The sequence below is a fragment of the Nannobrachium achirus genome, assembly GCF_963921795.1.
Source record: "Nannobrachium achirus genome assembly, chromosome: 22".
NCBI lineage: Eukaryota > Metazoa > Chordata > Actinopteri > Myctophiformes > Myctophidae > Nannobrachium > Nannobrachium achirus.
This window is the reverse complement of record NC_137829.1, coordinates 3,660,737-3,876,234: the sequence shown is the minus strand read 5'-3', so window position 1 is coordinate 3,876,234 and position 215,498 is coordinate 3,660,737. Positions and strand designations below refer to the sequence as shown.

The following is a 215,498-nucleotide window of genomic DNA, read 5'->3' as shown; positions in this document are numbered from 1 at the left end:
TGATGACTCATCACTTTTCATAACAAAACCATAGTTTTGGGGTGCCATTTTTAGCCCAAGGAATGTTTTTCGTGCAAAACAAATGCCTGCAATGGATTCAGAATCATGATAAACCCCTAGTTAGACCCCTCACATGCTACTTAAAGAAGATTTTTTTGGGTGGGCTTTTTTTTCCCTGTATAGTAAGTGAATGGGTAGGTGCAAGAAAACATTAAAAATTAACCCCATGAGAACATATTTCAGCTTGGTACCTGGCAGAATCTTAAAATATACCCTTCAAGGATTAAGAAAAAACAGGTGGCGGAAAAAAATCCACCCTATGCGCGTGGACCCCCCTGTCCATCTAGACTACAGTGGAAAGAGCCAGGTGCCGATATAATACATGCCATTTTAGCACCTGGCCTCCTCATCAATCCTTCGTCAAATCAATTCAGCTCATTTTATTCCAGTGTGCCCATGTCTCTGGGAACACGTCTCTGACATGCGTTTATAGGTTCCAACTACTCCGCCAGACAGTACGTTTTGGATCTTCCTGCCCTCTGTGTGTGAGGATCTGTCAGCAGAGGGTGGAGGGAAACAGAAAGAGGACGGAGAGGAAGAGGACGTAGTGGTGGTGTTCATTCGGGACGGACGGTGTGGCGGAAGACGCCGGGCGCTTCTTTTGTCGCGGCCCGTTGCACAGAGGGGTGTTACAGCAGCTGATGCACACGGAGTTGAGTCTGCTGGTGCAGAACTGCTGGTAGCCCGAGGAGGCGATGAGGCAGGCTCCTGACGACGCACAAGACTTGCGGTAATGTATACCTGTAGTAAGAAGATACACACACACATTTTGTTTTTTTACTTTTTACTGAGTAAAAGTAGCAAATAAATACTCTGTTACAAGTAAAAGGCCAACATTTAATAGTTGACTTCAGTAAAAGTACAACATATGGCATCAAAACATACTTAAGGGCAGTCTATATTGCTGTCTCCGACCAATGAACCTTTCGTCGGACTTTCCAACGTGCAGCTTTACGAACTCAAATTGGGGGTAATGCTTATCAAAGTTGCGAGTGAGGTCATTTTGTAGTTGAACCGGACCTTTCCGGCAAAAAGTTCGGTGGTCAGAGACGTTATGGACTGCCCTTTATGGTACCTACCAAATGTAAAAGTACTTTTTTATGCAGAATGTCCCATTTCATAATTTCCGCGATGTATTATGAGCTTTTATAATATTTTTTGATAGCTGAAGGATAGAATAGTTTTAGTTGTACAAAAAGTACAATCTTTGCCTCTGAGATGTACTGCAGTGGAGTAGTAGGAAATGCTCAGTTAAAGTATGTAATCTACTTCAAGATTGCACACAATACTTGAGTAACAGAACTCAGTTCCGCCACTTTCACACACACACACACACACACACACACACACACACACACACACACACACACACACACACACACACACACACACACACACACACACACACACACACACACACACAAAAACACACACACACACACACACACACACACACACACACACACACACACACACACACACACACACACACAGGCGCTATATTCAGAGTGAGGGGATGGTAAACTGTGTGCATGAAGCCGAAACAAAGAGTTGTAAATGGATGTGGAAAAGGCCAGACAGTTGTGCTAGCCAGTGAGTTTAGAAATAGTCTCTGAAACATCTAATAAACGAGGCATCACTATGTCTCAGCCCAACGCTCCATACCCTTTGATCTCGATTTCAGCACAAAATTGAGTTCAGCTGAACTCTGTCAGTTTTACATTATTGACAGTCCACAATATTGTCTACAGCAGTGGTTTTCCTGTCAAGGACCCCTGAATTGATACGTATTATTAGTCTTTTAAAAAAAAAACATTTGAAAATATGTTATGCCAGGAATCCCCTTAAGATTTTTGTTCTTAGATTACAGGTTCATTTTGTGTTCAATCTCTCAATGTCCCACACAGACATCACTATACTACAGTACATGTCTGGTTAAGTCATCCTGTCTTAACCCAATAAGACCTGAGGGCGATAAACAATAAAGTGTCAATTTGCACTGACATCAGAAACGACTGCACATATAAGTTACTGTGCCTGCCTAAAACAAGATCCTTTTAGTGTAGCCCTATCACTGTATATTTGTACAGTATGTATTATTTTTCATTATTGTCATGCTATTCTATTCTTTATTTTCTTGTTTTAATATGTTTTCGTTATACAGTATGTATGATCAGTATGAAGCACAATCAAGTCCTAAAAACATTTCACTACTTGTACCTGTGTAAGTCAATGTAAAACTTCTTGAATCTTTAAACAGTTAGCAGAATTAAGGCGAAGGCAATCATCCCTCATTGAAATCACCTAGATAAAAACTAAGCTGTGATGACAAAAAACTATGACTTAATATAATAAAAATGTTGCCAACAAATAAAAACATAATCCTTCGCCTTCAGCCATTCCGGCCTGGTGGGGATAAAAAAAAGTATTAAATTCAGTAGAGACTACAATGGGTGTAGTAGATGACTGCATAAATATATTGTTTTTCATCATGAGCGGTAATTGGAAAACAGCAAGAGAACCAGATGGCAGTAATTGGAACATGTGGCAAAGAGATAATGAAGCATCTTTCCCTCAAACAACCACTGACTAATTACATAGAATATTCTGTCCCTTTTAACCAATTAATAACCTTTACAACATGTTGTGTGATTGCTGTCTAAATGCAGTCCTGAGACATATGAGAGCTCTCTCTATTTTAACTTTACTTTCCTCTACAAAACTAGTAGGCCATGGATTTATTGCATCAGACTTGCTGTTTATTCCAGTAATCAGTGCTTCCTTGTATCAACCCTGCACCCTCTCAGAGCAGCTGTATGTGATCACACAGCACTTCTATTCTTTTGTCTCCAAGAAGAAAAGAGTGTTTGTGTTTGAGGAGCCCAGCATTTGGAGCCATTACATGAAATAGTAGGTAAACACAGGTGTTACCAATAACACTAATTAAGGCTCTGTACCATTTGGGTCAAACAGAGTCGGTGTTGGGTCACTGGAAAGACCCTGCAAGACTAAATTTAACAGAGATGTAATAAGTCTAAACTCTAATTGATCGAATTTTACCTACTATTCGTTCTATATGGCACACAGAATTCTCAACTCTTCCAGAAGCAGCCTGGGATCATTCCTAAATATATACATTTTGATTTTCCTGTTTTAACATTTATATTTGCAGGTTTCATTTATTATTTCGATTTTTAATTATTTTTTAAAAGCGGTTGGTTTCTGTTGGGGTGGGGGGCATTTGATGGGGATTTCAGGGTGTTTATTGGTTATTTGAATTAAACCTGCAAGACCCAAATTAATTTCTACTGGCCAATTTCTTTTTTTTTTAATCAGAAGGTGTTGTAGGAGTCCTAATCACAGGAAAATGTCATGTTAAAAAATGTATAATGTTTTTGTAAGGTTTTATAGCCATAAATCATAAATCATGCTCTAATTTGCATTTTGGGGATATATTTCACAATAATAACATTATGTACATATTCTAGACATTCTAATGATCACGAAAAAAAATATTACAGGCATTTTACTTTTTTTGTGAGGAATAGCTTCAGTTAAAAAGTGAGATGTTGTTCGTCCAGAAGCTGGAATTTCAACTTCTCTGGGAGGTGTGAATGTCAGCCTCTGTGGGGGGTATTGATATGTAAATATCGTGGCCAATGGCATTGTAATACTAAACTATAGGATTTAATGGTGATGTTAATGTGAAAAAAGAACAGGAAAACTAATTATAACATGTTTTAAAAATGATTTAAAAAATGTTGCCAAAAAGCAACGCTGGGCCTTGCAGGGTTAAACCAATGTTTTCTCACTTTATAATTAGAAAAGTGCAACTATCATGAAGCCACTTAATTTTTTTTTACATACTGTAGTTTGTTTGACCACAGTAATTTGTATTTTCTTTTAATTAAATGGATGTCTGGTTCCAATTCCAGCTTCTTCATTGCATTTATTAAAAACATAAAAGCAATCATCATTCATAAAAGACAACATAACATTACACATACGAAAACTGACTCTTTATGATTCTAACCATGTAGTTATTAGTTAATGTTCTTGTTTCATTGCACAGCTATGATGGGGCTGTTGTGCAGTCATCACAGTGATGGTGAAGTTGAGCGGCAACTTTGTCTCCTGGCAGAATGCTTCCAGTCGTGCAGCAAATAGAGTTCATTCGTATTTAGATGCCATGCCTGAATTTAAATGCCTATATTTCCGTTTGCTTTGGCTTTATAAATACAATCTACAAGACAGATAACGACAAACAGCCTACATTACGGAAATATACAAACTATACCATGGCCAACACATGCCATTTCATTCATTCGTTTCACAAAATTTCAAAAATAGCAATAGTTTTCTACAAGCTCACAACACACATCATGAAGTGTTGAGAACTTATAGATCTGTTGAGAAATATTATGACAATGTTTCAACATAAATCACACCTGTCTAAAGTGAGCAGTGCTGTGCTGCTGCTGGTGCTGATGATGAGGATGATAGACCCACATGACGTCATATGTGGGGGGTCAAATATGTGTATCAGTATTTGGTACAATGGAAAAACCATAAAAAAATAATTGGCCCTAAAATGCCCCCAAATAGTTAACAAAGGTTGAAAGTGGTTAAAAAGCATGAAAAACAACATGGAAATAATGAATGGAAATTATACTAACGATTATCCAAAAATAAGTGATTAGCTCAATTAATTGAGATCAGGCGATTATGTACAAACTGTGACAGGCCAACTTGTCTCAATGACATTTAGGGCTGGACATCTGTCACGCCTCCATGACCACTGGCTCCTGACAGGTCCGACATTGACCCTTGCAGGCACTCTCGTCACTGATACTCATTAGGGCCATCTGTACATTTCCTAGTGCTTTTGTTATAGTATTTGACAGCTCGCTCATGTGCAAACAACCCAGAAGTGCAGGTCTGAGGATTGGAGACTGAGCAGGCAAATCTTTTCGAGCAATGCTGTCCAAATCGTGTGCAGAGCATAAACAGGCTTCATTGCACCTTAAAGCTATACTGTGTAAGTTGCTCAACTGGTGGTCTGTAGCAGTATAGCAAACCGCGGTCGCGTTTGCTTTTTTCATCCGTTTTTCGCTCGCGGACCGGGCCGTCAGACCACCGCGTCCGCCTCGCCTCGCCGAGACGCTTTCAATGAGGTCTCCCGTGTCCTTCTACGAGCAGCGGTTGGGGAGTTACATGCTAGACTCCTCCAGTGTAAACACTGCAGTGTACTTCCTGAAGGCGTGTTTCCTAAACCCACCAGAGAGCCCGGCAGTGTATGTTCTGCGCTGTGATTGGCCGGCAGTGTATAACCCTCGCTGTGATTGGCCGGTAGTGTGATGACGCAATTTTTCCGCGAAAACCGGTCCCGGGCAGGGATCATAGAAAACATATAAAGAGAAGGCTTTAGAAGCTGAAAATAACGGAGTGGGGGTTCTAAAACATTAGCGATTTAACAGCTAGGACCATTTTAAGATTTGTTTTATAAAAAATGTTACATGGTATAACTTTAAATGGGAGAGTGGGGAGCTAAAGGAAATGAGTTGGTACCAGCACAATGATCTTGTGGTTTGTCCGCCCTGAGACTGGGAGGTTGGCAGAGTCATACGACCAGAGATGATAAAAATGGTACCCAATGCATCCCTCCTTGACAATCAGCATCAATAGTTGGATTGTGGGTAATTCCCTGCGACATGTCCAGGGGGTGTACTTGTACAGCAGGGTTCCCCAATAAGCGGCCTGCCGGCCATTTGCGGCCCGCGGGGGGTTCTGTCCGGCCCCCACCAACCCCAGTCAAAAAGATTAATTTAAAAAAATAAAGTTTTGGGGGAGTAGTGAAAGTAACAGGTATGGTGAGTGCGATATGAACGTGACGTCATCAATAATATTAGCAGAAAAAAAGGGATTCTGGGGAATACCTATATATGGACTTTTACATAGGTGATGTCACCTGTGATATCACCTGTGATGTCACAGTGATTTGTCAAGAGAACCAACCCATAGACTGTAAAAATGTGTACAAACACGTCTACACGCGGACAAGCTGTGACAATTCTCATGGTAAACTGCGACCTTCGGTCGCAATTATGCAGAATGTCCCATTTCAAGTTTTCAAATGTATAAAAATCTTTTGGAAATAGCAGATCTACAAGCTCACAATGCGTTACATCGCGACACATCGTGAGCTTGTAGATCGGCTATTTTCAAATGGCCGAATTGTATACAGAGCTGATGTGGTTAATGCACATGTTTTGTAATAATAATCAAAATCTACAAAGTACCGTAACTAGTAACTAAAGTTGTCAAATAATTGTAGTGGAGTAAAAGTACAATATAATTGGATCCAAGATGTAGTGCAGTAGAAGTAAAAGTATTGTAAATTGGAAATACCCAAGTAAAGTACAAATAACTCAAAATTGTACAAAGTACAGTACTTAAGTAAATGCACTGTACTTAGTTACTTTACCACTGCTATTAACCACCCACTCGGCAACCATGACCCTCCAATGCACCCTTTCCTTCATTCCTTATACTATTCATTAATTATAGGAAGAAAGATCCTGCTTTCGTTAGCTTGTGTAATGAACGTGTGATTTACACATGATTTCAATGCTGCATTTGAAATCCTATGGAGGAACGAGAAAAGTCTTCCCCCAAACAAAAGCATCCCTTTGACAGCGAATCCATCTACAAACAGACTCCAAAACTGTCTCAGTGGATAATTATACAATGACCACAATGACCCCCAAACAGAAGCTTGAAGCTGTGAAAAGGAGCTTAGATAAAGCGCCCTGAGCTATGCTGCTCAGGTAAACACTCCATCACAGGTTCACCAAAGCAGCTCTGAACATGTTCTGGCAAAATAGCGTTTTCCTCCCCTTATCTGAGCTATTGCAGCATCAAGGTGAATTAAAAGCTGGTAAACAAAAACAAAAAAAGAACTGTCAAACGTCCCTATGTACATAGTGTACATATACATTTACATACTGTACAAGCATCAGAGTAGTAGTTTAATAGTGAAAGCAATGCACCAATTGTTTACATTACACTGAGCGCCTGACTTGCTAGTAACACCAGAACACCTGTGACAATAAAGGACCAAATGTAATAATGACATTATGACTTTGTTGCACAACGGGTGTGCAGCACTGGTGGGGTGTTCTTTCTGGCCAACATCATCACAATAAATCTGACCATGCAGCCAGAGGGGGAACACTCAGCTCAGATTGCATGAACGCAATAAAGATTTACAAACGCAATGAGGTTTGGGCAATTTTTGTCTCTCTCTGCTGGGAGGGATTTCACTTCATTTGTGTGAGGAAATTTGAACATTCAGCACTCCAATCTTAATTATTCTACTGAGAAACTTTATAGAACAGTGGGAAAAATAACATTTTAATCAGCTTTCCAGCGCTGCAGGAAAGCACATGCTTGAAGACTAATGTGAAACGCTATGGTTGGATGCATAAGAACGATGAAGAATGATGAACAGTCCAGCATCTCAAAGTATCTGGCAACACTTGAAGATTTCTATTTTTAAGTGAGACAGATGAATCAGCCTGAAGTTTCAGAATGCATGAAATCAAACAACAAACTAACCAAGGCTCCTGCAATGTTTGCAGAACTGTTACAAGCAGGGGCGTCACAAGGGGGGGGGGGGGGGGGGGGGGGGGGGGAGTGGGACTGAGTTACTAGGGCCCAAGGTGGAGGGGCCTTAACTATTTTATACTTGGAACTAAATATTTTGAGATGGGGGTCCGTGGCAAATACATATCATTTCAGGGGTCCTTCACATGAAAAGGTTTGAGCACCCACTGCATAGACATATTTGAAATATTCAAAGACGAGCACAAATTTTCAAGATTTTTCTAAAATAGCAGATCTACAAGCTTGCAGTGCTGCACTCGGTGCCATGCTGTGAGCTTGTGTATCTGCTATTTTTTCAATATAGAAAATAATGCGTAATAATGCGTTCCCAGTCTAAAAGGGTAAACACCCTCCCCCGCAGTGAAATCCTTGCACCCGGGGCCAAGGGCATTTGGTGGGACACCCCTGGTTACAAGGGACACCATTACAGCTATGTAGAAATCGACCCTTTTAGGTACAAAATAGAGCATAACAGGTCCATTCATACTCTGGGGGTTAAAGCACCAGATTTGAAAGATTTTACTGTGCCGTAACGATTCTCCAAACATTGATTTTGATTTTAGGTTTTCTGAAGCCTTTAAAGAATGTCCTCAAATGAGAATACAATTTAGAATTGATGTTACTGCCAGCGTGTTTCCAATTAAACCCCAGTCCCCATCCACACAAAATGTGCAGTCCAGTTCCTCTGAACATGAATGTTCTGCTCAGTGGCACTGGAGGACGGCCATAGCTGAATGGTTAGGATCCCGGAGGTCCAGGTACGAGTCCAGCTCTCAGCAACGTGTCCTTGAACAAGACTGCTCCTCACTGCTCTGGGTGAAGCTAAGAACTGAGGCTCCCCAATGAGATGTGATCGTGATGACAAGCGAGTGAGGACAGAATATTTGCAGTAACCATGTTTGGGAACAAAGTTGAGTATGACATGGACACCTTGGGAAAATAAGGCGTCAGCAATAAAGCAACAGTGCAAGCTTATCATCCTCTCAGTCCTTTTATCAACCCCGATCACCATGGCAAAGTTATGTCATAACGACTGGCTTTGTCATATCATAACAACAAAGAATCTAATAACGTGCAGCCTCCGCCTGTCCAAATTTTGAACTAGCGATAGTAATTCGAAAAACACTACTGTATGTGTGTAGTTTTAGAACAAAGTTGCACAAAATAGCAGTGTGTGTTTTTTGTAGGGGTGTAACGATATAGTAACTGAATTGAAAAATCGATTTTAATTTGCAATGATCTACGATGTTGTTTGGCAAAGCAAAATATCGTACCGTTTAGGCTTTGTATGGTATCGTTAAAATGCTGTAATCGGAATCGAATCTTTTGCAATGCAAATAATTGATTTTATGGAAATAAGTAATTTGTGCCTTGTATATGGCAATTTTAAGAGGGAAAATCGAAAAAGAGGGGTCTAATTACCTTTCCATTCCATATAGCTACTTGGTCTATCGATAAATGTGTGTAATCTCTGTGTTCATGTCAAGGTGGGTTTGTCCACGTGTTGAAAATATAATGTCCAAGTATTTGCTAGATAATCACAGCATGATCACACCATAATAATAGATTTACACGTTTTACACAGATTTAATTTCTTTGCTAAATAGCTACTATAATCGATTTTAAATCATTGAATCGATTTTAAATCATTGAAATAACAGCATGCAATGCTGTTTATTTTATTGCAGTAACGCAAACAAACTTTGTGGATGTCTCCATTTTGGATATGAGGGTCCGTCATCGTCATTTAAATGAAATCTGGACATCCTTCCTGGGGGTAGTTTTAGCGAAGGAAAAAATAACAAAATACGAGCCCAAGTCCTTCACAAAGACACAGGATCTAAAGCCACATTTTCAAATTATAACAAGAGATAACTCCTTGAGTCATTCAGAGTTCCACAATAGATGGTGAATTGTATCATTGTGACAAAGCCTCGCTGTCATTTCCTCTGCCCCGATGCAGCAAATTAACTTTCATGAATAGTAAAGGCTCATTTAGATGAAGCAGTGAAATCGTGCAGGCCGGGACACTTGTGCTGCAGACATTCTGCTGTCCCCTCGCTGGTCCTGTCAAACAGAGGCAGTGGGGGTAATGGGACCTTACAGTGGGTTGCTGGGGTGAGTCCCTGGTCTGAACTCTGAAACCTTTCCTTCCCTTCCCCTCTCAACAATTACTGTCAACATGCCCTTGGTGCATGGGAGTTGACCATCACAGTGGCGTTTCCAGGATCTTATACCTGTAGGTGACAAGCGATGCGAGAGTGTGGTCTAGCCAACACCAACTCCTGGATCGCTGCCCTCCACACTCTCCTATCTAACATCAGGGTCTTGAGTTCTACAGTGTTGTTAGCCAAGCTGTCACGCCGAGCCGCAGTGCAGCTACGTAGGTCAGGGGTTGACACTAAGGTCTCAGAGGCACTTGCCCATCGGGCAAGTACAGGTCATGTTCTACTTACCCGAAGGTAATACCCACTTGCCCGAAAAGTAAATCGTCCATTATAAAATGATAGTGTACGATTTTAATTACCGCTAAATTTTAACACTTATTTCTTTACTTTCTGGGGCTGTGCGATAAAATGTCATACCTCAATACCTCCAAATCCAAATCCAAAATACTTTAGCTATGATTTGAATATGTCTATGGGTTCACACTTGTTATTTTTTTATTTTTAATGTAGCAACAGTAAAAACAGCACATTATAGGTAAATAGTGCTCTTATTTTTACATTCCACAGACCAGAAGACACAGCGCACTGGCCACGTTCAGGTGTTTAGACAGATATCTCGTGTTGTGTTCATAGACATTTGTGTCCCCTCTCAAATGAGCACTTGCCCTGTCGGGCAACCTGAAAGCCAACTTCACCTGCCCTGACGTTTTATTTACCTGCCGGGGGCAGGTGGGCAAGCCTTAGTGTCAACGTCTGTAGGTGGTGCGCTTCTTGCCTTTCCTGGCTTTGCCAATGAGGTGGCAATGAGAAGATAGCCTGGCACTGCCAGCCTCTTTCACACACTTCGTTTTGGGACCACCACCAACAGGGGGTGGTGTTGCGGTCTGGATGCCCAGGCTAATGAGAAGAGGCAAGGTCACTATCAAAGACACTGGGAGGAGCTGGGATTGAACAGGGAACCATCTGATTCCTAGGCGGCTGATCCTGTGGTTCTCAACCTTTTCAGGCTGCGACCCCCCAACATAATCATATTTGAACTGGGGACCCCCCAGAATAGTCATACATTATTTTCAAATATATTTTTGTGAAAGGAACTGACAGCTTCAGTTCCAACAGAGATTTCCAGTCTTTCCTTTCCAGAGCAACATTAGCAACTTCCTCCTGCCGCCCAGGCCAGAAGTGGAGATACACTGTAATCCCCACATTTTAGTCTGCCACAGGGTCTCTTCCCAGCGGGACGTGCAGCGAAGAACTCTCAAGGGAGACTGTCGGGAGGCATCCGAAATAGATGCCCAAACCACCTAAGCTTGCTCCTTTCCAAGTCAAGGAGCAGCGGTTCTACTCCGAGTCTGACGACTGAACTTCTTATCTTTTATCTTTGTCTCTACCCTATCTCTAAGGGAGAGTCCAGCCACTCGTCTGAGAAAACTCATTTTATTCAGGAACACTCACGTCAAAGTAGATGTAACCATTTATCACAACAAATGGAATACAGTTAAACTTGGCGTTTAAGGGCTCCGCGTTCGGCAATGTTCCCTACATTTTGTAAATGCATGCCTGCTAAGCAAAATCAGGGAACTTTAAGCAAAACCCCCCATATGCCTACACTAGTAGTACAATAGCAATACATTGACATATTAGCTTGAATCAGCAGACATAAAATCACAAGTATTTGAGCCTATGCCAGACTCTGATCAAAAGGTGGAGGCTGGGGTGGAGGAGGCAGCTAAGCAGCAGCGGATCCAAGGCTTCAGATGAAAGACGAGCAGAGCTATAGTGAAGGCAAACCATATTTAAAGGAGGGACATGAGCTAAGCATTTTGATGTGCACTACATTACTTCCTGATACACTGCAAAATCACGAAGAAATGTAACAAATAACACCCAATAACTCTGTTGTATGATGGTATTGCATGGTGAAAATAACAGCAAGTATGAATCAGCTCAAGGGGGACCTCCATATCTGTCTTTATAACCTCATGAATTGTGATGAGGTTCTGTTAAACTTCTGTAGATTCTAATGTCCTACATTTAGACATGAGATTCAGTGCAGCAACACAGTGAAATCTGCAAGGCATTTCATGGCCACTTATATTATACTCATGCTCATATCTATAATAACAAACAAACGGTCGGTGAGAGAAGGATTTCACAGCAACAGTGCTGTGAGTTATCAGCATCACCTGAGAAAGATACCACACTGGGAGAGATTCACCGCAATTCCCTCGCTATCCAGACCTCCTTTCACACCAATCTGAGGGGAATCATTACACGAATTTGTCTTGTCACCAAGCCACACCATGTACCCCCACCCCTCCTCTCTCTCTCTCTCTCTCTCCCTCCCTCCCTCCCTCCCAGGATGACAGCACATCTCCAGTGTTAAGACCAACAATTGGGAAGAGGCACCGATGCAAGCAGTGACAACTGCTAACAGTGTATATGTGACTCATATGAGCACCTTGAGGGATTCATTAGAAGATAGTTATCCGACCACACAGTAGGATTTATTTACCAGGGTCGCCAAGTGTCATGAAGCAACACAGATGTTTATGAATGTTCTCATATTCTTGGCCAAGGCGAAGATGTTTTATCCCTGCTTCTGGTCAGACTAAATACTAACTTATTTAACAACAATTGCGAAAATAGAATATCTACAAAAAGCTCTTGTACTGTAGATCAGCCATTTCTCTATTTATCATAGTAAATATGTAGGGGTCAAGTGGTTAAGAAAATGTCCCCCACATTTTACAAATCGAACCATCTAGTTTCGATACCAGTTTCGAGACCAGGTGGTAGAGTCACAGTTCTACATGCTTCTCTGCACTCCCATTAGAACAGTCACCCACCCAAAACCCAATCGAAACTGTGCCTGTCCCCCCGCCCCACACCGACCACATGTATCACTTCAATCATCAAAAGTAAAGAGTTATAAAAAATAAAATAAAAATGCCATCATCATTGCAATAGTCCAACAAAATAATTAAATGTGGACTCTAAACACCCTGCCCCTGTCATTTACTGTAAAACTGTATTAGTAAACAGTATCAGTTTGTAATATCAGATGTATTATAGTCTTATGTCATTCAAATGTAAAATCTGATTGTTAATTCTTTGAGCCAGTTGTTTCATCATCAGCCAATCAAATTATATAACTTGAAATACACTCTGCTCAAAATCGGGCTTCTCTCTCTCTCTCTCTCTCTCTCTCTCTCTCTCTCTCTTCTCTCTCTCTCTCTCTCTTCTCTCTCTCTCTCCTCTCTCTCTCTCTCTCTCTCTCTCCTCTCTCTTTCTCTCTCTCTCTCTCTCTCTCTCTCTCTTTCTCTCTCTCTCTCTCTCTTCTCTCTCTCTCTCTCTCTTTCTTTCTCTCTCAAACCACAGCTTTGTTTTTACTTCAATGCCTGTCTCAACAGGGCCGCCACAAGACCTTTTGGTGCCTGACTTGCGACTGGCAGTTGGGTGCCCCCCCAACGACCCCCGCGACAATTTGACACTGAAAGATGTTTTAAGAATACCGTATAAGTGTGGATATACTTATAAGAATAACTAGGGTCCTACTGGATTGCCACGGAAGTCGTGAATGATGCAATCCGGAAATACATGCCCTCCCGTTTGCTCATCAGGTCTCAGGCGTATCTCACATTTTCTCACATGCCTTGTCGAAGTGCTATAAATGTGATTATGTGACACATACAGTAGCTCAGTGAAGCCAATCAGTGATGCCGATCAGTGAAGCCAATGGTTAAATGTTAAAAGCTGTGTGCCTTTATTGTTATTCTGCCTACAACACAAATCCTCACTACAACGTGAAGAGCAGATAGAAAAACACAAAAGACTTTGGGATTCGGTTCCTACTTGAAACCGAATTTCAATACCCAACCCCTAGTTGCACTTGCAATCATGAACAGTAACCAAGTCAGACGATACGATTATATCTAAGCTGGCCAATCATAAGGTTCACTGCACTTCAACAGTCAATGAGGGAAGTGGTCACCTGCAGATTATCAGAAGAGCACCAAAGCAAACCCCACCATGGCAGCCATCTTTGTAGAACGACAAATAACTCACCCATTACGAGCCAGAATGATTACAACTTCACACCCTGAGACCCATATTTTGTGGATAGTGTGTGTGTGCGTGTGCGTGCGTGCGTGGGTGCGTGTGTGTGTGTGTGTGTGTGTGTGTGAGACAGGGCTGCCAACATTGGACTGTCATAATCCAGGAGATTACAATTTCAGCCATTAAAACGCAAAAGGTTCATCAGTGAGAGGGCAGGCTTGACTGTCCCCACCTACCAGCCCTCTAGTGCGGGGAGAAGGAGACAGACAGCCTCTTCCTGGTCGGGAGAAATGCTGATAAACACAGCGTTTCTGAAACTATTAATCTCATCAATATATATATATCCTCCTTCAAATCACTTACCTACCCACCCCAACATCGCTCATAAGATTTTTTTTTATCCTTATTATTGAAACAATGTTATGGAGAACATGCACACACTCTCACATTGTGAGAGTGTGTGCATGGACACACACACACACACACACACACACACACACACACACACACACACACACACACACACACACACCCCACACACAAACGCACGCACGCACGCACGCACGCACGCACGCACGCACGCACGCACGCACTACGCGCGCGCACGCGCGTCCATGTGTGTGCATTCAATGACTTTCTTTCATCATCTTGGAACTGGCCTGGGAGAAAATAGCGGCTGACCCAGTCCATATCTCTAATGACAGTGCAGAGATGTGGCACAGAGAGGTAATTCTAAGTCCTTCTAAGTCCCCCTGCTGAGGCCCCCAGGGGCCTCCACCACATAATAGGCAGTGGACATTTAAATGTACGGCAGGCAGCTTGGCATGTAGGAATGACAGCTCAGTGTGAGAGCTAAGAGGACAGGTCTCTTTAGCCAAATAAAAGGAACCACTCCTGTGTCATTCAGCAATCAGGAATGATGATGATGTTGAAACGGGTGCACATCAATTTGATAAATAATGCATTATATTTTGAGTATGGTCTGGACCTGCTCTAAAGCACCTTTTGATCAATTCTATTGTGATTTGGTGCTGTAAAATAAAATACGATTGAGCATGAACCTGTGCACGCACCGTCGCACACTCCCTGGAGGCCAAGGAAAAACCTCAGATCATTACTCCTTAATTAATCCTATTAAAATTGGCAAAGAGAAGGGAAGATGGGCTGGCGGGCGGGCCACACCCAGATATGGAGTGTGTTGTCTAACGTCATGGCATCAGGCGAAAACAAATCAGTCAGCTCCATATGGGCACAAAAGGGGGCAAACCCATTTATGGACATATACTGATGATTCAGGGATCTCCATAGGGTTATATGGGCATACAAAAGACTGACAGATATATTCATTGAACCTCGTCTAGCACTATAAAATACTGTATAACGCAGTATTGTATTAGATACCGTACCCTATAGACATTCAGAAAAATTTTGTCTGTGTTTGTTCTTAAAGGGATAGTTCACTTTCAAAAAAAACGTTTGGTAATTTTATCGTCTAATCAGGCTTTTGTGACCACACCCTGGACAGATTTTAAGTTGCTTGATTCAGTATTTAGATATTTGATATTCATTTTTATCAGACACGACGCCCCCTTCCTTTACAAACCCATTGTAACTTCAAACTCTATTTTAACCAGGATAGATTTATTTCTGGTGACTCTGCCCTCCTAATACGTGAGATGGCCGTATTTTTTTCCGATAACCTTTTTTCATTCATCTTTAAACATTTTTGGGAAAATGAAAAGAGTCACCAGAAAAAAGAACGGGTATTTTCACCGAATCTATCCTGGTGAAAATGGAGTTTGAAGTCACAATGGGTTTGCAATAGGAAGGGGGCGTGTCTGATAAAATGAAAATCAAATATCGAAATACTGAATTGGGCAACTTAAAATCTGTCCCGGGACAGATTTAGACAATAAAATTACCAAAAGTGAAATATCCATTTAAGCCGAAAATAGATGATCCAACGCGTTGCAAGTTTGTAGATCGGCTATTTTCGACAACAATGATTTGGTGTGGAGGGAAATATTAGTTGATCTTGCATCGAGGCCTGAGGGACCTCAGTCAACTAAATCTATATAGGCTCTCAGTGGTTATAGCTCAGTTGCTTAACGCTGGTTTTTGACATTATCGAAACGAAGCGGATAAAAGCGCCGAACTTTTTTTTAGGCTTCTTTAGGACCTAACGATGGATTTTATATGGGTAAACATCATGTATTTTTGATGTTTACCCATATAATATCCATATCAAGTTGGGCTCCCATCGACTTTCTATACAGGAGGAAAATACCCAGAAAAAAATCTGCTTTAAGTAGGATGTGAGGGGTCTAACTAGGGGTTTGTCATGATTCTGAATCCATTGCAAGCATTTGTTTTGCACAAAAATCTTTCCTTGGGCTAGAAATAGCCCCCAAAAAACACCCAAAAACTGTGAAAAATGATGACTCATCACTAAACCATCACTTTGTGGGGCCATTTCTAGCCCAATGAAAGTTTTTTGTGCAAAACAAATGCTTGCAATGGATTCAGAATCATGACAAAACCCTAGTTAGACCCCTCACATCCTACTTAAAGCAGATTTTTTTTCTGGGTATTTTCCTCCTGTATAGAAAGTCTATGGGAGCCCAACTTTGATATGGATATTATATAGGTAAACATCCAAAAATCCATGATGTTTACCCATATAAAATCCATCGTTAGGTCCTAAAGAAGCCTCAAAAAAAGTTTGGCGCTTTTATCCGCTCCGTAACGGTAATTTCACTAAGCCAATGCACTATTAAGCTTGCTGTCAGGGAGACAGATGGGGTTGGAGAGAGACTCATCTGTGCAGGGGGAGTGACACTGAGGACACACTCCACTGGTTCTACATCTACACCTGAATGTCTACCTGAATGCAAAACCACGGCTCTACATCGGCAATCACACGATGAGTATACTTAGAAAGAACAAATCGACCCACTCGTTGCAATTCCAATGACCCAATCGAAACCAGAATACCAGTCAGATGGCGGTACAGTTGTGTGAATGCATCCATTACATTTACATCGACTACAAAACAGTGATAAGGGTGCGGTCAGTTATAATTCCCAGGGTCAGTCTTTCCGCGCGGAGGAGCAATAATGATGAAGCTGAGAGATAAAGGCATTGATGTTCATGGGCATTCATGTGGAAATGTTCCTATTTAATAACTGCCGACTCCGCAATACAGCGTTCCTGCCCTTTGGATTGGGAATGACATGTCATACATCCCAAGACAGGGGCTTATTGCTGTTATTCAACCTTACAGGGGTGGATTGGGGTGTGTGTGGTGTGTGTGTGTGTGGGGGGGGGGGGTGGGGGGGGGTTAGCAACCTGTTGTCGTTTGGGATGATGACTCAAATAAGCATATATGTTGAGAACAGAGACGTAATTTTGGAAAAAGAAATAGTGATAAATATGAGATAATATGCATAAAACTAGAAATACTGTTCCTTCGAAACAGTGTGGGCTCGCTTCAAACCCAAAAAATAGGATACTTTAAGGTACTGTAAGGTACAGTACCTTACAGTATTGTACTGTACCTTACTATACTGTACTGCACCTTACTGTACTGTACTGCACTGTACTGTACTACTGTACTGTACTCTACTGTACCTTACTGTACTGTACTGTACCTTACTGTACTATACTATACTGTACTCTACTGTACCATACTGTACCTTACTGTACTGCTACTGTACTCTACTGTACCTTACTGTACTGTACTGTACCTTACTGTACTATACTATACTGTACTCTACTGTACCGTACTGTACTGTACTCTACTGTACCTTACTATACTGTACTCTACTGTACTTTACTGTACTCTACTGTACTTTACTGTACTCTACTGTACCTTACTGTACTTTACTTTACTCTACTGTACCTTACTCTATTGCTCTACTGTACCTTACTCTATTGTTTTGTACTTTACTGTACTGTACTGTACTCTACTATACCTTACTGTACTGTACCTTTCTGTACCTTACTGTACTTTACTGTACTCTACTGTACCTTACTGTACTTTACTTTACTCTACTGTACCTTACTCTATTGTTTTGTACTTTACTGTACTGTACTCTACTATACCTTACTGTATTGTACCTTTCTGTACCTTACTGTACTTTACTGTACTCTACTAAACCTTACTGTACTTTTACTGTACTCAACTGAACCTTACTGTACTGTACATATTCTATGTGTTCTAGAGGTGTATATTGAGTGCATACACTGTAGGTTAACAATCCCAGATCACATCTGTCCTCCACTATGTCTATAACCAAGGCGTTCTTCTATGTGGCCACTCCAGACTGAGGAGTGGAGCATGACTTTTATTGTGTTTGTGGATCTGATTTGAAAATGCATTGGTTGTGATATCTCCCTGACAACCAACAACAACCACTAATACGGCTGAGTGTCCCTGCGGGTTCTAAGATATATACTGTAAATCCCATTGCCCGGGATCCAAAAACCTTATTCTTTTTAACTAAAATTTCTAAAACACTACAAAACATGTCTCAAAGACAAATACAAGCAAACGTCTCCACAGTAACACAGTAACAGTTGTTTGTTTGTGTGTGTGTGTGTGTGTGTGTGTGTGTGTGTGTGTGTGTGTGTGTGTGTGTGTGTGTGTGTGTGTGTGTGTGTGTGTGTGTGCGCGTGCGTGCGTGCGTGCGTGCGTGTGCACATTGTAGATCAACTTCATAGCAGTATTAAGTGGTCCATCTATCTATTTTTATTAATAATAAAATCTGCAAAGTAACAAGTAACTGAGGCTGTCAAATGCTGTATTTATAGTAGAGTATATGTAACAAAAATGGAAAGTATAGTAAAAGTACCTCAAAATTGTACTGTAGGTACAAGTACTTGTATATACTTGAGTAAATGTACTTGGTTACTTTGCAGCACCACAGAACAGCCAATGACAGACAGGCCTTTAATCACAGCTGTCTCAATCAGTAGAGTGGAGAGGGACATTTATAGATATTTGTAGTTTTAACTCAGAATATATACATCACAAAGCTTAGATATTTGGATCAAATCAGAGAGCAGACCTGAACGCAATGATATAGATAGCATATCTGAAGTGTGAACACTGCAGCCACAGCGCCTTAACATAAACATGGGTCTATTATCCTTCTCTCCACTCTGTCCCCACTCACTAAACCCATTGGAAATGCATTGGGTGCTTAAAGTTAAACATTTTTATTTTTTTATATTTATACTACAAAACATTTCAAAACCAAGAATACAAGCACACGTGTCCTCAGTAAGCTGAACACATAAAAATTTGAATGGTGTTGAAAGGTGTAAGCGTTTAAGAGATGAATCGCGCCAAAGTTTTGAGGAGATACTGACTGATAGATAAATAAATAAAGAAATAATGAAGATAACATACGTGTGCTCGCCTTCCAGGCGAGCCCACAATAACTGAATTTGAGGTTAAATGTGAACACTAGGGGGTGGCAATTGCCATCCACTGGGGCACCAATAAGCCCCAGAAAAAGAACAACAGAAACACTTTACGCCTAACAAGGCAAGTTAGCAGTCTGCAAAATCGTCAATGTTCAGGAGAGATTCAGATGTGGAGATCAAATTTTCCAATCATATTCCAGACCAGTCTTAAGTCATTAAAGGTGATACACCATGCATTTAAAAAGTATTTATGTCATATTGTTTATGTCCCAAAAACGTTTTTCAAAAGGTTTGAGGCTAAATTACCACTCCTGAAAAGAGAGCCTCTCTCATTTTTGAATGGCTCTCAGAGCATTTCAGCTGCAGTACCACCTTTGGCCTGAACTGCGCCACCCCCCCCCCCCCCCCCTCTCCCCAAATCCTTTTGAAAAAAAAAATGTTTTTTGAAAAAAACTTTTTTTGAATTTTTTATTTTTATTTTTTTTGTGATGACGTCACAATCGGCAGATGACGTCACAATCGGCAGCAAATCTGAACAGCCTGTTTTGAGAACCCGTGGGATACTTTTAACCTTTGCCTTCTCAAAACCAGAGAAAGACACATCGGTCAGAAATGGGACTTTGTGAGGATAGAAGGTGCTAATGGGACCCCAAAAAAAGGTTTTAAAATAGGAAAAGTGAAGTTTCATGGTGTATCACCTTTAAGAATTATGAACATGCACACTTCCACGAATGAAGCCCACCAGAACGCTTGCCTGTGCATGGCTCTAACTTAAACATACATGCATGCACAAATGCTTTGTCATGCTAAATACTCATTAATGGATGAGTCTCATACAATTGGAACGTCTCTCAAGGAATGTCCATACAGTCTCCGACCACCAAACTTTTCGCCGGAAAGTTCCGACTTTGAGACGTGCAGCTTTCCGAACTCTAATTCGGGGTAATGCTTTTCAGAAATTGCGACTGACATCATTTTGTAGTTGAACCGGACGAAAAGTTCGGTGTTCGGATAGAGTATGGAGTCTATGGACAGGCCTTCACGCACACACATGCACACACAAACCATGCTGGCTTTTGTTTCATACACTTTTTAACATCTCTCACACACTCACACATGTGTGCACCAGCACACACAAATAAACATAAAAGAAGAAGAACACAATGCATTTGTGCAGACACAGTGTGTAACAAGCCCACAGGGGGATTTTAATGGTCCCTAAAGCTAGGTGGCCACATATCGATGGCTGTTCTATAAACTGCCAGCTGCAACATTACTTTTACATGCTGAGAGAGATATGGTCACCGGCAAATTGCTCACAATAGCCTGAGGCTGGTGTGTTTGCTATCCTATCGAGGGTCACAGCCATGAACAATTGGACTACAGGAGAAATAACAGTTGGAAAACCATTATTATCTGGAGACTGCAGACAAGCACATCAGTGTTGTCCTGAGAGAAGCTTGCTAAGCTTGCAGACAGTTATCATGAACAGAGCATACCAAGGGATATGATTATTATGCATTATTATATACCTGTGTATTATCATCATGACTAGTCGAGCATACCAAGGGATTTAATTATTATGCATACACCTGTGTATGTTCAGCTACCTACCACAGATAACTGTGTGTTTATTATTTGATCATTCTTGTACAAGCATCTGTTCAGCTTTGTAGCCAGCGTGTCGTCTACTGTTTACGGTCTACTGTACTGTAACAGTGTTCTAATCAATCCTGCCTTCAGGTTGTTCTTGTTTTCAAAGATTATTATTAAAACTTTAATTTATTATGATCGTATGCTCTCATTGCGACATGGCGTTGCAAGAGAGTCAGAACACTTAGACATGCATCACACACACACACGCACGCACGCGCACGCACGCACGCACGCACGCACACACAAGAGGTTTCGTATTCTCCAAATAGCTACAATGTAACCAATGAAAACCAAGTTGTTTTTATAGTCTGTTTGGTGTTGATTGTTTTAAAATGGACTACAATGGAAATACGATTTGGCTTTTTTGTGATTTTATCAAATTTGGTGATTTTAATGATGATTCTGTGTTCTTTTAAATGTTGCCAATAAAAGTATTCTATTCTATTCTATTTCTTTCTGCACTGATCTCTAATCAATCAATCTAATCTCTGATAATGGCGATAGAGAGAATCTTTTTTACAGATTACGGCCACTAAACATACACACATGACTGATGACTGATTATAATATGTGATGATGATGATGCATTCCATTCTGTAAAAATTGATTCGGATACTAATGGCATTTCTCTCTACGTCGTCCTCAGAGGCTCAGACGAGCCCTCCATCGGTGTCTCCAGTCATCTGGGTTCTCCATACATCTGGCCAGCTTTGTGCTTTCTGTAACAGCTCTTGATCGATGCCTGTATGTTGGTTCCCACAGTACAAGCAAAGGCCGGTGTCGGTGGCAGTGGCAGGCTAGTCACATCCTCCTGACAGCTATCTTCTCTGATACACTTGGTAGTGCCCCGTGCAGACGCTTGTTGGTAATGTGCTCGTCCTGGTTGGTGTTCAGTACCACACGTAACATTCTGGTGTAGCACCGTCCAGGGAATTCTGTATGGCTTGCGTTAAGTGTCCAGCATTCACAGTCGTAGAGGAGAACAGACTCCACGGTCGTAGAGAAGAAACTGATCTTGATGTGTGTAATTTGTAATGGTTATCATGTAAGGCGGAATAAATCAGTTAAACCCTATAACTGGAGTCCCTCTCCTTTAGCTGGGGGGGGGGGGACCCCCTGGAATCCCCCCACCCACCATGACAAGGACCTAGGGATGTGACGGTAAGCGATGTTATTGTTTATCGTGATAAAAAACACTCACGATAATCGTATCGTGGAGAGTAAATCGTACTTTTAATATACGTACTTGATAGTCTTTTTTTCACTCTCCACCAAATCTCTTTGCCCAAAAAAATAGCCAAGCTCACAACGCGTCACTCACGATAATCGTAACGTGGAGATTTAATTTATCGTGAAATCGTCCTCCGTCATGCACTGGGAACAATTCACCTTTTATTTGCCGAGCTGGATATCCGGTATACCATTTAAACCCTCTATTGGTAAAACGTACTTTTAATATATGTACCTGATACAGTCTTTTTTTCACTCTCTACCAAATCTCTTAAAAATAATAGCCGATCTACAAGCTCAGAAGCTTGAGAGCCTGTTGATCTGCATTTTTTTGGCAAACGTTCCGCCCCAGGATATGGATATTTTGATTATCTTCATCGTAACTCACGATTTCTTTGGTCACAATCATCGTGAAATGTTCATATCGTTCCATCCCTACAAGGACCCCTGTCCCTGGATCCCACTTTGAGAACCAATGGTGTACATTTTCCATGTTGAGTTATAAATCATAATGACCTACCATCTTCCTTCACCAGAACCTCCTTCTGACACATGTCCTGCACGTTGACGGTACAGTTGACGATGAACTCTGGGGTGGAGCAGTCATTGTGTGTGACTTCTTCACACTGGTAGCACTGGATCTGCAGTGCCAGCCCTGCAACACACACACACACACACATATCAATGTGGACACTACATTCAGTATGTGTGTGTAATGTGTATTATATGTTGTGTCGGTTGTCGCATGAATTGATGTACAGTAGGTCTATTACTGTATGTATGTTTGAACATGCAAGTATATAATACAGTCTGTCTGTCTAAAAATAATAAGAAAAAAGTCACTGTACACATATGATTGCTGGTCTTTATTGTGTATTAGAGCTTTGGTTAATAATTTATCATGATTTACGGATCACACACATTCACATAGATGGATACACACACAGCCACTAACCAACTTTGAATTCACTCACTCAACAGATAACGGTGATAATAATAACAATAATTAAATACATTCTTATTATATACCTTAAACTGTACATAGCCTATAATGATTCACAGTTCAATTATTCTCTGAAATACTATTTATATAGTGACCTACTGTACAAGTATCAGTTGGAGGGTGGTTTTGCCACTGTGTAGAACTACATAATACAGTATACTGCAACAGTTCATTACAATGGTGGCATGGAATTCCTTACCAATTTCATAATCATAAAGAAATACATAAGGTTGTATTTGTTTACACAAGGAATAGTGTAGAACACGTTTTGACCTTTTCCCTGTTATCTAGATCGAATCAAAAGCAATGGATTCACCATTGCTTTTATTAATAGACTACAACTCTAGCTTCCGTCAAAGTCTAACCAAAATAGACATTCTGCATAATTATGTGCACATAGGGAAACATTAAGTTGAAAGAAGTTCTTCAGGCAATCTTAGAAAATCTTTCAACCAGGCTGTTAATCCTCAATGCGCATGCATCTGCTCAAATAATATAATTTGACATAAACAGTAACTTTGGCATTGATCGATTGGTTTATAATCAAATCGACGCGCAATCGTTCACATCTGCTATGTTTTATCAGTTACGCACATGTTGGATAGTGAGGCTTTTACGCGCAAGAACGCGGTGCCATGGAATCATAAATCCGAAATAATAATAGATATTTTGACATACCTGACTTGACAAGGTACACGATCAAAGCTGTGACGATAAACAGTCGCATTGTCCCTGTTCAGCCTGTTGTACCGAGTTGCACAGAAACATCAGACTTGGATCAGGGCAGGTAGAGTCCACAGACGGAGCCGGCGGCTCATGATGCGTCCCTCCTCCACGCTGTTCAGCCACGGTGTGGAACGGGCTGGTGTGGGACGGTATCACGGTGATCCTCGAGCTTACGTTATGTACTGTAGTGTACCGTCACCGTGTGACGTTAACTTAATGCTTTCATCTCAGTCAGCGTTTCCCAAACATAGGGTCGGAACCCATTTTGGGTCGCGCTGGTCCGTTTTAATACAAGACTGTATAGACTAGGTCACGAGTAAATATAGGCTAATAGCCCGTTTTTAAACCTTTCCTACCAAAATAAATAAATGAAAATATGAAATGAAAAAATGGTTTATGGATAAGTGAGTGTTAAATAGCTATAGGCCTATTCTGAAAAATTGCTATATCCTAGTAATAGCCTATAGTGTTTGTTCAGTAACAGGTGTGTGTGTGTGTCTGTCTGTCTGTCTGTCTGTCTGTCTGTCTGTCTCTCTCTCTCTCTCTCTCTTCTCTCTCTCTCTCTCTCTCTCTCTCTCTCTCTCTCTCTCTCTTGTTCTTTTAACATAACATTTTCACGTCGCATCGGGATACGGATACCATGAAGTTGATCCAATCAGGTGTGAGAATTTGCAAGAAAGCGAAATTGTAGATCCCTGTTACCAGACGCGCGTCAGTTCAAGCTTGGGTATGGCAAAGATGGGAGTCTTTATGGTACGCCCGTGCGCAAAGAAATCTGGTTTTGTCAGTTTTTCCCACGGGTTTCTACGGTTTCCTGGGCTGGTAGTGGATATGGCAGCCTAGTTGTAAAAGTGCAGCTAAACTTGGCATGTTAGTAGCAGACCCCTAGATAGAGAGAGTTACGTCACTTACGTCGACTCCCATAGTAAGCGTGGAAAGCCTATTTACTCTATGGTGGGAAGCTAACATAGCCTAGCTTACTGGAGCCTGTTCTCATTCCTAGGGAGCCTCTGCCCCGTCCGCCCCCATTCATTTTTCACTCGCTGATAAGTAGACTAAATCACGTCTTTTTCACTCTTTTAAAAATGTTATCTACCTTAGAGAGGCCTGTGAATGCGTTAAAATGGTGAAAAAGACGTGATTTGGTCTACTTCCAGCGAGTTTAAATGCCTCGGCTAGAATGGGGCCGGACGGGGCAGAGGCTCGCTAGGAATGAGAACGGCTCCATGCGAAGCCACTTCCGGTCTGCGGCGAGTTCAAAGCGTGACGCCACTCTCCTTAGATCGCTCTGGTTAGTAGTAAACGTGCCACAATTAACAATAATGCATTGCACCTGTGCAGCTGACTGCGGCACCTGGGAATATACCATTTTGTTGAGTGGGGACTGGGGAGAATACAATTGTGGAGAATATAATAATACCTACCTCGTTAAAGTGTCCATTTTGTTAAATTTTGCATTTGTAGTTATTTTACTGTAATGTAGCAACATAATAACCAGCACAGATAGACAAAGAGACATTCATGGATTTATATTTAAAAGTAAAATTTATTTTCCCCCCTGGACCCAGGGTACAGTATGGCAGCTGCGCTGCATACCCCTGCTATACTCCTATCCAAACACCAGATGTGTTCCTTTCGAGTATAAATTAGGCTTTAGCTTTCCAGACAAGCTTCCACCTGTACAAACCACATTCAACACTTCTAATTCTAGACCATTTCCATCATGGCACAAATGGCCGGGGCCCGGGGCCTATGTGTGAAGTTGCGTCATGATAGCCTGATAAATCAGTCCGCACATCACCACCCCCTGTTGGTGGGTGGTGTGTAGTGTGGACTGACACCGGAGATATTTTATTTTATTTCAAGCTCGCCCGAGGAGCGGGCGAATTGAATGGGCCAATCAGGGCTGTAGACTTGAGGCACGTGGTAGGCTGGTCCGGTCCCAGCCCCCCCCCCCCCCCCCCCCAGCCCCCTCCCTTCGGAGCTGTTCTGCCCACATGAGGACTCTGATTGGTGCTCTTCTGCCCACGTGAGCAGCTAGTGGACTCTGATTGGTCCGTGAAAACTGTCATGGCGGAGTCAGACTCGACTCGAATTCTTTTAATAAACTATACAATAGTGCCGTTTCATTACGTTTTAATACCATTTTGCACTAACGTTAAACATGCAGTCGTATAATATGTTATGAGAAATAACGTATTTTTGCAATGTCACGCCACGTCGCTGTCGGGGGCTCTAAGCGTGTGTATGTGTGTGTGTGTGTGTGTGTGTGTGTGTGTGTATGTGTGTGTGTGTGTGTGTGACGTCAATAGGCTTTAGCCCGCCCACGCTGAAGTAGAATCTCCGTCCGCAGGATCAGACTCTAATCCCAAAACAAAGTGTGTGATAGAGTCTGACGCTTGCAGTCAGGCTAGCGTCATGATTGAAGAAACCTATAGGCCAAAACGTGAAGCGAGTAATTATACCCACATTATTGCAGTTACAGTATATTACTTGGTAAATGGTAAATGGTGCATTTATATAGCGCTTTTATCCAAAGCGCTTTACAGAGATTGTGCATTACATTCACGCACACATTCATACACCGGTGGCTGAGGAAACCATGCAAGGCACCAACCAGCTCACCGGGAGCAATGTGGGGTTCAGAGTCTTGCCCAAGGACCCTTCGACATTAAAGGGACTACACCATGAATTTTCATTTTTCCAATTTTTATGTATTTTCTTGGTGTCCCACCAGCAACTTCTATCCTCACAAAGTCCTATTTCTGACCATTGTGTCTTTCACAGTTTATGGGCAGATCTATGTTAGCATGTCTCAGAACGGTCCTGATTGTGAAATGTCAGATTTGTGATGTCACAAGGCCTGAGAAGGAGGCAGGAGGAGCTGGGAGAGGGTTGGGGAGGGGTGGGCAGGCCTGAGAAGGAGGCAGGAGGAGCTGGGAGAGGGTTGGGGAGGGGTGGGCAGGCCTGCTGAGCAGGAGGTGGGGAGGAGTGTGGGGCCAAAACTGGCTCAATAGCGCAGTCCTCCCACTCAGGACAAGGTGGTACTGCAGCTGAAAATGCTCTGAAAGCCAGGCAGAAATGACAGGGGCTCTGTATTCAGGAGTGGTAATTTAGCCTCAAACCTTTTCAAAAACGTTTTTGGGACACAAACAGTGTTATATAAATTATTTTTAAATGCATGGTGTAGGACCTTTAACTCAGGGGGAGCCCAGATTCGAACTGGGAACCCTTCGTGCTCTAATAACGGTTTCTCTACCCCTGAGCTATGCCCCTACTTGAGAAGTGAGGAATGTCAGCACCTCTGAGATCAGCAGCACGATGCTTAGCCACTGAGGACAATGGCAACGGTGGTCTATCTCCAACACCAGAAATATCCAATGCAGGCAGCACTATATTATGTTGACTTCAGTCCTGGCCCAAATGACAGAGGTGGAGGAGAGAGTGCTGCTCCCTGAAGGGCAACCACCAGGCACAGCTGGATGCCGACTCCTCTGTCCCCTCTCGCAGCTGAACGAGCTAAGGGACCAGAGCTAAGGGACCAGCTAGTTGAGGTGCAGGATAGTAGATTGAGGCGAAGTATAAACTGCACATGTCGGGATACCCAAGGGAAAGGAGGGCAACAATATGATGATCGCCTTTCTGTATAAGATGTCATCTATCCTGGACACGAGAAGCCGTTGCTTTAAAATAAGATGGTCAGCTGTGTCAAAGGCTTTTGAAAGATAGTTATAGAGAGTGCAGTTTTTTTTCTTCTCAATTATCTCATTTACAACCGGTTAAGGTATTGTGTTGCTTCCTGAAGCCTGGTAAGGTGAAAGGATGTTACGTACTGTAGCACTCAGGAACCTCTTCAATTGACCAGTTAGCTATACATGTGCAATACACAGTATATAGTGTAGAAAAGGAAACCACCTTATAGTTTAACGAATGACAATTAAGGAGGTTTCATTTTAACATACAGTATAGACAAAGAAAGGCAGTTTTATGCAGAGCAGAGCTGCAATTTAATACATTCCTGTTTCAGTTTTCATACTGGCATTGCCATATTTTCTGTTGTCAACAAAATGCAGGAAATAACACACACACACACACACACACACACACACACACACACACACACACACACACACACACACACACACACACACACACACACACACACACACGAAGACTAGAACAGGGTTGTGAACCTCTGTGTTACATCCTCCAGGACAAACTCTGCACTCAGGTGATAAGAAGCGGTTAGTGACTCGATGTGTTTTGGAGGAGACATGTTGTCTACGCCCTCCCCAGACCATGCAAACAGTAGGTCAGCAGTGACAGGAACTACAGGGAACTGTCAAAGACTAAATTGAGAGAAAAACTAAAGAAAGGTGTACTAAGAGCGCAAATACACCAATCTCCATTCTTAAAGATATTTTTTAGGCTTTATTGATAGTGAACAGTAGACTTACAGGAAATGGGGAGAGAGATATGGGGAGTGACAAGCAGTAAAGTTCGTTGGGATCGTGAGTTGAAACCGTGACACATTGTCAGGATGCATTGGCAGCAAGAAATGGCCCCACAAAACGATGGTTTAGTGATGAGTCATCAATTGTCACAGTCTTTTGGGGTCCGTTTTTAGCCCAAGGAATGTTTTTCATGCAAAACAAATGCTTACAATGGATTCAGAATAGTTAAAAACCCCTAGTTTGACCCCTCACATCCCACTTAAAGCAGATTTTTTGGGAGTCATTTTTTCCTTTATAGTGTAGTGTATAGTAAGTGAATGAGACTGAAAATTACCCTAGCTGTCAAACATTTTCCCCGTCATTTTAAAAAATACACCCAGGTCAAATTTGTTTAATAACCCTCCTAGATGACAAATCCATTGAGAAACGGACCTTCGCTCTCCTGGTCACGGAAGTATTGGATTTGCCCCAACTAAATGTCTTGTCTTAATTATGTTTGTACAGGGGCGGACTACACAGACTTATGAAATAAAGTTATATGTTCACAGCAAGTGCAATTTTGGACTCTATGGCAGGGTATGCAGACAAACAAATTATACCAAATTCATTTTTGCTGTAGAATATTGGTAAAGACAAATGGACTGACAAATAAATAGATAAATAAACGAATAAAATATGAATTAGTTATATCATGATTCATGAGACATTCCCTTTACAAACTCATTTACAGAGAGGAAAGTCATGCTATGATAACGTTCATACTCTATGACAACACTACACCCAAAACCTAATCATCTCTTTGGAGCAACCTGCTGATCTTGCACCAAATTTCATGAAAATCCTCCGAACTCTTCTTAGTCTTGAGTTATTTCTCTGTCAGATAGACGGAGACAGACAAATGGACATAACCGACTACAATACAATAATAGCAAAAGAAAAAGAAAGCTAGAAAGACCTCTGTTGATCCCATGAGGGAAATTCAGTTGTCATAGCAAGTTGAATATCGTATACTCTCACAAATTCAAAATACTTTTCAGAGCGTGCAGCTGGGCAGTAGGGGCTATTTTTTAATATAGGGTTGAGACTGTACTGCATGACTTGACTTCCTTTCTTGAAAAACAATGGTTTCCATATAATTTCCAGTGAGCTCTGACACCATATCAACCCGCTTGTTCCTGGCACCGAAACTAATTTGTACTGTATATGCCTGGCTAAACCTGACAGCCAACTCAGGAACAGGGTTTTACAGAATAGTGCAGAATAAAACTGTTGAGGGTGATCTCTCTGACTCACTAATAGGAGGAGGAACTCATGCTTTGTCATTGCTGACTAGCCTGAAACCATGTTTTTTTTTATAACCATGTCTTGTCAGGAATGAGCTCAGAAGAGGACCCAAAAACAGAGGCAGAACCAATGAACTTACATGTATATAATTAGAATAACTAAAGGTTCTTATGAAGACTTTCAGGTAGCACAGGTGACTGGGACAACAACAATTACTGGGTGGTGGTAGCCTATTATGCATCAGTAACAAACCTAGACCACCTCAGTAATGGATTATTTTATAATGATGCACACTGGCAAGAGTCTGAGGTGTCTCAAAGCCTGGTGCCTCAAGGCTCAGAATGAGTTTCAGGGCTGCTGGAATTTGCTTTTGGTACAAAATGATCACATTGAAGGTCTGCTACAGTGCTACTTAAATGACATGGGCACATATTGTAATGATAAACACCAAACACTAAACAACAAAATGTTGTCTCTTGGTTGAAAGGAGCGATTTATCTTTAATTTGTGCATATAGTGTCCAGGAACATAGTGTCTTATGAAACGAATGTTCAGCATGTCTGCAACACTCACACTTAGGAGCCTAATCGAATTACAGGCCCAGGTTCACTCACAATCATCCCAAATGGCACAGGACAGGAGTGCCATCAAGTTATGCATAATCACTGATGGCTAATTACACAGAACCGGCCACAATTTGTTGAGTGCACAGATTTGAAGAAATTAAGCAATTCAAACTTTCAAATGTTATAAGATGTACACGCAGAGAATCAGAGAATGAGACACTGTGATCAAAGCCTGAAACACTTGATTTATAATACTAAGAAAAGGCCTTATGTCACTGTAATAGGCTCATGAAGCGTATCGTTGCTGACTCTGGGCCTATTCATCAAAAGGAAGCCATTATGTCAAACAGAATAAGAATAACATGGGACTTAAATAAATGTGTGATGTGTTCTCTGTAAAGATAAAGCACTTTGTTACCTCCAACAGCTACATGAAATAAAGCTCCTCTGTTTCCTTTCAATTTGACTTAATAAGCACGGCCTTTTACAAATCTGGCATGATGCGAACAGATGGAGAGAGACATTCCTGTGATGAAAATGTCACAGGCCTGACATTTCCATTGTGTCCACGGAAAGTCATGTGTACAATCCAAGCCTCCTTGTTTGTGATCCAAGGGAAAAGGTCTAAATCAGGGGTCTTCAATGTTTTCAGGCCAAGGACCCCTTAGTTGAGAGAGAGAGAGGAAGAAGGGACCCCCACAACCCATAGATACCATATAGTTTAGTTTCACCGTTTGACAGCACAATCATCAGTGTATTTTGGGTTTATCTAAATTTGTGTTTCCAGATATTTAACCACTTATCGTCAATACTTAATAAACTTGACCCATCACTCTATACTTAGTCTGCTCCTTTTCCCCTCGTCACAAAACCTCTTTGACGAAAATAGCCCATCTACAAGCTCACAACGTGTGTTGTGAGATAGGGTTCAAGTGGTTGATATAGAAAAGAAGAAAGAAAGCTTCTATCACACAAAGATTTGGAGGACCCCCTGTAGTAACTCTGAGGACCCCCTAGGGGTCCCGGACCCCCTGTTGAAGACCCCTGGTCTAAATGTATAAAATTGGAAATCTAACGCTGGATGTAAGCAGCAAGACAAAATCAACAGGCTCCTGCAGTATTCTAAACATTGGACATTAACATATTTCATGATGACTTTCAAACTTTGTGCAGTAGAAAAGTGTAACTTGAGCTGTACATTTTTTTGGGGTGGTGGATGACCTTAGGATGGTAAGCAGGATTGAGGTGTACAGCTATATACTGTAGCTGTAGAATGACAAGCCAGGCAGAGATGGTTTCAGAGTGTCACTCATGACAGACGCTACAGCATAACCTCAGACTGGCAGATACACAAACAGACCATGTCAGTTTCCTCCAGCTGTTATACGTATAACCCCAGACTACAGACAACATCTATTCTAACACTCATTTATGACATTTACCCATTAGAGGGGACGCAAAGGCAGAGAATGACCTCTCCAAAGTCAGTGGACACAGAATGACCTCTCCAGAGTCAGTGGACACAGCATGAGCGTCTCTACAGAGGCAATTCAGCGGATATATAATTACCATACATTAATTCACATATGTATACAGTAGTACACACACACACACACACACACACACACACACACACACACACACACACACACCATTCCATAACCTGGGTCATTCTGAGTTTAACGTCTACGTCATGGGTCAGTCTGTGTAATCTCATACTGTTTTGATTGACCTAACGGGTCCAGTGTATGACCGGGGTGAGACGCTGTATCCATACCAATGCCTCCTTGTGCTGAATCACACTTTAGTTAGAATTCACACCACACTCTCTATGTATAGCCGGGAGATGGAGAAGAAGCCAAACATATGAATTATTGAAAAGTCTGACCTATATGTATTTGGTTGTACTGCGTTGTAAGGTCCTTGGTATAGTATAATGATGCAGTGCGTTATTCCCTTATTTATTCAGGCAAAGTTTTCAGTTGCTTCATATTCGTTTACCATTACAAACATTCAGCATGCAATTTATGCTAAATAATTTTCTACAAAAGGATGTGACCAGACACTATTGTTACTGTTGCATAAGTATTTAAATAGTTTATTATTTTCTTCCCTCTTTTACATAAAACAAAGAATATCAGAAATGTACAACTTTTAACTCATACTGCTAAGGAGATTGTCACACGGGAATGCCAAATGCGATAGGGCCTGGAAAACCGGAAAATGTTTATAAAGGTTAATTAAATGTGAATAACATTATATGCAGGGACAGCAAATAATTACATAAATATCTGTGTAGAGAGTACAAATACCAGACAATAGTACATAAGAGTAAATGCTAGAAAAATACAATGCTCTTTTGTCCACAGATTGACACATGTCAAAACATAGAACCCATGCACACAAAACCATCAACTGGTATCAATGTGGTGAACTGATCCCTGATCCATCACATCTTGCATTGTTTTATGCTACATTTGTCATAATTAGATGTGCCTATTGTTTTAAACACCAGTGCATGCTTACAAACATAAGCTTTTTTTCTACAAGTAAACTAGCTAGTGATCAAAGTAGATAGGATGAGACAGTGGTTCTCAATCATTTTCATATCAAGGACCCCCCCCCACATCTGCAGCCAATTTATTTGGCCACAAATCTCCATTTGAAAAGAGCTTGTGCCAGGGACCCCCATAAGAGTAGATTTGTGTTGTTACACAATTAATTTTTATTCATTTATGAATCAAATAAATTCTGGATTTTTTTCCCCTCAAAAATCTACAAGCCGATCAACAAGCTTTTCTAATTTCTCTCGCTCTATATATATCCACAAGTTTCCAGCTTCCCATCGTGCATTGCGCAGAAGGTGAGCGGCAGTTCCGGCAGCTGCGTCACAGCCGAGGCGAGTGTGACGTAATCGTAATCCCGACCGTCATTGACGGTCCCAGAATACCCGGATGCGTCTCACACATACTGTAATTCTACAGTAAATTCCAGCGGAAACAGGTGGATATAATACAGTATATCTTTTAATAAGAGATCTGCTATTTCTGAATATCCTCGGTATAAAGTTGAATTGTTTCTCATTTTGCTGGGGACACAGTTGGAACCCTCTTCAAGGACCCTAGTTGGACCCCACTTTGAGAACCACTGGATGGAAAAAAAAAAAACCCTACCTGGAACAATTTGTCTGTTTTGCATGTAACTTGTAACTGCATTTACATTGAGCGATATGTGCTTGACAAAAAGAATGTTTGATTTTGATGTACAGTAAATATACTGTATATAAATAGATAAATAAAAACATTACAGTGCTTCTTAGTAGCTACATCAGGTTAACGCTATTCTTGTATTTTTTTTGTATTTCAAAGAGAATATGGCTCTAGGTCAAATCCGATATGTAGACTGAGTGCCGTTTGTTCACTTGTATACCGTGATTAGCAAAAGAGTAGTGCTTGGCGATATATTCTCACAATGCTGAGAGCATTGTCTTCAAAACATCTACAACTGGAAAAGACAGGAGACTGACAAAGTTAGGAGCAGGAAAGAAACACATCTCACAGCAACTAAAACTGTCAAACATGTCAGGATGCATTCATAACACTGAAGAACGTCAACTATAAAGAACACAGCATAAGTAATATATAGAGAAACTGAGTCATGTCGGTATATTTTACAGCTGTTTGTGCGGATGGAGAGTGAACAAGACCAGTGTAGATGGAGTAGCATGGTGAAGCTAAACCCACCACAGCATCTATCAAGAGCGCCAGTGACCACAAAAAAAAATAAAAAAATCATTTTCCCTGAGCTAGCATTGCGACATCTACAATGTGCCTACACTGCAAAATCCTGAGTGCTACTTAACACTGAGCTCAGGAGTTTTACAGTGTAGATGTCATTATAACTAAGGTTACGTGCAACATCCTCGCTGGTCTTTCTTGACGTCATAACTGTGGAATATGCTACAACTAAGTACAATGGTTCATTTAGCAAAAAAAAAACATATAGGCCTATGGCACATACTTTATGTCAAATCATTATTGTCATGAAGATAGAACTCACAATGTATTATTGAAGACCTTTAGATAACATAATACTCCTGCTGATGACATGTTAGATCAGTGGCTCTCAACTGGTTTCACTCGGGACACAAATTTGACCATTTCTAAAATGTGCAAACGTTAAGAAGTGCATTTGGTTATTGTATTATGAACTCGTTTATATGAGGAAATACAATGTTCTAAGCTGTGCAGTGACCCCACGAGGAGGATGTCCAGTGAGGCCCAATCTAGGAACCCAGAGTCAAAGAAAAGGGAAAAACAGCGCCCACTCTGTTTTGTTCTAGAGAGATTAAGTGAGGCCATGACCCACCAGTTGAGAACCACTGGGTTACATAATATTGTAATCAGAGATATTTATTTTAATGTTTTTTTTTCTTCTTTTTTTCAAATACTGAGCAGTGCAAAAACAGGTCACAATTATACCCAGATGAATAAATGGGTTTTTGAAATGAAAGCATTCATAGAGAGGTGTCATTATCATTATCATTTCTCCAGTTTGACAGAGGCTGTTTGCATGCAAATCATTACTAACACTATGACAACAGAATAACAGAAAGCTACCAAGTTAATGCACAGAAGACAGTGCCCATGAATAGCAATCAGTGTCATGTGCCAGTGTCATTGTGATTCACTGCCTCGGTAATGTAAGATTTCTTCGGAAATATTGGTGGTGAGGAGTGAGATTTTACATATTCTTCATAAGAAATCTACCGTTACAATCACGTGTTTATATGTGCTTGAAGTTTGATACGTGAAACTGGTTAGATAGGAGCTTGAAGAAATGCCAATAACATTTTCAAAAGGTAATATTTTTGTTTTGTAAAACATCTCAAAACTACTTCCTTCAATAAACTCAGACGGAACCTTGTACATTGTAAAATCCTCAGGTTTAATTTATCCGTGTGTAACTCTCAGAGTTAAATGAACTCTCAGAAGAGTTTCATTGTAATGGTGTCAGAATGCTGTTGATTCCTTGGTGATTGATCTCTCCTTCCGTCTGGCCATCAATCGCCTCATAATGGATTCTGGAACAGATAAGAGGGGAACATAATGTCATTCCTTTCCAAACTCTTAAGCCATTAGATGAAGTTAGTACCCACTGTTATGGACAAGCATGTGTGTGTGTGTGTGTGTGTGTGTGTGTGTGTGTGTGTGTGTGTGTGTGTGTGTGTGTGTGTGTGTGTGTGTGTGTGTGTGTGTGTGTGTGTGAAATGTCATTAGTTTCTGGGCAAAAAATATGTTTTCAAACTTCAGTCTAACTTGGACTCAAGTATAGGTTGACAAAATGACCCAGCCATTCATTGATAATGACTACCGGTAGCTTCTCACCAGAAATAAATAAATGATGAATCAATTACTGGAAGTGGAGCTACAGTATGAAATGAAAAGCCCTTTTCAAGGACTTGTATGTGATAGATATTATGTTAAGCACACCAAATGGGTAAAGGGGAATTTGCCCTTCTTTTTAAACTGGCCCAAGATCATAAACAGAGGGTGGGTGTGAAAATTATTGGCAATGGTCCATTTGTTCGCTTCCAACTTCACTTTCACTTTCGAGAGGGCAATTCCAACTACCTTGCAGGTATCGGCTTTACGGCCTCTGTTATTGTCTGAAAACATTATTACAGTTGTCTCCGGGGATATTTATCGCGCTGATGTCCCATGGGATAACATTTGTGTGAAAGGGGCCAGGGGTTCTGAGTTATAGAGTTTGTTGTTTAGCACCATTTTCGAGTTTCCACAATGTAAATCAAAACAGATACGCAGCAAATAATGACATACATGCTGTTGTGCAATTATGTTTAAGTTGTCATGAAAATATGTTTAGTTTTACTATGGTAATCAGTATCACCGACATTGACATATAGAAATAAGCTTTACAACTACGCCACACAACATGATACAGTGAACTCAGTGAAATAAGAGAACAGAGCAATAGAGAACGTAAGGACTAATTTATGCATGATGGCGTCGTACGCCATTGTGCGGTGAAGTATGAATTTGTGTTGTGTTGGGACTGTACCACAGTGCAGTTCACATTCTACACGTTTCAAAGCTGTGATTCTTACAGCTGGCGAGCTGAAGTCTGGTCTGTTCTTTCTGGCTCTGAGCGCTTCTGCCCTTTGTTTTCTTATATGTCAGCTTCTTTGGTTCCATCCCACCTATAACAGGAAATAAATGACACACATCACAATATAATTTACAGTTTTGGTATTTATCAGACAGACACACAAACTATCCAGAGCGACTAACAAGATCAGAGTAAACTGCATGAACCCAGCTAGTCAACAAACGACAGGTAAAAACATCAAACCTAGTATCTGTCAAAAGAACTTGCCATTTAGAGCATTCTCAACATTTGTGCTTGTGGTCAAACAAAAACAAAGATCTAAATAACATACTGTATTGCAGGGGTTCCCATGAATATTTTTCTAATCTGAGGCACCCCTACATTATAATTTTCACTCCCAGCAACTTATATTTATAGCATAGCATCGTTGTCGGGTGGAAACCTTGTATGTCCAAAACCATTCGTTTTGTATTTATCATCTATAAAATGTAGCTACTATGCGAGGCGTTGTGTGCTTGCAGATCGGCTGTTTTCACTAGTTTTGTGCGACAGTCTTGTATGATGAAGCAGGGCTTTGCTTTACCAAAAGACGTACACATTTGAAACTTGGAGATACGAGGTTTCTGCCCGACAGTGACGATATTTTAGTGATTATGTTGCGAGGTAAACGGTGAGATAAAAGCCATTTTGGTTAGAACTGACTTTGTACTTCAAGTTTAAAATGATACTAAATATTTTGTGTCCAAATAAATTCCAAATATTATCAAATTATCTCGCGGCACCCCTGGGCGGCTGTCGCGGCACCCCAGGGTGCCCCGTCACCCACTTTGAAAACCCCTGCTGTATTGTATGTGAACAAGTAACCAACATACATCATAGTATAACTAGCATCTATCAAAAGGTGATAAGAAGGCATACAAGGAAGGATCAGTGAAATAATGTACAGCTCAGTCATCCTTCTTATGAACATAATTCTCCTCTCTCTCTTCATCCTCCTCGTCTTCTGTGGTGGACAAAGAGCTCAGCTCAATCGCAGTACTTGAGTCAAAGTATAAAGATGTGCCATTTCAAGTCTTCAGACTTTACTGCTCTTTTCCTGAAAATGTCGTCCTGCAAATGCATTTATTCCACAGGAATTTCTCCCTGTTTTGCCTTTCTAATATTTATTTCAGAAACACGCAAATGGCAAGAAACCAACCCACTGGAAATCGACTGTCTTGCCAATGGCAGAACGTGTGAGGGTTCGAAATGGCACATCGGTAGATAAATACTCCTGGTCAAATATTACTCAACCGCAAGTACTTAAGTAATCAAAAGTACACATTTTCTTTTTTAATATGAATGCATTGCTGTTTAAAAAAATACATAAAAAACACGATTTTCCAGATTTGTCAAGATTTTCCAGAAAATATCAATAATAGTCTACAAGGTCACGTTGCAACGTATTACAATATTTGTCTTTGAAATGTGTACTCAACTAAAAGATAATCAAAAATGTTTTACTTAAGTACAGTACTCTAGTACAGTGGTTCTCAACCTGTGGGTCGGGACCCCCAGAGGGGTCCCCAAATTATTTTTTGGGGTCTATAGAGGGTATCTGCACATTTCTAAAGTGACAATTTAAGGACTTTAAAGACCTTTTTAGTACCTCTGGTCAAACATTGGTCAAATTGTCAAATATTAGGGAGAAATTGTGAAAATAGCCGATCTACATGCTCACAACGCCTCGCGTTGCGAGGCGTTGTGAGCATGTAGATCGGCTATTTTCACAATGGAATAGATGGTGTCAAACTAAACGTAATGCCAACTCCTACAATTCCAAGTGCTCATCACGGTGGGGGGTCCCCAGTTCAAATATGATTATTTTGGGGGTCACAGCCAGAAAAGGTTGAGAACCACTGCTCTAGTAAGTAAATGTACTATGTTACTGTCAGGTCCACCACTGCTCATCTTCCTCTCTGTCTTCACCTACCTCATCCTCCTCTCTTCTAATCTTCCTATATTCCTCTCTCCTCTGCCGTCAAGATGAGGAAACAGACAGCAGAATAAAGAAGCAACACTGAGCTCTTCAGCATTCAAATCAACTGTTGACTTGACAGTGACAATGGGGAAATGGACAATATGTAACAGTGACAGCTGGATTGTTTTCACATAATCCTTTCATACTCTCCCAACTCGTCACATAACGGACTCTTGGTCAAGACCCCTTTTTGTGTCACTTTTTATCACACTGTGTACGTCTTTATCACACTAGGTATTTGTCAGCGTGTAATGTATATAGCTTGAGGAACTGAATATTACATGGTGCCACTTCTCCACAGAACTGGACGCGGCTGCTATGTTCTTTTCTGTTTTGAACAGTGTCTACATTCTCCATTACCATAGACCAGGGGTGGGCAACTTTGATGATGGCGAGGGCCACTATATTTCCACCTTCACTCCAGAGGGCCACAATGCATATTGCTACGTCCTACTTTGTCATTCTAGTATCTCATATAAAAGAAGCAAAAATACCAGATCTACAGGCTTGTAGATCAGCTATTTTTGCATATTTTGAATTGGAATCCTGAATGTTTTATTTTTATTTTTTGTATTGGAATCCTGAAATGTAACATTTTGATTTAATTTCAAACACATTTAGTTATATGTTAACTTTATGAACCTAAATACAAAAACATTTGACATGAAAACAATACATTTTAATACTACTATGCTAGTCATTAAGCTACTAATATAGACTGACGGAATTGAAGCAGGTCATGTTTGGAATTGTAACAGCTGAAATCAATTATAATATCAGTATTCCGGTATTAACCTGCGGGCCGCATTAAGTGAAGGTGAGGGCCGCATGTGGCTCCCGGGCCGCCAGTTGCCCATGTATGCCATAGACTGTGCTGTCACATGACTGAATGACACACGACAGAATGTGGACCAAGGCAATATTGCCACTAAAAACAACAACAAGTTCAAAACGTTGCAGAGAAAGGAGGCGTGCTGCCAGAAGCGGGCTTGAGCCCCGTGAAGCACGCCCAAACGAGGCATAACCGAGCGAGTGCCCCCACCAAGCTATGTGAAGCTCACTTCTGATGTCTCAGCGCTATTCGGGTTGCCTAACAATAGGCTCTATGCAGTCATAATGGCAAGAAATAGGGCTGCTTCCATTCGTAAGACCTATATGAAGGCAGTAAGGAAGCAGTCCAATATCTTGCCAAATATGGCCGTGGTGGGAATCGCTTGAGAGTTGAGACTTTATTATAAAAAGGCTTTAAAGGAGTAGATCACCCCCAAAATGACTTTTCCCCCCCTATTGATTACTCATGCCATGGCGACTTGAGTATTTGTCGCATTCCTAAGACAATATTGAAATTTACCACCATTGTTTCCGGATGTCAATGGGGGTAAATTTACTATAATAACATTTTTGTCTTAGGAATGCGACAAATACAAAAAAATATAACTGAACTCAAGTCTCCATGGCGTCAGTGATCAATATAAAAAAAAAGTCATTTTGGGGTGAACTACTCCTTTAACTTCAAATGCCTTTTCCCATAACCACATAGTGTCCATATTCTTGGGTGAACATTTGGCAAAAATAGCAGATCTACAATCTCAATTTTCAGCAAAGAGGTGTAGAGGGGGAAAAGGCCAAGTAGAACCCACTGGGGGACCTGGGGGATCAACTAAGAATAGGGTTTAAGTCAGTCACAGGCTAAAAGGTATGGCTTTTAGCCTGTGACCCAAACGAGAAATTAGACAGAAATTCCATAATTCGAATATAATATTATATTTCATTTATGTAATTTCTTAGATACTGTATTTGTTTGCTTGAAAATATATAAAATAGTTAGCACCTTCTATCCTCACAAAGTCCCATTTCTGACCGTTGTGTCTTTCTCTGGTTTTGAGAAGGCGAAGGTTAAAAGTATCCCACGGGTTCTCAAAACAGGCTATCCAGATTCGCTGCCGATTGTGACATCATCTGCCGATTGTGACGTCATCGTTTTGGGACGTTTTTGGGACATAAACAATATGACATAAATACTTTTTAAATGCATGGTGTATCACCTTTAAGTGGTTAAAAGGCTTGTTACCTGGGGTCAGTCTGGGCAGTCTGCTCTGTGTGTCAGACACACTGGCAGAGGTCCCAGGGGTCACAGAGGGGTGGGGCTGGGGCTGGAGGTAGGTCACGGTGGGGGAAGGCACGGACTGGACAGGGGCCATGGAGGAGTCGGACAGGGAGTTGGGCACGCCCGCGGGGCCGTGGCTCTTTGGGACGGAAGGGACTTTCCAGCGGGGCAGCGGCGAGGCCGTACACACCTCGTCACCGGGAGCGCCGGTGGTGGGAGGACAGAGGGACCGGTCTGGGGTGGAGACAGATTTGGGGAGAAGGTGCAGGATGGAGGAGAAGAAGGAGGAGGAGGTGGTGGACTCAGGGAGCGGGATGGTCCCGATCCCGCTGTCCAGCGTTCGCATCTTGCTGCCAGGGCCTACGGCACAGGGACAAGACAAGCAGGATAGGAGGCTCAGGGGAGACAGCATGGGTTCATGGTTCTCTTCGTTGTTACTGTATCTCTGGTGTAAAGGTACTGTTTAGCTGCTCAGACACTGCAGCAGCAGAGTAACATGATAATAAAATAATAATGATAAGAAAAATGGAAGAAAATAAAACATCTATACATCATAGATGTTTATACGCACGCACGCACGCACGCACGCACGCACGCACGCACGCACGCACGCACGCACGCACGCACGCACGCACGCACGCACGCACGCACGCACGCACGCACGCACGCACGCACGCACGCACGCACACACACACACACACACACACACACACACACACACACACACACACACACACACACACACACACACACACACACACACACACACACACACACACACACACACGCCTGGGGTGAGGTCTCAGGGCTTGTGAGCAGGGTGTCAATGAGTTATAAAGGTGTCTCATCTTCGCTGTTGGGTGGAAACCTTGTATGTAAGTCCAAAACTCATTACCTTTCAGGAAATGGAAAAGGTTACCTGTGTTCCAATGAATCCAATGCAGTTATTATTTAGTCAAAAGCTCTTGTTAATTGCATTGCTTAAATTATTTATAAAACCCACAGGCAAACTTAACAACTTTCAACCTAATGTCGCTATTTTGAGCATGTCATTATAGATTTATTTATTTATTTATTTTTGCTGTGCATTTGCTCCACGGTTTGGTTTGCGATACAGGTTGGTTGTGATTGTCCCACCGTCATGTTCATTTCCCCGGCCCGCCACGTTATTATTACTGCCAGCTGTATGAGGGAGTACAGAGCAGCTGCCTGGGCTGTCCTGTGAGAATTCACAGCATTGGTGCAACGGTGAAACAGATGGTGCAATAGTTTTTCTGCTCTCCCAGGTCCCAGCCCAGGTCCGCTCTTAGGAGCCAGGCCTCCTCCGAATGTTTCCTCACCAACAATATAATTACATGTGACGGCAACGCAGGGTAATGATCAGTAGTGCACAGTAACAAAGTTGTAATTGACTTGAGTATTGTAACTTAAGCTCATGACTGATTATCTTAATGTCGTGCAACATTGTTTTCTCACTCAACAGTAAACAAACCAACATATTGTACAGTAGACTTAGAAGTGTGATACAGGGTATCTGCACATTTCTAAAGTTAAACATGTATGACTTTTAAGATGTTTTTAATACCAAATTGGCTAAATTGTCAAATATTACATAAGAATGAGGCAAACATTGAGAAAATAACCGATCTACAAGCTCACAACAGCTCACGGTGTGAATGAGCTTGTAGTTCGTCTATTTTCACAGTATTTATCAGTGGAACCGAGTCAAACAAGGCCTAAATGTAATGCCTACAATTCCAAGTGCTTGTCAGGGTGGGGGGTCTAGAGTAAGTTAATACAATATAACTTATACAATTGGGGTGGTTGTATTTCGTCTCCCTCCTCTTCTATTGAGACATTAGATCGTGTCAAAGGTCATGCCTCACCTAGACACAGGATCTGACACAAATTTTGTCCTGATGGTCAAGATTGAATTTATCCCCTGAGCAAGCAGGCAGGCTCTATTAGCTCAATGGTAAAAGTTTAGCACTTGCTGAGGTGCCCGCTGGCCTAGCGTTCCAGGCACATACCACATAGGCTTGTGGGTTCGAAGCCCGTTCCTGGCGACCTTTGCTGTGTGTCGCTCCCCATTTCCTGTCAGTCTACTGTCCTATCAATACAGGCATAAAAGACCCCCAAAAAATCTGCACTTGCACTGGGAAAAAGGTTCAAATCCAGGGTAGAAGAGGAAAGTTACATATTGTAGCTTGGACCACTTAAAGCAACACATTTCTTTAAATAGTCGATATTCCTGGGTAATTACCCATTAATGCCACTGCAGGGAAGGTGTCTTAAAAGGTGGAAGTAGACATTGTAAACCTTGCACACTTGGGTCAGTCTGATTCAGTGCACCACAGGGACGTGCTGGCCATTGGGAAAAGCGGGACAACTCCCGAACGGCCGGTTCATTCCCGTCTGGTCCAGGCCGGCCATTAATTCAAATAAAATGTCGGCCTTCGTTCCATTTTGGGGGCTGGGCGGCCAACAAAGTAAATCGTCACTGTCGGGCAGAAAACCTTGTATCTCCAAGTTTCAAATTAGCAAAGCCCTGCTTCATCATACAAGGCTGTCGCACAAAAGTAGTGAAAACAGCAGATCTACAAGCACACAACGCCTCGCGGTGCGAGGCGTTGTGTGCTTGTAGATCGGTTTAAATCATTTTTAAAATGGTTTTGGATGTACAAGGTTTCCACCCGACAACGACAAAATATAACTCATGTAATTGGCCCACTGGCTTGTCACTTGTCATGATCTGAAATGGCAAATCTTTGAGTAGCAGCAGCGCTATAGAGAGAGATCTCTCTAGTCAAACTCTCTATAGCGCGCAATGAGGGCCTCTCCAACTCTTTTTCCCGGGCTGAATCAGGGGCCCAGCAAGTCCCTGGTGCACCATGTTGGTTTGTGTACGGGTATAGTGGCATGCCGCATGCACGGGTGAAACTGTGTGTATATCAAATGCATAATGTAATAGTATTTGACATTTCCAAGCCGAGGTAACATTGTTATTTCAGCTGCAATTCATCACAGCTGACAAACATAGTTGGAAAAGGGGTATTTCGATATTAGGTGTATAATTTCCTTGTTCATTCATACAAGCACAACAGATCTCAAGATCTGGGGTCATTTTCATGTCACCTTACATACACCCTTGACAGTTTTTGACCACATTAGATTAGACTCATTGAAAACACGTCTCCGACAGATATAGTCCTAATGAATGAGCAGACCTTCATTTTTCAATTAGTAATTTTATGCATGAATTTCATGGATTTCATGCATGGACTTGATGCAACATTATGTTACAGATTTCTTTTTACTATACTGTAAGTAACTAATTGAAAAACGAAGGTCTCCTCATGCAATAAAAGGATAATATCCTTCACCAAAACCTTACAGTATCTTACAGTACATGGTTAACATGGAGTTTGAAGTTGAATGGGTTTATATACGCAGGAGTGGGGCAAGTCTGAATAGCTATTTGTTTATAAAGGTGTACTGTATATTTTTACAGCATATACAAGAAAGTATTTTGTGGCATTCAATCCAGGACGTGTTTTGAAGGGGAGTGTCTTGATCATTGATCGAATATTTATCCAAAATGTATCAAGCTGAAAGCTGCTCTAACTGAGAAACAACAGTAATGCCAAAATATAAATTAAACATAAACCACTACCAGTGACCAAAGTTTTCAAAGTAACTAAATAGGAAGTTAATTCAATGCATAATCATGTGCTTAGCCGGTGCAATTACTATGAAAGGACAATGAGGTCTTTGAATCAGGTCAAATGAATGTATTTTTTATTTTTTCAGGCTATACTATACTTTGCCCTTCAATGAAAAGTGGATTAATAATGCATTTTGTATATCTTGTTATCTCTGCAAGGCCGGAAGGATATGATCTTTTCTTGCCCCAGTGTCTGTGTGTCTGTGCGTGTGTGCGTGTGTGTGTGTGTGTGTGTGTGTGTGTGTGTGTGTGTGTGTGTGTGTGTGTGTGTGTGTGTCTGTGCGTGTGTGTGTGTGTGTGTGCGTGCGTGCGCGTGTGCACGCTCGCGTGGAAACCACTGGACAGATCAGCATCAAACTTTCTGTACAACAGACAGCAGATCTTTCAAATTGGCCTCATGGTGGCACTACACCATATTTTTTGGCCATTGACCTTATGTCATACAATAAAAATGTCCTTGGATCATGACGCAAATGCCCATTTCCACCTAACAAGCTTTCCCACTATTTATTATGTTCTGCTAAAAAAAAAAACACACCCTTTTTGCTAGTACTAGGCTACTCTGGATTTTTTCCAATCACACAAATTCTAAAAATGTAGTTTTCACCAAATTAGGTACAAATGATCTCAGGAGTCATGTGGCAATGAGAGTCAAACATGGTTTTGATATCTCACACTGTGCCTGTTGGCTTCCAAATTGTGTTGGAGGGGCCTATTTATCATTTAAAAAGACTATTTCCAAAAGCATCTTCTGATCCTGGTGCCTGCAACCCACGATTTACTGGATTTCCCTGGGTAGGCAACCCAGCCTGGTGGAGACGGTATGCACTTTCCAGACAGCTCCTTTCTAGTTGGTTAAATTATTTTAATTTACAGTGAATTACAGGATATGCTGCGGAGGTTGTAGTAAGTTGGGGGAGGCAGTAATGGTCAAATCCAAAAAAATCACTGGTGGTGAATACCCTCTGCATGGGTAATTACATTAATATAACACAATTGGCCCCAACACGGGCCAAATCTCCGCTGTGGTGGGCAGGCACAATACCACTGCACCACCCGAGTGCATCTTAAAAAAAGATTATAATTTTAATTAACCAAAAAATATCACTTAACTCATTGAGTGCCAATCCCGAACTAGTTCGGCTTTATTAGCGTATCGTAGAGTGCCGATCCCGAACAAGTTCGGCTTTAAAAAAAAAAAAAAAAAAAAAAAAAAAATTGTTTTTTTTTTTTGAAAATTTTTTTTTTGAATTTTTTTTTTTTTTTTTTGGACCCCATCAAATCTGGTGAACATGATTTCAATCGCGATTTTGCATGTTCCACCCCCATACAACCCCATCTAACATACAGGGCAGCCATTTTTGTTTACATTACATGTAAAACATAATGGCGATTATCTCAAGAATGCCTGAACGGATTTCCAATCGGATTTTTTTGTTTGAAAGCTGTGAACAAACTGCACGAATCCACTCCAATGCAATCCAGGATTGCATTGGATTTTTTAGAGCTCATTCTTCTCTGTTTTTTTCCCATGCATGAGGTGTGCAAGGTTTAATCATGGCTAAGTTGACGAAAATAAGGCTTCTAAAATGCTTGGTAGCCAATAGCTAACTTCAAGCTAACTTCATCCTCTTCCTGTACATGCACAAAGGAAAGTGTCCTTTCCTTTGTAAAAAAAGTCATGGCTCCAGGGCTTGGGCATGCATTACCAGCATATCTCTATTATTCTCTGGTCACTGGGCGCCCTCTAGTGGTGATAGGCTGGCACTCAATGAGTTAAAGACATTTTAATCTGTCTGTCTGTCCGGAGCTAATGCAATCTACTGGACCAATTTTGTGCCAGTGCCCACTAGGCTATGTCCCTGAACATTTTCCACATTTGGTGAAGAATTCATAATCTCAGATCCACTGTCCTGCCCATCCACAGAACCAACGATCAGTCTTACCCAAACATATGCAGCTATGGGGAACTCCATATTTAAATAAAAAGAAAATAAATGCTTGCTCCAATATGACAGATACTTTATTGCACCAGAAGCAGGTGTCATATTGGAGCCCTCAGTGTGCGATTTATTTTATTTTTTCTTGTACTGATCGTCGCTCAGCACGCCCCTTTTGGGTTTTGGATGTGCATGTACTGTAGTTTTTCTTTTTCATGAACTCCATATTTGGACATCGATATGATGACATGAGATTCTCTGGCGGAGATATTGTGCACCAACCACGTTGATTAATAAAGTCAAGTGAGTGAAAAAGAGGGAGAGGAACTTACTAGTGTAACTAGTGTAAAATAGTGTAATTCCAAAAGGTAAAGGTATAGATCCCACATGTACCTGCTTATATGTATCTACAACTATTTAAAAAAACACCCTTTCCCAACTTTTGGCATAGAAAAAAAAGAAAAAAAAAAGCTTTTTGAAAATAGCAGATCTAAAAGTTCATAATTGTTTGTCGTTCAGTGGCTAAATAAATGAGAACAGGTGAGTGGTACAGTACCTATAATAATAAATGAGAACAGGTGAGTGGTACAGTACCTATGACATTCTCCTGACTGGAGGTCTTCTCTGCACATCCATTCTCTTCATCAGCTCTTCGATTCAAGATCTGTATCAAAAAAATAAAATAAAAAATAACAACTGAATGTTTGAATTTGTACAGAATATACCGTATATTTACCATTTTGGAGAATTATTTAATTCCACTAGGGTTAGGCTTCCAATAGTAGAGTAGCCTACAGCAGATCAGTGACAATACATTTGGGTTGACAAGCGTTATTTTATCATTGAGCTGATTTGTCTCCAAGGCCAATGTTCCTCAAGCTCGTTTGTCTATATTTAATTAACTCTAATGGCGTGGACTCAAACTGTACAACACATTGATTTGTACTTGGAGTTAATTGAACACTGTATTGCTGTTTAGACACATAATAATATTGTCGTCACTTTGGCGAAAGAAGTGAAAACCTTTCCATTTTGAATTAAGCCGGTGGTGGCTTAAAAGCTGCAGTCCCTAACTTCCACCTACCCGGGATTCCAATCTGTCTTTATTCCTGTTGCTGTCATAGACATAGATACACATTAATATGAGCTTAGAAGATAACTCAGCAGACAAACAATTATGACTAGCCGACACCATTCCTACTAGCCTAGTTAATTCAATTAAAAAGTGCAAGTCGTCCTTCATATTAGCCTTGGGACCAGACTAAATAACCTCTAATATAATAAACCTGTCTAGACTAGCTGATAACTCTCTCATTTGTGCACAGCATGTAAAACTAAACTGCATTAAAGGTAGGATCTGGCTGACTGAACAAAGTAGAACTTTTCTCTATTAAATGTATAGAGATATAACTAATGTGCATACTGGCGCTAAATAGGGTTAAAAGTGGAAATGCTTACAATGGCAAAGTCGACTACAGCAAGTTATTTAGTGTCAATATAAGGACGATATTTAGGTTTTGGTTCATTCTCACATCCATTCCTGAATGAATTAGTTGATAACTTAAATAGTAATTATTGAACCAACTATTACATCCTTACAATGGTTGGCCCCATTATATTAATGTTTGTTAAGGATATGGACCTGTATTGGGCACCCAAACCTTGGGGGCACAATCAGAAAAAATGTTGATCTGCCATGACAAACTGTTTATTTAAACTGGATTTCCCAGCACAATGCAGAAAGTTAGTGGTTTGCGGGTCGCTGGTCAGGTTCAGATGACCCGCACGCACACAGATGACCCGCACGCACGCTGTGTACACACACACACACACACACACACACACACACACACACACACACACACACACACACACACACACACACACACACACACACACACACACACACACACACACACACACACACAGTACTGAGGATCTACCTTTACCTTTGGGTCCCCACAGATGTCAATATGTCCTTGTAGGTCATTCAATGACATTCCAGGACAGGGCATTGAGATGCAGGAACGCACAGCATCATGGGCCTCTCTCCTCCCTACAGAGCTAAAAGAGAACAGTGCTTCAACAAAACCCACAATAATCTGAGATTCTCTCTATAGAGTACTCCCCTTGATGAATTACATTCTACCCCTGGAAAAGCTAGCTTTGATGTGTCTGAATGAGATGTGTCACCGCTAGTCCCAGGGCTTAGAGGAGTGATGAATGTCTAAGAGCACTTGATAAAAATGAGCCGGGTTAAGCGTGGTTGTAAATCACTTCATGGGCAGAAGGAGTATGAAAAGGTCTGTCGGAGCTGCAGTGTTGAAAAATGAAATATGAATATGAAAGTTGTGAGCTCAATATCTCTCACAGGCAAAACGTGTTACTTTTTATGCATTTGTGACATGATGACTGAGATGCTTTAGTAAACAGTTTAGCAAGATTGTTTCCCACATTTTGAATACAACACAATCTCTATCTACAAAATTGAAACAGGAAACATTTAGCCCGAAAACAACTTTACAGCACATGTGTTTCAGTTAGCGAGTGTTCATTAATATGCTTCATTACAATATAATGTGTTAATGTGTCATCATGTTTTGCGCTCTTGGATAAATGGTGACATTTTCTCTCTTGAAAATGTACTTTCCTTTGAGAATTGTAATTGGTTTCTTAGCTGTCCTACCCATTTCTGTTACCATTTCACCTTGTTCATCTTTAATTTCTTACCAGTCTTTTCCATCACTTTTCCTTCTCTCCTTCTTTTTATCAGACCTGGTCTGCTTTCCTCCCAAAAGAGATGTAATCTTTTGCTCCTTCTTCTCTTCTTTGACTTTAGGCGGGTCAGCCTTTTTGCCACTTGGGGCAGGAAGTTTACTTTTACGGAAACCAAACCAGTTTGCCAAGGACGAGCCAGATTTCTGCTTCGCCTCACTGTTCCTCTCCTGTTCCTGAGACTTGTGCAGGTTCTCTTCTATTCCTAGCATCACCTTCTCCTCAATGGTGGTTATAGCACTTTGTCTCTCGGGCTCCTCAGACACGGGCTCCCCGAAGGCGCTTGAGAACTGCTGCTCAATCTGAAGGCGCCTGGCTTGCTCTCGTTGTTGTTTTAGACTCTGAAGCCTTTCACTTGAGGATGTCAAGTGTGATGGGATTTGCAAGCCCTCCTCGATTAGAAAGTTGTTCAAAAGGGAGCGGTTCATTGGACAGTGATAACTACTGGAGCAACTCATACTTCCAGGGAAGATGTCGCCAAGAGAGTTCAATGAGCTTCCTGAGTGAGTTTTGATCTGAGTGCGACCCTTTCCATAGCGGTTGAAGTTTGGCCTGTCCATGTATCGCGTACCAAAACTGTGGCTGCGAGCCTTAGCACCGTTCATACCCATGACTGGTTTAAGAGGAGGTCTGGTTGAGACGGACACAGACCGTTTGAACAGCCAACCTTCCTCATCAAAGCCCCAGTCCAGCATCACACCACTGTCTGCTGCAGGAGTTTGGACTGAGGGCTCAGAACCCAATGAACTACAACGGGTCTCGATCTTTCGCCGGCTTCTATCCTTGGAGCCAGTTTCACTAATGCCACGCATCACCAGAGGACCATGGGGATCGCAACTGAAGGTCTCAAATGCCTGAAGACTTTTGGAAACAGAGTTTGCATCACCTTTGTTATGTCTTCCCAGAACTAGGAAGGTACTGGCCCCCTGACCTGGGTTTGTCTCAAGGGGCTTAGCGTTCCCAGGTAGCGCTGTCTTCACAACTCTTGAGTTGGAGCTCTGAGGATTGTTGCCTATGCTTTGGTAGTGAATATTAGAAGACGTCTGAGGCAAGACCTCTGAAACTGTCGACTCACTAATACTCTGTTGGGATACTGACATCATGTTCTGATTCGGCACCATAAATACGGCACCACTTTCATTAGGGCATGCAGTACTGTTGTTAGACTGCATTGGATCTGCAGCTTGTGATTCTTGAATTGGGACAGAGGTTACAGGTGCTAATCTGGGTGATTGCAGATTGTAAACTTTGGCAGAGACACGTTTAGGTGACTTAATAACCTCAGCACCCATTTGTGTGGCCATGTGGCGAGTATCACAGACTTGAGATTGCATCTGTAACGCCAATTGAGGCTTGCTGCTGCTTGTTGATTTCCCAGTGGTGGAGGTTTGTGGTTGAATTATAGGTTTTTGAGCTTTAGGTAAAGAATCAGGTCTAATGAGTAGTGATGTGGTTCGGCCGGGTGGAAGGGGTGGGGATGGAGACCGGAGTTCTGAATTTGACATGTCAGAGTGCTGTTCCTGTCGCCGCTGTTTAAGTGGAGAGCAGGATAAATTGCTAGAGCTGGGGCTTTCTTGGACATCACCAGATGTATTACTTGATGGAAGTTTGGAGACATGCAAAGGTGATTTGGGCGGGCTCTTAGGGCATTCCCCTAACCCTGGAGGCTTAGTTGCCTTTGAGGGTTTCACCGGGGATGAGAGCGGAGAACTTTGCCCCACACTCTCAAGGGAACCTGCAGTTCTTTTCACAGGATGATTCTCACCTTTCTCGACTTTATGAAACGCTCCCTTGCCTGTACCAGGAGTCTTACTGAGGTTAGATTTCGTGCTAGGAATGCTGTGTCCCGGGGCATTGGACTGTCCTTTGGACCTGTGGACCTTGATAAGTTTCTGATGGAGGGGAGAATGTAACTGCTTCTGTTGTTCTGGCCCTCCGTCTGCACTCTTACTCCGGAGGATGAAAGCCTTCCTTGCTGAGTCACAGGCCTGAGGTTTAAGTTTCTTCTGCGGGGACTCCAAGAGGGTGTGATCCTTGCCTTCGTCACCGGCTTGACTTGCTTGGTCTCTGCAATGCGGAGTGTCCATTGAAGAGCTACGCTGTCTGGCTTCATTGCTCAGTGCTCTCGTTACAGCGTGCTGAAGTGATGAGCCCCCATCTGCTTCAAGTTGCTTGGCCACAGTTCTGTTCTGTTGTCTTCGGACATAATCAAGTCTGGATTTGCGGTCGGTGGACCTTTCCTGGTTGTTGTTGTTTCTGTCACTCAACTTCTTCAAGCTTGACGGTTTGTCTTTTTCTGCTGTTTCTTTGCTGTTTAACATCACCGTGTTGTTGGGGCTCCCTGTTGGGCTGATGCCAGGTCTCAGATTGGGGCCCTCAAATATGAAGTTGTCTGGGACAGGTGACAGGAAGTGTCCATGATCCCCTGTGAGTTTTACAGGGTCGTTTTGGATACATGGGTCACCAGGATCCGTTTCAACATCCACCACTTCACCCAAGGTAGGGACATCTGATTGCTCCAAGCAATGACTCTCTTCTGTGGGCTGATCACTGCAGTCCTTAGACGGAGACTTAGGCGATTCGTCATCTGCATCATCAGAGTCTGAACCGAGGGCAGTACCCTTGAAAGGTTTTCCTGCCGTGCATGCCTGTTTGGGGACAGTCGCCTGTGGAGCACACTTAACTCCAAGAGAGTATATGCCTTCATTGGACGTCATGCAGTCTTTGTAATGTTGGCCAGAAGCAATTGAGGACGGCTCCTTGGGGCTGCGCATTTGGAGCCGCTTTAGACCCCTCAGAATGTGGCCTTCCTTCCCACCCAGATCAAGCTGTTCAACAGGAACAGAGTGATTGGCGGACACAGACCCAGCACTCATCCTCTTCTCCCGGCTTATTGCACACTGTGGGTGACAAGAAATTCACAGGTCATGAAATGGAATTCATGCATCTGTTCCCCCCCCAAATGTTATAAGCTGTAGCTTTGCATGGAGTTGACATGGTGATTAGTAAATATTAGATTATCATTATTTATAACCACAGATGCCAAAAACGAATTCTTGACACCGCCCAGGTTGACATGCTAAGTAATCTACAGCAGGGGTTTTCAAAGTGGGTGACGGGGCACCGTGGGGTGCCGCGACGGCAGTCCAGGGGTGCCGCGAGATGATTTGATAATATTTGAAATTTATTTGGACATTTAAAAATATATTTAGCATTATTTTAACTTGAAGTACAACGTTATTTTCAGTCAGTTCTAACCAAGATGGCTATTATTTCGCTTTCCTCACAACATAATCGCTAAAATATGCTATAAATATAAGGTGCTGGGAGTGAAATTTAGGAATATAATAATGTAGGGGTGCCTCGGATGAAAAAGAATATTTATAGGGGTGCCCCGAGCCAAAAAGGTTTGGGAACCCCTGATCTACAGTACAGGTGAATAACAAAACCCACCTGTTTGGAAGAACCACGTCCCTCTGCCCAAGTGTGGGAGCCACTGGAGTACTCGCTACCAGCACTGGACAATGATGCCTCACTGCCACTACCACTGCAGCTGCTGCGTGGGCACGTTAGACTGAGGAGACTGGGCCATCTCCCTGCAGGAACACCTGCCTTGCCGTTCCGCTGCCCCTCCTGGAATGCATCAAATCAAAATGTGGTATTGTCAGCAAACAAGAATGAAAGAAATCACAATTAAAACAATTTGGGTAATTAGTTTACAATAAGCAAGGCAAATAATCACACACATCCAATGTAGAGACAGTGTAGTGCCGCACTAGCTAGCAACTGACAGATTGAAGAGATACAGTATGCAGTAGTTCATTTGCAAGATGGTGCTGAATAATTGTTGTGCTATTAAAAAATGGCCATTGGAGGCTGGTGTACGCTGCAAAACCGGTGTACAGGTCCAAGTGTTCATTTGGACCTGTATTTATACTTCGGCCTACAATGTAGTCACATGGTGAAAATAGCATATCTATAAGCTCACACATCCATTTCTGTGTGAGCTTGTAAACCAATTTAGATTTTCAGTACAACTCGGGAATAAGAGACTATTATATCCCTTCATGTTTAAATTAAGACACATTTTGCAGTGTATGGCGCTCTACAGACGGACAGCGGTTGCCGCCGGGGCTCCCGCTTGGATCTGCGAGGAACACGCCGCGGTGATACACAAACACACTCGCTCTTTGAGTAAACGCTGCGCGGTATTTCACAAAGATGAACACAATCCATCTCTCACCGCCCGCGTACGCATGCACAAACGAGCACGCTCGCGGGGATTTTCACGGGACTGCGCCCGCTCGCCTCGCCGCCTCTAAACTTCGCTGCGCGGACGAAATAGCCGCCCGCCTCTCATTGAAAATGAATTACTAGCAGGCGGTGACCGCGTACCGTGTGCAATCCCCTTAAGCGTGATTGCGTGTATGTCAAATCAAAATAATCTTGATTGTGTGATATAGTGCAAGACAGCAGCCAAGGGAAATGCTTATTCACAAATCATATTATTAGCTAATATCACAAAGTATCGGTGGTGATCCAGCCATTCAGCATTTCTCACACACATCATTTTGAATGGAACACGAAAGGTTTCGTACGAAACCATGGTTTTCTTAGTTTAGGAGAAATGCACTCCTCTTGGGTTATCGCGCCTCCTAGCGTGCGATACAGAGCTACACATATGCTCCCGAATGACAAAGTCGGAGGGTATGCCAGTCAAAGCGCCCCGCCCCAACCGAGGGCATAAGGCGCGAGACTGGCATGTGTACTTCCTCTTAACAACACCGTTCCTCTGCACGCAACATGCGCGCGAAGGGGCGTTTGAGGAGTGCATTTCTCCTAAACTAAGAAAACCATGGTTTCGTACGAAACCTTTCGTTTTCTGTCATTTACTCGAAATGCACTCCTCTTGGGTCACATAAACCCCCGGAAGCGCACACCCTCAAATTCCGCCCGCTCCGCCTGACAGGAGACCACACCCCCGGCGTGGCCCCTCCCCCACGGAGCCCCGAGCCCACCGGACTCGAGAGCGGAAGAAAGTAGAAAGACCCTGACAGACCGAAATCCGCCTTATGAACTAATAGGCCGACCAGGTCCGCCTCATAAAACCCTGACAGGCTGGAGCCCGCCTACTCACTAATAGGCCCACTAGCAGCCGTTTTATAAGGAAACAGGGTCCCCCCCTTTTACCGAGAGCAAAGGGACTTGGTCTCAGCTATAAAAAAGGGGGAAAAAGTCTTTAACTAGAGGAGGCGGCAACACCCAGGACCGAATGCGCCAATGAAGATGGAGCCACGTCCAAATGGTAAAAAACCACAAAAGTCGACGGAGTCGACCAGTTAGCCGCCGAACAGATCTCTTGGATCGAGACACCCCTGGCTAGAGCCCAGGAGGTCGACATTCCCCTAGTGTCATGAGCCCTTAGGCCCTCAGGAACCGGGACTTTAGCACAAGTGTAGGCCATCTTTATGGCCTGCACAATCCACCTTGAAAGTGAAGCTTTAGCCACCGCTTTCCGTCTAGGACCACTTTTAAAAGTGACAAACAGTTGGTTTGACGCTCTAATAGCCCTCGTCTTCTCACAGTAAATCCTCAAGGATCTTACCGGGCAAAGACAATGTAGACGCCTATCCTCCTCCGAAGAAAACGGAGGAGGATGAAAAGCCACCAACTCGGTTGGCTCATGTATAATCACACGGTTCTTTGGGACAAACGCCAAATGGGGTTTTAGCAGAACCTTCTTGCCATCCTCACAGAATCTCATGCACACCGGGTCCACCGATAACGCATGTAGATCACTGACTCTCTTGGCTGTAGACAAAGCCAACAAAAGACTAGTCTTAAAACTCAAAAGCTTTAAGCTCGCCGCCTCCAGAGGCTCAAACGGTGGACGGCACAGCCCGTCCAACACCACACCCAAATCCCACGATGGGAAAAGGGACCTAGTAACCGGTTTAAGCTGGTGCACACCCGCTAAAAACCGAGCCACCAGACGGTGTCTACCCACCGTCTTACCCTCAAAGCCCACATGGCACGCTGACAGCGCCGCCAAGTAACCTTTAATGGTAGAAAAGGCAAGACCACTTTCTAACTTTTCCTGAAGGAAATTCACAACAAGCTGGACCGGAGCCTCAAACGCCACCACCGGTGACGTACGCTCCGCACACCAGTCTTCAAAGATCCTCCACCTCTTATCATAAGCCGACCGCGTGGACGAAGCCCTAGCACTTTGAATAGTCTGAACCGCCCCTGGTGTCAGACCCAAAGCGCTCAAAGACTCCCCTTCACGGGCCAAACCTGAAGGTCTAGCTTCGCCGGGTCGGGATGGAAGATCTCCTGCCCTGCCTGCCGTAGCAGATCTCTGATTGGCGGCAGAGGCCACGGGTTGCCGTAAAGGAGGGGAGATATCTCCGACCTCCACACGCCCCACCCCGGAGCCACCAACAATAGTTTGAGGCCGAACCGCCTGACCCTCTCCAAAGTCTGGGGGATCAGTTCCAACGGAGGAAACGCGTACAGCAGTTCCCTCGGCCAGTCGTGAGCCAGAGCATCCAGCCCCAGTGGGGCTGGCCCCGTCGCAGAGAAGAAAAGTGTACACTTCGCGTTCTCTGCTGACGCGAACAAGTCGACTTGAGGCTGACCGAACCTGCTCCAAATCTGTCTCACCACTCCCGGGTGGAGGGACCAATTTGCATAAAGGGGCTCCCCCCTGGACAGCAGATCTGCTCCGCTGTTCAGAAGCCCCGGAATGTGCGACGCCTTGATCGACGCCAAACGTGGTTCCCACCACAGCGTCAGATCCCGCGCCAGCTGATTGAGAGCCGGGGAGGAGAGGCCCCCCTGCTTGTTGATATAGCACATGGTCGTCGTGTTGTCCGTCCTGATCAACACGTGACACCCTTCCACAAAAGGCAAAAAATGTTTCAACGCCAGAAACACTGCCTTTAATTCCAGGAAATTGATGTGCCGCTTCTGTAGAGCGGAGTCCCAAACTCCCCTCACCGAACGGCCCTCGTGCGTTGCGCCCCAACCACTGAGGCTGGCGTCCGTTGTGATTACTTTCCGTGACACCACCACGCCCATACTGACCCCCTGGGACAGAAGAGTCACGTCCACCCATGGTCTCAGTGTGTACACACACCCTGGGGACACCTTGACCTTGCGGCGACCTTGTGTCGAGTGGATCTTGAGTGCCAACATCCACTTTTGAAAAGGCCTCATATACAGCCTGCCCAGCCTGAGTAGATGGATAGTTGAGGCCATCAGCCCTGACATAATCATGCAGCGCTTGTACGTGACCACTCTGCCCACGCGAAAAGATTTCGCGCAGGCCACGATCTTGACTAATCGCTCCTGTGAGAGTCGAGCCGTCATATTTATTGAGTCCAGCGAGATCCCCAAAAAGGTGGTCTGCTGAGCTGGTGTTAACATACTCTTTTTGAAGTTTATGTTGAACCCCAGAGAGGTTAACTGCGACATCACCACATTGGTGAGACGTGTCACCTCCTCTCTTGAACTTGCGCTTATTAACCAATCGTCCAGGTACGTCGCAAGTCGGATTCCCTGCTGCCGCAGGGGAGCTATAGCCGCTTGTGTCACTTTGACAAACACGCGGGGAGACAGAGAGAGGCCGAACGGGAGAACAGTGTATTCGTACACTTTCCCCTCGAAACCGAACCTCAGGAATTTTCTGTGTGGGGGGTAAATTCCCACATGCTGGTACGCGTCCTTCAAATCGAGGGACGTCCAATAATCGTTGATTCTGATCGAGCGCAATAGCGCTACGTTCGTCAACATTTTGAAACTGTACTTTACCAGAAAATTGTTGAGGGCTTTTAGGTCCAGAATGGGCCTCAGCCCCCCCCCTTTCTTTGGCACAACGAAATAATGAGAATAAAACCCCAGACCGAGCTGATCTGTGGAAACTTCCCTGATCGCTCCTTTCCCCAATAAAGAGTGAATCTCCTCCCTCAGAATCAAAGCGGCCTGCCCCTTTGCATGCGTGAATATCACTCTGTCTGACAAGGGAGGCTGGGTTGAGAATTGTAGCCTGTATCCCTGCCTCACGGTGCGAAGCACCCAGGGACACGGCTTGCATGCTTTCCATTGAGTTAAATGCTTTGACAAAGGATTCTGAATGGGAGCTGACGTCAGACCTAACGGAATGTGATTGATAGGAATGCACGGTATGTGCATCCCCGGACACGACTCTGACGTCACCGGTAACGCGGAAGTCAAAGGGACTCGAGACTGAGACACGTGACTTACTACTGAGCGTGACACCGTCTTGCTGTGAAGCGAGGGCCTTACGTTTAATGCCTTTATCACCGGCGACAACACTTTGTTGCACGGTGGGACAGGAGGCAGAGGAGGAGTGTAAAAAGGAACGCATTCTTGTAAACACGTCCTGTCTAAAACCCTGTTTAATACTGCTGTCGCAGCTGGGGCTGGGATAGCTAAACAAGAAAGACCTCTCTGCAACCTTCTTACCTTGGCTGGCGCTTTGGCGCCCTCTCGTGTCGGAAGGGGGGAACACTTGTTGTTCCGGCCCTTGAGTTGAGGCTGTGGAACAATTAAACCTTTTATATTGGAAATGCCCCTTAAGGGGGTTTCCTTGAAGGCTGTTTGTGTTTGTGATTGTGGTACTGGGCATGCATAATTTATATATGGATGTCCCCACTGGGGATTCTCCATTGTGTGTGCATTGTGAAAGAAGAGACCTTGTTTCGCAGACACATTCTTTACTTGGGAGAAAACATTTGGCACAGTAACAAAATTCACATTTACATTGGATTCCTCCACCCTGGGTGGCAGGATCAAAAGTGCACTGTGCTTGCGCGCTGGAGAGCCGTCCATGACCCTGTCTCCGTGCGCCGAGGGTGAGAAGGCCCTCTTTCTCAAAGTGTCATTTTCTCGACCCTCTCCCACGCCCCCTCACTGCTGCACTGTATGAAGGGCGAGCTGGTGGGCGCATCTCCTGGTGCTGGGAGCCCTGGTTGCTCTGACTTCTGTTCCTGCTCGTGCCCGAGGAGGAAGACGGAGCTCTAGGAGAACGATGGGGTTTCCCGCCCTGTCGGGGGGGTCCCTGATATCTCTCCCTATTACGGGAAGAGCGTCCTGAGTAGCCTGACTGTTCTTTCCCTTTATCAGGTTTACCCAAAACAGCATCCACCACTTCTTTTTGGGCTTTATTGGTGTCGGTGATGACACGGAGGAAGGGTAACGCTCCCTCGAAGAGACTGTTGGGGGCTGTGTCCAGGCCCCTCAGCTCCTCTCGCCTCTCGCTGGCCTTTGGTTCGTCGCCTTGGAAGGGGACTTTCTGCAGCCACCTGAACCTCTCCATGCTGACAGCGACGTCCATCCCTCTGCCAGCCCATTGGATGGCATGGACGTTGCTCACTATTGCCAGCTGTAGCATGGCATCCCATTCAGCATAGGCTTCAGGAGGGAGGCGGTCCTTGTTTTGGAGCAGCATCTCTGCCATGGCTCCATTCATCAGCCCCACCACGTTTAAACTTTTCACAGAGAGCCCTGCAGCTTTATAAACATTTTTTACCATGTTGGAGACCTTGTTCTCGTCCTTGTTCTTGAACTTGGGCACAGGCTCCTGAGTGAAGGGGCATTCCGTGGGTTTAAACTGGGCACAGAAGAACTGATTAGTGGCGACATCCACAGGGGGAAGGCCGCCCACGCCAAACTTGTCCTCATCCGCCAGTGAGGTTGACAGAGCCATCTTCCCGGGCTCTCTGTGTTCTTTCCATGTGGAATGGAGAGCTTCTTTGAGCCCCGGGGTAGCGGGTAGCTTCTGAGAGCGAGGGACTGGTGTCTGTACCTCTCTCTTGCCCGCAAACTTGATCTCCGTTGAGCTCGCAGGGCGAGGCTCCACTGGCATAGTGAGGCCCATCTTGGCCACCGCCAGCTCAACCACTGCCAGCAGGTCCAGTTCTTGTGGGGTGGATTCTGCTGTGGCGCCCACCTTCTCCTTATCCACCGCTGCCTTCTTGGCAGGGGCGATGGGGGGGGCTTGGGGTGAGGTGCGAGGGGTGCCGCCATGACGGGGGCTTAGCATCACAATGTCCTCACTTGTCTCCTCTTGAACCAAACCGTCCTCCTCCTCCTCCTCTTCATCTTCCTCCTCTTCTCCTTCCATGGCATCTTCCTCCTCCTCGGAGGTGCCAAACTCGTCCGAGCCGCGAGGCACTTTACGTGGCACGTTCTGTTGGGACGTTAAGAGAGGGGGGAAAGAGGGGGGGGCGGTGACCGTTGGAGTCATCAGGAACGGGTTGGTGGGGTGAGGAGTCCCACTGGTGGCCGCCTCGGCGGCGACCGGAGACACTGGCCCCGCCTGGAGTGGTCCCTGGAGGCTAGCCTGCAGGGCGGCGGAGGCCTGGAGAGGCCCGGTGCTGGTCAAACCAGGACCGGGCAGAGCCGAACATGCCGGGTCCACCACTGTGCGCTGTGGTAGAAATAGTGTACATCGGAGCGAAGCTACTGCGGATAGGTTCGCAAACACTAGGAGCCGCCTGGACAAACCTTGCTGCGGTGCTGGAAACAGGCCCGCTTCTTTGTCCTGGCGTGGCGGGGATCTGAGCGCCGTGTTCCATCTGAGCTCCCCGAGCGACGTGGCTTTGTTTGGGCCTTGCAGCGTCCATGTTCATGACCACCAGCAGACGCTGGTGAAGAACGGCCGCGTCCATCGTCGCGCAGAACACGCAGCTGTTTGGGAAGTAGAAACCTTGCCAAGCGTGTTGTAGCTCCAGACAGCCCAGGCAGATGGAATGCGGGTCCTCAGCGGCGATGAAGCGGCTGCACTCCGGATCCCCGCAGCGTCGAGGGAGGGGTGGTGAAAACAGACCCTCGCTAGACATGACGACGGTAAGCTAAGCTAACCTAGGCTAGCCGCTTGTTATCGTTAGCAGCAAACAGCGAAGAACAAAACAGAGAAGAACAGACCAAGTTGAACGAAACCCGTGGGTGATGGTCCTACTCACCGCTAAGGCTAAAGTTGAATTCGAACTGATCTTAGACTGAGTAACTTGAAGAATTAATTATTTGTCGTAGAGTAACATGTGTAGACGTCCGTATCTCATGCGTGCAGAGGAACGGAAGAGGAAGTACACATGCCAGTCTCGCGCCTTATGCCCTCGGTTGGGGCGGGGCGCTTTGACTGGCATACCCTCCGACTTTGTCATTCGGGAGCATATGTGTAGCTCTGTATCGCACGCTAGGAGGCGCGATAACCCAAGAGGAGTGCATTTCGAGTAAATGACAGAAAACTTGTGTGTTCATCCACAATATGCCTGCCTCAACACAAACTGTGAGGGAGCCCGCCTAGCTCTCCATTTATATTTGTCACAGATCTCAAAGAATCAATACGGTGGATACATCGCTGTCTCTTTCCATCTAAAGGCTAATTGAGGAGAAGAATGACATTTTCCACTCGGCTGGTCAGGGTGTTCCTGGTTTATAATGTTCCCCGTCATTTTCCCCTTCGCTTGCAGGTAATGCCATGATTACATTTCAGAAACCAGCCAGCTTAAGCTATTTTCTTTTAGAGCAGTGGTTGTCAACTTCACATATTAATGATATCTTAGTCTAGACCAGGTGAATGCAATTAGCTACCTTAATTAATAATAGAAAGCTAGCAGTTGTCCTGGTCCCTGCAGCCAGACATGAAAAAATCATTGTTTGTGAGAAGCCTGTTTTAAAATAAAAACTGCTCTGGACAGAACCATGATCCACTGTTATTCATTTCTGCACTCAGCAAATGACAAATTCAAGGTAGCAGTAGGGGTAGTAAAGCCTGATTAATACTTCGTCATGACGGCACCGCATGCCGAAAATAACAGACCTACAAGCTCACAACGTGCTGTGGATGCTACGTATTGTGAGCTCGTACTGTGTCATGCGACAGAGCATTAAGGCTAACACTTGTGTTGGGTTGAACCATGCAATGACACGATTAGTATGCAGAACGCTCCCTTCATATCAGCTGATATGGAAGGATATGGACGGTTGATATTGTCCCTTGCACTTTGATTTATTGATTGAATACTTTTTAACAAGTTAGTTAACAGTACACTACAGGTAGTACAGTCAAAGGTTATGCTAAAGGGGTAACACAAAAAGCCGAGGCTTCCATTGTGGTCTATTGCACACTGTACAGTATGTAAATTGTTATTGTCTGTGTGTCCTATAAAGTGTCTAACTCAGTAGATACAGTACTTAATCTAATTGTGGTGTAATTGAGTTATATCTGCCGAGACAGGATGACATATTGTAATGTACACAAGACAACAGCTTTCTGACAGTGCCATTGGGACAGTGGTTGCTGTGCCTGTTTGTCAGAAGTGATATATTTTGTAAGCTCTTGAGATGAATCATTTAGTAATAATCTCTATTTAGAATTCACAAAAAGTACAACTGTGAAAAAGAGCTGGAATCAGGATACCACAAGGCCAGGATACAAGGGAATGTTCATCCATCAATCAATCAATCAATCCATCCATCCATCCATCCATTGATTAACTCATTTACTGCCATTTTGAAACAGCTCCCATCAGGGTTCCCCGCCAGAAGCCTCCATTGACTTCAATGTAATTTATAGTGCACGGATCATGCACGCCCATGCACAGATGATGCACCATGTTTGTGCAGTTTGTTCACAGCTTTCAAACAAAAAAGTCTGATTGGAAATCCGTTCAGGCATTCTTTAGATAATAGCCATTATGTTTTACATGTTATGTAAGCAAAAATGGCCGCCCTGTTTGAAAGATGGGGTTGTATGGGGGTTGAACATGCAAAATCGCGATTGAAATCATGCTTACTAGATTTGATAGGGTCCAAAAATAATTTTTCAAAAAAAAAAAAATCAAAAAAATTTTTTTTTTTCAAACTCGTCATACTAGTCATAGGCAGAGTGGACACAGCCATATAACTCGTCAAACTAGTCATAGGCAGTAAATGAGTTTTAAGAAAAGAGCGGTTGAACAAATCTTATGATATATGATACAGTGCAACACAATACAGCACTGGATGGTACACCACAATATGATGAAAATACAATAATATCTCCAGTGCCTCACATGAGTTTTGATTACCTATGCCAACAGAAATGTACAGGGGTCATCCAGATAGTCTGTTAGCATCATCCTATATTAAAGTTGGAGCCCCAAATGATGCCATTGGACATTTCTGCTGAGCACTTGTGGCATCTTCCACTGATGAGGAGCTGGCACAGTTCACTGGCATGCGGAAGACACAGCCTGTGTCGTGCCACTTCCAATTGGAATGTCTCGCGGACATCAAGTGGCTGACGCCTTGCGACCCCATTTAAAACAGCATTGATCCCTTTCAAGGCTGCCATCGCCAGCTTCCGCTCAAAGTCATTAGTGTCATCTGTTAGCTATAATTAATGTGAATAGGGAAATAATTGCATGAGGGAGTGTGGGACTAAAGTGATTCGGGCCATTCATTGATATTCAAGTATTATTTCATTATCCGTACTAGCCTTTATATCGCAAGCACTGTAGGAGAATGCCAAATTTGACCACGTGTTGGAGGATTAATCTGGGAACTAATTACAGTCAGCAAGTTGAGGAGTGTCCCTGAGATTTGACACAACTGATATGGTCTAACAAAATCGCCCAAAGAGAAGGGAGCTGTATTTTTAATCAAGGGCAATTTAAGGACCCACACACACACCATTCATGATTCAAATAGTTTGCAATTTTTAAGACGACCACTGCATAATTGTGCGGCTTCATTTTTATAGAACCCAAGAATGCTTGCTTTGCAAAGTCAATGAAGACGATAAGATAGCAACCAAATAAATGTTTAGTTTATCTTTACTTGAAGTATATTCTTTACTATTATTACAAGTCAAGTCCCAACTCCATATACAAATAAACTTCATTCTGCATTTGCCTTTGTCACAAACTTTTAAACTTACATTATTGTGTTTCCATTTCCTACTGTAAGGAGCAGAGCATAATATTTTTACTCTCAAAACACAATATTGTGTGAAGATTTTAAATGTTTTAAAGGTTTATCCAGCCACTTGTGTGATAAGCAACTTTCATATCTTTAGGGCAAAGCAACTGACAGCTGAACTAAATGTAAGTGGAATCTATCATATAATTACATCAGAAGTGGCCTTTCACATTGTTTCCATAGGGCTCCCTCACAGATTACTGTGTAGGAGCAGTGTAGTTGTATATGGAACACTTCTAAAGATTGAAACAACTCTAAAGCCCAGCTAGCTATACTGTAGGGTTCTTGGTTGTCCTGCTGTAGTAGTTTTTGAGATCTGGTTTTGGACCGAATGAATCAATGTCATGGAGATTATCACTTTGATTATGAGAAACCTTGTGTTCAAGTGAAAATTATTTATGAAAGGCCATCTACAGAAAGGCAAAGATATGTAGGGTTTCTCTTGAAATCTGCCTTAAAGATTCTGAGATATATTTGTGCAAAATTAAACACACACACACACACACACACACACACACACACACACACACACACACACACACACACACACACACACACACACACACACACACACACACACACACACACACAAAGCCTGCCAGAGTTGTTTGAATGCTACCGGTGGACTCCACATACAAGTATAGTGGAATGCACCATTATTATTGTGCAAATAAACTAAACAATAAAAAAAAACTACACTTGCTACACATAGCCTCCTGTCGATCTGCGGAAGAACCAAGAAAGAAGAGCATTTTAAAGCAGTCATCAGATATTCTTCTTTAGAATTTAGAACAAAGAGATCTAAAGAGTCAGAGGACATTATTTGAACTTGTTCCAAGCCCCTTCAAACCCCTATATTTATGAGTTATGGGCTGGAAACCTGTGTACATAAATCATGCTCGCCTTTTTCTCATCCAGCTTTCTGTGTCACAATAATACATTGATCAAGAGAGAGGATCATTGCCAATAATGTGACAACAACTTTAAAGAAGACGCTTGTTCTGTAACAGACTATGCAACTTCATTTACATTCCATCACACGATGGTGACACTTGAGGCCAAGAGATCTTCAAGCTAAAAAGGTTGTCAAAATATGGAGTATAAATTAATCTAGCCTACAGTACAATATATTACATATTGGTAATGTTCTCACTGTACATTACATGTGGTCACTCACTAATAACACGCATGGTCCAACCCCAAAACACATACACACAAACTAAATTATTACATGAACATAAGCCAATAACATTAATCACAATAGACACATAACTCCCCCAACACATTCCCATAGGCAAAAAAATAACACGGTAACAATAATAGAATAACACATATAGGCGCACCCGAGGCATGCTGGGATGTCTCTCCTCAGCCACTAATCAAGCGTGACACTACAATAATAAAAATAGACAGATAGACAGCAGACCCGAATTTTTATGTATGGGAATATTAAAGCTCATTTGCAGAGACGATTTCTATAAAACACCACAACAATTATACAGTATAGCTGCTCGAAGTGGAAAAAGCAGGAAATGGAGAGGGTGGATCAGAAGAACTGTCCAGTTCAAAGTGTTCAATAAACCATTTAGTTACGCAGAGAAGTCTGACATTGGACTGGACCTATGTGGCAGAGTTTTATTGATGCTACTCATACGCTGATTTGGCAGTGCCTGGTATTGAACCCAAAATCTTTTGACTCCACGGGGAGTACTCTACCTCGACCAAGCTACTCAAGCACAAACAGCACCATTACATTGCTCCGATGACTCTTTATTTCAAAGCACTATCGGTCTGAAGTCGTTCATTATCATGAATTAACCCTAATCTTCACCCTAACCTAACATTTTAAGAGGCTATTGGGGTTTCAGAATAATGGGCTGTTGGACCAAATGGCAGGCCCCAGCACAGACCATGTTTAGTTACTGTCAGTACAAGGATTTAGTGAGAAGAAATAGAACCAAGCTAAAGTGTATTGTTTAATGGAACTGTGCTTATAGCCTTTTGCATTACTCAAGCCTGTTACTCTCAGTTGGCAATATCAATTACTGTACTGGGACTATCTTTTCATTGTGATCATCAAAGATGGGTGATGTCACTACACCTGCAAGGGAGAAAGAGAGAGAGAGAGAGAGAGAGAGAGAGAGAGAGAGAGAGAGAGAGAGAGAGAGAGAGAGGGGGGGGGGAGAGAGAGAGGGAGATAGTAGAATAGAATAGAATAGAATAGAATAGAATAGAATAGAATAGAAGGTTCAAGGTTTAACAATAGGATCAATCCGACTGCCATTACTCAACCTTGCACACAAATATTGCTGACACACCCACACCAGCCACTTGCATGGTAATGGTTTTGAGACCCGATTTCAATTCCACTTGTGAGAGATTTCAGTAATGACCTGCATCAGTTTGTTTTCTGCTGAGTGCATCAGTCCCGCACCTTCAAACTAACTAGGATCCACTTTCTTCTTCTTACATCTTCTTCCCTCCATCTTCACTTCACCTCCTGCCCTCTCTGCAGCTCAACGTTGTGGCCAGTAATTAGTTTGAACTGCTGTTCATTTGGTGTCAGTAGGGAGAAATCGTGTGCCCAGGAGCCAATGAAGTGGAAATCCAGCACACGAAGGCGAGTGTTAAGATGTTCAGCTCCAGTGAAGATGTTTGGTGACAAGCAGTAGAGAAGGATGGGTGTACTGGGCAGCTCCCAAAGGAGTACAGTAAAGAATGGTGGGTGTACTGGGCAGTTCCCATAGGAGTACAGTAAAGAATGGAGGGTGAACTGGGCAGGTTTAGCTGCATGCTGCATGCTAGTGAAGGATGTTAATTTGTAGGGTCTCGTACTCAACGACTCTTCTCTGCCTTAATGAAAGTTACAGGAAAGAAATGAGAAGATGAAGGTGAAGGATATGGTTTTGTATGGTGAATTCTCATGGGGCCTCATTTATGAATAAGGGTCTTTGACATTCCATGGCGCAGTAACATCAAAGAACAAGAAAATCGATCTAGTCAACTGCCTTGAATTGGATTTGGGGACAAACCATATAGAGTCTGAAGTGGAACACACCGGACGCGGAGGCGGCGCGGATGCGCCGCGTCAAAACATACGGCCCCATTATTTTCAATGAAATAACCCACACCGGCGGCGTCAGACGCGCGCAGTCGCGGGTATGCCGCCTCGCCTGCCACGCCGATACGCCGCTGTTCTATTTTTCCAGCGTTGCTGCGCGTTGAACATGTTCTCCCATGGTTCTCCCCACCGGGGAAATGGATGTGCTGTGTGGCAGCGCGCCGCATCCAGTCAGGGTTACCGCGTGGCACTTCACGTGCGTCGATACCGCGACGCGCCGCTGCGCAGCCGTTCGCGTTCAGTGTGTGCTCCCCTTGAGGAATTGTTTGGTTAACAACCTCAGCTGAATGCTTTTTTGTGAATCCATCCCCACACCTGGTTTAAAGGTTCACATAAAAGTCAATAGTATTTTACTATTTTTTAAACAGCCAAATGGGGCCAATAAACCTCTATTGTATATTTTATTTTTCAAGCACCAGGAAGTTTATCTGCAGAAAGAAGCACCGTGCCCAGCTTATCAAACTTCCAAACTGGGGCCCCTCAAGCACCGCTCCAAAGCCCAAATTCAATTCCCATAAGCATGTCTCGCTCAAGTTTAAAAACAAAACCAATTTCAATAATTCATACATCATCTCCCTGTTGTCTCTTAAACTGAGTTCTAGTCTAGCCGTCTATGAACCTCTCCTTCTCTCTCCCTCCTCTCATCCCCCCAGTCTTCAGTGTCAGCGAGGGGGGGGGGGGGGGTTTAATGAGATGACCTGCATTTCAGTTAGGAGTCCTCTCTGCAGCCAGGTCAGGGGAACCACTACAGACTGAGCCTAATGGATTCTGGCCTCTTAGCTCCTGCTGTCTCACACAGCTGAGGCCATGAACTCGTGTCTTGGTACCCGTGGCCCTCGTTTGGACCGAATGGACTCGTTAGTGAGGCGGTAGTGAGACTGGGGCTGGAGACAAAAAGGGGCGCTGCAGGGATGCAGGTCTCGACTCTTGCTACTGTATGTCTGTCACGTAGTGTGTGAATGCTAAATGAGACAGGAGGGGAGCAGTGGTCAGTCTATGAGTTCCAAGTGAGAGATAAACACTAGCTCAGGGGTCTTCAACGTTTTCAGGCCGGGGACCCCCAAACTGATGGGGAGATGGAGCAGGGACCCCCTACCACCTCGTAGGGTGGGGGGGGTCGGGGCTACGACATATTTTTTTATTTTAAACATGTACAAGTTACAGCGAGCAGGGTGGGCCGTACCACTACCATTTCTAAACATACTACTTATTAACTGAGAACCAATGTCAATAATATCAACAATCTGTCAATTGCATAGTAATCATGTATTCAAGCTATTCAAAATGGATAGAATCATGATTTATTTTTTAACATAAATGTGAAAAAAAAACAAGAAAAAAAAAGAAACTTTTTTTTATCAATAATTTCGCGGACCCCCTGCAGTACCTCCACGGACCCCCTAGGGGTCGCGGACCCCCTGTTGAAGACCCCTGCACTAGCTGATGAAGGGAGGGCAAAGGAGTGTACCACTGAATGTAATTGTGGGCTCGTCTGAAAGACGAGACCAGTATGTTATACTAAATCTTTATAGGTCAAATCTATTATCCTAAAAAAAAAGACTGACAGTACAAAGGCAGGGCCTTTAGCCAAAAAGGAGCCGCGTTCTTGGTGACATCACCACCAACAAGTGCGACCTGATATAAATAAACACCCACATGAAATCTTTTGTAGTATGTTCTCCCAAATCTTTAAATAGTAAAGCTTTGTGGGCTCGCTGAAAACGTATGTTCTCCCAGGCCAGATGTTATCCCAAATCTTTATATACTAAGGTTATTATTCTCCTCAAAAAACTGTCCGACGGTACAAAGGCAGGGCCTTTAGCCCACGAGGGAGCAGCGAGCCCATACTGTTTCATAGGAACAGTATTTCTAGTTACATTTATAAACTTCTCTTTCTTATCCAACTCCCTGCACAGTGATTGGGGCAGTGGAATAGGTTCCAATTCCTACATCAAAAGCATGACAAGAAAATAATATTAAGGACTGCAAATACATTAAGGACAAGTCCGGACTAAAATAACATAATCATTTTTTTCCCCACTTATATTGATCCAAAATGATTGGCCATGGGGTCTATTTGCAGAATTGACCTGTCGTCCAGTTTCACCAGCAGCCCCCATAGCTTATAGCAGAGTCCATATGCATATAGATACTTATGTTATTTGTTGCGGTCAAAAGTGACCCTCATGAAACTGTTATTAGTTGTCATTACACACATCTCTATGCCTTGGTTGCCCCACACAAACCGCCGTAGTCTGGCTAGTCATTTTGCGATCAATAGAACTAGAAAAATGGCTAAGAGTTATTTAAAGTAGAAATTCAAGCCTTTTGCATTTCACACTACTGCACCATCTATGTTCACATTCAAGGTTTAACAATAGCATAAAATGTAATAAAATAATAGATTCAACAATAAGTTAAAACATTACAAAATGAAATAACAAATAAAACATTACAAAAAATTAAAATATCTAACTATTTTAATGAAGAAACTTGATAGCCAACTGAGATAGGACTTATAAGAGCACTATCTGAGAAAAGAAGGTAATCTAAGCAAGCATCTATGGTATTCCTGCAGCTGTCAGTGTAGAGAATAAATAGATCCAGGGAGATAAAATAGAGGTTTGCAGAGAATCTGAGTGAGACTAATTCCTCCAAACTGTATCGACTCTTGAATTTCACCATTTTAATCTGCTCCCTCATTCATTCTCCCACTTCTCATCATGATTTTCCCAGAGGCCATTTCAAGATCTTGTGCTCTCTACCTTTTCCTTGTTCAAAACGATGTTGCATCATTCTCTCCCTATCCATTTATTTCATGTTCAAGCCTACATCTGTTATACAGTATGTGTTGTACATCTGACATACATGAGGTTATTGTAATTTTGTATTCTGGACAAATAATTCCATTAAGGTCCCAGTGGGAAGAAAACACCTCAGTCCTGTCAAACAACCAGTAAATCTGTCACAATGTAGTTCTCATTTTGTCCAATGACATCTCCTCATTAAAGTAGAAAATCACTCCGAAAGATGCTACTGTACAGTATGTACACTCTCATACTATAGGGCTAAACTTTGACCTTGCACTGTGACCTTGACATCTGATGGAACATATAAAAAAAATAAAAATAAAACAATAGTGCTTGTACTGACACAACATTAAATGAATCTGCCTAATCGAATGAGCACTGTGAGTTATCACTGTGACAGCTAATCAAATAAACAAACAAACATACAGATTATAATACACCACTTCCGCTGGTGAGGCTAAAATATTTTTTATGTGATGTATAAAGATCTGGGCTTAGAAATAACCATGCAACACATTAATTATGGTGAGGTTACGTACGTAGGACTGTGTCATTTTCTTTTGGCATGCAGGAATGAGCGGTCACCCTGCTTTATAATGGATTTTGTCTGTTGAATTACTAAAAGTGACTGGTAGGCTGGCTCTGCATTTACCCTCCACTGTGGCCAATTGAAAACAAAAAAATCACACCCGTGTGAACTGAGCGGTGGTCCCCCCCCCCCCCTTCCCCTGTGTGTGTGTGTGTGTGTGTGTGTGTGTGTGTGTGTGTGTGTGTGTGTGTGTGTGTGTGTGCCTGGTCTGGCCTGGCCTGAACAACAGCGCCCCTCCCTTAACATGTGTGGTCAGAAAAGGTTACTGCAGGCTACAGACAGACAGACACGCAGACAGACAGACAGACAGACAGACAGACCCACACACACGGCCACGTATAGGAGCGTTGTGACCACCGCTCAAAAATAGCTTTCAGCTCTCAGCATGAATTTCACTTCTCTTTCAGTCACTAGATGCAATGTTGTGGTGTTTCCTCACAGAAGGTCAGAACCTCTTTGAGAAGGATTAGGTTTAATTGCTCCATCAGAGTGGAAAATCACGCTGCAGGTTTCTTCTCTCATTACAGTGATAACCACAGATTCTTATGAAAGAATGATAAAACTATTAGGGACAGAACAGTGCCTCGATTGTCTCAGGAAAGGTTTTGATGTGGCATTTGCCTTTTGTGTTTCACATTGATGATGAAAGTCCCAATTTAGTTTAAGCAATAATCAGTTAACATGGTCGTGAGTCCCGTTTCAATCATAATCAGTCATGATTAATGACTAAACCATGGAACACCAGAGAATAAATGCACACAATACAAAGTCTACACAAAGAAGACTTGATAACAATTAGGGATGGTCCGATCAGGTTTTTTGGAACCGATCACCGAGCACCGATCACAAAAGTGTGATCACCCGATACCGATCAATCACCGATCCGATCAAGTTATTATTTATATATTATTTATATTTTCTAAATGTTAATGTTTTAACTTTAATTAATTAATTAACTCACGAATTCATTAATATATTCGCCTTATAGTTATTTACCAGCATTACTATGTATTTATTATCATAGCAGTAACTAATTATTCCTTCAGCACTGTGGAAATCAACACCCCAAAATGGCCTCAAGTGGGCATACTGAACGGCTGGTTGATCGGTTGCACCGATCGGATCGGTGAATTTACCTTTTGATCTAATCCACCGATTATAGCCGATCACGCTTTGAACGGCCCGATCCGATCCATTGCCGATTGATCGGTAACATCTCTAATAACATGTTATTAGATTAAACAGTCAATAAGATCCTATTTTGACTGATAAATGAAGAGGAAGTATCCATAATTAGTGTCATTGCTGCCCAGCGCACAACATTGACTTTAAGTACTTCCACATACTGTACTTTGAGGTAGAAACGACAGTAACACAGGTTATTGTTTCCATGTAGTTGAGAAAGGTAACAACTAGTGTTGTTTTTGCAATTAATCCAATAGTTATTTAATTATGAGCTGTGTTCAACCCCCCAAAACTGCTCTCCTGAAAACAGAGAGCTTGCATTCAGAACGTCAAACTGGAACTCTAATCATTGAATATATATAATCATTAAATAGCAGATTAGAGTTCTATTTAGGGAATATTCACCAGAGTATTTAGTAGAGTCTAATAGAGGTGAATATTCCCTAAATAGTCATATTCTAGTGAATACTCTCTAAATAGCCTAATTAATCTGACAATCCTGTAGCCTTCTGTAATTATCTTTACTCATCTTCACTTGTTCAGTGGCTGAGCAAATATGAGCTCTCCAGGACCCAGTTTTTTGTTTGACTGGGACAATAATGGCAGGGGTCTGCAAGTAAGTTTGGCCTTGGATAAAACCCTTGCCGTAGATGGCAGGCCAGAACATAATCAAAGGCTAATATAATCTTACTGGAAGTCCGCGGCAGACCGAAGAATGCACAGAATCAAACTAAACAAACTGTATACAGCAGGTGGCATAATAAGTTGTTTCCCCCCTCTTGAACAGATATTATTGCTGTGGGTGCGATTCTCGCCCGATGACTGTCTGAATGATGTAAGGCTTGTGCTGTCTGCTAATAGGTGCACAACGTTTCATGGTGTTTTGTGAAATAATTATGTGATATCTGTGTTATGTGAGTCCATTGGGAACCCTCTCATTCCCATTCTGGGCACATCATAACAGGCAAACCTACATTATATCTACAAGCTCTCAATGCGCTGCAACACGTTTCAAAGATGGGAAACGATTACACTAATTATGGCATATATTTGTGAGATCGTGAGTACATATCATATTTTCTTCTACAAAAACGATATACTGAAGGCCTATACCATTTTATTTTCCCAAAAATGTATAGTGAAAATAGCCAATGTACAAGGCTCACAACGCTTGACGAGTTTTGAGCCTTTTACTGTACATATCGCCTTGTACATTGGCTACATACAATTTTTGATGTGATTCATTCACCCGAGGAGACACCAAATTTCTCTTTTGGGTCTCGAGATTAAAAAAAGGTTTGGGAACCCCTGCAGTAATGTAGCCTAGTAAACCAACTTCCGTTATCCAGGAGGAATGAAATGGTTTCCGGAAGAGGGCGGGTACGAGGCTAGCAGTAATGTGTATTCCTGTACAGTAGGTTGGAGTCTTGTTGATGACTCAGATTGTGTACCTGGGAGACGGCGTTGGTGGACATTTTGACACGCTGTTGGAACAGAACACTGAGAATCCGGTTTTGCTGCTCCAGGTCAAACACGCGTGTTCTGAGCTTCAGACATTCCTCCTTCAAGTCCTGAAAACAACCCAGAAGAGATACACAAGTGATTATGGGATTATAAAACCTGACGTTCTCATACAATTGAGATCCTGTAAAGTCTCCAGTGTAACAAGAGGCTGTGTTTATGAATTTGAATGTGGTTTTTGAAGCTGTATACTGTACATGCGTGGGTGCAGAAAACAGACATGAAAAGGTTGGAAAGGCCCAGGGCTACACTGATGTCACAGTTGCATATCGTCGTTGTCGGGTGAAAACCTTGTATGTCCAAAACCGTTCGTTTTGCATTTATCATTTGCCTCACACACACATTTGCCTCGCACACAATTCCTCGCACCGCGAGGCATTGTGTGCTTGTAGATCTGCTGTTTTCACTACTTTTGTGCAACGACCTTGTATGATGAAGCAGGGCTTTACTTTGCGAAAGAAGGTACAAATTTGAAACTTGGAGATACGAGGTTTCCACCCGACAACGACGATATACTGTACGTACATACGGTATACACATGATTTAGTTATCGTCTCACCTCCCCCCGGGGACCGGAGGTACGGGGCGAGATAAATCATCAACAGTTGTTTATCTCGCAAAGTCGGGCAACTCTGGTCCTAACTATCCTGCACTGGGGCCCACTGTTATGCTACGTTATGCCATGAGTAGAGTTATAGATACAGTATAAAGGTGTGAATGTCACCTTGTGCCGTTGCCACCTTGCTGACAACATCGCTCGTAACTACCATTGCTTCTACTTCTGTTACAGTATATCTTCTGCTCTGCCTCCAACCTACACCCGTAGTATGTTCTATAGAATCTGTACCATCACTGTTATACTTTGTTATATATATTCTTTCTTTGAATTAAAATTTTAGAAGATAGATTATGATGACATTACATTTGTATGACTGATTTTGCATATATAATTGTTATTACAAAGTATAGCTGTCCCACTTTTATGTCCCATTCCCATATAACGTGAACTGCCCATACTATTGGGAAATGTAGAAGCTTTGCATTATTTTATATTAAACTAAAATATTTGTGATGAGCGGTCATGGAGAAACATTCTTGTGAGTGTGTGTCTGTCTGTCTGTCTGTCTGTCTGTCTGTCTGTCTGTCTGTCTGTCTGTCTGTCTGTCTGTCTGTCTGTCTGTCTGTCTGTCTGTCTGTCTGTCTGTCTGTCTGTCTGTCTGTCTGTGTGTGTGTGTGTGTGTGTGTGTGTGTGTGTGTGTGTGTGTGTGTGTGTGTGTGTGTGTGTGTGTGAGAGAGAGAGAGAGAGAACTTCATATGAAAGGGAATAAAAGGATCATAGACAGACAGATACATAAATATCCATATTGGAATAAAAGGGACACAGACAAACAGACTGGTACTCTGACAATGGGTACAATGGTTATTGCAAAACTGGGTAGTTATTCCCAACATGCATCTTTCCCGACTTGCGTGGTCCCCGAGTATGCCTTGTGTATACAATTCTAAGCCATGTTGGCATATTGTGATGAGGTGAGCCATATGCCATTGATCATTCTTAGCCTTGCTGACATAAAGCCACTCATCATTGTGACAGCCATGAATCCTCTAATTGATTGTAATGATTAGCTGGATTAAAATGCTTCAATATGACAAACCTTTTGTGTCAGCAGTGCTTGAACGACTTGATTAGCCACCTAGCAGGAGGAAGAAAATAAGTTCCATGAATTAAAATGCACATTGTGTTATTTTACAGATCTGAAAAATGACACATTTTTATTACCTTATATAAAAGATTGTGGCTGTTGCACTAGCTGTCGATGGAAGCTATATGCCTAATTGATGTGCTAAATTACCTGTTTCTATTACCACCACGTTCTGATGCGTTGTCTCAAAGAACTGTTCAACAAGTCAAAAAGAGGAGGTTCGCTCTCAGAAATAATAGCAAAACGTTTTTCTTTATTGTTCCATATGCCTTAGATCACTGGTTCCAAAGCACTGGGTCGGGACCTATTTGTGGGTCGCCGACACATTTTTATGGGTCCCTTTAATTATTATTTGTTTCCTACATTTTATTTTTTAATTATTGTTATTTCAAAACATTTTCAAAAAAACCTTCCCAAAAAGCTAGTTTTCCATGAATTAAAAACAAAATGCAATGATTTGTTTCAGCAATTCCATGAAGAAATGAAGACAAATCCAAAAACATGGAATTTCTTGGATTTCAATTAGAAAACATATGTTTAAGAAGTAGTGAAAATAGCCGCTCTACAAGCTCTCAACGCGGTGCGAAGCTCCGCGTTGAGAGCTTCTAGGTCTGCTGCTTTCACTAGTATAGGATTTTGGGTCACAAGCTAAAAAGATTGGGAACCACTGCCTTAGATTAACACAAAGGTTTTGGCTATCCAGCCTTCTGTGTCAGTGTGTACGACTGATGGAGGCTAGATAGTCGAGTGCAACCCTCCTCTTTTTTTACGTGCTGAATTACGTGCCATACACATCATTATAGAAAAGGCTCATCTGTGTCGAAAATGCTTTACAACACGAGTTCCTGCTGAAGACAAATGATGCTGCAGGCCGTCTCGTCCGATTGGTCACGGTCCATACATCTAACTTGACTTCCTGAAACACTCTCGAAGGCGCATGAATATTTTATATGAAAGTAACTTTAGCAATGACAACTTGGTCTAGCAGACTTGGTCTTGGCAGATCTGACACCAGAGCAGTGTCACTTATTCTACAGTATACTATATGTTTTAAGGCCCTCAAGGAGAAAAATCAGGTTTATTTTTATTTGGTTTGGTGTCTGTTTAACTTTTTACCACAGATTTGTAAAACAGTATCAACTACCAGCTTAGTGGCCTTGTGGTTAGAGTGTCCGGCTGTCTGCCCTAAGACTGGGAGGTTGGGGTTCAATCCCTGGCTGGGTCAAACCAAAGACTCAGGACCCAGTGCCTCCCTTTTGCACTCAGCATCAAGGTTTGGAATTGGGGGTAAGTCCCTGCGACATACTGTACTAGCCTCGTAAACCAGACTCCGGCAGTATGGTTTACGAGGCTAGCGACATACAGTACTAGCATCATATCCAGGGGGTGTACTTGTAAATCAAACTGCCTCACGCTACAGAAACAGTAGATAGGCTCCTGCCCTATGGGCCTCATGGCTTACTACTACTATCAACTACAGTACAATAATTTTCTGATGTTCTGTACCTCTCTCTAGTTTAATGTTTGAGGGGTACAGCATGGATTATACTTTGAAATTGGAATGCCAATGAAATTGAAAATAAGATTCTGCTTGGGTGTGCTCAACGAGTCCTTTCATCTATCTGTCAAAAGGAGTCGCCTCAGCTTTTTCAAACCACGGCAGGTAGCATTCACAGTGGCCACGCACAGAGAGATAGGACTCCCAGAAGCAGCTCAACATCTGAAGGATCAGACCCTTCTTCCCTAAGGACTCTGCTCAGCTCCTTAATCTGTCATCCCCACGACTACTGAAACTCCCTCCTTATTGGCAGTGGTACAAATACCTCAAAATTTTACTCAAGTACAGTACTTAAGTAAATGTACTTAGTTACTTTACACTCCTCTTTATTAGCCCCCTGGCATGCTCACCGAAGCCCCTCCAAATAATCCAGAATGCTGCAGCATGCCTGGTCTTCAATCTCCCAAACATTTCACGATTCCCCCCTTTTGTGTTCCCTTCATTGGCCTCTGGTTGCTGCCAGCACCCAGTGCAAAACACTGGTGATAGCCTACAATAGTGTTTTTCAGACTTTCAAAATTCAAGGTCTCCCCTTAACTCTGACAGTGTACAAATGGAACCAAATGAACCAGGGGTGTCAATTGGGTATGGCAGGGTTATGCAGCTGCCATACCCTGGGTCCAGGGGGGAAAATAAAAGTTACTTTTAAATATAAATCCATGAATGTCTCTTTGTCTATCTGTGCTGGTTATTATGTTGTTAAATTACAGTAAAATAACTACAAATGCAAAAATGATCACTTTAACAAGGTATTATATTTATATTCTCCACACTTGTATTCTCCCCATCTTGACAAAATGGTATATTTCCAGGTTCTGCAGGTCAGCTGCACAGGTGCAATGCATTATTGTTCATTGTGGCACGTTTACTAACATGCCAAGTTTAGTTGCACTTGATCAACCGTTCCAGGCTGCCATATCCAGCCCAAGAAACCGTAGAAACGGGGAAAAAAATAAAATGTACTTCTTAAAATAAATGTATCATGCCCGTTGCTAAGGTATGGCAACATGTCTTGCACGCGCGCGAAGGCGCGCGTTCAAGACACCAGTCATGTTGCCATACCTTAGCTTTTTCTGAACTGACGCCACTGAAATGAACCCGGTAAGGTTCATTTGGTACATATTTGTACACTGTCAGAGTTGTCAGAGGTCAATTTAGACCACCCTAAAGGAACCCACATAGTCCCTGGAATCCACTTTGAGAACCACTGGACCTACAAGGAAACCAAGGGCATGGCATCTCTCCTTGTATCCCTTCTTGACACCTATTTTTTGAGCAGTGCTCCAACATCTGGCTTGGTCCAAAGTTTGTTGTACACCCAGGGTCACATTGGCCAAGCTTTGAGGAACGCTTAATGAGAATAACTCATAAATAGCACCGCTCACTTCACACTAGGTGTGATTCTTTCTTTCTTTCTTTCTTTCTGATAGATGCTAATTTACTATGCAGATACACGGTATGTTGGTTACATTGTTATTTAAATTACATTTTTTCCCCACCGAAAATGTTGTTTACATAGTATGTTGTTTAGACAGATCTTTCTTGGTATCCTAGTTTCTTTGAGGCACTACTGTACATTGTTTTCTACTTGAACTTTACTTTGTTGTTTGTTTACTGGGATTCATGCTTACTCTGCTCTTCTGATCTTACCCCTTCCTTTCTAAGTAGGAACCACCTATACTAGGTAGGGAATCTCTCTCTCGCTCTCTCTCTCTCTCTCTCTCTCTCTCTCTCTCTCTCCCCCTCCCTCCCACCTCAACTCAAAGCAGCCTCTCGTTCCCTGAACACCCTGAGCTGCGTCCGCCTGGTTCAATTAGAGATGTAGGATGGTCTGGTTTTCCCTCCATGGAATTCAGTACAACACAGACTTGAGTGTGAGTGTAACAGTAGCTTTGAAGCTGTCGGCTCCTTGTAGCCCTGGTTCTGCTATGAACTTACATAACCCTTGCTGTGTTTGACACAGACACACATCAGAATGAAGGCTTTGAAATAAGTGTTTTTTTTTGTTTTGTTTTTTTTGTTCTGCATGTAGAAGAGCTCTTAACACTGATGGCTGAGGCTGATATGAAAAATGAGTCAGTGCTGGATAAGTGAAATTTTGGACAGGTAGTTGTGTGTGTGTATGCGTGCTTGCGTGTGTGCAAGTGCATTAGAGTGTGACAGTACTTGCATGCCTGCCTGCATCTGTGTGAGAGAGCACATGTTGCCCTACATTTAAAATGTGTGTAAACACACCTTATTTTTTCCAAATGCAATGCAGAGCGCACAGAAAACACTCACCTCATCCAGACAGTGTTCATATTGTTTCCTCTGATTGTCATTCTCCATAGATAGAGCAGAGTTCTCCGCCTAGAAGAGGAAAACAACTGCAGTTAAACACTTTCTGCATGTTACCACATACCTGCCAATATGTTCGTGTCCAGCTAATGTTTACAGGTCAACCACGACCTTCACCTTGATGTTGAGGCCCAGAGATGAATAGTGTATGTTCTATCCCCATCTGCATTCAGACAGGTAGGCGGGCGGGCGGACCGACGGACAGACAGATACTGTAGATCACTATTTCCCAAGGACAGGGTCGACCCACGATAGACGGACAGACAGACAGACAGACCGACCATTCCTTATTGTTATTTGTAATGCATCGGGAAAGCATACATTTAACAAAACTTTAATCTACCATTACAGGGAATAAATAACTTTGATTCACGTAGTGTTTTTCTTTTTTAATTAAGTAGAAGCAGTGCTTTGTGCCTTACATATTCATTATCCATCAACTTAAAGATTTCCTAAAGACTCTCTCCCTGTGGGATCAGTGGAAGTGAAGTCTCGCTGGCAAGGGATGGTGTTAAATGGATGACGCCATAAATCTAAGGTGCCAACCTCCATTTTAGAGAGGGTCTCAGTGTCTGTGAGGATGACACTAAGATACTCCACCCAGGTGTAATTCAATTACTGATAGAAAGGGTTAGCGCGTGTGGGAGCAGCATCCATTCCGGGAAGACAGGAGGTGACTTTCCACTGGAATGATGAATGCAGTAAATCTAAGAGAGAGTTAGCGATCCTAGACCTGCTGTGAGCTGAACGTCCAAAGCCCTGAGAATCATAAGCGGGTGAGCAAACAGGATTCAAAGAACATTGCAACTCCAATAGTTGCACATATCGTCGTTGCAGATTTCTTTTTTTATAAAGCTTCTATCTGGCAGCTGTTAGCCATGAACAAAGACCCAGAGAAGAGACAAAACTTGGATTGGCACTAGAAACTGTCTTCCTAATCTTGCATAGTGTGATCAACCCAACATTGCAAAATACAAAGTGCAGATACTGTTACCACCGCTGGGATAGTATAACAATACAGGGAAACGGTTTTAGACATATGGATATCTGAGTTTGAAGTCGATCAGTCCTATATATGCACATATATTTGAATGCCCATGTTACTATTGCTGCTATAGTATGTGCTTTCTGCTATACTGTAGCATATACAAATTCCTTGAAAATGTTTCGAAAATAAATAGCTGATCTACAAGCTCCCAATGCATTGCATAGTAGATCGGCTATTTAGAATATCCAGTATAAAATAGCGCTAAAATGCTTAATGATCAGTAATTATTATTGTCCAATAACATGATATACCGTACACTGTATGATTCTGAAATGGCCAGTCTTCATGAGTACTTTTGCTACTTTAACACCTTCTAAGCCACGGGGAGCCCCTTAATGTTAAAACCGTACTATATCGCACATCCCCCCAGGGACTCTCAGCCACGCCGTACATTCCCGGACTTTGTCTTTAAAACCGGAATAAAAACTTTTGATCCGAAAATCGGCGATCGTCTAACCTTCCCTAGTCACCACTCGTGCATTGATAGCTCATGCAGACCGTGCATGAAGCAGAGGTGACGTCAGCGCCTCTCCTTCTCCAAGGCTACTCCCAGCCATCCGTTTGCTGTCTGCACACTCGAGCTCCTACAGCAGCCATGCTTGGGGCTATGCTAGCGAAACTTTTCAGTTCTGTTCTTCAGTCACACATGGATTGTTTGCGGGGACATTTACGTGAAAGGATCGCGCACGCGAAACGCACGGGGACATCGACGATCGGCCAAAACCCCCATTCTATCCCAACGGAAATCGAGAAAATCATGGTGAGTTACTGAGCTGGGGAAAAAAAAAAAAGAAAAAACAGCGGCGCTGTTCAAGATGGAGGGGCTGCGGGGTCATGTTTATAAACATAATATTATGTCTCAGATCACAATACAATAATAGAAATTTCACGGCTAATCTACCAACCACCATTCTATTTCGGACGGCAAGGTGTTAACTATATTTTGATGCTAATAGTATTGTACTTTGACTCGAGTAAAACATTTATTTTACTGCAGGACCTTTACTTGAAAAGTATTTTTAGACCGTGGAAATGTTATTTTTACTTAAATTCAAAATGATACTTCTTCCACCGCTGCACAGCATGGATCAAATGGCACTCATTAATTTCCCACGACTGGGCATAATCTCACAGCAGAGTATGAGAGCACTGACTGTGTTGTTTCTGAGGAAATAAACCCTTAATGTTTAAAAGGCCATGTTTAGCCCTGCATGCATACTATGGAAAGGTCACTCAAGCCTTGTAAAATAATGTGCTGGTTGGGTCTCTCTCCTGCTATTGATGTGATATCACTTTGCTTTTACAAATGACTTTTATTGATTTACAAGCTGGCAGCAGTGGAAAAAAGGGGAGAAACTATAAAAATACAAAATAAGAACAAGCCATCCAATCTTGTATTCCATTCTTAAAATTGCAGACATTTTTGCAGTAAATTTGCACTTACAAGACAGTTTACTTTGCTTGATGGGTACTCACTTGTGGTACAAAGAATACGCATAGATGTGGAGTCGATACAAAACACATTTATTAATGAGATAGAGAAATAGGTAAAGGGGGGGGGGGGGGGGGGGGAAATGGTTTTATTTGTTTTACAAATAATGCAACCGTTAGTTGCCCAGGGCCTCCCTTAGCCTCGGTACCAGCCTGATTTCAGACTCAGCTGAAGCTTGAGTCTGACATTTGACTTTCCCTAAACCAATCACTACAGATCAAAGCAAAGCACCTCATCTTCCGATGATGACGCACTGATAATGACGTCGCTTGAAAAACTGTCAAATCTCTCAGATGAAAATAGCAGATCTACAAGCTCACAACACATTGTGACATGTTGTGAGCATACTGTATTTATGCTATTTTTGAGCGGTGCAAATCGTTCCTATGTTTGACTTAGTGTGTAGGTCCCAATGTGTGTATGTACAGTATGTGTCCCTATGTACTGTATGCAGTACCAACGTTTCAGAGCATAATGCCTTTAACTCCATGTTGGAGATAACTAACGTTAGAGTTCTCAACGGGCCTGAAAATGAAGGCCCGGCCCTAACTGGGCTGGAACGAGGCCCAGCCCGGCCCGACTAATTAGCAAACATTTTAGGCTCTATCCGGCCCTAAATGTCGGGTCGGGTCGGGTATGGTCGGGTTCGGGCAGAATTTGAGAACTCTAACTAACGTTCACGTGTCAGGACTCCTACGTTATTGCAATATGCTTGACCCAGACTAGGGACGCAAGGGTGGAAAGTAACTACAGTATGTACATTTACTTACTGTATTGAGATACTTTTACTTTACTGGATGTATTTCCAATTTTTTATACTTTTACTTTTACTCCACTCGATGTCAGAGTCAAATATATTACTTTTAACTGCACTTCAATTATTAGAAAACCTTAGTTACTAGTTACTGTACTTTGTAGATTTGGACTGTTATAACAAAACATACATAACCACTTCAGCCCTATTTACTGTAAACTTTGACTATTTGAAAATAGACAATCTACAAGCTCACAATGTGCCGCATTCACGTAGTGAGCTTGTAGATCTGGTATTTTCAAAATATTTGCACAGTATACATTTTATACATTTGAAACCTGTGAAATGGGATATTCTATTTTGATGCCAATACTTTTCAAGTTTTAGAATATTTAATTCTGGACTAAAAGAGTCAGCAACTGACATGGAGAACGAAGGGCTCTTCTCAACGAGCACAAAGACAGCGAGCATCTCCTCCTGTGTTTACTCATTCATCCTCTCACACTTATTTGTGATTCTCAGAATCAATTCTTCACGGTAGATTATACGGAAGCTTTATGCTGTAATGGCTGGAAAGTACTTTGGACTAAATTGAAAAAAGAGAGGGGGGAAAAACATAGCCTTCTTCTCCCACTTCAAAAGTTTAATTACAAGTGTGGATTAAAATAAAGGCAGCCTCCGTGAAAAAGGTGACGGTCGGAAAGGCACGGGACATGCTCAGAATTATCCATTAGGGTCTTTAGAGTGGAGGAGGAAATTGAATATGTAATTTAAGTGCGTCGGTTTGACTAAGCCGCCTGCATAAACGACAGAGTTGTTATGTCTGCTCTCTTAAATAGACTCTTAATAATGCTGCAGTTGAAGAAACAAACATCAGTTCATTGTACAAACTGGTCATGCTATTATCATAACATTATTAGGAGCTTTATGCTGTGTTGTGTAACGGTATAAGTTAAATGTTACCGCTTTCATGATTTTTATCTCGTTTGACTGCACATTACTAAATAATACCAGAGCATGAAAACAAAGTAATATTTCTGAATGCTTTATTGCCCATTAGGTGAAAATCCACCTAAGCAAACCACTGAATTGAATTGTTATTGTAACTCTGTAATTTCTTTCAGTTCTAGTTAATTCTAGTTTAATTTCATGAACAACTTTCTCAGCTGCTTTGCTGTTGCTTTGCTCCCTGCTTTGTTGCTGCCTTGCTCTATATTGTAACAGTTGTTATCCTGCTCTCTTCCTTAATCTGTGAACAGTGGTTTCTGCGCTGGGGGGAGGGGGCATCTGGGAACCAGAAGTGTCCTGGTGTGACCCCCAGCTCCTCCTGCTTCATGTTGAAGTGTCCCTGAGCATCTCTGAATACTTAACCCCGAACTGGGAGCTGCAAGGGGAGCGACTAAAGATCACTAAACAGATACAAATTTGTACAGCGTGCCCAGTGTGGAAAACATAAATCACACCTATGTTCTTACGCCCAAGCTGGTGTCTTTACCTTCGTGGGTACATACATGTGCCATTTCAAGTCTTCAGGCTTTACTGCTCTTTTCTGAAAAGTTCCTGCAAATGCATTTTGTTCTACAGGTTTCTTTCCCTGTTTTGCTTTTCACATTTCTTTTTTCGGAGAATGGAGTGTATTTTTGCAGAAATATGGAAATGGCAAGTAACCACTCTATTCCCATTGAAAAGCAGAATCCACCTTCATAGGTAGATTTAAACTTTGTAGTCAGAAAAGATAATAATAATAATAGCAAAAATACAAAAATCAAACCTCGGTTCGAAGTGAAGCGGTGCATTTTCATTCCAAGTGTTCTAGAGCTATGAAATCTGTGCTCGAGATCTATACATTTTGTGTTCTAGATCTATACTTTCTATGTGTTTTAGTTCTATATTGTTATGAATTCTAATGAATGAATGATTTTGTCTGGAGGGCCAAATTGTCATGTGAAGCTTGACCAATCCTCAATACTGCATGCACGGGACATGACACGGACACAGGACTCTTTGGAAGCCTATGGGACAGACTGTACGGGACAGACAAAGCCACTCCTTGGAAGCGGCTTTCACCGCTTCAAAAAATGATCTACAAGCTCAATGTTCTGCCAATCCACTGGACATCTACTGTCTTGCCAATGGCAGGACGCGTGATTTTTTAAAATGGCATATCTGTACCACCCACACTACCCCACATGAGTGAGGAACTGTTAAAGCGGTTTTCATGGTTCGTTAACAGTTACCCAATACATCTGAGTGACGCCATGTACCCCCATATTTGGGCACCCAGAATTCCATATTTGGGAATGGCTGACTCATCATGACGACAAGGGTGTCACCTCCGGACAGTTTAAACAGTAAGCACCCATGGTCTCAGTGAGAGATTAGATTCCCGCTATGGACTCCAACAGAGACTCTAGGCTCTTCAATACCGCTCTCTGTAAAAGATGTCGCCTTTAATTGCGCCAGGCTTACGATACATGTTTAAAGTCAAATATCCTTTAAGAGCGTTATTAAAGGCTTTGTCAGACATTCCCAGTCGTGGTTATTCTGCGAGTGCACAGCAGGCGGTTGAGGACATCGGTGCAAAGAGCAGCTTCAGCGGGCCACTGGAGCACTACAGCAGTCTCGTCAGAGACGGCTCTCTGCAGGAAGATGAACATCAGAAGGCGGTGATGCAGAAGTTGGATCAGATGCACAACACCCTGAGAGGGTACACAAACACACCGTCGTCTTTCTTTTCAAAGTTCTTCGCAAAACCTAAACCGCCAAAAGGTTGCTATATCTATGGAGATGTTGGCACGGGAAAAACAATGGTAATGGACATGTTTTATTCACATGTTGAAACAGAGAAGAAAAAGAGAGTCCACTTTCACGACTTCATGTTGGACGTTCATAGGCGGATACATCGGCTGAAACAGAGTATGCCAAAGAGGAAAACAGGGAAAATGGCCAAAAACTATGACCCAATTTCACCTGTTGCTGAGGAGATTAGTGAAGAGGCTTGCCTTTTGTGCTTTGACGAGTTTCAGGTCACAGACATTGCTGATGCCATGGTTCTCAAGCAGCTTTTTGAGAACTTGTTTTCGAATGGCGTTGTTGTAGTAGCCACTTCTAATCGTCCTCCTCACGACTTGTATAAAACTGGACTACAGAGGGTCAACTTCGTGCCTTTTATTGCTGTGCTGCAGCAGTATTGCCAAACTCTTTGCCTGGATTCTGGAATAGATTACAGAAAAAGGAATCGTCCATCCGCTGGAAAGCTTTACTTCCTCTCAAGTGAGCCTGGCGCAGAGGCCACACTGGATACAATGTTTGATGACCTGGCCTTCAAACAGAACGATATAACGCGACCAAGGGTGCTGAATGTACATGGCAGGAAGGTACGTCTGGACAAAGCCTGTGGGACCATACTCGACTGTACATTTGAGGAGTTGTGTGATAAGCCTTTAGGGGCCAGTGATTACCTTGAGATATCTCGACTGTTCGACACCGTCTTCATTCGACACATTCCTCTCCTGACGCTTAATAAGAAGACACAAGCCAGGCGGCTCATAACACTCATAGATGTTCTCTATGACCATAGAGTGCGAGTAGTGATTTTGGCTGATCACCCACTCGAGAATATTTTTGTACACGATGGGGATCATGATCACGATGAGAGTCACGTTCTCATGGACGACCTGGGCCTGAAAAGGGACTCGGCCAGTGGCCTGTCCATCTTCAGTGGAGAAGAGGAGGTGTTTGCCTTTCAGAGGACAGTGTCTCGTCTCACCGAAATGCAGACAGAAGAGTATTGGATTGAAGGGGACAGAAGTACAAAACCTCAACAAAAGAAGGTATAATAAGATCAGTAACACAAGCTGTGCTCACAGAAGCTTACTACTTCTATCTGTCAAAAGAACAGTCCAAACAGAACACTAGTCTTAACTCTTAACACATCTCTGTGTGGATTATCTCTAGTAGAATCAGCATACAGTAAATAGATGTACAGAGTGTTCAAAGAGAATATAGAAAAAGCTGGTTGACTGGGAACAGAGTCCGCCACAGGGGTGTCCAATCAAAACCTAACTAGTGATGTCTGCCCATAAGGGATATAGCCATAGTGATTATCCATCAGAATATAATCCAGGGAATAGCTATGAGTGACTACTATAAGAAAATCCTTCAACCAATCAATCAATCAATCAATCAATCAATCAATCAATCAATCAATCAATCAATCAATCAATCAATCAATCAATCACACTATTTAGCACATTCAAAAACAACTGTAGTTGACCAAAGTTCAGAACGAGGGGTAAACTTTTGTTCGCTGGAATTGAATCCTATTTCCGGGTCCTTGTTGAGCCTGCTGTTCCTATTAATGGCCCAGCAGATGTCGCTATTTCACCTTTGTTGGTGTCAATACATTATTCTCAATTGGAGTCAATGAGGTTTTATTCAAACTTTACACTTGATTTTATTACCTTAGTAAACCTTTTCAATCACTAGTTTAAAGTTTTTTTTTTTTTTTTTTTTTTCAAATCATTATGATGTGCGTTTAGTAAATTATGGTGCCATTCATTTTTATTTTTTTAAATAAAATTAATGATAAAGTAGGGTATGTTTCTATGCTTCCTTCTGGCTCTGTGGTTGCAGCCAATAGCATTTATTTCCATTCACATTTCGGACGGGAAATAGAGAAATCACTGCAAAATAGGCTTCATTTACAGCATGGTCTGACTTCCGTATTGTCTCGAGAGGCTAACTCTTGAAGAACTGGGGATGGAGGATGTTTACTCTGACGGGAGTTAATGGTTCTTGAAGGCAAGAGAGCAAAGCAAAGTTGGATACTTTTGGAGGTTCGTAGTGGGAATCAAATCTCCAATCCAATCCAATTAATTAATACAGCACATTTTACAAACACAGGGTTTACAAAGTGCTGCGCAAAAGAAAATCAATTAATAAAAGTACATAGTAAACATTTTGATAAAATAATGCGAAATAAATACAAAATAAATCTCACTGAGACCTATATTGTACACCGGTGAGTCGGTGACACTCTTGTGAGTATCTGATGATGAGTGGGCCATATAACCATAGCAATCTGGGATCACTCAGATGTATACCGTGGTGACTTGATATTTACAAACTTGGATGAAGTGAAAGCCTTTTGAATTCAGGTGACCTATGATCATCATGATGATGCAGCTTAAGGATCTAACATATACTGTACTTAGTTGACCAGATTCCCAAGGGCTCTATACTACGGCCCTTCCTATTTCTACTCTATACTAAATATCTTCACCGAAAATAACCAATCTACAAGCTCAGATCTCACATTCACAACACGTCACAATGCGATGCAGTTGCCAGGTTGAAGATAAACAGTTTTTTGGTAGAATTACAATTATGGTTGAGAGCTGTTGGTGTTATGATGAAATGAAAATACAAAATACCATTTATTTATCCCCAGATAAGAGGGAAATTAACTAATCAACTAAACTCTTCCGAAGACCTCACATGGGTGGTGAGGCTTGACTCTCATCACAGTGTCACAGGTTCTTTACCCCATGCATCCTAATAATCTTCAGAAAGATCATAAATCACAATGTAGCTGCAGCATGCAAATACCATTTGGGGGTGGATGTATACTGTGTTGGGGGAGGTAACAGTGCGATCAATAACAGTGATCTGAAGCCCCATTACTGTTCTGCAGGTGTGAGACTACATTCTCTGGAACACTGGCTCCAAAAGTTAAACGACACTGTCTGCATTTTAATTGACACCTCCCAGATGAAATAAGTTCCTTGTGCACTGATTCCCTGTGTTTCTCCATCCTGCAGAACGTTAATGAAACATTCAGTACTCTTGTACCTGTGTACCCTATCGTCGCTGTTGCAAGGTTCCCACACATTTTTACCAATTAATTTCCAAAACCTTTCCAGAATATTTAACACAATTTCCAGGACTATATAACAATAATTCAGCTCAATAACAAGTCGCTTACTCCTATGCGCAATGCCCAAAGACAGGTAGTGTATGGCAGTGGTTCTCAACCTTTTCAGGCTGTGACCCCCGGAATAATCATATTTTAACTGGGGCCGGGTCCCCAGTTACGAGCACTAAGAGTTGAGGAATTTTGTATAACGTTTCTACTGTGAAAATAGCCGATCTACATGCTCACAACGCCTTCGCGTTGCGAGGCGTTCACAATTTCACAATTTCTGCCTCTAATATTTGACAATTTGACCAATGTTTAATTTGTCATTTTCAGTATTAACAAAATCAATAACCAAAGACAATGGAAACAAGTGGGTCGGGACCCCCAGGGGGGTCCCCAAATTAATTGGGGGGGGGGGGGGGGGGGGGGTCCCCAGACGATTAACTTAATGTGCAATGCTGTTTTCTTACTCAACAGTAAACAAACCAACATAAAGTTTAAGTGTATTGAGTGTACATTAAGGACTTTTTAATACTAAAGTGACAAATTAAACACTGGCCAAATTGTCAAATATTCAGAGGCAGAAATAGTGAAAATAGACGATCTACATGAGCATGTAGATCTGCTATTTTCAAAATAGAAACGTGTTATACTGTACAAGGTGTAATGCCTCAACTCTTAGTGCTCGTCAGGGTGGGGGGGGGGGGTCCCCAGTTAAAATATCATTATTTTGGGGGGTCGCGGCCTGAAAAGGTTGAGAACCACTGCTGTAGAGCACAGTGAATTCATTTAGGAATGGGACTGGGAATCTCGCAACTCACTTTTTACTGCCCCATATCAAAAGTTTTATTTATATGAGAACACCATACCAACCACAGACTGTTTCAGATGCTGTGCAGCCACAGAGCCACTGGCAGTAGGCTGCTAAATAGCTACTGTACTTCCCCCAGACAATCAGGCTACACCATGCACACTGGTGGCACATGACAGTTTGGATATCGAGACGGCACAGTGCACACACACACACACACACACACACACACACACACACACACACACACACACACACACACACACACACACACACACACACACACACACACACACACACACACACACACACACACACACACACACACACACACTGTAAATATAGACATGAACACACAGAGCGCACTATGACACACATGGATAACATTTAGAAGTGGGGACCGGACCATGCACGCTGCACCGCAAAGCACTTTAAGCGTACAGTGTCATTTTCTTTACTTTCAATTTGTGCTCCATCTATTTGTGTGATCTAATCTTTTTTAAGTTTGTATGTATTATTTCTTTTTACATTTTAATTTCCTATAAAAGAAAAATTACTTAATTTGTTTTGCTTTACTGTTTTCCCAATTGTGCATTTCAAAAAAAAGAAAGAAAGAAAGAAAAAAAGAAAAGAAAAGTACTGTAGCTAGTGTTTTCTGAATGGGAGAGTTTAATTTACTCAAGTTGCATGCTTCCAACTTCACATGGGAGTGTGATGTGGGAGGATACAAATAAAATAAAATAAAGTGCAGTGCAGCAAAATATGCAGTTTGTATATATTCATCTGGGATGATATATTTCACGCAGCGTGACGTGTTGTAGCTCGGTCATATAAAGAAATCAGGCTTCATCGGTTTTAGTGTCACTGTACAATATTACCTCCAGGGCTTTGAGTCGTTCCAGAAGAGGCCTGCTGTCCTCCAAATTCTCCCCGGGTTCATCAGCTCCTCCATCCCCTGGTGAGCTGGGTCCCTCTGCGGTGTCCCCAGGGCCCTCTGGGTTGTCCTGCTGCTTCCACATCTCCTCCAGGAGTTTGTCCTGATGATGATGAAGATGATGATGATGGTGGTAGGCATGGGATGATATGAAAATGTCATATCACGATTATTGTGACCAAAGAAATCGTGATTTACGATATTATCGCGATAATCCAAATCCGTTATCCTGGGACGGAACATTTGCCAAAAAATAGCAGATCTACAAGCTCACAACACGCGTTTATAGAGGGTATATACCAATTATAGAGGGTTTAAGTGGTACCGGATATGCAGCTCGGCAAATAAAAGCTGAATTGATCCCAGTGCATGAGGAAGATCAAGATATGACAATAAATTAATCTCCACGATACGATTATCGTGAGAGATTTTTTATCACGATAAACGATAATATCGCTTATTGTCCCATCCCTAGGTGGTGGTCAAGTGAAGTCAAGAGAAGTCAATCTTTATGTCCACCACAGTGGATCCCGACCATTTCTGGACCTTGAAAGTGTTCGTGGCCCACCCCCATCTGACCAATTAACAGTTGGGTGGGCCGTGTGCATTTTCAGAGAATGTTTATGGTAATGATCAATCAATCGGCTTGGATCAATGGAACCAACGTAGTATACTTTAAGTTCCTATTTATCGGTATCATAATGAAAACTAGTTTCTCAAGGTTTTAGACTGTATGTAAACAAAGTCTTTGAATTCTGAATCTAGAGCCAGAGTCACATTATCTTAGGTGTGCCGATATTCAGTGTGTAACTTGTTGATAGAGTGAGATGCATCAAAGAAGGGCTTTGGTTCCATAAGGTTTAACTTTGCAGCTAATTAGAAGCTACAGTTTGAATTATACACGCTCTATTGCATTTGTTGCCATGGTTCATTCGTTTTTATCTTTTGCACGCACGCATGCACGCACGCACACGCGGCACATGCATGCGCACACACACACTAAGCCTCACTAATCATATCATAAACTTCAATGCAGAATACAAATCCCAAATATGAGAAAGAAATTTGTCTTTAAAGCAAACGGCAAAGTAAATCAGTAGTGCATCTAACAATAAATTGTAACAAAATAAATGTCCTGCATCTTGGATAACAGAAGTGAAAGAACTTGCTCTTGTTAAAAGTTCCTTATAGCCTCTGTGTGTGTGCGTGCGTGTGTGTGTGCGTGTTCCACATAATACACAGAACAATGTCACTGTTGCAAAAGGGCAAACTTCAGCAAGTAAAGGTTGATTTAAACAAGGAAGCACAGACAATAGTAAACATGACTTGGAGGTAAAACCAATCTAAGGCCTCTGGACAAGCACAGCTTGTTCCAGACACACATCACATCCCTGGCAGCCCTCTCTGTTGTACCTTGTATGCTTTCATGAGGTCCAGAGGGTCGACTTTCGCCCCGTCCACTGAGTCGTGGCTCTGCAGTAGAGTTCTCACCGTCTCCTCCATTCTGCATTGAAAGACAATAGGTCAACTGTAGGGCTGTCACAATTATTACATAATCGTCTAATCGTGATTATTTGACATTATCGCAATTATTTTGTCATAATCGTGAATGTTGAAAAATTTCTGAAATAGTGGAAATAGCAGATCTACAAGCTCACAACGCGTCGCATCGCGACGCGTTGTCAAAGTTATTTTTTAAGTAGTAAGTTGTCAAATATGTCAGTAATTTCATTGTATATTTAGGTTATGTGTCATATCTACCATGTACAACTTCAAAACCTAAAAGCCAAACAGAAATGTAATTGTCAACGACAAAAACACAATTAAATCGTTAATCGCCAATTATTTGAGTGACAATTAATCATCATGTAAAATGTCATATCGTGACAGTCCTGTGTCTTAATGTGTGTGTGTGTGTGTGTGTGTGGGGGGGGGGGATTGTAAAAGCTGTCTGTCAACGTGTATGTCAATTTGTCCACCAGAGGGGGCTGAAAACAGAATAAACTTCGCCTGAAACCATGCACACCTCCTTCTGTAACTAACTACCCCATGTACTTTGTTGTAGCTCAAATTAGCAGATCTATAAGGTTGTACAGTATGTTTGCCAATTTTGGCTGGATGGTCATCCATTCTTTCAGAATATTTGCCTGTTATGGCATGATCAGAATAAGGATGATAGAAAAAAAACACCTAGTGTGAAGTGAGCGGTGCCTTTATATACATGCTCAAAACGGATGGACATACGGGCATACACACAAAGCCAGATGTAGGAGCGGTTAGCACCAATCAAAAATTATAATAATAATAATGATGTCATACAGGAAACCGTCAAACATCAACACAAAGGTCATGAGCTGCACTTGAACCAGGAGCGACGACTAACCACATGAACCCTAGTGTGCCTATTGTGGGCCAAACATTTGGAGAAAATAGCTAATCTACAAGCTCACAACATATTGGCACACTACGCATAGTGAGCTTACAGATTAGCTATTTTCGGCAAAGAGATTTGGGTGTAGAGGGGAACAAAGGAGCATGTCTAGTATAAAGCCCTGAGGGGCTCCAGATGTGCTCACTGCTCAAAATGAAAAAATCTCTTTGAATTAACTATGCTATTCGGAATGTACATTCACATATAGGAGCTGTATGTGATATACATAATGATACACCTACATAAACATGTAGATGTAGGCCTATATCATATAGATATGCACCGTTAGATTGTTTTATCATAGGCCTATATGCAGTAGTATTACTGTACATCATGCACCTGCTTTGCTGGCAACAAATATCGTCTTCCCTATTTGGAGTTATTCTCCACTGTACCCATCTTTTATGTCCAAATCTAAAACCCTCCTCTGATGAATACACATCCCACTCTACAAACACCCACAATGTTGGAGCTGACATTTTGTTTAACAGGCTCACATTTAAACAGCCACAGGCCTCCTTGATGAGTTATAATTGCTTTTCCCTCAGAGGTGTGTATGTCTGATGGACAATGGCCGCGCAATTTATTGTGTCACCCTTGCTGACATTTTTACCCTTGATGCAGGCGGCTCTGCTGTTAGCGCCATTAGCATTAGACCCTTAATGGTGACCACATCATTAGTGTTCTAATCCAAACTCGTTTGCACTGACCTGGGGTCAGCCATGCTACCGTAAATTTTAGACTTCAGAATTGACCCATTAAGCACCGGAAAGACTGTAGCAGACCTACAAGCTCACAATGTAAACTAAGTATAAATCGGGCAGCAGGCTTAATGCAGCTGAACAGTGGCGTGAGCCTTCGCGGGCGTGCAAGACACAAGTCATGTTGCCATACCTTAGCAACAGGCATGATCCCTATTCTGAGGAGAACCTTAGCCAAAAATAGCAGATCTACAAGCTCTCAGCACCTCGCAGCGTGAGGCATTGTGTGCTTGTAGATCGGCTATTTTCAGCAAATAGGTTTGGTGTAGAGGTAAAAAAGAGCAGACCAAGTACATAGAAAACACAAATCCAACATCCAACAAATCCTGATGACAGTGCTTTCAAACAAGTCTATGAATCTATCTATGAAATCGATGAAAATCTGCATCACACATTTATACAATAATTATGTAGAGGGGGTCCCTGCGTCATCTCTCTCTCAGCTAAGGGGTCCTTGGGGGACTAAGGGGGCCTGAAAACGTTGAAGACCCCTAATCTGTTTCTGATCTGGACACTACAATGAAGATAAGATGAAGCCCACATGCACTTTCATCACATTGTATCCATAATAATCACAATAAATCAAAATAAAATAACTATTTAATTGTCATAAAATAAAATAAAACGCACATTATTAGACTTTTAATACATGACGGACCTTCTGAGGTTGCATCACAGCAGAAGTTACGTTACCATAACTATTATTAGAATGACCACAAACAACATCATTATCAACATCACCACCACCAGCATCATCAACAGGCCAGCACTGTCTTCAGGTTTTCCCTCCCCAGTCATCTGTTATAGAAACTCATTTCAGCATCTACTTACAGCACCTCATGCGCAGGATGTCATAATTCATCTACTTGCAGTTTATCTCTCTGTGCGCTGGCTAGAAATCATAATTGAGGTGGTTCACAACACGGGTCTGGGGAACCCAGAATACAGCTCATGTTTTATTCTAACAGCTACTTAAATCAATTCAACTGGTGTCTCAGGTCTAAATCTTTGCCCGTTTTTTTTTTTTTTTTAAATGTGCCACAGTAAAAGTCTGGGGGAAATTCCCACATGTGGACAGTAACATTATTCTGCACAATAACAGGGACCACCGCATCGCATTATGAACACAATGTCTGGCCCCCTGGCTGCACTTAAAGGAGTAGTTCACCCCCTATCTATTGATTACTCATGCCATGGAGACTTGTATTTGTCGCATTCCAAAGACAACATTTTTATAATAGTACATTTACCTCCATTGATTCCGGATGGGGACCCAAATGCATTTGGGTCCCCATCCGGAATCAATGGGGGTACATTTATTATAATACATTTTTTGTCTTAGGAATGCGCCAAAACCCAAAAAGTATTATTGAACTCAAGTCTCCATGGCATTAGTAATCAATAGAAAAAAAGTCATTTTGGGGGTGAACTACTCCTTTAACGCTTATTTAAAAAAAAAAAAGTACTCACATATTTTACTTAAGTAAAAGTATCAATACTGCAATATAGAAATACTCTGTTACAAGTAAACGTACGGAATTCAAAATATACTTGAGTAAAAGTATGAAAGTGTTGGCATCAAAATGTACTTAATGTAGCCTGGCGGGGCCCAACGTCATAATGCGCTCACTCACTCATTCCTTCCACGAGTGAACACAGTATGACGTATGGCCCCGCCAGGCTATACTTAATGTACCAAAAGCAAAAGTACAAAATGTTTGAAAATAGCAGATCTACAAGCTCACAAGGAGTCGCAGTTGTGAGCTTGTAGATCGGCTATTTTCAAATAGCCAAAGTATAAAATAGGGCTAAAGTGGATTAATGTAGGCTATGTTTTATGATATAATCATTTATATCTGCAAAGTAACTAGTAGGCCCAACTAAAGTTTTAAAATAAATGTAGCGGAGTAAAAGTACAAGTCTAGTAAAGTACAAATACCATCAAAGTACATTACTTAAGTAAATGTATTTAGTTACTTTACACCACTACACTTAACACTTAATATTACAACATCACAGGATTCCTATGAAAAAAAACAAAAAAAAAAACAGTTATTTTGAACCCACACGTCACTCACCCCATGCTGTTCTCCCAACCTGATGTCACCAAAGCTTTAAGGAGGCCTACAGACCACATCTCCCAGTGCTCTCCACGGCTCTGTCATGTTAAAACCCATTCAGGCCTAGGATTATTGACTGCTTTAACTATTGAAAAATAGCAGATATACAAGCTCACAGCGCGGCACCGAGTGCCGCGCTGCGAGCTTGTAGATCTGCTATTTTTGAAAAATCATGATTGTTTTCCGCAAGTCTTTGAATATATCTACTTAAAAGCGAACATTTGTAACTAAATATTTACTTCTGGGTGGTCCCTGGAACAACATATTTTGAGATGGGGGTCCGCGGCCAAATACCTGTAATTTTGGGGGTCCTTGACATGAAAAGGTTTGAGAACAGCATGATTTAGAGGAAGGATTTAGAAGTCGGGTCAAAGATCGGGTCAAAGATATCCAATGACTTGCACTCATTTTCACGATTTTTCAAAAATAGCAGATCTACAAGCTCGCAGCTATTTTTCTAAGGTTAAAGCATAAAATAATGGTTAAAGTGGTTAAAATCTAACGCGACTCGGGCGCGTTCCAGGTATTTGAGAGTTAAGTGAGTGGGCACTGAGAAAGCGGGACTCTGGGATTCGGTCTCAACGGACTGTGTGTGGGGAGGAATGCCGAGCGCTGAACGTTCCCAGAAATGGGAAGACAAAAAAGAAAAGAAGGCAAAAAAAAAAAAAAAGAAAACAACCACCCGCACTCTGTGTCTCACTCTCCAGACGTCCCCCAGTCCTGTGTCCCCTAGCTGTCCCATGACTACTGGCCTGGCAGGGGGGAACAGGGGCGTCACAAGGGGGGGAAAAGTGGGACTGAGTTACTAGGGCCCAAGGTGGAGGGAGCCTTAAAGGAGCTATAGTCAACTTTTTCATTGTAGGGCCGACACTTTGTTTACATCCTAGTCTATAGACAAGAATGTAAACAAAGTGTCGATCTGACAATGGCCAAAATGATTATTTTATCATTATTTTACACTTTTTGTGGTCATTTTTGAATAGAAACACAGATATGAAGCTTATTTTTTTATAAAATATTTTCGAAACATTATTTTTATTTTAGCATCCGTTTTTCAAGAAAAAGTTGACTATAGCTCCTTTAACTATTTTATACTTACACTAGCTATTGAAAAATAGCAGATCTACAAGCTAACTGTGCCGCGCTGCGAGCTTGTAAATCTGCTATTTTTGAAAAGTTGTGAAAATGGGCGCAAATCTTTGAATATATGTGTGTTTTTTAAGCGAACATTTGTAACACAAATTTTGCTTCTGGGGGGTCCCTGGAACTAAATATTTTGAGATGAGGGTCCGTGGCCAAATACATATCATTTTGGGGGTCCTTCATATGAAAAAGTTTGAGCACCACTGACATAGAAACATAGGTTTTTTTCAAAAAACCTTAGAAGGACTTGACATATTCAAAGCCTTGCACAAATGTTCAAGATTTTTCAAAAATAGCAGATCAACAAGCTCACAGCGCGGCACCAAGTGCCACGCTGTGAGCTTGTATATCTGCTATTTTTCAATAGTTAAAGCACAAAATAATGCGTAATAATGTGTTCCCAGTCTAAATGGGTTAAACCCCCTCCCCCTATGAAGAACATTCATGGGGGGCCCGCAGTGAATCCTTGTACCCATTGCCCAGAATTTGGTGCGACGCCCCCGGGGGGGGGGGAGGGGGCAACGTCTTGAGGTCAGTGCGGCTGCAGACTCGGTCTATGTATTTGGGCCTCATTCCTCAAGTGCCACGGAATGAATGCTGGACGTTCTGTTGTCTTTGCTCTAAATGTGTTAATGTGTAACATAATTTGGGCTTAATGTCACGCTATGTATGGAATGCAGAGCCTCGTCACAAGGATGCTTTTGTTTCGCTTAAGTGTTGTTATTGCTTCTCCATCATGACATAATTCCCGTTCCCTTAACGGAGATAAAATGGCATCTACTTGCATTATGGATGGGATTTCTCTTGTCTCAATGAGAATCATCAGTTTTGTTGTTTTTCAGAAATAAACATAATTGCCGTGTTTGTATACAGTGCTCTTCAAAACAAAGTTGCAAATTGATTCATACATTATAAAACTTTAGCAAATATAAATATTGGACATGCACGCACGTGCACGCGCACGCGCACGCACACACACACACACACACACACACACACACACACACACACACACACACACACACACACACACACACACAGAGGCCCTGTACAATATATGTATGGCTATTTGTATTTGACCAGGTTGTAACATGCAGAACCACAGTTGTTACAGATAATGCTGTTCTTGCAGGCATTATGCTGATTTGAGCATGTTTATATTTTCCAGATTTGTGGATTTCCTGTTTTTAATTATGAGTTAAGGGAGAACAAAGATGACCCTGATTGATGGAATGTTACTGCCCAAAGAATCAAATTCTGTTTTACTTTTAGGAGTTTAAAGTGTGCAAAACTGAAACAATGCTTGATATTTATTTTAGTAGGTGACAGAAGAGAACAGATATATTGAAAGTTCAGTGTCCTTTGATATCTATACAAGTGTATATAAATATTATTATATATACTAGAAGCTGAAGCGTCTAGTCGGCGACCTGGCCAACTCGGGAACGATGTAAATAGGGAATGAATGCCCCGCCCTTTAATGCAAACCCCATTATACCTGTTGTCATAGGACCCGTTTTGACCATCTGTTTGCCTGTGTCCATTTATGCCCATATATGGAGATATCTGTTATCTGTCTGTCTGTCTGTCTGTCTGTCTGTCAGCGTCCATTTTATGTCCATATATGGAGATCACTGCAGATATAGTTCTGGGTCCATTTTATGCCCATATATGCCCATATATGGAGATATCTGTCTATTTGCGTCCATTTCATGCCCATATATGGAGATCTCTGTATCTGTCTGTCTGTGTCCCTTTATGCCCGTATATGGAGATCTTTGTGATTCTGCGTAAATTTTATGCCCATATATGCCATTTGCGTCCATTTTATGCCCATTTATGGAGATCTCTGTATCCGTCTGTCTGTGTCCTTTTATGCCCGTATATGGAGATCTTTGTGATTCTGCGTCCATTTTATGCCCATATATGCTATATATGGAGTTATTCAGAGATTTTTTGTTGACTCATGTGGCGTACGTGATGTCAGAGCCTTTTATGAAGTGATGTCACAATGAGTCAGAGCTTTCGCCGATTTCCTCCGGAACAGCCTGATGTCAACAATCAACCCCGCATAAGGAGATTCCGAACGTTTCGCGCCGGTTCGGGAAAACCGCGCGTCGGGTCGGGTCGAGACCCGGCACTGCACTCCGTGCCGCGGCGGGGAACGCGCGTGCCGAATCTGAAGCCGGTGGGACGAACGGTTCTCGAGATACGCGGATTACAGACACACACACAGACAGACAGACAGACACACACGCAGAGACTTCTCGCATTTATAGATAGATAAGTGTAATTAAATATACCGGTAGATTACATACAGTACTTACTATGTGTGTGTGTGTGTGTGTGTGTGTGTGTGTGTGTGTGTGTGTGTGTGTGTGCGTGCGCGCGTGCGTGCGTGCGTGCGTGCGTGCGTGCGTGCGCGCTCGCGTGTGCGCACGTGCATGTTTACACTGTTTTACTAAGTCCCCACAATGAGAACATTGTAATGATGTTTGGTTTTATAGTCAGGGTTCAAATCTCTGCAAAGGTTCAGGTTGGGGTTAGGATCAAGGCAAGGGAAAGGGATTCTGAGGTTAAGGTTATTGTGGGTTGAGGTTGTGATGGTAAAAATGCTTTTAATGTCCCAACAACCTCTATGATGAACCTGTGATTATGGTAGTGTATGTGTGTACAGCACACATTACACCTCAGAAGTATTTGCATACGAGTAAGACTCCCTAATCGGGAGATAAGCGACCGTCAGGTCGCAAACACAAACTTTAGAAGGCAATCGTAGCCAATCAGGAGGGAATATGGGAAATGGGACAGATCCATGCTGCGTTCTCAACATGCATCGATTCATTCCTGACTTGTGTAGTCCCTGAGTAAGCTGGTGCAATAAAGGGCTCTGGTCTAGTCTAATATACATAACATATATGAACAACCAGCATACTGTATATCTGCATAGTGTAACTAGCATCTAATCTGGGGATTGCCTTTCCCATTCGAAAAAATAAAAGAACTAGACTGCACTCTGTCGAGGTGCCAACTTATGCCTTGTACACTCGTGGCCATATATGGCCTACTTGTGCGCCAGCAAAGTGCGCAAGTACTGCAATCGGTGCTGTCTGTAAGTATGTGGATGGGAAACTTGGCACTCTGTCGACGTGCCAACTTGTATCTCGTTAATCAGGTCACACTTGTTGGTGGTGACGTCACCGAGAATGACGTCACCGAGAACGCTGCTCCCTCATTGGGTAAAGGGCCTTGCCTTTGTACTGTCGGCCGGAAACAGACAGCCGGAAACATCTTCCGTCTTACCATTTATATTAGATATTGTAATGTCAAGTGAAGCATGACCAGAAGCTTCACTTTTCTGTTGTGCAGTCGCCAAACCCGGATAACATTACTCGGAAAGTTTACAAAACACAGGTTCACTTTGCTGGGAAAAGAAACTCTGACCAAATACAAAAGTGTGTTGCCTATTATAGCAACCATACTAATAAAGTGACAAGAAGTTGTTCAAGGAGAGTGGAGTGCTAGAGGAGGAGACTGTGGTGGAAAATAGGTAGAGCTGCAGTTGTGACTGGGGGAGACATTACCGGTCTAGACATTAGCTGGAGGCTGGAGGTAAGGGGAAGACCAAGTGTGCCGCGGCATTCTGAATAGTTTGAAGGGGTCTGAGAGAGCATGCCAGCAGACCAGCAAAGACAGTTATCAAACTGGACAGGGCTAAGGCCTAGATAAGAAGCTGAACAGACTCCTTGGTGAGGAAGGAAGGTTCTGATGCTTCCGGATGTGGTTCAGTGCAAATGTAAAGGATGGAGTGATCACTACAATGTGTTTCCTTGAAGGACAGCTGACTGTCCAAGTCCACTCCCAGGTAATTGGCAATTTGAGCAGGAGTCACCAGGGTTTTGTAACGATCCTACTGGATAAGGACTGCTTAGCCCCATGTACAGTATGTGCATGCTAGACAGGAAGACATTACATCTTCAGGTCACTTTGTGTTCTCATGTATTCCAGCTTTCATTTGATGAAGCCAATCTATCCACACATATAGCTTGCAGCTATTCCTGTTATTTGATGACTACTGTATGTCTTCGCTGAAGCTTCACATAAAAGGAAACTGTACCGCATTATCCTGGAGGAGGTTTCGAGCCGTTTCTCCATGACATTTCGCCACAGGCTACACTTTCCAGAAGCCTCTGACCCCCAACTCATTGTGCCCAACGTTGTGTGAATGGATGGCCTAGTTTCACCCACACAGCGAGTGACTCAACCCTTGTCACCGCTCTGATGACGAGCCAGGCGGGTAGGCGAGCACCTCACCGTGGAGAACTGGAAGCCCTTCTGTTGCTCTCTAGGGTTTTCATTACTGTATGGCTGCAGTGCTCCAATACACCGGAGCACAGCTGAACACCCAAGCCTTACAAGACAAGCAATCAACTTTATATTGGAGGGGTGGTTGCATACCATAGAAATATAAACTACTATATCTACTATATCGATATGCAAAAGCAGATATATCGTACCGTTTGGCTCTGCAGTGCAAATCGTATCGTATCGTTTTACAATGCAAATAATCTGTATCGAATCACTTTGCAATGCAAATATTCGATTGTATGGAAACTAAGTATTTGTGCCTTGTACTTAGCAAAATTTAAGTGGAAAATGAAAAAGAGGGGTCTAATTACGTTGCTATTCCATATTGTGTGTAATCTCTGTGTTCATGTCAAGGAAGGTGCAGGTTTGTTTGCTAAAGAATCAAATTGTTTACTTATTTATATCCATAATAATAGATTTTTACCTTAAAAAACCTGCTCTATTGACACGTTTCACACAGATGTGATGTCTTTGCTAAATAGTTACTATATCGATTTTAAATCATTCAATCAAATCGCATCGTATCACCATGAATGAACCAATATCGTCCATGTATCGTATCGTCAACCATGTATCGTGATACGTATCGTATCGTTGTTCAAATGTATCGTTACACCCCCTATCTACAGTACATGCATGGCAATGCAGTGCTTCCTTTCCAAACACTACTCAATCCATGGGGTCTGAGTGGTGCATTTGTTCCATACAGAATAGTGGCTGCACGTGAAGTCGTGAACATAGAAGTAGGGGGCAGGGGGCTCATGACCTGTCTATACCAGTGGTTCTCAAAGTGGGGTCCAGGGAGCACCAGGGGTCCTTAAGGGGATTCCAGGGGGTTCCCAGCTAAAATGAAGAAAAGTTTAACCACAAGAATAGCGAAACTAGAAGCTCACAATGCAGCACATCGTGAAAGTGTTGTGAGCTTCTTCTGCTATTTTCACTATTCTTGAAGGTTTTTGCGTATAACATGCACAAGTTAGGGATGCCAGATTGAAAGAGGTTCATTTTACCAGCCTTTAGAGAAAATGTACTGTATAAAGGCCTGTCCATACTTTGACCGAAACCAAACCTTTCGGTCAAAAGATCAGGTTCGACTACAAAATGACGTCACTCGCAACTTCTGAAAAGCATTACACCGAATGAGAGTTTGGAAATTTGCACGTTGGAAAGTCCAACTCACCGAACATTTCGGAGATACTATGGACAGGCCTTAAGAATGACTAATCAGATCACAGGTTTTTCTCTCCCCACCTACAGTATAGACCACAGATATAAAAAGCTAGACACCTCGTCCACCCGCTGCAGTTGATTGGAGCGACCCGTCCAACTTGGTGGGCACAAAAGAGGAAGTGTCGAGGGCAGGCTGCCACTCAAAAACACTACTGGCCAATCACAACGCGTCTTTTCCGGGACTTTTCCATTCAAACCTGCCTCTGATTTGCCTACCGACCTTGTTGTCTGTTACGCACACAGTAGAATTCCAAGCCTGTCAATCAAAAATGCCCACCAAGGCGAGACGGGTACCAGAGAGCCGGAAGAGGCGTCTACCTTTTTATGTCTGTGGTATAGACAGCTCTATACTTAATAAAGAACTAGAAAGATGCAATTCTGGGAAATTGCAAGTGCGTTTGCCGTGACGCGAGTCACACTTGCAAATTAATTCCGCCCTTGTCCCTTTTATGTCCACATAGCCTATGGAGATCCTTGATGTCATCAAGCCCATATCTTGGAATGCCCATATATGGACATACAGTGTCTGGCTCATGTGGTCTATGACGTCAGACATGATGTCAGTCATCTCCATATTTGGGAAAAGTTGCAGCTTCTCAATGGAGAAAATTAATCCACGAATACATTATTAAACAATATAACGCATATCTTGCAAGCAAAATGCAAGCAGACGAGTCCTGATGAAGCCGGTCGATTTGACATTATGGCCCAAGTGCGTGCCACCAAAACTGTGGGAGAAGTAGCGCGGCAAAAAACTGTTTATCCGTAAAGATGGAAGTAACGAGTACTATATTCTGGTTGCCCTCTTAGGGCGAGAACTGGTACTGGTCTGCGAGTGTTTACTTCTACACTCCATTTGACACCCTGCACAACAGTTCCTCTGGTAAGCATGATGCCATACCTGATTAGCAAACCAATGACACCACCCTCAATGTTCATCATCATCATCATCATCTCTCTACTCCATTTCTTCAATGTGTAGGCGAATTAAATCACTGACACTAATCATCAGAGCCTATAATCTCACACTTCACCGAGCACAGGCAGATGATGGGTTCAGAACCCGGAGCGTCGTGAGAGGGCTGTCAGCTCAGCAGCCTCTCTGCAGTTGGCCGGACGTAATGCCAGCTTATTACTACCCCTTATAAACCCGCTGAGAAGTACCAGCCATCAGTAAGACAGGAGACACACAGAAACGTCACTGCTGGAGGCAGACACCTCATATGAAGTTTTAGAGAGAGAGAACGAGAGAGAGAGAGAGAGAGAGAGAGAGAGAGAGAGAGAGAGAAATGAAATTTAGCTGGCATGTTATTTAGACAATTTAGGGATGGGACGATAATCGTATCGTGGAGATTTAATTTATTGTGAAATCGTCCACAGACATGCACTGGGACCAATTCACCTTTTATTTGCCAAGCTGCATATCCAGTACCATTTAAACCCTCTATTGGTAAAATAGTCTTTTTTCACTCTCTACCAAATCGCTTTGCCCAAAAATAGCCGATCTACAAGCTCGCAACGTGAGCTTGTAGATCTGCTATTTTTTGGCAAATGTTCTGCCCCAGGATAATGGATGTTGGTTCACAATAATCGTGATATGACATTTTCATATCGTCCCATCCCTAAAACAGATGTGAGGTTCATTTGTTGACTTGGCATAAAGTGTGTATAGTTTCAATGTACAGAATACAGATTATATCGCTTTTGATACTGCTTAGCCTTAGACCAGGGGTCTTCAACGTTTTCAGGCCGGGGACCCCCAAACTGATGGGGAGATGGAGCAAGGACCCCCTACCACCTCGTAGGGTGGGGGGGTCGGGGCTACGACATATTTTTTATTTTAAACATGTAGTCTACAAGTTACAGCGAGCAGGCCGTACCACTACCATTTCTAAACATACTTATTAACTGAGAACCAATGTCAATAAGATCAACAATCTGTCAATTGCATAGTAATCATGTATTCAAGCTATTCAAAATGGATAGAATAGAATCATGATTTATTTTTTAACATAAATGTGAAAAAAATAAGAAAAAATAAACATTTTTTGAAATCTTTTTTTTTTTTTTTTTTTTTTGCAATAATTTCACGGACCCCCTGCAGTACCTCCGCGGACCCCCTAGGGGTCGCGGACCCCCTGTTGAAGACCCCTGCCTTAGACTGATGCTAGTGTAGCCCCCAGTTAGTACAGCCAAGCCGCGGCGCACAACAGCCCTGCCAATCGGGAGCGTTCAATCCCAGCTCATCGTGAATCACTACACTAGATTCTTGGTTTACCCATGATCCTGGATTACTAAGGCACTACACTGTCTCTATGGATTTGATGTTGTGTTTACCTTGCTTACTGTACGTCGCTCTGTATAAAGAGCATCTGCTAAATGCATAAATTGGAAATTGTAGATTGAGTGTGTACAGTATGTGTGGAGATTGAAGAAACTCCTAAAAGCATTGCATGAGATTGAACCTGCTAAACACCTGAGTTGAGGGTTTAAAGATGTTGTTTATGGGGGATGCGTGGGCGTGGGCGTGTGTGTGTGTGTGTGTGTGTGTGTGTGTGTGTGTGTGTGTGTGTGTGTGTGTGTGTGGGGGGGGGGGTCTTGGGTGGTATTATTCTCGCTCGTGTAGCTACAGGGATGAGAACAGCACAGTTTGACGATCATAATATCATAATCCTATTATGGTGGAAATCAAACAGAAATACATCTGCTATATTCTTATCTCTCACTCCTCCAAGCTGGAACACAAAACACTGACATGACCTGTCTGGGAACAGCAAACAGCAACAAAATAATACTCTCCTACCCTCTCCTCTCCTCTCCTCTCCTCTCCTCTCCTCTCCTGTCCCGTCCTCTCCTCTCCTGCTCAAGACATTTAAATTGAACCTTGAGGCTAATCTGTCATTTTGAGACCAGATTGACCAAATACCTGCAAGACCTAAAAATTAAACACACCTGTGAACTGTCGCCATGGATACCCCAGGATCCTCTAGGATTTCCCTATACACCTTAAAGGACAACTTTGGTTTTATTACAAGGTTCATATTTTAGATTGTAATTAGAGAAAAAAGATTATGAGTGTTAAAATGTTTTCATTTACTGCTTTCTATTGTTTTAGCGATTTTAGTATTTTGATTTCAGTGGGTGGGGGCATGCGTACAAGTGGCTAAATATGTCTTTTTAGACACAATGAACCAGAGATTTCTTTGTTACTATTTACACCAGCCCCCATAAGTCACATCTGCCCATGAAAGATTGTGGTGCATCTTGGGAATCAGCTTATTGTGTCTAAAAATACATAATTAGCCACTTGCATGCATGCCCCCTTGGCCACCTGCAAATCAAAATAGTTAAATCACTAAAACAATAGAAAGAAGTAAATGAAAACACACAACTCATCTTTTCTTTTCTCTAAAGACTATCTAAAATATGAACCCTTGTTGTAAATAACCAAATTTGTCCTTTAAATAGCAGATCTACAAGCTCACCACACGTTGCTGAATGTCTGTCCCAGAATAGGGAAGCAAATGTTACGGTGTATCTTTACCGGAAATACATACTTAATTCATAAAGAAGGGATAGTAAGGATAAGGAGGGGTCTGAGAAGCTGGAATGGTCGAGTTCTAATTCTCTTCTGTCTCAGTTCCTCATCTTAAAAGTATGTCCTGCTAAATAAATGAGTCAGGGTGGTCATGAGTGCATTCAGACAATACCAGCTGTGTGTAAACTGGTAAACATCATGTTAATAGTTTGTTTGTAACTTACACAAAGTATGTCAGTGACTGACAAAACAGCTGATGACATACAACGCACCCACGTGCGCGCACACAAGTTTACAAGAGTACCAGTTAAATTAGTTTTGGGGGAATACAAAATGTGAGGAGACAGCAAAATATGATTCACCAGTGCCATCTATTGGTGAACTCAGAGATGAGGTAAAACTGATCCTAACAAGAGCCTGGGTGATGACACAGAAGTGGGATATGGGACATTCTCACATTGTTATGACAATGGGAGAAGCCCAGTACAACCACAGTCTTCTACAGTTAGTCACTGGGAGGTGACAGGCACAACCTCAGTCTTCTACAGTTAGTCACTGGGAGCTGACCAGAACAACCACAGTCTTCTACAGTTAGTCACTGGGAGCTGACCAGAACAACCACAGTCTTCTACAGTTAGTCACTGGGAGCTGACCAGAACAACCACAGTCTTCTACAGTTAGTCACTGGGAGCTGACCAGAACAACCACAGTCTTCTACAGTTGGTCACTGGGAGCTGACCAGTACAACCACAGTCTTCTACAGTTAGTCACTGGGAGGTGACAGGTACAACCACAGTCTTCTACTGTTGGACACTGGGAGCTGACCAGTACAACCACAGTCTTCTACAGTTAGTCACTGGGAGGTGACAGGTACAACCACAGTCTTCTACTGTTGGACACTGCGAGGAAAATATGATACACCACTGCCATCTATTGGTGGACTCAGAGATGAGCTAAAACTAACCCTAACAAGATCAAAGCACTTTGCCTACATGCAGTGGGTGGTGACACAAAATTGGGTTATGGGACATTCTCATAGGGTGAGTATTGTTATGTCAATGGGAGATGCCCAGTACAACGTCAACCACAGTCTTCTACTGCTGGTCACTGGGAGCTGAACAGTACAGTCAAACCACAGTCTTGTTGTTCACTAGGGATCTGACCAGTACAACCATAGTCTTATACTGTTGTAGCCTAGTTCCAGACCCTGAATCGCTAGCCACACCCCTTTAAAATGTTTTGCGAAATGGCTGAGTGTCAGGCTAACACTGTTGGTCACTGGGAGATGACCAGTACAACCATAGTCGTATACTGTTGGTCACTGGGAGCTGACCAGTACAATCATAGTCTTCTACTGTTGGTCACTGGGAGCTGACCAGTAGAACCATAGTGTTATACTGTTGGTCACTGGGAGCTGACCAGTAGAACCATAGTGTTATACTGTTGGTCACTAGGAGCTGACCAGTAGAACCAGCTTCCACTGGAACAGCTGGGAAGTGGTGTCAGGGAGGGGGTTAGTGCCATGCCCAAGGGTACCTTGTTGCCAGTTGTGGAGGAGATAGTATAAGATGTTTTCACAGCTGATCTGGGATTTGAACATATAACTGACCGGTCAAAAGTCAAGCTTCATCTGACACAGTTTAATCACAGCTGACTTAACTCACTGCACTAAGCCTCACATTAAGCTTCTCTCAACTGTAAGTAGAACACTTAAAGTATGAGAGAATAAGAATCCCTTCTTGCGTGTAATGCAAATACAGGTATATATATACAGTACACTGCATTTTTGATGAATGGACTCAATTAGTCAATAATGCTGTGTATATATATTTGGATACATATTATGTATCCATCAATATACGTACATACGGTAAGAGGCTTGTGAAAAGGATAAAACATGTATATCTTGAAGCTGTGTAGATTCATAGTCAGTACAAAACAAGATGTATTTCACAGGAGCTGCATTTCTCTATTCAACCCAAGAACATTGAAATGCATTCCCCCTGCCAAGAACATTCTTAGAGCAAAAGGAGAACAATTACTGTATATAGAACAGTGGTTCTGGGGATCACTGGGAGTCCTTGAGGGGGTTCCAGGGGGTCCCCAGCAAAATGAGGAACAGTTTAAACACTTAAGCCCCGTTTTATTTTTTGACTATTCAAAAATAGTAATATCTACAAGCTCACAATGTGTCATGCTACACGTTGTGAGCTTGCATCTTGAAAAACGTGGACAAATCTTCTATTATGAAGAATCTTCTCACCATTACTGTTCGCTCTTCTGACAGCTGTTATGAGTTATGACTGTATGCAGCACATACTGTAGTACAGGAGCCCCATCTTGTGGCCAAGATTATTATTACATTTCTTTATTTAATTGTCCTGACTAATAATTTCCCTGCAGATGGTGCTGTTGTATTAGTGTCAGCAGTTTGGTTTCAACCTACTTATTAACACATACTCTATGTTTCCATGTTCTATTTTTGGATTATAGCATGATGGTGTTGTTGGATAGTACAGAAAAGGATGAGTCAGAGTGTAGATGCTATTCAACACAATCTGAAATATATGCAAAAATGTTTACGTGTCCACTTTGTGGAAGCATCCGAACACGCCCCACTGAACAGCTGTAGACATTTTATTATATATTACTCTCTCATTTATTCATCCATGGTAGAGCAAATACACGTGACAGATGTTTCTGCAAGGTCTTCATGCTGTACTGTTGTACTGTTTTACATAACCAAAACAAATATCTTCTTTGTAGAAAACACATGAAGGATTTGGTGAAGTGAAGTACATTTGTAGAAGCAGGTATTTTAATTACCTAAGCCGTTCATCATACAGTATATTGTAGCCTACCCTAAATGATGTGAAACACTTATTGGATGCATGATTTTGTGATGAACTGACTATGTTTGAATCTCACATCTGAGCCTTTCAACATTGAGATGAACGAACCATCAATGAATCACTAATGCCACTCAGAAGCTACAGTAGATGAGTATTTGCAGTAACTATGAAGTGTCATATGGTTACCAACGGATAGCTTACCATCGATTAGCTGTAATCAGAACATGAAAATTGTTAATAGTCATGTAGTCCACTACATGTAATTAACTTGAGATTATTTCCAAAGCCAAATTAATTAAACAAGCTCAGTGGCAGTGCAACTGATGAATGAGTGAATAAATAAAACAGATTGTGTCTTCTGAAGCAGTTCCCAATTTCTGTTTACCTCGAATCCCGGAGTTTGACATCAAACAGTTTCATTTGATAACTGGCCATAACAGCCCTCCCAGATCACCCTGTTGCTGTTGGACAGAAACCTTGTATCTCCATGTTTAATCTTTTATGCATTTTCATAAATGAATGCTGTATTTTATATTTCACTTTAATAGACTGCCGTGCAAAAAGCAGCGGAAACAGACAATCTACAAGCTCAAAGTGTGTTGCCCTGCCATGTTTTGTGCGCTTATTGCGACCGTAAGGTCGCAGTTTAGTATGAAAACCTCCACCGGCCGTCCGTCCGTCCGTCCGTCCGTCCGTCCGTCCGTCACACACGTCACACCTTTGCCCTGCTCAATGTATACGTGTAACGCCTGATACTGAGGTGATGTGTCACTGTGACATCACAGATACTGAGGTGATGTGTCACTGTGACATCACAGGTGAGATCGCAGTGATGTCAGATACTCAGAGCAGGGATCTCCATATTTAGGCATAAACAGGTGACATCACAGTGATGTCAGATACTCAGAGCAGGTATCTCCATATATGGGCATAAAATGGATTCTGTTAGGGATCTCCATACTGTATATGGGCATAAAAGGGATTAGTGATGTCAGATACTCAGAGCAGGGATCTCCATATATGGGCATAAAAGGGATTAGTGATGTCAGATACTCAGAGCAGGGATCTCCATATATGGGCATAAAAGGGATTCAGATGGAGATTCAACTTCAATGAGTAACAATGGCAAACTGTCAACTGCCCGTATGTCTTGATAATTGGTAAAACAAACTTTTGGCCTATTTGTGGCTTATCATCACATCCAACCATCTTAAGATACTCAGCTAGTGGGGAATGCTCTCTTCCCTGGTGAGAATTGCCCCTTTATATAGGGCTTGTTTGTGTATTGTATGACATCACGCCACATCATCAGCTGTGGACTCTGTGATGTCATCGTATCTCCCTATATGGCCATCTCCGTATATGGAGATATAAGTCGTCCATGCCCAGGTATGGGCTGGTGAGGTCAGACGTTGTGTGATGGGTAGGTTATCTCCATATATGGAGATTCAACATTCCAGGTGTAACTATGGCTGCCCGTATGACGTGAGAGGTGGAGGCTGTGATATTTGTGGAGATAAGCGACCAACGGTCGCTTATCTCCACAAATATTAGGGAGTCTTACTGGTATTATGTGCTATCTGCTTGTATATCTAAAAATCGAACCTCTGTTCGAAGTGGAGCTGTGTGTGTGTGTGTGTGTGTGTGTGTGTGTGTGTGTGTGTGTGTGTGTGTGTGTGTGTGTGTAGCACCTCTCTGGTCACCCAGGATCATGTGTACCGATTTTTGTGACATTTGAAGAAAATATGTAGGAAAAGGTGCAAAAAGTGTGTTTTGGAGAAAATTCAAGATGGCGGAAAATCTATCCTGGCGCAAATGGGCGTGGCCTATATGGGGAGATGCGTCTTGATCCAAGGAATCCAGGGAAAAAAGAATTTTAATTTTCCGATCTACGGTTCAAGAGTTACGGGGCAAAACGCAAAGTGGGACGTTATAGCGCCACCATGAGGCCGAGTGATGTAATTATTTTTGGATTCATCTTAAAATCATTATGAATCTCCTCTCCGAGGTTTGAAACTGTAGCTCCTATGGTTTACGAGAGAAAAATACTTGAATGTGAGTTTTTGCAATTCCCATTATAAGTCAATGGGGAAAATTAATTCACTAATAAATTAATATCAATTAAACTATAGAACCTTTCTCTTAGCAAGTTACTAGCACACGATTCCCGAGTAAGCCGGTCGATTTGACATATGGCGCGAGTGTGTGGTGCAAAAACTGTGGGAGGAGTAGCGTGCCAAACTTTGAGGCTACATACAGACAGACAGACAGACACGGACGGCCACACACACGGCCACGTATAGGGAGCTTGTGTTCCACACAGCTCCAAAAAAATGTAGGAACACTAGGTTGAAACTAAAGTGGTTAGGTTTGCCTAAGTGTTATGAATATTGAACCAAGGAAAAGTATTAACAAGAGAGAAAAGACATGAAACTCAGACACACTTGATCATTTTCACTTTCAAGTTTTCCACCTGACAGTGACGATATATCCACCTATAACCTACGCTTACACAACAATTTTAACCTTTTGCTAGCTTACCTTAACCACCTATATTGTAATGTCTCTAATGTTATACAGTACCTCAACCTATTATAGGCTGCTTCACTTGCCCCTGGCAGTTCACACAATCAGGAGCAACTGCTGTAAAAAATATCTGACCACTCAGCACAAATCAGGAGCCACTACTGTAAAAACATGTGACTACTCAGCACACTTTCATTCTGAGATTTCAGATTTTTTTGTATGTTCTCTGACAAGTGCAATTTTTATTTTACTTAACACTTTCTTATACTGCAGCTTTTCTTATACTGCAGCTTTATATTCTTCTTTTGCTGGATGGCCGTTGTGACCAAATTTCAAATTCCCTCTTCAATAACGTTTTCCTGAACGGGAAACCCACAATGCATTGCGCGAACATCCACAGCCGAGCGTGCCCACGTAAATTCACGTATAATTGTTTTTTTTTAGGAATTACATTAGAGATGGTTCAAATTAGCACACTCATAATCAGAACTTTAAATTCATTTTTTCCATTTAAAATCGAACAGTACTGGTCTCAATTGTGCGTGCGTGCTCTATCTCTACTGAACACAGCACTGCAAGTATTCAATGAATATTGCAGTGTATCATTATGCCCAGGGTCTAATTACTTTAAATTCTTAGCTACATAACATGCCCTCTGTAAAACAACAATAATACAGTATAATACCACTGTTACACCTGGCCTTGTCCCATGCATGTCATCATGCATTGTCAGCACTTTGCAGTGGTGGAAAGTAACTAAGTGCATTACAATTATGACTGAGGTACTTTTACTTCACTTGGTATTACCATTTATCAATATTATTCTAATCCATTACAACTTAGAACCAAATGTTGTTAGCCTGGTTCCAGCCCATAGACCCGCCCACTCTCAGAGCGGAGTCTGAAATCAGGCTAAAATGTTGTAACTTTTACTCCAATACTGACAACTTACAACTAGCTACCAGTTACTTTGCAGATGTTAATTATTGTTAACAAAAAAACAAAACAACAGCAACAACAACAAAAACACATCAAAATACACCAGTAAGCCCCATTTTGATAGTGAAGAAATGTGGGCTTCAGGCTAGGCTAGCGGCCTTGCTAGGCTCCCAGCATGAGATACACCCAAAATAGCTGCCATGTTTAGATTTAGGAGGGGAAAGTAGTGCAGTGTAAACAGTGTAATTAAATGTCTTCCTTTGGGCGGGGGGTAAATTGGTATAATCAAGGCAGCGGTGCAGCCTGAGGCATTGATGTTGGGGAGAATTAGGACAGGGGAGCGTGCTCCATCCAGGCCCCGTGGGCATTAAACCAGTACATACTCACATCCTGCTGATAAACACACAGCTCCATCTTTAGCTGTAACACACAATAGGGGAAATAAGTTGCGAAGTAAACTTGTGTTATCTGTGGACGTACAGTACAATCTTTAAGTCTTTATTTTTCCGCAGTGGATCTGCAGGATGCTAGCCATTTATGAGAGGGTTGGTGTCGATTACTTTACTCATGTTTTTGAGCGGTGCTCATGGAAGGAGCTAAGCTGCAATATCTGTCTTTTTCTGTTTGTCCAAAGTTTTGTTGTATAGTGGACTTTGGGTCACATTGGCCAAGCTTCACGGTACGCTTAATGACATTGACTCATGAATAGCACCACTCACTTCACACCGGGTGTGATTTAAAAGATATAATATAAACTAGACCAGGTCAACCTGGTTGTGCCAGACCCCCTGTCTGTCATCATCATTTATGACATCATGCCTTTTGTAGGCATGTCATCATCATGTCATCATCATATATATACCCTTTATATAGAAAACCCGGACCGACATTTGCTTATGTAGGCCTACCCATTTCATGGGTCTGGCAATAACTTATATTTTATAGTGGAAGTAAATGGGGCTCAGATGGGGCTTACGCACACACACACACACACACACACACACACACACACACACACACACACACACACACACACACACACACACACACACACACACACACACACACATATAATCTATCTATCCATCTATCCATCTATCCATCTAGCTATCTATAAATTAGCCGAATCTATGTCTGTGTGTCTGTATTTATGCCCGTAGCCAATCACTGACCAAGGGCCATGGGCCTGTAGCCAATCAGAGAGGAGCAAATAGCCTATAGACAACATTCCTGGCCGATTGCAGGAGGGAGGCCCCGCCCCCAAGTCGAAAGGGAACTTCCGGGTTCTCTCTGTCAGGCATGCATATAAACGTGTTGCCAAGTCAATTTATTTACCTAAACTATCTTGTTTTTTTGCTTATTTATATTGCAAGAGTTGGCTTGTTTCGCTTATTTCTCTCACAAATTTTGGCAACACTGCCCAGCGCTGCAGTAAAAGATTATGACAATGAACTGAAAGGGTTAAACCAACGGAGGTTTTTTTTCCAGCTGTCAGATGGTGCGGTGACTGCGGTCATGGTCTCTTGATATGCAAGCCACCGCTATCTTCGATGTTTTTATTCTATCTACACCAGTTAATAGTATTGATGACATCCTTAACATATCCTAAACTCAGCAAACTCCCCAGAGAAGCAGCACGACTCACAACAACAACAACAACAACAACAACAAGGTAAAACTCTCATGCTAGCTAATTAGCATTGTTAGCTACGATCTTTTACTGTATGGTGACTACTACTCTTGTTACAACTAAGTAAAAGTTATTTTCACTTGTGACAACACAACATTGATTATAATTGAAATAAAAGCTCTTCGCTGTTGTGTTGTATCTGTGAATGCAATTGTTTTCTGTCTTTCAGACCTGTACTGTACGTCCATGCAGGACCAATGAAGCCAGATGTGAGGGTCGAGATCTCCTCATCATATTTATTGCAATAAAATATTTATACACACTTTTCTTTGACTTGTCCATGCCTTTTTTTTAACTGTTGAGGGTTTCAAATGTTGTACTGTATATTGTGTTATTGAGATAAGGAATGTTCCCAATGATGCTTTGAAGGAATGCTTTTAAACACTTGTCATTTTCAATTAATCCAGTTTGTTTTTGTATCTATTAAAGCCAAATGTATTCATTGTTTTGACGTGACAGTTTAGGATTTAATGATTAAATGAGCATTAAATATGAATGGATATTTATATTGCCTTGATTAGGATTAAATCGATGATTTACAGTGATATAGTGAAATGAACACAGCATAGGATGCACATAATAGGTGGGCTAATGTGTATTATGTCTATTCTGGAGTGGGTTGAGTTGTTGACAGGCCTATTTGTAAAAACATTAATGCATATCACACAACACAAGCCAACTGTGACTTCATGGTGACATCCCAGAAGAGTGGAGAATGGAGAAGATGACGTTTGACATGATCAACCAGCGTTCTGAAGGGAAAAGGTTTGCTAGCTAGAATCATACAACATTCGCTTCCATGAAATACTGATTAGGTTCAATGCTTGCTTTCAAATACACAAATCTGTTTATTTGTAGGCCTATATCAATTCAATTCAAAGGAGCTTTATTGGCATGAGAAGACATGTTTATATTGCCAAAGCAAGTGTCAAATAAAATAAAAACAGTTTAAAATGGCGAACATATAATATGACATGCAGTTGGAGGGAGTACAGCATTGTGTAAAAAGCTATGTCGCATTGTGACATTTTATATATATATATACAGGGTATAAAGCTTTTGAAACAATTTAAATAGCGTTATTTTTTAAGAAGTTTGCATATGAAAAAAGGTAGTTTCATGACAGTACACTAGTACAAGGTCAACTAAAAGCATACGCCCAAGAAAGCCTATGGCATTGTTTCAATTGAGATCTCTTTTTTTTCCCTCCAACTCATAACATTGAATGACGGCAGAACGGGTGTGTATCGTCACAACTCATTTATTTATCAGCAGAGTGGATGAGTGTTGCCATTAAGTGACATTGTTAACATAAGTTACAAAGTAAAATTACAAAGTAAAACAATCCCGTCTCATTAGTTAAGAGGAGAATCAGATCAGATGAACGTAAACAGGAAATCGCGCTACGATCAAGCCCAAAAAAGGGCTTCCGGTCGGAAGTAGGGGGCGTGGCCAGGCATGTTGTCTATATAAGGGCCACGAGAGGGGCCGTCTATGCCCCTAGCCAATCAGATGGGCATAAACGGGCATATGTACGATGAGCTTGAGGATTGGTGAGCTTCACATGACATTTCGGCCAACCAAACTTTAAATGGGCAAATCTCCAAGATTGGTCATAATATCTTACTATAAAACGGGCGGAGTGGGCGCAAACCTCTTGATTTTGAGTAATATGCCATAGATATTTCGCGGTCACAGATTACTGACGTCATAGGCAGGCAGATTCCAAGACTAACATTTGAGCTGTTCCCAAGTGCATCCCGAGATCCACATGATTAATAGTAGGGGTGGATATTGGCATGAATCTCACGATGCAATACGTATCACGATACTTGGGTCACGATGAAATAGTATCACGATATATTGCGAATCTTTGCGATACAATGCTATTGCGATACTATTGTGATATATCAGCTTTAAAAGCTGAAGACGCTGTTCTAATGTTTTCGTCGTTCACAGCCATTTTCTCGAGAGACCTCACTCACTGAACTGTGGGAAGGGGAAGTAGCTACTAATAGTACAGCGACATCTTCTAGAGGCAGCGGAGTGTCAGGACCGGAATTCTACCATTGGTTCCTATATGGGAACATATTTTATTTTCCTCAAAGTATCGCGATACTATGGCCTTAAAGGAGCTATAGTCAACTTTTTCATTGTAGGGCCGACACTTTGTTTACATCCTAGTCTATAGACTAGAATGTAAACAAAGTGTTGGTCTGACAATGGCCAAAATGATTATTTTATCATTATTTTACGCTTTTTGTGGTCATTTTTGAATAGAACATTTTTGAATAGAACATTTTTATAAAATATTTTTGAAACATTATTTTTATTTTAGCTTCCGTTTTTCAAGAAAAAGTTGACTATAGCTCCTTTAAGTATCGATACAGTATTGGCAAATAAACTATCGCAATGTATTGCCATATCGATTATATTGCCCACCCCTAATTAATAGCATGTTTGTTCTACCCGAGCAGTCGAGAAACTAACTAATAAACAAACTAATCACTCACCCATTCCCAGTCATTATCTCAGTCACTACCATATTAACAACATATTAATTTAAAGCATCATCCTTCATTGTTTCACTACAGAAATAGTCTTTAGATGGGATATTTTTAGTACAGTTATTTTTATACCCACAGTCACGGTGAAGAAGCATGATGAGTGGAAACAAATCCTGTCTGATGTAGTGCTGTTTGACAAACATTTGTGTTGTTTTAAACATCCATCCATCCATCCATCTTTCTTTCAACAAATATGCAATTTACAGCACAATACTGCAAGTAAAACAACTCGATCTTCTCTTCAGAAGCTCCACTAGAGCAGTTGGGGTTAAAGCTACAATCCATAAGCTTTATGTCCTCTCCCAACAGAAGAGAGGTAATATAACATATCCGGGTCTCCCGCGTGGGAAACATTTACCTCTCAAACAAGAGGGGATCCTCCCTTGGCCAGGGGAGTTATGTTATCAACGGTCCTACCTGACACAAGCATGTGAAATCACTCACTCCACCCTCACCTCCTGCCTGACCGACATCAAAACATGGATCGCAATCAAAGGCTCTAAAACTCAACGTCAATAAATCTGAAATCCTGATAGATAGATAGATAGATACCTTTATTATCCCAAGGGGGAAATGCAGTTGTCCAGTTGTAGCACAGCAGTATACAGTTATTTACAAAGTTACAGTATACTGCTGTGCTACAACTGGACAACTGGACAACTGAATATACGGCAATAAATCTGAAATCCTAATCATTGGCCCAGACTCCCTCACCCGCTCCACTAACAACTTCTCCCTCAACATTGATGACTCCATTGTCACACCCTCCAGCCAAGTCTGCAACCTTGGTGTCATTGATTGATTGAATACTTTATCAGGTAAACAGCATGCGGTACAATCAGAGATTAAGGCTAAAAGGATAATACAAAACCGTCCTGGCGACACTGCAGAGGCAGCGCCACAGATCATATTCAACATAGATTCAACTCAAGCAAAGGGTCTTCTTCTTGTCGTGTCCACAAGACAGTCAGTTACAAGGCTTGGCTAGATGTGGTTCAGCCACAACTGAACACATTGCTGTCCCTTCTCATTAAACTCTGCCAAGTCCGATGCTGTGCATGGCTGTTCCAGCAGGGGGCATATCAGGAGGTGCTGCATGGTTTGCTGTTCAGTGTCACAGTCACACACAGCATCCCCGTCATTTAAGTATCCCCATTTAGCGAGAGTGGCTTTTGCACGTCCAACACCAGATCGTATTCTGTTAAGGCATTTCCACACTGCACTACCACCACAAGAAACAGTTACAAACAAAGGGTCAAACTCGTTCTCCTGCTATACCACCAAAATGTAGAATGCCTTACCTATTAAGGCCTTAAAGGAGTGCCGATCTCTAACATCCTTTAAAACTGCCCTGAAAAACCACCTACAGTACAGGCGGCTGCCACTCGTGCCTGCCTAACCTCCCCCTCACCCTCCGACCCTTCTTTTGTAAATACTTGTTTTCTTTTTTGCTGAAGATATCTACTGCATAGTAATGTGCTCTATCCGTCTGTCATTCAATGTTATATGAGTTGGAGAAGGATCTCAACGGAAATAAGCTTTGCCTTACCCAAGTTTACTTTTAGTTGACCTTGTATCAGTGAACTGTACTGTCATGAAACTGTACCTATTCCTATGCAATACTTCTAATAAATACCTCAATCAATCAATCAATCAATCAATCAATCAATCAATCAATCAATCAATCAATGTTTCAGTGGTGTATAGAGACCACTACCAACCACTGCAGATGTGATAGTTTTAATTGTATTAACATACTCTACCATACAGAATGGTTAAAATAACCTTATGTTCATTCAAATAAAAATAGACTTGCACAGGAATAGCATTACTCACTTTCCTCAAAGCAGACTTTCTGGAGATTCAAACCAGCAATGTAAACCACTCTATAACCTTGAGGCACAATGGTCGTATCCAGGGGCGTCACAAGGGGTAGGAAAGTGGGACTGAGTTACCAGGGCCCAAGGTGGAGGGGCCCTAGTAACTTTAGCTATTGAAAAATAGCAGATATACAAGCTCACAGCGCGGCACCGAGTGCTGCGCTGCGAGCTTGTAGATCTGCTATTTTTAAAAAGTCGTGAAAATGTGTGCAAATCTTTGAATATATGTATTTTTTAAGCGAACATTTGTAACTCAAATTCTGCTTCTGGGGGGGTCCCTGGAACTAAATATTTTGAGATGGGGGTCCGTGGCCAAATACATATCATTTTGGGGGTCCTTCACATGAAAAGGTTTGAGCTCCACTGACATCGAAACATAGATTTTTCAAAAAACCTTAGAAGGATTTGAAATATTCAAAGATTTTCATGATTTAAAAAAAATAGCAGATCTACAAGCTCGCAGCGCGGCACTCGGTGCCGCGCAGTGAGCTTGTATATCTGCTATTTTTCAATAGTTAAAGCACAGGGGCCCCACAGTGAATCCTTGTACCCGGGGCCCAGAATTTGGTGCGACACCCCTGGTCGTATCCAGTCTCCCAATCAAATGCATTAGACATTCTGCTTCATGGAGTGGATATAGTCACAGACAATGTCTGTTTACTTGCCCTAAGCTATTGTACATCCACGGCTGTTTAAAGGCCCATATACCGTGCATTAAGGTCAGGTCAGCCATGTTGTCTTTGATGTTCTGCTACTGAATTATTGGATCGGCCCATTTCCGAGGCATTTAGCCTACTTGGGTTGAATTTGCGTAGGAGGGATGATTTTGATTTTGATATCCCCGCTCTGGTCATTACATTTGTATGGCCGGTGGGGACACATGTTTCATCCCTGCTTCTGGTCAGATTGAATTAAATATGCATTTCCTTTTGTTTTCTTTTCTCCTTATTTTCAAGTTGGCTCTGATTTAAACCAGTGGTTCTCAAACATTTACCTGTAAAAGACCCCTCAAATAGATACATACCGGTACAGTTTTTGGGCCAAGGACCCCTATTTATGCCAGTGACCCCCATAAGAGATGGTTGTTTTTATATATATATGTGTATAAATTATATTTAGTACAGCATTCTATACTGTAGAGATAACAGTGGAGAGAATGAAACCTGTAATCTGAATAGAAATATTATACATTTTCTCACTGGACAACTTTGAAGCAGATGAAATAATATATGATATTAACCACTTTCAACTTGGCGTCCATATTTTGGGCATGTCATTATTGGCAGGAATTTCCCCAAATATATATATATTTTGCTATCGTGAACATTTTTGTACGTATAAAATGGTTAAATTGTTGGAACCCGTGGCCATGGGCCCCACATTGAGAACCACTGATTTAAACAGTAGCTTATCTAACACTGCTGTGACTCTGTTTTATATGGTAGGATGACAGTGACATGGTCCACTCTATGTCTCAACTCGTAGATAAGAATCCCTGGGTGGTAGAAGACAAAAACCAGCTGGAGCACATGCTATTTCTCTTCCTGGAGCACTGGGCCACCGGCTGAATTACACAGTGCCTCTACGACCCCCTTCTGTGGCCACAGCAGAAACAAAGAATAAGTCAACATTAAAGCAAACAGCTGCAAATCTATTTGCCTCGCTTGGATTTAGGGCTGTCACAATTATTACATAATCGTCTAATCGTGATTATTTGACATTATCGCAATTATTTTGTCATAATCGTCATAATCGTGAATGTTGAAAAATGTCAGAAATAATGGAAATAGCAGATCTACAAGCTCACAACGCGTCGCATCACGACGCGTTGTGAGCTTGTAGATCGGCTATTTCCACTATCAATGTTATTTTTTAATTAGTAAGTTGTCAAATATGTCAGTAATGTATTTGTATATTTAGGTCATGTGTCATATCTACCATATGCAACTTCAAAGCCTAAAAGCCGAACAGAAATGTAATTATCAACGACAAATACACAATTAAATCGTTAATCGCAAATTATTTTGAGTGACAATTAATCGTCATGTAAAATGTCATATCGTGACAGCCCTACACCGGCTGAATTACACAGTGCCTCTACGACCCCCTTCTGTGGCCACAGCAGAAACAAAGAATAAGTCAACATAAAAGCAAACAGCTGCAAATCTATTTGCCTCGCTTGGATTTGTTCTTTCGCAAATAAGATTGGAGCTCCTTGCCTTCTAATATGTAGCCATCTACAGCTCTGTGAACATGGTTGACACTGTAGTGTACACCATACCTAACGTGCTCAGATTAACTGTAAAAGTTAAAAACCTATGGTTAGAAAGAAAGTACAATTGGCCTGGGTGCCAAGGCATTCAATATGGTCATCAGTGTTGAAAGCAACATTGAGTTCCAATAGAATTAAGCAGGATTGACACTTGGCTACACGGAGCTGGATATTTCTGAAGCTAGACATTTTTTTGTGCTGTTGGGGCTTGCAGCCACATGAAGCTGGATATTTCGGCTGCAAAGCTGGATATTTTTTAAACCGGATAAATAAGTGAAGACATTGAAAAATATCCGATTCACTGGATCCGTGTAGACAGGGAACCCGGATATCTCTGAAGACTTTACTGTGTGTGTGCTTGTTAGACCTAGATATCTTTGTCGTGTGGACCTAGATATTTTTCTATGTGGATGGAAAAACCAGGATATATGAAATATCCAGCTCTGTGTAGCCATGGCATTAAGGTGGGCACACAAAAGTGACAGGTGCGTGGACACAGGTCGCGTCGCTCCCACTGCAATGTTGTGGGCTGGTCATAAAAAAGAACCAAAAACGAAACAACCCACCTAATACTGCAACGGATGACCAAATTCAATATAATATGCAACATTTGCAATGTTTGTTGCAAATGATTCATTCTCAACACACCACACTAGTAGGCTTAATGCTACAGTATAACAACGCCGATAACTGCCAACATGTGTCCAGCACAAACGTTACTTCAAAATTGCGATTAAAACACCAAAGTTACCAAATCCGCTCTTATCCGGTCATATTATGTTCCAGATAGTGCAACTAAAAGCCTGAGTACTCCTAGGCGACATGGGGTTTGCTCTTTGCAAAATTGCACCACAGTGAGGAAATATAGGTTATTTAGGTCAGAGAGTTTCAGCTGGCAGTTTTTATTCTTTTGATGCTGGAAAATAGTCGTTCAACACCATTTTCCTGTCATTGGGGTCTATACTATAGGCTCCCCTTTTCCCTCTACACCAAATATCTTCGCTGAGAGGCACTGCGCGTTGCGAGCTTGTAGATCTGCTATTTTCACGAATGTTGTTCACCCCAGAATAGGGATACTAGGGTTGTGGTTAATGAATTTAATAAAGTACACATGTATGTCCTTAATCTCAATTGAGCTGACACAAATAAATCCTCTGCTTTCTACTTGTTTTTGGGGCTTTTATGCCTTTATTGGATAGAACAGTAGACTGACAGGAAATGGGGGGGAGAGATGCGGAGCGACATGCTGCAAAGGTCGTCCGGATGGGAATTGAACCGGCGACGCCGCCAGACATCCATGCCTATGTGTCGATGTCTAAGTGGCATGCGCCTGGTCCAGTAGGCCAGCAGGCGCCCTCCTCTGCTTTCTTTTACAGCAAGATGTTGCACAAGTACCGCTTGTACTTGTCAAGTGTCAATTTAATAAGATAATAATAATAAATTGCCTCCCCACAATGACAGAGAAACAGAGACAGAGAGGAACTGCTGTATAATTGCCAAGACAGCACTCAGAAGAGCAAAAGCAGCCAATACACAAACATAATGTGTGGGCTACACCAGTGGTTCTTAAAGTAGGGTCCAGTAGGGTCCTTCAGGGTCTGTAACAGGTCTGTAACTCAAGAGTTTTGGGGGTCCTTGAAATTAAAGTTTACGAACCACTAGGCTACACAAGGGGAAACCAGACTGAAAAAGACACCCAATGCACCACACCTGATGCACAAAAGCGGCCGCAGGTAATTGGTCACCAGCAGAACCACACAAGCACCACCAAATAGAGCATTCACCTCTCTGTACGACATGCATGTGTGTGTGTATGTATGTGTGTGTGCGTGTGTGTGTTTGTGTGTCTCCTCAATCTCAAGATCTCAAATATTTGTCAAATGCGTCAACGACAACTATGTCATTCATTTTTAAAAAATGTATAATTGCAGAGCAAACGTCACTCCAGGCTATGGTGCTGTTAAACTAATTACAACGCCCCTGTTCTTTGGCTTATGGGATGTTCCATAATTAGGCAAGCAGACTTTAAATTAAATGGTAAAATGGTAAATGGTGCATTTATATAGCGCTTTTAATCCAAAGCGCTTTACATAGATTGTGCATTACATTCACCCATTCACACACACATTCATACACCGGTGGCGGAGGAAGCCATGCAAGGCACCAACCTACTCACCGGAGGCAATTAGGGGTTCAGAGTCTTGCCCAGGGACCCTTCGACATTAACTCAGGGGGAGCCCGGATTCGAACTGGGAACCCTTCGGGATTTATACCCTTCGTGCTCTAATGCCAGTTTCTCTACCCCTGAGCTATGCCGCCCCAATTAACACCAAGGTATACATTAATTTATTGTATAAACGTGACAACATACCCCAAACCCCCCAAAGTACGAGAGTCTTAATGTCCATACACATTTATCAGTTATTTAATACGTACTCTAAGATTTTCTCCCATTTTTCATATTAAACTGTATTACAGCATGGACTAATGCATCTCTGTATACAATCAAACAACTTATATCCAATCAGCCTATAGGCATTGACAATAATGGACAAATAGCCTGTCCAGTGTCACATACGAGAAGTATGTGATACTGGTCTTTACACATTTTTGATTTCTATTTTTCAAATGTATCAACAGTCTAACATTAAAACGAACATAACAACAGCGTAGCCCCAGAGCCTCTTTCCGTGTATATGAAAAGACAAAACAACAGAGCATGGTGAATGGTAACTCTGTTTTCTCCATAAATGGCTGATAATGTGGAACAGATTACCAACAGAAATCAAATTAATTCCACATATAAAACCATTTTGCAACAAAGGATAAGTTATCCTTTGTTGCAAAATGGTTTTATATCCTGGATAACCCTTTGAACCTAATGTCCTTATTCTAACATTCGCTGAAAATAGAAGATCGAGCAGATCAGAACAATCTATAATATCAAGTCACCTCGAGAACCGCCTGAACGGTTCACATTTATTGTTTATTTAAATTTTTAGGTTTAGCCCATCTGACTACGGCAAGCCTAGATACAACGGCAAAGGGTAAAGTGAACCTGAAGTGCTTGAAGTGTTCACAATGCAGTGGTGTAAATTAACATCACTGCAAGAAGTAGATGTACTTAAGTACTGTACTTCAGTACAATTTTGAGGTATTTGTACTCCAATTTCCAATACTTTTACGTCTACTCCACTTCATCTCAGATCCAAATATTGTACTTTTACTCCACTACATTTATTTGAAAACTTTAATTACTAGTTACTTTGTAGATTTGGATTATTATTACAAAACATACATTAACCACTTCAGCCCTATATACATTTCGGCCATTTGAAAATAGCCGATCTACAAGCTCACAGTTCTGCTTTTTTTTTTTAAACATCTTTTATACATTTTATACTTATATTTGAAAACTTGTGAAACGGGACATCACATTCTGCATAATGAGTACTTTCTATTTTGGTACTTTAAAGGAGTAGTTCACCCCCAAAATGACTTTTTTTCTATTGATTACTCACGCCATGGAGACTTGTATGTACCCCCATTGATTCCGGATGGGGACCCGAATGCATTTGGGTCCCCATTTGGAATCAATGGGGTAAAATGTACTATAATAACATTTTTGTCTTAGGAATGCGACAAACACAAAAATATATTATTGAACTCAAGTCTCCATGGCGTGAGTAATCAATAGAAAAAAAGTCATTTTGGGGGTGAACTACTCCTTGTAGTTCACTAGTACATTTTGATACCAATACAGTAAATTTTGAATTCTGGACTTTTACTTGTAACAGAATACATCTTATCTTATTTACATTGCAGTATTGATACTTTTACTTAGTAGTAAAGTAAAACATTCGAGTACTTTTTTCCACCACAGTCACAATGCACAGGTTTATGCGAACCACAACATGGACTAGAAGTGAACCGTTCTCAAACCCCCTCCCGAGATGGTCTGAGAACGGTTCACTTCAGAGGGGTCCAAGTTTTCATTTGGCACAAAGAATAGCTCAGAGATGGTCTGAGTCCCCTTCAGGGGCTGAAAACACCCCAAAAACTCAATTGTAATTTTCAATTCCTAATATGAACAACATCATAGGAGCCAGCTCGCGTCCCTGTTCCAAGACAAACATTTGGTGAAACTAGCAGATCACTGTTCTTTCCCTCTCTCTCTTTAGTTTAGTTTGTTAGTATTGTTCACCCTACAAGAACATACAGAAGGGTATATATACTCTAGTAAAGAGAAAAACACTTTGATTGTAACGGTACTAATGCTAAAATAACGCTACACTGAATGTTGTGTGATCACATGCATAATAAATATCGTATAATATTATATAAACAATAAAGATATCGTTTGGATAGGACCCGGTCAGCCAAGGGCCTGTGGGGAGTCTCCATTCACACATGCAGTAATAGTGGAAGTGGTAGTAATGTCAGGTTTTATTCGACTTCATCAGCCTGCTGCATCATAAACAGCACAACAACACATTCTTTTTTAGTTTGTAGTTTAAAGTAATTTTTGACATTTGTTTATGTGGCTGCATGTTTAGTGAGATTCAAAATAAACTTTACAAACGAGATGTACTGCAACTAAGAACAAAGCAGCAATAGATCAAATGATCCTGATAAACACATAATGGGCCTTGGGGTAATTTAAATCATGGGTGCATTAAAAGTCCAACTACATAATGCATGAGTTGGGGAGAAGCAGAAGGTGAGAGGAAAAGGAATAAAATGATACATTTCTACCCAATGTGTGCGACACACACACACACACACACACACACACACACACACACACACACACACACACACACACACACACACACACACACACACACACACACACACACACACACACACACACACTCACACACCGACAGCAGAGGAAACCATGGTAAGGCACCAACTTGCTCAATGGAAGCAGTTAAGGGTTCAGTGTCTTGCTCAAGGACTTTACAATAAGCAGCCTAGGAGTAGCCAGGGATCGAACCGGGGACCTTTCGATTCCATGCCACGCTCTTACTCCTGAGCCACTACTGCACCTCATGGGGAAGCGTGATGCAGAGTGCAGCCATAGAAATGTTTCATGAGGATAAAATAAGGAGTGCTGAGCTTATATTCTCAGTTATATAAGCTCAGTCACGCTTCATTAGGCGGTTGCATTACACAGTAGACAGGCTGCTAACAGCGACACTGCATCCGAATTTCACAACGCTTAGACCTGCATCTAATTACGGTTTGAAATAAGTGGGGTTTTTGCCCTTTGCCGCCGACCTATTGATCCTTTGTGTTCTCATCAGCTGACGGCTGCATTTTGTATGTTAATCTACTAATCAAATGATGGTGCTGTCAATTACGTTATGTGTTATGTATGTAAAATTATGAATTGAATAATCGATCGACAAGAAATGAAAGATGATGATGGATTCAGTAATGTATCATGTTTTACAACTTCAATAAAATGTGAATGCTTGTGTTTGTTGAATATTATCAAAAACACAGAAAAGTTAGGTTTATGATTGATGTTTGTTTCCGTATAAATTGTTATGAGCATTTACACAACTATTCACCATTCAGTGTATGGTCCAAATCAATGGGTTTCAACTGATTGTAAGAGAGGAACCTCCATCTTGACTAAGAATCAACCTGAGGATGACTGTTGTGTCTGGTGGGGAAGGGATATGGGCTAAGATTAGGTTGTTTTTCTTTCCTCGAGTTGCACAGAGACTGTCTATTCTTGGCTATATAGTGGTGGACAGGGACCGTCTCAAATCATTTTCCGGTTTCAGCATGGCCCTGTACTTATTCTTCAGATGCTGTATAGTCCATGGGCCATACGAGTTGTCGGTATCAAAAAGGTGGCAAAGGTTACCATGCATTTTATAAAAGCTCTATATCTGTAGATTATATTTTGGTATGATAACCCTTTCTTAGACACAGCTAAATTGGTGTTATCAGCCGCTAGATGTGTTGTCCCATTAACTTTACATTACAGGGAAAAAAAGCAAAAAATGAATCTGCTTTAAGTAGCATATGAGGGGTCAAACTAGGGGGTTTTCATGATGCTGAATCCATTGCAAGCATCTGTTTTGCACAAAAAACATTCCTTGGGCTATAAACTGTTCCACAAGACTATGGTTTAGTGATGAAAAGTGATGAGTCATCACTTTTCACACTTTTGTGGGGGCTGTTTTAGCCCCAGGAATGTTTTTCGTGCAAAACGGATGCTTGCAATGGATTCAGCATCATGAAAACCCCCTAGTTTGACCCCTCTTATGCTACTTAAAGCAGATTAATTTTTAGCTTTTTTTCCCTGTAATGTAAAGTTAATGGGACACCAACTCTAGCGGCTGATAACACCAATTTAGCTGTGTCTAAGAAAGGGTTATCATACCAAAATATAATCTACAGATATAGAGCTTTTCAAAAATGCATGGTAACCTTTGCCACCTTTTTGATACCGACAACTCGTATGGCCCATGGACTAGTATGTCAGTGTGAAAAAACACTCTCCCAGAGATATGCAGTTGTAAAAGGTAAATAATACACATCTGTGATCTGTTCCTGTAAACTGAATTCTGCTTGACAACTCAACCAGAACTTCAGGACATGTTTCATACACGTGAAACGTGACAGTCTGTGGATCTTAACAACCTGCTCTGCTTCTCTAGTACTTTTGGAACTGAAGCACGTGCCTCCTCAAATGACCACTCATAAATAATAATAACGTATTTAATTCCACTGTCCTTCTTTCTACAGAATAAACCAAAATAAAACATTGTGGGGGAAAACAAAAAACACATTACTGAATGCATGGCTAGGGACCACATGCAATGCCTTAAACAGACCACAAGTGGTCTACAGACCACCTGTTAACAAACCCTGGTGACTGGTCAACCCATATCTGAATCTAAAGGTATCCTTACATACCGGTATTAGGAGTGTGACGAATAAACCATGCAAAATTGTGTCACAAATATTTCACATCAAACTATTAATTTGGTTATGACTCATTCATACAGGTATATGCTTCTACTTGCGGTAACAAAATTTTGAAACACAGAAGCACAAAGCTCTATATTCTAATTCTAATCATTATTATAGTTTGGTATCCGTCTCTCCTGCTCTTTCTTTAGTAAACAGAAAATACATTTTCAGGTGGCTTGCCAATTTCATCCGATCAAGAGAGAAAATCCATTTATCAGCTTAGTTCTTTTTGGCGTATTCCAGTTCCAATAATGTCTGCTCATTGTTTTGTTTTTTGTTCAGTCAGTAGGATCCAACAGCAACACAGAAATGTGTGTTGGGAGGAACCAATTGGCATAACGACTAAATTGGGGAGAAAAAGCGAGTAAAAAATAATTGGCTACTCTAACTTTTAAGAATAAAAAAATAAACTGTATAATGACATTTCCAACGCCAGGTTGAACTTTGTTATGAATAACTGAAGTGAGCTGAAATGAGATTAACTGAGATGAAATGAACTGGACTAGAGTGGAGTAAACCTGTCATCAAATGTCAATGATCTTGTCAAACGAACAGCAACAACTGAAAATGTCAAACCTGGTCAATATCTCCCCTCAAAGCAGCTAAAGTTATTGCTCAGAAAAAAGATTTCATTTAAATTATTCATCCAGGTCTTGCCTGTCCACCCACGTCTGCTCCATCATAGCCTCGTTTCGGTAAACTGTTGCAGGTCAATATGCCAGGTCATTATGTATATCTTCACTGTTGGGACAAACAATAGCAAACAGTAGCAACAATAGCAATGCATGACAGGGGTGTTGTTTGGGTCATCAGGGCAACTGCCACCCCCTAGTGTTCACATTTAACTTTAAATTCAGTTATTTTATGCATGTCATCCCCAACTCTGAATTGTTTTAGCAGATTAATCTGTTGCCCGTCCATCTACATGTGCCACATGAACCACTTTCAACGTGGCATCCATATTATGGGAATGTCATTATAGGTGAACAGTAACACTTTCAAACATTTTATCTTTTTGCCCCCAAACAAATAGCGAAAATTGTTGATCTACAAGCTCTCACCGTGTCGCTTGGCGGCGTGAGAGCTTGTAGATCCACTATTTTCGAAACGGTGGGTCTTTTTTTTGACACCCCCTATGTCATCCTGACATTGCGCCTCTGGTGCATAATGACATGCCAAAAATAAGGTCAACAGCTCGAAAGTATATATCTGTCTGTGGGTTTTGTAAATAGTGAACCAATGAAAAGTATTAAGAAGAACTTACTGTATTTACCGATCTTTACTGACAAGGCAGAACACACATGTTGGTGTGTCTGGACTTTTAACATTTACATTTAACACAGAGAAGAGGCATGAGAACGTGCGCGTGCACGCACGCACGCACACACGCACACACGCACGCACGCACGCACGCACACACACACACACGTGTGCACACACGCACACACACACACACGCACACACACACACACACACACACACACACACACACACACACACATTTAATGTTGGGGACATTAAAACATGTGTTGTCAATATTGTTAAAAAGACAGTTATTTACAATTGTATTACTATTTTTTAACCCCAAACCTAAATGCTTAATCCTAACCCTGGTCCCATGTTGAATCCTTTACTAATAGTAACCTCAGCTGTACACGCCATGGAAATGACCCTTTCCCTCATGGGAACCTGCAAATGTGCCCATATTTAAAGTTTGTCTGGTCTTACTATTCTTGTAGATACGCACACACACACACGCGCGCACACACACACACACACACACACGCACACGCACACGCACACGCGCACACACACACGCACGCACACGCACAATGATGAAGGAGAGATGAGTTGCTCCTAGTACTCTCTCTGTCTCTCTCTCTCTCTCTCTCAACCCCGAACCCTCCCACCCAGCTTGATATCAATTAACAGCGTGCCCATCATACTTTGCCTTACCTTGCCCTGTCACTTCCTCCTGCGTGCGTCCACTGAGAGTGAGAGGCTTCAGTGCAGGCTGCAGCGTGCTGTGTGGTCACCGCTGGGCTGCACAGCATGCATGGTCTGCACAACATCCACTGTACGGCACACGCAGCGCCCGACGACAACTCCTCCTCAGCCCACAACACGGACTCCGAGAAGTGGGTCACTGATGACAGAGGCAGGCCCGCGAGAAACCTGGCATCCAGGCATGACTGCACCTTTCTCTCTGCAGCTTGCTGCTATCCACACAAGGAATTCCACTGGTACCCGGTGGGAAACAAATCCATGAGGCTGCTACATACGCACGCACACACACACACACACACACGCAACGATGGAGGAGAGAGAGGAGTTGCTCCTAGTCAAAAGATAAACCAGCACACAGCAAGCATCACTGTCTCAGTCAACGATTCTCTCCTTCCTTCTCTCTCCGCCTGATTCACTGCTCTATCGCTCTATTTCTGTCTTTCCCTCTCATGCTCACTCATACTTCCACATCATTGCTCCCTCTCTCTCTCTCTCTCTCTCTGTGTGTTTCTCTCTCTCTCTCTCTTTCAGCCCCCGTGCCCTGCAGTGGATGTTAACATGTGTTCTGGGGTGGGGGATGGGCTGACTGCTGACTTCATAGGTGGCACACAGCAGCGCTCTGCTTCCTGCACGGAGAGGGTTCAAGATGCCACTGACTGCGCCAGCGCTGTGTTTGGGGACGCCGCAGCGCGCCACTCTGACCGCCAGGGCAGAACACCACAGCAGCTGGACTCAGAGAACGTCAAGTGGCCTCATCCCCCCCCCCTCCCCCCAGAATTATCCTGCCGTGGCTTCTTTTCTAAAATCATTTTTTATTTAATGAAACACTGTACGCCATCTCGACCAATGGCGGATCGGTTTGAATTATGTGACAAACCATCTCAGCAAATGGGGGGGCTCCTAGGAGGGAAGGAGGGTGAACTGTGACAATGCGATGTGGCGCGTGATGACGCATTACCATGATAAAATCACTGTCAGCTTACTATATCCAAAGCACTGCCGATTAATCAAGGGGGGGGGACGGGGGGTTTACGAGGGTGTTTTTTTATGATCCAGATTAACACTTCCACCTGCCGCGAAGGAGGGAAGATTTGAGACACATAGAGGGGGGAGGCAGAGATGGAGGGGATGGAGACAGACGGAGAGAGAGAGAGAGATACATCATAGAGAGAGACAATGAGAACAGAGAGAGAGATAGCAAGAGAGGAAGAGAGAGGGGGGGGGGACAAAGAGGGGGGGGGCTGAAAGCAGTGTAGGAGGAGAACAAGGAGGAGGAAAGAATGATAAAAAGGAGAGAGAGATGAGCACAAGAGAAAGGAAGAAAAGGGGAGCAGGAGGAAATGAGAAAGCAGAAAGAGAGCAAAGGACAGAAAGAGAGGGATATGTTTGTAGTATTTTTAGAAGGAATAAGCTCCTCTATTTCTGTACCGTGTCACATGACCTCCCTGCAGGCTGAGACATATCAAATGAATATCATATCATGTCTTCATCACCGATCTACACAAGAATACCACGATGACTTTTATCATGCAAAGGAGATTTAGAAAGCTTCCGAGAGATTTAAAGCCAAGCCAAACAGTAGTTCTTATGGAAATAAATAAATATTACAGATACATTTTTCTCTTGAAAATCTTTGTTGGGGGACAGTTAATCAAGGAAATTAAGTATTTAACAATCATTAGGGCAATTAGACGGAGCCACTTGACCAACGAGGTTAACTGAGACGGAGTGGATGAGGAGTGGATGAGGAGGGGGGGGGGTGGTAGAGAGGGAGTGGGAGAGAAAGACAGAGACAGAGATAGAGACAGAGATGGGGAGAGAAAGAGAAAGGGAGGGGTTAGGGAGTGTGGTGTAGAGGAAAATAAAGGGGGAGGGATCTTTTGAGAAAGATGTGATTGAATTGTGTTATTTATAGTTTTATTACCAAGGAAATAAAAACAAAGAGGGCTTGCTGGTCTACGGTGAGCTTAGGAATTACACAGGAAAATGGTCCACATGAAATGAAAGAAGTCCGCGCACTGTAGCTCCCTTAAGTGCAATGTATTGTCACCTCCACCAGCAAGCAGTGATGCTTTGAGCTAATGCATGTTAATGCTCTTCATCAGGCTGTTTTAGAAGTGTCCACATGGATAGCAGAATCTGAAAAAGAGTTTGCCTCATGGGGAATCTGTTCTGGTTCCCAGAAATGACACGGTCAGTTCCAATTAGGATAAGATTAGGATTAGAGGGGTTAGGGTTGGGGTTTGGATTAGGCATTTAGGGGCCTCGTTTTAAAAGGTTGGGTGAGGTGAGAGTTGGGGCCAGTAACATTGCTTTTGGAATATCAACAAAGATAGTAAGACGATCCTGTGTGTGTGTGTGTGTGTGTGTGTGTGTGTGTGTGTGTGTGTGTGTGTGTGTGTGTGTGTGTGTGTGTGTGTGTGTGTGTGTGTGTGTGTGTGTTAGGAACAGGTCACCCCTGGGCATATGTTGTGACCTAGATTAGGGCCTGATGCTCCCTCGCCCGGCAGGCTGTGTGTGTGTGTGTGTGTGTGTGTGTGTGTGTGTGTGTGTGTGTGTGTGTGTGTGTGTGTGTGTGTGTGTGTGTGTGTGTGTGTGCGCCATATATGAAATGTGCATGAATGTTTGGATCTGTGAGAGATAGAGAAAGGAGGGGGGTGATAGAAAATGGGAGTGGAATGGGGAGAGTGGAGAGCAGTGTGTGTGTGTGTGTGTGTGTGTGTGTGTGTGTGTGTGTGTGTGTGTGTGTGTGTGTGTGTGTGTGTGTGTGTGTGTTTGCGTGTGTGTGCGAGTGACCCAGCTGGATCAGGTACGAAGGGCTGAATGTGAACAGGGGAAGCAACAAGAAGATGATCATGAACAAACCAATGCTAATGCTGACTACACAGCATCTGCCTCACAACACACATCAAACAAACCCACCCAGAAAAACACAACATTATCCAGATCACAGCTAATTCACTCAGATATAAAAAAGTAGGCAAGAACAATCTCTTTCCCCAGCTCATCCACTTAAAGCCTGTTCCCAGTGTTGCCCCAGGGCTCTATACTAGGTCTGCTTCTTTTCCCGCTCAACATCACATTTCTTTGCCGAAGTAGCTGCTCCACAAGCTGACAGCGCGTCACGCGACGCGTTGTGACGCAGAACTGCCATTTTTGCAGAATGTTCACCCCAGAATAGGGACACTATAGGTTTCATGTGGTTAACCCGCTTAACCGAATGGCATTCACTCTCTCTATCTAGCGTCGGTTCTGAACGTCATTATATGACCTTTTCCATTACTGTACCACACTACACTACATCTCTATTGTCCAAGGCAAGCTAGCATCAGCTCATGTGTACACTTTAGCTTTCAAATCCATACAACCTTACAATATGGACGGACTCCTTTTCAGTGTATTATACTGTGCTTATGTAAGACATGACTAGAATCATTTCGCCCCAGTTCCACTGTCCCGTCCCCAGGCCAAATTCCCCTGCATGTCATCAAACGGTTACTGTGCCACACAATTTACACTTTGTATAGACAGTACAATAAGCCTTGCTCTGACCGCCAGGCAGAGGCAATTGAGCCATTATGTGGGTAATAAATAAATAAATATTCTTTGTTTCTTGACCACAAACGTTAAAAATGTAATTTAGATAGCATGTTATTTAGACAGACCTGTTATTCTATAGTTGCAATTAGGGCTGTCACAATTATTACATAATCGTCTCATCGTGATTATTTTACATAATCGTGATTATTTTTTATAATCGTCATAATCGTTTCCATGTCAAAAATAGTGGAAATAGCAGATCTACAAGCTCACAACGCGTCGCGACGCGTTGTGAGCTTGTAGATCGGCTATTTCCCACTATCAATGTTCTTTTTTAAGTATAAAGTTGTCAAATATGTCAGTAATTTCTCTGTATATTTAGGTTATGTGTCATATCTACCATGTGTAACTTCAAAGCCTAAAAGCCAAACAGAAATGTAATTATCAACGTCAAAAACACAATTAAATCGTTAATCGCCAATTATTTGAGTGACAATTAATCGTCATGTAAAATGTTACACCGTGACAGCCCTAGTTGCAATGTACAGATAGTTATTTAATTAGCATACTTTTTAGACAGATGCTAGAGGTTCATGGTTTGTCTGCCTGGTATCCTACCTAGACTAGTTCTCTTGAGGCACAACACTGTCTCTCTGCGATCAGTGATTATTAACCTTGCTTATATACTGTAAGTGTGGTTGCTATAGGCAACACACTATTGTTCTAGGTCAGAGAACTTTTATGCCAGCTAAAGTAAGCCTGGTTTTTGTTAACCTGTTAACTGAAGTTATCTATCTGGGTTGTAAGGCCAGATATCTTGGACAATATGATGTCCAATCAGACAGGATTGGTCATGCTTCACTTGACATTACAATATATAATATAAACGCTAGGACGGAAATCATTTCCCAGATTCCTCAATTGCGACTCGTGTCAGTGCAACCACACTTGCAATTTCCCCAGAATTGCACCTTTCTAGTTGTAAGTCACTGACAAATGCCTACATTGTAAAATGTAATAAATAATTGGATATTTTAATTAAGGGAAGTCATTGGTCATAACAAGAACGTATTCAGTTTGGTTCCCCATGACTAATGTTCTCCTCAAGATGCTGCCGTAGATGACCTCGTTAATGACTTGTTTTAAAAAAAAACATCTTTGTGACTAACAGACAGTGACTCTACCACAGAGCTATGTGTACTGCTGCTGGTAAATAAATGAGAAGAATCATCATTAAGGAGTCGTCAGTGTAAACACTGTTTCCTATTTATCCCCAAACAGGAAACAGTCATACAACATGCTCTGACTCCACTTCCTGCTTGGCCGTTGGCTGTTTAGAGATGAGTGGACTGATGACCCATGACCTCTGCAGAGTCTCATACAAAGCAGTTTTCCCACATCTGTCATATCTAGACAGGCAGTGAGCATTGCCAAGATGTGTTCTGGGTTATTTAATCTGTCTCACAAACAGATTAAATAAACAAATCTAGGGCCACATCACTTTAATTAATAAGTTCTTTAGAGAAAATGGATTTGAAATTCTTATAGTGTACACGCACGCACGCACGCACGCACGCACGCACGCACGCACACACACACACACACACACACGCACACGCACACGCACACGCACACACACACACACAGCATAGTATAAGTAAAACGTAATAATATTTATTTAAAATATCCTTTATTAAACACAATTAGAAAATAGTGTTAACGAAATATGCTCAGTTGTAATTTCACAGTACATCTGCCTTATATAAGAGATTAGATTTCAGTCTGTTTCAGTTCTGTTCTGTTGTGTAATCATATTATCAAATTAAATAACAAGCAAGCACAGCTGGCTCAAAGTAACACAGTATAATGAATGGAGAGTTGACTAAGGAACTGTAACTAATGCCACCATAGGAAAACTATTTTATTGTGTCTAACAGCACAAACAAACTGTTAAATATGTTTTGATGTAAATTAGTGATATTCATTTGCATGTTCAAAACCCTTGTTGGAAATTACGAATGATTACTTGTGTTTTTGCTTTTTTCTCCAAATGTATGTTGTTATATGTTAGTCCTGATACGAAAGTTAAAGAGTCCACAATAGCCAAATGGGCAATTGTTACTTCTGAGGTTTAGATCATTAATGTGCAAAGAGGAATTTTCCTGTGAATGCATGACATGAAATCAATGAAATGTTGAAATTGATATCTTAATTGAGTACTTGTGCTGATGATAAAAGTCCTCTTTTGTATTTAATTAAAATCTTTAAAGTGGATCTAGAGTTGACCAACAGTAATGTGTGACTGTTTCTTTAAACAAATGGAAAAATCAATGTTAATGATTTTAGCAGCAAACACTAATTGTGTATAGACTAAGTAAAAGGTATTGGGCAATAGTGTTATGGAGGTTAATACAGTCCACAGTAGATTGAGTACTAGTGCTGCTAAAGAATCCTCAGTCTCAGTATCAACAAATGTAAACAATTAAAGGAAGACATTATAATTAAACTCTTACAGGGCAGCAGATTGATTAGACTGATTAACCACTCATAAGCCCTATTTTATATATTGTTGTACAACATTGTCACAACGATGCCTTACAAAAACATTGCAATCTACAGGCTTGCAATGTGAAGCATTGTGAGCTCGCAGATCTGCTATTTTCAATATTCTTTGAGAAAAAATATAAATATCAACTCAATTATTTTTTATAACTGATTAAATCAATTACTTTATTTGCACCCATAAACTCTTATATCTGAGAATAAAAACGTGCTGATCGGCTTCTTCAAAGGGCTTCTACATGCGCATCCTTCGCTGGTCTTTCCAGAACTCCGCGATATCATTCAGCAGAGCTCCCTCTGCTAGAGACCTACACTCTGTGGGGGTGAAGCCCACCAGTGCAGTGGCCTTCGTGGCCACGCCCTGCCTCCCCGCCAGCTCTGACACTCTCGCCGTGATGGCAGAAGCCGGAGCGTGGCAGTAAGGTTCACCACCGATGCTGAAAGTGGGCCAGGGTTCGGCCGTGCTCTCGGGTGGACTCCCCTTCACGCTCTCCACGTTGCAGGCGATCTCCACGGCGCCCTCGTGAGGCAGTGCCAGAACCTGCACCCCGGGCAGGCCCCCCGAGGTGGACTCTCTGATGGCTGCAGCGATGCTGCGCCCCAGAGCCATGTCCTGGGTATCGATGGTGACGTTGCAGTTCATCACATAGGGGCTGGCCCCCACGCCTGCAAGTCACCAGAGAAGTCAAAGGTTAAAGCCTCTTCCGATAAGCCTCTTGCCGACCTACAAGCTCACAACGCGTAGCATCTGCAATGTGAGCTTGTAGGTCAGATATTTTCAGCAATTGACGCGATTTTACGACGGAGCATATATTAGGCTTAACAGCTTGGATAGTGGAGAAATGGTCTGGTTACCTTTTAGAAATGACAATGACAATATTAACAACATATTAATATATGGCATCATATGCATGTTATTGTATCTTGGTTTCTGTCGGGTGGTAACCGTGTATGGCATAGCTAACACATTTCACATATTCAATATTAACTCTCTGGCTGTGAAAGCACTGTGTGAATATATTAGGGTTAGGGTCACTGTACGTTATAGGTTTCATGTGGTAAACCCGTTTTGTAGATAGGGCAGGTGTAAATACGATTTATCTTCTTCCTGCTCCTTTTCATTTATGGAATTTGTAAATAAAGGACAAGAAAAAAGTAAATTAATGTAATCATGTAAAAAACAGTTAATCTAGAGGCTGAAAAACTGCCAAAAGGGCACGCACATCCAAGGCCATATAGGCTGGGTACTGGACTAATCAAATGTATACAGGTAAGAAATAAAAGAGTCCGCACACCAATTTGATGCTCCCAAAGCTTAAGATTTACTTGTGGTAACATTTCGAGCCTAACGGCTCTTCATCATGTAAAAATCACACCCAATGTGAAGTGAGCGGTGGTCGTGCTTGCATAACATCTTCAGACTAGGATTTAAGTCTAGGATGTACAGGCTATGCTACATACACACATTTTGCTATGGCAAAACGCTGAGGAAAAAGGCTACGGACACACACACACAGCTACGGACAAACACACATTTTGCTATGGCAAAACGCTGAGGAAAAAGGCTACAGACATACGACATATGACATCACTAGACAAACATGATGCTACGCACACACATTTTACTATGGCCAAATGCTGAGGAAAAGGGCTACGGACACACGCACAGCCACTTATAGGAGCGGTTTGCACCGCTCAAAAACCATAACTAGAAAGCCGCAATTGGAAATTGCAAGTGTGGTTGCCGACAGGACTATATTCTGCAGCAAGCTAACTGTCATATGAAGCTCGACCAATGATCAAGCTAGCACCAGTCCCATTGATTCCTAGCCTCGCGTAGCCAGGCTTTACTCATCTCCGAAGAGAAAAGCCTGGTGACAATAGAAGGCAGAAGGCGTTCAACTTCCGCCGTGAGAATTTCACCGGAAGCTGTATTTTTTTCATAGTGCGGTGTTCCTGCAAACGTATTCCCTGCACGAAAAAATCTGGTCTACGTCTCCTGCTCCGTCGCCGTCGGTTGCGCTCGCAATAAACAATATACAAACAAAAACATTGATTCAAGCAATGTTACACCTATGAAGAGCGAGTTAAGAGCTACAATCTATTTTAGTTTTTTCGCTAGGGAATGTAAACAGACCCGCACCACATGACGTAACGTCCGTTAAACGCAGCACTTCCGCTAGAAATCTTGGAACACACCGGAAGGCATATTGTCTACAGGGTGATTGATTCCCCATGAAGGTAAAAACCCATTCACAAATAAAGTTTATCTAGAAGAATAAATAAAGTTTCCCCAGGACTACAATGTGCTGTTGGGCAACCACACTAATAAAGATGAAATTAAATGAAATTGCACATACTTAAGCCCGTATCAGAGTGTACGGTGGAGAGCTATCCACCGGTGGAGAGCTTTCCACCTCAAGTCAGAAAATAAGTGCAGGACATCATAGTCACGGGGCCCACGGTGAAGTCCTTTACCCCTCCCTCTGGTTCAGACGCAAACTACCCCGTCTAGACCGGTTCAGGTCGACCAATCAGTGAACGGGGTGTAGAGCCTGTCTGTCTGATAGTAAAAACAGAGAGATGTGTCGGGACTCGCGGTGGAAAGCTCTCCACCGCGAGGAATGACGTAACGTTGTAGTTTCATGACTCAAAAAGACTCGAAAAGACTACACCGCGGTGTAAAGCCTTCCACCGCCCAGGCGACTATGACGTCGGCTTTAGCAGGCACAATACACAGTGTGTAGTTATACAAGTACACAGGGTGAATATATACTAGTATGTACAGCACACAGTGTGAGGGTGTTCTTACCCGTGAGGCCGTATCTTGTCTGGGGCTGTGGACCCACATCGGGCCTGATGGCCTGCATGTCTGCGGTCTTGTTGAACCAGCCCATGTCCTTCCTCCGCTGGGCCAGGCCCCGTTGAAGAGGACAGTCAGCCCAGCCGAACAGGAACGCGCTGGTCCCCTGTACGCGCTCAGTAAGCCCCTCGGCCACCGCTGTTCCCCAATAACAGAGGATTGGTTCGGTTGTTTGTTTATGTATTTATTTATGGTTGAATGATTGATTAGTTTGAGGCATTCATGCTACAGGAAATAGAAGGCAGATATATATATATATATATATATATATATATATATATATATATATATATATATATATATATGTCACGGTTTTTTTTGCGTCTCAGAGAATTAGAGAAACGGAGCGCTTGCCGTGCCGCACAGGGCGGAACAAGCGGTCGCCACAACAACGTCCTCCAGGCGGAGCCACTCGATTGTCCACGACATTGCAAGCGGCGCGAAGGCCAGCGGAGCCGTGGTGAATGCAATCGTTATATTTATGCCCAGGCCGTAAGGCCTGGGCAAGCCCACGATAAACGCCCTGTCCAAGTGACTACAATGGAGCTAATGGCTAAGCTAGGCTAGGCTAGGCTAGTAAATAAAGAAAGAGAGTCGCAAACGAGTGACGTCAGTGCCTTCACTATTGAATGGCTGCGTCGCCATCTGGTGGTGATTAGTGTGTGGTGAACTACAAAACGAGCGCTCTTACCGAGGTCTCCCTGAGTTACCCAGTTACCCTGTAACATATATATATAATCCCCAAAATGTGATTAATGATTATTGAAGGGATATTCCACTTTCAACAGGGAGCAGTGGTAGGGCCTCTCTCCACATACACACCCATTGTAACTTCAAACTCCATTTTAACCTTGATAGATTCATTAAAAACACCCATTATTCTTTCTGGTGACTCATACTACCCTCCTAATACGTGAGCAGGCTGTGTTTTTTCGATAACTTTTTTCCATTTATTTTTAATAATTATTTGGGAAAATGGAAAAAATGAAATACAAAAAAATAATTGTTAAAGATAAATGAAAAAACATATCGAAAAAACACGGCCTGCTCACATATTTGGAGGGTAGTATGAGTCACCAGACAAAATAATGGGTGTTTTTAATGAATCTATCACGGTTAAAATGAAGTTTGAAGTTACAATGTGTGTGTGTGGGGAGAGGCCTTGGGCTTGGAGGGCCTGGTAACATTTACATCAAATATCTAATTATTCAATCAAGCTAATTAAAAACTGTTCAGGGTGTTCATAAAAGCCTGATTAGATGATAAAATTACCAAAAGTTTTTTTGAAAGTGAAAAATCCCTTTAAGTCATCTAGAGAATAATCTATTTGAAAATAATCGATGGTTGCAGCCCTAGATTGTTTCTCATTCATTTGCAGCCCAAAGCAGTAAAACAGGTGACCTCCTTGCAGTCAGAAGCACATGATCATGTCCGCACGTTTGCCCACGTTAACACACATCACAACATCAACACACACACCACACTGTGTTAACACACGCCAGAGAATAATGCCTAATCTATGGTAGGTGTCGATCGTCGGGAAATAAACGATCAATAAACTCACAACGCATGGCGGATGCAACAAGTTGTGAGCTTATAAATCTGCAATTCTTGGCACGCAAGATCGTCATACGACAGAGTATAAATCAGGCTAAAACACACCTGAGGTATGCTGGCTCATGCAGCACATGTACAGCCTATTACATGCATGCATGCATTGCCTGCAACATAACACTCATGTGGATAAATGTAAAGGCAATTAGAGCTCTTGCTAATTAGTATGGTACAATCACACAGCAGAGATAGACATGCAGGAGAGAGTAGGACTCTTGTAATTATTGCTTATGATAAACTAATGTGCAAGAAAAAGAGTGCTGAGTTGGCAGTATACCCTGTAGACCACCAGCTCCATATGGAAGTGAAGTCAATGTCAGCACATTAATTAAAGCATCTTCTGGATTAATGATGTTATCCATGATGGCATATTTCCTCAAGGACAGAACACTGAGAGACTTGATACAGTGTGTACTGTCCACAATTAATAATCTATATTCACACACAATTTATTTAACTGCCCTAAGCCCTATTTCAGAAATAGCGATCTACAAGCTCAAGCTTCCAGTTACGCTATTTAATTTTGCCTATAATGACATACCCAAAATAGGGAAGCCAGGTTGAAAGTGGTTGATATGTATTCAAACAATATGGAATTACTAATTCAAGAGTGCATGTGTTCTCCTGTCGCCTTTGTAGGTGTGCAAGAGACTTGCTCTTTACTAATTCAAATGTACCAAAAATGCCATCAACATTTGGAGTAGGAGTTCGAGAGCATTATGACTTGACATGGAAATTAAGCTGTTTTGTGTCAGATGCAATACAATTCTGGACACTAGTTTGTCCATCCCCTCTCCTGAGAACACGCTACTTATGAACTCTGGATACTTCAGGGGAGGCTAGCCATGCGTCTCCCCTGAAGTACCCTGAGTTTGTGCTATAACCTACTCTATAAGTCAACTCAACCTACAGGGCAATTTAACACACACGCAGTAATTATCACATATGCACGGCCAGACACGCCATGCGTTAACACATACTGTAGTACAGTATATACTGTACATAAAACTTAGAAGCGAGACACACACGACACTTCACCTCGAGCTGCCTTCGTGCAGTCATCAACTCCCACATCGTCGCCCAGTGGGTAGATGGGTACAAGGTCCACAGAACCCATACACGGGTGGACCCCCGTGTGAGCGCGCATGTCAATCAATCCACAGGCCTTCTCACACGCAGACAACACAGCCTCCTCTGGAACACATTCATGGACACAATAATACATTAATGACAGCACTCCTCTGTCCTCGTATCCCTTCTTGCCACCTATTTTGACAGATGCTACTGTTGATTACTTCAAATGTTTTTTGTTGTTTAGTTTGCCACAGTGAATTCAAACACACAACCTCTGTGGTGCAGTGGACTATATTCCACTCACCAGCAGTGCGCAGAATGTTGTTTAGACGGATCTTAGATGTCGACAGCACCTGGTATCCTAGATTCTATGAAGCAGCAGAAGCACTAATAAATTGTTGTCTTTGAACACTACTGGGAATATTTACCTTGTTGTTTATTGCCTAGGGTTCATGACAATATACTCTGGTTTCACATTTGAAGTCTGTCTGGATACGATAATTAGCTAAATGCCTACATTGCTAAAGAATACATTAATGAATACATTCTCAATTTACGAGCCTCAGGACTAAGGATGTAAGCTGTTTTTTCCATTCTAATCAACCAATCATGATCATGAGGCATATCAACAACATTGCATTGTATCTACACTATAACAGTATATTACAATGTACTCTGACAATGTTAAGAATTCAGTAGTTGTTCTTATCCACAAACATTTAAACAGTGGAAGGTTTGAGAAAGCAGCATGTACAGTACCTTAGTCAACCAACCACAAAGAAGAGTGTGCAAATAGACCCATTCATTTGTACACTCTTGGGAGAGAGACTTACAGTAGTTGTGTATACACCAGACCTACCTATTTAAATGAATAGCACCTAATTTATCTAATCAACATAAAAGTGCAGACACAATTATAACATGAGTAGTGATTGCTAACATACAGTAGTGCAAACATAAAAGTCACTATTGGGCAATTCAGACCGAGCCGCTTTAGTGAGTGACGTTTCTCCCTCAGAGTCAGCTGGTGAGGGAGATGTAGGAACATCTGTCTCCTGCTCCTGTGATCCAACCTGGCTGAGGCGTGGTAGAATTCCCTTTCTTCTCAAATACAGTATGTAATATTATATAATATTATACATTTATTCTGCACGTCAGATACAAAAACAATTTGAATATTCCGTGTTTGAGTCAAGCTCATTTATCACAATATCACATGTGATAACATGATCCTAGGTCATAAATTGGTTGAAAAGGACATTATGATTCTTAACTAATATAAACTGATCAAACACACTTACTGACTTATGGTATCAACTCTCACTAATGTCATCAACTAGAGGTTCGCGGCCTTCGGCCGCTCACATCTAGAGTCCACGCCCGCTTCTTTACTAAAAAACTTTTTTTTTTCAAAAAAAAAAAAATGTTTTTTGAAAAAAAAAAAAAGTAAAAAAAAAAAAAAAAAAAAAATGTTTTGGGGGGAACTATTGTGGCGGAACTATTGTGCCGCAGCGCACGTTTACGGTCGGACATATTTGACCGCCGGACACACTGGAGAAGTGACTGTTATGCCTCTGCTATTTCTCTGCAGTCACTGTGGAGGCAGCAGCAGCAGCGCACATGCAAACACAGTGGTGTCAAATTTCACTCTCTCTCTCTCTCTCGCTTGCCCGCCCCCCCTCCCCTGTTGCCTCCTCTCTCTCGTGCTTAGCGAATGAGCGGACGGCATAGGGTTATGGGCGGTATTCCTTACGTCCTGACGACTACCGACTACCTATGCGACGACTACCTATGCGACTAGCTATGAGTTGAAGTCGATGTAAAGGGGGCTTGGAAGTGGGATGCGGCAATAGGAAGAATGTAATAGTAGATACTTGCGGATGGCATCAGTACTTACAAAGGTAACCGTGAACAGCTCGCATCGAGCGGTTCTTGTATTTGTTTTACTGATGTTCAGGTTAGGAATAAGTTTAGGGTTAGGCATAGTTTTACTGAGGATAAGATTAGGAATAAGGTTAGGTTTAGGCATAGTTTTACTGAGGTTACGTTTAGGAATAAGGTTAGGTTTAGGCATAGTTACGTTTGGTGGCAACCGTTCCACGGTAGCCGGATTTGACGCGGGCGAACGCGATTTGGGGGCGAGCGTACTTGTATTCCATAATGATGATAATGAATACTTACTGATGTTATCAATACTGGCCACAATGGTGATGACAGAGCGATTGTAGTCCTGGTCATTGAAGATGTTCAGCACAGTCGTCATCTCTCTTCTCTCACCTGATAATTAAGAAAATGAAATTAAATATATATATTTTTTTATCGCAGAACACATATATAACATAATCCTAATGTCATCATAATATAATGGGTATCTATGTGATGATTAAGTACTGTAGTAAGGTGACATACTGTGCTGTTATCAAGATATCTATGAACAAATAAAACAGTCTCTCACACAAACACATGAATTCATTAATACCCTTTACACACATCACCACACCATCACATACTGTAGCAACACTCCCACCCACTCAAATTTGATCTCCATGAAATCCCCACAGAGGAATGTGTGGACATTAGCAGTTTGGCATGAATATATTCATTTTGAATTGATTGCTCTCCACAATCAACCCCTGAGCACAACCCAGGGTTGTGTTCTTCTGTCAGCTGCTCATCAACAAAAACACAATCATTTTGACATGGATCCCCGAGGCTAATAACTCTCGAGGGCTCTTCCCTGGTCTTTGAGCATCACATGTTCTTATTTACCATGAAGGTCATATACGGCTGCCTTGGCCACTGTCTCCACCAAGTCCTTTCTTTGAGCCTCTGAAACGTTGAGCAGGCAGGCCACCAACCGACGACCTAAAGTACCGGAAGACATCTCTCTGCAACACACAGTAATATACAAAATAAATATAATTCCTATGTCAGCATTAGCCGTTGGCTAACGTGCAGTAGAAAACACACTTTCCTTAATTTTTTGGAAAAGAATCAGCTTTAAAATTAAAAACACGCACGCACGCACACACACACACACACACACACACACACACACACACACACACACACACACACACACACACACACACACACACACACACACACACACACACACACACACACACACACACACACCAAACAAACAAAACAAACTATGCACTGTAGTTGTTGATCTGTGTTACAGCACATCATAAGTTAAATACTAAACATTAAAGGACTGGATTAGACCCAAAACCACATTGATACTACAATCAAAACAGATCCATTGGATACTGAAACCATTTGATGCCCTCCATAGACACTTTGTGGAACTGCTTCATTTATTTTTGAGCGGTGGTTAGACCGCTCCTTAGTAGGGGTGTAACGATACATTTTAATAGCGATTCGATACATATCACGATACATGGTTGACGATACGATACATGGCCGATATTGGTTCATTCATGAAGATACGATACGATTCGATTTAATTATTTAAAATCGATATAGTAACTATTTAGCAAAGAAATTAAATCTGTGTGAAAGGTGTGGATAGTGCAGGTTTTGAGGGAAACATGTATTATTATGGATATAAATAAGTAAACACAGTGATTATCTGCCAAATACATGGAGATTGTATATTGACAAACCTGCACCTTGACATGAACCTAGAGATTACACACATTTATCAATAGACCAGTGTAGCTATATGGAAAGGAAAAGTAATTAAACCCCTCCTTTTACATTTTTCTTCTTAAAAATACTAAATACAATGCACAAGTAGGTAGTATCGATACAATCGATTCTTTGCACTGCCGATTCGATTCGATACAAAATAAAACGATACGATTCGATTTTAGCTGTTTTCATTTCGATCTACTTTTTTACGTTAAAAACGATATTTCGATACAGTTACTATATCGTTACACCCCTACTCCTTAGCATTGTCGTAACAATGTCTCTGTGTGGGTCTGTACTGTAGCCTGTATGTATGTATGTGGGTCTGTAGCCTGAGTACCACTGAGTGACCAAAGAGGGTGCTGTTGAGTCTAGCCTGAGCATCAACTGCAATACACACACACATTGATTGATTGAAGAATTTATTAGAAGTTTGCAATAGAAAAAAGTACAGTTTCATGACAGTACAAATCACTGGTACAAGGTACAAGGTACACACACACACACAAACCACCACCACCACCACCACAGCATGCACGCACGCACGCACGCACGCACGCACGCACACACACACACACACACACAGAGTAGTGCTGTTGTGTAGCCTCCACGACCACCGCTCAGTTCACACGGGTGTGATTTTGACTATAGCCTACTGTGTGGCTGTATATATTTTCATTGCGACCGTCAGTCAGGTCGCAGTTACTATCAAAACCTCCACCGGCTGTCAGTCAGTCAGTCATGTCACACCTTTTCCCCTACTCATATTTCCGCCACCGTTGCCCCTATCCATGTCAAACTTTGCACACACACTCCTTGGCTGCCAAACCACAACCTCCACCCCTCATTCATCACATGTTCCTTTTCTAGCGCCACCATGAGGCCGATTCTTGCAAAACACATTTTTGGACACTGCCCCTAAAGATTTTGCCCTAAAATCACGCAAAGCGGTACACAGTATGTCTGGAGTCCTGGCATCAACATGGATCTGTCCCATTTAGCGCCACCATCAGGCCGATTTTTTCAAACACATTTTTGGACACTGCTCCTACAGATTTTGCCATAAAATCATGCAAAGCGATGTATACATGTGACCTGACGGTCGCTTATCTCCTGATTAGGGAGTCTTACTGGTATTATTCTAGATACATTGCGCATGCATTGAGATATTCAACCCCTTTTTTGGTTTTACAGCTCATGAAAATCAAAAGTCCATATCAAGTCAAAATATTACAATATTACAGGAGACCACTCAAAACAATTAGAGAAACCTTCTGAAGTCAGAGTTGCTTGAAGTCCAGTGTGAAATGTCTGCAGTCAGTGATGATTTGGGATGCTATGGCATCTGCTGCTTCCAATGGTTTTTTTTCTTCTTCTTTTTTTACACAATATTCTAATTTTTTGAGACAGAACTTTAATTATGTTTTAATCAATTACTCCAGTGTAAGCCTGGTCAACGTTAACTCAAGTAGCCTATACACATTTGACTGCAGCAACTTTCACTTGTTTTTGAGTAATGTTTGACCAAGAATTGACAGCTGGGTTGAGTACTTTGTGTCCAGTCCACCACTGTAAAAGTCAAGATAAAAATAAAACCATGACCAATTGACCATCTGTGACTGTGTACAAAACGAGCTCAAAGTCCAACTCTGGAAAATTGCAAATGAGTTAAAAGTTATAATGTCTCATGACATTAAAGTCAAACAACAAACAAAACAGCTATTCAATCAAACTATAGTTTGAGACACTCACGTGCAGTTTGTATGTTATGTTACGTAGAAGATGTCGTTGATGACGGTGTCTTGTCAAATAGAACAGATATACAAGCTCACAGAGCGTCGCATTCAGAAGAATTGTGGGGCCTTGAAGATCAGTTATTTTGTCGACACGAGTATCCCATGGCCAGGAGGAAAGTGTGTTCGCGCTGTGAGTTGTCACTTGTCAGGAATAAAATTATGTTCACCGACCTCAGAAATTGTTATTGTTGTTAATGTTGGTGTTAATGACATGTGTGCTACTGCTATGCATGTGTGTCGTGTGTTATGCTGTCAGCTATCAGCAGTTGCCATGACAACCAACCAACTATCCAATTACATCACGGACGGAGTTCCCTTCAGGCCATGGGATCTACAGTATCTATTCTAGAGTCCCGCAGTACCAGTGGAAAACTTGGGGTTCAGCGCTCTGATCCGGTCTGAAGCCCGCCTACTGTATCCGCAAATTTCCACATAATACTTAGATGCAAATGACACCATTTCCATATCCCCTCTAAACCGGATATTCAAACTGCAAAGCAAAATGACCCATGTATACGCAAGGTGGTTGTACCAGAGCCCTAGAATGGAGAGTTGCGTCACTCCCGTTCACTTCATGGGGCCAGGTCTTCTACGCACACATCTATTGGCGTATAGTGACAAACGGCCAACCGGAAGTTTACAAAATGCATTGAAGTCTATGAGGTGTAAAGTGACAATGAACCACGTGACCAGCGCTGTTTCTGACCCCGCGGTGACACCACTCTCTGATTATACTGCTCTGGGTTGTACTTGCTTAGCATCAGCATCTGAGCCCACGGCGCCACCTGGCGGATAAAAACATATCTAACAAAAATAATGATTTCCAATTCCGTCGTTCATCGAAGCTCCGAACAAAAATGCAGCAATGTAACAGAAAACCAGGACCAGAACTAAACGAAGAATACCACTGCACGTATTCTCATAGATATATATTATACATTGTCATTCATATCGTGTTTATGCTGGAAGCAAATGAAAAGTAAAGACATTTAGATTCTAGTTCTTCATGGTCGTCGTCGTCCGCAGGCTCGCAATAAGGGGCTTTTCTCGGATCGCTGCAACCGGAGTCATGAGCTCCACGTCGGCCTCCTCCTCCCTGCTCCCCGGGCCACTGTGCCCGCCAGGTAACCCGGAAACGAGCGCTGCGAGCCCGCAGAGGCTCCAGCGTCTGGTCGGTGTCCCTGGGTCCCACCCAGAGCGAGTCAACGACCTGCTGCTGCTAAGGCCTGATGCTTCGGGATGCGGATCATCAGACCCAGAGGACCAGGACGGTGGATCTGGATCACACGTTGTCTTCTTCCCTGGTGACATTCAGGTATTAAAGTTTAAAATCAAACTGCTGTCAAGTGTTACTGTGTTAACCGTTATTGTTCCACTTACCAGCGATAGAAAAAGTACTCAATTTGTTTACTCAAATAAAAGTATCAATACGGCAATGTAGAAAAATACTCTGTTACAATAAAACAGTCTGGAATTAAATGTAGCCTACTGGAGTAAAAGTACGAAAGTATTGGCATCAAAATGTACTAAAAGTAAAAGTTCGAAACGTTTGAAAATAGCAGATCTGCTTGAAAACAGCATGACACGTGTCATGCTGTTTTCAAATAGCCTAGTATAATATAGGGCTATTAGTGGATTAATCTACTGTATGTTTTGAAGTTTAATAATTCATATCTGCAAAGTACATAGTAACACAGTTTTCAAATAATTATAGTGGAGTAGAAGTAAAAGTAGGCCTACTGAAAACTGGAAATACTCAAGTAAAGTACAGATACCTCATTGTACTTAAGTACAGTACTCTATACTCTATAGTGACTTTACACCACTGCCACACCCATATTCCATTTGTAAGGAAATGGAGGAGATACAAAATGTATAAATGAACATGTGAGGATTTTACTGAGTAGACAGCTTCCTATATTATGAAAATGATGTTCATAACAAGTGAGTAACTCATGCAGATATTCATCAGCATCACAGTCAATACTAATTTATAAGCACCCAATTTACTTATTCAACAAAACAGCAGCATTATGACAAAGGGCAAAGTGAACAGATTTGATTGAGACATAAACATACTATGCAATGCAGATGGTGTAGGGTAGGCTGTAGGGAGTGCAATTCTTGTACTTCCTTCTTGTTTCCTCAATAGTATGGATAACAATAACATAAAATGGGATGAAAAGGTGAAACAGCTATACAAAAAAAGGAAAACAATAGTCAAATATCAACAATCCTGTAAATAATACATTTATATTGTAGTACGTAGTGTGAGATATACACACAAGGTGCATACATAATTGCGACCGCAGGTCGCAGCTTAGTATGTGAAACGGCTCATGCTGACTCCGTCTGTACGTGTACACTTTTTACAGTCTATGGGTTTGCCGCTCTGACATCATGCTCTGACATCATGCTGTGATGTCAGGGGAACCACTCTAACAGAATGGCGCTCTGACATCACGCTCTGGCTTCACTGTGATGTCACAACAGAATCCCTTTTATGCCTGTATATGGAGTTCCCCTGATGTCATCAATATTAAGCCCATATCTAACAGGACTTCATATGGGAATGCCCATATATGGAGGCCACACTAACAGAATTCATATATGGCCAAGACAGATGGCTAAGACATCCCATATCTGTGTGGCTGGTTCTACAGACAGGGATCTCCATCTATGGGCATAAGGTGCCATGGCATTGGTCCGAAGGTTCATTAGTCCGAATTTGCTAAGAATACTATGCCTAACTCTAACCCTTACCTCAGTAACTCTAACTAAATTCAGACTAATGAACCTTCGGACTTATGGGCAGTCCCCCAATATTTAATTTTGTTATGTGCAGGATATTTACACATCAAATAAAATTGTTTTCACCACAGGCTCCATTTGGTGTCCACACTTTATGGTCATGACGGTCTGTATAATATAGGGTTGTCACAATCATCTCATTTTAGTTGACGTTTAATTATCATGCATTATCAAGTAATTATGTATTATGTAATTAAGTATTATTATAATTATGTTTAATTATCATTATCATTATTACAATTATCATGGTTTTTTGGCATTGGACATTGGAATATATGATATCATATGACATAACTTAAATATACAAAGTATATTACTGAAATATTAATAAATAAATATAAGAGATGACTGACCGTGACAGGACCAATAAATGATTCAGTGTTTTCTGAGGAAGCCTCCAAAGGGTCTGCCTGTAGAACAAAAAAAAAAGCAAGCAAGATATACAAATGCAAAGATAAATGTTACATCGTTTCTACATTTAAGTTGTTTGAACTGATATGTGCATCAGAAGGCCTAATAAATCACGTAATAAGAATGCAGTGTGTTTTAGAAGTCTGCATCAGAATTGCAACCGGTGGAAGCTAAACTCTACTGGTATCTTGCATTCAGTATCGTGCCTCCCTAGTCACAACAATCTGCCTCTCATGTCTGTGCTGTGCAGAACTTCGAGGAGGAGATGGCTGTGCAGCCAGAGGGATCCCGGTGGTTGTCCTGGAGTCTGGAGCAGACGGCACTGGCTCTGGGACGCCGTTTCCCTGGACGGTACATCTGGGTGGTGCGAGCCTCCCTCATGTACCTGCACAAGTTCAGCTGCTACCAGAACTTTGTAGCGAGCAACATGTTCGGAGCGCCCGAGCACTCGCCCCACTACTCGCCTGATTTTGGGGCCTTTCAACACCTCAGGTTGGTCACTGTCGCATCATTATCGTTTTGTGATGTTCAGCCATCAACTTCGACCACTCAGGGGGAAGCAGTGGAGGAAAGTAGCACCATGTACATTTACTCAATTACAATGTTGTGGTACTTTTACTTAACTTATTGTACTTTTTACTCCACTACAATTATTTAAAAATGTTCCACTCAGACTATTTGAAAATAGCTGATCAACAAACACATTGTATCACAAAGCGTTATCACAAAGCGCCATTCTAGAAAGCTGTATCGTCTGTATCCATTGAAACTTAACAGGTTGGTGGTTGTTTTCAGGGCACTCCTGAGTCACGGCATGGATCGAGCTAACTTGCCCGAGCCCCTTCCACCACCAGGAGGGGCTGGCACCATCCCCTCCGGCTTCTCCCTGACTCTGGTGGGTTTCAGCAAAGGCTGCGTGGTTCTGAACCAGATGGCGTACGAACTGGCTGGCGCTTATGCCGACCCGGCGTTGTCACCCTTCATCGAACGCATCGCTGACATGTTCTGGCTGGACGGGGGTCACCCTGGCGGCAGTGAGACCTGGGTGACGGACAAACGAGTGCTGAAGGCGTTAGCTGGCAGCGGCGTGGCCATCCATGCCCACGTGACGCCCTACGAGGTGTGTGATCCCATGCGGGCCTGGGTGGGGCGCGAGCACAGAGACTTTGTCAAGATCCTGGAGGACTTTGGTGCATCTGTGAACAAGAAGCTGCACTTTGAGGACAAACCCGCCTCCATCGACAACCACTTCCGGGTTATCCTGGAGTTTTGAGTGGCATTCACACTGTGGATGGGTATATTATTACAGCCACATACTGTAGTACATGAGTGTATATTATTACAGTCACATAGTACATGAGTCCAAAACGTGACTTGGCACTCTGAATTTATTCTTATTTGCTAACGTTGCCACGTCTGTGATATGCTTTTAAGGGCTCGAAGGATTGAGAACATGCAAACAATATAGCAGTCTTCTACTCCCTTTAATAAATGTACCAACTGTAATTCGAGGCAGAATATCCAAAGGCAGGCTTAAAAACGAAATCCTCTAATTACCTGTCTGGGTAAACTGTAGCCTAAATGTAATCTTTACATTGGTTTATATCTTAAGATTCAAGTTACTTTTGATTCAAATGTTATTTTCTTGTTATTGTTATCTCTGAACAGAATTAGACGTTCTTTTTGAGAATGCAAGCTTATTTATTGCAGCAATATTGCTTCAAGGTCATGGCTCCTGAACCAGAACCTTATTTCTGCAAGCACATAGGCTAATCTGGGAGTTTGAGGGCCATGCAGTCACTGTCTAACCTCCCTCTCAGAAATCTAGCCTCACAAATTCTGTATAAATGCTGTCTCCGGCTGTGTGCAATGCATGATGGGTATGATACACAGAAGCCACTACCTTTGTTCTTGCAAAAATTGTCCGCCTTTGAAAATGTTCCCCTGGTTTTAAGTTTGCTTTACATACGTTAGCAACTGGCTGAATCAATGGCATATTATATTAACCATTTAATTTATGTCTGCTGTTTCTTGCTAGGCCATGGTTAGACATTGCTGAATGTGTAAAAGTGTAATCAGATAGATCTTGTTTGACAAACTTTGTCTGAACTAAGAATTTACAGTTTCAGGGCCAAAGCTCAATGAACGATTGATTGACTGTAATTGAAATCCTTTATTCAGCAAGGTTGGAATTTAATTCATTCATACATGTTGACAGGACTAAAGCTTTATAATGTAGAAGGAAGTAGATGCCGTAGTCATTCCAGTTGTTAATTAGTTGTCAGACTGATTTAAAAGTTTAGATGCTTGCATTCCACAACTCAATGTACTCATATTTAATGTTATTTTTATTTCTCTACTGCTGAAGGTGAATTTCTTTAGTCTGAAATGTTCAGTAATAAGGTCTAAAGTGTGAATGGATGAGAGCTAAAGCATGTTTATATTAGCTTGGATGCCAGCCTGTTCGCTCCGTTCCACATTTTGTTTTGTCTCTACAATGCGTAGAGACAAAACAAAATGTGGAACGGAGCGAACAGGCTGGCATCCAGGCTATGTTTATTTAATGTATTCCAGTGGATGTGATTGCTATCTAAGCCTATATACAGTAGCATCTTTGCACTATTGTCATGCCTGAAATGATCTTTCTCGTGAATGTAAATTAATGAATGTAACTGAATGTATTGAAATTAATGTAAGTTAATTTATTTAACAAAATTACAATTTAACTGAAATAATTGTCGCTCTCGCTCAACACTTCAGTGTGGAATATAAACTAGCATTAACTTTAACATACTGCCATTCAATGATTTTTACTTTGTACACTCTCCCCCCAAAGGGTCTCACTGTGTATAGACCGGATGCCCTTTCATTAATAGCCACATTTGCATAAGCTCTGATGCCCTCGCATTAATAGCTACATTTGCATAAGCTCTATTGCAAGGGAGAAGCTTAACATCTAGAACAAGGTGAGATGACACATTCGTCCCTGATCTACAGTATCCCTGCCATGAACGAGATGTTTTGTCCTGTGATCATTCATTCTCAAGCACATTGCTTACATGACAGAGATTGTAGTTTGTTTCGAGTCATTGCTCTCCTCAAACGGCAGGGGGCAGTGTATCTGTAGTGAAGGCTCTCCCACTCTGCCTGTTTGGGTATTATGACACACTTCCCATCAGGGAAATGATTGGTTTGGTTTCTTTTTTTCGTATTAAATGTTTTTGTGCAGTGTGGCAGGGAAAGACCACAGGGGCCTCTGGGACACATCCAGAGCTACCAGGAGTGTAATCAGCTTCCTGGAGGCCTTCCAAGGCTCTGTGCAGAGTGCGTTTCTTTTTAAATGGCTCCGATGAGCAGTGTTCAAAAATCCCATCACCAACCTGCACAAATACTACGGCTGGCTAGGGAAGTTCCATTTTGTTAGGATACCCCAATCTAGAGTGATGTGCCATGTTTTTAACACTGGTTGTTGTTTTTGTCACGTTTAATAGTTTATCAACCCAAATGTACAGTATTTGGCTGCAAATACCCATTTGAAAAGATTTTGTGTGCAAAGAGATTTGTCAACATTTTCTTGAAAATAGATCTACAAGCTCAGTAGCTCACATTTGACATCATAGCCAAAAACCTAATAGGGCTCAAGTGTTTCAACTGTTTGGAAACCACTGGCATATGAAAGGAAATCAAAACATATTTGCATCACTGATTCAGTAAAGATGATAAAGGAAAAAAAAGAGGTTTACATATGTTCTACAATCTTTAATGAGCTTTCCAGCTTGCTGTACAATACCTAGGCCTGTGGTCTATCAGAATAGAATGTAGATTTCTTTCAATGCGATGAAAATGCTCATACATTAAAAACGACAAACGAAACCAAATAAACATACATGTCTAATAGTTACTTTGCTTGTGAGTTGAGTTTCACTCTTTCACAAACTTTCTCCAGTCGACCAGGAATGTGAGATGACATCACGATGACTTCACTGCTCTAGTTCTCAAGGGTGATGGTAGGAGTGCAAATGAAGCATCTTTTTTTTTCTTTCTCCTCCACGTTCGGACAATAAACAAACACACAGAACACAGAATGACTGGCAGCTGCAGGGATCTTAATCAGGTCAGCAAAACAAAGCAACGAATTCAACGCCGCAATTAAGTGACAACACTGTCTGACAGCACTGCACTGCAAAATACAACTTTATATCAGATGAAATTACAAACAAGCTTTAAAATCGTTTTCTGCAAATGAAAGTGGGCAGGTTGGTCATTTGACTTCTCTCATTACAATTTACCATAGTTTATTGAAACTAATTAACCTATTGACACATTAGCCTCCCTATTCTGGGCATGTCATAATAGAACATTAGACACAAAAAAAATAGAACATGTGGTTAAAATAGCAGATCTACAAGCTCTCAAAGTGTAGAGAGTGAAATTTGGTGTAGAGGGGAAAGGAGGGGCCGAGGATACTACTAGACCCCTGGGTGACCCTGGTCAACAATGTATACAGTATGGTTTAAGTGGTTAAGCTATGTCTTATCTCAAGACAACAATATCACCTGATTCTATAATAACACGACAACAAAACAAGTTGGAAAAACATTTAAATTAATCTCACCTCAATAGCGGAATTGGTCAAAGGTAAGACATACGATTTATTATAAATCTTGCTGAGATGAATTTACACATCTAGATAATTTTAAACAGTGTGGTGTTCCCGAGGATGACAGCATAGAGATGAGCACATGGCTGTGCATGAAAACACCCATAATCCCACAGTGTGTGACACACAAAGGCCATTGTATGATTCTGGTGACATCGCTTGGGCAAACCTTGAGGTCTTGTACAACAACAAACAATAACAATGTGTTTGGCACCTCCATGAACAAAAGGGAACGCTTTGCCGGAGGCTAACAGAGCTGAGCACTAAACCTCAGTGTGCCAGCTGCCAGCATGGCCAGTTATTCTATCATGCTTTGACGTATACGTCTGGCGTGCAGCGATCCGACAGGACCTCAGATTTCACATTACACAGTAGCCTTTCAACCGTCTCACTTATACCTTCCTGGGGACTTTCTCTTTCAAAAACATCAACATCAGAATCATCTGTTCTCGCTTTAAACATTCTCAATATCTCGGCTGCTTCTCCAAAACAGTCTTTCACACCCTCATTTCACAATATTCAACATCACTTCACAATTTTTAAGATTATGTCACCATCGAACCGCAAAGGTTACTCAACTGTGAAACAACCTCGCTTCCCATCAAAAGCCTCTCACATTGTCTTCCAAAACCATCATGACAAACCTTTCCATCCCGTTAATCTCTATTGTCACTTCCTACAGCCATCCAAGCCACCGGTCCCCATCCATACTTAACATAGCAATGGCAACATCCACTTATTTCAACACTGCAAGCAAGTAGAATACCTTCAATCATGTCATCACGTTTGTGGGGAAAACATGTACGTCCAAAACGTTACTAAACCAGCACTGATAAGAACACAGACTACTGTTGCTTTTCTACAGGTAGTTCATTGCATATTCCTGGTGTCTCAGGTGTGGAACAGCACAACGCTGCCTCCCAACCAAAGCGCCAAACACACCAGCACAGCTTTTACATCAAAATATAAACAAACATACTACTCCAATACATAAATAATAGGCCTATAAAGAATCATATTAAGAGTATAAAACAAAATCAGCAAATATAAAGAGGCAAACAGGTATAGACTGACGGTTCATGCCCTGAGAATGAGAAAGACAGTGGACGGATGAAGGTGGTTGAAGGTGAATTATATACTATACACACTCCAGTGGTGCACTTAGACCAGTGTTTCTCAAACTTTCACATTTCAAGGTCTCCCCTTAAGGCCTTAACTCTGATAGTGTACAAATGGAACCAAATGAACCAGTTAGGTTCCATGTGTACACTGTCAGAGTTACAGACTTGTCAGAGTTACAGACTTGTATGAGTCAATTTAGCCCCCCCCCCCCCTAAAGGAACCCACAGAGTCCCTCGAATCCACTTTGAGAACCACTGACTTAGACAACACTTGAACCTACAAGTATAATTGACCTTTAATGCCACCGGCCCCATAGATTAGATACTGTAGCTTTTAATGCTGATTCAAAATGAAAACAGATCAGGTTGTTTCGGGGAAGCACAGGACAAGATCTGAGTTAATGTCTGAATGACCACCGAAACATAAGGAAGGGGAGTTCAAGTCATGTCTCTCTGCCACTACAAAGTACAATCCTCAGTTTCAATTAAATGAATACTCTGGATTTAACATTGTAGGTAATGAAAAGAAGACTTAATGTGCACACCCGGTTCCTTTACCAGCAGGTGGGGGGAAGTGACAGCAGGGACAGTATGTTTGGGTGTGACCGCATGAGTCATTGCTTTTCATTCGTAACGTAAGTTTTAATCTGTCATCTTTCTACTAAACAGACACCAGCCGGACCTGTTGGCTCACTTAAAAAGAGAAAAAAAAAGGCTGATGTCATTCTGTTTTCAAATGAGGCACACAACGTGGTACAAAATAAAAGCCATTCTCCCCAAAAGGGCTTTTTTCTTTTGTTGAAATGACTACTTATACAGATATATGTGTACAATACAATACAATTCTATTCATACATTATTAGACATGAAATTCAAGTCCAGTGCCCTTAGAAGTGGTCTTCTCTTAACCCCTTAAACCCTATACTCAAGATGACCAGAGTCCGCAGGGCTCTATACGAGGGCCGCTCTCATTTTCGCTCTACACATAATATATAAAGTAAATTTACAAGCTCACGATATGTTATGTTGTGTTGCATTGTGAGCTGGTAGATTAGCTTTTTATTTTTTGCAGAATATTCACCTCTGAATAGGGAAGCGAGGGTTTTAAGTGGTTAAGTTCCACATTTAGCCATGCATGAGTTCCCCAGTTATTAAAAGGTTTATATAAAGCCTGTACCCCTCAGGGGCTGGCCCAAGGGGACAAAATGATGCTGGATTTATTTTGATGAATGCGTGAGAGCTGGAGAAAAGAACTGCTGTAAAAAGGAATGTAATATGCTTGCTTGTAATCCTGCCCTACAGCTGGTTTGTCTATAAAGAGGAAGTACAGATTCTCGTCAAACATCAACAGGGTTGTGCCACCGTGTCTGTGACAAAACATTGCATACGGTAATGTCACCGGAAGACACAAATACCACCTTGACACGGAAACGTGTTGATCACATGTACTCTAGGCACTAGGCAGGCAGATGGAAACCGGTGTAATGATTTGTTGCGTTGCATTTTGTATGGCCAAAGATTTTAAGGGAGATATTACATTTTTCATGACCACATACAGAGTTGCTTAGCTAAATATAAGTGTCTGTAAGTATGTGAATGTGTGTGTGTGTGCGTGCGTGCGTGCTTAATCCGTACGGTAACATAACACTAGCTGGGCCCAACCACTAAGACCACTTCAAAAACAGGTTCAGGCCTTTAGGCAAAGTAAGATATAGAAATTTCCATCTGGTTTCAAGTTCCTTTAAAAAACAAAAAAAACCTAGTTCACAAACAGAAGAGTAAGAATTATTGCATAGATTTTCCCTTGAGATTCTCCACACGGAAACCAATAGAAGAGCATAAACATGAAACAGTACTTTGAAAATGTCAACGAACAATAAAAGTTATTACTTATTTTAGACATTAAATGAATCAAGAAACAAATATTCCACACGTTTAAAGAATAAAGAGCGATAAATCAGCGTTGAGATTTTCAAAACCTTTAGCTGGTTATCTTTGGCGTTGAGTGATGGGCGCCTGCCCTTCACCAAGGCATGGAACACAAAATCACGCCTAAAGGTTGATTTATACTTAGTAGTGCGCCGGTGCCCGACACGACACACAACCACAGTATTAATCAGGCATACTCTAAGTGCTCTGGCGTGTTGGCCAATTGGCAGCTGGTTCTCTGAATGCAGGAAACAAACTAAAGGGCTGTGTCCACAAAAAGCGTTATTTGAGCGGAGGAGCACTTTGTATATGTCCACATCGCTTCTTATAGTGCATGGACGCCCGCAGACTGAGTTCGAACCTATCAGCAAATGACATTGGTGAACCGTGCTCCTCTCAAAAAGTTGAACTATTTTCTACTTAAAGTGGCCAGGGCACTCAGCCGAAAAATGCTGGGAAAAAATGCAGAAAAGCACGATGCTCTCCACTGGGAAGAAGAGCGCACCAGTGTGTCTTTACCATAGCAATACATGGCAGAAAGTCGCTGGCAGCTCAAAAAACGACTTCTGTCGACACAGCCCCTAAAAAACCTACAGCATGAGGGGGTAATGAACTACCCCGCCGCCACACTCCCTTTTGCTCCCCTTCTTTTTCTAGATGTCACCGTCCCCGGCCGCCAGCGCCTCCTCGTCGAAGCGGAACCTCTTTGCGTGGGAGGGGGGCGAGTCCAGGAAGTTCTCCTTGTCCTCTGGGTCCTCCGGCGGCGGGGCGGCCCATTTGGTGCCGCTACACCTGTCGCGGAAGAAGGTGCGCGGCGTGACAGGCTCCGGGCCGATGAGGGGAGGCGGCTGCTGCTGCTGCCATAGCCAGGGGTGGCTCATACAGTCTGCCGCACTGGGACGGTCCCTGGACGAGAACAATCACGCTTCGTTCAGTTTATTTCATCCAAAAAGAAAGGACTGGGTGTGTGTGTGTGTGTGTTTGGGGTGGGGGGGGTGATTTTTATTGAACTCCTCCATTAAAGGAAGGATTCTATCTGAATAGGCCTAGATGCTTCCTTCCTTTTCTTGCACAGTAACTGATATATCTTATTTGTGAGTTTAAACACACATTGAACTTGGTGCAACTACTTTCCATACAAAATGTTATTTTGACATTAGCAAATTGCTTAATTATTATTTACTCGAGAAACGTGCCTCCCTGTTTTAACGGCTCTGTGCATAACTGTAGTCCCAGTTTCCCCGAAGGTGGCGTGCCCATTTCCTGTTGAGGTTCATTTTCCCATAGCTTTGTTTGATTGGATCCTCGATATGCGTTTCTGGTTCAAATCTGCTGCCAGGCTAATCAAACAAAGCTGTGGGATAATTGGCCGGAACAGGAAATGGACATGCAACCTTCAGGAAATTAAGCACAGAGCCAATTCATTGCATTCAATCTTTTGTTCCCCCAGAATAGGCACGTTAGGGTTTAGGGTAGGGCATTCACCCATATTCGAATATTCGAATATCAAAGTCACTATTCGACATTGTTCACCGAAGTAGAATATTCGCTTATTTAACATTTTGTATTGTTTTCTCTTTAAAAGAATATATAGTTTATAAAGCTTGGCTAAATTGGAAGTCATAAGAATGAGTTGTCAATGCCCCTGGTGGATGAATTTGTTAATGCTCTATACCAGGGGTTCTCAAATCTTTTTAGGCTGTGACCCCCAAAATAAACATATTTGAACTGACAAGCACTTGAAATTGTAGGCATTACATTTAATGTGACTCTGTTCCGCAGATAAATGTTGTGAAAATAGCAGATCTACATGCTCACAACGCCTCGCGTTGCGAGGCGTTGTGAGCATGTAGATCAGCTATTTTCACAATGTTCGCCTCTCGAATATTCGAATACTTTGAGGTTGAATAATTCGAATACTAAAAATCACTATTCATGAATGCCCTAGTTTAGGGACTCACTCAGGTGTTTTGACCAACAGCTTGCGGATGAAGTCCACGGCGAGCTCGGACACATTGGAGAAGTTTTCCTTGCTGTAGTCCACGTTCACTTGAGAAACGTTCAGGTAGGTCTCCTGCTTGTCGTCCCCCACAAACGGGGACTCGCCCGTCACCAGCATGTAGGCAATGACCCCCACACTCCTGAAGAAAACAAACCACTTCACAGGTTCCATTCTACATATTTAAAGCCTTAACTATCACACAATGTGTTTCTATGCGACACATTGTGAGCTTACAGATCAGCAATTTTCACTATTTTTGAAATATTACAAATATTATATTAGAGTGAATAAAATGTTATTTTGTCAAAACTGACAAAACTGTATGGTAGAGTTTGTAAATACAATATAACATATACTGTAAACATGGGGTGATTCAATTTGGTATCTATGCTCTTCTATTGAGACAATTAAATCCTGTGTTTGGGTCAAAATAAAATGTCTCCTCATAGTCAAGTAAAAATAAAGCTGAGGTTGGAAAAAATTGTGTTATTTAGTTTCTCAACTGATTCTGACAGGAAATTAGGTCTACTAGCCAGGATAAAAGATCTACCATAATCTGCTCACTGCAAATACCCACAGTGGCCAAATCAAGTTGGGCTCCCATCGACTTTCTATACAGGAGGAAAATACCCAGAAAAAGAATCTGCTTTAAGTAGGATGTGAGGGGTCTAACTAGTGGTTTGTCATGATGCTGAATCCATTGCAAGCATATGTTTTGCACAAAAAACATTCATTGGCCCCAGAAAACGCCCACAAAACTGATGAAAAGTGATGACTCATCACTTTTCATCACTAAACCATCATTTTCTGGGGCCATTTTTAGCCCAAGGAATGTGTTTTGTGCAAAACAAATGCTTGCAATGGATTCAGCATCATGACAAACCCCTAGTTAGACCCCTCACATCCTACTTAAAGCAGATTTTCTGGGTATTTTCCTCCTGTATAGAAAGTCGATGGGAGCCCAACTTGATTTGGCCACTGTGGGTATTTGCAGTGAGCAGATTATGGTAGATTTTTTTATCCTGGCTAGTAGACCTAATTTCCTGTCAGAATCAGTTGAGAAACTAAATAACACAATTTTTTCCAACCTGAGTGGATTTTTTTCCTAGAATTACTAGACTATCAGAGCAAGCAGAGGTAAACAATTAAGCACTTAGTATACAGCTTTAATCATGTATTTGTGTATGTTTTGGTTCCAGGGAGACACAAAATAGATATTTTGAGTCTCGAGGTGAAAAGATTTAGGAACCTCTGGTGTACAGTTATACTGAACAGTTATATACAGTTGCTGAACAGTTGTTAACTCAATAACTGCCGGGCGCCGCTAGGTGCCGCTAGAGTGCCAGCCATTCTCCCGTAGGCATTCACTATCACATCCGGGTCGCCAGCCTGAACTGGCTTGGCTTTTCACTCGAATGAGTGCTATGCTAGCGAGCCGGCGGAAGTTAGCTATCAGTTAGCAATCGACTATATAATTTTTTAGAAGAGCGATCTAAAGTTATTCAGCCGCCAAAATAACTTGTCTGCTGGCCTCGGAACACAATCCGGAGAAAATCCGCTGTAAAGATGTGTTTTTCTATTGGAGTGGGCGGCGTGGCGCGGCCTTTTCTTCCCATTACAGGCCGTGTAAACAGAATCGCGGCCTTGTGCTAGGATGCTAAATTAGACCGGGGCGATCGTTGATGCCTCCGATTATTTAATTCATTTTACTAAAGGAACCGAAAAATGTCGGTTCTTGTAATCCTTAATACGTCTTGCTGAAACAGCGTTTTTTTGGGGGGGCTCTAAACTTTTTTCTAAACCATTTTCAATGGAATAAATCATCGGGACAAGTAGAATGGCTCGTTGGGAAGCGGTGGAGGAGCCAGGACCACCCACGTCGCTACTAGCAGCTCAGGGTAAGCGAAATAGATTAAAAAATTAGTATTGGAATGGAAAAAAGAACCGAGATTATTCGGTTTTCGCACAGAAAGAGTTAATACTAACAGTTATACTGAATTAATATCTGGGACTGTTTGTGTAAAGGACTCACCACAGGTCAGTTGCTGTTGTGATTGGTTCATAGTTCAGGATCTCTGGGGCTGAAAGAAGACAACAGAGAAAGACAACAGATGGTTTTGGTAAAGATTAAGTAAAGTTTCCTTTGCAGGTTCTGGGATGGGACAACCTGTTCACCATATGATGTTTAACTATAGATGGATTCAACCTAACAAAAATGACAGTGAATGTTCCAACCTCTTGGATAACCAACAAACAACACATGGTCAATGGCTTTTGGTCTATGCTGTGTTCACACTGGTAGCTACAAAAGAGGCTACCCGGTACAAAGTGATGCAGAATATCTGTTGCCAATTTGCATTTGTAGTGTTTTGAAACACGCTTGTTGAAAAAAGTATAAAGGAAAATATAAAAAGAACAGGGAACTGACTGAAATAATTCATTGAAATGGTTAAACAACACTTGCTCGTTTTATAGCTTTGCAAACACTAGTTTGCAGATGAAGGCAGCTTCATCTTTATTTAGTAGCTTTGTGACGTGCATCAAAAGCTACAATTGTCTTGCGTCAGTTAGTATCTTCATGCTGGCTTCCATTGAAAAGTAATGGTAGCCAGCCGTAGCTCAGCATCAGGGTGGCACTAGAGGAAAGGTCATACATAGGGCTGGGTCAGATTTTGCCACTAAAGCTGCTCTGTACTGTACATGAGTATAGTCTCATTCAACAGCAGGTGGTATAACCTACTGTACCAGTTCATTTTCCCATAGCTTCATTTGATTGGCTAAGCAGCCGATTTGAACTGGAAACACACGTGAAGGTTCAAAACTGCTGCTATTGCTGCCAATCCACTCTGAGGGAACGCGGACATTATTTGTTGGCCGGCAGATCTCGCCGCGTCCTCCGACGTCTCAAAATGACGCAGAGGGTACATGACTCCTGCTGCTGTCTGCTTTGAGTAAATGAGGAGGGACATGACTCCCCCTGCTGTCTACTTTGAGTAAATGAGGAAGTGATCCGTGCGGTGGAAAACGACTGATAAATCATAGTGATTTTATCATTATAATGGATAAGCCTAAACAAACCAGTTCACATGAACAATACTGATGTAAAATAAGATATCTGAACGGCTACATTTATTTATACAATTAAAATGTCATGAGCCAGCACAGTTATAGCCGGGTTACACCGGGTAGCTCAGTCGGTAGAGCTCTCGCCTTTGTACCGCAAGGTCATGGGTTCGATTCCGGGCACCGCCAACTCAGCGTATGAGTAGCACGGCTTGGCAAGTCGTGCGGCAAGTACTGGGAGCTGATGGTAGGTGTGGCGCTCCACCTCAGCAGTCCATCTCCCAGGGGTCTAGCGCATTGTAACGGGGACAGACTCCCGCGTGTTACCGGCTGATACCGACAATAAGCCACTCCCGACCTACTTGTATAGGGGGGTTTGCCCAGACTTCTTTTTCTTCCGATCACCAAAAGAAGTCTGGGTTTCCAGAGGCTACTGCCAATCAAACAAAGCCTGCCAAAATGAATCGGAACAGGAAACAGGTATGCCACCTTCTGAAGACTGGGACTTGTAATGTGAATTTATGGATTCTAGACTCATTTGCTATTCTGTAGGCTCATATGCCAAGTTGTGCGGAAAGGGGCATCCGGGTAATGTTCGGGGTAAAGTTCCTGCCCACCACTGCACCGGCTAGGGGTTTGAATCCCCACATATTTGGCTGTATTCGTTTGTGGGTGGGAAGCCGGGTGGAGAGGGTGATCTTTGCTCTAGTGGCACCTACAGGTTGATTGGGGCTCCTATTCAGCAGGGAGCAGAACTGTGAGGGATAGCATGCCAATTGTCAATGCAGACACTAGCTTCCTTCCACTATCAAAGTCAACACGGTGACCATCACTGACTTTGAACTCTAGATTCAACCACATTCAGGGCAGACCAACAGTTGAATGACGCTGATGCATTCCATTTTATTATCACTGGCTTACCCACGTATTCTGGTGTTCCTAGAATCTCTCTGAGCTCTCCCACTGCACCCAGTCGCCGTGCCAGACCAAAGTCCACAATCTTTATGTCCCCAGGAGGAGACAGGTTGGTCAAGAGAATGTTCTGAGGCTAGAATACAAACAGAAAGAAACAGAAAGACAGTGAGCCATTATATATATATATATATATATATATATATATATATATATATATATATATATATATATTATCATTGTTCTTTTAGCACTTTGCCCAAGTGCAAATAAACCAACTGACTGCTGAGATAGAATAGGTTTTGTTCTCTGTCAAATCAGGAAGTGAGTTAATCAGTGGAAAGTTACCACAAGGTACCATGTAACTGCTAAGACTTATGACTGTATTGCAAGGTATTTGACTCTATGGAGATGTCTATATATCACTCTGACAGCTAAAACATTGCTTGGATGTTGATTGATTGGATTTTATTCCTTTTAAGCTGGTTTGGCTTGAAGAACAGTAAAAGTGGCTGCCCTGACCTGGTGTGAAATTCTCTTATGTGTCCTGCAAACACAGGTGTCTTTAGTGTGTGTGTGTGTGTGTGTGTGTGTGTGTGTGTGTGTGTGTGTGTGTGTGTGTGTGTGTGTGTGCGTGCGATAATAACCTGATCACCATTTATTTTAATCGCAATTATTTTTGCAAAGTCGTTAGAATAACTTAGATTAATATTTACAAAAACAGCTGTGTAAAATGAACATAATTGTAATATTTCCATCATCATCCTTGTGCATGCTCATTTATTCACTTTCAACCTGGCCTCTCCATTCCGGGCATTTAGGGCTACGACATTTTACAAATGTAGAAAAAGTTCATACATTTTCAAAAATAGTGAAAATAGCTGATAGGCAAGGTGTGTGTGTGTGTGTGTGTGTGTGTGTGTGTGTGTGTGTGTGTGTGTGTGTGTGTGTGCGCGCGCATCCACAGACCTTGAGATCGAGGTGGACCACATTGGTCTGGTGGAGGTGGTGAACCCCCTCCAGGGTTTGTCTGATGAGTCTGGTGATTTGTGCCTCTGGAAGCAGCTCGTCAGAGACACAGTGGTCAAAGATCTCTCCACCTGCCGCACTGATGAACGAACACACACACACACACACACACACACACACGCACCCACTTAATTAACCACTTGAACCCTATATACTCAGTTGACTATTGGTCCCCCAGGGCTGTATATATACGAGCCAAGAGAGATGCTCTAGTTTTTTTCCCTCTACAATAAATCTCTTCACCGAAAATCAGCTATTGCATGACAGAAGAGTTCATAATAAACAACACAACTCACCATAACACCTTGAAAACTCAAAAGAATATGAAAGTGGTAAGAATCCAGAGAAATTGGTGACAGCAATGCAGATGGAAAATACCCTGAATTTACCATGACACATGTTGATCTAAGTAAGGTTCTATCACTTTTTGTGGTCACATGTTCAGATACTGGATTCTGATTGGCTTAAAACAGTGGTAAATCAGTCAACAACCTTGAGTTGGCTCATGGAACCCGCCCACTGAAACAATTAATGATTGTAACTAAATAACCTTGCAAGTTACAACTGTGTTTTCTTTCATTTATATGGTAGAAGTGGTAGAAAAGCAATTTACCATTCGAGGGGGAGTGGATTGTTGGCTGATTTACCACTGTTTCAGGGTTGTGGCACGAGGCTTACTTTATTCAAATGTATCTCATGACCGTTTATGGTATTGCAAGATTAAAGCTTAAAAGGATTAAAGGAACTGCCAATACACTGCTTTAACTGACTACTGTACTTCATATCAGTTTAAGTTTAATGATGTTAGAGCCAAGGACTATTTTATCTTTGTGGAGTTTTTACTGTGCCACTTGTTTTTAATGTGTTTCTAGGCTTCCTGACTTCCTCAGGGCAGGAGTACTATAAATTGTCCTGACACTGCCCTGTACCAGACAGACCAGGAGGTGGAAACTATTCTGTTCAGGTCTCTCTTCAGAGTAAACAGTGCTAAGGGTGTGGCTGGAAAACACCAGCGATGCACCTCCAGTCAGCGTTGCAGATTCCAATCTGCATTATGGATCTACTTGCTGCTATGTCGTCGATACAGAGAGAAAAAAATCAAACCTCGGTTCGAAGTGAAGCGGTGAACTTTTATTCTATGTGTTCTAGAGTTATGAACTCTGTGATCTATACATTCTTTATATATTCTGAATGAATGAATGATTTTATCTGGAGGGCCGAATTATCATATGAAGCTTGACCAATCCTCAAAGTATCCAATCATCAGACCGGGAGGGACACTACACACATATTCTGGACGTACAGGACAGATAAAACTGTTCATTCTGAACTGAACTGGCCATATATGGACATGGGACACACATTTTGCTTTTTGAAAAAGCCTATTCATTCTGGACTGATATTCTGGACGTACGGGACAGATAAAACCTGTTAATTCTGGACTGAAATGACCATATATGGACATGAGGTGACAGACATTTTGTTTTCGAAAAAGCCTGTTCATTCTGGACTGAAATGACCATATATGGGTGCGTGGGACACACAAAGCCACTCATTGGAAGCGGTTTTCACCGCTTCAAAAAGACTGGAAAGATAAAAGTTAAAAGAGACTTGATAGAACTTTGCTTATAACTCTACAAACTTGGGCATTATGGATTATTATCTACACATGGACCTTCAACTGAAAAAAGTCATTTACTTTACATGTGGATTCAATACATCCATCCTTCAAATAAATCCATGTAAATCTGTTTGGGGTCGACCTCCCTGGCATTAGATTACCACAGAGTCTAAAGCCTAGTTCAGACCAAAGATTTGCAACCAGCCGAGCTGAAACTTGCAAACACTTGTGACAGAATTCTGAAATCTGTGGTTTGCAACATTATAAAACTGCACAGTCCACATCAAAGCGACGAGTGGAGACCGGCAGCCGTTTCCACAGCAACGACTTAAGTCAAGTCAAAACAACCTACTTCCTTGATGCACAAACTCTAGCACCTGACAGCACAACCACCTTTCCTCCTGCATTTGTTTAGCTACTGTATATATTATGGGCCCTATTTTCGTCTATGCTAAACCCTAAACTTCTTTGCATTTGTACTATTTTGATAGACATTTTAAAATACTTCAAATAGACGATATACATCGACACGTTGTGAGCTTGTAGATCAGCTATTGGAACTATTTAAAAATGCTTTTCAAAATAGTAAAGAAAAAGGAAAATAACTTTAAGGGTTTAGCATGGACGAAAATAGGACCCTATACTGTATCTATTCTGCTAGATCTCTTTTATATGGTAAACAACCAATGAGCAAATCCAGCACAGTCCCTCTAGGCTATGAAATATAAACAGACCCGTCCCTCCCGGCCCCGGGTATGGGAAACATCAGCATTTCCCAATAAGACATCAATGTGTTTTGTCTTGTTGTATTGCTTTCCTGAACACCACATGGATTAAATGACTTGTGATGTAATTTGGGACCTCAGTGCTCTGACTTTAAAGTCGTATGAGAACATATACTGTATGTTTCTGTTCTCTAAACAGAGAAATCAGAGATGTTCTGATTCAGCCGACATGCGACAGGGTAATTCCGACCGCTACTTTTTCTCTGCAATGTTCTAAAATCGGTTTGGTCTTCCTGTGAATCTTTGGTTTAACTGGGCTTAAAGGTTTTAGACAAGCATTCTCTCCACCGCAGTGCAGAGTGCAGATGCCCTTGAGCAAGGCACTGAACCCTAAATAGCTCCAGTGGTGGTGTGCACTGATTGTGTGTGTGTGTGTGTGTGTGTGTGTGTGTGTGTGTGTGTGTGTGTGTGTGTGTGTGTGGGTGTGTGTAGGGCTGTCACGATATGACATTTTACATGACGATTAATTGTCACTCAAATAATTGGCGATTAACGATTTAATTGTGTATTTGTCGTCGATAATTACATTTCTGTTTGGCTTTTAGGCTTTGAAGTTGCATATGGCAGATATGACACATAACCTAAACACACAAATAAATTACTGACATATTTGACAACTTACTACTTAAAAATAACATTGACAGTGGAAATAGCCGATCAACAAGCTCACAACGCGTCGCGATGCGACGCGTTGTGAGCTTGTAGATCTGCTATTTCCACTATTTTTGACTCTTTTTTAAATATATGAACGTTTTTCAACATGGAAACGATTATGACGATTATGAAAAATAATCACGATTATGTCAAATAATCACGATTAGACGATTATGTAATAATTGTGACAGCCCTGCGTGCGTGCGCGCGTGTGCGTGCGTCTGAACCCGAGTGCTCATGTGGTTGAGCCACACCAGGCTCAGTGCTTCCATGCACAAGCACAAGTTTGTTGTGTTTCTGGACTCACTATTCCAGCAGCAGCACAATGTCGTGGTCCGTCTCATAGGCAGCGTGCAGGTTGACCACGCGGGCATTGTGGCGAGCCAACTCCAGTACGGCCATCTCGTGCACAACCTCCGCTCGGCAGTCACGACCTCGCCGCCGTTTCCGCAGGAACTTGGCGGCGAAGACTTTCCCCGTGGCCTTCTCCACGCAGCGCCTCACCACCGCAAACTTCCCCCTATGACAGACAGACATCAGCATTATGCAGCATTACAAACAGGGACTGCTTTTCATTACGGCTCCACCACACCTCCCCTCCTCCAACTGATGCCAATCCAGATTTTGGGGTCCTCGGCTAGTCGTAAACTAGACCACAGATTACCAAAGGTTAAATAAAATAAGTACACAAGCACACGCTCACAAAAGTGTACATAAAGCATACGTGCACTTTCTGGCCACACTGTTGTCTCTGGCAGTTGTCCAGTGTCTATTTTGTATGTAGTAACAACTATTTCCATAGAAATAGTTGCATTGTGACACATTGTGAGCTTGTAGTAGAATGTCATGACAAAATGTATATAAATACATCTTTTATGAATCACTCAATCACATCAAAATATTTAGATCATTTGAAGTAATATTCTCGTTGTAGCTCTAAAGAATGTACAGAAAAACCACAGAAATAATCTCTCCATGGCTTTTCCTTTAACCAGTTGAGTTGTTCTAGTAAATGAAGAGGTGGAGGTAACGTTGATGAATTGTTAAACTAAGCAAGTTTTGAGAAAGCATGACAACAGTAATGGAGTTTAGACATCTGCAGATATACAGTACATATTCAATATGATAATTCTTCATATTAACTTTGACCATTAGCAAGCTGTACATCGCTTAGTGATTCTATTGATGACCAACTCTGACCATGTGAGAAGAGAAAGTGATATATCACTGTTCCCCCAGCCCAGCATCATCCGTCATGATCACTGCAGGTTAAATTACACAAGTGACAAGGCACTATGGGCTTGGCTTAACCATTGTGATTTGTGAACTACGTGTGACTCATAACACGATATATCATAGATGTTAGAACACACTAGTTGTCAAGGCAGGTAGGGTTTGTTTACAGTTATTGGAATATTTTATTAATTGTGTAATCTTATCCAACCCCCACCCATGGGCCCTTTACCTTAACCAGGGTCTTTGTATCTACAGTACATCATGCACAGCTCCCTGCAGTTTTGCATATTGTTATCATTTCCCAAAGACATTTGGTTTCTAATCAAATAGCTAAGTGGTTGTCAAAGTTGGATACAGGGACGCCCAGGGGTCCTTCCGGGGGTCCTCAGCAAAATGAGGAACAGATTAACCATGTAAAGCACTATTTAAAAAATAGCAAAAAAATAGCAGATCTACAAGCTCTTAACGTGCAACATCGTGACACGTTGAACTGAGCTGGACTGGTCTTTGGGACGTTAGAATTCCTGATTAATTGCACTTTGTAAAATACAACAGCAGCAATTTAATATATTGTGCTCCTATCTCTTAAAATAGTGTAGTATAAAACTTTACATACTGGGATACTAACTTTGAATGCATTGCATCTTAACACATTGTGCTTTTAACTGCTTTGTTTTAATGTGACTTCTGGTTTTACATTTTTTTTTTTTAAATCTGTTTTAGGTAACTTGCACACTGCAAGTGGCTGAGGGGGATTATGTATGCAAGAACACAGGGAATAAAATAAAGTGGTTACTTTCACTATAATGTCACCAGCTAGATCTAATGAGAGAATATACTGTATACTGTAAGACTGACTATTTAGAGAGCCTACCTTTTACTCTCCTCACCTACAATAGACATTAGAATTCATCTAATCTAATAACTAAGATCTTCTGTGTCCCTGCCTAGAAGAAACAAATCTTTTCAAATGTGGGTCTGCAGCTTAATATGCCGTATCAATTTGGGGGTTCTTGACATGATAATGTTAGAAAAAAGTTGAACAACTCTGCCTGTGATTCACAAATACAGTTGGACATTGGCTATGGCTACAGTCCAACTTTCAATCAGGCGGTAAAGCTTATCTCCTCTCCTGTAACTCAACACAAAGGTGACCTGGTTGGCAGGTGTGCAAATAGCCCTCCATTATACATTAAACAAACATGCTGCAAAAGAGCTAGTCTTATATTAAAGAAGGCAATGTTCAACCAGTCACCAGCCACTTCCTGCATATATCACACCCTGACATACCCATACTGAGAAAGTGAGAATTGCTTGCTACATACGGTATATTTTACCACTCAAGTCAAAATCACATTGTCATGTTTAACACTAAAGTGAAGACATTTCCTTAAAAGGAATTGCTGTCACTAACTTTAGATTTGTGACATTTCAAAACTTCCCGTTTCCAAACACACATACTGTAACAGCGTGTACAGTACTAGAAAGAGAGAAAAAGTGTACAAAATGTATTTTGTTCCTGTTTAGCAGGCTTTCCTCAATTATGTTCTGAGACAGGCTCTCTTGAAGTCTTTACAAATACAAAATGACACATTTGTCACCATCATCCAGCATTTTATTTAATTACATTTTCTACTTCACTTTCTTATTTATGAACGTTTATTAATGCAAAGCACTTTGCATCTATGATTGTGTCCCCCACCCATTGCTTTGATATAAAGCACACTGAGCTGTATGTTTTGTATTAAAGATTATAGCATCTATTATACTGTAGTATTTTATTGCGACCGTAGGGTTTCCTGCAGTGCTTTATCGGCCAGGCGGGCCACCCGGCCTAAAATCTGTAGCACTCGGCCAAGAGTCTGGTGAAAACATGCAAAGCAAACTATACTTTTGCGTTTGTGTTTGTTTAAGCAACTTCTCCTCCTATGTTGAGGGCAATAAGAATTAATCAAAATTAAGGGAATGTGTGTCTGACATCTTGCTCTGGCTTCACAGTGATGTCACACAAACAGAATCATCTGGTTCTACAGACAGGGATCTCCATGTATGGGCATAATGATGTCAGATGTCATAGACATCATAGGACTTTCACATAACGAATAACTGAGTACCGGTAAGCATGTTTGGGCTTCTTCTTCTTTCGTGTATCATCGTCCTTGATGATTGGTTCACAGCATATCTCCATACAGAACATGGATCTCCATATATGGGTACTAGTGGTCTCCATATATGGGTAACTGGTCCGATATACATCACTGGCCCTGAGGTGTCTTAGAGGGGTGCATCTCTCCACTCCGACATGTCTCCTTTCCGACATGTCTCCATTCCGACACTAACCCTATCTCTACCCCTACCCTAAACCTTAGGCCATGGGGAGTGTCGCCACTCCGACAATAAGAAGTCCATTTCGGAGTGGCGACATGTCGGAATGGAGAGAGCCTCCCGTCTTAGAGGCCCCCCAGACGAGATGCGATATTGCATCAGATCAGAACTCGGAGCCGGGGGTTGATCGGTGTTCATTTCAAACGACAGCGATCCTCTGTCTTGAATTCGGGCCCGGTATATCCCGCTGTGCCAAGTGAAATATCTGAGACCATTACAAATGAGCCAGATATCCTGGATGACCACCCCTAGCGATCTCGGGCCAGAGTTGAGTGGGGAAAAAGTTTTATTTTATTTTTTCTGGCAGTTGATTGAATAAAGAAACAAGGCTCCAGCCTCGGTTCTCAAACTATGTGTCCCGACTAGTGTTGCCCGATCCCGATCACGTGATCGGATGCCGATATGGCCGTTTTTATAAGATCGGAGATCGGGAAAAAAATATCGAAAAAAAAAAAAAAAAATTTTTTTTTTTTTATATTTTCTGGGAGTACTGAAAGTTACAGGTAAGGTGAATGCGATATGAAATGTAAGCTTACCATAATCACAGTAATCCTTAATCATTTTCAATCATATTCAAGGGCTTTTGGAGAAATGAGACAGACAGAGCACTGCAGAGGGAAGGTGATTGTGTCAGACTCTGTGTCCAGCTGGCAGCTGATGCCAATAAGTAGTAATTGGCCCCTTGTTAATGGATCAAAGGAAGGCAATTATGTCTCTCTGCACTGTCAACTAGCTGCTACAGATGCATACTTTTCAAGCAGACTGGTTAATTGGTTCTTAACTTATTTTGTTTCAACTTTAAAAATGGCCAATGTTTTACCAGTTTTTATAGTTTGTTGATTATTTTTGATGCTGTAATGGTCTATTTTATTTTATTTTTTGAGATATTAAACAGGTTTTAAAAGTCCTTAAATCGTGACTTCACTGCCAAATTTCAAATGCCACACCAAAGGTCCGCTGCACAATGATTGAGAAACACTGCACTAGTAGGCCTATATCACTATACACTACTCATAAGCTTTGTTTTTAATTTGTTGATTCAGTGCTGCACTAAGTGATAGAATGAATAGATTTTTTTTTCTTAATGCCTTGCCAAAAGATCGAATCGGGAAAGATCGGGATCGAATCGGAAGCAATAATATTTGATCGCTATCGGATCGGGAGCAAAAAAAACCTGATCGGGGCATCCCTAGTCCCGACCCAACGTGGGGTCGCGGAAGGTGCCATGGGCTCGCACATTGACGACCATACTACTGTGTATAACGTCTATTTGCCCTTCAACTATAAAATATATATTGTTTTTTATGAGACACGCATTGTAATTAGGCTATGCTCCCAAATCCATTTTATTACCTTCTGTTTGCATATGCAATGAGTCCTGCAGTGCTGCCAATCTGTTGAAGGTGAAAATCATGGAGGTTTTTTAGCGAGGTGAAACGCCATCAAAAGCCACCTCGAAGATGCAGGTTGGAACTCACTTATATGGAGCTCAAATTAATCATTACATCATTGCGCGAAACTAGGTCAGATAAATAATTAGCGCATCAGTTCCAGGTGGTGGTCCGCTCTCAAAAGTGGCCAAGCTTCTCATCATTGAGAATGCTTGCCAACACTGTCAGAGTAGCACTTGTATAGGTCGATTTAGAACCCTTTTAATTTATTAATATATTAGGCTGAGTCGTGAACCTTTTTCATGTAATATCCATCTTTGCGTTCGTTGATAGCCAAAAAAGCAGATACAAGCTCACAATGCACTGTGCCATGGCTGCGTCTACAGAGAACAGATCTGTTATTTTGGGAACATAACCATGCTGCGCATTTTGATGACCAAATAATCCTGTGTGCACTGTAATATTACGTGGGAATGATATACCTTTTTGAACAATAGACTAAATTGCGTGGTGTTAATGAGTTGTGGTCATACAACACCAAACAAAACAAGAAAAAAGACCGCACGTAGTAAAAAAGAAAAAAAATCCCAAGGAATGTATGTCTCTCTCACTTTGAGTATGATGACATTATATGAATAATAATGTGGCATATAGCATCAACCAGCATTTTAACGGCAACCAGCCAGACATTAAACAGACATGAGCTTAATCAGCTAATAGCAATTATGAATGTCCAAACCTCGCCGTTGTGGGCGTGCAGTCGCAGAAAAAAAAAAGTTTAACCTCTCGCTTTTTTTTTACTGTCCCACCACCTCATCCAAGCATATAGAATAGGGACAGGCCTAGGTTCCTCAATATCATTTAGCTGGGGACCCCCTGGAACTCCCCAAGGACTGGGGAGTTTGGACTGGGGAGTTTTAACTAGTGTTAAATATGCCAACTAATCTAATGGAGTTTGTGTGTGTGAGTGTGTGTGTGAGTGTGAGTGTGAGTGTGTGAGTGTGAGTGTGAGTGTGAGTGTGAGTGTGAGTGTGTGTGTGTGTGTGTGTGTGTGTGTGTGAGTGTGTGTGAGAGAGAGAGAGAGAAAGAGAGAGCTATTTCCTCTTTCTCAGTAGCTGGACGCAAGTCTGGTTTCCACATGAGTTCATTTCCTTCTTCCTGATTTGCAAGTAGAATGGGGGCAACAGATGATGTGATTGATTTGAATATGACCATGCACGCTTACACACACACACACACACACACACACACACACACACACACACACACACACACACACACACACACAGCGGAATATTAAGTGTGCTTGTGAGCCGTTCGTCCTTCTATTGTTGCTGTACAGCAGCTATTTGTGGCTACTAAACATGACCTAGTTTCTCCTCTGGGATGGAGTTGTATCTTGCCTTATCATACCTAAACCATTTTAGAGAAGAAACATAGCAAATACAGAGGAATTCCACATTTTCTGGATAGGTCCAAACTTTCCACAGGTCACACACAAGTTATTAAATATGGCAATCATTTAATTATATTTGTAATTAATCTGCCATGTGCAACGTTTGTTTAAGAAAGCCAAACAGATTTTCAAAGGTTCCAAAAACACAATTAAATAATTGATCACAATTATTTGTGTGACAATTACATTTAAAGGAGTAGTTCACCCCCAAAATGACTTTTTTTTTCTATTGATTACTCATGGAGAGTAGAGTTCAATAATATTTTTAGGTTTTTGTTGCATTCCTAAGACAAAAATGTGATAACAATAAATGTACCCCCATCCGGAATCAATAGGGGTAAATTTACTCGAATCAAATTTTTGTCTTAGGAATGTGACAAAAACCTAAAAATATTATTGAACTCTACTCTCCATGGCATGAGTAATCAATAGAAAACAAGTCTTTTTGGGGGTGAACTACTCCTTTAAGGCCATTGATGTCTTTGATGAAATGTCAAATTGATATAAACCGACATCAGATTAGAGAGGAAGCCAGGGAATGTTAGAGAGGAGATGGTTTTGGTTAATTATTTGGTTAATTATTTGGCATAATGCAATGTTTAAAGACACCACAAAAACCTAATGAACATTCAACATCTCAATATCATTTTCAACATCTCGATATGTCTAACATTGTGCAGAGACTAATCTAGTATAGCGAATAGCCTAGGTAGTCCCAAAACACATACAAAATATAGTATACAATATTCTGATCAGTATTTTTTTCCCCTTCCACCAACAGACAGTATTATCAATATGGACACATAATATCTGAAAAAGAATATTCTTCTATGCGTAGTAGTTCATCACTTTTCAAAAAGAAAACAACTTACTATTCTAATACTTTGTTTCATCATCACCACCACTGTGACTATTTCGCATGTACAAATCTGACTTGGCCACCTCTCGGCAAGTCAGTTAACAAGCAGTTACCGCACCGGTATACATTATGATCATCTGACCTGGCTGCCCGGCTCTCCAGTCAGTTCATAAACAGTTATAATAACAACATGTATATCGCACCTGCCCAGCTCTCCGGTCAGCTCATAGAAGTTCTCCAGGGGCTCCGTGTTGATGGGGGTCTGAATGTCCGCCAGCAGGCGGCTGTCCAGCCTCCTCCGAGACATAATCCTCTTCCCCTTCAACTCTAATTGAATTAAAACGGTTGGACGTTCCTTTTAAAAAGAAGAGCGATCTGCGTCGTCGTTGGCTTCCGAGCGATAACACGAGCGTTGGTCATGGACATTACTTACACGGTAACGTCATGTAAAGTAAATGTTAGCTCGAGTCGGTTAGCTCCGGGTTGGTTGGTTGCCGCTTATTATTAAAGAATGGATTTGAATTTGATTCCGAGTCCGGTTACTGTAACGAGTAATGATTTCATAAACTAAGTATGAATTATAGTAAACAAACGTTTGTTTTGTTGTTGTTGCTGCTGCCTCCGGTATGTTCAGTTCAGTTCAGTAACTTCACACAGTTTGAACATTCTTCTCACTTCACATCCTTCTGTTTGCGACGCGTGATTCCTAAACCCACCAGGCTTGAGTTAAGACCCGCCTCCTCTCGATAATCTTAAGTATGAAAGTGCCCATGAACGTTAGTGCTGCTCGCTCAAGTGCAAAGTAGGCTACCTACTACCTACTGATCCATTACAATAATACACGCAGCATAAGGTCCAAAGCCATATCCAAACCATAACAATTTAACTGATAATCAGTTAGAATTTTTATTTTGAGCACAGTATAGTGACAAATTAATAGCTTTCTCAGTACGTTTTTCTCTTTAGCAAAGTTACAACGTTTTCCCTTTATTAAGCACAGTACAATTAAGTCAGTTTCAAGATTTTTTTAGCACAGTTTATTTTGAGCACTGTAGTGAGAAATTAATAGTTGTGAACTTGTGCATTGTGCAAATGCAGGCTTTTCTCAAGTACAAGTGTTCATGCCTCTGACTTTATCCACCCTCCATGTGTCAGGCAGGGATTTCAGCCACTCCTGGAAGTCCTCGCGTTTCCACGAGGCGGGTCTTAACTCAAGCCTGGTGGGTTTAGGAATCACGCGTTTGCGACACGTCACGGACAAGGCGCATGCGCGCTAGTTTCAGAAAGTTGAAATCCCATTGCCTGGAAACACTGTCAGGCTGTGATTGGCTAGATCACTCTGGTTCCCAAACAGTGGGTCGGGACACCTTTATGGGTCCCTTTATTTGTTTGTTTCCTACATTTTGGTTTGAATTATTATTTCAAAAGTAAAAAAAAAAAAAAATATTAAAAAATAAACATTCCCCAAAAAGCTAAGATTTTCATGCATAGAAAAAAAAGAATGTAATTTGATTGATAAATAAAAGAAACAAAATTTCATAAATAAAAATAGGCGATCTACAAGCTTGTAGATCTGCTGTTTTCACTGGTTTGGGTCCTGGTCCTGGGCAAACTTATCTCTTTTGGGTCATCATGAGCTAAAAAAAAAAAAAGTGAAAAATCACAATTGCAATATTTATCATAGACTGCTAAACAGATCAATAGAAGCATAGAATAGTCAATTATTCAATTAGGCTATGAGAATTAGTCAATAATTTAGTACTATGAATAATACATTTTGAATTGTTCACATGTATAATGTTAATGCATTGGATCAGTTTGACATTAATCTGGTCTTTTGTGGACAATGATTTTATTATGGGGTTTCTGTTTTGTCAGTCAGTCATAATCTCTCAAGAACAGATTCCGTGCTGCGAAAAAAGCAGCAGAGGGCGGTGTTTTCCCCATTTTTTGACGATGGCATCTCCTGCCATCACAACCGACAGGTCTCTTCTGCCATCTGTTGGCGTAAGGTCTGGTGTTGCATCTATTCAAAACCTTAGTATACTAATTACATAGTTATATGCTTGTCTAGCAAAGTCACCCACATGACAGACAAAAGACAAGGGAACAACATTGATAATTATTATAATAATAGCTTTAATTTATATAGGTTTCATTTATAAATCCAAGGATGCTTTACATAAAAAAACAATGAACAACCAGCAAACAAAACAACCAGCATAACAACTATTTGCCATAAGCCTGAGGCTGAGACAATAGGTCTTTTCTAGGCTTTTCTAGGCAACTTTGTCTTTTTACAACAAGGGTTCATATTTTAGATTGTAATTAGAGAAAAGAAAAGATAAGTGTTAAAATGTTTTCATTTACTGCTTTTTGTCGTTTTAGCAATTTTAAAACTCTTTTAGTGCTAAAACCGAATGTTTTTTTTTTTTTTTTTTTTTTTTCGTTTTTTTTTTTCAATCAAATACAATATTTGTTTTGCTATTTTACTTACCCTGAGCTGCTTGTAGAGACGTGGGTGGTCCTGGCTCGTCCGACGCTTTCCAACGAGCCATTCTACGTGTTCCGACGATTTATTCCATTGAAAATGGTTTAGAATAAAGTTTAGAGCCCCCCCCAAAAAAACTCAATCTATGCGCGACGTATCCAGGGTGCCAAAACCGAACAATTCCGGTTTCTTTAATAAAATGAATTTAATAATCGGAGGCCTTAACGAAGCCTGACTCTAAATTTTCATCCAGGCCGCTGACCGCGATCTCTTTCCACCGGCCCGTAATCGGGTAACGCCGCCGCATCGCGCCACCTAATCCAATACATTCTCACATCTTTGAAGACCATTTTCTCTGAACTGTGTTCTTATGGAAGCGAAAACGTTTTTTTGCGGCTAAATCACCGCAAATCGGGCTTCTAAAAAAAAAAGCCTATAGCCATCTGTTAGCGCTCTTCATCCGGGTCATGTTCATTCCACTGGTCAACGTGAAATGAAAATCCACTGCTGCGTGGGTACCCATATGTTACAGCGGTGGCCTATGGGGGAATGTCTGGCACTTTGGCGGCCTCTTGTGGCCCTTGGCACTCATCATGTTAAAGACCCAATGAAATGACTATTTTGGGTATTTTATTTTGAAGTTTCAGTTTGAAAAGGAAGCCTGTGTGTTTCTGAACCTATCCGAGGGGACCAGCCCTTCAGGCGATGGGATTTCAAATCTGAGTAATGGCAGTAATGGGAGCCAGCAATGGGAAACAAACAGGTGAATGTAATCAAAGGTTCATTTACATTCAAAAACTCTATCTATGTCATCACTTTTTGAATTTCTGTTCACAGGAAGTAATTAAGAATGGCCTATTTAGGGACCTTTGATATAAATATACACAAAAATTGTTTATTTTCTATTTTTTTGGCATCTAGTGTTAGGTATGGCCATATTATCACTACAGATATGCTCTAAAAGTGTGAAAAACATGTTTTTGATTTCACCCCGTCTTTAAGGATTTTGATTTCAGTGGGTGGGGGCATACGTAGGCTATAAGCTAAATATGTATATGGACGGATTAACCCCCACGAGGGCCCCTGGCCGATATTTCTTTTGGGCCCCCCACACCCTCCACCATTACCCCCCCCCCCCCCCCCCCCCCTCCATCCCGACGTGCACTACCCAGCTCGGATTTTAAGCCATGATGATCATCTGTGGGCCAAGAAAGCACCTGTAGACAACAGAGGAGGGGCCCACACATTAGATTTTTAATTAACGTATACATTTAATTTTAGTAAATTGTCAGTGACCACGTGGCCCAGTTCCCCCAAGGGCCCCTGAGAGCCAAGGGCCGCTGGCAACGGCCCCACCTGCCCAATGGTTAATCCAGCCATAATTTACAGACACAATGAGCAATATTTTTGTCCATGCCTTAACCCTAAACTTCAAATAGCCGATCTACATCAACACATTAAGACCTTGTAGATCAGCTATTTGAACTATTTAAACATTTTCTTCAAAATAGTAAAAAGGCAGTTTTTAGGGGAAGTTTAGGGGCATGGACGAAATTGTGTCTAAAAAAATAGGCCTACACATGAAAATTGGGGTTATGCATATTCGGCGAACGTCAGTCCCTGGGATGCTGCACCACTTCCGGTTCTTGTCTGGAGCAATGATAGTGAATGTACAGTCAGTGATTTTCTTTCTTTTTTCTTTTTCTTTTTTTATTCTTTTTTCTTTTCTTAATGCTTGTAGCGTGTAAAAAAAAAATCACCGCAAGTGCGCTAAGAGTGTCTTGATCTATTGGCTTCCACTTCTGTACAGACTCGTTTTTCAGTTTCCAAAAGACAAACTGGAGAAGAGAACATCTGAAGAGATAACTTTACAACACTTTAAACTCCAACAACAGACGAGAACTGGAAGTGGTGCGGCATCTGCAGGGACATCACTGACGTGCACTGAGTTGTAAACCCCTATTTGGCACACAAAGCCCATTCCCAAGATGTACCGCAATCTTTCATGAGCATGTGACTTATGGGGGCTATAGACTAGTGTTACTGTAAATAGTAATAAAGAAATTGCTGGCTTATTGTGTCTAAAAATAGATATTAGCCACTTGTTAGCCTACCCATGCCCCCACCCAAAATCGCTAAAATTGCTAAAACGATAGAAAGCAGTAAATGAAAACATTTTAACACTCATCTTTTCTTTTCTCAATTCAAATCTTAAAGGACAATTTCCCCACTTTTCAACCTATCTTCATGTATTGGTCCTCACTAATGTTCATGATAAAATAGCAGAATTATTTTCTACTCTGTGTCTCATAGGAGGGCTGGCTGTGGGCAGTTCAGAAACCCGTCTGCCAGTGACCTCATCGATGGGGAATCCAAGCTAATAGAAACTGCTAATTCAATTCAAATGCAATTCCTGAAAAGTTGCAATGTTATAATGGAAGCCATTGTTCTTGTGATAATAAAAAACATATTTTTTAATCTGCCTAACAATGATGTCACTGGCAGACAGGTTTTTGAACTGCCCACAGCTCTCCTAAGAGACACAGACCGAGTAGAACAAATGTGTGCTATTTTATCTTGAACCTTAGTGAGGACCAATTATATGAACATAGGTTGAAAAGTGGTGAAGTCGTCCTTTAAATATGAACCCTTGTTGTAAAAGAGTCCATGCATATTGTAGCATGGCAAATCTCCATTGTATTGGGAGAGAGTTCCACAGGGTGGAGGCTGCCAAACTGCGCTCTGTCCCCCAAGGGAAGTGTGTGTTTTTTGTTTAGTTTTCTTCTGAAAAAAGTTGCAAATCAAAACAAGTTTTATGATTGCTTTCACAATTTTTAATTTAGAAAGGAATATTGAAATATTAGCAACGTTTTGTTTGTTTTTGGAGGATCCCAAGCTCGTAATGGAATTATCTTTCATGTTTCAGTGTCAGCTACTTAAAAAATATATGTGAATAAACTGCTGAAGTTGCCATGTTTATCCGAGTAAGGACCGATTTAGATTTTCTTTTCTTGTGTAATGTGTACCGTCCTATTTTACTCAGTGTGTGTGTGTGTGTGTGTGTGTGTGTGTGTGTGTGTGTGTGTGTGTGTGTGTGTGTGTGTGTGTGTGTGTGTGTGTGTGTGTGTGCGCGCGCGCGTGTGTTACTTTCGTTTCCTCTTTGAAGCTCCTAGCAACCACCAGTGGTCTTGAGTAATGTACAGACTTACATCAAAACACATTATTATTGATGTTTTTAGCACCAAGTCGGTTACAAAAAAGTCAAAGTCAATGAGTAAGCTTACATTGCATTTACAGTTATAGTTTTAATCCAATTCCTGGCTGTGGTGGCCAACGGGCCTTCTAACATAAGAGATATACACATAACATATATCTTTTATGTCTAAGACGTTAATGTTTTATTATTTTAAAAACATAGTGGAAATAGCAGATCTACAAGCTCGGAATGTGTTGCATTGCGACATGCGACATACTGTGTGCAAATCTTGCCTGTAAATTGTAAATCTTACCTGTAAATCTTCCACCGTGGACTGATGACTCACCTCTTCAGACTCCACCTAAGCCCATAGCACTTACCATAGCACTCGCCTACCCTCAATGACCATACATGAAAACTAGATAGCATTTGAAGTTTTTTACTGATTAGTTATTTTTTTCTAGATTGATATTTCTATGCAATTGATGTTATTGATGTTGATGTATTACCTTGCTTATTGTAAGTCACTCTGGATTAAGAGCATCTTCTAAATGCCTAAATTGTAAATTCAAATTGTAATCTCTGGAAAAAGCCTATGGTTCCTGTTCCTCACTCAAGCCATGGGCAAGGAACCGGTCTTCTTTGAATGTCTTCCTTTGACTTCACCAGTCTCAAGGAGCTTGGTCATAGGTTTGGTACCAGGGCTGACACCAAATAATGATGCCATTCTCACCACTTGCCATATTGCACGGGCTTGATCCTGAACGGGAAATAACATCTTTTCATGGGTCAGTGTTGCTGCTTGAAGCATAACAAAAAACTAAAACATATCACTTACCCTAGCTTTAAATTTGCTGCATTAGGTAGTCTGCAGACCTCCTGAAACACCCCCCACGGACCCCTGCTTTACTCTGTCTTTCTGCTTCTCTCTCACTCTCTCTCTCAATTCAATTTAATTCAATTCAAAGGGCTTTATTGGCATGAGAAAACATACGTTTACATTGCCAAAGCAGAATTGTACACAATACAATACAATACAATACAATACAATACAATACAATACAATACAATAGGAACAAAATATGTACAGGTGAAAAGAGTGTAACAGTGAGAGGGATCCCAACAAGAAATATAATTTAGCAAGAAACGGGAAAAAGGGAACGTCGTTGCAATCACTGAAGAGGACGTCTCGACTCCTCACAGTCACAGCCTCAAACGGCTTTATTGGCATGAGAAAACATACACACAAACGCGCGCGCGCACACACTCACACCGCCTGTCCTCCAACAGCGAGACGGGTGCAGTGCACTGTGTTTTGTTATAATTACTCAGTCCGGGTGGTTAATCTGTACCTCGGTCCCTCGCGTAGTTGCATTTACCGCGATAACGTTGCCGACAGCAAACATCACGTCGTTCGTCGGGTCAAGAAATTCTGCGGTTCTACATATTCTGGCTAAAAAACCACCTGTGGTGCTCGGCCCAAATGGGAGCAGAATTGGAGCGGAGAGCGGGTCGGCACGTAAATAACGGAGAGAGGAACTATGCATGTCGACGGATCTACCGTACGTACTCTCTCACCCAAAAACGTACACAAAATCACGCATACGTAACTATAAACGGCCCTTAACTCCCTAGTCCCTGTGTAGCATGCAGTTTAACCTGTGACCTGTGTAGCATGCATTGCCTCCATCAGGTGCACATATTGTAGGCTAGGGGATTTAATGGATCCCCACTAAACTGTACCTTTTCCTATGCAAACTTCTAATAAAGTCTTCAATCAATCAATCAAAACTAGCTGATGTTGGAGCAACAGCTAATCTTCCTGGGGTCCATACAAAGAAACATACAAATATCCTATAAAAAACATGTAAATACAAAATTACAATGCATAATTAAAAAAAAAATCAATGTCGATCTTGTTGAATGGTCCACAGATGCTCTCCACCCTGCTCTCATTCAATACAATGTCTATAGGTTACTGTAGGTTGCTTTGCTTTCTCATCCTGATAAGTCTGAAAACGTTTTAGTTGAGCATGGCAGTCTCCATGTTTCCTGTTAAAATCAGAGGGCACGAAAATATCAAATGAAGTTTTCAGTAGGCTACTCTCTATGCAACACTTTTAAAAACACGCAGCAGAAGAAGGAAATGTAAACTTTTCTCAGACATATTTGGGTGTGAAGTGTGGTTTACATATACCGGTAGGCAGGCAGGTAGGCAGGCAGGCAGGCAGGCAGGCAGGCAGGCAGGCAGGCACGCACGCACGCACGCACGCACGCACGCACGCACGCACGCACACACACACACACACACACACACACACACACACACATCAGTGTATCCATCACGGCAATGCCCTCCCCCCACCCATCAAAGAACACGCACATGCACACGCACGCACGCACACACACACACACACACACAGACAAAGGATTTCTAGTAGCATAGTTCCTCTTTAATGATGACACGTTTGACAGTAAACACTTTGACAGAGTCAGCACAACCACATACGTTACTACGCTTCTGTAGTAGTAACGTACTACAAAGTTATAGGTAAAGATTAAGAAAAAGAAAAAGGTACTGTTTCTATAGCAAAACAAGGCAAGAAAAAGAAAAAAAGAAAGAAAGAAAACAGGGCTTCATAAGTGTATCACTTAACACCGGTGAGTTTAACACACTTTATTATCAATATAGGAAAAATCTTTTATTGAAGGAAAACACATTTTAATAAGTTATCTTCACTGAATAATACTTTCAAGTTATATCAAGTACAGTATATCAAGTTATATCAAGTATAAACTTGATATTAATATTGTGGATTGAGTACATTCAATTATGTTGTGTTTTGTGATTTCATGCATGGGGCTCAATTGGTTTTAATGTAGATTCAATATTCAAAGAGTTTCTTTTTCTTTTTTCCCCTCTTTTTTTCTTTTTCTTTTACACTTGAAAACAGGGGGCACTCTTTCCCCCCTGTTTTCCATTTTAAAATCCATTTTAATCACGAACAATGTACAACATTTATATTTGCATCAGCTGCATGTTGCCCTACATAATGTTTCCTAAAATGCAATCTGCTTTGTCAGCATTAGTTAAGAGACAAACAGGCGGACAGACACAGACAGCCAGCCAGCCAGCCAGCCAGACAGACAGACAGACAGACAGACAGACAGACAGACAGACAGACAGACAGACAGACAGACAGCTCTGTGATGTGTTTAATATTCATATTTGAAATATTTGAGATAGATATGATTCTTTGAAAGCTGTTCAACCTGAAATAGAAGCAGAGAAATCCCACTTCTAAGATTCAGCATTGTGTAACAGTTATACAATGCTGAATGTTAACATCTCTTAAAGCCCCCCCCCCCCCTCCGATTTACTGTACATAATTTTATTTTATTTCAGATTTCTGACAGTTATATTATGTTTTGCATAGTATTTCTATACTTGTCTGTCACTTAATGTTTCAGTGAATTGAGTACAAAGGACCCCAATGGAAACAAGCCCTATAGTGCTTTCTTGGGTTTAAATCCTCTTAGCAGACCTTGTATTGAACTGTGCTATTTTCTGCGAACTGCTATTAAAATATTCAATCAATCAATCAATGGTAAAAGTGAAAGCACTTTTTGGAGTTGCACTATTAGTCTATAGTGCAACTCCAAAAAGTGCTTTCACTTGCATTGTCAATGGCAATGTAAAAGTAAAAGTATCAATACTGCAATGTAGAAATACTCCATTACAAGTAAAAGTCCAGAATCCAAAGTACAAAGTATACAAAATGTTTGAAAATAGCAGATCTACAAGCTCACAACGCGCCACGATGCGACGCGACGCGCTGTGAGCTTGAAGATCAGCTATTTTCAAATAGCCAGGTATAGAATAGGGTTAAAGTGGATTAATGTATGTTTTATAATATAATCATTTATATCTGCAAAAGTAACTAGTAACTCAAGTTTTCAAATAATTGGAGTGGAGTAAAAGTACAATATGCCTTTGAGATGTAGTGGAGTAGAAGTAAAAGTACTGAAAACTGGAAATACTGAAGTAAAGTAAAAAATCACACCCGTGTGAACTGAGCGGTGGAGTCTGTGCGCGCGTGTGTGTGTGTGTGTGTGCGTGCGTGCGTGCGTGTGTGTGAGTGTGAGTGTGCCTTGCCTGTTCTGGCCTGGCCTGAACAACAGCGCCCCTCCCTTAACATGTGTGGTCAGAAAAGGTACTACACCACAGGCTTGAGGCTACATACAGACCCACCCACATATACATACATACATACATACAAACAAACATACATACCTACACACACGGCCACGCTATGGAGACGGTGTGACCACCGCTCAAAAATACCTCAAAACTGTACTTAAGTACAATACTTAAGTAAATGTACTACTACTTTACACCACTGATTACAGGTTGATTGGATATAGCCAATTTAAAAACACAAATACAATTTGTGGATTTGTGTCTTCCTTGGCCTTATATACTGGGAGTGTGCATGAAATATTTCATTTCATGCACGGTATACCATTCGGCCTATAGCGGTATCTGAGATTATCTGCAAAGTACAGAGACACATGGATGGACCTCTTGGCCTGTCAGCCTGGCAAAGACAATTATTCAGCGGCACACATGCATAACTGCAAAAAATTACTCCCATTATAAATCTGAACTTGAAAATGTACACACCTGAATGAGCCTAATATATCCTAACCAGGTGTAAAGGACCCAGTTTGGCAAATGAGGCCATAATTGAAATGAGGAAATGAAATCAGTCTCTATTTTCTTTTCATTTCAATCATTTCTATCATAATTGAAATGAAATGAGGAAGTCATTACAATGCAGCAGTTCTACATCAATGGCCTAGAACCTGCCGTTATTTCCACTCCTGCGGGATTAATTAACACTCCATTCAAGGGAATGTGTATTTCGCCAGACATGGTTTTAGTACCTTCATTCACTTACCACGATACCGGTATGTATTTACGTAAATTCTCAGACCATTCACAAAAAAGGAAAAAAAAAGAAAGAAAATAAAGTAACTGTTGTTGTTATTGTTTTGGTGCGTAACGTGTTTCTAGCAACGTGTCTCGTGTGACCATTCTATAATCTACGACAACGTTGTCCCAGTTGTCAAGCATATGGAAATGAAAATGAAATAGTTGGGAATAGGAACCATTTTGTTGTGTCTTTGTCCTTCATTAAAGATGTCTCTCCTACAGGTTGAAGCATCAAGCCATGGGGGACGAGGACAGCTACGCTGACTTCATGAGTCTGTTTGACAACTACAACTACAGCTATGACTCCACTGATGACCCAAACATTGTGGTAGACAGGGTGGTCGTGCTCTGCTCCAAGGCCGATGTCAACCGCTTTGGTGCTAAGTTCGTCCCTGTCTTCTACTACGTCACTTTCCTCCTCAGTTTCATCGGCAATGGGCTGGTTCTCCTCATCATCTACAAGTTTGAGAAGCTCCACACGGTGACCAACATCTTCCTCCTCAATTTGGTCGTCTCCAACCTCCTCTTCGCCTCCAGCCTGCCTTTTTGGGCCACCTACCATTCATCTGAGTGGATCTTTGGCAGAGGTGGGTGGAGCAGAACCAGTTGGTTCTCAAAGTGGGGTCTGAGGGCTCCCGGGGGCCTTGAGGAGCAGGTGCCATCTGTTTCATCACTTTAACCCTATTCATACCTTGGCTTAATTGAAAGTTGCAGATTAACAAGTTCAGCTTTGGCTTGTGGATCTGCTATAAAAAATAAAAAAAAGTTATGAAAAAATGTTATGAAAAATGTGTAAATCCTTTCAGATGGGGGTCCTTGAAAATGTTTGAGAGCCACTGGAGTACACAAAAACTTTCTGTAGTCAAGTAATTATTTGGATGACTAGGCTACTTTTACTTCTACATGGGTCGTTATTTTAAAGTGACACTATGTTTACTTTGAGTGCAGTTTTTGAACCACTCCAGTGGTTCTCAAACATTTTCATCTTGTCTTGTACATAAGAAATGTTTAAGTCAATGCAACTAAATGTATCCAATTCTTTCCCACCTGTGGTCTTTGGTGCAGCACTTTGCAAGATGGTCAGCAGCACCTACATCATCGGCTACAACAGCTCCGTCCTCTTCCTCACACTCATGACGTTTGACCGCTATCTGGCCGTGGTGCACGCCGTGGCCGCCTCCAGGAGCAGGAAGACCACCTACGCTGTCTGTGCGTCGGCGGTCGTCTGGTGCTTCAGTGTTTTAGCCAGTCTCAGAGAACTGCTCTTCACAAACGTACGCGAGGACCACCAAAATGGGCTGATGTGTGAGGAAACAGGATATCATGTGGAGGTCATGAACTTCTGGCGCCAGGTATTATCAACAGTACTGCCATCAATATGTGCCTTACAGTAACAAAGTAAAAAGTATTTTTATTTTTTTTAAAGAGCAGATCTACAAGTGTAGCTTGTACTTAAAAAGTAATCTGCAAAGGAACATCTAATTAACATTTTCAAATAGTTGTAGTGGAGTAAAAAGAGCCACCTTTGCCTCTGAAATGTGGTGGAGTTCAAGTACAAAGTATAGAAGAAAATACTCAAGAAAAGTGAAAGTACCTCACAATTGTGCTTAAGTACTGTATATACTTGAGTAAGTGTACAAAAGAGTAAAGTGCTTCTTTTCGCCCACCTGCAGGTCAGCTATTATCAACAGTTCCTTGTCTTCTTTCTGCTGCCTTTCTTCATGTTGATGTTCTGCTATGCCAGCATCACTGTCCGCATCATCAACACCCGCATGAAGGAGAAGTGCCGCTCCATCAAGGTTTGACATTTGAGTTATTGCGACCGTCAGGGAGCAGTTTACTATGAAAACCTCCACCGGCCGTCCGTCCGTCCGTCCGTCCGTCACACCTTTGTGACCATCAACAAACGTCACACCTTTGTTGATGTTTAAATCGAAGAGTCTTGGTCAAATACTTCTGTTGGTTTCTGCACTGATCATTTATACAATTCAGCTGTGTTTGCTCGTGTCATCATGATGAGGTCATAAATCAGCCATGCCCAAATATAGATTTTACGGGTTTACATGCTTACTCAGTTATTCGTTATGTGAAAGTCCTATGACGTCTATGATATCTGACATCATCATACATACATTCCCTTTTATGCCCATAAATGGAGATCCCCTCTGTAGAACCAGCCACTGACATCACTGTAATGTCAGGGGAACCAAATCCCTTTTATGCCCATATATGGAGATCCCTGTGATGCCAGGGGAACCAAATCCCTTTTATGCCCATATATGGAGATATGGAGATCCCCGTGTTGCCAGGGTAACCAAATCCATTTTATGCCCATATATGGAGATCCCTGTGATGCCAGGGGAACCAAATCCCTTTTACGCCCATATATGGAGATCCCTTATGTCATCAATATTAAGCCCATATCTGTGAATATCTTTGGGTACCAGATGTCTCCATATATGGTTAAATGGTCCGATATACATCACTGGCCAGAAGACCAAGAAATGGTGCAACCTCGCCCTTTGCTTTTCTCCCTATAGGCATCTTACTGGTAGGTAGTTTAATGAGGAATGCAGTATGGTGGTAGGTAGGTAGTTATGGCCTTTGATGTAAGATTTTCACTTTCTAGGATAACTATATTTGCTATTCCCAGATGATGCCCTTTTAGGGTACCCCTCATGCCCATATATGGAGATCCCCAGGCTTTACTAATTAACATAAGTTTTATGCCCATATATGGAGATCATTGTCCCAATGTCATCAGATATATGGGTATAAATGGACACAGGCAAACTAGATGGGCTGTATGGATATCCAGATGTGTGATGTAAGTGTTTTATTCCAAATGTGGCACCCCACAGACATATTTCCAGAAACAAAATCCCTTTCATGCCCATATATGGAGATTTCTGATGTCATCAATCCCAGGCCCTGTAAAACACATGGTTGCTATGGTATGAGCAACTTATGTCTCCATATATGGAGATTCAACTTCAATGAGTAACCATGGCAAACTGTCAACTGCCCGTATGTCTTGATAATTGGTAAAACAAACTTTTGGCCTATTTGTGGAGATAAGCGACCAACGGTCGCTTATCTCCCGATTAGGGAGTCTTACATCAGCTGTGGACTCTGTGATGTCATCGTATCTCCATATATGGCCATCTCCGTATATGGAGATATAAGTCGTCCATGCCCAAGTATGGGCTGGTGAGGTCAGACTTTGTGTGATGCGTAGGTTATCTCCATATATGGAGATTCAACATTCCAGGTGTAACTATGGCTACCCGTATGACGTGAGAGGTGGAGGTTGTGATATTTGTGGAGATAAGCGACCAACGGTCGCTTATCTCCCGATTAGGGAGTCTTACTGGTATATATATATATACATACTGTATATTCATTACAGTTGAGTGAAATGTTTTGTCAATTCATGGTTTTCGTTTTGTTGTAGCTTGAGTAACTTAAAACCTTATGCTCCATCCAGCTCATCTTCATCATCATCTTCACCTACTTTGCATGCTGGACGCCCTACAACACTGTCATCCTCCTGCAGGCCATTAAAATCTCTTCCACCCGTGACGACGCCGAGTCGTGCTCAGAGGCCGACGCGTTGGACAAAGCCCTGTACGTGACACGCAACGTGGCATACCTGTACTGCTGCGTCAGCCCAGTGTTCTACACCTTTGTGGGCAAGAAGTTCCAGAGCCACTTCAGGAGACTGCTGGCCAAGAAGGTCCCCTGTCTGAGAAGACACATGAGCTTCAGCAGCCAGAGCAGCAGGACCACCTCACAGAGAACACCCCGTACGACTGATTACTAGCTGCAAGGGTGTCCCACCAAATTCTGGGCCCTGGGAACAAGGGTTCACTGCGGGCCCCCCATGAATATTCTTCATTGGGGGATGGGGTTTAACCCATTCACACTGGGAACGCATATTATTACTTGAAAAGTAGTGAAAATGTGTGCAAGTCTTTGAATATTTCAAATCCTTCTAAGGTTTTTTTTAAAAACCTATGTTTCTATCTCAGTGGTGCTCAAACCTTTTTATGTGAAGGAGGCCCAAAATGATGTATTTGGCCACGGACCTCCATCTGAAAATATTTAGTTCCAGGGACCCCCCAGAATCTAAATTTGAGTTACAAATGTTTGCTTAAAAAATACATATATTCAAAGATTTGCACACATTCTCGTGATTTTTCAAGCAGATCTACAAGCTCGCAGGGCGGCACTCGGTGCCGTGCTGTGAGCTTTTACTGTATGCAATTTCAATAGCTAAAGTATAAAATAATTAAGGCCCCTCCACCTTGGGCCCTAGTAACTCAGTCCCCCCCCCCCCCTTGTGTCGCCCCTGACTAGCTGGAAGACTCAAACATACACATGCATGCACCCACGCACAGTAGGCCTATTACTTGAGGACATCAACATTTTAGGACGCCAATTTTATGAACTGCATTTTTACTTTATTTCTTTGCCTTTTTAGCTGTTTTTAAATGTGCAAAGCAGCTATACTGTAACTACTTAGAAAACAAAATGGATAGTTGGATAGAAAGTGTATGTCGTCAGTATGGTGTAACACAGTTGCATGATCTTCCTCTTTGCTTGCTCTCTTCCTTTGAAAAATGTGGTTACATATTAGCTCTATGCTGTACAATAAAACAATAAAATAAACAACAATACAAATCCATTTGATCGAACCTATAGTGATTATTATTATTGTTATTATTATTACCCTTATTATTATTATTATTATTATTACCCCCCTTATTAGTAGTAGTAGTAGTAGTAGTAGTAGTAGTATAGTAGTAAGGTATATTATAGTGTTATTTATTCCCATATTCATACAAACACAATATACAAAGAAACACCTTTAATGATATTTTGCATGTTCTGGCAAAACTCCAACAAGTCTCCAGTATAAAAGAAAAACATTATGTACAGTACAGTTTTTAGTTTTATCTACCAAAACAAATGTATGGGTTACATAAACAGCTAAAATTCCATGGTCACTTTTAACATGCTTCAAAGGGTGAGAAAATGACTGATCTACAAGGCCTATGAGGGGGAGACAATGCTTTGGTAATTGATGTCACTCACAAAGAAAGCCAAAGGGATATTTCACTTTCAAACATGTTTGGGGTCATTTCATCGTCTACTCAGGCTTTTGTGAGCACGCCGGACAGTTTTTAAGTTGCTTGATTCTGTATTTAAATAATTGATATTAATTTGATCAGACATGAGGCTCTTCCATTGTAACTTCAAATCCATTTTAACCATGATTCATCGAAAACATCCGTCCTTGGTTCTGGTGACTCATACTGACTCATACTCCTAATATGTGAGGTGTTTTTTTTTTCATACATTTTTTGTATATTCTTTTGAAATACATGAACATTCACTGTACTTTCACAACACGTTGTGACACGACTTCACAGATCTGTTATTTCTCAGATTTGGTCTAGAGCAGGGGTCTTTAATATTTGTTTCAGGCCAAGGACCCCTTCGCTGAGATAGAGATGAAACAGCTAGGGACCCCCCCACTACATAAAAAACGATACATTTGTGTTGCAGATTAGCTTCATAGACTTGTTTGACAGCATTATCACCAGTGTGTTGATTCGTGTTTATGAGTATTTTCAAACCTTTAACCACTTAAAACTGTCAATACTTAGTAAATTTGATCTTTTTCTTTGTACTTAGCCTGCTCTTTTTCCCCTATACACCAAACTCTTTGCCGAAAATAGCAGATCTACAAGCTCACAAGTAATGCCTCTCAGTGTGAGGCATTGGGAGCTTGCAGATCTGCTATTTTTGGCTAAAGTTCTCCTCGGAATAGGGATGCTCAAGTAGCTATAATGTAAAGACAATATCCTATACAAGATTTGGTGGCCCCCCCCTGTAGTAACTCTGAGGACCACCTAGGGGTCCCGGAACCCCTGTTGAAGACCCCTGGAGAGGCCAGGGAAAAAAGGAGCTGACCAAAAATCCTGGCGAGATGTCCCTGGGAGAGACAGCGGTCGATTAAGTAGAGGTAGGGTTCGATGTGTGAGGGAAAAAAACACAGGGGGATAGTTTCTTGGCATAATTGTTTAATAAAATTATTAAATGAAACTAACATAACATAAATTAACATAAATATCAAACATCTACATTTCCCAAACGGTTATAGCCTTATCTCTTTGACTGTCATCAATTCATTAAATAATTAACTGGCCATAAAGCATTTGCTGAAATTGTCTTTTTAACTGTTATTCATGGATTAAACAAAGAACAGACCAGAAAGCATTGGATGAAATTATATTAATAACCGTTTAATTATACCGTAAATCAGTGTAACACTTTACTGACCCCTCCTCACTGACAGCTAGCCATTCTTTGTCTGGATTGTTGAACATGAAGATGTGTTTCTGACATGTTTTCACTATCACCTGGTTCATCATCTATATTGTAGTAACATTGTTTGTCTCGCTTTGTTTCTTTTCTTTCTTTTTTCTTCTTTTTTCCTTTTTTTTTTATTTTATTTTTTTACATTTTGCCCTGTGAACAAGAAAATACAATACTTGTTGCCCCAGTTTTGTGGTCATTCCATCTTGCTATCACAGGGACTGGATTGTAAACAAGCCTTTGTCATGTGTCCCACTCAGCAGGAGCCGGGCGGACCTCGCCAGGATTCCATTCCTGACTCGAGAGAATTCAATCCTCTAAGGAGGCTCCATAAATTGTCTTTTGTTTAATTCTTGACCAGAAGCGGGGATAACACAATTCCGGCCGGCGATACAAAATTAATGACCAGAGAGAGAGAGGGAGGTACACAGGGGCGTCACACCAAATTCTGGGCCCTGGGTACAAGGATTCACTTGAAGGCCCCCCATGAATGTTAACTATTGAAAAATAGCAGATCTACAAGCTCACAGCGCGGCACCGAGTGCCGCGCTGCGAGCTTGTAGATCTGCTATTTTTGAAAAATTGTGAAAATGTGTGCAAGAAACCCATGTTTCCATGTCAGTGATGCTCAAACTTTTTCATGCGAAGGACCCCCAAAATGATAAGAATTTGGCCACGGACCCCCATCTCAAAATATTTAGTTCCAGGGACCCCCCGGAAGCAAGATTTGAGTTACAAATGTTCGCTTAAAAAATACATATTCAAAGATTTGCACACATTTTCACGACTTTTCAAAAATAGCAGATCTACAAGCTCGCAGCGCGGCACTCGGTGCCGCGCTGTGAGCTTGTATATCTGCTATTTTTCAATAGATAAAGTTATTAGGGCCCCTCCACCTTGGGCCCTGGTAACTCAGTCCCACTTTCCTACCCCTTGTGACGCCCCTGGAGGTACATGAAAAGCAGAGGCAGGGAGCTCCTCCAACAGACAGAACCCTATATGTACAAGGTTTGAGTGGTTTTATAGAACCGTTCAAATAAATGGTTCTTTAAAGAACCGTGGTCTGAAAGGTTCTTTCTGGAACCAAAAGTGGTTCTTCTATGGAGGAGGAGGAGGAGGGGAAGGAGGAGGGGGAGGAAGAGGAGAAAGAAGAGGAAGAAGAGGAGGAAGACGAGGGCGTATTAACACTTGAAGAAAAGGCAGGCGATGCAGCTGAACAGAAGCCACAGTGAGTGAGATACACAAGCAGAGCTGCTGATGTCTCGACCTGTCCCTGGTCCTGAAGGGAGAGAGAGAGAGAGAGAGAGAGAGAGAGAGAGAGAGAGAGAGAGAGAGAGAGAGAGAGAGAGAGAGAGAGAGAGAGATATAGGGCGGAGTAAGAGAGACAAAGGAGAGGGAGGAAGAGAGAGAAAGAAAGAGAGAGGGGGTGACTCTCATGTATCCCTTAGTATTAAATCAATTCTGGTTATGAATATTTCCCACACTTCCACAAGCTCCTGTAAAGCGTCAGTTCATGAGGTTTGAGTGACATCTGGTGGCCATTATGAGGTACTGACTGTGCTTTGCTGCAACAGAATACTGTTGGGGAGAGGCCATAATGATTTGATATGATCTGTATATCTATGAACATGCAACTCAATATTTAATATATATATTTTTTGGGGGCTTTTTGCCTTTATTGGATAGGACAGTAGACTGACAGGAAATGGGTGAGAGACATGCGGCAAAGGTCGCCCGGATCGGGAATCGAACCGGCGACGCCGACAGGCATTGATGCCGAAATGGCAATGCCAATATGGTATGCACCTGATCCACTAGGCGCCCCCAATATTTAAGGCGCCCCCAATATTTAATATTTTTATGGTATTTTATAAATAGATGCTGTATTTTTTACTTCAGTGTATGACACAGACAAAGTAGTAAAAATAGCAGATCTACAAGCTTGCAACAGGTTGAGCTTGGAGATCTGCACTCTTTCCTTTCTTTTTAAAACAAAAATCGTGGCTCTCTGAAATTAGATAACCACAAGTATTTGGGTGGACTGTGAATATATTTTGTGCATTTTTAGCATTGTACGCACAGTATACACGGTACTGTAGTTATCAAATATTTTCAATGCATTCCATACGTCTGTAATCTCACTAAACCCCATTCTTTTTTATATATTTTCCTCAGCATTTCTTTAATTCAGTGGTCAACAAGGAATATTCAGCTGAAGCCTGTATAGTTCTAATTAACTGTGGTTCTAAGTTATGTTCCTGTGGTGGAACACAACTAAGCACATTTACTCAAGTACTTTACTTGTGGGGTACTTCAACTTTAAATACTAGTTACTTTGAAAATGTTAATTATTAATAAGTACTCACATTAGTCATAAATATATTAATAAAACATTTCTAAATCTTTTTGTATATATCTACTGTATCTATACAGATTCCCAATTTCCCCCAAATCTATTTGAATCAAATTATTTATCACGATCGATAAATCAGTTAATCCAATTGATTCAAATACTGAAAAATAAATAAACTTACATTTACTGTAAAGACTGACATTCATAGTCTGATAGTAGAGTAACTTTCAATAGAGATTGTCATTCTGGATGCCCAGTCTGTTAGTACAGTAGTTCTCAACCTTTTCAGGCAGTAAACCCCACAAATAATCATATTTGAACTGGGGACCCCCACCACGATAAGCACTCGGAATCGAAAGGTTTCGTACGAAACCATGGTTTTCTTAGTTTAGGAGAAATGCACTCCTCTTGGGTTATCGCGCCTCCTAGCGTGCGATACAGAGCTACACATATGCTCCCGAATGACAAAGTCGGAGGGTATGCCAGTCAAAACGCCCCGCCCCAACCGAGGGCATAAGGCGCGAGACTGGCATGTGTACTTCCTCTTAACAACCCCGTTCCTCTGCACGCAAAATGCGCGCGAAGGTGCGTTTGAGGAGTGCATTTCTCCTAAACTAAGAAAACCATGGTTTCGTACGAAACCTTTCGTTTTCTGTCATTTACTCGAAATGCACTCCTCTTGGGTCACATAAACCCCCGGAAGCGCACACCCTCAAATTCCGCCCGCTCCGCCTGACAGGAGACCACACCCCCGGCGTGGCCCCTCCCCCACGGAGCCCCGAGCCCACCGGACTCGAGAGCGGAAGAAAGTAGAAAGACCCTGACAGACCGAAATCCGCCTCATGAACTAATAGGCCGACCAGGTCCGCCTCATAAAACCCTGACAGGCTGGAGCCCGCCTACTCACTAATAGGCCCACTAGCAGCCGTTTTATAAGGAAACAGGGTCCCCCCCTTTTACCGAGAGCAAAGGGACTTGGTCTCAGCTATAAAAAAGGGGGGAAAAAGTCTTTAACTAGAGGAGGCGGCAACACCCAGGACCGAATGCGCCAATGAAGATGGAGCCACGTCCAAATGGTAAAAAACCACAAAAGTCGACGGAGTCGACCAGTTAGCCGCCGAACAGATCTCTTGGATCGAGACACCCCTGGCTAGAGCCCAGGAGGTCGACATTCCCCTAGTGTCATGAGCCCTTAGGCCCTCAGGAACCGGGACTTTAGCACAAGTGTAGGCCATCTTTATGGCCTGCACAATCCACCTTGAAAGTGAAGCTTTAGCCACCGCTTTCCGTCTAGGACCACTTTTAAAAGTGACAAACAGTTGGTTTGACGCTCTAATAGCCCTCGTCTTCTCACAGTAAATCCTCAAGGATCTTACCGGGCAAAGACAATGTAGACGCCTATCCTCCTCCGAAGAAAACGGAGGAGGATGAAAATCCACCAACTCGGTTGGCTCATGTATAATCACACGGTTCTTTGGGACAAACGCCAAATGGGGTTTTAGCAGAACCTTCTTGCCATCCTCACAGAATCTCATGCACACCGGGTCCACCGATAACGCATGTAGATCACTGACTCTCTTGGCTGTAGACAAGGCCAACAAAAGACTAGTCTTAAAACTCAAAAGCTTTAAGCTCGCCGCCTCCAGAGGCTCAAACGGTGGACGGCACAGCCCGTCCAACACCACACCCAAAACCCACGATGGGAAAAGGGACCTAGTAACCGGTTTAAGCTGGTGCACACCCGCTAAAAACCGAGCCACCAGACGGTGCCTACCCACCGTCTTACCCTCAAAGCCCACATGGCACGCTGACAGCGCCGCCAAGTAACCTTTAATGGTAGAAAAGGCAAGACCACTTTCTAGCTTTTCCTGAAGGAAATTCACAACAAGCTGGACCGGAGCCTCAAACGCCACCACCGGTGACGTACGCTCCGCACACCAGTCTTCAAAGATCCTCCACCTCTTATCATAAGCCGACCGCGTGGACGAAGCCCTAGCACTTTGAATAGTCTGAACCGCCCCTGGCGTCAGACCCAAAGCGCTCAAAGACTCCCCTTCACGGGCCAAACCTGAAGGTCTAGCTTCGCCGGGTCGGGATGGAAGATCTCCTGCCCTGCCTGCCGTAGCAGATCTCTGATTGGCGGCAGAGGCAGCGGGTTGTCGTAAAGGAGGGGAGATATCTCCGACCTCCACACGCCCCACCCCGGAGCCACCAACAATAGTTTGAGGCCGAACCGCCTGACCCTCTCCAAAGTCTGGGGGATCAGTTCCAACGGAGGAAACGCGTACAGCAGTTCCCTCGGCCAGTCGTGAGCCAGAGCATCCAGCCCCAGTGGGGCTGGCCCCGTCGCAGAGAAGAAAAGTGTACACTTCGCGTTCTCTGCTGACGCGAACAAGTCGACTTGAGGCTGACCGAACCTGCTCCAAATCTGTCTCACCACTCCCGGGTGGAGGGACCAATTCGCATAAAGGGGCTCCCCCCTGGACAGCAGATCTGCTCCGCTGTTCAGAAGCCCCGGAATGTGCGACGCCTTGATCGACGCCAAACGTGGTTCCCACCACAGCGTCAGATCCCGCGCCAGCTGATTGAGAGCCGGGGAGGAGAGGCCCCCCTGCTTGTTGATATAGCACATGGTCGTCGTGTTGTCTGTCCTGATCAACACGTGACACCCTTCCACGAAAGGCAAAAAATGTTTCAACGCCAGAAACACTGCCTTTAACTCCAGAAAATTGATGTGCCGCTTCTGTAGAGCGGAGTCCCAAACTCCCCTCACCGAACGGCCCTCGTGCGTTGCGCCCCAACCACTGAGGCTGGCGTCCGTTGTGATCACTTTCCGTGACACCACCACGCCCATACTGACCCCCTGGGACAGAAGAGTCACGTCCACCCACGGTCTCAGTGTGTACACACACCCTGGGGACACCTTGACCTTGCGGCGACCTTGTGTCGAGTGGATCTTGAGTGCCAACATCCACTTTTGAAAAGGCCTCATATACAGCCTGCCCAGCCTGAGTAGATGGATAGTTGAGGCCATCAGCCCTGACATAATCATGCAGCGCTTGTACGTGACCACTCTGCCCACGCGAAAAGATTTCGCGCAGGCCACGATCTTGACTAATCGCTCCTGTGAGAGTCGAGCCGTCATATTTATTGAGTCCAGCGAGATCCCCAAAAAGGTGGTCTGCTGAGCTGGTGTTAACATACTCTTTTTGAAGTTTATGTTGAACCCCAGAGAGGTTAACTGCGACATCACCACATTGGTGAGACGTGTCACCTCCTCTCTCGAACTTGCGCTTATTAACCAATCGTCCAGGTACGTCGCAAGTCTGATTCCCTGCTGCCGCAGGGGAGCTATAGCCGCTTGTGTCACTTTGACAAACACGCGGGGAGACAGAGAGAGGCCGAACGGGAGAACAGTGTATTCGTACACTTTCCCCTCGAAACCGAACCTCAGGAATTTTCTGTGTGGGGGGTAAATTCCCACATGCTGGTACGCGTCCTTCAAATCGAGGGACGTCCAATAATCGTTGATTCTGATCGAGCGCAATAGCGCTACGTTCGTCAACATTTTGAAACTGTATTTTACCAGAAAATTGTTGAGGGCTTTTAGGTCCAGAATGGGCCTCAGCCCCCCCCCTTTCTTTGGCACAACGAAATAATGAGAATAAAACCCCAGACCGAGCTGATCTGTGGAAACTTCCCTGATCGCTCCTTTCCCCAATAAAGAGTGAATCTCCTCTCTCAGAATCAAAGCGGCCTGCCCCTTTGCGTGCGTGAATATCACTCTGTCTGACAAGGGAGGCTGGGTTGAGAATTGTAGCCTGTATCCCTGCCTCACGGTGCGAAGCACCCAGGGACACGGCTTGCATGCTTTCCATTGAGTTAAATGCTTTGACAAAGGATTCTGAATGGGAGCTGACGTCAGACCTAACGGAATGTGATTGATAGGAATGCACGGTATGTGCACCCCCGGACACGACTCTGACGTCACCGGTAACGCGGAAGTCAAAGGGACTCGAGACTGAGACACGTGACTTACTACTGAGCGTGACACCGTCTTGCTGTGAAGCGAGGGCCTTACGTTTAATGCCTTTATCACCGGCGACAACACTTTGTTGCACGGTGGGACAGGAGGCAGAGGAGGAGTGTAAAAAGGAACGCATTCTTGTAAACACGTCCTGTCTAAAACCCTGTTTAATACTGCTGTCGCAGCTGGGGCTGGGATAGCTAAACAAGAAAGACCTCTCTGCAACCTTCTTACCTTGACTGGCGCTTTGGCGCCCTCTCGTGTCGGAAGGGAGGAACACTTGTTGTTCCGGCCCTTGAGTTGAGGCTGTGGAACAATTAAACCTTTTATATTGGAAATGCCCCTTAAGGGGGTTTCCTTGAAGGCTGTTTGTGTTTGTGATTGTGGTACTGGGCATGCATAATTTATATATGGATGTCCCCACTGGGGATTCTCCATTGTGTGTGCATTGTGAAAGAAGAGACCTTGTTTCGCAGACACATTCTTTACTTGGGAGAAAACATTTGGCACAGTAACAAAATTCACATTTACATTGGATTCCTCCACCCTGGGTGGCAGGATCAAAAGTGCACTGTGCTTGCGCGCTGGAGAGCCGTCCATGACCCTGTCTCCGTGCGCCGAGGGTGAGAAGGCCCTCTTTCTCAAAGTGTCATTTTCTCGACCCTCTCCCACGCCCCCTCACTGCTGCACTGTATGAAGGGCGAGCTGGTGGGCGCATCTCCTGGTGCTGGGAGCCCTGGTTGCTCTGACTTCTGTTCCTGCTCGTGCCCGAGGAGGAAGACGGAGCTCTAGGAGAACGATGGGGTTTCCCGCCCTGTCGGGGGGGTCCCTGATATCTCTCCCTATTACGGGAAGAGCGTCCTGAGTAGCCTGACTGTTCTTTCCCTTTATCAGGTTTACCCAAAACAGCATCCACCACTTCTTTTTGGGCTTTATTGGTGTCGGTGATGACACGGAGGAAGGGTAACGCTCCCTCGAAGAGACTGTTGGGGGCTGTGTCCAGGCCCCTCAGCTCCTCTCGCCTCTCGCTGGCCTTTGGTTCGTCGCCTTGGAAGGGGACTTTCTGCAGCCACCTGAACCTCTCCATGCTGACAGCGACGTCCATCCCTCTGCCAGCCCATTGGATGGCATGGACGTTGCTCACTATTGCCAGCTGTAGCATGGCATCCCATTCAGCATAGGCTTCAGGAGGGAGGCGGTCCTTGTTTTGGAGCAGCATCTCTGCCATGGCTCCATTCATCAGCCCCACCACGTTTAAACTTTTCACAGAGAGCCCTGCAGCTTTATAAACATTTTTTACCATGTTGGAGACCTTGTTCTCGTCCTTGTTCTTGAACTTGGGCACAGGCTCCTGAGTGAAGGGGCATTCCGTGGGTTTAAACTGGGCACAGAAGAACTGATTAGTGGCGACATCCACAGGGGGAAGGCCGCCCACGCCAAACTTGTCCTCATCCGCCAGTGAGGTTGACAGAGCCATCTTCCCGGGCTCTCTGTGTTCTTTCCATGTGGAATGGAGAGCTTCTTTGAGCCCCGGGGTAGCGGGTAGCTTCTGAGAGCGAGGGACTGGTGTCTGTACCTCTCTCTTGCCCGCAAACTTGATCTCCGTTGAGCTCGCAGGGCGAGGCTCCACTGGCATAGTGAGGCCCATCTTGGCCACCGCCAGCTCAACCACTGCCAGCAGGTCCAGTTCTTGTGGGGTGGATTCTGCTGTGGCGCCCACCTTCTCCTTATCCACCGCTGCCTTCTTGGCAGGGGCGATGGGGGGGGCTTGGGGTGAGGTGCGAGGGGTGCCGCCATGACGGGGGCTTAGCATCACAATGTCCTCACTTGTCTCCTCTTGAACCAAACCGTCCTCCTCCTCCTCCTCTTCATCTTCCTCCTCTTCTCCTTCCATGGCATCTTCCTCCTCCTCGGAGGTGCCAAACTCGTCCGAGCCACGAGGCACTTTACGTGGCACGTTCTGTTGGGACGTTAAGAGAGGGGGGAAAAAGGGGGGGGCGGTGACCGTTGGAGTCATCAGGAACGGGTTGGTGGGGTGAGGAGTCCCACTGGTGGCCGCCTCGGCGGCGACCGGAGACAATGGCCCCGCCTGGAGTGGTCCCTGGAGGCTAGCCTGCAGGGCGGCGGAGGCCTGGAGAGGCCCGGTGCTGGTCAAACCAGGACCGGGCGTGAAGGAGAAGCGCGGGGTAGAGCCGAACATGCCGGGTCCACCACTGTGCGCTGTGGTAGAAATAGTGTACATCGGAGCGAAGCTACTGCGGATAGGTTCGCAAACACTAGGAGCCGCCTGGACAAACCTTGCTGCGGTGCTGGAAACAGGCCCGCTTCTTTGTCCTGGCGTGGCGGGGATCTGAGCGCCGTGTTCCATCTGAGCTCCCCGAGCGACGTGGCTTTGTTTGGGCCTTGCAGCGTCCATGTTCATGACCACCAGCAGACGCTGGTGAAGAACGGCCGCGTCCATCGTCGCGCAGAACACGCAGCTGTTTGGGAAGTAGAAACCTTGCCAAGCGTGTTGTAGCTCCAGACAGCCCAAGCAGATGGAATGCGGGTCCTCAGCGGCGATGAAGCGGCTGCACTCCGGATCCCCGCAGCGTCGAGGGAGGGGTGGTGAAAACAGACCCTCGCTAGACATGACGACGGTAAGCTAAGCTAACCTAGGCTAGCCGCTTGTTATCGTTAGCAGCAAACAGCGAAGAACAAAACAGAGAAGAACAGACCAAGTTGAACGAAACCCGTGGGTGATGGTCCTACTCACCGCTAAGGCTAAAGTTGAATTCGAACTGATCTTAGACTGAGTAACTTGAAGAATTAATTATTTGTCGTAGAGTAACATGTGTAGACGTCCGTATCTCATGCGTGCAGAGGAACGGAAGAGGAAGTACACATGCCAGTCTCGCGCCTTATGCCCTCGGTTGGGGCGGGGCGTTTTGACTGGCATACCCTCCGACTTTGTCATTCGGGAGCATATGTGTAGCTCTGTATCGCACGCTAGGAGGCGCGATAACCCAAGAGGAGTGCATTTCGAGTAAATGACAGAAAACTAGGAGTTGAGGCATTACTAGTTTGACCCGGTTCCACATATTTTGAACCACTGTGTTAGTAAAGTAACTTACTATAGAGGAAGAGACTGGCACTCTGGATGCCCAGTCTGTTAGTGGCCACGCAGGTGTAGTTCCCATAATCCTCCTGGGTGACATTGGCGATAGTCAGGACGGAGGTGGTACCGATGGTCTGGATGTTGATGCCCTGACCGTTGGATATTCTGCACAGGAGAGAGAGAGAGAGAGAGAGAGAGAGAGAGAGAGAGAGAGAGAGAGAGAGAGACAGAGACAGAGACAGAGACAGAGAGACAGAGACAGAGAGAATATACTTAAAGTATCAAAGTAAAAGTACTCATGCAGAATGTAAGTAAGTTTGTTAAGTTACTTCAGTTAGTTAATCTAAATACTCCCTTTAATTTATTGTGTAATATTGTTGTTTACGGTCTGTTATCTGGCAGTGCATAAATTGCAGTCTCCTTTCGTGTATCATTGTCAAAATTTGTACAACTCAGTGTTGTGTAGCCACGCCCTTGTCTCTGGTCCCACTTGGAAGAGGCCGGCCTCTGAAGGAGGTCTGTACAGGGGACAGGTGGTGATTAGGTGTTCTGCAGTCTACTCAGTCTTGCCACACTCGCACGCTGTGCTGTTTGCAAAATGGCCCCACAGTTGACTTGAAGCAACTGACTCCAATACGCAGGTGGTACATTAGAGTCCATTGCCGAAATGGTTGTCATTGGTGTCATGCAGGATATGCCAGTCATGTACCTTGCCAGGTTGATGGTAGCAGCCTCTTGCCGGAGGCCGCCTAGGGAAATTCCCGCAAGGACTGACAGGTGGGGGGGGGGGGGGGGGGGGGGGGGGGCGCCCGCTGGCCTAGTGGCCTGACAGCGTGTTGCGGGTTCGTGTCCCGTTCCGGACGACCTTTGCTGCGTGTCACTCCCCATCTCTCTCCCCATTTCCTGTCAGTCTACTGTCCTATAAATAAAGGCATAAAAGCCCCAAAACAAAATCCCCCCCTCCCCCAAAAGGACTGGTAGGTGGTACACAGGGTGGGCTTCAGGCAGCTAGTTATAATCCAGAGAGCATTATTGATGGCAGCATCAACCTTCTTGATGTGGACTTGATGTGCACAATATTCGGCTGCTGAGAGGATGAGGACGCGTGTGGAAATTCGTCTTGGCAGAAGCTCCCAGCTACCAGCGAGATGCTTGATGTCACCTTGGCTCTCAATTCTTCTAGGTGTTGATTGAGGGAAAGCGTCCTATCCACATGTACACCGAGGTACTTTGGCTTATTGGAATGCTCATATCCAGAGAATGGACCTGGATAATGGATAGTTGGTGGTGGGATCGGGGGAACCTTTGGTGTGGTTAAGGCCAGGGTCTGGTTGGTGTAGGTCAATGGTCGGGATGGACACCTGTCCTGTCCTGGCATGGACCTGCATCCCCCTGGCCTCTTCCACCCTGGTCTTCCAACTCAATGATTGGGTGGCGACATTTGTTTCATAAGTTGGTCTCGCACTATTTCTTATTACTTGCAGGGGAGGCTGCGTGGAGGCTGTTGTCTTCTCCTCACAGTCTCCTTGGTGCTGTCATGAAGAGCTTCGTTATCCATTTCTGTAATATTAGTATGCGGCTGAGGCCTTACCCTTAATATCTGTCTATATATGTCCAGCAAGCTCATAACAATCCATTATGTCAACCTTGAACTCTTTTCAGAATCAATATAATTTGCTGACATAGTTTGATGTCCACCTCTGTGATGGACTGACATGTTCTTTTAACAGCGAAGAACTGCATGGATATCACTTTGTGGTAGATTGAGATATTTCATGTCATGAAAAGCCCCGGGACTAATTTATTTTAATGAATAAAATGTTATATTTATCTGTGTGGAAGAGTATGTTAATACTACATAACTAGTACATAGGGTAGAAGAGTATGTTAATAAAATATAAATACTGGGGTACATCTGTCTGGCAATGTTAATACAATTGTAGTCTACATCTTTATAGCAGAGTATGTTGATACAAACTAGTACATCTTCCATGTAGAGAAACATGACTGTAGTGTTAGTTAGGACACCGACAATGTTAAAGTTCTTTGAAGCCGACGGCACACTGTATCGCACACTAGATGATAGATGGATCTGTATTGTAATTCGGACATCATTGCAATTACCTCTCTCTCTCTGTTAGGAGAGAGAGAGACAACAAACCTTCAACCCTGCATATTGTATCTTTAATTCAAAGTGCTTCCAACCTAATCCTATTTGCTATAAATTTGGGGAAGGTGCAAATCTGAACGTGAAGAAGAGCAGGCAGACTTTATGCTGACACACACCAGGCTGATACGGAGAATTAGCATAAAAAGCAAATGGCTTGGCATAATGTTGGCCAACAGGAGGTCAGGGAGTTGGCAGAGAGATAAAGTGGCAAGGGCCCTGCCTCTGGGACATCTTGGGGACGAGGACAGCGGAACAGAGAGTATGTACGTGCAGTGGAAGAGAGAGAGAGAGAGAGTGTATATGTTACAGTACGTTTGGGTAACTCAGTACGTTCATTGTAAGAGCGCTTGTTTTGTCGTTCACCACACACCAATCACCACCAGATGGCGACGACAGCCATTCACTAGTGAAGGCGCTGACGTCACTCGTTTGCGACTCTCTTTCTTTATTTACTAGCCTAGCTCGGCAGTGTTTAGCCATTAGCTTACTATGAGCTAGGGAGCGCTCCATTGTAGTCACTTGGACAGGGCGTTTATCGTGGGCTTGCCCAGGCCTTACGGCCTGGGCATAAATATAACGATTGCATTCACCACGGCTTCGTAACTCGCGCGGCGCTCCGCCGGCCGCGCGGCCCTGGTCCGCTGGCCTTCGCGCCGCTTGCAATGTCGTGGACAATCGAGCGGCTCCGCCTGGAGGACGTTGTTGTGGCGAGCGCTTGTTCCGCCCCGTGCCGCACGACGAGTGCTCCGTTTCTCGACCGTACTGTTTCTCTATCAAACCGTGACATATACACTTATGTGCAGTGGAAGACAATTTACAATTTAGACCAGGCACGTGCACACATAGACATCAAAGGGGGCTTGAGCCCCTGCCCTTCTGTAAAAAGTGCCCTCTCCAGACCATGAATGTTGTTTTTACTATGGTGAAAGAAATGCAAATGCCCTCTTTCCATGCCATACCTGAAGGCAGCATTCAAGAGAATTGCATTTGTCCAAACTCCCCTGAACTTGAATGCAGCATCTTATGTTGAAAGAATTACCCTCTCTGTGTAGAAATCCATGCTGTACGCCACATCTCTAACATTCTCTGCATGTCCCTGATTTAGACAATTTAGGCATTTAGCAGACGATCTTAATCCAGAGCGAATTACTGTAATAAGCAAGGACATGACAAGGTAATACATCAAGTTTATACAATTTAGGCATTTAGCGGACGCTCTTAATCCAAAGCGACTTAATACAACAAGCAAGGACAGAACAAGGTAATACATCAATCAACATCAATACATCAATTGCATAGAAAAAATACAAAAACAATCAAAATATCAGTGATCTGTACATCGAAACAATACACACTATAGCTTCGATGTACGATAGGATGCCAAGGAAGAGAGGGAGAGAGAGAGAGTGTGCACATACATGTGTGTGAGTGCTTGTGAGGGAGGATAACTGGACCGGTTTGCTATCAGCATCCCTGGATGATAAGGCCAGCAGATCTATTCTCCTGTGTGTATTCACGGGAATTGAGTATAGAGGTGGCTGAGAGACCCAGATACCTATGGGACCCTATATGCACGCCACTTTGAGCACAGGCCTCCTTTCACTAGAGACTGTGGAGGAATACAAAGCGCGGGTGCCCCCGTACAGGTCAGCAGAGATATACAGTAGCTCCCTTTTTTCTTTCTTAAAGGTTGGAGCTGGAATTCCTTGTGTGCCAAGAACAGACCCAAGGCATCCGCTTGCCTCACATCCCCCCACACAGCAGCCCCATGATAAATAATCATCAAGCTGGATCTCTAGGTGCCGACGTGGAATATTTGTGCTTTTCCGATGCAATTTGTTTTGGGGTCACGTCCTTGAAACTTCTTGCTACTTATTTTAACTTTTTATTTATGACTTCTTGGTACACGTATATTTATCACAGAACTTTACAGTTCCTCCTACAGTACAGCATGTGGCTGCTAAAGTTTTGGGGGATTATGGTGATATATTGTATACAGGGGTGTGTCGCACCAAATTCTGGGCCCTGGGTGCAAGGATTCACTGCGGGCCCCCCATGAATGTTCTTCATATAGGGGAAGGGGTTTAACCCATTTAGACTGGGAACGCGTTATTACGCATTATTTTGTGCTTTTACTATTGAAAAATAGCAGATATACAAGCTCACAGTACGGCGCTTGGTCTTGTAGATCTGCTATTTTTGAAAAATCGTGAAAATGTGTGCAAGTCTTTGAATATTTCAAATCCTTTTAAGTTTAAAAAAAAAACCTATGTTTCTATGTCAGTGGTGCTCAAACCTTTTCATGTGAAGGACCCCCAAAATGATATGTATTTGGCCACGGACCCCTATCTCAAAATATTTAGTTCCAGGGAACCCCCAGAAACAAAATTTGAGTTACAAAGGTTCGCTTAAAAAATACATATATTCAAAGATTTGCACACGTTTTCACGGCTTGTAGAGCAGATCTACAAGCTCACAGCGCGGCACTTGGTGCTGCGCTTTGAGGTTGTATATCTGCTATTTTTCAATAGCTAAAGTATAAAATAATTAAGGCCCCTCCACCTTGGGCCCTAGTAACTCAGTCCCACTTTCCCCCCCTTGTGACGCCCCTGATTGTATACATGAATGGCCCAGAATCACATCTCCCCTCACATCGTCCCTCACACTTACAGTAATTCAAAAACATTGAAGTTAGAATCCTTCCATTGATTTGTTCATTTTAACATACAAAATTAATTAAAAAATAATTAACTAATAAAAGTAAATAATAATAACAGTAAATCCCTTTGTTGGTTCTAACAGAACACAAAGAGAATATATGGCAGAAATACAGTTACATTTTATGTTGTTTGTCAATTCTTCACATATCATGATCAAAGCTCACAGACAGAGGGCAGCACTGACCTACTGAATGGTTTTGATGGTCAGCCTCCTAGATTCAGTCATTATTCAAAGGAGTAGTTTGCCGGGAAATGACTTATGTTTTCTTTTTTTAGTTCTTGTCACATTCCTAAGCCAATAATTTGATGTCCGGGTCATCGCTCAGTAGGAGACTCAGTAGGGAACTCGGCTTCTTATGCTCTGACGTGCAGGGCTTCCTGGGGGGTGTAATTGATAGAAAATATGTTTTTTCCCCCGGTGAACTACTCTTCAACCTCCAGCCCTGGTTTGAAATGATTTGATCCCTCTGTTGAAAGGAGGCCAAATGGGGCGTTGAGCGCACGGTCGCATGCAGCGACCGGCAAAGGGAGAAAAGAAAACGGTGGAAGGGAGCATCCAGGGACGTGCTGGCCATTGGGAAAAGCGGGACAACTCCCGAACGGCCGGTTCATTCCCAGCCGGTCCAGGCCGGCCATTAGGAAATAAATAAAATGTCGGCCTTTGTTCCATTTTGGGGGCTGGGCGGACAACAAAGTAAATCGTCACTGTCGGGCAGAAAACCTTGTATCTCCAAGTTTCAAATATGTAATTTTTTTCGCGAAGCAAAGCCCTGCTTCATCATACAAGGCTGTTGCACAAAAGTAGTGAAAACAGCAGATCTACAAGCACACAACGCCTCACACCGCAAGGCGTTGTGTGCTTGTAGATCGGCTGTTTTCACTAGTTTAATCATTTTTAAAATGGTTTGGACGTACAAGGTTTCCACCCGACAATGACGAAATATAACTCATGTAATTGGCCCACTGGCTTGTCACTTGTCATGATCTGAAATGGCAAATGTTTGAGTAGCAGCAGCGCTATAGAGAGAGATCTCTCTCTATAGCACGCAATGAGGGCCTCTACAACTCTTTTTCCCGGGCTGAATCAGGGGCCCAGCACGTCCCTGGGAGCATCAGACAGATTTGATTGTCTGGGTGTTTTGCGAGAGGCGGGGACTGAAGTAGATAGTAGCAGGACAGACTAGAGTGAGTGACAACCCCGTTAATGAGTCGAGTATGATGTCAAATGGAATCACACGGAGAGAGTGCTGAGTCTCCACACCTGGGAGAGTGATTGGAAATGGTGGGCGGCTGTGACAATGTGACAGTGATCAAGCGCATGCACGGCATCTGACGACAACAACCATCACGCCTGTCTGTCACGTTGGCTGACAACTCACTTTATGTTGTTTTCTCTGTTGTCGCAGGCAACAAAGCTCTGAGCAGAGCAGGTTCGCGCGGACAAGAACGTTTAAACCTCTGTGTGGATAAATACTTATTTAAGCTGGGGCGGCATTTCATTCATCAACATGTGTTATGATACAAATGCAGATACACAGATTTTAGTTTATTTTGGAGTGTACAAAATACTGAGGTTTATACAATGTAGCCTATGCTGTATGTGATATATCATCCATTTCCATCCAATCTGGAGAGAGAACCCATTTATCATCTTAAAATCTGTTCCAGTTCCAATATTGTCTTCTCATTTTGTTTTGTTTTCATCACTTCCGATGTCACTTGTTTATATGAATTCTGTCTCCTGATAGCAATAATTACATCACAATATAGAACTATTTACTGCATGTTTTAACAAAACATTATAACTTACAGTTTTAAACTTTTAATTAGTTGGTCAAGATGTGATACGATTAAAACACTACCAGAGTTACAAATACATAACAATAACACTATGTATACGTGTATTAAGCTGGTATCAATGTATTTAAATGAATCCCATAACCTCACCGGCATTGTACATTAAGCTAATAGCATAGCATCATCATCTTAAAATGATTGCAAAAGTGCCATCATTCAGTGTTGTTTCTTCGATACCCAAATGACTAATGCAACTCCAATAACAAAATGTCCTTCTGAAATAATTTGAATGAAGGCTCTATCTATTTATACAGGCTGAACTTCTAATTTATGTTTTGAATCAAGCAAAGTGAAACGCTATCGATCGCCAGGCATGTCCTCGTGGGGAGTGTGACGGGAGGGGGGAGATACTGATGAAAGACGCAGGCATGCAGTCGGTAGCCATCTGGTTGCTAGGCCTAGAATTATTGAATGCTTTAACCAGTGAAAAATAGCAGATATACAAGCTCACAGCTTGTATATCGCTGCGAGCTTGTAGATCTGCAAAAAAAAAATGTGTCTGAAAATGTGTGCAAATCTTTGAATATATGTATTTTCAAAGCGAACGTTTGTAACTCAAATTTTGTAAATATATAAATATCATTTTGGGGGTCCTTCAAATGAAAAGGTTTGAGAACCACTGACATAGTAGTCTCTCAAGAACAGACTAACTGAGCTCCATTTAAGTGAAAAGGACCTTTTCTTTGACGATGACGGGCCATATTGCTGACATAGAAACATAGGGTTTTCAAAAAACCTTAGAAGGATTCAAAAGACACTTATAGAATCGGGTCAAAATTCTAATTTTCACAATTTTTCAAAAATAGCAGATCTACAAGCTCGCAGCGTGGCACTCGGTGCCGCGCTGTGAGCTTGTATATCTGCTATTTTTCAATAGTTAAAGCATAAAATAATGATACACAATATAGTGTACCTGTTCTGAATGGGTTAAGGATCAGAATTGATCAAGTGGATGTGTTCACTTCCGGTTCTTTACCATGTGGTCGTACAGGCCCGAAAATAGAAATCAAATTGAGTTAAAATTACCTTATTTAGCATTAGTTAAGCACTAGTAAATACTTAATTCATCATACTGTACGGTACATTCATCATTCATATAGCATTATGCATACACTACTAAGCATTAGTAAAATCACATTTATAAATGTTTCATTCCCGATTAAACATTACCAAATTAACACAGTGCATTAGTATTATCACTCAAGGAGAAAGAGCAATGACACTTTGCTCTGATGTAGAAGGTGTAGGAAGCTGAAGAGACACTCAGACCACTAAGCCTTAGACTGGAGGTACAGTATGTGGGGGGTGGAGCGATGGGGTTAGGAAACACTGGATAGTGCAAAAATATCCCCAAAAATATAAAACTTGGAGTGCTGTTGTCATGATAGGCTTTCATGTATTACTGTAGGTATATGAATAATATCCCCTCAGAACATTTGTAGCTGCTATACCGTACATTGGATCAAAATGGAATGCATTTTTTTTTCATCACCAGCAGCATTGGCATCAAAAGCTTTCCACTCCCTTTAGATGACTTGGCCAGCGAGTTGGGGACAAGAGCCGCAATCTGCAGGGTTATTGCATGACAAGTATTGAAAAGGAGGAACAGATTGGTTTCGCCTCTGAATGTCATCACGCAGGGGCGTCACAAGGGGGGGGGGGGGGGGGGAGTGGGACTGAGTTACTAGGGCCCAAGGTGGAGGGGCCTTAATTATTTACTTAATTATTTTAGCTATTGAAAAATAGCAGATATACAAGCTCACAGGGCGGCACCGAGTGCCGCGCTGCGAGCTTGTAGATCTGCTATTTTTGAAAAGTCGTGAAAATGTGTGCACATTTTTGTATTTTTTAAGCAAACATTTGTAACTCTGGGGTGGGGGAGAGGGGAGGGGGGGTCCCTGGAACTAAATATTTTGAGATAGGGGTCCGTGGCCAAATACATATGATTTTGGGGTCCGTCACATGAAAAGGTTTGAGCACCACTGACATAGAAACATGAAATATTCAAAGACTTGCACAAATGTTCACGCTTTTTCAAAAACAGCGAATAGTGAGCTTGTATATCTGCTATTTTTCAATAGTTAAAGCACAAAATGTGAGTGAATCTTTGTACCCAGGGCCCAGAATTTGATGAGACACCCCTGTCATCACGGCTCCTTCCTGCCTCTCCACGCTTAAACAGCCTCCATTCCCACCGGCATGCCAGTGGCGACATACTGGATCATATTTACATTAGACAATTTCCCATAAGGGAAAAAGGTAGCATGTTCACTTTCCATTAAATGACAAGTGATATTGCCGCTACCTGGGAGAAACTGTATAGTTCATCTTTTAATGTTGTTTTCATAAATGAATGTCCTACTTCATCTTATATAGTGTCGCATGAAATGAACAAAATAGCTGATCTACAGGCTCTAATCCAGTGGTTCTCAAACGTTTTATGCCAAGTACCACCTCAGAAAATATGTGTCTCTCCAAGTACCACCATATACCGGTATGTTAAAATACAGGTGCGTAAACCCACCCCATATACAGTATGCACAGTTAACACAGTTGGCCAATTTATTCCTTGAATTCATGGAGATTTTTTAGTTTTTGTTGCATTTCTAAGGCAATAATTTGATGACTGGGTCATCAAAAAGATTTATCTAACTGTGAACTTCCAGCACAAACTGATAATATTTCTAATGTGATTCATCCGTTCTCAAATCCTATTAACGGCTACAGGTGTAGGTGTGCCCTCATGCTCATTTCAGCATGGCTGGAGAGCCTATTTCAATCAATTGCTTGGTCAGAAGAACTACCTGTATTTCACTCCACTTATGTATTTTTTCTTATTTATGGGAAACTCCTCTGAGTACCACCAGAGGGGTGCCCATGTACCACCAGTGGTACACGTACCACAGTTTGAGAACCACTGCTCTAATCTATATAGATGATAATTGGTACTGTTTACATACAATATAGGAGAGGACAGGCAGTTTGTCTCTCCTTTGTTCTTTTCATAAGAACAAAGAGTGTCACCCACTGTCATTTTTCATGCTAATGTGCGATTAACACTGGAATAATAGCGTAGGGAGTGATTAAATGGGTGATTATTCATTATCATGCTACAGCTACGGTGAAGTCATCAAATCAAAACTGAGGTGACAAGAGAACGAGTGCGAGGGTTGATTTAACAAGGAAGGCCAGGAGCCTGGTGGAGGCTCAGCACAGCAGGAACTAGCTGTACAATCTGGGGTGTTCAATTTACTCCGACAGAGTGGGAATGGACCTACAAGGGATTAATCCATTCAGAACGGGTACACTATTGTGTATCATTATTTTAGGCTTTAACTAATGAAAAATAGCAGATATACGAGCTCACAGCGCGGCACCGAGTGCCGCGCTGCGAGCTTGTAGATCTGCTATTTTAGAAAAATCATGAAAATTAGAATTTTGACCAGATTCTGTCTTTTGAATCCTTCTAAGATTTTTTGAAAAACCTATGTTTCTATGTCAGCAATCTGGCCAGCCATCGTCAAAGAAAATGTCCTTTTCACTTAACTGGAGCTCAGTTAGTCTGTTCTTGAGAGACTACTATGTCAGTGGTTCTCAAACTTTTTCATGTGAAGGACCCCCAAAATGATATGTATTTGGCCACGGACCCCCATCCCAAAATATTTAGTTCCAGGGACCACCCAGAAGCAAAATTTGAGTTACAAACGTTCACTTTGAAAATACATGTATTCAAAGATTTGCACACATTTTCATGACTTTTTCAAAAATAGCAGATCTACAAGCTCGCAGGACAACGCAGAGAGTTAAAGGGATATTCCACTTTCAAAAGAACTTTTGTTGTCATTCTATCGTCTAATCAGGCTTTTGGGAACACCCTGAACAGTTTTTAATTTGCTTCATTCAGTATTTATTTAGATATTGATGCGCTACACAGTCATACGACTAATCATAAATCAGTCACCATGAGAAGCAGACGGCACATGCAGCAGTGTTGACTGAGTTGAACAGATCCATGGATGGACATGAAACGTGTCAAAGTGAACACATATTATCATCAAAATGGGACACAACTTCCATATTGAAGTGTTTTTTTTAGCAGCATAGGTCGTCGGAATGGGGACTCGAACACGCAACACACTGTCAGTCTACATTAGAGCCTATGTGCCCGGACCGCTGGCCAGTCAGTGGTGTTTTCCTTGTTTTTTTGGGTGCTTCAAGCTGAAAATAGTTCATCTTTTGGAGAGGAGCACGGCTCATCAATGCCACGTTTGAGCATCCTAGTTGTGTGTGACAATCGGGTCATTCACCATCTACTCTCAAGAGCCAGACTGTTGCCTCAGGCAATTTTCAAATGCTTCAAATGATCAAGGGATAAAGCGGATGTGACTTCCGTTTCGACCTTTAAGTCGCGCAAATTTACCCCAATATAAATCAAAAATCATCTAAGCATCTGTAGCTTGCTGCTTAGCAGAAATGGAAATTAAAAAAATGAAATGTAAAGGACAAATGACAGCTTCCTTTATCATAATTCGGGAGGCATAGTTCCAAGCTCTATAAAGCATTCACGGTTGATAGGTTTGAACATTGCGGGCATCAATAATCAGAAGAGCTCTGGAATATCTTCCACTCTCAAAAATGCTTTCTGTGGACTGGGCCCTAGTTAAGAGAATAATCCTACAGTACAGCGTTACAATCCTTTGTAACATGGTGAAAATACAGAGGGCCGGGTTCTAATGCTCACGATAAACTACGTCCAAAACATCTTGGTGAAGCGGCTTACTGTAAAAAAAAATCACACTCGTGTGAACTGAGCGGTGGAGGCTGTGTGTGTGTGTGTGTGTGTGTGTGTGTGTGTGTGTGTGTGTGTGTGTGTGTGTGTGTGTGTGTGTGTGTGCGTGCGTGCGTGCGTGCGTGCGTGCATGTGTGTGTGAATGTGAGTCTGAACAACAGCGCCCCTCCCTTAACATGTGTGGTCAGAAAAGGTTACTGCAGGCTACAGACACGCATACCCACACACACAAGGTTACTGCAGGCTACAGACACGCATACCCACACACACGGCCACGTATAGGAGCGTTGTGACCACCGCTCAAAAAAATCCCAGAGAAACTGAGACAGGGCAGTGTCTGTGGAAGCCTCACAACCAAAATGGCACATCCGTGGTCCCATTAAATTGTGCCCAAATGTGCAGAGTTACGAGTGCTCCTGTCGCTTTGTTTTTTCTGGGCAGTTTTACATTTGTCATGGGAAAAAAACCTGAACTCTTGTCAGTGTGTCTCACTCTACTTTACATTTCCTGGGGAAGCTAAACCCATATGTGTGGCAGTAAGTTTAGAAAAAATATTTAATTGCACAGTAGGTGCGCGCGCGCGTGTGTGTGTGTGTGTGTGTGTGTGTGTGTGTGTGTGTGTGTGTGTGTGTGTGTGTGTGTGTGTGTGTGTGTGTGTGTGTGGTTGTACCTCTTGTCGTCTCTGTACCATTCGAACTCTGGCGTTGGCACAGCGGTGGCATCACATTGCAGAATGCCCATGCGACCCAGCTGGGTCTCTGTGCCCTGGGTTTTCTGTATGGTCGGAGGATCTAAACACAGTCACAATAAAGACACGCGCTCAACCACTGTTCCCTCCTCCTTAAACACTTAAACATGCTAACTAAAAGGTTTATTGTTAAAAAAGTTCAAGCTCATACTGTATACATATATACTCACACCAGATATAGTAATTATCCATATACTCCACCGTACATACATACAGTAGGCCTATAGGAGAAGACATAAGATATGATTCTCCTTTGCTCTTTTCAGAAGTAAGTTGTCATGGTCGATTAACACTGGAATGTTAGCGTAGGGAGTGATTAAATGGGTGATTGATTATGCATGATCAATCTACGCTGGTGAAATCATCACATTTAAATGGAGGTGGCAAAGAGGGTTGGTTTGGCGAGGATGCCAGGGGCCTGCTGGAGACTAGTGAGACGAGATGGACTCCTGTCTACTGAGGACGTGACGCTCCTAATGAAACATATTCACAGGATACAATTCATCACTGTCCGGCAGAAACCTTGTATCTCCAAGTTTCAAATGTGCACGTTTTTTCGTTAAGTAAAGCCCTGCTTCATCATACAAGACTGTCACATAAGACTAGTGAAAATAGCAGATCTACAAGCACACAACGCCTCGCACCGCGAGGCGTTGTGTGCTTGTAGATCTGCTATTTTCACTATTTGAAATCATTGTTTAAATGATGAATACAAAACGAACGGTTTTGGACATGCGAGGTTTCCGCCCGACAACAACGGTTCAAACACGATACACATACCGGTACATGGTTTTGCAGAACAGTTTTGTGACATTATAGTAAAAATACAGCAACCTTACTGATTTTATATACTGTCGTACTATACGATATGCTTAAAATATGGAAAGCATCTTACTGTCTTGAGCTTTCCAGGAAATTGATGTAGCTATCATGAGGTACCGGTATGTTCATTGGCAAATATTTACAAAATGAATGAATTAATCTACATCTATCTATCTATCTACCTTCCTACCTACCTATCTATCTACCGCAGGGGTCTTCAACAGGGGGTCCGGGACCCCTATGGGGTCCTCAGAGTTACTATCTTTGTGTGATAGGATCATGTTTTTTACATTAACCACTTGAACCCTATAGTATCCCTATTCTGAGTGGAATATTAGCCAAAAGTAGCCGATCTACAAGTAGATCTACAAGTAGATCGTCTATTTTTGGCAAAGAGGCTTGTAGAGGGAAAAGAAGAGCAGACTAAGTATTTGACGGTTCAAGTGGTTAAATGTCTGAATATACACATTACTCCAACATGATGACAGTGCTGTCAAACAAGTCTAAGCTGTCTAAGAAATCCATGAACATTTTTAATCAGCAACACAATTTTATACAATATGTAGTGGGGGTCGCTGCTTCATCTCTCTCTCAGCTAAGGGGTCCTTGGCCTGAAAACGTTGAAGACCCCTGATCTACCGTATCTATTTATCCACTAAACCTGCTTGTGCACAAGAGTGAGTCCACGACGATCTGTTACAAAGTTACATACCATCAATCCATCCATCCATCCATCCATCCATCCATCCATCCATCCATCCATCCATCTTTTAGTGTAATCTCTTACAGTTAACGACCACATTGACATATTTGACGTCAGGAGTGGCCACGTCGTTGCTGGCTTTGCACTCGTAGCGCCCCGCCTGGTTCCTCATGATACCTGTGATGTCCAGGTACTCCTCTCCCTCCAACGGCTCCGCTGTGGACACACAATGTTCACTTTACATTAGCTATCTTCCTCATGATACCTGTGATGTCCAGGTACTCCTCTCCCTCCAACGGCTCCGCTGTGGACACACAATGTTCACTTTACATTAGCTATCTTCCTCATGATACCTGTGATGTCCAGTCCAGGTACTCCTCTCCCTCCAACGGCTCCGCTGTGGACACACAATGTTCACTTTACATTAGCTATCTTTTTCATTGTTGTTGTAGCATATCATTTTCATTTTATTTTCGTTAAATAAAATTATCATTATCATAGGAGTCAACGTCAACGTCATTATCACAGGAGATATGGAGGAAGGAGCTAAGGAGGTGAGAAAAAACAACTTTTTTTACTTGCTTTTTCCAATAACTATATTTTCCAGTGTTTGGATACCATACCGCAAATCACCAAATTGTTCAGAAGAAAAACAATCTGTTATTATTCACATGCAAAGCTCTCAAGCGGCAGTAATGTCTGGCCGTTGAAATCCTTTGTGTTTTTTGGTTGTTGTTCAGTGATATAGAAGTCATAGAGACATTCCTCCTTATCGCATGCTACAGTTCAGAGGTCAGGTCACAGCTAAACACCTTCTCTTTAGTACACAGAAAATGCATTTTAGGTCAGATTACCAATTCTATGCATTCAGGAGAGAGAGAGACAGAGAGGGAGAGAGAGGGGGGGGGGGGTACTATAGGTGGGTGGATGATGCTCAGAATTGCAAACCAGCAACTTCAGCTGGCAACTGGATGATGTAATCTGCATGTGGCTCATGCATTATTCATTGGCATGCACTTTCCCATAATGTGAAACATTTATTTAGCAAAAATGCAAATTTATGTTAAGCGGCTGATTTGGGAGATGTCTATAAGTTGAGTAGCTTATAAGGCACATTTGTTTTAGGTTGTCTGCACACAATTTGAAGGTACTAGAGGTTCAGGCCCCCTTCGATATTTGGAGTAGTAACCCTCTACATTATTGCAAAGTTTCATGAAAATGTGACTTTGCATGTACATTATGTGTTAGGGGCAGAAGAAGAATAATAATGTTCATAAAAATGCAATATTCATTGGCTTTTAAAACCCTTCTTCTTATACAAACTTCTCACGAAGACAGATTTTAGATATTGGTCCAAAGTTCATGTGAAAAAAGTTTTGTGCACATTGCGCAAAAAATTTCAGGAGGAGATACGGTAGATTCTAACAGTTTTTCATAATAATTCAAAATGGTGGGAGATCTAAAGGTCAGAGGTCAAAAGTCACATGTGTTAAAGTTGTTCGGTATGTGTAATGTAGTTTCATGGCTGTTCATGGCATTCAATTGATCGCTACGACGCCACCTTTTTGGCCAATGGTCGTGGGCGACAGCACCGCAGAGATACTTCGGCACTTTATTTGTAAA

At 42.3% G+C, this 215,498-nt stretch overlaps 7 protein-coding genes across 7 annotated transcripts in view; 3 read left to right on the top strand and 4 right to left on the bottom strand.

Moving 5' to 3' along the window:
* Window positions 1-556: 556 nt before the first annotated feature.
* Window positions 557-23,995, bottom strand: LOC308308158 (ly6/PLAUR domain-containing protein 1; the record flags this gene model as incomplete). The annotated part of the gene is made up of 3 exons (XM_080753523.1): window positions 557-801; window positions 22,786-22,920; window positions 23,947-23,995. 3 exons carry the CDS (start codon window positions 23,993-23,995, stop codon window positions 557-559), a joined length of 429 nt encoding a protein of 142 aa, XP_080609649.1.
* A 10,865-nt stretch (window positions 23,996-34,860) lies between these two features.
* Window positions 34,861-139,844, bottom strand: LOC308308383 (nck-associated protein 5-like). Its single transcript, XM_080753806.1, has 13 exons — window positions 139,706-139,844; window positions 90,182-90,272; window positions 88,713-88,871; window positions 77,753-77,821; window positions 73,867-73,905; window positions 72,142-72,261; window positions 52,447-52,626; window positions 48,949-51,893; window positions 48,168-48,282; window positions 46,813-46,882; window positions 40,519-40,914; window positions 36,426-36,518; window positions 34,861-35,381 (listed from the first exon to the last, which is right to left on the bottom strand). Coding segments are annotated over exons 2-13 (4,278 nt in total). The 5' UTR covers window position 90,272; window positions 139,706-139,844; the 3' UTR covers window positions 34,861-35,379.
* On the top strand, window positions 83,578-84,942 carry LOC308307780 (AFG1-like ATPase; the record flags this gene model as incomplete). Its single annotated transcript, XM_080753063.1, has 1 exon — window positions 83,578-84,942. The coding sequence occupies one exon, from the start codon at window positions 83,578-83,580 to the stop codon at window positions 84,940-84,942; it is 1,365 nt and encodes a 454-aa protein (XP_080609189.1).
* Window positions 139,845-146,074: 6,230 nt separating the features above from the next.
* Window positions 146,075-150,835, top strand: cUnh2orf69 (chromosome Un C2orf69 homolog). The gene is made up of 3 exons (XM_080752697.1): window positions 146,075-146,512; window positions 148,670-148,911; window positions 149,215-150,835. The coding sequence occupies exons 1-3, from the start codon at window positions 146,204-146,206 to the stop codon at window positions 149,690-149,692; spliced, it is 1,029 nt and encodes a 342-aa protein (XP_080608823.1). The 5' UTR covers window positions 146,075-146,203; the 3' UTR covers window positions 149,693-150,835.
* Window positions 150,836-151,001: 166 nt separating this feature from the next.
* On the bottom strand, window positions 151,002-174,155 carry stk17b (serine/threonine kinase 17b (apoptosis-inducing)). The gene is made up of 7 exons (XM_080752973.1): window positions 173,726-174,155; window positions 166,503-166,715; window positions 163,076-163,214; window positions 162,116-162,242; window positions 160,164-160,212; window positions 158,091-158,270; window positions 151,002-157,035 (listed from the first exon to the last, which is right to left on the bottom strand). Exons 1-7 carry the CDS (start codon window positions 173,827-173,829, stop codon window positions 156,783-156,785), a joined length of 1,065 nt encoding a protein of 354 aa, XP_080609099.1. The 5' UTR covers window positions 173,830-174,155; the 3' UTR covers window positions 151,002-156,782.
* A 10,288-nt stretch (window positions 174,156-184,443) lies between these two features.
* Window positions 184,444-188,028, top strand: LOC308308157 (C-C chemokine receptor type 3-like; the record flags this gene model as incomplete). Its single annotated transcript, XM_080753522.1, has 4 exons — window positions 184,444-184,792; window positions 185,271-185,557; window positions 185,879-186,004; window positions 187,693-188,028. 4 exons carry the CDS (start codon window positions 184,444-184,446, stop codon window positions 188,026-188,028), a joined length of 1,098 nt encoding a protein of 365 aa, XP_080609648.1.
* Window positions 188,029-191,770: 3,742 nt separating this feature from the next.
* Window positions 191,771-215,498, bottom strand: part of LOC308308022 (limbic system-associated membrane protein-like) — a gene marked incomplete at both ends in the record, with an annotated part of 166,718 nt that continues 142,990 nt past the window's right edge. The window contains 4 exons of the mRNA XM_080753378.1: window positions 191,771-191,868; window positions 200,083-200,231; window positions 212,273-212,393; window positions 213,960-214,091. Coding sequence (XP_080609504.1) covers window positions 191,771-191,868; window positions 200,083-200,231; window positions 212,273-212,393; window positions 213,960-214,091 — 500 coding nt within the window. The remainder of the gene's footprint in view (window positions 191,869-200,082; window positions 200,232-212,272; window positions 212,394-213,959; window positions 214,092-215,498) is intronic.

Coding starts and splice junctions, on each gene's coding strand:
- LOC308308383 (XM_080753806.1), bottom strand. CDS start 90,271: ATGGAGGAGACGGTGAGAACTCTACTGCAGAGCCACGACTCAGTGGAC. Junction 72,262..73,866: donor AAGCACTGCTGACACAAAAG/GTTTGTCATATT, acceptor GGTTGTTTTCAG/GACTTGAAGGAGGAATGTCT. Junction 52,627..72,141: donor CCACCAACGCCGTCTCCCAG/GTACACAATCTG, acceptor GATGCATTCCAG/GAGGGGCAGCGGAACGGCAA.
- stk17b (XM_080752973.1), bottom strand. CDS start 173,829: ATGTCTCGGAGGAGGCTGGACAGCCGCCTGCTGGCGGACATTCAGACC. Junction 166,716..173,725: donor CTGACCGGAGAGCTGGGCAG/GTGCGATATACA, acceptor TGTCTGTCATAG/GGGGAAGTTTGCGGTGGTGA. Junction 162,243..163,075: donor TGGTCCACCTCGATCTCAAG/GTCTGTGGATGC, acceptor TTTGTATTCTAG/CCTCAGAACATTCTCTTGAC.
- cUnh2orf69 (XM_080752697.1), top strand. CDS start 146,204: ATGGTCGTCGTCGTCCGCAGGCTCGCAATAAGGGGCTTTTCTCGGATC. Junction 146,513..148,669: donor TCTTCCCTGGTGACATTCAG/GTATTAAAGTTT, acceptor TGTGCTGTGCAG/AACTTCGAGGAGGAGATGGC. Junction 148,912..149,214: donor GGGGCCTTTCAACACCTCAG/GTTGGTCACTGT, acceptor GGTTGTTTTCAG/GGCACTCCTGAGTCACGGCA.